A 210,733-nucleotide genomic window follows, 5' to 3' on the forward strand; every position below is an offset into this window, starting at 1 on the left:
CTGCCAGCACATTCTTGCTAGGTGAAGGTTTCTTATGGCATTAAATCTGTTACAGAGAGCAGTAAACTGAATGTAGACATTTTATCGCTGAACGTAGGTTTGAGTTATACCACATGAAGAAGGTGAAATTGGCTTTATATACACACAGTCATTTTCTTGATCAGTATTATTTATATTTCTCATTAGCCAATGCAGTATTCATTTATTTAAAGTTTCCTGGCACAGTCAACACTTACTTAACCCCTTTTCTGTTTTTTGTCAAGAGATTCATTTTTGTGCATGTTTTTAAACCAGGTTTAAGGGGTTAATGCAGGCACCTATGTCCAATCGTGTCTTTGTGGATCCATCTTGAGTTAATTGGATACATTGCAGTATCAAATTTTTAATGCAATTCACTGCTATCATAGCCTGCTGCCAAGTGGATGTGCACTAAAATGCTGTTTTGCTGTTACATTTCAAAAGTCATTTTTTGCTTATGCTTTAAACCAGCTTTTTTTTAAAAAAAGTATTGATCATCACTGTTGATACAAATAGTGACACAGACATTTCCCGACAGTGCTGCTATCATTATCATTAGTTATAGGCCACTTCCTGGTAGCTTCCTGATTACAGATTGAGGCTTGACTGTCACTGATGAATCATCACTGGTCAAACTGCTGAAAACTGGCTACAACCTACAGCCATTAAAATGGACTCTTCCCCAGTACTGGCCAAGTAACTTGTAATTAAAAGAAAGAGGTTTTATAAAAATAAATATTTTTCTTTGAGCCCTGAAGGCTGTCTGCATTAGACTATTATACATACAGTACCTGTCACAGTCATGATAACAAAATAAGAAAAAATGCTTTGTTCATGTCAGTATGAAAATAAAAGAAATCTTTTTCACTAAAGCATTAGGGTGTTTTAATTGCTCTGGATCTCCACCAAATGATCACTTTCAATATTGTGATTTGCTGTGTCCCTCCTCCTCTGCTCACATACTGTACAGTATCTCCTCAGGAAAGGCAATCTCTAGCCAGTCATTTCTCAGTCTCAGGCCTACAGGGTGGAGTGGGACATTGATGGAGAAATTAAGTAATTGATCCCAGCTTTGATATTGCACTCAGCCTTTTAAATACCGGTGAGCAGCACCACAATGTGAACGACAAAGAGTTGGCACACACCACTGCACACAAGCACATAATGTCCCTTTATAATTTTTATTTTTTTCATTTAGCATTGTCTACATACTTGTACCATACATACGTCATTTGTAATATCAGGGGTTAGACTTTTCACAATTTCAAAACTAAAAAATAATCCTCCATATAGGACCAAAGACATGCCACTGTGAGTTTAGCTAACACATAAAACATGGCGAATTTTCAATATATCCTATGTCATATAATACGCTTAAAATGAACTCAATATTTTGTAGAAAATAGACTATAGACTGAATTACCGCCCTCACTGCCAAACGTTTATCTCTATGTTTCAGAGATCTATATATTTTATTGCTCACTGACAATGATGGTGAGTGAAAGGAATGCTGTTGAAAGAGATAATGCATAGAATCATATCTTTATTACAAGGGACAGTACAGCACACGTGAATTTTAACAACATGCAAAGTGGTGAATATAAAACAAGGATGCAACAAAGCAAAATCTCTCTATGAAAGTCCATAAAACAATTACAAATCAAGAAATAAAACTGCCATTGATGTCCCGGGTCATCAACAGGTTTTTCTCATGCTTAAAAATTTCTTACAGATAGACCCCAATCAGCTCCACTACTGAATGTGCTCACTGAGGGCCCGTGGAGCACCTGCAGTGCTGTAAAATCTTCAGTATGAAGGCCTGCTCCTGTGAGCTGTAATCTCTGGACATGCTCAGATGAATACGGGCTAACATAAATTAGCCCTGTCTGGCACACATCAGGCTGTGCATGAATTTACAGTCTACAGTCTGTATTAGAACGGACGCTGTATTCTAATGAGAGGACTGATGAAGGTTAGCCCTTTCTCTTGTGGTTAGGTTGCAAAAAGCTCACATATGCATCTCACACCAGGTGCAATTTTATTCAAATTAATCAGAGGAGGGAGTATACAAAGAGGAAATTAACACATTAACATATCAAATTGTATGCCTTGTTCTGCAGTTTCTCCAGAAGCAACAGGTGGCCATCTTGGCTCAAGGCCACAACACAGGGCCTGAGATCTGAGCCAAGATGGTGGCTTTCTCACAAGGCCACCTCTCTCTGCATCTCATTCTAATGATAAAAAAAACATCAAAATACACACAAATATGAAATTATATATATTCTTAGAATGTATTTTGATTATGTTGTTGGTTGACTTTCTTTTTATGACATGCTCTTTGTTGGTCTTTTGGGTCAGTCAGGATATTATCTATAACTTTCATTTTCAAAGTAAACAGCATGTGTTATCTATCTATATATATGCCAAATGCACACTAAGGTACTGTTTATATACTGTACAGAGATTATAACTAATCTGGTAAATCATCATATTCGCATAAAGTGTGTACGAAAAAATATATATTACCCTATAACCATGTGCAGAAGATTTCTTAAAAATATGAGCCCATATGGCAGTGCCACTTTCTGCTCAGCTGGGGAAAGTTTCAGGCAATTAACCTTCTACACTGTAGAATCATGAGCCATGACTGGTTCTTCCCATGTTGGCCAGATACACAGATCTCTGGTTGTTTTTGCATTATTCCTCCTATTAGTTTCTCATTTCTCACATGCAGGGATGAAAGGGGACCAGATGTGAAAAACAATTTTGTATATAATGTAATTGGAAAAAAAAACTATATCAAAAAGGTAAATGTAAACACGTCTATAGAAATAATTCCATTGGTCACATTCAACCAGTCAGATTGTACTGTATACTGTGGTATACCGTGGTAAAACCAGACTAAAGTGTGTTAAAACCGCAGTAAAACCATGGTGAAACACAGAGGTAAACCATGGAAAACTACGACCAAACAAAGAAAATGAATGATCAAAGCATGACAAACAGCTTGTAGAGTTAATAATTCTTAATTATGAAATTTCTCTATTGGAAAAGAAGAAAATTACATATTACAACTTTAGGAAAAAAAGTACTTACTCTTGCTGTTGGTTTACAAAGATGAATTGCATAACTGGCTATAAATCTCCGTTAAAACAGTACCTCTTATGATCTGCATTCAATCTACCTGCTTACATTTTCTTATGTTTATAAATATGTCAGATTTCTCCAGGCTGATTGAGAGGAATTGTGCTTTGTTAGTGTTTTACATTCCAGCAGGTAATTGTTTTTTTTTTGTTGTTGTTATCACATAGTTGCAACACTATTTCTGTACACATCCTAAGTGTTGGGTCTTGAGCACCTGTTAACGTGAGAAATAAATGCAATGAATTGCAGGTATGTGTATGAAGTAGCTGTTTGTCCAATAACAACACTGCAGCAGAATTGGAATTGTTCAATGACTTCTAATTCTTTTTCCTGTACATAAAGCCAACTGCTCTTGACTCCTAGAAAGGTGTTCATTCTAGTAAATAGATGGATGGATTTATTAAAGACTGAATTTCCGGTACTTTCCTACACCTACTTTAGAATGCAAAATGGCCTCCTAAGCCCTAAAATATCCCCTTATTTATTTATTTTTCTGAGGGAACCCTATTTTATGACCAAACATGAGCTTAATAGTAGGCACTAGTATTTGGCTCATACAATATATGCTGGTAGAGTTTACTGTCTGTCTATTCATCTTTGTCAGCTAGAACACCAGGACTCAAACAACCCTAAAGCTATGAAGAAAAATCCATTTGGTTCACCACAGGGGAATGATTCTCTCTCAACATGGATTTCACTTTTCTCTGCTAATCATACTCCTGGTGGGACTGTCCAAAAACTGTTCTGTGCAGTCGCATCATTTCCAATTCACACGTTTGCTGCTTGGCAAATTCATTTCTTTCCTTTTTGTTCCATGGAACCATGTTACCATGGAACTCGACCGCAGACGACGAATCCATGAGGTCAGCCCCGAATGGAAGTCTTGAAGAGTTTCCAGAGTATTTTGAAGATTCCCATTTGTTGGCCTTTGGAGGGAGTTATATTTCCAAATACCATCTCTGAAGGTACTGTACATTTGGGCAGCACTTTCTCATGTCCTGTTCCTGGTGAGGAAGCTGCCATTAGGCTTGAACATCTTGATGATAGACACCACAGCTGAAACTGAGATGTCTTCCGGATGTTTTTTATAACTCTCATTGAAGCCTCCTTTAATAAGCAGAGGCAATCAAGAAGTCTTCCAGGAACTTCGGTAAACTTTGCAAGGCTTCGTGAACCTGACAGAAGACTACAATAACAGAGGACTGCGTTTACAGCTGTTCAACATATTTCCTGGCTATGATATGAATAGATTTGAACATTGTATATGTAGAAATATATTATTTTTACAGTTATGCTACTGATATGCAGTATTCAGTAGGTTTTCATACATTTTAGTACATTTTGATTATTTAGTCGTTTACACCTGGACTTTGTTAAATCTGCTGCTTGTTCTAGCTGTTACTGTACATAACAGACGTATATTTCAGTAAATTTGGGTGCAACTGTGGCAAACACATAAACTGTGCCGTTTCTTTTTTATTATTTATGTATGAGTGGCTTATTTCAGGTGCAACCGTTTAAAGTAAGGTTTTAAAACCGCCTTAGACGAAAGGGCTTCTCTAGAGTCAAATGCAAAGTATATGTATATGTGTGTGAAATAACTTTGGAGGAAATATTTGGTGTAATGGGGCAAATTATTGCAATCAAAAACAGCATGTTTTTTCATGCAATTCGATGTAGTAGAATAGAACAAAACAGTTTTATGATTTCTAAAACACCTTCCTTAGCTTTTCAACAAATGGACGATACAAGGGATAAATATCACGTGGATCCCCCTACCCCTGGAAGTGTGGGAGCGAGCGGCTCATAAATTACGTCAACGCAAGGAGTCCGGGATGGTGTTGCAATACCTGACTGAAAAAAAAGAGTACACATTTAAAGAGCTCCTGCCTTTCACGATCCTTTCCCATGTTGCTGTATGGATTCGTCAGGAGCCGGGAGGGTACCTAGGCAGTTAAAAGCACGGGTGTGTACCCCTTTAGTAGGCGGGGTATAGATTTAGCTTGTCTGCGCAAAGATGCCGGGGCAGAAGTATTTTTTTTTCTAAAAAAGTGTAGGTCTTCTACAGAATAGAAAACACAACAGACGCACTTTATTTTCCACACTCTGGGGAGGAGAAAGATTTCGTGCGTGCTCTGTATCCCCGAGTCATCGCAGTGAAGGGCCGGGGAGACCAACAGGAAGGCGAGAAGCAGCGGGGGAGGGTGGGGGTACACGGTTTTGGGCGCCCGGTGCGCAGATCGGTTGCGCACGGTTAACGGGTTAAGAAGCCCGAGTCCCCCCCGAAGGTGGTGCCTGCGCTTAGCCGGCGGCTGTGCGTGGAGGAGGGGGAGGTGTCTGCGGGGCAGGTGGGTGGGGTTTTCTCGCCTGTGCTGGGGGAGTCAGCTGAGCCTGCAGCCCGTGAAAAACTGCCCGTTTTGGACGGGGGATGTTGTGCGCTGGGGAGACCGAGAGAGGAGAGCTCCGCTGAGCAGCGACTGCGCGTTGGTGAGCTCTGCGGCTGAAGTTGCGTCGCGGCGTTAAAAGTCGACCCTTCCCTGGCTCGCAGTCGTTATTTTCTTTGGGAGGGCTCTGGCTTGAAGGTAGGTCTCCTAAGATTAAGCGGCTTGTGGTATTTTTGTTGCTCGGGTGCGCTGCAGCGACTCCCCCGCTGTGTAGCGAACAAAGTTTGTGAAGAGCTGAGTGCCCGGAGATGCGAGGCTGGGTGGGTGGGTGGGTGCGCTGGGGTGCGAGCTGCTCCGGTAGCTACTCGGTAAAGGGAGAAGTCAGCTGTTCCACCCCAACACTGTATTAATGTCAGTCGCGACAGTTTCCAGCTAAGTTTAAATCAGGAGTGTCCTCGCTTTTGTGGTGTGGCACAGAAAATCAGGATTCGCACCAAGTGGTCTGAGTTGTTAAATCGAGCTTCTGGATGAGTTGGGTTGCAAATGGTAACGTCGAATTGAGAAAGCTAAAGAATCCAAGATTTCAAACCCGTCAAGCGGGTTTATATACACATTTCAAATCCCTTTGCGGAAAAAAAAATCGGCGTGTGACAATATATAGCACGTATTAAGTGTGGCGTTTAATCGAATCCCCAGTCGAGTTTAATACCAAGTTTGGTTCAAGACTTTAAATACACTATTTTTGCAGTGGTTCGGTAACTTTTAAGCAGATCTTCGTTTAGCGTTGAGTTTGGGGGTGGGGTAAGACGCTTTTCAGAGCTTTGCATTATTGAAACGGGCAAGCCAAAGTCTTTTAACACATGGATTGCGTTTTGTTACTGCGCTGCGTTCTGTAGCTTTGCGCATTCAAAGGCGTATTTGAAACATTAACAAAATAAACTTAATTTGTATCGTCGAAGGAGTAAATAATTCCGCTTTTACATTTCCTATAAGGCACTTGTATTATTTAGCGAAAAGTGATGTTTACTTTGGCGTTGCTGAATCAGCAGAATTCTACGTGCACTCTGCAGTAGTACAGCGGTAATCACGACTGTAGTTGCAACATCGACCTCATCCCCACCGAGGGCATTATGTTGATGTAGTGAAAAACATCCACCGTTAAGATTTTTTAAAGCAAAGCGTGTTCTGACACATCTCACAGCTGGCACTGCAGAAGTGGACAAAGGCATAGAGACTGTCGGTTTCAGTTTACACAAGACTGTATTACACTCCTGTGTAAATACCAACGAGGTCTTGGATAATAACTGGATTCTGAAGTTAAAGCGTGCATAATGCAGGCTACACAGACTGCATTCACTTTAATGCTGCCATTTTGTTCCTTTTAGACTTTATAATTATATTGATTTCCGTATTTAGTAAAATATCGGTTTTACTAAATGCTCAATTGGTAAAGGTTCACACGATTTCAATTTAACTATGCGTTATATGCCAGGACTTTTTAAGGTGCAATCGATTTTATTTTGGGCAGATTTAAACATTGAAATATTAGCGATTGTGTTTTTGGCTTGGGAATGGCCCTAATTGTTTATCTAGTGGTGTTTGTTTGAAAGAAGTTGCAGTTAGAACCACAAATGTGAAACTGCTGTACAGTGTATGAGGTAACTTGGGGCTAATACCTAAACCCTTCAGACACAGTCCTGAAAGATACAGGGGTTTGCTAAGGGTGCTATACTTCAAATGTCATAATTACACACTGTAGCAGCTGATAATAAGGCTTTAAATGTGTGTTTCCCATGAAGAGGATATTTTGTGCTATATAGGCTTTGTGAAGTGGTGATCTACTGTAGCTCATTTTTGTTTCCTGATCCTCTGGATCGCCCTTCTGTTTTGCATTGGTCCTTTTTAGGAATTGCGTTATGGCACCTGTATCGAAAGAGTCAGTATAGGGGGACGTGTGGACAAAGATGGACAAATGGGTTCTGTTTGTTACAAGAGTTCCCTTTACATACTAGGTCGGTCACTCCAGGCACGAAGCCTTACCTACGTCTCGGGAATCTGCACAGAAGCCTATTGGTAGAATCTGAATGTTCTTTCCTTTTAGTAGATTCAAGAAAAAAACTGCACAATATGGTTTTGTTTTTAGTGCCTTCTGTAGACGGTGGGTTGATGTACTGTAGGGTCCCTCCAACAGGGATCTGGAGAACCCCATTCCAGTCTCTCCTGTAGGTCACCTTGCGTCTCCCCATTCCAAGGATTGGCAGCACCTACGAGCAATTAGAGCACTAAGGCTGGGGGAGGCTGTTTGTTCCACTGTGCTCGTTGGGTAGTTCTAGTTGCTAAGTGAAAAGAAAATTTCCTCCAGCTGTTTTTATTAAGAGTGCCCAGAGTTTGGCCTTCAACCACCTGGCTGGGAAGCCTGTTCCAAAGACTCGCAAAGTAAAGAAACATTTCCTCTCCTTCATCCAGAATGAAATGCCTTTTAGTTTTGTTTTCCCCTGTTTGACCCCATGTCCTCTTTCTCTACTGGTGTGAATCCTAGGTGTAACTCCTGGCATCTTATGTACTTGAGTACAATCTGAGGACAGTCTTTTTTGTCCTAGACCAGGGATCCTGGAGACCCCAAACGAGCAGGTTTTATGGGTCGCTGTTAAATCACCAGTTGCTGAAGAAACTGAACAGTTCCATTGTAATAAATTAAACATGATTTAAGTACAAAGCATTTACTTCTGAAATCTTAAGTATTCTTTAGCACTTAAGGGACAGAGGTCTCTTCTTTTGAAATATTACATGCTTTATTAATCTGTTTTACAGGCGTCGCCAATCTTTAAAAACAAGTGACACAAGACTAACACCATTAGGGTTCTCAAAGAGTAGGGATGGAAACATCCGTTCTAGACTGAAGAGATTTACTTTCCTCAACCTGTCTAGACGCGACAGTCTCCTGAGACCAGGACTCATTCTTCTTGTTCTTCTTCGAGCTCCTTCTAAGGTTATTTTTCTTTGTGGTATGGTTACCAAATTGAACACGGTTTTCTAAGTTAGGTGTTGGTAATGCTTAAGTGTAACTTGCCTGGGTTTTAACTTTTTGCTGTCTACTATATATAGTATATTCAGTTCTGTTGGACTGCTTTTGATGTGTTTCTCCACATTGTTGATCATGGCATAGAAGAATCTACGTAAATGCCCAGATCCCTTTTGTGTGTAGCTTTCAGCAGTTCTGAATCAGACATGAGACATGTATAGTGTACAGTATGTTCACTTTGTGTGGGTCACTTTGCACTTACTGATATTAAATTTGATTGTCATGTGTCTTCCCAAAACAATTATCTCTCTGCAATTACCTTCACCCACTTTGTTTGCCACTTATGCTCTCTTAAAATTGAAGAATTAAAAAGTAACCACCACATAAGCCCTATATGAAGAGTGCCCCTGCATCCGAAGGAATACCATTTATCTAAGAGCCTGGTTGAGGACGCAGACAAAGCTTCTGCATCAGAATATCCCATAAACGTTTCACTTGGGTCAGTTGTGCTGACTGGAAAGGCCATGATGTATGGATAACAGTAGTGCCATGTTCGTCAAACTGTTGGCTAATTGCTAAGCCTCAGTGCCATTCAATTGCTATTAGGATTAACCTTGTCTTCAAAGGGAATGAGTGAACATGCACTCCACAACATGATGGAACCACCAAAACTCTTCACTGTTGGAACCAAGTGCTCGGATCTGTGAAGTTCTTTAGGCACCATGTGCACACATTTATTAGTTAAGAACCTAGTGAAGGATGATTTGCCTGACCATATTGCACCTTTACACTGCTCAGTAGATCTTTGCTCCAGTGGACTTGCAGTCCTGCGTTGCATGATTATCGCAGTCATGGTGTATATGCTTCTATTCGCTGTTGTCCTTTGATGAGGTCTTTCCTTTGGATACTGTTGCTCATGAAACCTCAGCAAGCCAAGCTGCATTTGTGAGAGAAGCTTCAGCCCCCTGCATCCTGACAGTAACTTTGTTTTGTATTTGCTGGGGACTCCTCGTGCAGTCATACAAGCCATAATTATAGGCACCCCTGACCTGTCCAGCATTTTTGTGAGACCCTAAAGATGCTGAGATGTTATTAATGCCTGAGCCACACTTGGCAGATGATCTTCCTTCCAATCTACTCAATGTCCATCATTTACCCAGATGTTTCTATTTCTCTGTCCAACAAATTGCGAAGAGCACTGGGCTGATGCAGGGTCTCTGCTGCTTATCCCTGCTTAAGGTCTGCCTGGTTAGAACTTGTGCCCCTTAAGATGATGCTCAGTTTCCTGTTAGTTAACCAGCTCTAGATCAGTGTGCATTACTTTACATTCCTTTTGAGTATGCATGAACGTATGTAAAATTCAATAATATGCCGAATATGGGAAGTGTGTCCCTTGCAGCTTGTTTCAAGAATTCTTGCAGGTTTGATAGGATGCTCCCTTTCTAAATCTGTTGACTGTTAAACTGCACTTTTTCTCCCCGAGTATTCATCCTATTTAATACAGTCATTACGCATCACAGAAGTGAGAGTAAGTGGTAATTTTTTTTTTCCTGGCTTAATTCTCCCTTTATATAAATTTTCATTATATCTTTATTTTTCCAAACAGTAGTTACTGCTCCAGTTTTATAGTGAGAGATAGCTAGGAGTCTATGAATAACATCCCTCACTCCCTTCAGAATGATTGGGGAAAATTTGACTGGCTACTAATTTTTTGGCAGCTTAGCTTCAGTAGAACCTCAGAGTTTGTTGTTAAAATATCCAGTACTGATGAAACCTGTTGTATAACGTGGCATTATTGTCTTGTCTTGGAAAAACCTATGATGTATCTGTTTATCTTCTTTACTCTGTCCTTGGTAATTCCTTCTTTTCTCCAACTTTTTGCTCACTCTTATACTGTTGTAAAGTGAAAAATAATTTCACTTTACATTTCAAAATCAAAATGCAGTTTTCTTTACATTCATAATAGTTCACTTATAATGTTTGTCTATTGCACCAGAAGCTGTAGTCTGAATCTTGAACCTCCTTGCTCATTTGGAGATCTTATTGCCATTGTATTTTCATTCAAACATTTAAACCGCGTTTTGCTGGACTTGGTAGACATTGGATTGTTTTGATGCTGTCCATCTGTTCCCAGTTAACCACTTGTAAGCTCTGCCTCATTCCTTCAGCCTGCTTTTCTGTATTAGCAGAATATTCTTCCTGTTTTAGAGATTGAACGTATACATTAACAGATAGCACATTGTTTGAAGTTCCCTGGCGGTTCTGTCGTGACTATTCTCTAAAATTATTTTCTGGTTGTCTAAAAAGATTTGGTCAATAAGACTTTCATAGCTGGTGCTTTTACAGACTGCATTAAGAACAAATCATTAACTATTTCAGCCATATCATTGTAAGCTTTTATATTCCACACAATTTGTGGTGAAAGTAAAATCCCCAGCAGTATAGCATTAGCTCTGCTACTTTTCTGATCTCAACATACAGTAAGCTACTTGTGCCAATGCCTGCATTAGGTGGTGTATAATATGTACCTGCTATGACTTGAGAGTTTTTGTACTGATCAGTTAAGAGACCTCTGGTGCTTAAGCACTGAAGATCTGTTGATTCTGGTCCCAAATTATTGAATTTACCGAATCACACATTTAATTGGTGACAATTAGGTTTTTCCAGATTCTTTCCATTTTTTTTCTGTCAGCCTGTTCATAGCTGAGTTTGAATCCTTTCTTACCTTTTTATTTAACCTCTGAGAAGCAGATGAGCCATCTTCAGTGGAGTCCTAGTGATTTAATGTTTAAAAATACTTAATGTCAGTGTGTTAGGATATTTATTTTTCTTCTGCAGTTCATTAGCAGATGTAAGCTACAGTATTTTCAGAAATCTTTGCTTTAAGACAACTGATTTGTAACACTGTGATGCAGTATTGTTAAATCTCTTTTTGGGGGGGGGGGGGGGAGAGTCATTGAAAGTTCAGTTTGGCAAATGCATAGCTCTACAATTGGTATTTCTTGGAAAGCACCACTTGAAACAGTCATGTTATCATGAATACAAATATGTTAGAATAAAACAAAGATGAAGCAATATGTTCCTGGTAGTGGAGTATAGGAGCTAGGTTTTTACTGTGAGCTTGGTAGCTGTAGAGCGATGTGTGTAAGTTTGCACATGGTCTGTGTATTCAGTTCAGTTGGGCTCTGTTGTTCCGCTGCTTCAGATGCCAGTGGTGAGCTAAATTATTAAATTACCCTCTTGTGGGTAATTTTAGAAGATTATGTTAATTTTTATATTACTGTGTCTATAATAGTGTGTGGTTCAAGTTAAATGGGTCACTTACACTTTCAAAGGCATTTGTGTACTCAAATTGAGTACACACTTCAATGCGAAGCATTCATTTATTCCTATTTATACAATCTTAATCCATTAGGGATAGCCAGTTCACAACTTCTAAGGGAATGAGTGCACCCAGACCATGCCATGAGAAATCAAAACCTCATAATGTGCGATTTCCAATAGCAAACTGACCACTTCTTTCTGCCACATGCACCTGAAGTACAAATGGGAGAGTTGTCATGGATCGGAATGCTGAGATCTCATTGACAAGACACTCGCCTGTGGTTCCTATGCATCTTTCACCTGCTAAGTGTATGCTGCCAACTTGGGCCAACTGGAGTCCAGCTCCCCTTCAGCTAACGGTACCGCCCACATTTCAGTCCGCAGTCTCAGTGGAGATTCTTCACTCTTGACGAAAGGCTTTTCCTGGTTGGTTGTAATGAACTAACATTGTCCACCATCACACTGTGTGTACGTTAGCTGTTAAAACAGAATTTGTAGAAAATTCAAACGACAAGGAATCCTGTGTGTCTGTAGCTGGATGCTCTTAAAGGGAATTTCTAATATCCTTAAAAAGCTTCAGTGAAAAAAGATCTAATTTCTAGGATACTCCTGATATTTCAATGAGGAAGCAGTATATGTATAAACCCACTGTCAGTTTCTGTTAACAGCCTTCGCAGGAGGTGGCGTTTTGTAGCCTTCACTAATGTTGATGGGCATAGCTTGATGGCAGTGCGTGAACGATTTAACAATTTCAATCTGGGGGGGGAATCTAACATTCCACAGTGTAGTTTTAATTTGGCAGTTTACTGTGGCCAGTGTGGAATTTTCATTTCTCTATATATTTGCCCAAATTTGTAAATTTAGTTTTTTAAATGTGCTTTTCAAGTTTGGTGTATCTGTGAGAATCCATGAGTTATTGTCCTTTTGACAGATCTAAAGACTGATTTGAAAAATGACATTGGTATTTTTTGTGCACACAGCATTAGAGATCAATGATCGGTAGTTTGATTCATCTAATAGAGTGCCTTCTGGGTGAATTTGGTCTCTTCTGTGCATGTTCTGTGGATTACAAGAACAGGTATACGTGTTCTAGGCAGTAAACCTACAAACTTGGGTAGCTTTTTCAATGATAATATGCAGCGCATCTAAATTTTATATGCATTTTGGGGGTTTTCAATACTGTATTTAGGTCCTGTTTTTCTTATTTGGTTTATTAAACCATTTGGGCAGCTAGTTTCTTAACTTACTGTAGGTTTACTTGATGGTAGAATCTGTTCTGTTTCAGGCAGAATATCTTTAAACTGTTTACCATCCATTTTCTACTGATCCCATATCTTAACCTGTTCTGCTTCTTGTAATCTCTGTATTTCACATTCAAATTCTGCTTTCCTGAAAATATAGACCTTTATTTTGGAGGGTTTAATGTAATCGGTGCTTTGGACAAGATTTCCATGGATTGTTTTGTACAAATACTGTGCAAGTTCTGAAGAATAGGCCCAGGATAGTGAAACAGACAAGAAGTAATATAATGACTTGATTTTCCCAAAGCCTCTGGTGGAGTTACTCCTTTAGAAGTTGGTCATTGAACTTCATTTAATAGTACAGTATTAAATTGCAAGTTTTGAGCTAAATTATTTTTAGGATATATAAGACTGTTGAAAGTATCACTGTCATGTAATTGATTATGCTCCAACTAATTCAGGTCTTAGTTGCAAACAGGAAATAAACTAGAAATGAAAGGCTTCAAGGTAGAAATTGAAATTGGGAAGCTGGTAGTGTAGCACTGCTGATATGAGCATGTTGTCCATTTTGGTCACTACTTTATGGAAAATCGTAGGTGGCATTTTAATTAAATTCAAAAATAGACAAATTAGTGGTCGTAGCATTTTAATAGAACCAGTTAAGTAACAAATGCATTTACACTTATTTAGTTGTATTAAATCAAATACAGTATGCAGTTCCATATATAAAAATGTATTGGTATATATTGGGCATTAGTACTATATAGTTTATTTTGTCAGCAGATTACAATGAAGCTCTAGAGTATGTTTAAGTGATTAGGGTGTTTCTCTGAGTTGTGCCATTTTAGAAATCTAACATTGTTACTTTGTTTTATCTGTTCAGTGTACAGTGATATTTAAGGCCTTTCAGTTTTGAAGAGGTAGGGGCCTCTTAGAATATTAGCTATGGTCTGCAGGTGAAAACCAAATAACATAATTACATAATTAAAACCAAGAAACTCTTAAATAAACACATTTTGTGGTTTTAGTTGACTAGAAAGCATATTTTTGGAAGCGTTTTCTGGAAAGGTCATTGAAAGTTCTATGCTGCTGTAACTTTCACAGTGCAAGACTGAATCAGAAGGTTTTTAACCCATCAATCAGGCATATGAGCCACTTGGACAGTGAAGCTTTAATTTCTAGGCATGGGGGTGGGGCCTGCAATTTGAAAAGCTAGATCTTCTGAAAAAGTTTTGTTTTCCTTCCACACAGGATTAACCCTTGCCCAGTAAAAAAAAACCTGGGAAAAACGGAGCAGCAGGAAGCTGCAGTATAGTACTGTGAGTCTGTAAGGGTCTTCTGCGCTTGACAATGCCACAATAAAACTAACTTTCCAGTGAATGTGGTCACTGTCAGCAGAGCTCTCCTCTTTAGTTTGGGAAAATAAAAGTTTTCTGTGTTTTGTCTTATCCATTTCACACTATTCTTTATATTTGTGTGTTGGCAGTGTTTTACATGGCTAAGAATCAGTTATGTTTCTTAAGGGATTTTTGAGAAAGCATTATTTTATGAAGATGGTTTTCTTAATCCTTTTCCTTAAAGAAGACAGCAGTGATTTATCCTGAGAATGACATCAACTATGAAAAGTGTCATCAAAGGTACTATATTTTGTAGCCTAAAGTGCTCTCAAGCATAAATTGTAATGCAACCTGGGTGTTTCAGAACACTTTTGAATTGTCTGGTGAGATCTTCAGTATTTGAATTTGCAAGAAAATGCTCTGCCATCTTCAACTTTAGCCTCCAGGAGAAATGCTGTAATTAGCTTATTTCTTTAATGTATTTGTTTTAATAAATGAGACATTCTCATGTGCTTATTTGGTCTCATTTAGTCCCATCTCTTTCTTTTTGGGGTCCTTTTAAGTATGATTCACATGATTAGCCTCCCTGCAGAGAATCTGCCAGTGTCTTGTCACTTTGTCCAGGGAGACGATCGATTTCCTAAAATAACCTGTTAACCCTTCGGTCACACCACGCGGAACTCCAGGTTGAAGTGGATGAGAGCACAGGTCAAGTGTCTTGTTAAGATATGCTCCTTGAAGACAAATATTACTGTGAATCCTGGAGGCATCATACAGACTAGGTAACTCTTCATTTGCTGGGAAACTGATCTTTACTGGTGCTCTTTAAATTATTTTATAAACCTTTTTTTAAGTGTACCTTAAAAAACCCCTACAGGTACCTCAGGTTTTAATAAGTACTGAGCCTTCAGCAAGGAGATTAAGTAGTCACTAAAACCTATTGTAGAGGGTTTTTTCTGTTACACTGAAGGAGAATGGGCACCATAAGTATTAAACTTGGGTTGTTTTGTTATATAAAAATAATATTAAGGACCACGGTGTTTTGAGAATTCCAGCTTTCCTCATACTGTATTAGAGATTCCTTATCGCATCATCTCTGTCGAAGCTATAGCACAATTGCAGCACATCAGTGAATTTATTTTAACATGTCCAATTTATTCCTTATTGGCAACTTGCCTATTGCTGGTGAAAGCTGTAGCTACCTAGAACCAAACCGTAAGACATAAGGCATGAGGCAAAACTGCGTGTAGATGTGCACGTGACACGGACCCGGAATGGAAGCAGTTTTAGGTGAGAGGAAAGCAGCGCTTCTTGAGAGAACCCACAGGGGGAACACGTAATGTCCCGTAAGTTGGGACCCAGAGCAGTGAAGCAGCAAAACAGCGCATGTCGGCATCAGCCAGGTGTCCATTAATTGAGTTTTTCTGAATTCTATGCAACAGATACTAGGGCAATTTAAATATTGGGTTATACTTTTTTTAAGCTTATTGATCCACAGGTCTCCTCCAGGTGTTTTTTTTAAGGTAACTCAGGTGTCTGCTTCACCCACATGGCTGGGGTGCTTATTCCTAGAGCCTCTTGGATAAAGAAGTGCCTGTGGTTCTCGGTTTCTGCACTAAGATCTCGCTTGTTTACACCTTCTTTTGAAATTCCCTGTTTTTTGATCCATACATTCATACGTGCTTCGCTGTTTCAGAGCCGGTGTGCTGTTATCTACAGCAATGAAGTCCGATGGTCCTTTGAGTCTTTTCAGATTTGATTTGAAGGTAGTTCAGGGACGCTTTCCCCCAGCAGTGGTGGTGGTCTCCGTGTTGAATGGCCTTATTGAGCCTTTGTCCATAGTAGAGTATTCAAACTGAAATTGCAATTAACCAATGTAGAAAAACCCATGAGCTACAGGCTATCCTGGTCTGTTGCACTGCTTTTTCTTCAGCAAGGCTGACAAGGTGACTGCACGTTTTCTTACTTGGAAAGTCTGAGTCATTGAAGCTTTTCATCATTGCCGATCCGCAGATGCTGTCCCAGTTAACCCTCCTTTGTTGGAGATCCAAGTCCAGGCAAAAGGACCATATGTTTCCTATGCTAAGGAAAGGTTTTTTTCACAACCAGGCTGTTGAAGTGACTTAATGGTGTTCTCAAGTAGCATGCATGAAACACATTAAGAGTCAGGAATACACAATACGTTTTGGCTGTATCTGTTAATGTGCCAATGCCTTCAATGAAAAGTATAATCACTTTTTTTCAAACCTTTTTAGGGCATTTTAGACAACATTCCTATTTAGGGCAATGTGGTGTATAGAGCCATAATTGTGAACATGAAATTTAGGTAAAGTGATATTTCTGTCCTGAAACGCAGCCATGCCATCATTCTCTGTTTTTTTATGAATCCTAAACCTAGCTAAAGGTTTTGGGTAGGTTAGGGTTCAGACTTTCTTCAAATAATTAATTGCAGCCTTCCATTTGTGGAGTGGAAAATATACTTCACTGAATCAAAATAGTAGTCTGAAATGACTAAGCAACCTTGCCAAATCAAAGACAATGCATCAGCAATGGTCAAATTCTGTTTTTTGGCAAGTATTCTGTTATTGGAAAAATGTTGAATGGGGTTCTCAATGAGCATGGTTTCAGGGCTTAATAGGTTAAAGAATCCATCTGATGAGCCCCTGCTACCTTTAAGACAGGTGTCGTGAACAACACCTAGTGTGTACTTACCTTGGAGGTCATCTTTTATGGTGGTTTGGTCCTGTACCAGTACTTATAGGCATGAAATGATAGTGTATTACCAGTATGGGCTGTTTGCTTTCAACACACTGAAGTTGTGTGCAAGCCTTTGGTGCACCTTAATTCTCTCTAGCTCCTGTTAAGGGGCTAGAGCATGTTGATAGATTTTAAATTCCTTTGGTGTAATAAGGACCTTTGACCACACCTGTTTCATGAGACAGTTCTGCTCTAGTGTGGGCAGTTTTCTGTTCAGAATATTCCATCTACTGACCACATCCTCTTTTCATATTCTTTCAGGTGATTACTGAAGTGTTTCTCGATGCTTTGATTACATGAAGAAGCTGCATGTGTCCACTTTGTTTGTCCATTACACTAAATAAGCTTTAAGAGCTCACTCAGCTTTGGCAGATTAACCTTAGAACTGTCTGGGCCCGTAAGGAGTGATGTTTAGGCTTGAAGTTTCCCTTACTTTTGCCTTTGTGCAGCAGATGTGCACTCAAAAAATATTCCAGTGAGACAGTGCAGTGAGGAAGTGTATATGTTCTGTGTAGGTCAAAGAAGTCCCTCCACTTAAAATTCTATACATTACAGTGTGTCTCAGCTTTTGTATTTTTGGAAGCTTGTGCGGATTTTCTGATATACGCTTTTATTTATAAATCTGTGTTGCTTTCTAGTGCACCTTGTGATCCCACCATTTACATTCCTTTCTGCTCTTGGACTAGAATGAAGATCTTAAAATGTGATGGCTTGTTTTCATGTCCCCCATGATTCATTCAGTCTGCATAATGCACTAATGGAGTTGAAGTGTTCTAGCTGGTCAATGAAAGGACTGAGTTCTCAGCAGAGCTCATGTGGCAACACTTCTACTTTGTTGTTTTGCATTGTGAATACTTAGAAAAGGCGAGTTGGGGGGGGGGGGGGAGGGAGGGTTTGTGTTAGTTTTGTGCTCAAGTCAGACTCCGCAAAAATTTCAGGAGCCGTAAAATACTCTTGGTGATTGAAAAGTTATGCTTTGCTTGCTTTTGAGTGGTGCAGAGCCTCTGAGGAGTGAAGGAGTGGCGGGTTTGTGTTTTTAAATGAAAGGGAAAATGAGAGGCTTTTCATTGCAAATGGTCTCTGACTGTTTAATCTGTTTTACAATCTTTTTTGGGGTAATCTTGTATTACTGCAGCATGCCTTCTTTCAGGAATGGTACCAGTGCCATTTCTTATGAAAAATTAAGTGTGATATCCAAGAAGTTACTCTTCATATAGGCAACTACTAGCCTCAGGAAAAGATTTTGGCAGGGACCATAACATTATATATTGAGGCAACTCTTTCAAAATACATGTAAATTGAGCTTTTAATCACTATAATTATATTAAGCAATAGTGCTTAAATTAAAATCCTGGATGGAGATCTGCTGACTTTATTATGTTTGCAATTTCATATCCTGTCAGCATTCTGTTACAAATATAAATTAACTTCTAAAAACTCAAAGTAAATATACAGGGGAAGTGGATTATCATTCCTATATGCTTAACCTACAGGTATAGTGTGCTAAGTTTTTAATGATGTGCAGCTGGTATGTTTCCCACTGTCCTTGTCCACTCAAGTATGGGTCTCGGGGAAGCAATGGGTGGCACAGTTTACATGTCACATAAGTGAAAACACCTGGAATTAATCCATAAAATAATGAACAGTGGTCACCTCTTAACTCATTGCTGTTGGGATGAAGATGAAAACCCCTTTTTGGAATATCAGTTACGTTTTTGCACCCTTACTTGCAGCTTTGTGCTGTGTACCTTTTCCATAAATTTCTTCAGAGTCTTTTTTTTTAGCATAACCTGATGCACTTTCAGCAGAGCAACATTGCCTCTTGCTGCACAGACATCTGTAAGCTCTCAAGTGTTGTTTTATCATGGGCTGTATAGTTGTCTGACCTCTGCTTAGTGGAGCATCAGTGAGGGCACTTGAAGCACATTCACATCATGTCTCGAAGTGGAGCACGTCGATAGATAGCGGTGTCATAGGTGGAATGAGGAAAAATCACCCCCAGACACTTTACACAAGACCACTAAGGTATGACTCGCAATGTTAATGTTGTATGATAGTGCGTTAGCTTCTCGTGATGTGACTTAAATGGATGTTATTTAGACATTTAGGTACCAAACAGTGTAGATTACATTATCTCTTTAAAGCACCCGAAAGAACTTGGCAAAGCACCGTATAATCTGAAGTATCACAAAGTAAAGGCTTTGAAAAAGATGTACACAAACATTTCTCATGTATTTTCTTCTCTGTGCTCCAAACTAGCTCTTTGGCAGTCCTTTTAGTGCTCCACAGCTGGAGAGATCACACATTCCAGTACCGGCAGTTCCTGCCAAAAAGCCTTTTCTGATCAGCACTTCTGCTGCAAGTAAATGAGCTGCATTCATTTTTCAGTTGGTGCCCCATGTGGAAAGTATTCACTGACAGCATTCCTGAAGAAACTGTTGCATTTTGCCCATAATCCACTGATGAATTAAACAGCACTTGAGTGTTTTGACTGCCTGGCTGTTATTAGGATAAAAACAGAACAATGCTCAGTTACAAAATGTTGAAAGCCTTGAAAATTGTTACCTGGGTAACATGGTTGAAACATTTTGAAATGAATTCTTATGGATTTATTTTTTATTCTCAGGTGTGGATATAAGAGCCTTCGAGCTGGTGTAGGTGTCGGTGCTCGCAAACTGTTCCTGAGGACAAAGCAAGTTAAACCCTGACCAGACAAAGTTTTACTAATGCTGCTGCAAGTTTACTGTTGTAATCAATCGTTCATTGGCAATCAAAATAATGGAAAATTGGATGGTAGAGGACAAAGGGGTGGTGTGGGGGGGAAAAAAGGAGACATAGGGGTGTGGGGGGACTTTCCTTGAACAACCCGTTTCCTGTTCCCATGGCAGAGAAGTGCCTTGAATAATTGTCCTTATGGGGGAAATGTTTATTTCTGTTAAGCGAGGATACTGACTTCTTGGTACTTCCTTAACCACCATCAGTCCCCCTGTGTCCAAACTGTGCTTTCAGCACGACATCTTGAATTCAGCTCAATAGTGTTTTCTTTACCAAACGTGTGGTTAATTTATGCGAGTAGGATAGTGGCCTTGTTCTGTACAGGTTGCCAATATCCATCACTGTTATTTTTAGCCAGCTGTTTCTTCTTGTTTTCCCTCTTTTCCATAAATCTCCTGTTACGTTCCCTTGATTCCTTTCTTTATGTTTACAACTTGGAGTGGCTCCAGTGTCGAGTGTTTCTCTACCAATATATTAGAGGTTGAAAACTAGAAGGGGTGTCTAGTTTGCTTGACTGCCAGCAGCTCAGTGAAGTCTCTTCCAGCCCTTATTTTAAATTAAGCCTTGGTATCGGCTTCAACAACCCTTTTTTTTAGTTGCCCCCGTTCTCTGTTTTTAAACATTTTAAAAACTCATGTTTTACCCATGTGTCTGTCCTCTAGTTTGTCTCATTGTTGATTTCTGAAGAAGGCTGTTGGCTTTGTCAGAGTACCAGTGGATTACTTGAATATGGGCCCCTAGTAGCCTTTTCTGTTGACGACTTAAAAGATCTGTTCTTTTAGCCTACCAGATTAGGACATTCCTTAAATCTGTGAGCGTATAGGGTTGCTCTTCCCTGGACCAGTTTCAAAGCTGCAGTGTTTTTGTATCAGAATGATTAAGTTTACATAATTCTCTAGATGAGGTCTTAGTTAATGCATTGTATAATTGTAGCCTAATCCTTTACTTCACTTTAAACTGTATCATAGCATTTTGTTTATTGCATTTCCACATTGTCTGGAAGAAAATAGCGTCAACTGTTACCTGACTTTTTATAGCTTCATGCAGTTTCGCAGTTTTGGTGTCTGTAGTTCATGAAGTGTGTGATACTTCTGCATGCATGCATGGCTGACTAACGTTGCAATCTGACAGGTGTCTGCCCATCTTGATATTTAAGTCTTTTGGGTGTCTTTTACAGGCTTCTAGAGTGTTTGCTAATTCTCTCATTTGGTATTAACTGTACAAATGATTAGTTGTGGTTTTAGTGTAGTTAATATTCTAGATGACTGATAGAATTGTGAAGACCAGTGGTCCCCATATAGGTTTCTGTTGTACTTTACTGCTGACCTCTCACATTTTGAGTCTTTACTTCTTTGTGCTTCCTCTTCTCTTCATGAAACGGTTCTCAGCCCAACGACTTTCCATACCTTGAATACCAGCCACTTACAATGGTCAAAGAATTAATCCTTGATCAACTTCATCAAAAGCATTTTGAAAATCTATATACTGTACGCTGTATAATGTGCTCTGTATTCATTGCTGCTGTTTGTCTTTCAAAGATTTCTTATGTTAGACAAGATCCACCATTTTGAATACCATGTTGTCAAAAATAGAAACCTATTAATGTACAGATAATCCTTCAGTTTAGACCTAATCTTCTCTGTAATTGTACAAGAAGTAAGACTTGTCTATAATATGATTTTCTTACCCTTTTATGGTTGGGAGCTAAATTAGCAATTTTATGCTCAAGGAGTATCAACCCCATCTTGAGTGACTGACACTGGTATGTGACAAGTAGCCAAAATTAAGAGCCACAAGTCAAAATACTGATAGTAAAGAAACCATGACATTAGTACAAAAGGTCTTCGTACTTGAATATAGTAGTCTGCTGTGCCACCTAGATTCTGCTCTAGAATAGAAAACTGATTTCCTCTTTATAAGCTTGTGCTCTTTTCTAACAGATTAAGGGTCTTGGGTTTTTGGGATTTGCCACTCTCTTACAGTTGACGAAACAATGCAAACAAACTTTCTGCAGTTTAATGACATTGAGGTCAGTTGCATGGGGATGCTTGTTAATATGTTGTGTTTGGTTTGCATTCATTACGGTTGTAAACATATTGACCCTTGGCCTTCTTCTGACTTGGATGAGGTACATGGCTGTTTTTCACTGATGCAGTTGTTACTGACTATATGAAAGTGTTTTATTGTTGCCGAGCTTTTACGTAACCAAGATGCTCCATATTCAATTTCCTTGTGTTTTACAAGAGTTACAGGTGAGGTATAGCATTTGAGTATTTAGTGCTCCCTAAATATATCTAGAGCAAGTATTAAAAGAAAGATCCCCTGAGAAGTTGCCTTGGAAACTGAGTGGTGTTATTGCAGCTTTATGCAACTGGGCACTGGCAGTGCTGTCAGTGTTAAATGTGGTGATGAAGACGGAGCCCCGGCTGTGTTTATGAAGATGTCAGGTGCCAGGTTTAAAGGAAGATGCTAACTAGATAAGCTGTCAGAACTGTGTAGAAATATTTGATGTCTTGCTAGTCTAAAGAATGGAAGTTCAGCTGGAGAAGGTGCCACTGGCAGTTGGTCAATGTTCAGATCATAGAATTGCAAACCAATACAATGATTTTCTTAATGGAAGTGAAGAAAGAAATGTATTTTGGAGACCCTTTGATACTTCGGTTTTGCACCTTTACAGCTGCAAAGAGTCCACTCAGCCAGCCTCCACCAGTCAAACCTGTAAATGCATACAGTGTTGTTCTGTTACTTTGTGCCGTTCTGTGTTTGCAAGGGATCCCTCACTGATGGGGAGATGTGTGTGAAGTCAGTTTCTGGTTAACCTCGACTTAGTTGCCCTTGTGCATTTGACATAATGCTTTGAAGCCTTGCGTAAAATGAACTTTCAGTGTCGTGACTTGTGCTGGCTTTCTCTGTACAGGTTGCTGTTTTGATACTTGATGTTCAAAGCTATAAATAACTGTGCTATTTCAGAGAACGGTCCAATTAGGAAGAGAAGAAAATTTATAGCCCTCTGGAGGCTGCACTGCAATCTGGTATCATGCACAAGAATCTACGGGGGAACAAGGGATAGCTCAGCTGTTGAATGCTTTTTGTAATTATCATCTGGGTTACACTAAGATGCTCCAAGTAGTCCTCTTTTTCCAAGACTTATTAAATAGGCTGATTAAAAAAGGTGTAACAACAGTCCATTTAAGATTAATGAATACGAGCAATACTAGTTGATGATGAATTAATTGCTCCACCTCAAATGTCTTTTAATGAAAAACAGTATTGTAAAACTGTGGAGCTTGGATGTTGTTGCAGTCCTGCTGCGTCTTGGGACTGGTCTAGCTGCTCACTTGATGTGTTTGCATGTGTGCATTCACTGTAGTGCTGAAGATGGAGAAGCCATACATTTTAGCAATTAACACACTACACACGTGGTACTAACATAAGTGAAAGTTTGCCATCTGTCGGTGGAATTCTATCAAAAGAGTATTTCATGGACACAATCTATCACTGATCTAAAAAACAGGTCAGTAACCTCTAAATGTCAAGATGAGGTGCTTAATGGTCAGCGTTTGTGATGTCCAAGTTCAGCAGGTATTGCAAATATCTTATGGTCTGTGCTGTCAAACATACTTTGCTGATACTTTCTGAAGGGCATTTGCAAATAAATGCTGTTTTCCATTCAACAGGTAGAGTGAATCGGTTTGATGTCCCTTAAAGGAGATACAAGGACAATTGTGGCCTGAAATAAGACTTGGAAAACCCCTTAGGACCTGTGTTGGGGTGGAGGGGGTTTCAGTAAGTGAGAATTTTATCTAGAAATCCTTTGGCGATTGTGTTCTTAGTCAGTAAATGTTATTTACTGACATTGGTCAATTGAGATGCTTAAATTGATTTCTCTAGTAAGTTGCGCCAGGTGCATGTTTAGAATGCAAATGAAAATGTCAAACAAATGAAGTTTGTTTTCATCCCCTCATCCCTCCCATGTAATAACTTGAGCATCAATAACTTTTTGGAGGTGACCGTGTGACAAATCCTATAAATTGCACTGTGAAAAGGTCTTGGTGGGTAATCTTTACTGTGCTTGGAACTGTTTTTTAATTCATATTGCACCCCGTAACCATAAAAGATGACAACTGTACTACTGGTTTTCTCTTTTATTGTGCTTAATTTAAACTAGGATTTGAGTCTATTTCATATCTGGTCAAAATAGGGTGCTTGATGGAAGAATACTAAAATTATAACGATGAAGCTTTATGAAAACAGACAAATGATAAATCTGTCTGGTCGTCATCCCCTTGTTTTTTCTAGGTGGCCCAATCTCAGAATTCACACACTTGATGTCACTGAGGAGAACTATCTATAGTATGATGTGGCCTTTTGAACACCAGAGCACCAGTTGGTGTTGACTTCTTAGACCTTTTGTGATGCCTGTCGCTGGCACCCGGGAGTGGGCACCTTTTCAGAGAGCACTCAGTAAAAGCTGAAAAAGACGCCTCCCCTTTATGTTAAATTTCAAGCTACTGTCGTCTTGGGACCTGCTGTACCAGTGGGAATTGAAACCCTGGTGGGCTGTATCCACCCCAGGCCTGCTTCATCACTGCACCTTGCGGGTTGTATAGCTGCAGTTTCAGCGCCCACGCTGTGAAATCGTGAAATGTGCGCGGTAACGCCTTGGTCTGAACTTCATTGTTGTGAGTGGAGTTTTAATTCATTGGAAAGAAATGAGTATCATTTCAATGTTACCTTGAGACCATCCTCAAGTGAGCAATGTTCAGTGGATTGTACACCTTAGTGTTAGAGAAGAAGCCCTTTGGGTGCATCATGGACACTGCTGCAGGTAAATGACTATCATGAAGGATATTTGCAATTATTTTCTGCTTTGGGATTGTACTGGCAGTGTGAAGGTGCTAAGCAGTAAAAGTTACTGTGGATAAAATGTCACAGATTTTGCCGTCATTAAAGGCCAGAAGAAAAGTGTGTTTGGTAGAAAAGCTTTTGACGTTTCACTGTTGTCCAGGAAGACTAAAAAAGTCTTGCGAATAAAATGGGCAACAGAATACTGACGAAGAATTCTGGTTTGTCATATCTGAAGTCATCCAGTGTGCACCATTTTTCTTCCTAACCTGACTTTTTTTTTTCCCCCAGACGTCTGGGATTCCTCCTTGTCTTTAACTGTTAAACGGACTCCGGGCTTCATTAGAAAGCAGTTGAATAAGCATTGAGTCATCTTAAGCTCTTTAAAATCAAGCTGATGTTTAGTGTTCTTCACCACTTCAATTTCAGCACGTTTAATTTTTGACCTGGAACATAAAATACTCGGAACGGTTTCTATAGACAGCTGTAGCCAGACTAGTTATGTGCAGTATTTCATGAGCTGAAACAGAAGAGCCTAGTTTCCCTTGTCGCTCGATCATATTTCTCACAACACTTAAATTATGATATTAACTTCAGCTCTTTACTGACACAAACTCCTCCACTGGAGCCAGGCTATTATATAGTCACCATTTTTACAGCTGTCAATATTCAGCCATCCTTGCAGTGTTAACAGCCAAATTACTGTTTCTTATTTTAGGGAACCAGAAAAAAAAACCCTCAACAAACTTGATCTCAGCAGTTGCTTTTTATAGCCTTCTCCTCTTTTAGAAGTTTTGAGTTTTGCTTTTGAGTTTTTTTTCTAAGTGTGTAAGGCTGACTCTGTAGGAGATGCAGTTGTATTTAAATGTGAACTATGAATGTCTGCGTTTTGTATTTAATTTTGTGCCAAATCCATATTTATCAAGATGAGACTCCTTTGTCAGTAGACATTTTTTCACCTGTTACTGCGTGTCCCTAGACAGTAGAGCAGTTGAGTAAGCTTTGAGTGTTCTTAAGTTCTGTAAACCCCAAAAATTGAAATTTAAACAGAGTTCTCCACCACTTTCAGCAGATTCAATTTATGGACAGTGAGGCGCATTGACCTAGAACATATTATTCTCTAATGGTTTCAATACAATGATGAAGCCAGGCTAGCGGTGTGAAACTGAAGGGCCTAGTTAGCCTTGTTGATTGATCAGATTGTAGGATTTCCACCACCTCTGATGGTGACCTCTTTGAAGTATAAAGGAGTGACAGTTCAGCAATCCAAGGGTAGTCATTTCACTTGTACTCTTGACATTTATCAGATGCTTAGTGCTTAATCGTAAGAAAAAGTAGATCGTAAACTATTGATGAATGCTTCAGAAGTTAGAAATATGTTCCATGAACAGCAAAAGTGATGAGAAGGCTGCAGCATGTGGGCAGAGGTCATTGGTTGATCATATACTGATATGAATAGTGATTCTGATTCATAGTTGAACTTCTACCGCTGCACCATCGAGAGCATCCTCACCAACGGGATATCCATGTGGTTATGGCAACACCTCTTCTCGAGAAAGAAAGGCACTGCAGAGAATGGTCAATATGGCCCAGAAGATCATCAGCTGTGGTCTCGCCGAGATTAAACAGCTCTATGAGGACCGCTGCCGTGGTAGAGTTCTGGCCATCACAGAGGACAGTCACCACCCCGGGCATGAGCTCTTCACCTCACTGCCCTCAGGCAAGAGATATAAGAGCATACGGACACTTACCACTAGATTCTTCAATAGCTTCTATCCACAAGCAGCGCGATTGGCGAACACATTTAGCCATGCCCCACGGACCACACCTACACCCTCTACCTCATTATGATTTCTTATTTATTGTACATCTCCAGTCATTGTTTACACGTCTGTAGTGTTTACATTCAAACTGTTTACATGTACATTGTCTACTGTTTGTTTGTATATTGTCTTGATGCACTGTCTGCACTTTGTGTTTTTACACTTGTTTTAAAATTCGAGAGACTTTCTGTAAGTAAGAATTCCATTGTACTAGTACATGTACTGGTGACATATGGCAATAAAGTTCAAGTAGATGGGGTTGGTGTTGGGGGGGGGGGTAGTGAGGCCTAAACACAAGTGGATCTCTGATTTTGAATTTGATGCAGGAATTGAGTTCGACCAGTCTGGGCAAGTCAACTTTATGATTGTCTAGTAAAAGATGGAAAAACCTCGAGAACAGCTGACCGAGTTGAGAGAAACTTTCTCATGAAGAGGACTGCATGCATTTATAGAGAAAAGTTAGCATGTTAGGATATTTTAAATAAAGCATAGCATTTGTCTGAAATTACTGTATGAAAAGTCTTTTGAAATGTATTGGGAATGTTCATCTAAGTATTTGCATGTTTTGGGTTGGTTGTGGGGATATTTGCATTTTATTTGAAAACATTTGGATATGACACTGCGTGAACTGTTGTGATCCGTTTAAGGTTCCTTAATTCCATAATCGAAGGAGCCTCCATGACCTTTGTGTGCGCTTTGTGTGGAGTTTTCAGGTTCTGCCTGCAGTATGTCTACGCGGGTTTTCTTGGATGGCTGCTTCCTTACACAGTCCAGGGACGTGCCAACTGAATTAGTCTGGTAGCACCATATGCACTTGTGCTTTCTGATGCACTTTTGTTTGGTCTAGAGTGTTATGTCCCAGTGTGGTCCATGTGTGTTTGTTTTGGTGTTACACACTTCCTGACTTTGGTTCATTAATTCATCCATCTTTGCCGTTGTGACATCATCTTCAATCAACTCTCGACCAATCAGAACTCAGCTTATTCAGTATTTAACTTGGAGGTTTTCAGAATGAAGGGGTCTTTCGCTTGACTTTGCTTCTGCTTGGCTTATAGTTTTGCTTTCGTTTTGCTACGGCTTCGTTTCTCTTTGTTTTCGTTCGGATTCACTTCGTTTCTGTATAGCTTCGGCTTTGTTGGTTTACATTAGTCTCCTTGTACTTCCGTTTGTTTGTATTATCCTGTGTTTTTGCCACTACCTTGCCCAAATGCGTCATATCAACCTCTGTACTCTTTTGTACCCTATTCCTTGTGTCTACTCTCGTCTTCCCTTATTTGTATTCGTAGTTCACTTGTGTATTTTTGTGAACTTTTGTTTATAGGGTTATTTTAGGTTGTCGGGTACATTCTGCACACGTAGTTCATCTTTGTATTAGTAACACTAGTTTAGGACGGGTGAGTGCCTTTTGTCTTGTATGGTTTTGGGTAGTTAGTGAAGGTAAGCTAGGGCATTAGAAGACGCCGAAGACCCGAGTGTTTCGGGTTTTGTTTCGGTAGTTAGGTCAGCTTTTCCCTCACTTTATTAGCCAGCTCCATTTTGTTTGTTTTTTTTCTTTTCTTTGGCGCCGCTCTAGTTCCCTTTCCCTGTGTGTTATTGTGTCATATTACGTACCAGTCACTTATTCACTTTAAAATCACTTTTGCACCAAAACTTGTCACGCTTCCCAAGTCACTCACCAAAAATCCACCTGCATCCAAAGCCATCCTAAATGTTACACCCCTTTACCCCTAGACAATTAGGATCGTAACATAGGGTATAGTCCTGCCAGGTTAGGCACTTGCTCACCATGAACTTTGGGGATGAAACTTTTGAAAATCCAAATGAAATCAATCAATTTAAAATTGATGGATGTGTTTAAGGAGGTTACTCTAGAATACCTGTCACCAGTAGGTCCAGTTGTCTTATCAGGATTCTCTTTAGCAAGACCTTTTCACTTATTTAATGATCTTGATGGAACATTTGGTTGGTTCCTAAGATTCAGATTTTCATTTCATATGCATCTGTGTGTCTGATACATGCATCCAGAACTTTAAAAGACCAGTCCCATAGCACAGGGAGTTCAGCATGTTGGAGAAATCAAAGACCTGTTAGATCTCTCTCAAATTAACTGAATAATCAGGCATTTTTGGAAAAAAAGGAAAAGGCTGGGTTAGTAGCTACATTCACTGGCAGAAATGGTAAAATAATTCCTTTCATTTGTCCTGTGGCTTTTTTTTATAAATGATGCATAGCCTCTTATTTGGAAAGAACCTCTTTGTCATTTTTGAATGAAGCCTCGAGACTTTTTTTTGTAGAAGTGAATGAAAACATGTATAGAAAAGTTATAAGCTGAAGATAACTGCATCGTGGTATTTGTTAAGATCTGGAATGAATAAAAGATGGTTATTACCACTTCCTGTAAGGCAGCTGAGTAACTGATGTAGGAACATCTATTGTGCACCTTTCTTGAATAAATTCTTTATACAGTGGGGCCACAATAGGACCGTTATCCATTGGATACGCCACTTGATATTACTGCTGATACTTGAGAAACAATCTTGGAAGTACTTTGTGCATGTGGGTTTCCTGCATAAATGTGTAGGAGAACCTTCTATTGAATTGGAATTAGTCATACCACTCCCTATGGCTGAAATGAAATGTCATTGATCCTTTGGCTGAGTTTCCAATGGAACCTTTTAATTTAAGCCATAAACCAGGCTTCGACTGTATAAACTTCCAGAGATATTCCAAAAGGATGAGGGGACATCATTCCAGGCGGAAATTGACTGAGGTCTCATTGGGTTAATGTTTGTGCTCTGGGAGGACATACCTGTAAGAGAGAAGGAAGCATGCAGGGTGTTCATTGCATTTGGCCAGTGAAGAGGAGCATGAAGGAGAAATGCATTAGCTGGCCAGTCAGGAGTATGTTGTGTAAAGTAGCCAGTGCTGACTGTCAAAGGTAAAGCTATCCTTTGCAAACATCTTGCGGTGATTGACGGGCTGTGAGGGCCAGCGAGTCACATGCTGTCAGTGATACGCCGAACTATGTGTGGAGCATATTGTTTACATTGCTGCACTGTACATGTGGCACTAACGGCTCGCCACCTGATACGTCAGGAAATGTCATGACATGCCAATCACTTCCCTCCAGAGGCACTGGAATGCTGAGCAGAAATTCCACACAGCAGAATGAAGCAACGGATAGATGGTCTTGTTTCAGGCTCAGCAGAGCTTTCCACAGTCTGTCATAGCTTTATATCGGTTGTGGTGCAGGGAAAAACCGGTTATCCAGGTCATTTTGGATGAAGATACCACTGTAAGAGTTTGCTTGTGGCAGAAAGGCTTGCAGCTGTGTGGAGTTGTGGCTAGGGCTGTGGACCCTCGAGCTGTAGGTTCAGATCCAGGTGGCACTCAGCAGTTGTGAACTTGTACCAGGTACTTTGCTCAGATGGCTGTAGGATTTGCCCCGCTGTATAAATGGGTGGCCTTGCAGGTCATCGTTGTATGTGTTCTTAATTGGTTTATCTGGTTAAATGACTTACTGTACATACTGCTCTCCTGCAACAAGCCACCTGACATTATGCATACAGTATGACATGTTAGACATTCCTTGGCCTGTTGAGCAGAGCATGTTGTTAGCTTAAATTTTTCATAAGTCTTTATTTACTGATTTCAATTAATTATCATTCCTTTACAAACCATAGCCTACTCCTTTGCAAACGTAACCTTGTATCACATTTAAAAATGTCACATGTCTGTATGTAGCACTTTGCATGCAAATTTAGGGAGACAAAGTTGAGGCATTAGTTCTAGTTGACTTTGTACTTTGAATGTGCATGGGTCTGCTCACAGTCCGACCCTCCGCAAGCTGAACCCCCAACCATATGAAATCATTTAATCTTTTACAAGCATTTGGGGGGAAAAAAATCAGTCTGGAAGTGTCCAGTTTTAATATGGATGGACTCTGCTCAAGAACAGATTTCAAGGGAAAATCAGAATAAAAAGTAGCCTGCTTGAAACTACTTGTGCTTACTTCCATCCTGATTCATTCCTTTAACTCTTGTTTCTAATCATGAAGAGATGAAAAAGAAACCTCAGAAGACCTCAAGGAATGCAAAGACAGAATTGGTCATATCAGTCTGAAGAAATGTAGGTTTCTGAGGTATTTGATGGATTTGTAAAACTTCAGCTGAACAGTCTGTGGCTACGTTTGGTGTTGTATCCACCACACAGTTGTCTTTTGAAAGGGACTCTGTTGGTAAACTGGTATTTTACATATCGTAAAATCACCTTTATGTTGCTTTTACTTGGGAGTTATTTTAAAAATAATTCTGCTGTTAACTTTTTCCTATCTCTTGATGAAATTCCATTGCCATACATCTGCTGCTGTAGTTTGGGACTTTGACAAGTCTTTAACATTGTTCTCTTTTCATACTAGACAGAACTTTCATATATACTAGAATTTTATAATGCAAGCTTTTAATCGTTTTAAATTTCCTTAAAATTACACCCCCTTTATGCCCACAGCTATGCAAATGGTACTGAGCAAAATAAAGACTTATAAAAATAAAATGCCCGTGTAATTCTGATCTGTAGTGTTGGTACAGTAGTTACGGTTCTGTTTTATGTTAACTTTTCATTTATCCAATCATGACAAGCATTTAAAACTCTATGTACGATGTTAGGAAAATGAATTGTTTCATGCAGATGAAATAGAAATCTTCCAAAACTGGCATTTGAAAACCTAATGTACTTAGGATTAAACTGTACATTGTGAATACAGTGTTTTGGGGGGGGAAATATTTGAGCTGTGGGTTCTGTCATGAATCTGTGAAGAAACCTTCACAGAAAGCCTGAAGTTAGTGATGGATTAACAACTTGCTGCGCAAAATGTTTCACAAGGTATTTGAAACACTTTCTTGATGCAGTACGTTTCATTCAGAGGACTGTTTTGACTCCACATTTCCTGAGCTGAAAATGTTTTTTTGACCTGTAGGAAATATTTAAAGGCAGTGATTGATAAACTGATTTGTTCAGTTTTATCTGACATTTTGTGTTTGAGATTTTTAGTCATTCAGAGTTGGATAAAGCATAGAGGAGGACTACTTCATCTATTTGCAATGCCATATAAATCCACTATTTAAGGGTAATTTACATAAAATAACTGTATTAGGCTTAGTCAAAATCATCCGCTACATTGCAGGCTGGTACTTGCCAGACAAAGGCACCACAGTTGAAAGTTTTTTTTCTTTCTCTTCTTCAGTGTGGTGTTAAACTCTACTTATTCCAATATGTGTTCCATCATAGTTCAGACAATGGAAACAGGACAGTGGAATTGCCAATATATATTTTTTTAGTTGTATCATTATGCTTTTGTGGGTCTCTGAACCTTGTTTTTACAGCTATCCCATGTGGGGGAAGATCTCCTTTAGATCTGAAAATGTACCATAAGCGTCGAGTAAGTTTAACTGAGGCTGTGATTAAGTGTTTAGAAATGCTTCATTGTTCAGAATCTTCAGTTACAAACGTGTTGGCGCAAGCTTTAGCCAAAACTTTCTCGGTAATTAGTTCAGCAGCATCAAATCAAGTTCTTCAGTTCCCTTTCTAGATGTACCTGCTGGCAGGGCTAATTGCTAGGCTAAGGTCAGAGGCTGAACAGGGATGTCAGATTAAAACATTACTGGGGATCAAATTGGATGATGAATCTTTTTTGTGTTGGTCATTTGTGGTGGGGAAACTCTCTTCAGCTAGAATTATTGTACTTTGGAAACTGTTTTTGCTCAGTGCTGTAACTTCTTGTTTTTTTTTGTTAAACTTGTGTAATGACAAATAACAGGGTGACTTATTATCGGATCTCATCATAATGCGTAGTAAGGTAGGGACTTGCACGCCAGGAAGAGAACCTGATCTAGTACACGAAGAGCTTTTAGAGAATCCTGCAAATGTTGACACTTAAGTCTTTATAATAGGCAGCCTGCCACGATTCCTGCCTGTGCACTGCTCCAAATGCCTGAATACCTCTAGATAAAAGGACATTTATGCCAAAAAGAATGCATTTGTTTGTATTTTTTTCATTTGTATTAAAGATCCTTATCTCAGGGAATAAATAAAAACATTTAAGCTCAGTTTGTACTCTACCTTTTGTACACAACAGGTTCTCTTGTGGGAATGTGTACTTTTTTCAATCAAGTACTTGTTACTTTGCAAAACAAAGCCATGATTGTTGACAGGGACTACAGCCACTGTCTGCTTGTATTGATGTAATCTTTTGCTGCATTACCAGGGATTCCTTTTGAGTTTTAGTACAGGATAGAGTTGAGATACGAGTTAAATGTTTGCTTTGGTAAATTTCAGCTTCTAATTTGAATGTTTTGAAATGCTTATGGAATAAGTTGCTGAAATGTTTTGGTTTAAAGCAGGCATAGTGCTGCTCACCTTTTTTTTGTATTTAAACGAAAATTAGCATTTTATGTGACAAGCAGCTTTCTCCCCAAGATAAATGACTACTTCTTAGCATTGACTGATCTGCAACCTTTCACAAGACTAACCACATAACCAAAAGACTGCTCACAATGCTTACTTTTGATTGTCATGTATAGAAGTAATTACCTAGTATCTTAAATAATTAGAGGATTATTGGCTTTTGTCACAAGTGAGAGGTCAGTGTCCCCTTTCAGTATTTGTAGATTTAACAATCAGCACAGCAGACTGGACTGTTTTGGAATTCATTAAAAATGTACTTAATATTTCCTAGAAACAAATTAGGTGCTCACTGGGATATGATCAATAAGTAGTTTTAAAGTGTATATTCATTTTGCATATGTACTGTGGTGTAATTAATTATCAAGAAATGCTGTTTGCACTGGTACTGTTTCATTTATCCTCTTACTTCTGGTTCATTTTGTTTAAGTTTTTTCAGATTTGAGGTAAGAAGCTGAATATTCAGACTTCATGAACATTAAGTTAATGCTTCCTTTCTTTCCTCCTAAAACCTCCAAAGAATATAAGTCAGGTAGATGAATAAAAACCAAACCCCACTTTTTTTACATTCCCAATAATCCGTATTGTTTCCTGCCATACCTCACCAAATCTACATTGCTTATTGTTTGACTTTCATGCCCTATTTTACAGGGAACTCAGTTCTTGTGTGAACTTGTTTGACTTTCATTTGAATCAAGCACCTACAGAACAGTGGAGAAGTGCTTCAGCTGGTACTGTTTTAGAATTTTTCTTTTTGCAGTGTATTTTAGTTTGCAGTGGTTAAAAGCCATTCTTTGCTGCTGATCAGTTCAAAATGAATGTGTTTCTAAGATTAGGCAATTCCTTGATGGCATGTTTCTCTTTTTTTTTTTCATGTTTGGCCGCTGTGGTTTTATAGGTTTGCAAACGTGCCAAATGTTATATTTATCAGGTGCTTGCAGACTTTGTATAAGGAGTGTTCCAAGAAAACAATTCACAGGGTGGTGCTATATAAAGTGATGCCAGTCAGCATATGATGATATGTTGTGTGTGTTTTGCCAACATCACTGGGGTCTTGGACAGCCTGTACTGCAGAGGACATTGATGTATATTAATAATAACTATCTTTACACTTGTATAGCGCTCTCTGGGCACTCCACTCAACGTGCTTTACAGGGGACTGACTCGTCTGCAGCACCGCCTGTGTGTAGCCCCATCTGGATGATGATGATGATATTGTTGAGGGATACCCCCTGTTTTAATTCACTGGGGAGGATGCAGGAGCCTCACTTGGCAGTTTAAGTTGATATTGCTTGGAGGAAAAAAGCGCATGGTGATGTGCTGTGGTATCAGTATGTGTGCGTCTTATTTAAATAAAAATATTGATAATTTCAAGACTTTGTGCCCTTGACAGAATGATTTCTTTCTCACACTTGCCCTTTGCTTTTACAGTCTTTTTCTGGATCCTTGGAAAGCTTCATCTTTCACAGGTTGTTTTTTTTTAAATGAGCGATCAACCCCGCAGAAGTAGACCTTTTTGCTGTAGTGCTCTATGTGCTTTTAAATCCTGGAACGTTGGTGACACTTTAGGTGCTAATGTCTGGTTTCTTGGTAAGGATGTGATGGTAATACTTGATGGCCAACATAACGTTATGGACTCAGTTTCAACACGGTTGGGGCCGCTGACTACATATAATCTCCATCCCTTTGTGAGGAAAAACTGACACCTGTTCTCATTCCTGAGCTACACTGTACCACCTCTCATTAGGGTTTCCCATCTGTGTCCTTGGGCCCTGGTCATCGTCGATTCACGAGTATTCATTTTGGGATTTTGCATGTTTGTCACATGTGCGTGTGTAATCTCTTTGGTGTGAGAGTGCAGGGGTTTAAATTCTGTTAGCCTGACTGGCTATCCCATGCCTTTCAGACTACGAATTAATCTAGTTACTCTTCTTTGAAGTCCTGTCTAGGGCAACTGTAACTCTTTTTTTTTTAAACATGGTGACCAATAATGTAAAAATGATCTGACAGATGCTTGGTGTAATTGTATCATACTCTCTTATGACTTTAACTCTTTTCGCTTCGTTGTGTCCGAGTTTGTGTTGGCCATATTGAGTAGAGGACATCTGAGTCGGCGCTATTACCTGAATTCTTTTGACAGGGTTGTAAATTTAATCTTTTTTAAAACTATGAATCCTTTTTATTACCAGCAGGCCTCTTGCGAAGGCAAATTATCCGTTTCCTTTGTTAACATTGTTTTGATTGATTTTTTTTTTTATTTAAATGTTCTGGTCAAGTGCTGTTGTGTTTTTGGAATACAGTTTCTTGAACAAGATTTGAACAATTTCCACTTATAGTCTTAACGTTTGAAACAACTAAACCAAGAATTAGAAAAGGGATACTGAAAGGCATTATGGAAGTTTATTTGCAAGTGAGGTATTTTAACTTGATTTCTAAGAAGAAAGTTCTCTACGATTGTGCAAGAATATGCAGCACTGTTAAGATCACACTGTATTTAGTACAGTATTATGGCATAAAATGCAACAGGGCTCTATGTAAACAAAGGATTATTTATAGGACTCCAGATCACCCACTTTGAAAGCACTGGTCTGTATCTCATGCAGAGCTTGTTACCAGCAAACCTTTTCAGTCTGTTAATCACTGAGAGAGGCTTCTTGTTTTGGCTACAATCTTGATGTTACCATTATTTTCCAGCCTAGATAGATACTTTATTGATCCCGTGAGGGAAATCACAGAGTTGAACAGACACACTCTGTGCAGCATTTGAATGACTAAATCTCAAAGTTTTAAAATTAGTAAAGGCAGGTCCCAGAATGAGACTGTTAAAACTTCATTGGTGGCTTTGTTGCCAGTTTTCCTTCAGTTTATTTTGATAAAGAAACATTTTGTTTTTAATCGCAGCTAGGAATTTGGTAGAGGGGGTTAATTGTAACGTGTTATACCACTTTTTTGAAAACCGCTTATGTTTGGTAGTTTTTTCCTGTTTTTATCTACTTTTATGTAAATAGTATCTTTTTAGGTGTGGTGCCTTTGCGTGGTTTGGAAAGAAGACAAGAGTCAGAATGCCCCTACATTATCATTTGACATGCCAGATTAAGGCACTAACATAATTTTAAAAACCCTTCTCTTTTAGCCTCAAAATATTATAGGATAAGAATGTTTAAAACGGCGTGAGCAAGAAACTTTGCATAAGTATTTTTCAGGTTTTATTTTAGACAATTCATAATATTTTTTCTTCAGTATTAGCACTGTTACTGCTTGATGTGTAGTGTTTTTTTATATTCTGTTTAGCATGTGCAGAAGCATGCGAGTTTGATGCTGGATTTCTTTATTGGTTACCCCTCTGTTACTTTGGTGTGAAAGTAAGACCAACCTAGCAGTGTCACCTTTGAGGTAATAAGTCACCCCATGACTGACTGTTCTTAACTTTATTGTAAGAAAACCCATTTGGGTTCATTCAATAAAGCAGGCTTGGCTTGCTCAGGGGGAAATGTGTGGGCTGAATGAAAATGAAGCACTACTGTATTTTTTGATAAATTAACAGGCAATACCTGCTAACAAAAGGAGTGCTGTCTCCAGTGTGTCACTGAAGATGGTCACATAATTGATGGCAGTGACATCATCTCCACGGCTGCCCTCTCTTTTGTTGCTGCAGCGTCGGGGAGTGAATAGTAAAGATTGTTGCCGTGAAACTTGTAGATCTTTCTTAGTTATGTAATCTTGACTAGAATAAGAATCTATAAAAACGACAGAGCTCGGAAAAGCCTGAGAGGTTTTGCAAATGGCCCAGATAAGTATAAAGAGGCCTCTAGCTTTCAAAAGGAAACTACTGTGCATGTTTGCATTTATTTGAGGGGAAGAGTGAGATTGCTTTAATGATTTTGTAGCATTGCTTCACACCCTAAAGGGAAAATTGTACATTATATCAAAGTTATTGTGATCTCGAGTTTAACACTTGTGTATCTTTAATGTAAATAAAAATGAATTTTTAAGGGAGATGTGCAGCAGTGCTTCTTATCAATGGAAATGTGCAAGTTCTGTTTGTGATGTGCATGGTTAATTGGGTTTGGTTTTTTATTTAATCCCAACCGCAGATCGTTCAGAGCTGCCAGTTGCCTGGGTAACTGTTACGCCACCGTTAAGTCAGATCTGCTCTAGTGAGAAGCAGGGGGTTGCCCTGCTGTTATGGGAGATCTGTGGTTCCTGCAGGTGGTGGTCCCACTGCTGCCAGTCCATGTACCAGGGAAAGACAGTGCAGGATTGCAGGAAAGGACACTGCTAAAGGAAGCGTCTTTAAAGGGACTAACTATTTGGAAAGGAAAGAGGTGAACCTTGGGAGCCCGAGTTCTGTCATAATGAGTTTTTCTGTAGTCACAGTAAATGTCCTCGCTTTTCTCCCTTATCTTCTGTTTAGTGAGTTACTGCAGCACGGGACTGCCATAAGTAGACACAATGGAGATGCGTGTGCTGGGTGGGGAGGCCAGGACTTGTAGTGTAGAAGATATGAAGAGCAGAAGTAAATAGAGTAGTACAGTAATTCAAAGGCATGCAATGCGGAGTATTCTCATGTTTGTTACAATTTGTGTTCAAAAGGTGTAGATTGAACTCAAGGCAGGGGAACCCCTGGAAGTGTAATGCGGAATGTTAAGGGTGACGCGACAGATGCAGAAATGCATATGAGATGGGGATATACTGAGCCTGGAGCAGTTTACGCAAGTTCTGTGTGTCTTAGGATGTGGGGAGGCAATAAAATCACACAACGCAGAGTTTAAATCTGGGAATGCTGTGTCGAAACTGTAGAGCGCACTAATATGATCTCATTCATTGTTTACGGTTCTGGTTATCATGCCACAAGGTGTTGCCTTGAAATCAGTCCAGAGTTCAGCTGAGCTTAAAGGGATTTCCTACATTGACAAGGCTAAGAGAACCAAACCTTCTTAGTATTGGACAGAGAGTACCTAATTCAAGTATTCAGGATCTTAAAGTCCTTGCTACAGGGAAGTGCATTTAAAACTTGGAGGCACTTTTTACAAAGCAGAATTGGCAGCAGTGGGATATTGTTGTGCTTATTCTAATAGGTGCTGGAAGACTGGGTTATTAGGTACTTTCATTTCAGAATTATTCCTGAAATATTTAATGCAAAACGAAATCCAAATTTTTTTATCCAGCCATATAATATACATTTTGTGTTGTATTGAAGTACTTAGTATGATGTGATGAGTGTTCACTACCACTCACACAGATATTAAGATAAATTGTCTAGTTAAAAATGCGCTTTACACTAATTCTTCAGATGAAAAGAATATTTCATAATTAGACTTGATTAACTGGCCGGTATGCATCATTGTTTTAGAATATTCAGTAACATTTTATTCCAGCTTTACAGCTAAGCTTTTTTTACAGCTAAGGAGTTCACATCGATATAAAACTGCTTGCAGAATGGTGGTCTTATTTTGATTTCTGACTTGCTCGTGAAACAGCTGTGGTACTGAAACGTGGCCGTTACACAAGGAATCGCAGTGCTTATTAAATGAATGTTCTTTCCTTTGCAGCTTCTTGTTACCGCTCTCAGAAGTGGATGTGATAACCAGACAACAGGATCAACAGGAAGATAACATGGCTTTAGCTGGCTGCCCGGACTATTTCCTGCACCATCCAAATTATCAGGTAATTCTCACCTCTTCGTCAGTAGTTTGGCTGATTTTTAAAATGTGTAAAAATCTTTTTTGCAGCGATTTTCTTAAAGGAACTCTTTTGCGACTATTCTTACTAAATCTTCCAGCATGTGTTTTAAAAAGCTTTTGTCCTTAATGTGTAGACTTTTAGTATTTTAACGCATTGGACAATTACACTGACGAGTAACTATTGTTAATCACATGGTCAGCAATCTGAATTTTAGATCAACAGTGGATCACCTGCTATGCTCTTTAGAGATTAATAGGTAACAAAAATGCTGGTGTTAGAAATGCTTCTCTATTAAAGTTTAACGTTCCCCTAGCTTTGCTAGAGATAGTTGCTGATCGGTGCACCTCTCTGCTGTGGGCTCTCTGGTTTTCTGCAGAGAGCCTCTGTCTCTCACGCTGGGAGCCCGGCAGCACAGTCCAGGTCCAGCCTCTGTCCTCCAGTAAACTGGGGTTTGGTGCTGTGTGGGAAGTCAAAGGTCCCCTGACTAACCAGGGGCCACCCAGCCCTGGCAGCACCCCACTATTTGTGCACCTCTGCTTGGGGAGCACCGAACACCTTTGGCCAAAGAAATGGCTGTAAATCAGGCTTGTGATGAACGGGCTTTGCAGGGGTCAGCCTGAGGTCTTAAACAATGCCTTTACTCGCTGAACCACTTGGGAGCTTTAGAACGACTCCTCTGTTGATCATCCCAAACGGTTTGGGATACATCGTTCTGGCCTTTTACTATATATACAGGAATGTTGAATATTCTTCTGCTTTACAGGGGGTAGGTTTGACTTGCTCAGCCCATGGGAAAGATATTGAATGGAGTTGGGAAAGCGTAATTGACTGTTTGGAATCTGTGCTCATGGTTGACATCGGTAAAAAAACCAACAGAATCAGATGCCTTGTTTAAATGCTGAAGACTGACAGGATCTTGCTCATTACCATTTTTCCCCGGCTCAAATGATTGCAAATCTGGGTTAAATGAGAACATTGGTGTGATTTCAGGTCCAGTCTGCTTTTGCATATTGGCATATAGTAGATGGTAGTCCTATATAATGTTTATTTATAGTACCTTTCAGTGATGAAATGGAATGAAACAGTTTTTTCATCTTTTTATAGCAGTTTTTCCTATCTTACTTATCAGATGCTTCTGTGTCAGAGCCTGGAATGCAGCTGGAAAATTGGCTATTGCTCATTTGAGTGTGTGCCATGTGAGTTTATAAAGCTTCGGAGTTGTTCTTTCTTCTCATAATTAAGGCAGCATGGCACAAACTACCTCACCTTCTACATTTTACACTTCTATTTTGTGGAATATAGTCTGAGAGCTTTGATATTGGTCATCCTGGTTAAGAGTTTTAGCTTTTGTAAACTGTGCACATTTAATTGTAACTTAGATGGAAATTGAATGATGCCTTGTTAAAGTGTAACTTTTATTTCTGTATGCTCAATTTTTTTGCAAAATTGGGTTGTAATTGTAAGTCTGCAGAGACATGGTTTGAAAAGCTCTATGAAAACATTTCAGTTTAGAGTTCAAAATGTCATATGACTGTAAATTCAGCATACTTGGTTATAGTTTACGAACAAGAAATCTGATTTCTGTGGAATTTACATATAAGAGTTGTTCACGGTTTTTGAAATTACATCTTGTGCAGTCTAAACATTTCACTAATAGTCTTTTTGTTATGAATGTGCCAGCTGAGGCAGAGCACTGCCAGTAAGGGCACTGAGGTTTATGTCTGTGTGCACGGACTCTTGCAAGGCTTTTAATTGGGCTTTTCTGTTTTGTTTCTGACACTTTAGTCAACTTTTGCACTTTATACTCATAAGTCTTGGTGCACCGAAAACATGCCTGAAAGATTATAGATAAGGCAGTGCAGATTTGATGGAATTGTTTCCTTCATGTCTATAATGTCTATTAACTTATGGGTAAGACTGCTTCTGATTTGACATGGTATTCAAGATTTGTGACTCTGAATGTGTGTAAATTTATAGATTGTTACCGTTTTATATCATGAAGAACGATCTTAAAGATTTGCAGTACTTTTTAAAAGGCTGAAGTTTTGGATAAGTGGAGAACTATGGAGAAGTGGAGAACTATATGAGAATTTAACTTACTTTTGTGTATTTATGTTGTAAAATTACCTTCTTCAGGTTGTGGGTGGAGCGGTGGCTCTGTGGCTAAGGATCTGCGCCTGTGACTGGAAGGTTGACAGTTCAAATCCCGCGGCCGGCAGAGGAATCCTACTCTGTTGGGCCCCTGAGCAAGGCCCTTAACCCTAACTGCTCCAGGGGCACCGTACAATGGCTGACCCCATGTGCTCTGACCCCAAGCTTTTCTCCCTGTCTGTATGTCTGTGTCTCATGGAGAAAAGCTGGGGTATGCGAAAAGACGAATTCCTAATGCAAGAAATTGTATAGGGCTAATAAAGAAACATTAACATTAACACAATGCCACAAAACTGGTTATAAAGACATTTACAGTCAAAATGTGTCTATGGAAAATTTAATCAGACAATACACAATTCATAGAAGGTTTAGAAAGGATGCACACCCAGTTCTTGTATTTCCTTCTTGGGCTGTAGATTGGTGATCAAAACATTTTAAAATTCAGCATCAATGGAACTGTAAGTGACATGAATTTTAATTTTTTTATTTTATTTGAATGTCAAATGAGTTGTCTACCTCATGAGTGTAGGTTGTCGCCTGACCTATAAGCTCTTAAACCATAGCCTACACCAATAGTATACGTTGTATTCCTGGTTCTGCAGTCTCCCAATCTCAAGCCTGTCTACGTGGTGCTCTTGTCTTAATTTAACTTGGTAAACTCTACCACTGTTGCTTGTGGTAGATCAAGGTGCCAGATGCTGGGGTTCAGACTTCCCATGGCTTGGTTTAATTCAACCAATGAGTGCATTCAGCACCAGAATCCTTATGAGTGCATGTGAGCATGCCATTCCTATCTGTATATGCACATTAACTGGTAAACTGAGAGTTGCTGCGAAAGCTATCGGACAGCAAAACTTTTAAAACGGGTTGAAACTTCGTGCAGAAAATGCTTTAAAATCAGTCAGTTGGTTCAGGCTCAATACATTTATTTTGAGAGCTGTAGTTGAAATGTAGAAATGAAAACCAGAAGAGTGGTGCTGCAGGACTAGGATTGGGCGAACGCTGGACTAAACTAAAGGATTCATCTTTTTTTCCCAAGTTTGTTTCCACATGTAATCGTGCATAACGTTCAGGCAAAAAGAGAAATATCAATCACTCCTGTCATGCTGCAGACCTCAGTGTCTCGCTGTGCCGAGGAATGCCCTGTGGGTTAGGACTGGTCGTCCTGCCTGTCCCGGGGAGCAGTGCGGTCGATTTGGCGAGAGGTCTTGCTTCCATTTCCTGCAGTAGAAACCCACCAAGTTCTTGTGAATCCTAAACCAGGAATTAAAGATTCCGAAGTTTTTCTTTTTTGGAATTTCAATAAAAACCACCCCCTTTGTTGAGTTATATAACTTTAGCAAATGTTATGGGGACTCTGGGCCTGTGTCCAGAGTAGCCTTGGCGTGTGTACCATGGACCGTTGCCATGGCACACCAAGGGAAGCTCACCAGCTCCTGACCGTCTTCACTGGGCTGCTGGACGTGCTGCCTTTTATAAAAACTTGAGTTCCCTAGATTTATGGACTTTTGAGAAATTTATATTGCAGTATGTTAATGAATTACACTGCAGTAAAACTGAAACCTTAACGGCGTTGACCAAGCGAGTGATTTATGCCTGAATTACTCATTTATGTTCCATCTTTCTAGTTGTAGCTTGTTCTCAAGTATGTGATGAGATGAGAGAGAGAGATCTAAGAATAAAGATGCTTTGTTTTAAAGTCCACAGCCCCGGGCTTTCATGCAAGTGCATGAATAAACGGTCATGGAATAGCGAAACACTCAGTCAATTCTTCTAGTGTCCCAGTCGGTGCGCCTGTGCTGCCTCAGACTGGCAACCCCTGTGGATCATCTTCCCAAGACTATTCATTCGCAACATACAGACTGGTTGTGTGGCATTACCATTCTCCACTGTATTTTATTGCATGTAGTAGCAACTGGAAAGAAATCTCCATGTTTGGTAGGGAAATCTTGCAAGTCAAAACGAGGAACCATTGCAAATTGGCAGAACAAGTGACCCCCATGTTAATGACATATCTAATAGGTTGTGAATCAGGTTGTCATTGCAACATTGGAAAAGATAAAAGCAAGCTGCCTGTAAGATGTTTGTGGTTATGGAAATTAGGAAGGTCTTCTAATTTTAGTTTTGAGCTCTCTTCTGGCTCAATTACTTTGTGCCTAAAGTTGTCGAGGTTTGTGCAACAATACAGATCTTTGTGTCCATTTTCTCACCTTGAAAAAGTACGGTTTAGAAGCTATTTGCTCAATTTTTAGCATCTAAACATTTAAGATATTGGTCATTGCTGCAAGTTGAAAGGTCAGCATTTTTTTTTTTTTACATGCTGGATTTGCTCTCGCAGATCAGTCTCCGTACCCTGTTCAGGAGAATCGGATTGTTTGGTGCTTCTTAGATGAGCAACAGTGTGATCTGCTTCTTCCAGCTTTTCTTAAGTCCAGCCACAGACTGAGTAAGCCTTATTAGATTATCAAAACATAATCGATGCTGAGCAATAATAATTTTAAAATATTTTAATGAAAATATAACAGGCATTTTAATCATGGACCACTATGTTGGTCACATGACCTCCAGCTAAGGAACGAAGTCTCTTTAATACGAGTGCGTTACTGTATGGCCCTATTTCAGTTTCCTGTGTTTCTCAGTTTGAGCCTGTGTTGTTCATACTTATTGATCCTTCAATAAGTGGCTAGCTGTAATCCCTATATCAGTGAGCTGTTGTCAAGCGAATAAGCATGATGGTCTTGTCATGCCCCCCCTTCCTGTGTTCATGTGGGTTTTCTCTGGGTGCTCCAGCTTCCTCCCAGGTTGCGCCGACATGAAGGGTGGGATCAATGGGATACTCTGTCGTGTTCCCCCTGGGTTTCTTTCCTGGTTCCGGTTCTGCTCACTCAGCCAAACACAAGAACTGGGAATTCAGGGGGGTGATTAACAGAATTCTTGCTAATTTTCTTCACATTCTATTGTATTTTTAGTCTAGATTGCCGTAGTTTTATACATAGAAAATACAGCATTTCACTATTTAATAGAGCTAAAGTGCTTATTACATTTCCTGTTTGTTGTATTTTGGACTACTAATATACTGTTCATTAATGCAACACTTGTAGAAATGTGGGTTTATCATTAGAAACATTTGTGTTGATTCTGCGCTGTGATAACCATTACTTCATGTGCTATGAAACAGATCAGTATTCCCAAGGTTGTAAATTTTAGTGTTCGGTTTTATAGATGTTTTCAGAGTGAATCAAGTGGCGAGTTCTGGCAGCATGTGGTTCCTGTTCCTGGAAGTTCAGGTCTGTGTTCTAGGATTTCTGAGAAATGAGAAATTGAAAATGTGGTTTGATTCTTTTGCAGCCGTGTGACAAGTTTGGAATAAGTGCTTTAAATTAGAAGCATTTCGAGTCCTGAGTCAAATGTGTTGTGTATGAAAGGACAGTGCCTGTCTGATTTTAAATGTACAACAGCAGGGAAGAAATTTGGGGTATAAGTGTTGCCAATTTCTTTCTTATTGTGTATTGTGTTCTTCCTTTCAGCCTTTTAAACCTTAAAACAGGTAAGTACAGCCCTTATAGTGTTCATCCCATATTTTTAGTAATGAAGTGAGTGTAGGAGACAAAATCGGAACAATGTGTGCGGATTTCTTTGAGGCATTCATTTTTGATGAATGCACAGCATATTTCTCCACAAAGCCGTTGATTCAAATAGTCTGTCAACTGAAAAAAAGGGCAAAATTGAAATAAGTGATTAAGTGGGGGAATCTGATACTTCATAGTGCATATTTGCTCTTTAATCAGTTTTAGATTTTTTATTAATTTTCTATAGGGGCAGTATAATGTTATGTAAAACTATGCACTGTGTATTGGAAAGCTGTGCACTGTTTGACTTTTAGATAATTCATTGCATTAGCTGTGAGATTGTTTTGGTCAAGGTAGATGCATTTAATTTTCTTAAATACTGTAGCAATGTTTTGCTTTTTGTTTTGTGGATTTTTAAAATATGATGAGCATAAGCTTAGTATAATTAAGGAGTCCTCTTGAAAAACTGTTCCTTACATTTGCTGTTTGCACAAGAAGTAATCGTCTTGTGACTTTGGTTTGGATTAAATTACAGTTGTAGTTGGAGCCAGAGATGGTCAGGTTAATAAATATACAACAGAGCTTTCTTTTTCATTATTGGGAAAGTCATCCTGATTTATGCAATTAAGTTATTTTCCTCAGGGAGTAGTAACTGAATGACAGCTTTGTGGCATTAGTGGAAATCGGTCCCAGAGTTTCACTTACGTTTGGAACAGAAGAAATTGTGGAAATGTTTGTGATGATTAAAATAACATTTGTTTTTCTCTGCAATATACACTCTGTGTCAGAAGCAGTATGTATTGACTTTAATTGTGATGATTCTTTTCGTGGGTGTGTGTAAGCGAGATTTCCCAAATGGCCTGATCTTGTTTAACTCTTGTGCTGCGCCATTGTTTCTACAGCCAGTAACATTTTGACACCTGTGTCCAGTTCTGGTCTCGAAGGTCTGGTGTCTGCACATTCCCATTCCAAGAACGAGCTGAATCAGCTGGTTACTGACTTAACTGAACCCATTTAACAGATTCTATCACCTCTATAACTGCAGTTGCTTTAACAATACCTAGGAAGCTTTTAGACACTCCAGCTCCCCAGGGTAGAGATTGGATACTCATGTTCTAAATTCAAAGATGAATGGCGTCGGGATAAGAAAATTCTGATTGAAGCCCACATGTAAGTAGATCAGTAGACAGTGACTTAAATGATTCAATAAATTAAGAATATAAGGAGAAAAGAAGCACTATATTAAGTGTTAAAAAAGAATAGGGTTCAGCATAATTAACTAGTAGCATGGAGTAGAAGTGCTTAAGAAAGAGAGATGGAAAGGAAGATTGCAGAAAAACAGAAAAACAGGAATTTCATGAGCAATACACTTGAGCTCTGCTGGATTGGATTGTGTTGGTTCCTTTTCTGGTGGACTGGGATTCTCCAGCATGTGCTGGTGGCACCAAAGCCATCCATAAGAAAAATACATTTTATTTGCTAATTTTTTACATATTAAGATGGATACCTAAATTAATCTATATTTGTAGATTATTGCTATAAAGTGCTTCAATTCAAGTTGATAGTATACCTTTTATCTGTCAAGGTTATAACTACAATATGAACCATCACTTTGATGGGCATTTTTCCTAGACAAAGTGCTATGTAATTCTTTTCCGTTAATGTGAATCATTTCTATTTTTGTCTGCTATACATTGTATTTGACAAAGTAATAGAAAGAGATGAGCAGATGGTATTCCTGGAACTTCTCATTCCCACCAGTCTAATTTGTCTGTAAATGCGCTCTGTGGGTTAGTTTATATGAGAATGTAAATCACAAATATGCATATAGATGCACATTATGGTGCGTCATGACTTTGAAGATGACACATCTACAAATGATCTGAAACAACATTACAAAGATGCAATGCTTGGCGTGGGCCTTTTCATTCCTATTTTTCGTGCTTTGTGGACGAGAACATCACGACTCTCAAACCACTGTATTAGCTCAAACACACGTATTGGTTATAAGGCAGAACTGCCATTTCAAAAATGGCAGAAAAATTGTTTAATTTTTGCATTAAAATATTTCACCACCTTTCATGGGTTTTTAAAACATACTTCATTGTACTGTGATGTTGAATTCCCATTGGATGGATATGCACAGTACACGCATGCTCTAGTCCTTGGGTTCCAGTGCCGGGTCACGCAGAACCCTGCTGACAAACGGAACGTGGAGGAAGGAATAAGGATGCCTTCAGCACATATTCCGTAAACACGCATGCAGACATGCAACGTCTGTAAATAGTGCAATAACCGTGTGCGAAAGATTGTCTGTGCTTAATGGCAGGTGCAATGGGTTGTATTGTCTTGTGTTTCCATATTGTGTTTATGTTCACCTCTGCATTAATGCTACAGATCTGCTATTTAGTGTCTATGCCTTCTCTGGTGGTGGTCATCTTTGAATCATTGCGATTCTAGGTTGAGGAGTGCGATTGCTGGTCGGGGGGTTGGAATCTAAAGAATATGAGAGCAATGTTGGGGTACAGGGCCGGCAGCAGATTTAACTTCACCTCCCCGAAACCTAAAGGGGCAAACGACTGGCGCGGGGGAGATGGCTGAAGCTGGGAAGTGGTGCAGTTTGTGGTGAAGATCTCTGCTGGGATTCTGTCAGTCTTTCACTGGCTCAGGATGAAGTACAGTGCAAGGGTTTTTTTTTTAGATCACCTGATTTGTCTTCAGGTTGGCGGAAGGTGTAGATTTGCCTATACTTGTTTTTGTTTACCCTTCTCCAGAGCGCATCTCCCTTTACTTCACTGCCGTCTCCTTGTTTTTACGTACTGATGCTAGCAGTCATCATACAAAGAAAAATCAAAAACGAATTCATGATGCTGTATTTTCCTAAATCGCATTTTGCTTTCTAGAAATGGGAGAACCCTAATCCTATACTTTGGAATAAATATTTTAAATAACATGCAGAACTGCATGAAAAATGTAGTGCTTTAGATTTCCCCTCTCCCTTTTGTCCATTCAGTCTTTAAAATCAATTCTTTAAAACTGAGGTGCACTTTTTTTGGCTTAGGCTTGATGGTGCTCATTTGTTTTGGGTGAACCGTTTGTAAAGGGCCTTCGAATACAAAAATAGCAGCGACATGGAAAAGCTTTCGAGGAATGCTGCTGAAAATTCCTTCAAACATTCATTTGTAGTTGTTCAATTAAGCTCTCCTCAATCATGTCTGGAGAGTGCGTGCATCACAGTGTGACACAATTATGTTGATTTTTTTTGTACTTTGTCCCCAAACAAAGATGAGCATTTCAGATATGATTTAATTTGTCTGCGCTTTTATGAGCAGCTTCACGTTTGTCTGAAAAACACTTGACCCCCCCCTCCCTCCCTCACCATAACCAGAGGGGCAAATGAGGACGAGAGAACTATTTAATGATGCGCTCATGGATTTACATGTGTGAGGCTCCATTTCGTCTGAAAGCGAGTCAGCTGATCAAGCACTATGAATCTGTAGGAAAGCCGCCTGCCAGTCCTTATTTCTTCACTGCATGATCCCCTCCCAACACTCTGGATGTCCGATCCTGTTTTCAGATTTTATCTCCTTTCATCGAAAGCATCTGAGAGAGGTTTGATCCTGGACTGTTGCTAGAGCTCTTCATTGTCATTTCTTAATTGAAATGACATGGTTTAATTATGGTATTAAAACTTTATAGATTTTGGAAACACTACATCAGAACCTGAAACAGTATCCTTTTTTTTAGAAAAGTGATTTAGAGAAGTTGTAATTTTACCCTCATTGATCGTTTTACATGCATAAATGATTGGATAAGTATATCGCAAAAACCTTTTTCTGCTGGAAATCTAGTAATACCTCTGCTCAGGTGAGCAGAGTTTAGTTATGGCAGGTTAACTGTAATGCTCTTAAATATGTACACTTTCAGCGAATAAAGTCCTTGATATACATTTCAGACTTTTAATATTTTTGAATTCTTAATTTTATACAATTCAAATTAAAATACGTATGACAAAGGAAAAGTAAAAAAAAACACTTATGGAAAGACAAATTTAGTGCTATAAGCACCTGTAAAGAACAAAAAAGATTACGCTATTGTCCTTATACCAGATATTGAGGACAACATTTTAAACTGAAGTTCAACAAAAAAATTTAATACTGATAGGTGTTATTCAAATACTACTATCATTTCTTAGGATGCCTTTAAAAACTGCATTTGTCACTTTAAGTCTATACTTAATGCACTCTTTACATTTTTTTTCCATTAAAACTGCTTTCAACTTTGGAATGAACATATTTCTTTTTACCCAGACAGTGATTTGAAAGAGCCAGTTGTACCACCAGAGTGAAGCTACAAAGCAATATCTACCCTCAAAGATCTGCATCTTTGGGTCATCTCATTTTGGCTGTTACAAAGGACATAACTGCCTTCTTGTCAGGCAGAGGATATTGACAATCCTGATTCAAAAGGTACTTGCATGTACTTGACAAGTGGCAGACGTTTAAGCAGGGAGGAGGGAACTGCTTACCTAACCGTACATAACTCGCTTCCAGTTTGTTCTTGCTCTTAGGAACTCGTGATCCATTAAAACTTTATAAAATACCTGACGGCTACTTAACAGATCTTTGGGTTTTTGTGATTGTTTATGTTCTTGTTCTGTTGTCTTTTGTTCTTGTAGGATAATGTAGATCGGGCTGCTACTCACAGGCCAGCAGAACTGATTGGACCAAGTTTCCAGCAATCGCCCAATCGAAACTCTCCTAACAATCAAGGTGAGAATCTAGAACACCGCACTCTAGGTTTTGTTACCTTAATTTTGTTTAGTGTTTTAAATAGATTCAACTTGTTGTTTACTATAACAATGTATTTTTTCTCTTAAAGGTCTAACTCTTTTAGTGTGAAATCTATTCTCATACTACAAGAATACACATTTTTTTCCGTTTTCAGGGTGTGGGGAGATATCTTCGGTACAGAATAGAGGGAATGAAAGTTTTTTTTTACAGCTTTTACTATAGCCACAACGGAGAAAAAGAGGCTTATAATTGCCAGCCAAATTCTGTAACATCACATGATGTAATTTAGTGAGGAACATGACTTCTGCAGTTTCTCCAAAAAATAACTCCCAAAATTTCTTTATAATGCATTTTGTAGTTGTCAGCATCTTAAGCAGAATTGATCTCAGTTATATTGGTTCAATTTTCATCTTACAGTGGTGTTCAGAAGCAGTACTGAACTGTATAAATTGTCGCCTGTGTCGTAACTATGGTAACATTTTTTTTATGAATTAAGTTCTGGATTACCTTCCTGCTGTGCGAAATGTGCAGTGTGTATGCAAGTCCAAGATAACTAATTTGTTTGTTCTGTGCTGATCAAGAAGGGTAGAGGAAATGAATGGGTATGGGGAGGGTTTTAAGGCAGTAGACTTGCTCATTAAGTGCCAACTGGAATATACAGTGCTCTTCCACAGTAAACATTTCTGCAGTTCAAAGGATTGATTTTGTAAAGACACAGGGTGCCATTATAATTAAGCTTTCAATCTAATTGTACCATAAAACATCCATCCATAATAATCGGAGCATGAGATTTTAATACAATATTGCCCCAGCATGGGAGGTAAGGCTTAAAGTTTTCTGAAATGTATGAGAAAGCTTGGGGCTGTCATGGAAATTAATGGAGCAGAAATTACGTTTTAATTTTTCAATTTTTTGAAGGAGCAATATGAAACGCTTCACGGCGGTGCCTACTATTTAAATTGCGGGAGCAGGGAAAGTCCTAGTTATCAGATATTGGCTAGAAGTTCCACAGAGAGTTAGTCATTGTTGGGTGCATTGTGATAAATGGTATAGTTAAAATGCCACACTCCGCAGAATGAATTCCATTCATATGTATTAATAAATATTCTGTACTTGTCTCTTTATGTGATCCTTAATGTAAATTAAAATTTGTCCTCCTGTTGTAGAAGATGAAATGTGCCCACTGTCTTGAGGGCTTGCAGGTGTGCTGCGGTTAGTGATGTACAACATGTGTTTATGGAGCTGCCAACACAGTTTTTCTATTTTTTCTGAGCTGTAAATCTGGGTGCCATATTGCCGTCGTGTGCCTTTCTGGTTACCAGATGGGAAACCAAGTGGTTTGAGATACTAGCTTTGTACTATTACTATAATTCTGTTAGAGACCTTTTAAGGATACTTTGCCAAATAAACAATCTATCTAAAAATCATTTCTCATTTGATTTCCCTTTTAACACAATCCCATCCACTTGTTGAATACTGTGATTAAACCTTTTTCACTTTCAATTTCATAAACTGAATCGTAATATAGAGTTTTTAAAAGCAATCATCTCAGTGCTTTCAGAATAATTCCCAGTGCATTCATGGACATTTGTTACTTAGTTTTTATCTTATGTCCATAATTTGAATTATAGGTTGACTGCTTTAAGTGAAAACAATTGTAACACTTGTGTAATTATATCCAATAGTTCTAGTAGTGATAGTGAATATTCTTTGTGGGAAACTAGAGTGTTGTTACATCTTCACATTAAGAATAATGGAGATTGGTAGCCATGCCTTGCACTAAACTCAAAGTAACAGCAAAGACATCAATTCCAGGAATTGTTGTTCCATTCATTTTCTAACCGTTTTATCCAGTGCAGGGTTGTGGGGCTGTTAATTCCATGTTGAATATTAAAAATGCAACACCTGAAGGTTTCACAATCAAAATATTATTAATCTCTTTTCTTTATACAGTGTTTTCAGCACAGAATTATTTTTGTTAATCAAATTCAAGTTTTCAAATTCGTATGACATACATTTTAGAGTATTGCAGCTTCAACTGTTGTTTTTCTGGGAAGCACGTGTAAATACCAGATTTTTATATCTCCAAGCCAACTGAGTGTGCAATACTAAAGTTGTCACAAGGGAGTTTGTGATTTGGAATTCATACTACATTCCATTGTTTAAAAAAAAAATGTTTTTGTATATGTGATACCCATTTCAAAACAAGGAATCTTTATGTATTGTACAATCATGGCAAAGATGATCACACCTGGCCACTTTTACAGGTCTTTGAAAAATGATTTAAATGCATTAATGTAAATTGACACATTTAAAGGACTCTGTCGAAATACTTTTCATAATCTCGTAGTTATGCAGCTACAATAAATCTCAGTTAGCATGTATTCTCCTCTTCTTCTGGGTCTCCACATAGTTCCTCAATAAACCAATCTCTCTGGCAAGGTATTATGTAACGGTAATAGTATAAGTGTATACAGAATGTCTGTGACGCAGTCTTTGTTATAATAAATACTTTGCATTGTATACAGTGACTTGTGAAAGTCTTCAGACCCTTCCTATGGACTCTTGTTTTAAAATTACAGAATGATGCATGCAGCACTTTTTAAGCTTAATATTTCATACAAAACTTGAATGCTTCAACTGAAATCTTCTGAGGGTAAAATGTAATGTCAGTAAATGTGGGCAAAAATTTCTGCTAAAATGCTGATTGCCTACGTATTCAGACCTGTGAAATCCAATATTGAATTTATTTGGTGGAAGCACCTTTGGCAGAAATTGGCTCCTCAGATCTTCTTGGGTAAGTCTCTGTGGATTGTGCTCATCGGCTGTGTTCAGTTGTTGCCTGTTTTTCTTGGCAGATTTGCTCTGGCTCTCTGGCTGCTTTGGTTGTTCATGACCAGCTGTTTTCAAGGCTTGAGTGATGCACTGTCTTGGGTTTGCATCGGATTTTTGTTTTATATATAGACCAAAGAGTTCAAATTCTTCTCTGACAGCCTACTGTGTATGTTTACCTATAGTTTTTTTTGTGGTATCTGTAGTCCTCACATTGGAACACACTGCATGACCTTCTATGCTTCCAGTCATTTAATATATCTTGGTTTAAATCAGAACTTTCCATATGAAGTGCTCTAGTGCTCTTTTCTTTTGTTATTATGCATTTGATGTGCTCCATTGAGTAAGTGGAAAGTTTTATTGTGTTCCGGAGTCAGACTTTAGACAATAGAAAGTGTTTCTAATCAAATAAAATAAAGCAGAAACTATTTTTTCCCTCTGAAGTCTTTGCCGCTAGAATAACAGTGCGCATATTGAACACAAATTCACAGCCCAGTGAATCACTTCCTGAGTATGAGTGACCCTGCTCCGTGTTCTAGTCAGTAGGTGTGTTCACTTTGAAGGCCAGCGTTCATTGCAGTCTAGGATGTTTAATGTGAGTGTTTCAGTATCGATTTTTAATTAATTCTTGATCCCCTTTTGTTTCCTGAAGCAAGCCACGCAGAACCCTTTCAATTCAGTGTATTGAACTGCTGCAGAATATGTATGGTATAAGTTGTGCTGTGTTTAGTAGAAATTCCAGTATTATCTCTTGTCTTGTAGCAAACAATCTGAATACTGCTTGAAACTTTTAGCAAAGTTCCCAAGCAGCTTCGTTACTGATGATTTAAACTTTCTTTGGCAAATCACTCTGGGCTGTGAGTGTGTATGGGGAAGGACAACTTTATAGGCCCTTTACATCAACAAGGAGTACAGGAAGGAATGGGATCATTGAAAGTGCAGAGTGCTTTGTTTTGATTGTGGCTGACCTCACTTTTCCAACTCCACTGTTGGAAATGTATTACTTAGCAACTCATGTGTTCAAGAGAAATAAATCAAGGAAAAATAGCATATAGTTAGTTTTTTTTGCTTTGTCTCTGATATTTTTAACTCTGCTACATTCATTTCTTTTGTTAAAATTTCCATGACTATGAAATGACTGTCATAATGTGAAGACTGGAAGAGAGGCTTCATAGTGTCTCTGAAAGTTAATGTGGAATGCACTTAATTGCTTAAAGTGTTGACGTTTTGTGGTTTGTAGCAGTACAGACAATTCTCAATTTACGGGTGTTCCTGAATAATGCCCCACAAATAAAAAATTTGAAGAATTTAGTTCTTAGTTCATAAATAACATTTGAACCAAGTCATTTTGAATCTAAATGTTTGAATTTCATGTAAAATATGAAGGGAAGACTGTTAGAAGTGGGAAGTGAGCAGTGTGGAAAATGCATGTGTAATGTACCCATAGCTACACGCGGTCTTGTACTCTGAGCCTTTTAAATGCCATTTTAAAAACTTAAAAGTAAAATTACAAATCATGTTTCCTTATTTAGATTTGGAGCTGATTCCTAGTCAACAATTTTCAATAGTTTTTTTTAAGAATAAGATGAACAGTAATTGCTTACACTTATATAGCGCTTTTCTGGACACTTCACTCAAAATGTTTACAGGTCATGGGGACTCTCCTCCACCACCACCAGTGTGCAGCCCCACCTGGATGATGCGACAGCAGCCATAGTGCGCCAGAACGCTCACCACACACCAGCTCTCAGTGGGGAGGCGAGCAGAGTAATGAAGAGGGTTCAGAGATGGGGATTTTTAGGAGGCCATGCTTGGTAAAGGCTAATGGGAAATTTGGCCAGGATGCGGGGGTAACACCTCTACTCTATTTGAGAAACGTCCTGGGATTTTTAATGACCACAGAGAGTCAGGGCCTCGGTTTTACGTCTCATCCAAAGGACGGTGCCTTTTTACAGTATAGTGTCCACGTCACTATACTGGGGCATTAGGACCCACACGGACCACAGGGTGAGCGCCTCCTGCTGGCCCCACTAACACCTCTTCCAGCAGCAACCTTAGTTTTTCCCCAGGAGGTCTCCCATCAGGTACTGACCAGGCTCATGCCTGCTGAGGTCCAGTGGGTTGCCAGATGTGTGTTGCAGGGTGACATAGCTCCTGGGAAAGTAGCTCGAAGAAAACAGAGACCACGATTTCCCCACTACCTTGTCTCCTGCCTAAGCAACAAGGTAGGCACACTCCACCAAGATGCTTGTTGCTTGCTGTGCCCCAGAGTGTTGAACTAAACACGAGTAGGGGCAGCGCTACTTTTGTTAAAAAGCAAGATTAAGAACTTCCTTTGTCACTCTGTCTTTCCTTTCGTCATCTGCTACATTATTTTCAATTGAAGATTTAGTTCTTCCACAACATTGATGGACTAGGTTCTGATGTGCTGATGTGCATGGTTAATGTTCCTGCTTTGTCCTGTGCTGTAAGTGGGATAGGCTCTCCCACTGCGCAACCTAGCAGGTGAGATCAGTGGTTTCCAGACATTTTTCTGGAAGAAGACTGCTGTTTTCATTGCAACTGAGCTCTAAATATTCAGTGCTGATTGATGACTGACTTGATCTGCTTACTGGTTGAGACTTTTTTTTATTTGTGTAGTTCTGTGCGTCAGAAACAACCTGTTATAAAAGTACTATTGGAATAATTAAGGTATATAAGGCACTATTTTAATCAGCACTGTTGGAATATTTAAGGTATACAAGATGTATATTTGTGACCCTCTTTTTGGTCCCTGATACTAGAACTCTTATCAAGAGCAGCTAAAGTGTGGCTTTTATTGTGAAGAAAGGCTTTGATCCTGTGCATATCCTCCATGCTGGCTCTGATAAACCCCTGCGATCAACTGATGGGAAAATTACATGATATCCAAGGAGGGCAGACAGTGTTAAAGTATTGTGCTCTGCAGCCTTGAAGTCAATTACTGTAAACATATGGAACATGTCTTGCTTTAGGTACTAACAAGATGTAATGATTGAAAGGCAGATAGTGGTCTATAGCAGCACACAAGGATGATCTAATTCTTTTTGGCTTGTAAAACCAGATACACACGTCTGTGAACCCTTTGAGAGGTACAGAGGTTTTAAATCTGCCTCTTCATTCACTTACTACAGAGAATTTAATTATTTAAGCACACGGAATAAGTCTTAAAGATCGGAAGGTAGAAATTAAAACTGATAGGCATAGCTAGAATTTAGCTTCTCAACTGCTCTGCATGGTAAGCGATGTACCAGAAGATTTGTAGGCTTTAAGTGTCTAAGGCACTAAATGGAAATCTTCATTTACATCATAAACATTTTTCTTTTGTGGTTTAATTATACAGCAAAGCTTTTAAAGTCTTCTAGTGATCAGTATGAATATGGTTGTGCGATAAATTTAACCTATTGCACTATTGCTCACACTTTATTTCAACATGATGATGAGATGTTTTAATGTAACAACTGAAATTCATGAGTAGATCTGATCATTCATCCAACCTGGTTTTCTGTCCAGTACATCAAGATGGAAATCGTCTCATTTCAGTGAAGCCGATTTGAAGGTTTAAACTGCTGGAAAGCTAAAAACCCCACTTATTTGACTGTTAGATTTAACTAAATGAAGCAAGTAGGTGTCTCAAACAAGTCAGCGTGAAACAGGTTTATTTGAAATACACAATTTAAAATACCCTGTTAGAACTGCTGCAGTGTTCACCTTCATTCTCGGTAGAGTTGAAGGATAAAATTATGAAGATTAAGGACTCAAGATGTCTACAGAATTGTGGTCATCATTCCTGGTGTTGCCCAAACCACAGAATTTTGCTTGGCGGGCTGGAGGGCATCTCTCCGAGAGGGGATCAGATATTCGGGAATGTTTACAGATGGCGTTTAGACACTTCAACAGAAACCCAACATTTCTTAAGAACTGAGACCTTGCAGTGCTTTTGTTGCCTCTAAGCTACTTAATGTCTGCTTTTGGGTAGGCTCTCTGACGTTTTTCTGCTACATGTGCCACTTTTAACAAAAATATGCCAATTAGCATGGAACATTTCACTTTCAGAAAGCAAGCAGTCTCCAAGTTTTTTGTAGCTTTTCTGCCTTTCTGCATGTCTATTTTTTTTAGTTTTCATTGCATTAGGAGCAGAACAGCACTTGATACAAATGTCACACAAAGAGCAGTTTGTGTGGAGGAGATTTAAGTGCACTGCCTCGTTAGGCAACGTTCCAACATTTTCACAGAATATAATTTGAAAACCCAAGTCATACTATCTTTTCTAAAGCCTGAGGTTAAGATTGTGAGGCTAAACAGTAGTGGTTGAATGTCTAACTTTCTTTGAGCAAAATGTTGTATTTTGATTATACAAATGTTCAGTGAACTGTAACCTTTGATATTCATCTCCTACTTTTCCCTTTATACATTTTATAAAAGATTCTTTAAACCTGAATGGACCATTTCCAGCCTGAGATTTCTAAATCCAGATTAAAGTACAAGTGTGCATAAGCAGCAAGAAAACAGAAAAGCCAACTCGCCTAACTGTCTAAAGAGGCCTTTGCTGAGTTGCCTTCCTCCTGTTTTTGCATCAGAGAATCCATGGTCTCCTGTTGCAAAACCAACTGTTTAGTGAACTGAGCAACTTGTGTGAGGAAGAGATCTACCTAAGGCAAAAATCGGTAGACATCCCTTTAGTGAAGGACTCTATTCCCATGCCTTTAAGACAATTACCATTTAAACTTTGCAGTTAAGATGGAAAGCTTCACTCCTAAAAGTTTTTTTCATTTTTGCACTTTTAGTTTTACTGTATATTAAAACAGGCTTTGCAACATTCTTTATTTGTACTTTTCCTGCAAGGTGTACAGTATGTGCTCCTGTCTCCACTGCACCTGGACTGCCACTGTCTGGTCAAAGTGAAATCCATTCTGCAGGGCAGACAATCCACCATGGCATCAACATGGGTCCTCAGCTTGTTTTGACCTACATTTATTCATGTAAGAATCCCCTCCCCGGTACTTTTTAGAATAAAGTCAGTTTGTGCTTTCAAAATGTGCTGAATTTTTCAGAAAGAACGTAGGGGGGCAAATCTTTTAGCCACGTTGATGTTTTGATGCCACCGTGTCTTTATTAACTGCTATAGATTTTTACAACTCTGTTTTTGAAGAAGGCCAATTGTGCTTTGTATTGTTTAACTTTAGATGTGTCTTAATACTGCAGCGTGTCGCTGTTTTTTGTGGAAACTGATATAAAAAATCCACTGTGAATAACAGACTAGCATTGTCTTAAGTTTAGCGAGTCGGCCAGGAACTCTGAAAATGTTTTCATGGTTAATTAGACTATTTAAAAAAGCTTTTTTGTTCAATAGGATTTTTGAAAACATTACTTTCTCTTAAAGGTAAAATGACTGTCAGTACTTCGCCTCACATGTTCTGATTTGTTTTCTACTGAATTGGACATGAGACCATTACTGTTGGAGGCAGTATTATTTCATGGGGACGTTTGTTAGTAGTGCTTATCTGCTACAGTTCAGCCGTACTGAAACATTGATGTACTGATAAAATAAATCCAAGGAAACAGGATCTCTGTTTTTGTTGTTGGTTTTAGGTAAACACTTCAGAAAAGGTTTAGATGCAACATTTTAACCAATATAAATGCTCAATAATACTGAAGTTTTGGGGGAAATGGATAAATAGGTGAAAACTATTTTTTATTGTAAAACTTTTTTATAGGCCATATCAACATTCTGCTTTATTGTACAGAATGCACAACCCTGCTAATGTTTTTCTGTTGTGGATTTTGATTTTTTTTTTTATTGCTGATGAGTACATATAACTTTTAAATAAATTTTCAGCCTTTGGGGAATCAGCCACTTTTTTAAAAAGTTCATATTTTGTTCCTGGCACAGACATTTCACCTCTCAAGCTTGTCTTTCAAGTTAAGCCATTTACCTTTTCCTTGTAAGCAAAGGCCTGCTAAATCAGTCAGCTCACATTTGAACTCTTTTTCTTCCCTGTTGTGCAAATACAAGCCACAGAAAACTGTACTAAGACTTTTCTGCTGGAATGGTCTTTTAAGGTACACCTTCTCTAGTCAGTGGAGAAGAGCTTCTGCAGTTCAGACTACTACGGTACATTGTCAATGATGCCAATCCATACAACAGTGTACAAGAGAGATTATCAAGGGTTACAGTGAAGAAGCTGGACATTTGATACAGTAAGAATCACACAGGCGGGGGGGGTATGCATATTCCAAACATGCCTGGCTTAAAACCAGATATTCTTTGCTAGATGGTTACACCCGTCTGTTGGTAACCTCCTTAAGATTTAATGGAGGTTAAATCTTGCCTGTCTTCTCTAGTTGTATTTGACAGGCTAAAGAAGGATTAGCTCACAGTCGTCAGTGTGTGATCATACAACACTTATCTGTGAATGATATAAGATCCCGGCTTTGTAATTGTCCGAATTTGCTTAGGGTTGTGGATACGTATGGGATGTGTATTGATACAACCTTCAAATTAGAATAACATTTCCAGCATTCAGAGTTTTCTCTGCTTCTGTATATTGTCAGATCCTTATTCCTGATAAAGATCATGGCATCCCAGAGCCTTTCCCAGAAGTATAGGGTGCAACTTGTCACCCTAGATGGGTGACCAGCCCCTCATAGGGTGCACACAGGAACAGTTTAGCGAAGCCAGATAACACAGCGGGCTTGTGACTGGAATGTACAGAAGTAATCCCAGGCAAGCAGAGAGGACATCAGGACTCCACACAGAATGTGTCCTCATCCAGAATCAAATCCTGAAGCCAGTGAGCTGCAAGACAGCAGTGCTGATCGTGCCACACTGCCCTTTCCTTATTTTTCTTTCAGCTTCTTGACATTTTTGCAGTTGTCAGGCTCCAGTTGTAAGTGCACATTACCCAGACTGTACGCTCTGAATGTCAAGAGGAACATGAATGCTTTTGAGTGGCCCAGTCAAATTCCCGACCTGAAGAACGAATTTGTGTGTAACATCGAAAAATACTGTCGGTGATCCTGAAGCAGCTTGATAGAGGTTGAGCAGGTGTGTCACAAAGAATAGAAAATTGCACCGTCCAAGTGTTCAAAGATAAAGACTTATCCAGATTGATTTGCAGCTATAATTGCTGCCAAGTGTGCTTTCAAGCAAGTACCGTGGGGGCAAAAACTTAAGCAATCTAAGTTTTGATTTTTATTTGCGGTTTTTGCTGACATTTAACTTGTGTATGCATCCCATTTGTGAACAAAACGAAACTACACTGGAAGGAGGTGAGTAGATCTGCAAGGCACTGGACGTGGCAATACTCTTGTTTTAACCTTGTGACATGCTGTAGGTCAGACCTATTGGTCTACTATAGTGACTTGGGTCAGTTGTGTCGCTCTTGATTGATGAACGTTACATTTGCAGTTCTCCAGTCTGCAGTTACTACCCCTCTATTGAACGACTGTGGGAGGAGTTGCAGCAGTGACTTGCGAATAACATTGTTTCCTTAACGACGCTTGGTAAGGTCCAGTCAGGCCCTGGGCAGTTATTGAACCCGAGGGCTTCTGGTACTCAAGTCCGTCCTGCCTCTTCTGTGTTCATGCAGAATTATTCTTCCGTAGTGAACACCTGAGTGACATACCACTTCTTCGAGACATTTCGTCTAGACATTTTCCGTTTTTTTTAGACTTTTGCTTCATCCTTTACATTGTTTGCTGTTGTAAAACTAAAAAAATATTCTGCATCCCAACATTTCAGTCTCCTGGGCTTTCTAATATCCTTATTATTTACTGTTTTTCAGTTCATTCTCCTTTTAACTACTACCTGTTTAATCATTTTATGAAGTGCTTTCTTTTCCCTCATCTTATTCCTGATATTTTAGAAAGCCATTTGGGATATTGATTTTTAGTTTTTCTTTACTCCCTTTTTGGGGGCAAGTTTTATTGATCAGACTGCTAAGCTCTCTCAAGCGTGTGGGTTACATGTTATTTAACAGGCCTGTTTACACGATAATTTTAACTATGACTGAGTATTGGAACCTGGCATTTGAGTCTGGGTAAAATTGGACGCGTTTGTCAAGAAATCATCAATTCCAGATATGAGCTGCGATGTAAGTCAAGGAGATATAACTGCAAAGCAGCAGAGGGTCAGGTTTCTTAATAGGGGTTCAGTCAGACAAAAACGTGACAAAAAAGCTGTTTTTGTATTGTTGCTTATGCTGTGTATTAGTTGGCAAGTCTTGTATGTTGTCCAGCAGATGGGATGGGTAGACTCACTTGGAATCGGTGCTGCTGTGTTTTCTTGCTTCCAGGGGCTTAAATGTAGTTTTTTACATTCAAAACTTTTCTTGCTGGTGATGTGCATTTTCACCCTTTCAAAACAATGTGCAATGCATCCAGGAATCCATTGTGAGTCTACAGTTGCTTTAGACTGCAGAAAATCTTGGAATTAGATTAGGTAGATGAATTTACGGAAGATGTGGTGAAGACCGGTATTAGGCATGTGTTTTAAGAGCTAAAGAATAAAGATTCCATCAGTTTTCATCATATCTGAAGGCTGACCGTTCATGAATTTTATTATAATGAGCAGTTAAATTAAATTTTGGCATAGGTCTGTATCAAAGTTTACACTAATGGTAGGAGGGCGGCTTACAGAAAAAGGTTTCTGGTAGCATCTTGTGGCGTAATAGGTTATTGCACTGTCAATTTTTCTTCCATGAAGATTTGTCTTGGAAATGAAATAAAAGGGGGGGCATAAACCTTTAATAAATGACATACATACTAGATGCATTCTAAAAATGATATTCTTATATACACGCATATTCTTATATACAATTATATACATTATTGGCTGTAGTAATTTTTTGGCATCCAAAGTTCTAACTGCCAAAAAGTTTGCTTTATGAGCTGAGTAATCAGACATGTCTTATTGGAGATGCTGCTTATACTTGAATTCCTTGATTGATAATCTGATGATCAATAGTCTCTTGGGACTATCACCATCTTCGCAGTCTTTCACAAAATCTGTGAATGTATCTGTTAATATTCATTTCTTTGTTTTTAATTCCTTTAACACAGTCAAATGTGTAAAAGCCTGTTTCACTCTGAATTTTCCTTTCCTAAAAAAGTTTGTTTTAAAAGTGCCAACAAATTTATCCCACTTGCAATTTCTATTGTGTTTGAATATCTTAGGAAATGTGTTGTCTTATCTGAAGTTCAAAGACTAGGGATAACAAACTGCATTTTTAATGAAGTCCAGAAACACACTATGGTGAAAATCATGTCCATATTTAAATCATAAGGGTTTGTAGTTTATTTAAGGACTTTGACACTCTAGAACACATTGCTGTTGTATGTAGTTTTCATTTTACAGCACTGTAATCATGTTATTAAATACTCCAGTCTGATCTGAAATAATTTCATTGTATGATGAAATGGCGAAGATGAAAAGGATGAGTGAGTTGATCACTGTTAGTATAAATCTACTTAAAACCTTCAGTTTGATATAAAAACCTTGGACAACATCCTAGTGAAAACCATGGTTACACTTGATTCAGGTTTGATTGCAGCATACAATTTATTGATGACATGGGACCTGAAATTTCCATGGTGACTGCTCACTTGTTACAGTTAATATTAGATTTTCTTGCACTCGCTAGAGGGAGCTGTTTGTCACTTTTTGTTGTGTGCATTACTCTGCTTTTATTAAACAAGATGAACTTGCTGAACCTTGAATATTGCGGAATAAACTGTAAACAGGATTAAAGATACTGTATCTTTGCTTTTCTCACGAACAAGGAGCCCACGCAGTTTAGACTGCAGATGTTTCAGTGAGATAACAGCACCACTCTTAAAGGATGGGTTTCGGAGTGTTTTTCTTCAGTGCAGAAGTTGCTCTGCCTTTTCTTGTCATCCAAATTCCTAAAACTGTATAAGTGGCCTAAACAGTATTGCTTCTTTCTAAATGTGATCTTTGAACATTTATAGTAATTTTTAGAAAGATACGAATAGATTAGTTGCTGCCGATTCCTTTGGTCATCATGGTACCATTAGCTGATACAAAATTTAGCTTGTTAAAATGTCTTTTCAGGAGAGCTGAGTAGGCACTGTCAAGGATAATTGAATCAATCCAAATAAACAGCTTTTTTCCTCTTCTAACCTGAAGACTATTGCATTTATCCTCTTCACTTGTAATTAGGGAAGCGTACTTGCTATGCACATGCACCTTCTGAGTTAAAGGCAAAACATTTATTCAACAAAAACGTCTGAGAGTCTGTAGCTTACATAAGGAGTCTAGCATCTGAAGATGAAAAGGTATGAGATTAGAAACCAGCCAGACTTTCACCGTGGAGGTGTCCAGAGTTTCATATCAAGCATATTTGTTACTTAGTAGTTAGCAATACATTAAATTAAGAAGTTTATTCTTGGTTGAGACATAAGGTTTCTTCTTTTTTCTGCGTTTCAAGCATGGAGCCTTCTTTGGGTTACATTCAGAGTTCTCGTGAACCAACCCTAACACTTTGCCAGGTGCCGAAACTTTGTACAGACTTCCACAGTACATTCAAATTCCTGCTCTGTGATTTTTGTTTTATCTTAATCAGTGATTAGACTCTAAAACTGATGATCCAGGAAATCGGTCAGGATGCTGCGGCCAAATGGTGATTAATGCTTTAGCTAAACAGATTCAGAAGATATTAGTTTACAATAGACATTGTGTATCTTGGCACCATTTCCAATGTAGGGTTCTGAGAAACGTTTAATCGTTACATTGTTAATCGGAACACGTTAATCTCGGATTTGAAACTTGTGTCTTGGTTGATGGCTCTTTGATTCCAAGAGGCCTCTTGTGTCTTCAGAGTGGAAATTTACCATCAAGAACAAATTATAATTTGCGAGTGCCAAGTGGATCCGTTTTGATATAATCTGGGCCCTTCTATGGCTCTAGTTAAGGTTTTTTCCCACTTCCCAATTTATTTTACGGTATTCATGTAAGGTTCATAAGTTTGTGGTGCTTTCCCTATAAACTCGCAAATGCAAGTTTTGTACAAAGTCTTAAGCTCATCCATGATTCATAGATGGCAATTTGTGTTACTTATTTTCTAGAAGGGAGTTAACTTATTATAGCTTTGCTTATGTTAATTATAGATATTCTGCCTCAAGTGCTGTGATTGCAAAAGTTTGTCTAAGGCAAATTGTTTACAGCTGCTTTCATTTGTTTCACACCGAAGAATCTCTTTGAACTTTGCCTTGAATCTGGCAGTGACAGAGTATAGAGAAGAAATGCTTGGCGTCTCGTCTTCTTTTCTAATAAATCCAAATCATTAAGGGGGTGAAACAGGCCGGAGACAAAAAGGGTGGACAATGATGGCAAGTGTAGTTGTTGGCTTCTGAACTCTCTTAAAACACTAAAGAATGCCAACGAGTACCTCATCAAAACATTAGAAGAGCATAGAAAATATCAATTGTTGACTGTGAGCACCACAAAGTACACTGTATGAATTATTGGTCACTTCAGATAGAGCTTACAAATTCACTTTATTTATGAGTTATAGAAAACAGCAGTAAGAAGGTTATTAAATATATTGCCTGAAAATAATCAATCCAAGCATCTAATCTGACGCTGTGCCATTCCTCCTAAGTTGCGATTGCAATAAACTTCTCTTGATTAGATATGATATTAATTTTATTTCTGAAAACAGTATACGTAGTGGTGCTGGTAATCAGTAAAACTAAACAAATCTACATCTATTTGATACCAAGTCTTTCATATAGACAATTTTTCAGTTTACAAATCTTTTCTTAGAGTTAGTCATTAAAATTGAGACTTGTCTAAGCCTCTCACACACTTTTGAAAACTCTTGCAGTGAAGTATATTTCGTAGGTCCACGTGTGATAAGAAGGGACATCCCTAACTAGTCTGACTAGTAAGGCTAACGGTGACTTTGGAAAAGCTCCAGGGTTCAATGACAGAACTGGTCTGTATGGCAGATTGGCAGAACAGAGTCATGACTGAAAAACCATCCACGTCTTGGAGCTGGACTTGCAACAAAGCATATAAGTAATACTGCAAATAAGACAAAGTTTTTGTGCTCAGATGAGACATAATTTGAGTATTATCATCTAAATGCATCATGCTGTAGTGCAGAACAGTGGATCACCCAGTCAACTCCATCTCTATTGGCTGCAATTGATGCCAGAGGTGCTTCCACCAAACACCTGAAGAAGGCTTCACAGCTGAAGAGTTGTCTTTTCTCTTTTCTCTTTTCAGCATGGAATAACCCTATTATTTGTTCCTATAATGTATAGTTATTTCTTTGCTTTTAAACGTGATTTTGTTTTCTGCAGATGATGACGTCGACCTGGAAGCTTTGGTAAATGATATGAACTCTTCTTTTGAGAGCCTCTATTCTACGTGCAGTGTGCAGTCCGAGTCAGCCCCTCTGCTTCAGAATGGCCAGTTCCACCGTGCACCCCTCCAGACCTCAGGAATAAATCCCCCTGCACAGCCCACATCCCCCCGGCAGAAAGTGAGGAGGTCTCAGCCAATGCATATTCATGCTGTAAGGTATAATACAAATTTTCCATTCCTCAGCCCTTCTTTGCAGACTTTTAACCTGTTGAGAGCTACTAACGAAATGTCAAAATTAAAATCTTTCTCCCTCCATGGAACATTGTGAAGTTGGCCTACATTTGTTCCTAATTGCATTTTCAAAGGTCAGAATTATTCCCTTATGTCATGGACAGGTCTGGTGTTGCTCACACAGAGCAGTCATGGGCTGATGCCAAGTTCCCAGTGACCACCAGCCAGCTACGAGCTCATGGTCACAGTTTGTGGTATAACCTGAATGTGGACAAGTAGCCTTAGTTCTTTAGGGTTTACCTTTCACATACAATGAACCACCTGGAAATACTTGTTTTTAGCGGTTAAGTATTACGTAAGCCTGAGTGGTCTGTTGAATTTCAGTCAGTTATCTATGAAGAGGTTGAGGAAAGCATTTTTGTCCTGTTAGGTGATCCACCCACATGCAACACTTCAGTTCTGCAAACACTTTCAACTTCAAATGTGTTAGAAATTGAAATAACATGTCAGTTTGAAAGAGCTGCTGCTGTGCATGTGAGAATAAGTAAATTAGTAGATTAGTAGTAGGCTATATCAGCTGCTGGGACATTAGGCACTTGAGGTATTTTGGGACTTTTCTGCTTTTTTTTAATTATTGCCTGTGAACCTGTGTTCAGATCCAGGTGCTTTTAACATTTTAGTAATGTCAGAATTCTTCTCTGTAACTGTCGTTTTTGTACCTTCTTTAGAAGTTCAAGATTTTGAATGCCACAGTCCTGCCGAGTAAGTTTTTATCCGAGTTTGAACATGGGGAAAAAAGCTTCTGGAATTCTGGACATGACTTCTCTTCCCATTTGCACAGGAGACTTCAAGAAGAGGAGCAGCAGCTTCGGACATCATCTCTGCCAGCCATCCCAAATCCCTTTCCTGAACTGTGCAGCCCAGCCAGCTCTCCTGTCCTCAGTCCTGGTTCCTTACCTCAGTGTCAACCTTCTGGCCAATATGTAAGTCCTGTCCTTCTCTATGTTTAGGTAGTGGGTAGGAAGGCAGAGAGCAATCAGTCACTCACTTGGGTATATAGTTCCTTTAGTTATTAACATATAGTTATTGCTAGATAAAGAGATTACATTTGCTTACTTACAGTAATATTTTTAGGACGTTTAGCATTCAGTTAGATGTTAAGACTCGCAGGCAGTAGGAACAGGAAGGGCACTAGAGCACAGAATACTAGTAGGGGCTTTTGGGTCCCACTTTTACAACAGTGAGCAGGTAATTTCCCATAGCTGCAGTTTGTCTTGAAATGCACAGAAAATCGGTACAATACCATGGACTGTATTGAGGTGACTTACTCTGCATTTCAGTGCATTGTCATGATGTTCTGTCCTGGGACGCATCAGAAACATCGTTTGGGGTTATTCTTCTCATTCACTGGATGGTGCGAAAGACTAGAACAGTTAGTTAGGATAGCTGTCCATTCATTGCAGGGCTGACTGTTTTTTCACTAGTAAACACTGTCAGACTAGCGATATACTGATGCATAACAACAGCTGTAAATAACGTACTTGCTTACTTGCACAGTACCATCCTATCAGTATTGCTGGTGGTGATATTCAGAATTTATACTAGTTCCTTTCAGTAACTCAAGGATGACAATTGGCAGCAGTCAAGGGGATCAAAACTGGCTTAAGATTGTAAAATTGAAGTAGTCACTTTGACAGAGCTGGCATTTCCTTTTCCTTTTGGTCCAAGTGAGACCTAAAGTGACTTATTAACTGAGTTGAGCTGTCTGCAGCTTTATTAAATGGTTCATGGTAATCATGTCATCTAGAATAATAAATCAGCAATATCCTCAACTGTTCTGCTTTCTGTTTGAGGCACCGTTTTTTCACATGAGTCACTTTTTGGCAGTTCTGTCTTGTTTTCCTTGTAGATACGTGGAATGAATATCTAGTTCCTGTTATGTACCAGATATATTTTCGCTGCATGTCTGTAAGATTTGGCTCACTTGGTTTCCTCAGTTGATTTAAGCATTCAAAAATGTGAATGATATTGGTATTTTGAATTTCAGCAATACCTCACACTCTAAAACCAGGTATGTGTCCTTTTCTAAAGGGTTTTTAGGTTAAATATAGTAATTACTTATGCCATAAATCTCTTAAAATCTAATGATCAACAGCAGTACTTTACCCTCATTCAAATTTCAGGTTTTTGGTCTTATTCTTCAGTCATACTAATGATCATATGATAATGAACAATTTCAAAATCAGTTTTGTTTGGATAAAACCTTGGGTTGAATTTCTTAAGCTGATATCTTGTCTGAAATGCAATTGCTCCCTTAATTTCCCACGTGCTGTGCAATGTGACAGACAGCATGTCTCAAAATCAAGCCACTGTTGCGGTGCCTGGTACTGGTACTGCAACATTCTAGACAAGGGAATACAGAATGTAACCACGGTTAAGATCCATCTCCTTTCACACAGTTAATTCTTTGGAAAGAGTCATTTCTCAAAATGTTTCCTCTTCAGGAAACTTGGTTTCCCCACCCTTTTCTCCCTGTTTGTACCGAAACCCTTCACCACTCTTTGCTTGCCTGGAACCTCATTAACCTTCTGCATCCTGCTAAACTCGAGTCATCACACTGGACACAGCTTTCCCACAAACACCCAAAGAAGACAACTGCTTCCCTTTCGCAAGATTTCTGCAAGAACAAAACATACAAAACCAAGCCCTTCCTTCCTGCACCTGATCTTATCTTGTGTTTTTTTTCCACCCCAGGAAAATCATATTAACCTCACTGTATTTTCACACAATAGGCACAAAAATGAATTCATGCCTGTAACTGACAAATGTGAATCTGCATCATCAGTGTACCTATATCATGTCTGTTCAATCTCAATGCAGCTGCTGCAGTAAACCTTCATTTTTCCTGATAACTGTTTTAGTTGCAGCTGTAAGTGACTGACTGTTTTATTCACTTAGCTGTTCAGATAACTTGGCTACAATATGTAACAAATGGCTTTGTGTAGTGAACAGATGCTTCTTCAGTAGAACATAGTCTGTATACAGATCTTTAACCTGTTTACACTGATTTTTTTTCCATATTGTGCTATGATAAATCATTAAATTCACTGTAATGTGCCAAATACATGATAGAGGACAGTCACTTTCCTATAACTCTGCCTTCTGTGAGAAATCCTGCTCTTTTTAGCACACGTAACAAAAACTTAGCAGCTGTTATGGGATGATTTTCTTTTTTCCCTGTTGTATGGACAGAAATATCTAAAAAGTGATCAGAAGCAAATATAATTTGATGAACAAAATACAGAATGCTGGATGAAGCCAAGAAGAATGATTATGCACAGTTGTCACTTAATTGCTGTACCAAGATTTGCTGTGTCTCCTTACATTGTTTTGCAGTGCTTCTTCCCCCATCCTGGGAGTCAATATAAACACTTATGCAAAACAGATGCGGCATGACCTTTGTCTGTGCCTGACTGCTTTTGGGTTTCTGTCATGGAACCCACAGCATTGCAGGGACACGGTCATGTTCTTCAAAACTCTGGTTTTGACAGATTTTTAGCGCCTTACAACATTCAGACTGTGGTTGCGTGTCTGTTCTTAATCAGTGTGATCCTGTCTTTGATCTTTTACTTTAAATATTAGGTACTAGTACAGAAGAGTAAAAAAAGGAAACTATAGGGAATCTTGCACAGTGTTTGGAAATGTAAGTCACAGGCCATGCGTGCATTACATCAAGGACAAGGTTACAATTTATTAAACAGAATAAGTTACAATGTTTTTTTTTATTTCAGATATTTTTATTAAAAACAGTTACCGGTGAAAGAGCAATTACCTAATGTTATCAAATCACAAAGTAACAAAAAATTAGCTTTTCCGAATCTGTGTCATCTTTGGGTTTTTTTACTCCGAAACAGCAGTTACCTTGATGGTGGTTTCTTTCTGAAAAGACTTTTGTTTTTGACTTTTTTAAGGATCTATTAAGTTTTCAGATTTCAAATACATGAAGTATTTTCATTTTACCTTTGTACAGGTTGTTCCATCTGTTATTTTGCACTTGCAGTACGTCGATGATAAATTGAGGAACTAAACTTTAAACATTTTGCAAGGTTTTTTTATGCACCAAACTCCAGAAGCATAGGTTGTTGGTTGATTTGTGTTCCAGACATGGGGGGGGAAAACTTGTGCAGAGAAAAAGAACATTAAAAATGATTTTTCTTGTAGAGTGCAGTGCAGTTTGACTTACATTATGAAAGTACCAAATTAAGCAGTGTTGGCAAGTGCCCAGCGATGGTTTCCTAATCAAACAGATTTTTTGGCATGATTTCCATTTCAGTCTTCAAGGGTTTTTAAGCAAGTAAAGATGTGTTAAACACCCCACGAACATGTTAACTGCAGAATGGCAGTTTCTGTGGCTGACTGCCCTGCTGTGTGGTGCTGCTGTTGCTGAAAAGGGTGGATTTGTCATTTCACACTTGATTCTATCATGAGAGGAATCTAGTTTAAACTGGTACCTTTTTGTCTTCATATTTACAGTAGATCAGTAATAGGAGTCATACTGAAGTTAAGTATCAATTTAATGCCGGATCTTAAGGGATGTGAATAGCTAGTTACTTCAGAGCTCCCCTATCTGTGCATCATTACCACCACAAGCTATTAAGAAGTGGTTTTAATTGTTCAAAACATAAACAATAATGAGAAAGTCAGAGGGTGCGTTTTATTATCTAATCTGCTCAGACTTATTTTGCTACAATCATTTTCCCAATTTCTTACCATTCCTTACTAAAACAGATTTCTGGTCTGTAGTGTATCAACCTAGGACTGGCATTCTACTTAAAAGATAATATATGCAAATAGCAAAAATTCAATAAGTTCCGTCATTTTAAACTCTAAATCTGTTTGGGTCCAGTGGCCTCTTGTTTGTAACTTACTGCAGTATTTGCGTGTTAACCAGCAAATGTATCGAGGGCTTTGTAAATGCCTTTGAATTTAAGGTATTGTTCAGTTGTTGATAAATCCACAATTCAGCTTAAAACAAATTACAACTGAAGAAAAGTCTAGTCGTCTAATTACTAGATCTTTCCACACGTACAACTGAACTAATATCATATCATATAAAACTACTATGCCGGATCTTTAACAGAAGCTTGCTGGTTAATTTAAAAGGAAATTTAATTCCCCTATTAAGTTTCTAAAGAAATGCTGTCTTCAGGAAATACCCAGCTTCTTTTTATTGCTGCCTAAAGACGAGATTTGAGAGAAGCCTCTTGTCCCGCTCACACCCGTAAAGCCAGCTTTCCAGTGAGGAAGAAAGACTCTCTGGTGAGGCTTAGGAGCCCATAAGCTCTGCTTCTCCTGGTTCTTTGTTTAATAATGAATCTTTCTAATGGGTGAGAAATGAATGTTATGAAAGCAGCGTGTCCTCCTCTTTGACTTAGGCAGTATCCCTTCTGTGCTGAAAGATAAAATTCCTCTCTACAGCGGCTACAGCACACAGTGTTTTTCCTCATCGCCCACAAACCCGATAGCATCAGTTCCAGTCCGCTGGCCTGCCCTTCCACCCGCGCCAGCTCGCTCTCCGTCCACTGCGCCTCCAAACACCCAGCCTGGAAAGGGACATAAACTGCGAGGTTGTGATAACATTTTATTGCTCAAGTGCTCCATCTTTTCCATGCGTGTTATTCTTGGCTTTGTGCAATAACTGAACTGCATTTTCAGTTATTACTCTGTTCCATAAGAGATTGCGCTTAAAGGTTTTATGGTCAGCACCATTAAATGTTGTCCTTCAAATTCAAATTTGTCTGTCATCGGTCCACCCGGTTTATTAACCGCGTTACCAGTCGAGATTAATGTGTTATTTTAGAAAAACGTATAAACATGAAACACTTTTGTTTTTCTAAAACTGTGACTTATTCTGTACAGCAAGGAAACTATTTTTTACTGAAATGCACAGACGCTGTATGCTCATCTCTGGGCTACGGTTACCATTCTCTTTATTTCAGCTGAGTGACTAAACATTAGTGAACATTACTGTCATCTTTGTAGGTTTGGACCTGCTGTGGGAGTGTTTATTTTGTGACAACCCGTATCATAGCAGCTGCTGTTGTTTGTAAATAGAATGACAAGTTTTCCCAGTGTATTAAAAAATCTAGATTCTACTGAAAGTGATGAACTGTCATGCAGCCAGTCAGTCTAACCCCTGTCTTTGGTGAGATGGGCGACAGAAGAAAACCACAGCACCTGCCCATGACTCACAGTGACACAGGGCGATAGTCAACTCTGCAGTTAAACCCCACACCCTGAGCTTTTGGGGCATCAATGGTAACAGCCATGTTACCCATTAGCAATGCACCAGCATCCCCATGTATTGAAATCACAATTACACTGTACTGAAAAGAATGCGTTCATAACCTTTTGTTAATTTATATAAAGTAGTATTTCACATATTAGCCATGTTTTTTGTTAATGCATTAGAGGTTAGATTTCTTTCAGTGTTAAATATACCAATTCAGCTGTATCAAAGCAACTGCATTCAGATTCTTATCAATTGGTCTCTTAATGCAATTGATGCATTAGTATTAAACTAAATGTTTTTCTCTAGCAGAAGAATATTCCAATGCAGTTAAAGCTGTTCTTAATCCTGTAGGTTTTGCTCCAGTTCTGTAAACTCTGACAGGAAACTCTTTACCCAAAGGGTTTTGGAGGATGGAACAAGCTCCCCAGATTGGTTTACAGAACGGGCACCTTGACTCTTTTTTAAAGGAATAGCTACTGTAGTTGAGATACCTGGACCAATTAGCTGCTATCAGCTGGGCTAGATGGGGCAAATTGTCCCCTTTTTATTTTACTGTTCCTATTTAACTAGAAATATAAGAAGTGGCTTAACTACTATAATGTGAAATAAGTTAAACAACAGCACAGCGTGGAATGCATTCGGATAAAACAGTGGACTCATCACTGGAAGAGGTGGCTTTATATCCCGAAAGTCACAGCTGTTGTGCACTCAAGCCAGGTGCTTGACGCGGCTTGCTTCGGGAATGTCCAGCTGTACAAGTGGGTACACAAGTCTCTTTGGATAAAAGCATTAGCCAGTCAAAAGTCATAGGGTGAGGAGGTGCAAGAACTTGGCCAACAATGCTCCTGTCCAGCCCTGGTGTGGGGCGCCAGCTTGTTCCACCACAGGGAAAAATGGTAGGTTTTCCTGATCATTGTTCTACATTAATGTTTTGCAGAAAACGCAAGTTTCACACGTGAGAAAAGGCTGTTTGGTAGTTAGTAACTGATAATTGTTAAACATTCCTGGTTAGCTTTCTCCGCACTCCACAAACATTTGTGTAAAGAACTTGGCTTCTGTTCCTCAGTTTTAAATGCACTTCCTTGTTACAGAGCCCTACTGCAGGTTGCAAATACCTTAATTTTCTTGCTTGCAAGTTTTTCCACTATGTTTTCTTCTTGAATTTGCTTTAGTCAGGAAGAACTCACTGGCATTCTGGAAATCCTTAAATCTTTTTGCTTTTCAAAGGACTATTAATAGCTGCAGAGCTTGTAGCAATAAGATCTACAGCTGATCAGGTAATTTTAGTACAGAAGCGGGCTGCATGTTGGTCATCGAGACGACACAAGACATTTCAATCCAAAGCTTTCTGGAGGAAGAAAACGGATCGTTTCATCTGTGACAGTAGGGCCACCGCTGGTTTTCTCATATCGGACTGCCTGGAGATCGGGCCGTCTTCCAGACGGAAAACTTAGTTGGTTTTTAGTTCTCCACTTAAAGTAGTAGAACCTGTGAAACAAGGAAAATTAAGAAAGGCAGCTGACCTAATTTGTCTGAAGATAATTAAAGAGTAGAATCAGAAGAGAAAAATGAGGCATGAAAAGATTTCCTGGCTGCTCCCCAACAGAACCTCATTATTGAAGCACAAAGCACAATGTAAAACCTTACTGTACCTCCTGATGTGCAATGAAGCTGCTTAGTATCTAACTTTAGAAACAGTCGGCATATTGGGACGTCTGCTTTTTATTCTTTTTAACTCCTTAACTTTTACAGCTTTCTTCAGTTCTTCAGCCTGTTTGTCACTGTGCTAGGCAGTGGTCGAAGGACAACATTTATAAAAATGCTTCTCTGTCAGACATTCAATTTCTTAGCATTCAGCATGTCTGGGTGAAGTAACATTTCTAAAACAGCTGGAGGGTTTCTTTGAGGAATAACCGTAATGCATGTGTAGTCTCCATGTGCTCATTACAGCACCTGCTAGCCAAATTGAGCCCCAAAAGAAATGGGAGGCTAGTCATTTGAGTACAGTTCGAGTACAGTAAAGCTTGTGCTCTGTTAATTGTCTAGTCACAACATGATGATGTAATTCTTTGTTACGGTCCACTTGCCTTCTCAAAATAGACGATTATCTGCACTTTTTTCAGTGGGTTCTGTGAAGCTCCTACAGAACTGTCAGATGTATAGTGTAGCTTTTAGCTCTTCGTGGGATCATGTGGTAGAAAACAGATATTTGGTGTAGAAGTACATAATGTGTGGTACAGGGAGAATTCTTATTTGTCTATCTATAAATAGTTTTTCTGAGAACTCATTCACATCTGTATTTAGTTGGCTCTTCCAATCTATGTTGGAATTAAACTTTGTACTTTAAAGGGGTTGCAATTTCTAGATTGGGGTTGTGATCTACCTCAAACTAGTACAGACACAGGTATATTTGAAAATAACATTTTGGATAGAAAAAAGGTTTTCGTTTCAGTGTATGCCAGTATAAGTCTTTTAGCCAAATGGATTTCCAGGAGCAGATGAACATGGTCATCTTAAGCAGGTCAGAGATTGTGCTGTGCTGACAGTCAGTAGGTTTTTTGCCACATATCTTTAATTGTCCAACTTAATTTAGGAGATCCCTTGCAAAAAAGGTTGCACCTTCGTTTTTATTTTTCTGGAAAATGGAAGTAAAGATTTCTCAAATTTAAGGTATTATTAATAGAATTACCAATTGACAGCGCCTAGGAATCGCATTTAAAATGGGCTTTTGTTAAATTTGAGTGTTCCAGAAGTTCCTATTTTCACAATGTTTTTCCTGTTAACATGCCTAATTCAGTATTATGTCTTTATCTGGCAGAAATGTTAAATGTTCAGAGATTAAAAAATGGAAAAATAAAATCAGAACACTTAGTTTGATAGGTACTTCAGAAACATCCAAAGACATGGTACAAAAAATTCATACACAGTTGTTTAATCAGGATTTTTGGTCTGGCTGAACAAAAAATGGTTACATTGAGGAATACGTCCTTTTAGTCTACTAGTGTCTTATTTCACATTAGTAAGGCATGGGTCACTTTTTAGCTACCGTAGAGAGTAAAAGCTCGTTGTTGTTTTTTGGCACATTTGCTCAGATGAGCCATGTACAAAAATTTGCAAAGCAAATTTCATTTTCCATAAAATGTACAAATGCAGACAATATCAGCATTCATTTTTCAAATGCATACTTGGCAGAAGGCACCTTTACTGTATCTTGACTCAACAGCTGCACTAAATCATTGGTTTTCTTTCGATTGCAGTCATTCAAGGTTCTTTTTTGCATACGCTTGTGAAGTAGTCAGTCCGTTTATGGATAGGCAAACTTGAAACAAAGACTAGTCGAATGGTTGTGCCACCTTCAGGTGTGAAGCCTTGAAGGGTTTTTAGGTCAGAAATGAGGTTATCCTGTCTTTACAAATTTCTTAGCTATAATCCAAATAATAAAGACAACTTGAACTGTGAAACAGTTTATTGGAAATTTTGTGGCGAGAAACCTAGAAAGGCAATATGACCACATTTTACGTGCTTGTATGTTATATAAGTTAAGAAATGATTAAAAGCAGATTTTTGTACAGATGTAGAAATCAGTATTCATCTTTCATAAGTGACTAGCAAGAGGAAGTTAAAGATCTGCAAACGATAATTCCATGTTTGAAGTAGGTTTGTGGGGTTTGTTTGTGTATTCCGGTGTCCTGTAATGCGGACATTTAAGTAAAGAAGCAGAGACTGCCAACGAGTTAAACCAAGTTTTCTGCACAGTAAAGCCTCACAGAGCTCCTATAATGATATTGTAATTCTGATCCTCTTGGATGAAAATTCCCAGGAATCAATGCCAAGTCAAGTCATGAAAATTTGAAGGAACTGCTTTGTAGTGTGTGGGAGTTTACTCCTGATGAGTCAGGGTTGTGGTTTGTAGAGTCTTAATGTCTTTTAGAGTCTCTCTGCAATGGCTCTGGCTCCAAACACCTGGAGACCTCTGAAGATGGGTCAGATTGATCTGCATATAGACAGCTGTTTGTTTGTTCTTATTGAAGTATTTGCAAGGAATTCAATGCGTCATCTGTCTGAATTTTTAATATCTTTTTGTAAATCGTATTCTTACCATCAGATATATATATAGATTATAAAATACTTAAGATTTTCCCAGAACAGTTTCATTGGCAGAGCATACAATTTTAAGGTTAGTATTTTTTTGTGTGTGCCACCTTTTTATTTTTCATTCAGTCAAAAGACATTTTTTTAACCAAACTGACTGTGCTTGAAAAGCAGGTTTAGGACTGTGAAAATGGTAATTATCCATGTGAGAGCACAGAAGGCCTGGAACATTATAATTGTATTATTCCATACACAGAAGGGCAGAAGTCATGACGTGAAATGAAACTTGTAAAAACTACAGTGAGATGTATTGGCAAGGACATGCTTAGATTTAAATGGCTGCCTTAAAATTGCAGTAATTGACTTTTTTGGCATCAAAAATAAGTTTGAAGATGCAGTGTTAGCGTTGATAAATTGCAGCTTTAGTTGCACTTTGATAGTGACTTGATCCGTGATGTTGCACTTCTTCCTAAGGGCTTTTCTTAAGGTTTAATTTTACTACAGTACATTTGTTTCATATTAAGTAAAACAAAGATTTATCTGTTCTTTGACTTAGCTTGGAATTAAGAAATACATAATGCTGTCAACATTTCACATTTACTCCCAGCCAAGCATGTAGATCATTTTCATATTAATTCAGTAGCTCTGAATTACTCTTTCCTAATCCTAAACGGATTATCAGGAACATCCTTTTGTAGCAACTGCACTGACATTTTGTTGAGCAGATCTGACATTTTAACTTTGATTTTCAGAATGCTTTAAGAGTAGCTGATGATTTTACAATGAATATGTTGCATCCTCATTATCTTTCTTGTTGCCTAATGTCTCTTAAGCAATGAGCTTTTGTGGCATCCTCTGCTCTCACTTGTCAGAAACCCCTGGGTTCAGTTGGCAGAGCAGTAGTGGCTCAAGGACCAATCAACATAATTTTCTTACGATTTTATGGATCGCCTTGCGAGAGGTATCAGGCAAATGCTCAAGGAGGCTGTGTTGAAAAAGGATCGACTCTTTCCCAAATGTGAAGCGTACTGTATTTCATGGAAGACAAATGAGCTTTATTTATTGATGGACCATCTGCTCATGAAAAGATATCTGTCATGTAGTTGCAGGCTTAAAAATGGCGTGTATAAAGAGTTGCAGTTTCATCCTAGTGTGTGCTTTACATAACCTATTTAAAACATTTTCCTGCCTAAACCTAGCCATCTTCAGTGTAGTGTTTTTGTTTTCAAATTTGTGTTTATGAATGTGCTTCATAAAAGAAGTTCTTTATATTTAACTTATCACTTTTAACAAGCAGTACTGAAGACAAATTGCTGAAAAACTAGTATTTTCCTTGTAACCTCTTTTCAAGTGCTCAGCCAATGTTCCTTTGTTACAGTACCAAGGTTTTTCAGTGCAGCCTTATGTATGGTCATGCTGGTAGTATATCGTATGGTTACTGCTTGTGCCTCTTCTGGATATGGGATGACTAAGTGATTTAGACAATGGATTGGGAATGATCTTGAAGTGCAGGAGGTGAATGTTTTGGTAAGTTTCCTTATCCTTATTAAGGATAACCAGGAATGTAAGCCTCTACTTTGAATTTTAGGTGGCTGTATCTCCAGAGGTATCAGTCAACTATCCTCTTTGGTGACTGAATGAAAGTTTTTGAGAAAAAGACAAGTTTTTTTTTTCTTTCCTAGTCTCAAGGTGTAATTAATATGACTAAATTGTGCCTCCAGAAGTCATTTCCTCTTTTCAAATTCTTCTCCTAGTTTTTCACTTGTGATTGTGTTACGTGCTGTTACAATGGGCTCATAATGAGGGGGATTTTGCTTTTGTTGCCAAATTCCTGATATCGGTGAAAGTTGTTTGGGAATAAAGGATCTTGGCATGGTTATATAAAAAATGTTGGTAGTTTGTCATGCCTAAAGGGTGTATTGAAAATCTAGAGATGGAACGTTCCTGGCAAGTAGAAACTGGATTATGTGATGAACCAAAGCAACACTGTTTCACTGGAATAAAATATTCACTTACGACTGAAAATGGAAGAAAATGCCTTCTCCCAAAACTGGAATTGTATTTTTCCCCAAACTGTAGAAACTGTCATGTGAGAATAGTAAACAAACTGATCCATAACTTGCTATGATGAAATGGAAGGATTTAAGGAATTAAGTTCAAACTTCTGAAATTTAAACAAATTTCTTTCTCTAAACCTGCCATGGGAATGTTAAGATTCAGGAGAATCTTGGATTAACATCTCATCCAAAAGCCTTTAACACCATGTTCTGTTCTCACCATCAGGCACATCTCTGTGATTTCTCCTCTAGGGGGCTCTCTGCCCTCTGCATGTCCACAAGCACCATTTCATTTGCTCATATGTCCCATCCAGATGTGTACAGGTCTCATGTAGCATTTGGTGTCTCTTGGCATTTAGCTTTGCCTAACTGCTGGATACTTCCTGCTGTGCGATATAAGGTTAAGTTCCTGAAAGCAGATAAAATTACTCTAATGTTATGAATTCCTTGTGCATCCCCCTTTTAACTGAAATAAATAGGAGGGTCGTTTTACTAGAGATGATTTATATTTTGGCCTATACGTAACGATAAAAATATCTTGATTAATAGAGCATGAAGCATTTACAAAAGCACTAGGAAGTCTTAAACTTGCAGAATGTTTTAAAAATGCAGTCATTGATTGGGCTTGACCTTTGGTGACCTTTGAGTTACGAATCTGTTCCGGGTTCTCCTAATTATTCATTTTTCAATTGTCACTCTGTAAGCTTACTGGAAAACTTAATTTGACGAGACAGTTGGACAACATGGAACGGTTAGGATTTGCAATTAATGAGTCAGCAAAGATCCTACAATGCTGTCTTTAAAACAATTAAAATTTGAATAGAAGTGTCTGCATTCAGTGGAACTTTGAATGTCGTTTTGAAACTCATTTGTCCACATTGGGGTTTTGGTTCACAATCTCATTAGTCAATGTGAAAGCTTAACAGATTGAAAGCAGTACAAGGGGTTAGTTAAATTAATTAAAGAAGTACTTCTAAGTGGTAGGGAGAAATGCATTCCTGTTAATCAATGGCTTTTTATTCAGGAAATGACATTTGTTTAATTTGCAAGGAACACATCCATGAGGTAATTCTGTGGTCTGGGAACTTGATGTGTTCAGCCAGTGATGTCTAACCTTTTCGTGTGAGAATGATGTGCCCTGTTTTCTTCAAGTGCATTATCTGTAATAACTGGTATTGCATTACTAATTCAAACTAGCTCTTCTAACGGAAATGACAAGGTTGACTTAAAAACGTCCTCTTGGGTGTGGAAGATGTTGACAAAACAATTTCATGAAAAGAAGGGAGTTTTTTCCCAAAGTTTCATTCCTTCTCCTGCAACTTTTATACCAGGGAAACTGGTAAGCAAAAAAAGTAAGAAAGCATTTAAAAAATCCACTAGTGTCTGAAGAGGGTTATGTCACATGCAGTTTAAGCCACTGGTTCTGCAGCTTCTACATAGCTGTGGATAAAGCTGAGAATATTAGCTGTCAAAGGATCACATGTAAGCAGTGTCCATCTGCTTTAAGCTTAAACCACATTTCTTATGCTTAGAAGTTCACAACATATTAATTTGGATATTTTTTGTGAAAAGGTTTTGCTTGGCTATTTAGATGATTCAGACTAAACAGCATTTCACATGACCCCTGTGGACCAGGTGAACATAAGCCAATAAAATTTTGTAACTTTTTTTTTTGTTTTCAAAATCCTTGAGAAGAAAAACAAAAGCACATGACATGTATGCGATTTTTAATAACTGCTCTTCTTTTTACTGTTTTATTTCAAAATAAATCTCTTGGGTGGGGGGGGTGTATTAGAATTGTAAAAAGCAAATATATTAGAATTGCTTAGCAACAGGGTTTATCAGTAGATAATTTAATTTTCTCAGAATGTGGTTCCAGTTCTAAAAGATTTGTTTCTGTGGGATAAGTGTCTCGAGTTTGTATGTATTGAAATATTTTAACGTAAGGCTGCCGTGAGAAAAAACAACTCGGAGCCTAAAAGCAGGTCCTAGCAAAAGCAAAATAGGTGTATATGAAGCTTCGGACTGACGGAGGTTCAGGCAGTTGGTATCTGTGCGTGGCTGAGGAGTCAGGCATGTGGAGATTGACTCCCCCACCGGGTATTACACCTCCAGGCATGTCTGCGTCTTGCGCCTCTAGCATGAGTATTGTCAGCAGACTAAACAGCAAATATTTTGTTACTCTTTTTAATAAGTTTCCTGAAACCAAAGTGAAGAGAGTTTACCCAACAGAACAGGATTTCTTACAATGTTTGATCTGACTCAGTTTTGGAATACAATTACTGAACAGTGCAAAATGCAATATAAACAGCCAAAAGTCTCCTAAATTTACTTGGGCCTCGAAATACAGCACTGAGTGTAAAAAAAAAAAGTCTTAAGTTGTGTGGGAATGCTAACCCTAACCCTAGCTGGGGTTTCAAATGAGCAGCTCTGCAATCTGTCTGAAGCCCTCCAGTCATCAGAATTGAAATCTTCCTCAAACCGTAAAATGAGTCTAAAGCAATCAAAACCATTGGTAAAAGCTCTTGGAAATGTATGGTCTTCAATCAGCTGAAAACTGCTGTTAAAATGGTATTTAAATGAGCATTCATTTTAGGGCAGGATATGGTTAGGGTTACAAGAATGATTAAATGTTGACTCCAGTTATACTTCTAGTTGCACTTAAAAAATTAAACAAAATTAAGAGTTAACCCAACAGAACAGGTTTTCTTAAACTTTTAATCCGCGTTGGTTGTTGAATACAATTACTTAAATTATGAAATATACAATATAAGTTGCCAAAACTAGCCAAAAACTGATCACAAGATAGGAGGAAATTATCACTCGGCCTAAAAGTGATCATTGATATGGAGCAGTGTATTTTGTGTTAGTAGTTTAAAATGCATTGATCATTGTAATTTCATTTCTAATTTTGTTTCTTTATTCTGTGGCAGGGTAGCCTAGTGTTAGATAGCTAAAGATGACCATAGTAATCTTAATGTATAAAACACAACCTTCTGTTGTCAAACCTCATGTGAGGTTATGTTGGGGTTCAAGATCTTTTTGAACTCACACAATGCCTTGTGTGGTTATATATAGATAAGTTTACCATATTAAAAATATTATCTTCAAAACCGCTACCTGTCAGTGACACAACTTGTTTCCCTCCTTTTAATTACAGGGATTGTTTAAAAATAACATCAGGCCTATTGATTTAAACTCTGCTCGTGATTAGCACTTCACACGTGTGTTTGCAGTTATTAATCTTTAAAGAGGCTTTTCTTTGAATAAGAGAGGAGTGTTTGCCTACGGGAAGCAGATGCCCAGGAAAGAAAGGTCCAGACCTCAGCAGCAGGTTTCTACACTGCTGCTGTAGTGTGATTTTTAATGCATTGATTTTTTTCCTCTTTTTTTGTGAATTGTAACATTGAAAGCAATTCTGTTCTGTTGAGCCTGTTTGGAAAACTTCTAAAATACATTTTTGGGGTTTTCTAATTCTAGATATTCCTGCCAGAAATGTGAAAGATTTTCATGATTTATTGTGTTCAATAAACTGAAAGCATACCTGTGTATTTACTCAACTTGCACCATTATGTTAAAAGCCAGTAGGTCTATAAACAATTGAGATATTAGCATGTATTGGGCTTAATGGAATCTTTGCCATGGCATAACAAAAGTCTGTCTTATGCAAATGTCTGCAAAGTTGTTCATTATATAGTATTTTTTTTTTAGAGTATTCACAGTAGCGGATGAACTCCTGTAGCACCTTCTCTGGATTGCATCGTAAAACGGAGCATTTGCATAAATCTCCTGAGTCACTGGTGTGGGACTTGTGCTAGAATGTGGAGCGGGGAGTGGGGGAGAGGCTAGCGTTCACTGTGATAAAACAGGCCAGCCTTCTGTGAGCCTTCCTTCCCATTTCAGTCTGACAAGGCCCGGGGTCAAGTGGAATCGCTTTGTTTTGGCATTTCCCTTTGTGAACTGTCCATTTTTCTAATCAGTTGTTACAGTTAAGGTACTAATTAAGATTTGCCACTCTGGTGGTCCTTTTAAGATGGTTCAGAAGAAAATCAGTGGCAGGAAGCTGACAGCAGTACAGTGAGGGGGCAAGTTTAATCCGCTCATGCCTCTGTCAGTTCCAGAAACACAGCCAATTGAGTAAGAGCCGTACCTCATAATAAAATAAACCTGTGGAAAAGTACTACCTAAACCCCTCTTTCTGAAAGAATGAAGTATCATAGTGATACTTCCCACCCAGACTTTATTTTTATGCAAAAGAATTGAGTCTTTGAAATGTACATTTTACTTTAAACTTTACATATGTTCACTTATAGCTAATTTTATTCTTGGTCACTGTGGCATTGTGCGGTTTGCAGTTCTTGAAAGATATGTTTTATATACAATTCACAAATGTTTACCAATTTTTTTTTCCATTGAGAATTTTGTTTACACAACAGCTGAAATGATTCATATTGGATTGTGGCAGATTATTTTCTTGAATTAAAACCCGTGAAAAAATGAGTTGATTTTTATGAATGTTTATTATAAATTACTACAAGAACAATGAGTTTGTAAGACTTATAAACAAATATCTGAAACACATGTACATTAACAGGTCTTACTAACCATTTTAAATGCAGTTCATTATGAATGAGCTTAATGTTGAGGTTAAATGGTCAAACCTTCTCTCATGTAATCCTTTATTCAGAGAAATTAATGTTTTAGACTGGAATTAAATAGCATTAATACAGTATTGATACAGTAAAACCATTTGTTACGTTCTGAGTTCAGTGATACAAACTGAACAGCTCTTTAATCTTATGAACCTGTAAATGGCCACTCTTATATAGGAATGAGGTGAGGACACAGCTCTTCCTCTGTAGAGGAAAGGGCTTGAGGGACAATGTCTTGTGTTTTTGTTTTGGACTTTGTGTGATGTGCATCATATGGATGGTTAATATTTCATTTAAAGGTGCTGAAAGTGTGTGTCATATTTACAAGGAGACCCTGCTGTACACATGAAATGTTAATTTATATGTATGGAATTGGTAGCGGAGTATATTTTTGAGAAATGAGATTTTTTTTAGAAAGATCAGAAGCTGAAAAATGCTCAGAGGCATCTCCAAAGTATTCTTGAAATGTGTGTTTGCGGTCATTTAATAACAATCTCGTTCGAATCAGATTACTTTTCTGAAGTTTTTAACAGCATTTAGGAATGCAGAGCTGTGCTCTTTGCCAAGTTTTTTTTTGTTCATCTCTTTCTAGACCCCGTCCACACACGCACACACACACACACACACGTGTGTGCACTCACACAGCATGCTCTGCCTGACACACACTATTGATTTGTCAAACTGTGCCCAGTCAGGCAGTGAATCTGTTTTGTGTGGCTGTACAGTGCCCATAGTTCCTCTTGCTGGGCTTTCCCTGGCTCAGAGAGCCGCTGCGTCACAGCTGTAACATTATATTGAATGCATACCTCTTACTCATCTATAGTAACAGGGCTTCCTTTCTCTCAGAAGAGCTGAAAGACTCCAGCCATCCCCTGTGCTGAATAAAGCTGTTTACGATCTGCACGCAGTCCTGTGTTTGTTAGGCTAAGCTTGAACTGTTCTCTGCTAAGGCAGAAACGTGTATCTTTGTATATTATTTTTTGAGTTGTTAAATGAAGGAAAAGGAGGAGTGCCTTTTGAAGGCACTTTCATGGAACTACCTGAAGGCAGGTGAGACCACATTTGGTCAGTTTTTGTATACTAGAAGTGTACTGTTTTAAAAGGCTGTCATTAAAACCCTAGTGAATCCAGGAGTACATTCTTGATAGACAAAATAAAAGAATGAACTAACATACTTGGTCAACAAGCTGTTTTCTCAGGAACACAAGTTACTTTAAAATAGGGCTCACAAGGAGGCAAATCAAAAGTTCGAGTGCTGTTTCTTGTCCATTTTGTTTCAGCTGCAATGAGACTGTTGAGCCCTGTTGAGACATTTTTGGCATAGAGTCAAAGCTGATTCTTCTCCCTCCCCACCAAAGAGCTCTGATTCACAACTGGATTCAGACATCAGGAAAGTTGAGAGCACAGAGAGTTATAAAACTTTTTTTTGTAATATACGAAAAGGCTTGGTTTGGACTTGATCGTGACATTCAACTGCAGCTCTGTTGTAGCCAGGAGAAGTTGGAAACGTGTGCGTATGACTGCGTGTCGGTGTGTGTGTGTCTGTGTGGGAAATGATTACATCAGCTTGAGCAAGGCCTGTGATTGGTTAGGGGAGTGTGGTTTGATTCACTACCTAAAAGCCTGTGCTTGTAACCCTTTGTGAGTAGATCAGTGGAAGTTGTCTGCCTTGATAGAAACAGTGCCATCTGCTTGCTCTGTTCCGCAGCTATGCTAGGCAGGGTATAGACTACGTGACAGGTAGAGTATAGTAATCCATTGATACTGTACGGTTGTGCAGCGTCTTTGCTAGCAAGAGTTTGAAGGCAGCAGAGAAACAGCTCTCTGTAGAGAAAAGATTAATTTTAAAATGCCTTCGTGTTCCCCTGACTGCTGCCTATTACGGGCTACAGAGGTAAGGTTTTCCTCATTTTAATTCGTCGTCTCTCTGATCTTTAAAAGAAATGTTGTATCCAGTACGAAAAGGAATGAGGTAGAGGAAGATGGCTTTGGAAATGTTTAGTGTCTTTTGGGGAATTTATGTGGAAACTGGGCACATGAGTGAGTCATCTTAGAAATGATTTTTGGGGGATTCTAAAGGAAGTGGAAGTCTCTGCCAAGAGGACTTCGAGGTGGAAGAGATTTTTAAAAAATATTTTTAAAACATTAGCTTCGGTTTCTATGGACTGGGTTTCGATGTGGGGGAGGGGAACAGGTGGTCTTAAGAGGACTTTGGAATCTGACCTGTACTGTTTGAACTTGAAACGCGACTGAGAGCTCTATACTTAAAACCAGGATTTTATTTGGCAAATCAGAGGAAGTTTTAAAAGCCACATTGAGTCCCTTTGCATATGTTAAGTCTTCCTGCAGCTAAAGTAAGAGCAGCAATAATCCATCACTTTTAGTGAATTTATTTTGTCTTGGATGTCCACATTTTTATGTGTAGCTTTTTTCTGATTTTTTTCTGTCTTTCAACTGTTGCTTATGTTATGTCAGCAAATGGCTTTGTCTGTTACAGATCGTTAAAATTTTTAGTGAGGATGGCACAGGCAAAGTAGTGGAGATACCAGCGGACATGACGGCTAGAGACCTCTGCCAGCTGTTGGTGTACAAGAGCCATTGTTTGGATGACAACAGTTGGTCCCTTGTCGAGCACCACCCTCATCTCGGACTAGGTAAGTGGCAGCAGGATACAGCGACCGTTTTTTCAAGAAGAATATAGAAGCTGGGAATTTCTGTTCCTGTGGGAATGTGAAAATGTTCTGGGGGAAAAAATGAGTTGATGCATACTTTGATTCCTCTGAACTTGAGTGAATTTTTTTTTTACAAATCATGCAGTGCTGAGAGACTTTTATGAGGAAAGTAAAAACTGCTCTGCACTGGCTCTCTCCACAAGAGAAAGGATGCTGAGCCTTGTGGGTGACTTGTTTTCGTGGTGTTACCTGTGGTTCTTGAGAGTTGCAAGAGCACTAGGTATCAAGCCAAGTGATGGTGTGGAATTCCTGCGTCTGGCAAAAAAGCTTATGGATGATTGAAAGTGAATGTTATACCTTTTAAGATCCTTGCAAGCATGGACAGAAGTCTAAGCCAACGAACTGAACAGGGTGGGAGCTGGCAACACTGTCTTGGAGCTGTGAGGTCTGCCTGGTGGTTTCAGTAAAATGGGAGATGGCTCATTTCATCCTACAGTGTACAGGGCAGTGTAGTTTTGCATTTTATTATTAATCTGCTGGTTGAGTATTAATGCTGGAGATTTACTTGGATGCACTACAGTCCTGTACATTCCAGGAACTCTACTTGTTGGCGGCGCTTTATCTCTGGAATTAACAGTTAATCCCCCCCAGCAATCAATTAAGACACGTGGATCTCCTAGTTTCATTCGGCTTATGGCAAGCATCAGCATGTCACACACACTGCTCCGTGATGAACTGAGTGAGAAGTTGCGCTGGGGAGCGTATGGGCTTCCCGGCACCAGCAGGAATCCGCTTGTGTCGCCACTGGTTCAGTTTGGCAAAGGACCTCATTTTAGTGTTGCAGCTCGTGAGACAGAAAACAAACAAGGCAGTAAAAGTGTTGTAGATTCTGGCCTTGTAGAAATGAACCGCTGGTCACGCAGGAGTTGACCTGCGAGGTGCAGAGCAGGGTGGTGTAAACGTGCCTGGAGCACAGTGTCCAGCCTGCTTCACACTCATGCAGCCAGAAAACCTGTAAGTTCTGCCTCCCCTGTAGCACTCAGATATTATTTTTGCGGCCCCCTGCACAGTATACATTTTAATAAGACCCAAACAACAGCGAAAAGGTGTGTTGATTTTGACTGTATTTCAATATGTCATCCAGCAGTACAAAATGGAGCTCTGGATTTTTCATGCTAGTATCGGAGAACACTAGTATGATCGCCGTTTGTCACCGGTGCCTTTTTGATGGCAAAATAAAATTTTGTAATGGAGGAGGAATACAACACTGCAGATGAGCTTATTGGAAAGCTGGTAGAGTAAGGCCTGTATTTTCTTGTGGGGGAGGGTGAGTGATCGCTTCGGTTCACTCAGCTGTTTCAAGGCATGCATTTTCATGCTCATAAAGAAATGAACTAAGTGACTCAACTAGTTAAGGCTAAGTCTGTGTAAGCTTTCTGTAATTGTCTGGGATCCTTTATGAATGCTTTTCAGCAGGAGCTAGGCACTGTCACAGAAATGAAATACACAAGAGTGCAGATCTAGGGCTCGTGTTGCATAGCAAATAATATAGACCTTGTGGATTTTTTTTTTGAAGATTCCATGCTGTAACTATAGTAACAGCTTCACTTTCTGTAGGTTGAATATTTCTTTAGCCGCTGGCATTTCCAGGAAAATGTCAGCACAAAAAAAAAGTTAATGAGCACAAAAAGGTAAAAGATACACCATGTAAAATCATACAAATTAAATAAAGACAATTAAAGGCGCAACCACCTTAAAGCAAAGGTGTGTTTTATGGTGTTAGCTACCTGATATGCGAGCTGCCTGACCTGCCATTTTACAAGCTCTTCGCAAGCCTGAAGTTAAAATAAGTATTTCAGTTCTGAGGTAAGGTAGATAAAAATAATTAATCTGATGTAATATTTTCTCTTTTTGTTAAACATAGTATACATTAAAGATTTGGTTGCTTAGTCTAATTGTTAAATGGTTGCCCTAAAGTGACCTTATTTTTATTAAATCAGCCTGTTGCAGACTCTTGCATAATGCAGTCAAGCTAAGAAATGACATCATCTTTAAAAAATTTCTAGTTCCTATTTTTGTCCCTCCGGTAGTTTTCTTAATTCTGTTCACACAAAGTACCTATGTGCTAGAACAAGACATGACACTCTTTTCCATTAGGATAATTAAACCTTCTTGAAGACTACAGTTGTATTAGAAATTGTTGAAGTAATTGGAAAATGTTATCATGACACCTTTTATAGAATAATTGCAATTCCATGTTTTGTTGGTTTGTGGCCAAAATAATTTGAATGGATTGCCACAGTGCAGTCTTGGAAAAATGTCAGAAGCCTAGGAATTGTGCATGTGGTAACCAGTGACATTTTCAGACCAGTCTCTCTCAGACACAGAGAGGAATTTTTAAAATGCAGTTAATGACAAGCTCTTATGATGCTCTTATCTTCTGAGGTAGCCTTGACCAAACGTTTTGCAATGCCCTTGTTTAAAGATGAGAAAACCTAACTGGGCACAGTCGTGCATACATAACTTTTGTTCCTTGTGCAAATAAATAATGTAATTTTCAAAGCATTTTGTTCATGAATAAGGTATGATCTTGTTGTTTTTTTTTAATTAATCATAAAAGAATAAACATAAAACTCCATAAGAAGTCAACCTATGGAAAAGTGTTTTGAAGATTTTATAAAAAGTATTGCAGTTAAACATTTTTGAAGAACTTGAAACATTAAGAATGTTTGAAACAGTTTCTCCTCTCTTTGCTTTTAAATATAAAGGTTGGGTACCGTGTTACTATGTAAATATTGTAATATTCCAAATTGGGTCTAAATTGGCATAATTAAAATGGCATTGAAGGTATAAATCTATTACACAACCAATCTTCAGGACATTTAGTCTTGCAACATTTATTTTTGTCGGATAAACCAGTGTGTGGGTTGCCTGCATTTGTGTCAGCCCCCTGAAGAGTTTTGAGACTTTAAGGTTCTACAGGGTAGGCTAAAGCTATTAGTTTGAGAAATGTTGATTAGATCTTCAAAAAGCACTCTCTCATCCCACAGGGCTAAGGTGGAGTCCCATTTCAGCATTGTTTAGAAGATTACAGTGTGTGTTATCTCAATTTTTATTGGTATTGATTAGATCTTCAACTGTTGCTGTTTTCTCGGAGGCAGTGTCATCACAGAGGCTTGTGAAATATGAGCAGTCAAATCTCAGGACAGTCGGCTCTTGTCCTCTCCTTAGGATATGGATCCTACCCTTCCATTTTGCAAAGTACAGACCAAGTACCTTTATGTGGTTATCATATTGTAATAACTTAGTTGATGTCAAAACATCAGAAGGGTTAAAAACTCTCAAACAGAACTGACTTGTCAATTGCAAACATTTTACTTGCAACAGTAGAGGCAGTCTAGTTGGGACAAGATGCATATGGACTTAATGGGAGAATATGTATATGTAAGGGAGTGAGTAATTGCTCAGTGAATGACAGGACTTGAGAGTCTTGTGCAGCCATAGGGTTATAATTCTTGAAAGATTAACCTCTTGAATTAGTATACCATTATGGGTGTTATACTGCAGGCGTATACAATGCCTTGCATTCAGCAGTCACTCCGCAATGAGCAGATTGTCAAATTCACAACTACAGCAGAGTGTCTTAAGAATATAAAAGTGGAAGTCCTGACTTGCATCCTATTGTGAGTCTATGGACTGTCTTGAAAACTGCTGTCCATAAGTGATCTCCAAGCAACTTGATAGAACTTGTGTATATCGGGCAGAAGAATGAGCAAAAATTGAACCCAGTCAGTGTGCAAAGTTGATACTCAAAAAGTAATGCAACTGTAATTGCTACCAAAGGTGTTTCTCCAAATATTGAAATCACAGAGCTGCTGGAATACTTATGTAATCAGTTTTTTTTTCTTTTTTCATTACTTTTTGCTAAAATAGGACTGCATGTGGAAGTACCAAAGATTGTAGGAAGAGTCTGAGTACTTTTACAAGGCACTGTATATGTGTGGGTTCTCTTTGCAGTTACTCTGTGTGAATCCTTTTTTACACAGCAAAGGTTTTCTGTCCCACAGGCCAGTCTTTCGCTTGCTTCCCTCTTTCCAACATTTATTTACAAGTTAAACTTCGTGGTGGGAGGTCAAACATGTTGCTGTAGTACAGGGTCACATAACTGAGGCATTTGGTTTCTGTGTTTAGAAGAAGGGAAATGTAGAGAAAATGTATATATTTGAGCAATTAGCAGTGGAAATGTGGAGTAGTACTTTAGATTGTTTGCATGTTACTGATTTCTACTTGTATGAGTCTAGTAATTTTCTTGAGCTTATAATTGCACTTTATTTTTTCTTCAATTCCTGTTTAAGTTCAGTGTTCATTATTGAGTGATTAAGAACACTTCCTAGTCCCTTGTAATACTGATCGTTCTTTGCTATTTTGTTCACTATGATGCAATGAATGGAATTGGAAGAAAATTGAAATTTTCTGTATTCAATTGATTTATATCTGCAATATTAACTTTTATTTTGATTTCCTTCATTCAAAAAAGACATGATTTGACTTTCTTAACCTTCTGATCATATATTTAAATTGTTTTGAAATATAATTTCATTAATAAAATAGTAGCATTTATTGTTTGAGTGGTATTCTGTTAGTTCTAACAGTGCGTTTCCCTTCCAATAGAGAGGTGCTTGGAGGACCATGAACTTGTGGCTCAAGTTCAAACATCAATGACAAGTGAGAGTAAATTTCTCTTCAGGAAGAACTATGCCAAATATGAATTTTTTAAAAATCCTCTGGTGAGTTTCTACATTTTATTTCCTACATATTGAAGAAATTTATATTGAGTTTTTATGCAGCCTTTGTTACAGCTCACCTACATTGTGCGAGACGGGTGCTATTGTTTGGGTGAGGTGAACTTCCTGAGCAGCGTGAGGAATGCTTTCCTTCTTGTTGAGTCCTCATTACTCCACTGGAACAGACCTCATCTCAGGTTGACTTACTTCTGCATCAGACAGTGAGGATACTGCATTATGCTCGCTGTTAGAACAGCTGGATCAAAAGGCCCTAAAGAAGGACAGGAATATTTTAAATTCAGCGTTGACTTGAGAAGATTTCAGTAGTAACAAATCTTTTTAAATGGCAGTGTTACGTATAGAATATACAACGCTGAAAGCCTTCTAAAGGCTCATTTGTGTTCCTTCTTTGAATAAAGGTCATGTAAGATCTGTTTATAAAGTATTATAAAATTTTCTTGATAAATGCTTAATCAGAGTTTGCGATGTGAATGTCTTAAATTGATGAATGAAACTGCCCAGTCATTTCACTGAAGCCGACATGCTGACTTATTTCAGCAAACTGCTGGAAGAGTTAACCGAGATGCTGCGAACTGCCAGACTAGCTAAATGGGTCCAATGGCAGCCTCTTATTCTTAATCCTTTTTTGTGTCTTTTCTGCAACAGAATTTCTTCCCGGAGCAGATGGTCGCGTGGTGCCAGGAAACCAATGGTACCATTCCTCAGTCACAGCTCTTGCAGGTAAGATCCGCGAGCACTGTGACTGGCTGTTTGGACAGCTTCCTGTTGTGTTTGTCTTGTTTAGGAACAGGAAATGTACAAACCAAAAATATCCTGGTAAAAAAAACATTCTCGCACTGTAATGACAGATGCATGTGCGACGAAAGTACTCAATTTCACAAGCTTCATTGAACACGGCACTGTGCAGGATCCGCAGAGATGCCAGATTCAGAAAGTCTTTTACAATGTATTTTATACAGGGGCTTTATTACTCTGAGGTTTTGGTTGGTCCAACTCAAAATTTGAACGCCTGTTGTGACAGAACTTGCATTTACTGTATGTAGCAGGAAGGGTGTCTTTATCTCATAACGCATTAGTCTGATTTATCCGACTGCCTCAGTGTTTCCAGTAAACAGCAGACTGTGAAATTCTTCAGCAGACCTGAAGTTTTAAATATTCAGCAAACAGTGCATCCGTAATTTCTGTGATGGCCTTTATAAAATAATGCCTGCAGCTTGTGGGTTAGTTTGCCAGAGCCTTCACATGTAACTGGAACTTAGAATTAAAGTGAGACACCACAAACATTTTAATTCACAAGTAGTGTCCTTTTTTCTCTCTTCAGAACTTTTTAAGTCCCAGCAGCTGTCCCGAGATTCAGGGGTTTTTGTATGTGAAGGAGATGGGAAGGAAGTCTTGGAAGAAGCTGTATGTGTTTTTGAGACGATCAGGCCTTTATTGCTCAACAAAAGGAACATCCAAGGTAAGAAATTAAAAAAGGCATCTTTTGGTGTGTCATTTTTTTGTTCTGTGGCAATTCAATTTAAAATGTTATTTAAATATTAGGTTTTCAATGTGTAATATTGAGTATTACTTGAACAGAGTTTCACAGGGCCCTTCGGGTGTTGCCAGTAAAATCAAAAGCAAAACAGAGATCCTTTCTGTTTAAAATTGTTACTGAGCAAAGTATTTTTGATCATTCTATTGCATTTTTTATTTTCCAAAATCTCCCACAAAATGCCCACAAAGTACAAGAGCTTGACTTTACTTAGAGAAGTACAGTAATATGAAATTTGTGTGGATCAGTCCCGTGCTGGGGTGGTGTGATTTGATTTGCAATCAAAATAACCTAATTCTGTTCCTGAAATTGTTACAGTGGCATTCTTGCCAGCATTCACTTACACTATACATCAGCAAATTGCTTATTCTGTGAAGTCTGCTTAATCTGTCACTGATGGATTGTCATTGTTCATGGTATTGTGGCCCATCACTCAGGGTTATCTTTTTTGTTCTTGCAATAAAATTACATGAACTATTGATTTCTTGTAGGAGCCAAGGCATTTACAGTTCCTAGCAGACCTTGAGGACAGCAATATATTTTCAGTTATAGCAGGCAAGAAGCTGTATAATGCACCAACAGACTATGAATTCTGTATAAAGGTATGGTCATGTTTTGCTACTAGAGTTAAACGAATGTGTCTGGCATTTTCTTCAATTATATTAGATGATTCCATTACTTCAGCCTTTTTGTGTGGTCTATGTGACATGTTAAAGAAAATACTCCACTTTTTTATCTTATGTTTCAGTAGCTTGTCGTTATTTTCTGGGTCTTTTAGGTAGAAGGAAGTCAATGTCCTTTCATATCAGGAGATTTGAATTAGAGATGCAAGTGTTAATATGTATTCTCCTCTAGATGGTCTTTGGCTAATGGCAGTAATTGGATTAGTAACATTGTACTTGGGATGTCTGATGGATTACATGTGTTTTAGTAGCTGCTCTGTTCTGGAAATGTGGAAGTCAAAATGAATGGAATTGAAATTGATTTTCCCTTCTTGCCAAAGTCATCATCCCAAATGAGTTGAAAGGTTTTGGCTGCTGTACTTCAGAAGACCTGCACTCTTGGTGCTCATTGTAAACCAGACTCATCATCAGACTCCTCAGTGAAGAACATATCACAGCCACTGTAGCTCCCATGAGCACCTTCATATACAATATTAAAGTTTTGAGCATCTAATGCAACCATTTAGTGATGTTTGGAATAATTTCCTGTTCTATGAATTTAATGATGTAATGTGTTGTCTGGTCAGCCCAATAAGGTGAGAAATGAATCGAAGGAGCTAAGAATGTTGTGTGCTGAAGATGAGCACAGCAGGACCTGCTGGCTGACTGCCTTCCGACTCTTTAAGGTACAGCACTAACGGCATCTTCGACAAAATGAGCTACTCACGGTTCTGCAGTTGTAGGGATTTAGTTCTGAAGTATCGAGAAAAGATACTTCAGTATAGAAGGGTACTGCCATTTTCCTAATGATGAAGCTGAGCATTCACAACGAAAGGCTTTAATAAAGTTAATGATTACTAAGGCGTTCTGCTGTCATTATGCGAAAAGCTGCTCTGAGTTTCTGTAATATCAGTGATCATATTATACTCCGTTTTGCTGGCTACCCTCCTGTAAACTTCATTGGTATGTTGAATCGTTACCTTTGTACACAGGGTTAACTTGCATACTGTGTCCCGAGTATATGGTGATGAAGTTTATTTTTGTAACTACTAAAATATGAATGTGAGACAAGAAGCTCTTTGCCCTTGATAAATAGATTTCTTGGATACTGGTAAATACATTTTAATAGGTCACAGAAAATCCCTCTTCAGTGAAAACATTTGTCTGATGTAAATTAAGAATTTCTGGAATTCGTTTCGAATTTGAGTTTTTTGAGATGTTGCTTTTGATTTCCTTACAGTATGGAATTTTGCTTTATCAGAACTATAAGATACCCCAACAGAGGAAAACTTTACTTTCACACTTTTCAACACCAGTGGTAAGTTTTATACTTCAGTCCTATGTTTGTGAACATATGCATTATGAAGCAAAGTTTTGGTAACTGTTTACTTACATAAGCATAGCCCAGCCATTGTTGTTAAAGGCAGCAGAAATGGTTTCGCTTTATATGACTCTCAGCAAGAATTGGTAGCTGTTAAAGTATAGTGTATTCAGTGCATTAAATGACCACACTTGAAGAAGGCCAAAATGTTGTGTTTTCTTTCTTCTTTTTTAGCATGGAATAAACCTATTACTTGTTCCTTATTAAATGACTATACATTGTTCAATGGATATATTATATATTCTATATACAGTGCTTCAAAACCATGTTACTTAAAATGCATTGTGTTTGTGACATTGCATAGTAAACATGCATTTAAATAGTGCATACATTAACTGTACGGAAGGTTTCATTGAAAACAAAACTTTGGTTTCTGGTTTTTCTAGTACGCATTCCTTGTATCGCTGTACTGCCGAGTTACAATAAGTCACGTCTGTAGTGCTGGTACAGAGCTGCTGAATGAATGGCTCTTCTTTTTTTTACCTTCAGTACTGTGTGGTGGGAGCAGCTGAGTAAATAGAGTGGTTCTACCTGATGACAGAGCACCTTTCTGTACTGGTTGTGCAAAATGCCTGTCACTAGTCAAGAATGAAAACAGATTTGTGAAATGCTAGTTGTGTATTTAAAACGGGATTCTTTTCAATACTGTGCCATTATTCACTGTGAAACCTGACAGAGGAAAGTTTAAAACTGTACCTCTTTAAAGCTGAACATCTTTGAAATGGTGCAAGCGAACCCGAACAATGTTCCATGTCACATGCAATACATGGTTAGGTATAAGAATCATGTTTAAGCTTTGTTTGAAAACCCAAGCCTGTATATGCGCGTTCGCTCTTTTCTTTTGTAGAGGAGCGTCTCGGAAAACTCTCTGGTAGCCATGGATTTCTCAGGAAGAATAGGAAGGGTGATAGACAACCCCGTTGAAGCCCAGAGTGCGGCTATGGAGGAGGGCCACGCCTGGAGGGTAAGAGCTGCCAACCGGGCTGGATCTCTGCTTTGTGCACCCGGGTCTGCGTTTGATCGCTCGGGCAGAAAAGGTGCACGCGTCTGAGTCCTGTGCCCGTTACAGGTCAGGAGGTGCTTATGCCACCCATCCATCTTCATCTTTTAGTGCCAAGATGCCTAGTAATGTGTGACAAGAGCATTGCCTCAAGATTACAGTGGTGATGAGTTCTGTTGAGCCTATTATTTGCTTTGGATTTCTTTGTACATTGTAGGAAGGTGCTGTAGAACACCGGTGTTTCTCAGTCTATGTGGCGAAGCTTACTTTTTAATCAGTCGATACATACTTGGTTTCACATTTTTAAAATTTTATTTTTAATGCTGTGTATGAAGTTGTCTGAAAGCCTGTTCACTGTTAATGTATAATTGTCAATCTCATCTTAGTTGGATTAGTGGATTTCACTGTTGATATTACTGTACCAATATCCAAAAGAGAAAAGCAATTCCCAGCACGCTATCTCTGCAAAAACAACTTTCGGCAAGAAGGACTAAAGTTGTTTTTTTTTCTCTAACTAAAGTATGTTTTGTAGGCAAGACACTCACAAGGTTCATTAAACTATGACAAAACTGCTGATGACATGTTGTGCACAAACCCGACAAGTTTCGTTTGCTTTTGCAGAAACGAAGCCAGCGAATGAACATCCTGGGGAGTCCTAGTCCTCTCCATTCTTCTTCCCTCAGCACAGGTGATTCTAACCAGGACGTTTCAATGGTTTGCTTGTGCTGTGCTTTCACAAACGTGATTCACTTGTAAACAATGTGCAAAGTTTTTACTTTGTATATAAATGGGAAGTAATCACTGAATCCTCCCTGTGTAAGGAGGATAGCTATTGTGAGTATGGCTTGCAGAACACATGCCTGTGAACATGTAGATTCAGACATTGTAATGGATCTCAGCTCTGTTTTATCAAAGTACACACTTGTCATTTAAAGGACACTGAGACACTGTAGCTGCAGAGAAAAAATATCAGAACAGGTAAACGCAAATCAACGAACCTTTAAATAGCAGGATTTGTTTTAATGATATGTTTTTGCTTCCTTTCAGTCATTCACAAAACACAGCTGTGGTTTCATGGGCGAATCACCCGGGAAGAGTCCCATAAAATGATCATTCAACAAGGGCAAGTTGATGGGTAAGACTTCACGAACAGCAAACCACCCAGCCTAAAGAAGAAAGGACTTTAGGTGATCCAACGTGTCACTTTTAAAGTTTACTCATTACTTTGTATCTCTGTTCCAGGTTATTCCTTCTGAGAGATAGTCAGAGCAATCCAAAGGCATTTGTTCTCACATTGTGCCATCATCAGAAAATAAAGCATTTCCAGATCTTGCCTGTGAGTATTGCTTCATCATCTCTTCATCTGTGATGTCAAAGACCTCTGTACCCTCTGTCAAGAGGAGCTTAACCGATTTAATAAATATTTGTCCAACAACATTTTAGGTCACAATGAAAACAATTTTCCCCTTTTTTGCAATTTCTGTTAAGCACATAAGTAAATGTACTATATGCAGTATTAGTCTCTCTAAATGTGAAGATGGAGAAAAAAGACAATTTAAGACAATGTACTTTTTATCCTTTTCATTAATTTCCTGAATCTGATATTCAAGAGATGTCATGAAGTGTTCTGCTCAGAGCTGCATTATGTAAACTATTACACAGTCCCATTTTAGAGCAGCTAGAAGAAATCTGTAGTCCTAAAATCATTAAATCAATTGTATCGGAACAATTTGGTTTAACGTTTGCTGTTAGTCTTTGTGCACTGTTAACAAGAGGAAAGATTTGTATATACAGTGCAGTCTTGTTGTCTGACCTTCATATTTTAATGTAAACTTTATTTTCTCTTATAACCCATCTGTCTCCAGTGTGAAGAAGATGGACAGACGTTCTTTACCCTTGATGACGGAAATACCAAATTCACTGACTTAATCCAGCTTGTAGAGTTTTACCAGCTGAACAGAGGAGTCCTGCCCTGCAAGCTGAAGCACCCCTGCACAATAGTGGCCTTATGACCTTGAACTCGATTTTGCCTAAAAACTGGATTTTTTGTGTAATATGTCGCTGATGGCTTTGGCTCAGCAGCTGATCTGAGCTCTTCGGCGTTCTGTGATTGAAAAGCCGAGACGGATGTGATTAAGAAAAAGACGGTTTTAAGAACAATTCTTCATTATTTGCCAACAATCCCTGATTTACTGGCAAACAGCACAGTTGAATGATCGCAATTTGAAAGTATATCTAAAGACACGAGAGCCTGAGTGTCTTTCACATGCTTTTTTTAAAGCTACATTTTTGTGTACAATCAACTGGAAACGATTATCAGGCTCGGCCACTTTAAAAAAAAAATGAAGGTAATTGGTTTGGAGAGAACTCTTTTCCCTGGAATATTCTTGACAACCTAGATAAAGCTGATTGTTTACTAAGTGACTTTTTTTAGTATTTTATTTTATTTTTGCACTCCTGAACTGAAAACAACCTTTACCATGAACTGACATGGCATTGCAAATGCAACATTATTATTTTCTCTAAACCTAAATCTTCCATGAGAAATCCTTCTGAGATAATTGGATTATAAAAGAGCTGACCATGGAAAAAGTCACAGCTGAGACTAATCTCTGGGACATTTTTTTCCAAACACCTATTACCATGTAGCCATCTTAAGAATAGTTCCCTAAAGCAACTGGAGTCACAAGACGGAGCTCGAGAAAAACAAGGAATCTATAAATGCCATATAAAACAGTTTGCAGGATTTTCTTTTCTCATGCAACTCAAGGAGTACAACATTTATGCATTTGGGAGGATTGCTTGGCATCAGTTTGTAGGCTGTTTTGCAGGTCATTTCATAACCTTTTGTGTTTTTCGTATGGAATATTTATCACCGCAGTTTGCTTGACATTTTTATATCCTATATGCTGTTTCCTTTGAGCAAAGTAAGGATCATCGATCAATTTCAGCATCATTCCTTGATTTTCCCAAAGCAAATGCAGGACAGTGGTCAGCACGTTCTAAAACCTGCTGACACTGCAGTACAAGACAGGATATTTTGTAGTTGTTTTCACGTGACATAGAAAATATATTCTGTATTTTAGGATGGAGAAGTTTTCAATAGATATGCATTTTGACTTATCTGTTTTGCAGCTTAATTTTATAACCACTGATTAATGGCAGCTTCTTTAAAAAAGCTGCATTAATTGGATTTGCAAACTGTCATTGTATTGCAGTCATCTGCCTGTCAGTTTGGTGTAACTGGAAATCTTAGTCTTTCTGCTGCAAAATTCAGTCTTGACTTGATTGAATTGTGAGTGTATTATTCCCTTACTATATTTTGAATTAAGAGTGCACTGTGAAGCCCCAATTTGTTTTTTCAACCTTACCTATTGAATGAGTAGGAATCTTCAAAGCTTTATATTATCCTTTTTACATAAAGGAAAACATTTAGACTTTTTATAGGTCTAAGCGTGATATACAGTAGAAGACTTTGGGAAATAGCCACACAAAACAACTCCAAATATTTCATTTAAGCTCAATACACATTATATTTATTTTTTAAGAATTAAAAAGACTTGAATTCGCTCTTTCAGTATCAGGGCTGTCGATACCACCATAGCATCACTGGTTTTCCAAAAATGTGTTGAAGCTTGTGTTTAAAGTTGACTTGAATGTTTGGAAATTAGGAAGCATTTTTCTGTTTGAAATGACATGCTGATTAATTTTGTAGTTAAGTAACAGTTATGCAGGTTTAAGTATTTTCTGTGTATAAGGAAACCATGGAAATTGTCCATTTTTGTTATCCACATCCCTTAAACAGCTATTATATATTCTACAGGTCTTAAACACTTTCAAAAGGTTACAATACAGGTTTTTCAAAAGTTATTTTCTTCTCTTCGTCAATCTCATTTAGTAAACATCCCGTATAGAAAATAGTATAACCATTTTTTCTTGTGTTATCCTGCTGTTTTTCGGTTTTCCAGAAGTAGGAAATAAATTCCTTCCAGAATACTCGCTTGAACAGCGTGGTGCCACTCTGCCGTTTCTTCAACTTATTTTTCATCTGCCTGAATTAGTTGCAGCAAGACTTTCGAAAGGTGGCTTCTATTGGACTGCTCACAGTCAGGTGTAGCGTAGGACTTATTTATAGATCTTCCTGAAGATGCAAAATTGATTAGACTGTTACGCAACACTAAGAACAATAACCTTTCACATTTGGGGTATTCATGTTCTAAGTGGGGAAAAAAACCCAAGCGCATAACTTTGATTTGATTTAGAGAGTGCAGATGTGAGAGCAAGCGTTTGAAAGCTGCGTTTTAAGCAAATCTCTGCAAAACACCGTCAAGTGTCGTCAGCATGAAACAGGTGTTACATCTTGAGCATGTTTTGTTGTTTTTCATTCTAGTTGTTAGTCTTCCCGCTGTTTGCTGTTAGAGCGCACGATTCCCTCCTCACCCCAGCGATCTGACATCCTTCAAGGAGAAGCAGTGATGTTTTTCTGCTTGGGTTGCTTCCATGGCTTAATTATATTTGAGGAAAAATTCATTAGAATCATGTACTATATATATGTATCTTATAAGTATATGGAACTACAGAACACATGTAGATGCAACACTGTATTTTAGGTTACAGATCACTATTTACTGCATTTGTTTTTTTATCATAACTGCATATAAAATGAAGAAACTTGATTTTAGTGCGTTTTTTATTTGACAAGTGTATATATTGTTTATCATATTTGTTTTTCATTGTTGTCACATAAAATGACCCTTTAAGATTATCTGTTTTTTGTTTAAATTAAGCTAATTTTAAGATCTTAAACTTGACTCTTGGCATGCATCTTTACAAGTTAAGAACATTTTAAGCTAAGGAAAATGCAATTCGTAAACTCACTGGTTAAATGTTTTTTGTTTGGCTTAACTATAGTGAAATACTAACTATTTTCTGTCTAACATAATAGTAGGGAATGTTTTTTAAAGACATGTTCTCACTTAATGTTGTCTTTCTATAGTTAACAGTGCATCATCACCTAATTCTGAGCTGATAACACATTGAAAAATAAGTGACTGAAGGAAATGTACTTTTTCTATTTAAGTGACATGAATGTATCTGGGTTGCTCAGGGTTGAATTGGAGCCTGTTGATAACTGGTCTTTCAGACCAGTGAGATTTTATTTTTTACCAATTATTAATGTAGTAATGTTGAATGAGTTAAGGAGGAGACACCAAACAGTTTTTGGTTAATAGTTTGCTTTAAGGTTGTATTATATTAGTTGTCAAATACGACAGTACTTTTTTCATTTTCTTTTTAAATAAGCAGCAGGTGCCTCAGTTTAGAAATCCTTTCTCTCTGCACTAACACATACCTGAGCAATTGACCAATCATTGAGCCTTTTTCAGTGATGACTCTTGTGCTTTGCATATATTGTCACAATGCAAGATTTAGTAACTGTAAAAAGGAGTAAAGTAAAATATTTCAGGGAATGCAAAAAAGATTTAAGTTTTTATCTTTTTTTAAGAGAAAATCCTGTATTCATAATGTGCTTTGCTTCATTCTGTAAATAGTTGAATGGCTTATGAATCTTAATTGTAACCTTTTCAGGTATTTTTGTACAAATAAGGGACTGATATATTCTGTTTATTGTAAGTAGAATAAAACATTAATACATTGATATACATTTAAATCTGTTCTGGTATGACTTTTTCACTTACTTCAGAGTGACCATGTATTTCTTGAAGGGTACCAGTACTCTAAATTGCTTTCTCCTATAATTTGCCACTTTAGATTAATATTAGAATCTTTTTTTATTGTATCATTTAAATCTGTCTTTCGATTTTCTAACCACTTTATCCAGTGCAGGGTCACAAGGAACCAGAGCCTAACCCAGCCTGCAATGGGCACAAAGCAGGGTATGTCCTGGAGGGGACGCCAGTCCACCACAGGGAGACAGACACACAAACCTACCAGTATGTCTTTGAGCTGTGGGTGAACATGCAGGCCCCATGCTGATTTCAACACACACCCCTGGACCTGAACCAGGGCCCCAGCTTACTTTATATTGCGCATCAGAATTAAGCAATAGAATGTAATTGGATGGGTAGAGTCAGTGCAGTTTATTTCATTTTGATATTGGACCGTGTTTGGCAGGCATGTTTGTGTTCTAGATTCCATAACGTCCCAAAGAAGTTCAGTTTTAAATCTTTGTTTGATCTGGCATGTAACAGTCATGGAAGTCTGTTCTATAATCCTGCTTAATATGGTTCTGACTTTACTGAGCTCCATGTTTCATTTTCTGAGCTTGGTAAGCACCTGAGTGAAATATTCAGATCTTAGCCATTTCCCATCTAAAGGCTTCCCATTATCATCACAGGAACATCTTGTCATCTTTTGCTGTTGTGATGCTAAGAAAATGTTTCACTTTTGCCTCCTTTGCAATATGCTTGTCTATCTCTTTTTGGTTTGTCCGATATCCTTGGGTTTGTTTGTTTTTTTACTTACGCTTGCAATATATTGTACTCTGTTTCCAGTGCTTCCTTTCTGATGTATTAAACCACTGGGCCACTGCTTTGTAGCCTCTGATTTGCTCCCTTCAGCTGTGCACCTCCTGCCTTCCATTGCGTTCTTCATTGATCTCCGTGTTGAACTCGAACTTTATCTCCCTCAGCACCCATTGCATAACAAACTGTCATATTGCACAAATAGTAGTTTTGAACATTGGTTCTAAAGAGCGAGGCATCTACAGTATCAAACTACAGGCTGTCTTAAAAACAGGTCATGGAGGAGAGTTTGTCTGTGATGGTAAAGCCACTGGCGGTAGTTTACGTTTTTATGGTAATGCAGTATCGTTTGTGGTCTGAAACCGCACTTTGGGCACCTAAACATTCTCCAAAAGAACACTGAGGCCGTCCGCCTTCTAACTAAAAGGAGGAAGAGGAATTTATCACCTCACATAACCATTAGATAGTGTAACTGGTAAGTTGTAATGATCCCAATCTCGTGCTTTTCCTTTAAAATGTTCTGTTTTAGCATTTTCATATCTCTGCAAGAGGAACACTGGTACTGTTGCCACTATCTTAAGAGATTTGATAAATGACTCTGTTTGACATTTTGTTTTGAAGCTGGAGCAAATACTTATAGACATACTGTATTAGCAGGAAAAAACCTTCTAATGTTATTTTTTGACAAGATGTCTCACAGTTATATCAACAGCCAAGGATTTCATACTGGTGTGTACGAAAGCTGAGGAAACATAAGACAGAACACCAGCAGGGGTGACAGCACTGCAGTCAGAATTGCCTCATTCCACCATTATCGTAATCGTTCAAGATGACGGAGCATAAAAAAAACAAATGGAAAAATGTCAGCCTGGTACCACTCCATAGTATATCTAGAGCCTTGACTCATGAAGCCTATATACTGTAGATCCCTTGTGTGCAACTCACTCATGTGACCTGAATAGTTTTTACTCAGAATTTCACCTGACAAGTCACTGACAATCTGTAGTCCTTGAACTAATAACAGCTATTGACGGGAAGCAGCAGCTCTGTGGAAGTGAGGTAGCACTCGTGATACTGCTGTGTATCCAAGCATGATAAATGAGACGGAGGTCACTGCTGCTTCTCCTTGAAGCTGTCTCGGTTTCACAAGAAGGTTTCAGATGTGAAGAAGTAAACTTGTGCACCCCTAACCGAGGGGTCCGCTACTCTGCCATTGTTGGTCATGAATTTAGGAACCCATGTTCCCAGAAGATAGAATGGTATTCTGATTTTTTTTTTTCCCAGATCTGTTGCATCACTGAAAAAACCGCCTGTTTTACCAGTTAAGTTGTTACAAGTCTTGAGACACAGATGTTTAGTTCCTTCAAACCGTGCTGGAATGGGCTTTCAGGGCAGCACCACGGATGGGGACCCCTGACCTTAGCCAAACAACACCTTTCGGCACACACCGCAAGCGGTTAATACTCACTCTAGGGCACGTCTTCCACTTCGGTGACTTTCAATTCACATATTTTCATGTACTCTTGGGTTGATTTAAGACTTTAAATGAACTGATGTCTTACAGCGAAGCATTTATTTTGGACCAGCACCTCAATTAGAAAATATTAAATCTAAATGTTTTGATTTTAAAATAGTCGTGACATATTTGCGAAGTACCAAAGTAAATGCTATATTTAGCAAAATCAAAGAAATCCTCCTCAATGCCTTGGAAAGATCATCTCTAGGCAAAGAAGGCGTTTTTGTGCTCGGCGTACCAGGATTTAGAATCTGCCTAACATTTATACCGCATGCTCTACCTGCTTATTACTACAAGTGAAGACTCATGAAGACAAATTGACATTAGTACATTGTTAAATATCAATACATGACGGCTCTTTTCTAAAACACTGAGAACCAGGCTCACTCTTGGTCACTAGAGGGCACTGTGAAACCAGAAAAGAGGTCGACGGATTTCTGGTTCAGTCTGTTGTTCAATTTAACTTATTCAGCCCGCCTCTGTTTATATATAGCATCAACTGTATTTTTATGCTCCGAATAAAGCAATAAAGCATCTTATGGTAGATGTACAATATAGTACCATTATTTAACTTGTTTTTGTTGAAGTTCATGCCTTGGTTTTAAGTTGACTTCATTTAAATACCAGGTTTCAAGATCCGAGCTCTTAGTTGCATATATATTATGCGCTTGTTCGCATACCAATCCTATTCTTTACAATGCTTAGAATTTGTAGGACATTTCTTTTTAAACTTAAAGAACTGCAAAACGGGGATGGTTGATGTGAATGAGAAATTGCAGTGTCCGTAACCTAAGAACTTTATAGTACAGATAAGATAGATACTTTTTTTAGAGTGACACTATTTTATGTGCTTGAGTCTGACTAGAAAGCAGAAAGCAAGGAAGGTAGTAAATGCTGCAATATTACAATCTTCCAGAGGGCAGATCTGTTCCACTTTAAAGCAGGGATCTTGAAGAATTGTCGCTAGTCTGTATGATAGTATGAGGAAGTACGGGGGTTGTTCAACCTGTTTTTGATTCATCACTAGGGGGGAACAAATCTAACGATATGAAGCTGTAAAGTGGAACAGATCTGCCCTCTGGAAGATTGTAATATTGCAGCATTTACTGCCTTCCTTGCTTTCTGCTTTCTAGTCAGACTCAAGCACATAAAATAGTGTCACTCTAAAAACCATCTGTTTACTTTTTGTCTAGTCTGAAACTGTGCCTAATATGAAGTGTTTTTTTGCACATATATACTGCATGTTAGAAGTAGAAAGCCGTACAGATAAACGAGATAATTACATATATTACTGGTTTCCTGTATATGAAAATGGTGTGGTAAATTTGTGTTTTAGACTTGGCCCGATGACTTCTAAGTGAGATCAGAAAGCCTACCAGTCAATGTGTTCACTGCCGATTGGAATACAAACGTGCAATTGACAGGACACGAAATGATCAGAAACGAGATATACTGTATGCACCGCAGACACCTGGTTCAGTTTACCGTGAAGTGATTTATTTGGCAGTGGCCGACACAAGTATCTACCCAGTTTGTGCTGCAGGTATCCATTTGACACAGAAAGCGACAACATGAGGTATATCCCAGTCATTCAAAAGCAGGAGAACTACATTCAAGGAGGAGCTTCAGTCACATGTCATTGATATCTACCACTGCATAACCATCCCAGACAGGGAAGAATCTTTATTCCAGTAGTTTTCAAATGTGCCATTTTTTTAGCATTGATGTCTGAAGAACAAGAAACTTGGCACATTCTAGCATATCACCCAGAAGAAAGCTTTCTTGAGATGGTGCAAGTGGCTTTAAACTTGAGATCTGATATCCTTGCTCATCCAGTCTGTAGATGATTTGTCAGCAAAGATAAAATGATTTCTGTCCCTGCTGCATTCGGGTGCATTGACATCATCTTTGACAGATATTATGACCAGTTGACTTGGAACAGGAAGAAGGGGAGGGTGCAGTCCCTGTAAGAAGGGAGATAGAGGGCAGAGATAACCACGCTGTGTTCCGAGGAACTGGGGTATCATTGTATCAGGAGCCTTCAGCAATGCCTGCCTGCCTGCCTTTCACGTTCTGACGGGGTCAGACACGACCTCATGTTTGGCTGGTCACACCAAGAGGTCCTGCTTCAGAGGCAATCGCAAGCTCCTGGTAAATCTGGACGCAGGAGCATTTAACTGCAAAGTGCACAATGTGCGGCTGACTCATCTTTGGACAAGGCTCGATCAGTTCTGTTTGGTCAGGCTTGCACTCCAGAATCCCTCTCTCCAACAGGCCGCGCCCGGTCGCTTCACGTCGGGCGTGCAAACTACCAGGCAGCAGTGTGGTGACAGGTTGAGGTGCAATATCCTTTGTTGCCATTTCCTGAGGCACTGGGATGGAGAAAAGAGGATGATGTGCTTGTTCCTGTGTTGATGTTACTGCCATCAGTACCTGACACCTGTCTGGAGATAATTAGCTACACCTGCAAGAAGCAGTGCACAAGTGCTCACTGTAAATACAGGAAGTCAAAGAGGCCTTGCACATCTGCTTGCAAATGCAACACAGATGATGAAACTTGCAGAAACATTTAAAACGTAAGACTGCTGTATCATACTGTATTGCTACTTCAGTAAAACACACACACCCATTGCACAATGTGCATCTTTTTACTCAGTTTGCATAATTTACCTCGTTTTTATTTTGCATGTCCATTTACTTGTGCGGGTGTACTTTTTAAAAAAAATAAATGTACAAGTTTTTTAAAGAGACCCTAACTGTACAGTTAATTCAAAGAACAATTTTCAGTATGGAACATGAGAATATGACTGGTTCTTGCGTTAAGAAAAGGTTCTCTTTCAGTATAATCTGCGTTTGTATTTCAGTGTGCAGGCATTTTGAATATTTAATCAGAACTCAAAAACAACAAAGAATTTCACGCGTCACGCTCAAAAAGGATACTACATGACCAAATCCTTTAGAAACACCGTTCTGATCATTGCTAACATTATTAGTTGACCACTTCTAAACTAGGCTTAAGTCTCAGAAATAGCACTAGTCTTGTATCAGGCTGAAAGTTCAAGAAATTATTCTAGCACTGGTCTGTCTGTAACAATGGTTTGATCACTAGTCTAAAAGTGTCCACCGTGTGTACACAATGAGCGGACAACTGACTCCTAAAGCTGAAATCGGTCACTCCACACCGTGTTCCTGCTGATATTGAAGAGCTGTTGCTCTCTTACCCAAACCTCAAGGACTTCTTTATGGGTTGATCCAGTATATGCATGTTCTGCCATTGCCAGATGAGATACTGAAATAGAACAGGTAACTCGATGACATTACCATTCTGCTTGAAAATGTATATATTTTAAAGGGAAATCAGATAAGTTGTCTTATTTTTCATCATTTTGTACCCAGGAGGCAATAAGGTTGAGTTTTATTTTTTACAGACACAGCTCACATTCTCATAACATCAGCCCCAACAGGCTAAGTGGTTAACGTCATAAAATTACCTTTTCATACTGAAATGATTATTTTTAGATGGAATGTACTATATACATGTAAAGACACTTACTGTTTACTGGGGGGAACGACATGTCTGTTACACATCCCCCCATGTGCTGCTTCTGTTTAAGATCCCAATACAAATAAGAGCCTAAGAGAAAGGAAGCACTTACCCTTGTTGTCATGGAAAACTGAGGCTCCTCGAGTCTTGATTTCACATATTAAATGATAGGGGGCCTTTCAGCACAGCTAGTGCCTTTGGCTGTTAGCAGCTCGAAGAGCAGAGGATCTCCTCCAGCTGCTTCTTGAAGGAAGCCAGGGTGTCCACTTTGACAACATAGATTAATATAGATTAATACCAACAAGTCTCCAGGACCTGATCGTATTCAACAACTGCACTTAAGAAAAATAAGAGGGCATTTATATAAGGCTGTTGACAAAACTCTTTCAAAAGTCACTAAAGACATAGCTGTTCCTATGATCTGGGGAGCATGTTTCATGTACATTTGTCATGATAGTGAATGCTGCATGTTCAATTGTTCAATATACTTTGTCTTATACAGTATGTCCGGACCTGTGTCTTACCTCTTGAAAAATTGTGAACAATATTTAAAGTAAAAGAATGATTAAAGGCCAGAATTCATTCATAGGTTATTATGGTCTTTCAGTAATATGAGACGAAAAGATGGATTTTATATTTATTTCCTTTTTGTGTTTATTCCTTTCCTTTACATTGTGTTTATTCGCTACAGAGGTTCCTTCTGACAGTCATTCTGGTGTTTATGTGCAGCAATATTGTGTGATTTGCATGGATCTGCCTTTATTGCTTAGGTTTCCTAGGATACCAAACAATATCAGCTGTGGAAAAAAAACCTTTTGTTCACCACAAAGCCCTCCTCCCAGGCCTGCTTGTAAGATTCATCCTTTCTATGTTCTGTACAAGACCAGGCTCTCTGGAAAGGCAACATGTCCATTACAAAAACCAGACAGAAGGTTTTAACCTGCCACTGGAAAATTAAGATGCGAGTCAAAGGCAAGTCACCAATGCAGGCGTATCTTTGGTATAATGCATCCTGAAACACTGCGGCCCCTGTTCTGCAGCTGCAAAAATGTTTTATTTTGAAGTTTTCCTCCCAAACCACTAGAGGGCATGAAGCGTGCCACTGAACAGGCTGCCAGGGAAGGTTGATTGTATAACCTACAAAAATCTGAATTTCAATCAATATCTTTTTTACATGCCACCCAGGGATAAAAAATGTGTTACCAAAGGTCATCGTTTAATTGGCTGTCCTGTGCAGTCGAGGAGGTTTGTCTTTGATGAGATCAATATGGAGTTCACACAGTTTTAGGAATGTCAAGAGCTGACTTTTTCACAAAGATTTCCGGTCGTGTCTAATATCGTCATGAGCTGCTTATGTTCTCTTCTGGTGAGAGTGCTTTGGCAAAGCTGGAAGAAAAGGATCTTCCGAGGCGTTTTCTGTGTAATTTACTGTGTAATGTTCATCATTGCTCTCTGAGTGAAGTATTTCTGACGAGGAGAAGCAAGAATGCAGTGCATTTACTAGTGAAAAAAACCTGAAAATAGTACAAATTGGCAAGACAGAATGTAGTTATGTGTGTGAGTGGTTTAAAGATTTGCTGTCGCTTGACAGTTTAGTATGTAAATAAGTAAGACCATGTACAAATAGATTGTAACAATAAGTCGACTTCAGTTTGGCTATTAATAAAATGTTTTCCATCATCATGTGAAGTGAGGACTGAGATCAGTTTTGCTTGAGTCACTTGTTACATTTCGTGACACAGTATTTACTGGTCTTGGCCTTACTGCTGGCAGATATATCGGGTCAAGGCTTTGTAATGCAAAGACACTGAAGTGAAACCACAAGTAACTCTATTTGGCTCTGTCATCCAGATATTACACTGTTAGCCAGACATAGTGGTGTAGTTACAACTTCTGAATTCAGATTCCGTTGTATTCTGATACAGTGTGTGCACAGTACAAGGTATAATAATTAGTATACTGTTTACCTGAGTTTTTATTTCCCCAAATAATTTTTATAGAAGATATAAACATCCCCTGTATTACCTGATCTTAATGATATGCAGTATTGGAAACAGGAAAAGACTTTTTGATTTTCATACATCCGTTATCAGAAAGCTTCATCTTTTTGAGACCCAGGAAATAAGTTTAGTGGTTAGTGTCTCATCTGTCAGTTTCACAAAACTCCTACCCTTCTGCTCGCTAATATCCCAGGATTTCCAGTGGCATCAGATTATTGCAGTTTGGAAGCTTCCTCGTCCTGTGTACAGCATGACATTACTGTCAACAAGCATATCTGAAGGAAGGGGAAAAGATTTCTGATTAGGTTATGCTTTACATTACTTCTATTCTCTATTAAAAATGCACATATCAGGAAGCATTTGCTCAGTGTTTAGAGCAATTTACATTAATTTCACGTCATTCGTTTTCTAAATGTCTTCTGCAGTGGACACAAAGACGCAAAGAGTTCTTACAGTATATTTAAATCAAAGTGTTTGAGGCTATTTTGCAGGAGGCAGAGGAGGGCTGGAGCAGGTTAGATGTCAGTTCAGATGCGGTGGTAGGGAGTGAGGCAGAAGAGGAGGCAGAGAGTCGGAGTGCAGATGCAGGCGAGTCGGAGGGCGAGATGGCAGACAGAATTAAAGATGGTGGCGGGGGGGGGGACTTGTGAGCGAAGTGACACGAGTGTTTTAGTTTTATTGTGTTTTGACATTTGTTCTGAGGTCTTCAGGTCACAATAAATTCAAATGTTCAAACTGAATTAAAAATCATCCCCTATTAAAGCAGGTCTGAAGCCTCAAAGGCAAGAGGACACAGATTTAGTCTGAAATACATTTTAATTCGATTTGAAATAACTTTAATAGATTCATAAAATTATTTAATTTTTATTTGCTATTTTGTTTCCGATTTTCCGGTAGATTTAAGCTTGCCGTACCCACCTGATTTCTATGACATCTCCAGGTCAAGAAGTGACTGCAGTTCAGTTCAGGCTTTCAGACGGCACACGACAGCAAAGCATATGAGGACATTGCAAGTAACTCCAACCTACATGAAATTCAAATTTCAGGAGCTCTGAATGCATCACAAGAAGAAATAAAGACCTGTGTTACCAATGACCTTTAAGTGCCAGAGAAAACAAAAAGTCAGAACTCTTAAGGAAAATTAGGCCATTTATAGACCGAGTGTAGCAAGGCTGCAACAGATAAAGAAGATAGAAAAATGTCCATTGATGAACCAGTCTTTCCATTTACAGGTCACTGTACCTCCAGCAGTCTGTGCCAAACAGGCTAAACCTAATGGGATTAAAGATGCAGCATTTGTCAATGTCTCATCAGTTGGTCTTGTGGTACACCAGTGAAAGAATAGCTTCAACGGTGCTGGATGATCCGCGAGTGAATGCGGTATTATTTCTTTCCTCATTGCCTGTCACTCAAGCTGAATAAAATAAAGAAGTCTGTTGATATACGGTATGAATTTTGTTAATTAGTTCAGCATTTAAAAACAGTTTCAAAAAACTGTTTCAGAAACATCTTAATAACTCAGCTGTCATAAATATACTAGTTTAGTATTATATGAGTTCCTATTGATGGAATCGTTCTCGGTTCTTTTGAAATCTTAATTTTTCTTTAATTCGGTGAAGACACATCAAATCTTTTCACAATGATGCCTACCATCAAGCTTTTCCTAAAAACAGCACCAAAGCTGTTATGAATGAATAAATGGTGCTGTTAATAATTAGCCGTTTTTTTAGTCCCTTGTGTATTTAACCTGTGTGATTCAGAGGATCGTTCTTGTGATAAGCTGAAGAAAGTGCTCATTGGCTGTCTGAAGGGGGCACTCAGCATATAAGCACAGTCTGTTTTGTGTCGTTTCCACTGCTGCAAGTAGAGACTGACAGGGACGACTGTGTCTTCACCACAATGTAAGTATTGTTTCCACATTATATGTCTTCAGATTAATGAAGTTGGTGAAAGAGAGCAAATGATATTCCGGAGAGTCTGATTTTGAATGTGCAAAGTACAGAATATTGTGTAATAGTGTGGATACAGAGTGACAGAAAAGAAATCTTGGTCTCTGTTTGTTCTTTTTTCTTTGCTCAGTTTGCTAACTAACATTAATCCCCATTGATTGTTCTTTTTTATTGTGCAAGTTTCATATCACATTTTGAAAGGTTAGATCTCTTTGTAGAAAAATCACATTAAATATTAACTTACAACTATTCTTATGGCATACTAAATGAATTTCATTATCTTAATTGAAAAAGGTTTAGGTTTGAATAATATGAATAAATCAACATATGGAAAATATTTAAAAATAGGAGATGGCTAGGAGGTTACATTTTGTTTTGTTACATTTTTTGTGATTCAAAAATTAAAATATTTATAAGGAAGAATGTTTTTTTACCTTGATTTGTATCTAGTTTAAATAGAATGCTTTTCAAAGGCGGTAATATAAAAGGTAAACAAACTACATTGTTGTACTCATAAAACAGCAAGGCTACAGAACATACATACTGTAAGTTAATAGTAGGTGAGGTCTCCTCTATACAAGACTTAAATTGTATTTGCTTAAAAGTAATCAATCTAAGCGTCTGTAGAGTATCTCGATCATTTACATCTGGATTACAAAGTATTAAAATGGATTAAGGAAAGCAACAGTTCGCTGTGTTTAATCAAGCACAGAAGGCAATATTAGACGACATTGTAACAAGATTTCAAAAGTAAAAATGTAAACAGTGTAATGTGTTATTTTGCTTATTCAATGAATTGCAATAGCCACGATAGACTAGCGATTCCTGTTAAATCCTCTCTGCATCATACTGAAGTCCCTCTGGCTATATTTCAAACATGGTCTTTTAAGTACTTTAGGCATTATACTTTTTCAGTTGTCTTCAGATTCTTTTGTGAAAATTGATCATTTATTGAAATATTTTGTTCAAAATAAGACACTGTACATGTCTGACGTGTTTCAGGTGTTTGGTATTTACATACTGCCTACTGTTCATTGCAGCCTGCTTTCTACAGCAAACTGTTCCATTTCTAGAAGTGTCTGCCGTATTCCTCTAACAAGAATAATTTTTTTTTAATTACGTTTAAATTCGTTTAAAAGAACATTTGGAGTGGTTTTTATTCAGTTGATAGCTGCAACAACAATCTCAAGGTTTTTAGAACTCAGAATGTCCCTATACCAATCTTCTCTTTCAATTTAGGTTAGAAATTCAATTTTAAAAATATTACTCTCTACAATGTCTGTGTAAGACTTAACTGATTTGTTTGTCTACCAAAGAAGGTGGTAATTAGTGTCAGTGGTCTTTCACTATGAAATTGTTGAATAATGAAATGAAGCACAGGCAAACCTTCTGAGTGTCTGTGTAGCTTGGACAAGCCAGCTATCTTGAACCACTGTACCACAGCAGTCCCTGTGTCATCTCAAATCACTAGGGAAGCACCATCAAACAAAAGCAAAACAAGTATTCACGCCAAGTAAAGATCTTTTTATTCTCCGGAATTCCTCATTTTAAATTAATAATCAAGAGATTATTATTATTATTGTAACGCTTACAGCCGACAGGCACTGTGTAAGAGCCGGCGTACCAGAGCAGGTGACGTCACCGCCCTTCCCTGTGATAGCAGGACTACAGCTACTGGGCTGTGGAGAGATCTCTCTTTAGCTCACGGGGCTAGGTCGCTGCAGAGAGACGCGGAAGTCCCGGGTTCGAGCCCCGGACAGTGTGGGGCCGACCTGATGCGGCAAGGGCGCCCGCCTGAGCCCCCGTTGCGTTACATTATTTTGTTATCATTATAGCCTTAATAGTACAGTGTTCAGCTTTCCGCAGTTTCTTCAACACCTTCCGACTACATTTCCAATTACATCAGAACATAAGAAACATAGAAACAGGTGACCTTTTGGTGCATCTTGTTCCATTGCTATTTAAGCAGATAAGTAAATCTAACATTTAATCCAGCTATTTCTTAGAAGAGCCCAGAGTTTGCTGCTCTTGCACATTATTTGCAGTTCTTTGTGGAGAGAAATTCTGAGGGCTTTGATTTCGCAGTGAGAAGATGGACCCAGCAGAGTTCCGAAGACGAGGCAAGGAGATGGTTGACATCATTAGCGACTATCTAGAGAACATCGAACAGAGGCCGGTGTTTCCCGACGTCGAGCCAGGCTACCTGAGAGCGCTGGTTCCCCAAGAGGCCCCGGAAGAGCCGGAGTCCTTCGACGAGATCGTCAGGGACATCGAGAGGGTCATCATGCCAGGGGTGAGAGCAAAATAAAAAAGCAGACGGAATAATGTACCATGATGGAAACAAACTTGATAGGACATGTTCCATGTATTTTAATTCAAGCTGAAAGAGGTCACAATACTTATTTTTTGTTTTCTTGAAGTGAAAGGCACTAACTCTAGTTTTTTCTCAGAAATTGCATTGTCATTGGTCTTCTGTTGAATGTAGACACTTATCACCTATTATTGCCTTATCTGTGATGTGCTAAAAGGTTCTGAAATTTATCAAACATATTTAAAATAAAGTTGAATTCATTGTCAATTTGTAATTATATACAGCCAGACTCTCACGGATGAAAGGGTATGTTACCCATTTCTCTCTTTTTGCCTTGTGCTTATCTCTTGGCTTTGTCTGACGATCCAGGGGTATAAGAACCCATTTTCTATGGAAGGCCATATATATCATTAATTATCGATATTCAAAATTACATGATGCTGGAGAAGCATGTGTGCAAGTTTTGTCACATGAATAATGTAAAATCTTTATCTTTAGTCAAAGTAAAGAAAATATTCACCATTACTGTTATTTGACTGGATGTCTGCAAACTGCATCATCTGATGTAAAATACGCAAAGAAGAACTTTCGTCTCCTTCTCAGCTGTCTCTGCAGTGTGTCACAAAGTGTACTTTGTCATAGGTTTGGGTTTTATCGTTGTCTATGTATTGATGTTAAATCACATCGCAGTTGGCTAAACAGTATCTTTTGTAACAAACTAGGGCAATTTGTAACCAAATTCAGTATTCTAATTGAATATCTAATATTCTAGAATCATGATATTCTTATTTGCAATGGGAAGGAGATGAATAAGAAACCATAAACCTTACACTTATTACCTGTATAGGAAGCTAAAAAATTGCTTTTATTTATAAGGTGGTGTTAAATAACTTCTTTTAAAAATACGTTTTTTTAATTTTTTTAGAATTATATAAAGTAATAACATTTTTTTGTCAGTAATAAAATATTTGTAAATGTTCACGTCATTGACTAGTACAGTATATTTTGTTCAAAGTCTAGGACTTTTCTTGTTACTGTCGCAGTTCTGAATATAAAGAATTACCACAGGCCTGGTAATGATTAAACTCCAACTGCAAACCACCAAGATTAGTGCTTTAACTTTGATCTTATACTAACTCAACACAGAACATCAGCATCAAGTTGTTTACAAGTGTTCATACATCATGTAAATTAAATAAGGGCTGAAAAATGGTTATGAGTTGAGCGATAACTATAAAGTTTTCTCCCTCTAATAATGAAAAAAAGTCAAACATTTTTTAACCTAACTAAGGCCTTAACAGCCCAAGAGAGATAAGACCAACTCATGAGTCCACTGAGTTGTATATTTTATCACTATATTTTATATTTTTAGAGAAAGCCCAGGCACACCTACACTTGAAGGTGTGTTTCCAGGGACAAGGGTTGCTGATGAGCTAACCAGTAATCAAAAGGATAAATGGCTAATAGAGTTCAAAAGCGTTTCTTCATTACATGAAACAAAAAACATTCCACATAAGAGCTGGACACTAAATTAACCTGAAGTAATATCTTCAGACTGCTGTCCTCCCAATTTTATCCCAAACACCTTTGCACAATTTTCTCATTTCTGCTTTGTAATAGTAGTGTAACAATTAACAACACTCTAAGTTTATGTTTATGTGGTGTTTATTTGATCCAATTTTAAACACATCTACAGCCTAATCGACAATGCTAGTATTTATACAGCACTGATAACAGTTTAAGCCCTTTAAATATTGTCACTATTAGACTTATTACATACAGTTTCACTATTGTATATGTTCTTGTCTGCTTTTTTTTTTCATTTCCAGAATTACTTATAAGTTACCTGTGGAGTACAAGTATGAAAAGACACTTCAACCTCCTGCAAACTACTGAGGTCACGGAATAATTCCAGTTTTATAATAGAAAATATATTTTAAATTCTAAAGATGTACTTGATTTGAAAAGAAAAAAAATACTGAATTATTTACATCCCCCAAAAAAACAACATATTCTCATTGAAACATTGGCCTGCGCAGTTTGCAAGTGTGGAGAGGGAGCTGGAGGTAGACCACACTAAGCACAGGGGCTCGATCAGGTGCAGTTGATCAGAAGAGGGTTAGAAGGGTTAGACAAGTCAGGAAAGAAGTGGAATGCCTGTAGCCTGTGTGTGTATATAAATATTCAATCTCACACAGGTCGCTTGGATGCACTGCGACGTCTTCATCGTAACGGTCTTTGTTTCATTTCCCTCCTGAAGGTCACCCACTGGCACAGCCCTTATTTCTTTGCCTATTTTCCTACTGCCAGTTCGTTTCCTGCAATGCTTGCTGACATGCTGTCCGGAGCTATCGGATGCATTGGATTTTCCTGGGTGTGTAACAGTTAATCTCCTCCTCCTTTATTTTCCAGACCTTTTTGTGTTAAATGTTTTAATGATGTGAGTCTGAATTAGCTGAAGTGATAAGTCTGGTAACACTGAAGGATTTTATTTATTTTGATTTACAAAGAAATGGTCAATCTTTCACATTTTCCAATGTTCAATTTTTAATGAAATGTATGCTTTTTTTTCTCCGAGGGACCCTTCATCAGCATTATTCATTGTTTATTATTAATAAAAAATTCAAAAATGTGACTACAGTTTATTTGTATGGAGCAGTAGTTTATGGTTTTCAATGGACAAGTAAAATTCTCGTATTGAGTAAAGGTTCTAATGGTAATCTAATGGTTCTAATGGTAATGGTAAGAAGTGAAAAGCAAGAGAAGTAAGCAGATTAACCCCCTTCAGGCTGCAAGTCCTGCCTGCACAGAGCTGGAAACGGTCATGCTGGACTGGCTGGGGAAGATGCTGAAGTTACCAGAGGAATTCCTGGCTGGGACAGCCGGTCAAGGTGGGGGTGTGATACAGGTAAGGCATTACGTTTGCATACTAGTTAACTGGATTAGACTGGTTTACATGACCTAATGCTGAGGCTGAGATCTTCACTTAAATGTTTTTATCTGGGCATTCTTTGTTGGTCTGAATCAATTCAAATGTGCAGTAACTCCCTTAACATGAGCCTAAACTCCTTAATTGTGTAATATATTGTAGTAACCGAACTATGTCCAGAATCCAGCGCACACAGAATGAATACATACTAACAAGATTTTCTCCTGGATTATATTTTTATTAGTTTAAAATGTTAAGACTTTTTCAAATGTAGAAATACAGGAGAGCAGAGCCAAGAACTGGGACAGATCCCATTTATTTTTTAATGTATTCAGCAAAAATGTACAGTAGGCAGAGCTATTGGCAATTTATTGACACAAAACAGTAGAATCCCAAGATCTGAAAGAAGGGTCAGTGTCTTCTCTAGGACAAATATTTCAGTCAGTTAGTATGTATTTTAAAGGAAAGGAAGGTAACGTGGATTCTGCAACTAGTTAAGGCTCATGTTATCTCTGTCACAGCTTTCAAGTGTCTGTGAGTTCAAATTAATTCCTCAACTTTTCTTCGTTACAAAGTGCAATTAGACATTCAAGGTTTTCTCTCCCTTGTGTACTGATTCTTCTTTGAGCCCACAGCACTAGGCTGAGCGTTTGTAAATGTTTTTATCCTGGGTCTTTACCACGATAAGATTTGTTTAAACTGAATTTGGAGTGCCAAAATGAAGAAAATGATTCCTTTTCGTAATTTATTTCTAACATTAAAGTATGTTATTAAGTTACATAATGGGTTATTTAAATTGTTTTCATAAGATTGTGATGCATTTGGGGTCTTTTGTTAATTTAATTTCTTTGAAAGTGCTTCACTGCAGACATAAACTAGAATTTGATAACATTTGCCAAAAGCAGGCAAATCTATAATAAGCACTTGTATGAAAGGTTTCAAAGGCATCATTCTGAATCTCAGAAAAAGACTTAAGTTACTAGAAATATTCAGATAATATTTTATCAAGGAAACTTGACCTGCAAGGTGTGGAATTCATGATAAAGAACCAGCTTCTGGATTTGTTACTGAAGAACATCTCGATCATTTTTTGTAAATGTCAGCTATGCTTGACAGACATAATAATTGACTATTTTTTTTTGGGGTTCTGGATTTTTTCTGAAAAACAATCATGTTGTGTTTTATTCTCATATTGACTGCAATCTGTGTGACATTGATTTTTTTCCCTTTTCCTCTTAACACTTGAATACTCCAGGAAATAGCCATTTAGTGTAGCTTTGGAAACAGCTAAGGGAATACGTGTCCATGCAAGTTGGTCATTAATTCTGTTTGTGGATAGAACATCTCAACAGAAGAAGCTCTTAATGTATCAGATGTGACATGAAAAAGCCAGCAGATAATTTCAGGCCTGTCTTTATAAACCATAAACTTTTTTGTGCCTTTTTTCTGCATTACTGATTTACTCCGATTGAAAATGACTCACTATGGCAACACATAACACCTAACATTTTGACAGTTTGCAGACAGCTCTCTTGCAGTCTGTGGTTGAAGGTTATTAAAGCACACGGTGAAAATGGAAATAGCCTGCCCTACAGTGGACATTGAAATTGTAATCTTTGAGCAGCGCTGCTTATGTCAGTGTACAGGTGATAGAGTACAAGAATCACGAACACCTCTTGAGTTATCTAAATTTAGCCTTAGATAAAACTTGGAAGACAAAGATTTTCAGTATTTTAATATCAAAAAATCATTCTGAGACAGGGTAGTTTTCATTGTCTTAAATTTATCAAATATAAATAAAAGTAATAAGGTTAAATTTAATTAAATACAGTAAATAACTTCAGAAGATCTGAGAAGGGTATCTATTGAGCAGCCAGAATATTTGCTTGCTATACTTGCTATACTAATCTTAAAATGTAAATCTAGATGTAATCTAGACTTTGCCATTTTAGTGCTGACCACTTACAGATCACAGAAAGCAGGATTTAGAAAGCTGACTGTCTAGGAAGATCAGAAGTATGTTTATTAAAAATGACATTTGATATTTCCAAATTGGGTGGGAACATCGTTGTTCAAAAATAATAGGAGGTGTTCAATTAATGCTGAAGGAGTTGCCTAAAAATATAAATGAATAATTACTGATAGATTTATAAATATAAATAATTATTACATTTAGGAACTACTGGTTGTAAAAGGTCCATCTGATATGTAGTATATTGATTGTGTTTATTTCATCTCGGTAATTTGTTTTATTTCCATGAGGATACAGTACATACACTGAGATAAAAGCATCTCATGTATAAACAATGTCCTTGTTAACAACATAGAGTGCCTCTGCTGAAAAACAAATCTATTTGAATAGCACACAGAAACACGCATATCTGAACTGCTGCGTAAAGGATGTGAGTGAAAAGAAGACAACAGTAAAATCCAAAACAGTTATTAACTGTCCATTCAAATGTTTATGCTGATATGCGGCTGTAGTCGGTAGAACCCACGAAAATAGGCGTGTTGGGCATTATTAGACAGTATATTATGCAGTTCAGGTGGGGAGCTGCGTCAGCATGCGTAGGCTGCAAAGGAACAAGTAATAGGTTTATTCCATGCTGAAAAAAAGAAGAAAGAAAACACCTTTTCACCTGAAGAAGGCTCCACGGCCAAAACGTTGTGTTTTCTTTCTTCTTTTTTAATTAAGAGAGTTAACCTTAATTAAGAGAATGTTTCCCCCTAGGGTACTGCTAGCGAAGCTACTTTGGTTGCCCTGTTAGCTGCACGAACCAGAACAGTCAAAAATATCCAAGCGGAGAACCCAGGGACAGCCGAAGAGGACATTATACCCAAACTGGTGGCCTACGCCTCTGACCAGGTGAGCACGTGAAACGGCACGAATGGGCTTAACTGCACCCATATTCACATATTCGCATATTCACATATTCGCACCCATATTCACACAGTGACTCGGTGTCACGGTGACTCTGCAGTGTATGAACTCACACCGTACACACAGCAACCCCCTGCAGCCTAAAAAACTCCATTTGACACACGACATCTGATACTCTCTTCTTCCTGGAGAGCCGTTTACTGGAGATTTTTAAGAACGTAAACAATAAAATGTTTTCAGAATAACAAGGATATTAAGAAATGTCAAAGAGTATAAATATAAAGAAATACAAATAAATACAAATGCAAATTCAAGCTTTATATTTTTATTTTATTCAGTTTTCATATTCTCCTACCATTTTCTTTATCTAAGCATGTAGGATAGTGTTGTGGCAGGACTGATTTCATACAAAAATGATGACGTGCAAAAAAACGTATGTTATACCTAAATTTCAGGTTATAAAGCTTTTCCTTTCAGGAATCATACCACATTATTTCATTTCAATAATATGTTTAATCTTAATCTTAGTTAAAATATTTCTTAATGGATGATGGCAAACAAAGGACTTATTTAGCCTGATCCAGATGAAGATTGCACAAATGTCAGTGTCCGCAGTGACACAGAAATCTGTTTAACTGAGGAAGTGTGCGCCTGGTCTGCAAGGCTGTTAGGTGTCTGTATGTAAGTAGGCAGCCCTCCCCTGAAGTGTTAAGTTCCCTTGAGCCGCTCAAGCCCTGGCCTCTAATTCAGCCTCGAGGATCTGTGACGTGCTCAGCGTGGATGCTGAAGGGCTGATAAGAAATGGAAAGTGACAGCGCTCCACAAGTGGTTTCACACAGGCTGGATCTGCTGTCGGGGGGAGGAATCGCCTGGAGATACTGCTGACCTTTCTGAACACAGCCAGCGAATAAACCTTTCCCTTGAACGTGAACCATGAACTGCTGTCTGTGTAGTTTACTTAGTACAGAGTAGAAGTTTTCTTCTTTGAATCTATTAATGATAAAAGTTAATTTACAGCGCCCTCAGGCTCTTTATTCTTAGTTCATTTTCAGTTGAAGATTTCTGATGGGCGCTCTGTTTACAGTAGTAGAACCTTGTTTCCGACCATTATAAAAGTTTAACAGTAAACGAACTATATTTTTAAAACATTTCTAGCGTGGTGGAATATTTCTGCATTTATTTTGCTGTACTGCATTTTGCATGATTCACGTGCTTTACCCCACACTGCTGTACTTTGATTTACCACGGTAATTTCTGGTATAATGTATGAACTGAGGGAAGGGTCCTGAAATGGCTCTTCTGTTTTGCTACAGGCACACTCCTCAGTGGAAAGGGCGGGGCTGATAGGTGGAGTGAAAATGAAGATGATCCCTTCTGATGACAAGTTTGCTGCTCGAGGAGAAGCTCTCAGACAGACCATTGAAGCGGACAAGGCAGCTGGTCTCATCCCCTTCTATGTGAGCAATTCCGTACTTCGGCACAATATTGAGCACCAAACCTATAGCTGGCGGAGTGAGTCTGCTGTACCAACTGCCCCTCACACCCCTGGGGTACTTCTGGAGAAGAAAAAATCTCAAAGTTTCCACTAAACAGAAAACAGGTTTACAAATGGAGACAACAGAGAAAGTTATTGATAGACCTTCTGGTTTTCTTTGATTTTCACCAAGTTTCTGATTTTCAGTAATTTACTTTTATATCTGTATGATCTTACCATGTTTTGATTACAATCAAGCAACGGGCTTATAGTGAAATAGAGAAAGCAGCATTGATTATTTTTTTCAAACCAAGTCGAGCTTAGTAACCGCATTATTTTATTAGGAGATGCTGTTATCCAAAGCATTTCATGTGTTACTTTACCTTTTTACACGGTTGGACATACTGCTGGAGAAATCAGGGTGGAGTATTCCAGAGTACAACAGCAGTTCTCTACCTGCAGTTTGAACCCATAGCCTTCCAGTAACAGGTCTAGATCCTTACCTGCTTCTCCACACTGCTGTGTGCATACACGCCAGCAGGGTGAATAACGACAATAAGCATTTACAAAAACTGGAGTGCTGTTAACACTGGATTAGTTACTGTTTATTTCTAATGTAATGGATTGGGGTTCTCGGGCTTGTGCCCTCGCCACTCCCAGCCCAGTTCGTCGCTCCACAGCATGGGCTCGAACCCGGGTCTTGCCGGCTGAGCTAAAGAAGACCTTCCTAAGCCCGGGCGTCCAAGATCCCTGTTATGCACATGGACATATTCGTTACAATAATAATTAGTATTATTATATCATTCACATGTTACAACTTCCCCTTGAACGCAGTGCAGAACCCATCGCTCATGCCATTGTCATCCCTGGAGCCCGTTTGGGCAGGTAGAGGGGGGTGGCAGCAGAGAGGCCTGGAGTTTTCCTATTAGCATTGTCAAATTATTTCAACTATTATCTTATTGCGTGGTCCTTCTATCACAGCTGTCTGATCATACAGGCAGTTCACGGAAGCTTTGGCAGAAACATAGAGGCGGGTGAAATAGACGAGGGGCAGGAGGATGGGAAGAAATGCTACAGTATATTATTTCATTCTGGGGTTTTTGTGTTGAAAATTCCATATCAATAAACAATTGATTCACTTTACTGATTGGTAGAAACTAAAAAGTGGGTAAATGCACTGGATATTTAAAATGGCGACACCACAGCTTGATGGCAAGGCTCATCCACATCTAGATGTGGCTTATGAAAATCAGATGTAATTAAGCAGTCCCCGTGTTATGGTCCAGGCCCCATCTGTAAAACACGACGCAGCCCGGATAATTGTAGTCCGACATCCACATGAATATTCTCCTTAGTGCTAACTACGCAGAAGGCTTTCATCAGTTGCACATCTGAATTGCATTATCTCCATCTCTTTTGGCTCTCCCTGAGGTTTTTGTGGCTGTTAATTGTGTTTGTCAAGGCTGTGCTTGCCATCCTAAATTAATGTGAATCTCATTATTCTATCGCCTCGCCGTGTGGAGAGTAAAATAAATTTCAGTAAACGTCTAAGAAGACATGTCTCAAGCAACACGGGCGATAACGTATTTACCTGAAAACATGGCACTTTGCATTATAGATAAAAAAAGATCGCCTAACTTCCTTCATAGTAAAGACGTCATATTTATTGCTGATGTTGCAGCTGATGATGAGCTGTCACCAGGTCGTTGTCTTTTCATCACACCAGCCTGCTTTATTTTTGTGTTTGTGTACAAACCTGAGGCCACAGGAAAATCAATAATCACTTTTATTCCTTGTTTCCAAAAGCCCAACATGACTTGCGTAAAGCACACTTAAGCTCAGTTTAAGCTTAAGCTGAATTTTCCATGTACCACTCTTTTCCTATTACACTTGACATGCTACTGTAGATCGATGAGCACAAGGTTAAGTGCAAAGAAATAACATAAGTTCTCATATTGTCTTGTAGTTTCATGGCAAGATATGAACAATGAAACTGGATGTCAATACTTGTTTCAACTACCGCACAACAATTCCTCCTACAGATAATTTTAAATTCCAACAGTCTTTTATTTTCCTACTTTTTTTACTATATGTCTTTGGTATTTTGTTTTTGAAGCAGCTACACTACATTTTATTAACTGTGGCGTTAACTGTTTTATGGCAGCATTTCTGTAAAGGAATATATATCCTTTTGTTTTGAAACTTTCCACCACCATCGAACATACACTCTCTCTGTTGAGAACTCACGGTTTTATTACATGTGCAAGACAGCTGACATCTGAGTCACAAGCACACCAACAATAACCCTATTGTCGAGCAACACAAAGCTATCACGAAAGTGAATGATATAGTGATATAGATATACAGTAGTAAGTTACGTAAATAAACATGGTATATCATCATAATTGCATATACATTGTATAGCATATCATTCTAATGAAATAAATATCAACTAAACATACTGTATCTGATCACAAGCACTGTATTTATATAAAGGACCTTGACAAAAAAGAATGGGTTTTGTTTTGATTATGTTGAGTTGGCACAGGAGAAATAAGAAAGGTGCAAGCATTTCAAGTGGTTTCATTTAAGGTAATGAAATGAGGATATCCCTGGCAATTCTAGTATTAACATGGGCAACATTTCAATGTAATAGCAAAATCCGAATGCTTTGTAACTTTAAGCAACAAGGTGTATGATTGTGCTTAGAATCAAGTGTTAATAATAATCTATCTGTTGCCCTGACAAAGCAGCTTGGGCATCAGTGTAAAAGCAGAGGACAGCAGTAGACAGGAAACACCTTCTGTGTCTCGAACCCAGACCAGGACAACGTAAAGCTGTCTCTATTCTGAAACTCCCCAGTGGTACACTGTGCTGTGCAGCCAGGATCTCCACAGTCTGCTGTTCCAGTTTCCACTTGTTACAGTAAATTAACTTTCCTCACTAATACTTCATAAAATGTTAAATTTGAACACAATTGGTTTCTTAGTTTTGTAGCACGTGTTCCCACATAACACAGTGTAGAATTCCAGACTGTAGGAACAAGTAAGGAACAGTAGATCATGGCATCGGCCTCTTGTCAGCAAAGGCCTCAGTTTTTTCCCAGTTCCTAAGATGCTGGACATCCCCCAAACCCGTGTTGGCTTCAACCACTTTTACCACAGGATTCGGCTCAGAGCACATTTTGCTGATGACTCCTCCTCACCAGCAGCTGACAACAACCCGATTATTGATGCCATTAACAATATCAATCCTAAACAGAGCTGTTGGACACCCCCACCCCCCCACCATTTTCCATCAGTTGATAACAATCAAGCTCCCAGGACCCTTTCCACACCCAGGAAACACAGGTCTAACCTCACCCAAGGAGAAACTCAGGCGCTCCATTCTCTCTGCAATAGAGACGATATTGTTCTGCACCTGAAGAAGGCTCCACAGCCAAAATGATGTGCTTTTTTCTTATCTCTTTAGCATAGAATAAACCTTTACTTGTTCTTTTGCCGACACTGGTCCTTACATAGAATTGCATAGTAGCCCTTGTGTCCAGTTTTCTTCCATTCCAGTTCTAACCAGCTCTGTACTGTATGTCCATCTTATAAAATACTGCAGCTTCAGCAGAAAACAAAACTATGGACAAAGTTCACAGTGACCCTCTCAAAAAACGTTTTGAACAAACTGGTGATTAGGCTATCAGCTTAAAATAATTTCTTGAAAATATATATCACCATCTCGTGCTATACATTCTTTAAGCGTTACATCTAAGTTCAATGTGCTTTTTAACTTTGTGGTTTACAGTTCTGTGCAACTCTTGGAACAACACCATCGTGTGCATTTGATCGCATCAGCGAACTTGGCCCGATATGTGAGTATTTCTGCTTTAATTACATTTTATGTGCTGGTCTCAAGCAGGGAGTTCTGTTTTTATCATGCTACTACAATTTTCTGCTTGGGTGCCTTTTGTCGCTTGCAAAGGGCTGTCAGAAAATAGTACATATTTTTGACTGGGAGTGCAGTGAATTTGATAGAACAAAATAACAAAACTCTATGACCACAACATTATTGAATTAACTGTTATAAGCTCACGTCTAATATGCTTGCTCTCTTAGGTCCCCTCTTGTTTACCTGCATAATATTATGCAATTAAGAAAGATTATAAAACAAAATATTTTTATGTCTAACATCTGAATCTTGTTTTAGGTAATTCGGAGAACATCTGGATGCATATTGATGCTGCTTATGCAGGCAGTGCTTTCATTTGCCCAGAATTCAGGCATCTCCTCAATGGAGTGGAGGTGAGAATCCAGACAGTCCTGCCCAGAAATCGGCACCGAGCAGCTCAGTGATTCAGACTTCCAGGACCGATACAGGTCAATACCAACCATCACATAAAAGATGAAGAGTTGCAATAGGACTGTTCACTAGTTTAAAACTAGTTTTAAAAAAATCTGTCGGTAGCAAACCAGTACTGTCAGTGTTGTATTTATAATGCCACAAGAGAAAGATCATCCCTTCTTCAGCTCTCATTGGGTTCTCTGCTAGCCTCTTCTACAGCTCAGCAGGCCACTGGAACACATCTGAGACCAGTGTGCTGTGTATTTGTACTGTACTAGTGCAACAGTTAGCAGTCCATAATTGCCCATGTACAGTATGAGACAATGCAAAACTGTTGGGGATTTTTTCTGTTGGTGTGTGTTTCTGTGGGGACTGTGCTGACACTAGTGTCATAGTATGGAGATGTCACTGGAAACGATGCCTGTGTTTTTTAAACAGACCCCAGAGGTGTACTTTTTATTATATTGTGTGGTGTCATGTCTCAAGGGCAGAAACCAATGTACTAGGATGTACTACTTCAGCCAATGGTTATGCTGATATTTACTGTGTTTTCCAGCATCACAATATCAAAGCACAACCCTGCTAATTAAACACAACTATCACTGACACAGAAGAACATTCAAGACAGTGGGCAGCGCACAAATGTGTTCAATTTGTGTAAATAATTGCCGTTGTCTAACACAGTCAATACCTAGATACTAGTTATATTAAACAGAGGTATACAGTCTCAACAATATGAAAAGTTTCAGGAATATTTTATCTCCTCATGGATAAGTTACTCGTGCATAGTTTAAATTAAACTAAAATTTGTCTGGCCATGGTTTCATATTAAAGTATCTGAACAACTGTCACTACTTATTCCCATTTTGTATATATGTTACCAGAATATAGTTTCTAATTTTTTATTTTATACTGCAATATTAATACCTCTGTATTAGTATTGTGGGTATTGTTATATTAGTATGTTGTGTGCACCATCCCAAAAACAACAATAAAAACAGAAGCCTTTAAAATTGTATATTAAAAACCATATTTTCTTACAAAATTGTTTTCCCCAGACAGCGTACTGTTTTGTAAAGTACCTCATATAAAACGAAAAACTAATATTTCCCAGACGTCGTAATATACAAAGCAATCAGTGTGGAATTAAAAAGTATTAAACTTCCTTTGAATTGCAGTAGCTGTTCAGTAGTGCCTGGTCACAAGCAAAGATAAGGGTAAAGTAATTTCCTGAGGCATCAGTAGACCTTTAGATAAGTCCTGATCTCAGTGTCAAAGAAATATCACTGTTTATTAATGGCAGAAGTTCAAACAATAGTGAGATAGTTAGGAAACCATAAAAGATTTGGCTTTTATCAGCAGGTAAATGACAGTGGTTTGGAGTTTCCTGAAAATGTATTGGTTGCTAGGAAATGAATCACTACCAGGACCCTGCATCTGTCAGCATAGCAACTATTCAACAGCCCTCGATTCCTTTCAGACCTCAAACATTTTAGTATCCTTTCACGGGTGTTTATTATATTACAAAAGGCATTCAGGGCGGATATTAGAAATGCAAGCAAAGGTAAATAGTTTAAGGTCTAAGAACTGTTTTTGTTGTTTAAAATCAGAAACAAGTATTTAAAAGCTTGATGTCTCAAGGATTTTTCTATTATTTGGAATTTCATGAATTGAGCAAAAAACTGTCTCGTTTATAAAAAAAGTAACTTAGGAAATTTCAGCATTTTGAGCATACACAGCATTTAAAACCCTTAAACAGTATCAGAGTCTGAGGTAAAATCTAGCATTTGAAACACAGAACCCTATGGGCAAAATTAGTTTACTGAGAGTACAATTTAGAATATCAAAAACCACGTATAATGTCTGTAGCGTGCAAATTACTCCTTTGTGTGTGATTATTTCTTGACTGAAGCAAGGAGAGACATTTCTGTGAAATTCTTATTTTTAATAATTCTTATCTCTGAGAAAGGCTTAACTTACCCCACCTTCATAACATCTCAATTAAACTGTTTTGAAATCAAACTTTGACAGACTGTTGCTGGCATTTAAATAGAAAGATTATATCATTATAATTCTAACTTTAAATGAATGATGATGATTAAATAATTCATTAAATAAATAATTAAACATTTCAGAGTTTTGCTAGAAAAGTAATTGATTATTTTCAAATATTAAATTAATTTTCAACAAATATATGCCAATATATTTCATATAAGGACCTTTGCCATAAATATACTGTATATTAAATATATGTATATTCATTTTTTTCTGTTTCATTTTATTTACATTGTGTGCTGTATCTATTCTAGTTTGCAGATTCCTTCAACTTTAACCCTCACAAGTGGCTTTTGGTGAACTTTGACTGCTCTGCTATGTGGTAAGCATCACAAGTGTTCAACCAGTGCTTTAAAAATAATAAAGGCAATGAAATACAGAATGGCCATGGTAGAGAAGTTTTAACTGAATACTAAAGCAAAAAACTCAATTAAGTAAATAATCAAGCTACTGTTTTTTTCTGTACAGTATCTCTTTGCAATTTCCCATTCTTAATCTCATAGTATCACCCCTGTTTCCAGCTTGTTATCCACCTTGTTCTGGGGAGAGGTGCTCTTGGTACTTCTGTCTCCAGATCTCCATTGCAGACAGTATGGGACTCATTAATTAAGTATGCTACAGGTCAAAGTAAAATTTATTCTTAAGCATAATCTTACATTTGCTTGATAGAGTGGTTTCTGAAATCTGATGGGTGGATGGAGCACAAATGCTCTTGAGTATCTGTCCGTTGACATAACTACAAAAATTCAAGCTGCATCCATGGAAAATGATGACTCAAGCCAATTCTTTTTCAACCACAGCTGTCTAACTTGCTAGTCTACTCATGTCATATGAAGATTATTAGCCTTGACCTTGAAAGACCAATATTCACAATTAAGTCATCCACTGCATGCTTCAGTTTACTTTATTATGTAAGGAATCCGATAGATTTTCCAAAATAAGTGAAAACAATGAGGTATTAATAAAGTGTTTAACAAATTTATATGTTCTACAATAGAGTAATGACACTACTATTTACATAAAAAAGTGTACAAATGCAATTTTAGGTGTGTTTTTGTATTTAAAACTCAAAAGCGATGTGGCGGACTGACTTTATTAAGTAATGGGAAAGATCAAATTCATATTTCTCCAGCTCAAGCAACTACAGTACGTCAATGTACAGGGAAGCACTCCTCCAGGTAGCAAGTTTCCCCGTTATGTTGCAGGGATACCGAGGAGACTCCACAGGAGTCCGAGCTCACAGCTCCACACAGTCACAGCCATTCCCCACATGGTCTGCCGTTACTGTGCAGTACTGTCAGCTGCTGTATGATTCTGTCAAGCAAAGATTGTTTGATTCATGGACTATGCCAAACTGGCCTTTTGGATTGTGTAGTATATTATACATATTTTATAAGCAACAGTAAGAATTACAATTTGGCATCATGTGGTCCTGTGTCAGCTGTCAAACTCAGATGTCAGTGTGCACCACCACCTCTTGTTGTAGTTCGGAGTTATAGAGTCGCGCTGCGGTCCTTGCAGAAAGGGATGCTGCTGTTTCTCGGTAGTGTGCCTGGAATTCAGCAGCACAAAGTCACCTGCCTCATCTGGCTTTTTAAAAAAGGAAAAGGCCTCCCCATCTGCCATTTGTTTCAACACCTCTGAAAGGCCCTGTCTTGTTTCCATTGCACAGGCCAATCTCTGTAAATACAGTAATATACCAGTATATCAGCAGGGCCTTGAAACGCAACAGCCTGCAGGTCATTTCTATCTCTGTGAATATTAGGGTGGTGAGTGGAGGTGCTATTAATACTTAATGGAAGAACAGTTTGGAAATTTTACATTTTGGATTCCATATTTAATAGGATCATTTTAGGAAGGTGGTAATTTGTTAGTTGTCATCTGTATTTTAATACTTTACGAAAATACCCTTTTCCCTAAAAAGCAAGTGACTTTCTATTTCTTTCGCCTTTCTTTTCCTCTTAAAAATGTAAAGGTGAACGAAGTCCAAATAATTTTCCTTTTATGATGTAGGTTTAGAAATGAACAGTGTATCAGTTGAAGGAATCGATGTCTTGCCTGTTTCTTAATGAGCTACTTTTCCTGGTTTCATGTTCAGTGATTCTGCCAGCAGTTACCCACATGCTGTCAAGCTGGCACATGAAGAAATACTACAGCTGTAACAACACGATGTTATAAATCGTACTGTATGCAATACAAGTAGAAATGTTGAAACTAGTGATAAAAATGATACAGCTTTGTGGATGTCGAATGAAATAATAGCCAACACAAGTTCTACAGTTCTACTTCTCTACTCTAAGTCTAGAAACAATATGAAATGTTTGCATTCAAAATATTGCAATGAAATCCACTGACCACAAAAAAAGAAATAATGCTAACTGGCCTTTCACAGACACAAATGAATGGTCATGATTTTGTAACACCCTTATAGTTATAAGTCCTTAAAATATTGAGAAAATTCACTGAGTTTCTCTCCCCTCTTTCTTCATGTAGGGTGAAGAAACGAGCTGATATCGTTGGAGCTTTCAAAATGGATCCACTATATCTGAAACATGATCACCAAGAATCAGGTTGTAATCTTCATTCATAGGATGTTGTATTTGATTTTTAACTGCTGACTTTTTTATAGCCTGAAGTCAGTTTGCTCCTTGCTAGTGACTACTGGTAGGAACATGACCAAATTGTCTGAATGAATACTGTACTCTGAAGGCAGTTGTGCTGAAGTTAAAATCTCTTCGGTACCCCTGCTTTACAGAACCAGTTTTGTGAGGTAATAGTCAATCACTTGTTGAATTATATGTTCAGTCTGGGAATAAAAGATATTTAATTTCAAAATAATCTAACAACCAAAAAGGCAAAGCTTGACTAAACGACGCAGAGGATCTAGATAAATTAAGGGTGATCATAGTAAGTTTTTATTAGCTTTCTTTGTGGGCTAAACTGTGGGTTTGCAGAGATAGTATGAGTGTGCATGTTGATCTTTCTGAGGATAGTGTCTTTAACCCTTTGGAGGCTGGACTGCAGCTAGTGTTTATCAACCGTTTTAGAAGCAGGTCACACAATTGCTACCCTTCAATACTCTGCTCACAGCTGTGCCTGAAGCAGGGGCATAATTGCAGTGACAGGAAAACAAAAGACTGTTTCATTATCTTTTGCTATGTGACAGGCATCTGCCTTCGCCTGGGTTGGCTGCTGTAGATGTTAAAAGATTGCATGTCACCTACTACATCATCTCCTGAATCCAGAGTGCCAATATGAAATAAAAGTGAAATCAAATTATAGCTTATTGCAAGTGAAAAACACCTTTATTCATTTTCTCTTGTATTGAAGCAAAGGCAGTGTGGTCTGCAATTTATCTGTGTTTTTGAATGAAAACATTGACATTTTTCTCTCGCACGACAGGGATATCTGCATACATTACAAGGGTTTCTTTGAAATGTGCATTACTTTTTAGATTTGAGAAACTATGTAAGGAGCATGCATCTAATCTGCTTACTCACCATGTATACCAATATTTCTCTTGGAGAGAGAATGCAAAGACCTTGTAGATGTTTGATTTATGTACTGTAATTAAAGAGTGATTAATGGTTGCAGTTTTTGTTTCAACTAATTTCTATCCTGTTCTCTTCCTGTTTCCAGGACTTGTCACAGATTACAGAGTAAGTACTGTACAAGACTATTGGAATCAATTTGCCTCATAATAACCCTTAATCACAAACTTTCTGAGGTTTTTAGACTAGTCGAGCATTTTCTTGAGAATTTAATTGAATTTATAATACCAAACCTATCATTATTATCAAAAGCATCAAAATTCTGTTCTTTTAACTGTTTCTATTTTTGAAATATCTTAATAAAAAAAAACTTTAGTTCACTGTTGTGGTGTCCAATACATCACCAATCTTGTAGAATTCTCATACTGTCTTGAGTACATGAGAGGAAGAGTTTACTGTATGGCTCATCACCGTGTCACCTCAGCTATGTTTATTCTACCTGCTATTTAATCTTTATTAAATACTTTTTTAAAATATTTTTTTACTGCAAAGCAGTTCCTGAAGGTGCTTGTTTCGTGCATAGATACCTTTTGCTTTTCATTTGATTGTTACAGTCGCATGATTTACACCACTCAGCAGTTCTTCCTTTTCTGAATTTTTACTTTTAATGCATTTTCAGTGTCATTGACAACTACGTGACACCTCAGGCCTGGTTAATCAGTCCAGAGCTTGTCCTGGTGTCTAGGCCCTCTGGGTTGGGCACCAGGCCACTACAAGGCCTCATGCCAGCAGTGCTGGTCCCCACTTACACAGCTGGGCGGACTGGTGCAGCTGGAGTACTGCACCTCACTCAGGGGTACAGCAGCACTGTCTGCAGCAGGGACTTGATCCCAAGACAAATCCGAAGATTTAAGTATGACATTATGCTGCCCCCGATAAATACTAGATTTGTCTAATAAAGATTTAAATTTTTTTAATTTTGTGCAGTGATGCTTTAAAAAAAAAAACAAGTGAAACAATGTTAATATCCTTGTATCCAATGTAGCACTGGCAGATACCACTGGGCCGAAGATTTCGGTCTCTGAAAATGTGGTTTGTGTTCCGTATGTATGGGCTCAAAGGACTGCAGCAGTACATTCGGAAGGTGAGTCATTCTGGACTTTTCTGCTGAGTTCTCTTTTACTTGGTATCTGTTATCACATGGGAATATACGGTACCATATACACCAACTCTCTGACCTCACTTAACTGTTTTCTGATCTATTACAAATACATTTTAATGAGTCAGTTCAGGCACATTTAATTTGATCTCGGCTAGTAATTGAGCCTTATAAAGATATAACATTTATTTTGTCAATGTAGTTAAATATGTATTTATTGAGCAAGGAATTCAAAGAGTTATTATTTAGCATACCATTAAATGGTGTAATAGAAATGTATTTTAATTAGATATACATGACCTGCCTGCCCCTTTATGGAGTACAGTACTATTTAGCTATTCTTGTTAATCATAGATATGTTTTTCTGGTCGTAGTTTGTTCATTTCTTTTATATCCCACAGATGTATTTTCACCACAATGTGAAAATGGGAGTCTCACTGACTTACCTATGTGATTTATACATGTTATTTTATGTCACACCCTTTAAAAAGCAGAGGACAATGTTCAATATTTTGCCTACCAAGGGCCGATGTAGTTAACATAAGGCTGCCATCTGGTGGCCGGTTAAGTCACATACCAGGGAGAGACCGCTCACATTAGGAGCGTCATTTGGTCTTCTGGTCCTTATTCCACTTGTGAACTTAATTAGTTAATTAAGGTGCCAATAGAACAGCACCTGCACAGCATGGACGCCAGACCCTTTTGTACACTTCACCACAAACCATGTTCTGTAACATTGCAGCATGTGAGCCTGGCCAAGGAGTTTGAGAGTTTGGTGCGCAGCGACCAGCGATTCGAGATCAGCGCGGAGGTCGTCCTGGGACTTGTATGCTTTCGACTGAAGGTAACCCTCTCCCAGTTTTCGTCAATGATGAAAAGGAAGAGGCAAATTAATCGTTCTGACTGTGGTTCGTTTTTTTTATGATTTAAAACAGGGATCTAATGCTTTGAATGAAAAACTCCTTAAAAGAATAAATGATGCCAGGAAGATCCACCTTGTCCCCTGCCACCTGTCGGGCAGTTTTGTGCTGCGCTTCGCTGTATGTGCGCGGACCACAGAGTCAAAACACATCCAGTTCGCCTGGAAGCACATCGCGGAAATTGCCTCCCAGGTTCTGCAGGAGCCGCGGCAGTAGGGGCGGAGGCAGATAGCTGCACACCTCGACGACTCTTGCTTTCATCAAATCAAGGCGGGCACCGACGCACAGCCGAGGCCTGCTTCATTTCGAAACCCCCTGTCTAAAACACAAGCTCAGGCACTTCAACATCCATCTCTTTCACGCGGAGCCGCAGAAGGACGCTGAAAGTCGTGTTTTGCTTTTTGCGGAAGGTAAAATAAAGACTGAATTTGCACCGTTGATGTTCTGAAACAAGTTTGCGACTGTGTGCCATATGATTGATCTAATTCCCTAATATTAGCCCTACGGCGAATGAAATGGCTTTGATGTTTTTAACTTAATCCCTGGTTAGACTCACACTTAAAAAAATGTTTTTTTTAGCCCACTCTAATCATCTTTCTTAGACGAGACGTTAAAAACTTGAGAGTTTTAAGATTAAGATGAGCTCTGAATAATAATTCTCATTCACAGTCCATACGTGGAAATGCGTGTGTGTGGTTAACAGCCCTGTCTCCTGTGTTGTGCTCGATATCAGACCAAGCCTGCTCTTCTCCTGCATACTGTAGTCCCGTCTGCACTACCTCCATGCTCACCCTGTACTAATGACTACTGACAGTGCAGAAACACCCCAAAGCCTTAAGGCAGGTTGTACGTTGTGTGTTTCTCTGTGTGCTTAGCCTTAATACTGCTGTTTATCCAGGCTGCTTCAAATCCTTTCCAAAGAGTGGTCAGGGAGCTAAAAATATAGCAAGAGATTTTGTGTGAGGGCAACTGGAAAAGGTTTGTCCATAGGTTTTGGATGAGTACACTTTATGTTCTGTATAGTGTAATAAGGGATCTGCATCCTGATGCTTGAACTTAAATCCGAAATGTGAAACAAGAAATAAAGATGATTGTCTGCATTTCCTTTCATGGCTCAGAAACTTTCTGAGTGACTGGTTTTGAATCAAGACTTAAGGAAGACATTGCACTAAATATTAGTTGGTCAACAGCTGTGTCATCACCCTGCAGTCTGAACTCCGATTTAAGAGGCTAGACAGGGCTGGAGAGGAGACCTGAGCACAGCTCTGTTATGGGGATCAGTCTTGGCCAGTCTTGCCTCTGCACCTCATGTCCCGACCTGCTGGTCTGCTTGTGCAGCATCGTGGTGAGTGCTGTATTTCACTGAAGGACAACGCGAGTTCCCCCATGATGCGACAGGTGCTACGTCAGGCACGTAATACAGGTAAAGGATTTTAAAACGCAGGGCCTGTTGTCCTGTGCATTTTGTTCTCAACAGCTCACATTATTTCTTACAATCTCCTCCGTAGGATCATATTACACAAAAAAAAACTATCAGGTTTTGTAGCAAATAGTGATAATTTAATGTGTCAGCACCACATAGTAGGTTAGTATTGTAGTGCCCTCACATTAGTCTTTTCTCTCTCAGAAACCTTGAAATGTACAAGGATAAAGCCGACTGTATTTGCGACACTTGACTGCATTAGAATGTAAAGCTTTTTTAGAAACATTATTCTTCCCCCCATCTACAGTAGTAGGATTCCACGTAAGAAAAGTTACAAATGACAGAAGTACATTCCAAGCTCTTTCCTTACATTGTTCCATACAACTGTTTTGAAGGCACATCTACTGTATGTCGTTTCTACTTCTTTGTTATGTTACGTTTCAGAGCTGATTCTGAAGAAGTCCAAGGATTTTGACACCTGGGATCAGGTCTCGTGCTTCTCTTCTCTGTTCAGGACTAAAAACTTTCAGTTATTTTAGCATTTCAGTGTAGGGCATTCCTCTAAGCATTGTAATGTATCTAGTTGCTCTCTTTAGCTATGTTTTCCTAATTATATATTTCTTCCAGTACTTGCAGGAAAAATGTTCAGCTAGCCTTTTAAAAGTTCTGTTCTTTCCTGTGTATTTCCTTTCCAATTGTCATTGTGCCTTTGTCTCTTTAATTAGATATGCATTACTGTTGTATGCTGATTAACGTATGAAGCAATTTCTTTAAACATTTGCTGTTTTTGATACGAAACCGTTGTTAGTGCTGTGCCTCTGTTTTGCATTGAGCCCAGAAGTTTCAAATAAAAGCCACCAGATGTCGCTATAATCAAATCAAAAGGAAACGATCTGAAAACGTACCCACGCATACTACACCTAGGGGTCCGATTGTTAAAACCAACGTAGTAGGGAGATATGTCAGTGGCTGTTGGCTGCTAAGGAACCAGTAAAGGTTAATTACACCCTGAAAAGTAATAAGATGAAACAATGTTTTGGCTGTTGAGCCTTGCTTGACACCTAAAGAAGGCTCAGCAGCCACACACATCTGGTACTGTATTGTGTAAGGGTAAATAATCCAGTGGATGCTGCACTTCCCCACAGGAAATTTCAAGGAATACTAATTATTATAATAAGAACAAAATCCAAGAGGCACAGCCTTAGGAATGTGGGATTACTACAATATCCTTACCATTAAATAATTATTTGATGTCTGTGCTTATAATCCATTCTTCTGTCTGCGGTGACAAAGGGCCGCAAACGTCCCTCCACTGAGCTGAGGATGGATTTAATAAATCACTAAAGAGGCCATGATGATTTTTGAAGTGTTTTTGAAAGATTTCAATTATTTAAAATATTTACACCTCTTGAAATATTTTGAAGTGTTCTTAAAATGTTTACCTGACAGTGGTGATTTCATTTAAAACATTAACCTTAGTTACTATACAGATTTCCGATACGCAATTCATGTTAAAAAGCTAATGTTGTCTAGGGCTATGTAAAACACACTGCTGTCCGGTTTGATACTTTATACTCCTTAATAGTCTGGTGGGACATGTGTTCTTGGAGGTGCGATAGATATTTAAAAGATGTTAATCACATTTTTCAAAGGTTCTAGTTATTAATGTTAACCATAATATTCTGTATTTTTAAAACATAAAGGATGCCCTTTGCTTATAGATTTAGCAAATTTAATGTTTACAGAGAGATTAAATAATATTTGTTAAAACGTCTAAATGAGAAAGCTCTCCCTATCATCTGTTTTTTTTTATTATTTTCACCAGAATCCAATATAAATCCAATATAGATTAGGCATTTTTAGTTTAAGTGTTGTGTCAAGAAAGCATACATAAACTTCGATGGCCTGTGCTCCATTAATGAAGACCATGCTTTTCAGTTTGACTTAGACTGTAATCCTTTAGCAGTGACCTTTATTAACACTGGACATAAATACATCTGCAGTAAATTAACACCACATAGACATTACTTGTCTACGCTGTTTATATACGTAAAATCATAAATTAAGATTACCAAATTTAACTAATTAACTTTTTGATGAAATACATCAGACATACATTAAAAGAATATCATTCATATCTTTTATATCATGCTTTTTTCTGTGAAAGCCATTATTCTGGTTTACAGCATGCAAGAATACATCCATCAGATGACCGGGCACTTCCTGTGTTTTCTCACGGAGAGTTCAGCCTTCATGTGTGGTAAAATCAACAGTCGTATGACTGTTTTGATCTTTATGAGAAGGCTTTATTGTATGTATGTGCCTTGTGTGCTAAAGGGAATGCAGAAAAATTGAATGAAAAAACTAAACACAACTAAAAATCTTCTGTGCTTGAATTTTCCACTCTTTAAAAACTAGCGTGAATTTACAAAGCAACAGACATCACCGATATTGTAAATTTTAAATTCAGATGAATTCTGTAATGATATTGTAGAAGCGAAAAAAAAGATTTCAGGAAATGAGGGAGAAATGAATAATTCAGACAAATTTGGTAGTTTTGAAATATTGTTTTCTTCTTTGAGTTTGCTGAGCTTTGGAAGGCTTTGGTACCTTGAAGTTACCCTCCATTGCTCCTGTGCCATTCTGCTTCTGGACAGTTTGTCGGCGATGTCATGTCACTGTATTGCACGGTTTCTTCATCGCCAGCCTGCTCCGGGCGCCTCCTGCCGCGCAGGCCGTGTACGAATGGAGCTGCGCCCAACCTTCCTGGATTAACACGACCGCACAACAGAGATGATCAGGAACATGAGGCTGAGGATGGCCAGAGCTGAGAACATGAAGAGAAGCCCAGCAAAGACAGAATTGCTCAAGGGCAGGACGACTAGCCGGGCTTCAGCAGGGACCATGTTTGAGAGAATCAGCATGTAGCCCATAGACCAGGCTATATTGCTATTGTTTACCTGCGAGGAAAGAAAGAACACAAATTCAGGGTAATGGTACGATCGAGCAAAACAAAAGACATTTCTCAAAAAACAAATCCGTTGGAAGTATTTCAATAGTCCAATGCTGGAGAATGCGACTGTTTCTGGACAGACAGTGGACATATACCTGTGTGCTATGAATAAAGTTAACAGTTACAGCTCAGAATGTTGTGCTCTCTAAAAACATGTGATGTCTTGTAAGCACATGCAGAATCTGAGCATTTTGAATAAAAGGCAGGTCCAGTCCTTGTCCAACATCCTAGGAACGGGAACAGCACAGAAACAGACCAATGAAAGCGATGTTAGTCAGCAGTTCCTAACCTGTGGTCTGTGAGGCAGCTACAGCAGGTCCATGGAAAGGATGTCTGTGACATGGAATGAAATTTAAGACCTACAATAAAGATTCCAGTCTTGCGTATTGGCATTTTATCATCATCTAATTAAGTCACTTTCTGTGGTTGTTAAACCATAGGCAGGGTCCACATAAAACACACCTAGGACACATGTCATTCTGTTACTCTAAAAGATAATAGTTATAAAGAAAAGGACAACAGTGTGTTCAATGTACTGTATGCCTCCATGTGCTGCCATGATGAGAGAAGTGCCTGAGTAATGCAGTTAGTCTAATATGCTTGCAGCGACACAGCAATATATTAGTTTAGTAAATTGTTGATTGTTGAAAGAATGGGTCTTGGCAATGTCACTCAAAGGTGTGGGAGGAGTCTGGCCACATGTTCTCTCTCCCGTGTGCAGTAACTAGGTTAGTAGCTGCAAGATTAGGCATGGAAAACACACCACTGGCCATTTCAAATCAGGTGAGGATAAAAAATAATTCTAAAAATTAAATATATAAATTCTGAATTAAAAAACAAAATGTCCAAATGTCAGTGTTCTCCACTATTGTCATTTCTGTTTCAAGAGTAGAGATGTAAATGGTAAAAATTGTGTAAATGACTAGAACAATGTATATCCAAATGCAACCTTTTTCAGCAGAGTGTAAAATACTTTGTAAAATATTTTAAACTACAGATTTTTCCTTACTCCTCTTACCTCTTTTTGAAATCTGATCTGCTCCCAGGTCTGTGAATTAAATTTATATCCATACACCAGCAGATTGTAGATGTAGTTTGCAGAGAAACAGTAAGACCGTAGGTATGACTCCTTCACACTTGAGTAATTTGATTGGAGCTGCAAACAGATATGAAAATAAATGTTCACTGTTTTACACCAGTACTTTGTGTGGAAGATGCTTGCTTGGGTAGTGCAGATGAAGAACTCCTACACATAAAACACTCATGACAAACAAGATGGCGCCGACAGGGAAGGCTGCCGTCCTGCGAGCTCCCATTCGTCCTTGTCTATTTCTTTATTTTTTGTTGTTCTTCATACTGCTAACTGCACATACTGCTTGCTCGGTGATTAGTTATGACCAACAAACACTTATAAACATAAGATCGAATATTGGCACAGTTAAATCTACACCAATAATTACTGCCGACTATATGGATTGTGGTGTCTCACCTGTACCTGTACAGTCCATTTGCAAATCTTTCAGCTGTACAAAGAGAAAAGTATGGAAGTCCGTCTCCGCCAGGGAGTAAAAAAAAAACCACCTCCGTTTCCGCCAGGGAATTAAAAAAAACCCTCTATGGTATCTCGCAATTGTGACTTTATATCTCAGAATTGCGACCTGATATCTCGCAATTGCGACTTTTTATCTCACATTTCATTGCCTGTCCTTTCATTGTAACGGATTCGGGTTCTAGGGCTTGTGCCCTCGCCGCTCCCAACCTAGTTCGTCCCTCACTGCATGGGCTCGAACCCAGGTCTTGCCACCAAGCAACTACAACGGCAACACATTTTAATTAATGTGCTTAGTGAAACCAGGCATTGACTAGAATACCTCTTTAATGTAGTCTAGGAAATCAGTGATTCAAAATTCTCAGACAATTGCTCTTATACAATTAGGGTGTGAGCTGATGACTGAAAAAAGGACTCACGTCTTTCCACTTCCTCGAACAGAAGGACCATGTGGTTGAATTGAAGTCTTCAAGAGAAAAAGAACCTTTTAGTTTTAAAGCTCCAGTTGTGTAATAGAACCCAGCATATGCCTGAAACAACACCCAGAATTGCTTGGTCACAATAATCTTCATATACAATTTGTATCCAGATGTATCGTTAAGCCTAACACATTTAAAATATAACGTATACATTATTTGTGCTGTATTACTGCATTATCTTTGCTAGCTAACCTAAATTCTTTGTTAAATATGATGAACCAAAAGGTATTTTTAACAGAACAGAAATTTAAATATATATTTTTACATTGCTGTTGAGTGTTTGAAAACCTACCACAAACATTCCAGTAAGAGCCGGCTGGTAGACCCCATTGAAAGAGCAATGCTCCTCCCCCTCGCAAGAGGAGAGATTGAATATGGAGAGCACTGTTTCTCTACACAGAGCTGGGTCTCCTGTTCCAACGAAGGTGACATGTTTCTTGGGATTGTAATTGACTGGCTTCTTTGCTGCTGTACACTGACTTCCAAAGATATATTCTTCAGGGATTACAGCGCTGTAGTCTTGAGGGTAACATGGGTTTTCTGAGGTGCCAGAAGACTTCTGGGGAAGAGAACACAGACATCCTTGCAACAACGATCGTTTGCATGTCTGACAAGATGATGGCAATCATCCCCATTCCAGATCTTTTTACATTGTGGTTTAAAAGACCCTCATGTATCATCTACTGTGCATTTGAAAAGTATTCAGACCCTTACAGGCTTCTCTCGTGTCGAAAAGTTCATGTGGGGATCTGTGTCAGCATACTGTACTATACGAAGTCAATTTCGGGTGATCTTCTCTATTCGCATGCAGGTTTCGACTGAGTGGCCTCTCTGCCTCTCCCCTCTCCCAGCTCTTGTTCTCCTGTGCTATTTAATCTTTGCTGTCTGCCCTGTCTTTCTCACACCCGAAGAAGGCTCCATAGCCGAAACGTTGTGTTTTCGCTCTTCTCTTTTCAGCAGGGAATAAACCTATTGTTCCTTACTGTACTGTGCGTTGACTGCAAAGGAGCAAGTCAGGTCTAATTGCTTACTGAAACATAGAAACGCAACATTTAAGCTATTGAGCGTTTCTTTAGGTTTTAGAATTAACCTTCTGTTACAGCCATGAGTTTAGAATACTCTTTTGAAAGCTCTATGATAAACAGATAAATGCAATAATTTAGTCTAAGATTTCCTGATTTCAGATTGCCCACTTCTGCCAAGAAAGTCCTAGTAAATTCATGGCATAAATGACGAATTTCCACAAACTGGCTAGATGTTACCAAATGGGTAGGATGGGTCGTAAAGCCCATCTTACTGTACGTTCTTAAAAAGGACATTTATGTGAATATTTCTAGAACACTTTTTTGGGGGTGTACTACCTCTTAAACTACTGAAATACAAAACTATTTCTGGGCGGATTCCATTCATGCATTATTTTTCAAATTACAGAGAGAATATGGACATTATGTAGACAGACATAACACATTTCTTATTGCAATACATCTTGCTCATAATGACTGTGCCTGAGGTTGTATGTCATATAATTTTGTAGCTCCAACCCTCCAAACCTCATACAATAATTAAAAAATATTTTCTCACACCACTTTATCAAATTCACCATCACTTTGCATTATTTACAGTTTACGCTTCCTTCCACATTTAGAGAATAATAATTCCTTTCAGTTCAGTTCAGTAAAAAACAACCCTGAAGCTTAGAAAATAGATGGATGGTTGGGTGGAATAAACATATTCCACTGATAAACGCTGTTTCAAGTGTATTTTGCTGAGTGATATTTCCAGGTAAAATAATGTGCCTTTATTAGACAAAAACAGGATGAGACGGCCAAATACTGTACATCAATTCATAGCAATTGTGACGGTCAATAATTTAATCCCTTAATGTATTTTCGGTCTTATTTTGTGAAGCCAGTGTTTTGTTAATGCACAAAGCGGCGACTTCATGATAGATCATAGATCAAATAGAATCACAATTCCCATCCATTAGGTATTAGAAGCCTTCCAGGGAAGTAAACACTGACAGTTGGTAATTAGATATTCCTGGGATGAATATGGAGCTCTTAAAAAAGCTTCACTATCCACATGACACATACTGTATGGAAAACATAGAAGTGTGGATTCATAACAATATATCATCTCCTGTGTCACAGCCAATATATTGTAATGATGGGTGTGCAATTGGGAACATTTGTATTTTTTATCTGTGCTATAAATTCACAAAGCTTTAATATGACCATACTGTATATGCAGTGAAAATAATCCAGCCTAACATTCAAAAGGCTTTAGAATATACAGGATGGGCATCATCATCATGAGCAGAATGAAGTCTTACAAACGAAGAGGCTCTGCAATGGATTGGTAATTGTACCACATTAGGCAGCCAACAGCAGCAGAGAATCATTCAGGCAAATAAAAAAGAGAATTCAGAGCTGAGGATGGCAGACAAGAGGGTTAAAAATCTGCTTGAATGTTAGCAGACAGAAACAGGTAATGGTGGCGTGAAGAATTACAGGTAAAAAAGAATACTAGCTATAGTCTGCTGTGTGCATTAAATTGTACACTCTCAGATAAGAAAATTATCATCCAGATATCTTTTAAAAGAATATACCTGCACCAGAGCTGCTAGGACTTGCCTCTCTGCTTCATTCCTTCCGTAGCACGTGTAACTGTGAGTGTACACACTATACTCGTAGCCGTAGAGTGTGACTCTCCCGGATCTGTCACTGCTGTCAGGGTCTTCTGGGCTGAAAGCTATCTGGGTAGAAGCCCCACCTAAGTCCAGAGACCCAACGGTCTTCGCTCCGTGAGGGTGCACCCAGGCATTCCAGATGTTTTTCTGCAAGATAAGGAGAGGTGAAGCCTGTGAACAGAGGTACCAATTTACACAGAGCTTGTGATGAACAGCGAACAAACACTGACGCAATGAAAAGCAAGCCACAGGTGCAGCTCCTTGCCCAGGTGTCATTCTGAGCTTCCTTTGACTGTTGACTGTTGTTGGGAAAAGGAGGATGAACTCATGATCTCACTTTGCTCCAAGTAAAGCACCACAGGTGTCCATACATCTCCCAGACACTTACTAATATGAGTCTATAAATACAAGGGCTGTGTAAGGCTGTAGTCTGACAGATCAGCATTTTTTACTGAGACACTTTACTGTAGTGATTCTGTTCAATGTGCGATACATAAGACTACATTATTTTATAATTGCATGGTAAATGATTATTTCGTTCTCAGCAACATAATAAAGAAAATAGAGAAACGATGCATTTGTTGACTTTGCCTGTGCTATTCTAGAATAAATTAAAAAGGCTTTACTGGAGACAGCAGTATTACTACAATTGCTTCTTTCTATCTTTGCCATTAATCCCAGAGATTGTTTTTGTACATCTAGTCCCTTTTATTTTCTAAATATGATATTTACAAAATTGTATCAGATGTTTTGGATGGCAACTAAGACATTTCCACAGGAAAAATTAATTATAGTAACTTGCATTTATTCATCCACTTTCAGTGATTGTTTAGTCCAATACAGGTTCATCGTGGTGAGTTCTTAACCTGGTGGACAATAGGCGTCCAGGACAGAACATCAGCTTAGTGTCAGGCACGAACACAGATGTGCCAGTTGAGGGACAGTTGAGATACTCCATGTAACACAGAAAGCATGTGTTTGGGCTCTGGCACCAGCACACATACAGTATGCACAGGAGGAACTCCACTCAAGTTTACAAACATGCAACTAAGAGGGTGTCAGGCTGGGACTTCAGGACAATGAAGCAGTAATGTCCAACATGTATATCGCTAATTGTGTATGTAAAGTAAAATTAAATGATAGCACGTGTCTTTTCATTGTTGACAAAGCAAACTATTTTAGTATTTGGGCAGTTGTTTAAGGAAAACGTTTTGCGTGTGGCACCGTTCACCTGATAACATTGACATTCTTACCTAAATACAGCCAAGTTTCAACGCACCTCCAGGAAATTATCCATTAGATAGTTGGCAGTAATCCATCCGTAGAGTCCCTCCTCTTCCCCAGAGATGATAGAAGCATTCTGGAAGTGGAATGGGAGCCTCTGGAGGTACCTTTCCATTTCGGACATGATTGCGTAGGCAGCAGTTGCATTCTTCGACCTAGTTATTTCAATCAGGAACATTTTGGTAAATTGCAGTTGGTTTAATATCTTCTTAGCTGAGAATCAGCAAGACATACAGTACAGTACAGACTTCTGAAACAAATGCAACCACTACAGTCCCCGTCTTGTGCAGTGTTGCTGGTAACTCGATTCATTAACCCTGCCAAACTCAGATGTGAAAACTGCAGGTTGTGGACCTACGAAACACTTACATAGAAGAAGCCATCTTGATGTCCCATAGTGACACATACTGTACCTTTAAAACCTCAGTGATCTTAGCAATGGAACCAGCCTTTCGAAGTTCTTCAGCTAATAACACTTGACATGATGAAGCTCAGTCTTCAAATAATCCGTATTCAAATCATACTGTATATGGCAGCTGGATCTTGTACAAGGTAGACTAAGCACTTGATGAATATGATATATGACTCTGGAACCACATTACTTATTTTGCATAGAATAAAAAAGTTTAAGAAAGGGATAGAACACATATGAATGTTTCAAGGTTTGATTCTAGGTTGCAAGTATGTAAATGGGTGAAGTTTTGCAAGGCTGTTTTTTCATTTGTCTGATCTGTATAAACCTTCTTAAAGGCTCACAAACAAGGCGTTATGTATAGTAATCATGTACAAATTATACGATGCTTACTGTAGGTTACCTTAGTAATCTCATCCCAGCGGTTGCTCCCAGAAAGATGGGTGTGGTGTTATGCTGGGAAGGTGGTATTTTTTGCTGCGTTTTGTTCATGCAGTCTTCCATTGAACTCCAAGACCTGTGGTCCTGTTCTGCATTAAGACCCAAACTCGATATCCCGGGACCTGAGAAGCATGAGTGTCATCTTCAGCAGTGAAGGCGGAATGCATCTCCAGTAATGCGATCTGGAGTGCATTTTCAGCAAATACTAAACCTTGAAGCATCATCCAGGTTTATATCTATTATTGTTGACATGTTCCTTAAGTATAGCAAATGATTAGGTTTGGAAAATTACACTCCAAGCACATGATAGTTTGGGAAGGAACAAAGATGGCTGTCTGTCTTCTTAAAACCTTTTTCTAACCACTGGATTATTGTGTTTTCATCACAGAGCTACAGCAGAGTTTGGAGAAATTCTCCGCATTGCTCACTGCTGTCACGTCCCTCAGACGCTATACTGCATTTCTCCTGGGAACACCGAAGTGTTTTGAAATGACAGGCCATGACTTCTCAACCATTGCTAAAATTAAGGAATCATTCATTGCAGATTTCGAACACTACTCAGAATACCTACATGTAAACATAGTAGAACATTACAGCATATTTCTGCAAACTGAAATATTTTTCTCAATGGATTCCATTCTGTAATACTGAGACAGAAGCCAGCAAATACAGAATATATTGCAGAAGCACATTAACTGTATCTGCACTGCAGTTATAGGGATCTACAGGGACTAGTGGTTTTTAGTATTGATCTTTCTTATTGTCTTCCATCGAATATGGATTTGTTAAACATTTCTTGCAGAAATCAGTTTAATTATTAATGTAAACCCTGCTTTATACCAATAGAATACATGTGTTGAACATTGTTCCTTAAATGTTTAATTTGACTTCTTGAAATGTTTTGCATCAGTCTAAAAGTTTGAAAATGGTATTTATTGTTGACTAATCTTGTACAGGCATAGATGTCACATTAGGTTACACATGGTACAATATACTGTATATACACATGGTCTATATATATATACTGTATATTGGTCTGTCACAATCAACCGTTCCCTCTGTCTAGGAGTTTATACAATATCTTTTATCAAAGTTTTTTCTTGTTCACAATTCTTCACGTACTGTATAAACAGTAAACTCTTACCGTCGATATTGCAAATCATAATCTGTTTGACAACTCCAGTATTGTTCTCCTTTTCAGCAGGCCACTTATAAACATACACTGTTGTCCGTGAGGATCCAGCATCAAGGACAATTCCATACTGTAAGGACAGAAGGAAAACAATCATTTATTGAACTTTATGTGCTTCTCCCCTTACAAAGAGGAAACATGCTCACTTGACTTATGGGTGTGCATGTTACAATAGTCATTTTAGAGCTGCTTTGGGTTTTTAAGCTCATTTGTAATCTGTTTGTCACAGTGCTGCACATCAGCTATCGTATGCTCTTCATTTCCATTGCTTATTTGTTTTAATGGTTTTGAGGGATTTTGGAAATGGAAGGGAAGTCATTTTCTTCATTTTTAAAGACCACTACATGAGTTATAATTAGTCTCCAAGGCCCTCACATTTAGAGTAAATGTTCTAGGCCAGTCAGTCTCCTTAATGGCTTTTGTGTTAAGTCCTTGTAAAAAACTCAGTGTAAAGAGGGCTCTCCTACTCTTAGAGTGAAGGCTGTAGCCCGAAGTGGAAGAAGGCTGTGTAATAGATTCCAGAGACGTCAGCAGGCGGAAAGAAAGAAGAAGAGATAGTAAATCAGATTAAAGAAAGGCTGCGGTTTCGGTGCTGTGAGTGAGCTTGAAAAGTGATGGCAGAGGGATGGCTGAGTGGAGGGGAGACAGGTCAGGCTGAGGATCCACGAGGGGAAACGAGAACAGGTGAAAACGGAGAAAGGAGCTGCTTCAGAGCTGTGTGTTGAGGAGAAGCTGTGGCGTGAAGCAAAAGACAGAGAGAAAAGTGTGACGTGAAACAGGGAACTGAAAGAGAACCAAGCAAGAGCAGGGTCAGAAATTCACAGGTCAGGGCCAGAGGAGAGAAGCAATGAGGTGGGAAATTGTGTGAAAAGCATCTGAATGTTTAAGGATGAGGACATAGTGGATTGAAGCAGTGAAAGTATGTATACTCTACACATGTGTGTGTTTTTGTTCAGTGTATAATCACACCTGTGCCTTTTCTAAAACTCTTTTCCTTGTAACTGCATTTGCACTACCCCTATTTCAAAATTGACCAAATTTAAAATATTCTGCATTTGAAGTGGGCATCCTGAAAACAAGCATTTGTTCTTTATACAGAATCTATTGGAATGACAATCACTAATCCTGTGCTTCATGTTACAACCTTGCCCCCCATAAAATCATATTTTTTACATAAAAATTCATAAAATGCCACTCTTTTGTCATCTCACTGATCACTATCCAAGTCCAGGTGTTTTTATGGCTTCAGTGTGCAAAGCAATGCACAGCACAGCCCTATACAGCCAAATTGTTACTGAACTACCATGTTGGAATTGCTTTATTTTCCAGTTGGTTGCATCATACTTAATTTAACTCGAATACTGAAATTGAACAATTTACTATGAGACCATGCTATTAGTACCTTAGTGTCTTACCTTATCTCCTGGTGACAAGTAGCGCGTTTTATGAATCTGGATAATGGCCACTGTGACGATGACGGTCAGGCTTGTCAGAAGAAAAAGAAGAGCAAGAGCAGCAGCCAGCTTGGAAGCCATTTCCTGTGTCAGAAATGACCAGGAGCACTGAAAGCACAAGAAGTGCAAAAGCTTTTCACTGCTGCTCTCTGAAGGGCGACCAAAACAAAAATACCCATTCTCGTGATACAAGTTTAAAGGAAGATGGATTTCACAGTCATGCGCTGGAATTTGTACTACGTTCTTTATATTAAACCCATTTGCGGGTTTTTCTAACACATTCTAAGATGGGTTAGAAACACATTTCTAACCCATCTTTTTTCTAACACAGTGATAACTAACACATATCGTAAAAAAAAATCTCTAGCTGGGTTTTAACCTCCTATATATTTTTTTTAAATGATAAAGAGCTGTTTCCGTTCAGTTTTTATCTTGTATCCACTGTTCTGCCACAGGTCACATTAAAGCTCACACTTCTGATGTTCTGGACTATGTCTGTGTCTATGCGTGTTGGGGCCAGGGAGTTGTGTCTTGTACTTCTGTTTAGGGTTTGAATACTTCTGGAATAAGAAGCTCATGTACTGAGCATTTACGTGACTGTGTCACCATGCTCACACGAATGAGAGAAGTCATGTATCCCCAGAGCAAAATGGTTTGGCCTAGGGTCCGGTTTTCCACTAGGAGAAGGTACAAAAGCGACAATTTCGCTAAGAATATCCCATAACCGCCGTGTTTCCTTCACACACCTTAGCTAACTAATTTGAATACATGGTGAAAATAACATGAGCGAACACTTGTGTTTGAACTCCAGGGAGGATCTTGTTTGCAGTAAAAATAGAATACAATGTGTCAGCAATAAAGTATACCTCTGCTTACCTCAGCAAATACAATAATTACAGATATCGTTCTCTCAGATTCACTTCTTCTCCAAAAACGGCAAAAGTTTACCACAGTCAGATGAGACGAGGTACATTTTGCTGAATGCTATCATTTTGGGAGGGGGTTACAGTTCACAAACAACGGAATTGTAAATATGCATCTTTATTTAGAAAAAGGACTTTCTAAATGCTGTTTATGAAGTTCATTTTGCCACTCTGTAGCTTATGTTTTGACTTCAGATATTTTTAAAGTGCAATTCTGATTGTAAACCAGTGAGTGTATGCATATACAGTAAATATAAATGCATATGTAAAAAGGTATCTACATTTTTACTTCCAATAATGTCTTAAAATATCTTTATAGCTTCACAAAAACATGTGAAGAACTCACTACTGTTCTCACTATTGTGTAGTTTCTTAATATATGTTTAAAAGTTTGTCTCCCCTTACAGCGCCATGTAAATTGCTATTTTCTTACAGCTAAGATTGATATTTTTATATGCTTCACTTAAAATTGACAGATATCAGATCAAACAAGATTAAAGAAAATTCCTGGTACCTATCATCTACTGTGCTGTCATAGCAGATGAGACTCAACGGGAGAGACCTAGACACATATTTACAATGAGGTGGAACAGCCAGGATATCTGAAAAACCTCACAGATCAGATTTATAATCAGCTCCTGCATGTCTGCACAGACAGTACAAGCCTCCTCATAATTGTCTACTCTCTTTTTCACATTTTAACGCACTTGGAATTTTACATAAACAGTTTAACTCATTTTACCATTTTTGTTGCTAAATGAAACCTCTTTCTTAAAATCAACATGAATTTATTTCTCAGTTGTTTAATTCTAATCAGACTTCTTCAATTCAAGAGACTTCCTTTCTGTCGGTCAGCAATGTGTTATTTAATAAATACATTTTAGTGAGATCACTACTTCCTAAGTACTTTAGAATGTGTCAACATTTAGCTGCTATTAGGCCTTAATAGGCTCAATGCCTTACTCAAATGCATCATTTACTCTAAAATGTGTCCTTTTAACTCATTTAAAATGCAAATGAACAATTGACAGAATATTTTAGATTAAGTTAGCATATTCAAACTGTAAGTATGTCAGTTTTTATAGATTTTATTTTGATGGATTTGTTCCATAATTTTTCCCCCTAATAAGCAAGAACCACTGATTACTTACGCTGGTATGACAGACATATCTAAAGATTTTTCAAATATTATCTGTTTTTAGAAACCGCCTTTCTTTCAGGTAGAAAATGGATGTAAAATGGCAGGCAGCATTGTTTGCACTACGTTTTATTTCTCGATTGTTTCATAGTCATTTTAGCTTTTCATTACAGCTTCTTAAAAAGTGAATAGCAATACAAGGCAGTGTGAAACTTTTTTTGCAAGAACACTACTGCGAACTTTCAGAAAAGAGAAAAATTACTACTCCTCTTCCCCAGAGGGTTATGGCAGAGATGTATTTGTGTAGAGTGCCACAGATTGGCATACGTATCTGCCTGTATGCATTGCTTTTGTGCATCTCTCTTGGTGTTCTAAACATTCAAACAATTAGCTGCAAAAAAACAGTGATGGAGCCTGATCATACAATGTAGAGTATAACATAAAATAAACCAACATCCCTCCGGGTTCCAGTCGGCATTCTGGTAAGGCACAGGGAATTGTAATCATTTAGAAATGCTTGCAAGAGTCTGCCACTGGACAAGGCTGTGATGGAAGGCGTTGGGGACCCTCTACAACCAGCACAGTTGTGTTTGTATCTCCGCCAGAAGTAGACAAAGATAGTTTGCCTCCATCACATTACTCTGCATCACCAGCAGTGAGGATTTAATGCAGATAAAACATTTATTTAATTTTGGAACTAGGGTCTCTGTTCATACTGAAAATATAAAATACAATCTTTAATAAGACATTCAATTAACAATTGATATGATAATATAATAAAATAATAACACTATTTTGACCCATATATTGATATGACTTTTTATGCCAAAGTAAAAAAAATCTATTCCAGAAGTCTCCAGCAGATTATATTGTTTAAAATGCAAAATACTAAAATGGAAATTACATTAAAACATTTCAAATTATTTTTTTTTCAGTTATTGAACCAATTACCTTCAGGTTTTAAAAGGGTTCATGCAACTTGTGCTTTTCAGCTGCTTAAATAAAAAGTTTATACGTGCAGAGAATATGAACACATTTTAATTATTGTCCTTTTTCTTATATTGTTAGTAATCACACAGCATTTTGGATAAAAAATAAAATTATTTTGTTTTCTTTAAATTGTGTTATTTCCATTAACCCCACTGAAGTAATTTAGGTGAAGATATGCCTAATGACAAAGTAAGAATTACTGTATAGATAGTTGCTAATACAATGCCCTAAATGTAACATAATTATTCAGTTACTTCACAGAGAAATTAGGATTAGCAAATCATATCTACAAGAAAGGAACCTTAAGCACCATATAGTTTAAAACACACATTATGCATAATGCTCCAGAAATAAAATGTCTTATATCCCGAAATGTAGTTGTATACAATACATTCCTAATGGTCCACTTACCTTTCTGTAAGGTCCTTCTTAAAATCCTTCTTAAAATGACATTACTTTCCTTTGCTAAATATAGGTTCTCAGTGATTTACATGGGCTGGCTGCCTCTGCTCAGCAGATCGTGGTTTACAAGGATGATTCTGTGCTTTAGATCAGTGCTCTATATGCATTTGGGCCACTCCCAGATTCTCAGTGCTACCTTAAGAACATGCACAAGTTTTATGATTGGTGAAGAACCATGACTGCAGCTTTGTCTACAAGTCATCACTCATCACACATAAGTCCCTTTTAATTCCACAAACTGACCTTCCTACAACACAGAACCTTAATATAGCAAGGCATGATCTGTCTTTATCTTTAAATGGGATTCACTCGTTCTGCAAAATGGACCGCATGGAAAGTGTATATTAAAAATTCACACGATCTCTCAAAACTCCTCAGGAACAGGATAGGACTGTTAAAATGTTCAGATTTACAAAAGAAGAAATTGTGTTCTACGACAGCTTTTTTAAATAATGAGGAAATCTAGACTTTTTACATCTTGAAATTTTTAAATGGTGTAACCATCTGATTCATACATTATACATAAAAGTATTGATTATATATTTTATAGAGGGCAGTACACAGTGGTCAGCATTGCTGTCTCATGGTGCTGGGGCACTGGGTTCAATTCTGGACTTGGAGCGCTGTCTGTGTGAAGTTTGTATGTTCTCCCATGTTCATCTGAGTTTTCTTTGGCTGCTCCAGTTTCCTCCCACAACACAAAGACATGCTCGTGGGTTAAGTGGCTTCTGGGAAAACTGACCCTGAAGTAAGTGCATGTGTGTTTGTGTCTGTGTCTGTGTGTGCCAGGGGATGAACTGGCGTCTCGTCCAGGGTGTATCCTGTCTGGAATAGGCTCTGGCACTGCCTCAGCTTGTGTGATGTAACAGAAACCTTAGGATGCAGCCTCTTGTCTGGGAGGAACTAAAGGGGTTGAGTCACCAATGTGTATCAACCTGTAAAATATAAGTGACACAAAAAAGAATACAACTAAAATTCAACTTAACTAATAATTCATTCGATGGAGCATATAAAAAAGAAAATTTTACTGAACTGAAAAAGACTAAAGGTATCCTTTAATCAACTTTAATGGTAGCTTCATTACTGGAACGTGAAGCTGAAAAAAATGGATGTGCCAGATGCATTCAGATAGAAAGGAAATTGTGAGAAATAAACTGACTTACTCTCCTAATTCATCAAACACTAAAGTGTAACTTATTTTTAGCAACTGGTTATATGATTTGATATCCATTTGTCTGAAAGAGCCCGAAAGAGAGCTCTTCTTAATTAGATTTGAAAACTGAGACGTAAAGGCTATCCAAGCCTTTAGAAACTCCCGTTCGAATTTTCTCACTAAAAATTAATGTGATTTACCACTTGTTTTATTCCAATACAAGCATCACACTTTTGTATTTGAGCAACATTTTCTCTTTTTTTGATCACAAATTATAAACATTCATATGCAAGTCAAAAGCTATAAGCCTGAATTTTAACCCATACTGTACTTGTTTAAACCCCCCGGCTGCTGTGTGTTCAACTGAAAATCATAACTTGAGTGAGAAGAGTCCTCTTATACAGTAAATGCAAATTGAAAGGGAGCATAACATTAATGTGACATAAATATAGTATGTGGAAAATAAAATATTTATTTTTATTTATTTATTTTTTAAATAAAGCTGACAGTTGTACAAAAACACCTATTTATTTCAAGCCTTTAACTGATAATTCTGGTGGTGCAGTCAAGGAATATAATTGTTTCCTCCGTTCTGAAGGCTCCACGGCCGAAATGTTGTGTTTTTTTCTGCTCTTTTCAGCATGGAATACACCTATTACTTGTTCCTTTGCAACATTTTGAGGATGTTATTACGCAGATGTGATAAGTCAAGCCGGCTGCATGGAAAGAACTAGCGGACAGCGACGTCTAGAGCTCAGTTTGGTATCCTAGACCAGGACAAACACGAGTCAAGCCGCTGGTTTGTTGTACAGGTTCCTGAACTGTACGGTGTGGTGCATGTGTACATGTGTACAGGACCGAGCATTTAAGAAAAAACCTTTTTAATCTAGCATCAAATAACACAAAGGAGAAAATGTATCCCCAACAAAAGGATAAAGGAGAAAAAACAAAAAAAGCACAGAACAGTACGCTACCAGAGGTAATTAAATCAGAATCCAAGTCAAAATTTGACATATATCAATTGTGTTTTTTGCCTTGTTATTTTTCGAGGTTTTAATGGAGTTCAAGTCATATTACTTTTCCCTTTAGCAGGCGTTACAGAAGGGAGTAGCACTAAACCCTTTTGTTCTGTGGATGTAATAATCTATACATAACAGCGCTAACAGATTAAATTCTAGATTAATGCACAGAGCGGGACAGAGCAGCCGCTCCGGAGAAGCCCCTCGCTGACGTCAGTGCGCAGCGGCGTCACGCACGGCGCGCCTGCGCAGACGGCAGCGGCTGTGCGGGCGGAAGGCCGTATCTGAGCGGAGCGGAAGTGCGGTGGTCCTTTCTGTCTGGGCTGCCGACATGGTGAGTGCATGCGGCGACTCGCTGGGTAGAAAACCTAGAATATTCGCCGGGATGTTTCTCGCATGTGAAGGTGTAAAAGCCTAGGATCGTTTTCTGAAGGCGCCGTAAGGGAAATACAATGGAAAGACGATGATATTGTGGATCGTTGCGCTGAAATGTGTGGAAGAATCTTCTGGGGGTTGTTAGCGTGGTGAGACCAGCCATTAGATTGAGGCCTGCAGTGAGCTCTGCCCGGCCTTTTCGGAGGAAAAGCCGCTCAATTGTGTGTTTAATTACGTGTACAGTTGACTTTTTGCACCAGTGTAGTTTTTTTTTTGTCTTTTGTTTCTGTTGAAACTGCTGTGTGGACGCTGTTGGAGAATTAGTTTTGTGCATTCTAAGAGCCGCTTAAATATATATTATCTAGTAAGGTCTGTGTATTTATAAGACATTTTACGGCATTCGGAAGTACTTTGTTGAAATAATTCGGTTTATTCTGGTTTTCATCCGTTACGATTACCCAGTCTCATTTTTTTAGCTTTAAGTAGCGTGTGGTAATATTTTGAATAGCATCCTAAATGCTGTCTATATGTTGTGCCAACATAAATCGTGTAAACGTCTAAATTGTAGTTATTTGTGCAATATTCTTTCAAGGAAAACTTGGATCAAATCTTGAGAGAGTAATCTCTTAAATTGTAGTGATATTTTCGCCTCGCACGACAAACCACATGACTTAACTGCTTGATCCCGAAGCGCTTTGAAGCCTCATCTCATTGCTGCAACCTGAGCACCGTATGTCTCTGGGGCGCCCTTGAATCCGGGGTCTGCGGGGTTCACAAAGCTTCTCTTATGTTCCAGTAAAACCCTTGTAAATCCTGAACACAAATCGATTATACCTCCTGCCTCACTGCTCAATTTACGAAGTTTAGATCTCCTTCTTACTGCTTTTCAATGGTGACACGGGCCTTCTGTCCGGGAGAGCTGCTGCTTCAAATCCGTCTGGATTTTCCCTCTTCTGCCAGAGCATAGTTCACTTTTGTAGCCTTTTCCATTCTTGTCTGTGCCCCCACACACGCCGGACAAGTCATTTTGGTGTATTGGCATGTAGGCTCCTCCTTCTTAGACAGTCTATAATGTGTAAAATCAGTTTTTTAAAGAACTGTACAGTTATAGAAGTGGCAGGCATTCCGGTTGTGGTTCTTTGCAATTTTCACAGCTAGAACATTTTTACCTTCTGGTTCTGCTGTGGTTTTTGTGTCAGTTAAGCAGGTTGTTTTGGGGGCGAGTTGAGGTCCGCTGGCCGTGTGTGTTCCGTGCTTACCTGTGTGTTTCCCAGGTGTGCCCGGGGCTGTGCTGCTGGAGGCCTGACAGTACGTGCGCTGTGTTCTGTTGCAGGTGTTCAAGCGCTTTGTTGAGATTGGCAGGGTGGCCTATGTGTCCTTTGGCCCCCATGCAGGCAAACTGGTGGCCATCATTGACGTCATTGACCAGAACAGGGTAAGAGATCAGCTTTACCCCTCGGAAGTTCTTAATCTCCTCGTTCATGACAGTGTTGTTTGGTGTCCCTCTTCCATACTTGATTATAAGAAAGTTTAACATATTTGAATGGTTCAATGACCTGTGACTGGAGTTCCATTTTGTTATTGTTTACTGCTGCTAATCAAGTCCAGGTTGTGGTTTAGTTTGTATTGGGTCAGGATGCATGTGCCCCAGAACCCTTTTTTGAAATGATTGACAGACTGTAAATGCTTTACCTGCAGCCATTCGCTGTTCACCCCCATTTCTGTGTGTCTTGTAGGCGCTGGTGGATGGGCCGTGCACCGGTGTGAAAAGACAGGCTATGCCCTTCAAGTGCATGCAGCTCACCGATTTTGTCATCAAAGTCCCACACAGGTACGTTTTTGAGAAAAGCCTCTCGTTTGTTTTTGGGTATTTAGACGCTGGTACAAGAGCCTGTCAAACCTTGGGGTCAAAAGACCTTTCTGATGAAAAGGCCGGCAATTTGAAGCAACAGGAAAGAATCAGAAACGTAACAGAGTAATTGAGAATATCAATATCCACGGTTCGTAATCTATTGAAGAAACGGTAATACAGAACCATTGATGATTTTCGCATAAAGATGTTTTAGCTGTCCCAACCTTCTTGTAATATTGTAACTTCGTTAATGAACATGCAGATAATTACCATACAGGAGGTATTTAATACTGCTGGTTAACTCTGTGGACCTGTATACTGAAGAGTGTATTAGTATGGGTTTAGTAATTAAACTTTTTCCTTTTCACAGTGCTCGTCAGAAGTTTGTGAGACGTGCCTGGGAGAAGGCTCAGGTTAACGAGAAGTGGGTCGAGACCAGCTGGGCAAAGAAAATCGAAGCCAGGCAAAAGGTGTGGATCTTTGTCATTCGTGCCTTGACGTACAATTATAGCTTACAGGTTAAGTTTAAAGTTTTGGGAGAGAGAGGCCGTATTCAGGAAGGGAGTATGGTCTACCAGCACTTCTCTGTGCTGTTTGAATGACATGAGCAAACTGTTTGGTTGGTTGAAGTGCTTGGTGTAGTTCTTTAACAGCTTGCATCCTGTGCCACAGAGCCGTGCCATTGCAAAATAAATATTATGGCCCGGAGAATTATACAGCTGAAATGCAGTGAAATGTTAGAAATCAATGAGTTAGATAGCTTCTCCGTGTGCAGTGGGTATAGCTGAATGTGTAGTGTGAAGCAGAAGGCTGTCTGTTCTTGTCAGTGGGTTTGTTTTATGGTTGCTGCTCTGCTTTATTTACAGAGGGCCAAAATGTCCGACTTTGACCGCTACAAGGTGATGAAGGCCAAGAGAATGGTATGTTGGTTTTGAAAAAATTTAAAGGCGTTTCTCTCATAGGCTCAGGTGACAGGTGTGCCTTTTTTCTTTGCCCTCAATGTCACTTTAGTAACATTCCTGTTCATGTTTAGTGAAGGCAAGTTTTTTTTCTTAAAGATTTTTGTGGTACGCAAGCTTTGATTTTTTTTTTAATCGAATCAAAACAGAATATTTCAGACAAAACTTAGTCAGCTTTTTAGGAATACATTACCTTTTTCTAAACAACTGAATGAGGACTTTTAAGCTGAAATGTCCCCAAAAAAACTTGTGTAAAGCCAAAAGGCTTTTCAGTCATTTCTATCTTGCAATTCAAAATTGCTCTAAAAACATTTAAAACAAATGCTACTAAAAACAACGAATAACATCACTTTTTTAGGTCCTTGAAATGACCCTTGTCTAATTTATATCCTTGCCTAAGAAATTCCTGGCATCCATTTCATAACGTGATCAGATCAGATAGTGGGAATGTTTCTGTGCTTTTTGGAAAGGCTGCTTTATTTCATAAACTGCTTTAAAAGTACCAGTAAGTTGCATGCAGTATGTTTTCCAAGATTTAGTGAACAAAGTTTAATAAAATGCCTCTTATAAATTGAGTACAATTCAAAGGTGAATTGTTATTAAGGCATTGGGTTTCATTAAGACAGTGGGCATGGTTTAACTGCAGATTTAACAAAGAATTGAGATTTTAACCATATCAAAATAAACATTTGAAAATATTTTATGTTGTAATGGTTTGTAAACGGAACGCGAATCTTGTATTAGTAAAACGTCTGCTGATTTGCTCAAGTTCTAAACGTTTGGTCTTGTGTTTTTACAGAGGAACAAAATCATCAAGCACGAGGTGAAGAAGCTCCAAAAAGCAGCACAGAAAAAAGCATAATTTTTTAAGATATAAAATAAAATTGCTGTCTTAAACTGAAGAGTGGTTTGCTTTTGTTTTCTAGATATTTTGTTCATTTTAAACTTTACATAAGTTATACGGTTGAGGTAAGGGGGTGTTCTTTTCCAAGTTGGTTTAAAAGTCTGATTTTAACCTCAAAGTTGTCCGTAGGCTGACAGTTTTCATTACACCTTTAATGTGGGGTTCTATATATTGATGGAACATGGGCTTGTTGATAACACTCCCTTTCTCTGACCGTGGATAATTTTTTAAATATCTAATTCTTGGGACAACAGGCTATACAGCTCAAGTCAGTTTATCATGCCCTGAGTTTGAATAATATAGTAGTAATGTATATAAGAAGACATTTCTGTAAGAAGCCGAGTTAGACCTCTGTAGGTATTCTTTAAAAAATTCTGTAATTCTCCCAAAGCATCATTTTTATATTAGTTACAGGCAATTGTATACAAATGCTGTACGTTTTGCTGTGAAACATAAAAGACTGTAGAAGGTCTTTCGTAAAACCCCTGGTCAATTTTACATAATTGATTAATTCATAGTTAAACATCTTCCACTGGCTAAACAACTTTTTAACTTGACAAGTATGATGTATTAATTGGCTGTTAATAGTAGCACATCCTTCATTTTACATAAACTAGAACTTGCAAGCAGTGGAACTATGCAGACTATGCAGATGTGCTCTCTTACCCTGTAAATTTAAGTGACATTTTAGATAACTACATCATAATCTTGAAGTCCAGGAACTGTAATGTAGTTATTTGTGATATTTCTGCAGAGCATAATCAAGGTTTTAGGTTTTGTCAAAATGACAATGGGTTAGGAGGCTACTAAGTATCCAATCAATAACTTTAGCCTCACTGACTTAAACGTCATCATGGTTTGTGGTTTACTACCCGTTTTGTTCTTCTATAGTATCTTTATATGATATCTTCTGACAATTCTGAAAAATTGCTGTTATTTGTGATCATGTCTAAAGAATTGTATTGTTGTGGTTTACATCTATTCTAATGTTGGCTGAAAACGTTTAACACATGTCCTTGGGAATTTTTTTCATCTTTAAATCAAGGAAGAATGCAGTTCAAGAGTGTTGATTATATGCTGTACATGTGGTATAAAAACATAAATGGAAATGGTGCACTTGCAGCCTCCTCCATCTTGTGCCTTGTGCCATGTGTCAATGGATGAGCTAGAAGGACAAAGTACGAGGCACAATTTCAAACAGAATTCTTAAAGCCTCCACATCCCAGCTCGCAAAGTAGATATGAAGGGTTACAAATGTATTGCATTTGTGGTGTTTTGGCCATTAAATACTTTATGAAGGTATTTCACAGTGTTCGGTTCACTTACGTGCTGTCCTGCTTTAACAGCCAGAAGCAAATGCATTTCCAGTGACTTGTCGGAAACGAGGACTTGTTTTTTCTGACGAATTGTGTGAGAGACTCCCAGCCTTAATGTCCTGTTTCCATTGCATAATGGCACAAGCATCAGCCTTGAACAACCATTATTTTAATCTGCCTCCCTCGTAAATCAAGGTGACACCAGGGACAAATTTAACTTATGAAACTCGTTTTGGTTTTGTGAAGATTTTGTCACTGCTTTGCAGTGTACTGTATATGGAAAAAATTAAATGTTTAGTTAGGTCCTCTGTGCTGTTCATCTGGCCCTTCAGTGTATTTGCACAGTTGAAACTGAAGGCTTGTATATAAAAGGCTCTTTTTGCCAGAGAGATGATGCTGTACCTGCTGTTCTCAGCCTGCAGAAGGATAAATCAAATGCAGATGCCCATGGTTAATATTTCCAAAACACATGGGCCTTTCTACTTGATTTTCTACGCTATTTGGCAGCATGTTTCCAGTATGTGTTTCAGGAAATCTGAATCAGAGACCGAATGTTCTTTTTCTGTGTGCATTTTGCTGTTTTTTCCTGACATCGCATACTCCCACAGTCGGAGATCTTCTCTTTGTATTGCTGTTTTCACATGCTAGGAAGAGCTAAGGTTTGGTGGAAATCCCTCTTGACCTATTGGGTACTTAAATTCATTTTCTCTCCTTACCAGCATTGCCCCGAATACATTTCTCATAAAGCCAATTTTTCATGAAACTGTAAGAGAGCTTGTTCATAAACCCTTACTGCCTCTAGGGGGCACTGGTGTTTACAACATACTGCATTTCCTGCATGTTTTTACTGTAGTCTGCAAAATGATTTCTCGTGATCTGGCTGTAGTAGCTTTTTGACACGAAATATTTTTGTACGGTCACAACAAAACCTGTCATGTGCAAGGTTTTATTAAGCACATGCACACGTTCACTCCTGGAGATGATAACTAATCTAGCCAACGTGTCTTTGAAGGTTAGAGGTAACTGGACCACAAACCCTCGGAAAACGTGGAGAGAACATGCAAGCTCCACGCCTGGCTGGAACCGGACCCAGCAGCTGTGGGGTAGAAATAGATCTGGATGGGGGCGCAGATGTACACAGCAGGAGCAAAGTTATGTCTGGGGAAGCAGAACATGTCGTCTCGGCTTCTTTATCAGAAGCTCTGGGCCAGTGGTTGAAGGGGAATGGAGAGCTCTGCTGGAATGATGAGGACAGGTTCTGAGCTCTCCCCTGACCACAGAGCAATGTGTCTGCATTCCACCTAGCAAGGGGCACACACTGTAAATGATTACAGCAACACTGGCTTGCCGCCACGCCAGATGTGCCTTTAGATGTGGATGCGTTTTTTTTAACCTTGAGAAATAATACACCTTATGGATTAGTCATCATTTAGTTATAACGCGAGTTGTTTTCTTGCTAATGGCATTTATTATGTGAATTTTATCAGTCCGACTCACACGTCACCACTTAATGGTTAAGTGGAGAGAGTTTTAAGTAAGACATATGCGCAGCGTGCTGAACAGTCTGGAATGGGCTGCACCTCTCTATTGGCGTGACTAACGTTCCTGTATTTCAGTAGCGCTTTTCCTTGACACAAAACCCAGGGCTTTTATTGTGAAGGAACCCTTTTCAAGTGAACGGCCTCTCCAGGGAAGGAGGGCTGGTTTTGATTGACTGTGATTGCAGAAGTAAGAGTATAAAGTTTTGACTGCGCAGATGATGCTAGCGGTGCAGGGTGTTATTTTAGCTGCTCGGTTTAAGTAACTTGTATAAGCATGTATTCTTTAACTTTTCCTTATTCCAGGACGTTTTGAAAGGAAACACAAGTGCACTTGAAGTTGTTACACTCGGTAGGTTAAGAAAGGTGGTTCGTAATGAGTAAATAATACTACAAGGGAGACGTAAAATTCTATAAGCATGAGAAAAACAAGATGAACTGTTTTAAAGGATGCAGAGGTCGCACTGGTGAATTTGTAAAGTGAACAGCATTTGCTGGAGTGCAAGATCACAAATGTTTGTGTGGTGAAGTGTGCGCCGCTTGCAGGCTTTGTTGCCTGCAATAAGAAGAGAGCTCGAGCTGCCACTGAAGTCAAGAAAAATGGTAGGTTTTGCTTTTTAACATTTTTAAAAAATTTTACTAACTGTTTGGAAACTAGTTAATTTTTAAAAAAGCTAATTTTTAAGTGCAAAGCGGTATCAGTTATTTTATGCAAGCATGGTGTGTGACTTTATGCCTTAAGCTTTTCAACACTGAAAAAGACACGTGTTTGAAGATTTAAAGCATTTTGTACGTAAAAACGTTAGCAAAATATTGTTCAACGAGCATAAAAACTTGATCTGTTTTGCTAGAGGAAGATTTATCACTTTTATTATCAAGGAAACGCGCTTGCAGATTGCAGTTGTCCGGAATATTAGAATGCAGAATGCAACTGTTGTAGCGACATCAAAATAAACTACCTGGCTATTGTAGTTACAGTACGTACGTGGCAAGGAGAATGTATAATTGGTAGTATTCACTGTACTTCGGTTCATACCCGCACTTGTGTACTAGGGTGTTTTTGCATTTAGTTAAAAATGTCGTACTGTCGCGTTATTTTTGTTGAATACACTGCTCTGCAGAAAGTAATTTGCAGTGAGTTACTACTACTAAATAATAACCGACATTGAACTAGACGTTTTTGTGGTTTTGCTTCGTTTTGCTCTTAACCCCTTTTACTGTGTCCCGAGTTTCGTCCTGAAGATTTCTACTGCTGCTGCAGTAAAGGTAGAGTCTCCAAGGACTAGTATAGTGCACAAACCCGGCCATACAGCCGGGAGGATGGGGCTCGGTATGATTGCAGACGGAATATGGGGGTTTGGATTGGGTTTGTGCCCGAGGAGATCACGTACTGTGGTTCTCGCTGAATGTTTAAGTTTGACCGAAACCTTCTTGCAGGAACACCATTATGTGGGTCGATCTCTATTAATTCATTTCCTAACCGCTTCATCCAAGACAGGTTTGCCGGGGAGTTGGAGACTATCATGGCAAGCACTGGGTGCAAGGCATTGTACACCCTGGACATGATGCCAGTCCATTGCAAGACACACACAGACACACACACACCCCAGGGTCAGTTTTCCCAGAAGCCTGTCAACCTACTAGTACTGTATGTCTTTGGATTGTGGGTGGAAACCTTATGTGGGTGAAACGGATCTAATATCAGTAGTAGAATAACACGGAGATCCATACATGTTGCATATTTTGAACTGCATCTTGTATATCACTCAACAGACATCTTGCAACACTGAAACAGTAAAAAACGATGTAGATTTTACAGTACTTATTGCATCTCTAGGTGTTTTTTTCTGGGTTACAGCTGGTCATACTTAAAAACAGATGCAAGCTCTGTCCAAAACAAGCAGGCTTTACAACTGTAATTTGTTTGGATTGCAGCCTAGCTTTGCCAGCACAGCAGAGTTGTGGATGCAGTACAAAGTAGCAAAGAAAAAATAAAATATATAAGCCTGTGGTGTACAGAGTCCTTATCAAGTACACAGAGCTAGGAGTGGTGTCAAAACATTTAAACTCTTAGTTTATTATTTTACTGTCAGAACTTCTATAATTTTATACTGAGCAGGGGCATCTTACCACAATGACAAAAATTCACTTTCAGATAAAAACTCATCCACAGTATGAGAACAAAAGCAAAATGCAAACAGCCCCTAAGAATTTTGAGGAAAAACACTGCTTATCTACCCTTATATTATCCCTTGTTTGTTGTGTAAAAAAACATCTGTAGATCTTTTTGCAGGGAGCTTTTGCCAACTTTATTCAAAGTTATACATGTTGTACGTTTATTTATGGCTCGGCTGCTTCATGTTTTGTTGAAGGATAGACGCATTCATACAAGTGCTTATCACAATGCCAGGACGCACCTGTCAGTTGGTCTTGGATGACATTGCCTTCAGTCAGTGGTAATAGGCAGTAGTCTGTCAGAAGGGTTTGGAGATGTCAAGGTAGGGTGTCTTCAGATGGACTAACTGTGTCTGGTGGGAGAAGCCAATGAAAGCCATTCTGTTTGGTAGCTGAAAAATAGTAAAGAAGAGATCTCCTTTCTGAATAGCAAAAATATTAATTCCTAATGCATTCCTGGAAAAATTCTAAGCAAACGTTCAGGAGTCTGTTGAGTAAAGGAAGTATCTTTACTTATAGGTTTAAAATATACCTTGACAGGCTCTAATATAAAGGCTTTGCGGCTCAGAGCAAGAGTTATTTAACTTTATCACATTTACTGTATATATATATATGCAAAAGCTTTTTTTCAGAATGTATGAAAATTTAGTTTAGCAGGTATACGTATAGTTGTGCTGCAGATATGCCTTCATCACAGATGTTTATTTTTGCATTTCTTCAGTGTGGCTACTCCATAGGAGACCTGTTTTCAAAAACTGGGATGTAGTTCCTTTAGGTTTCTTGAGTACTCAGGAAAAGATGATCTTGAAAAATGATACCTTGTTCAAATACATTACTGTCTCAGCATAATTAGCAAGGGTTTGCTTTTGTCTTTTCCCATTCTGTTAATCATGTAAATCGTGTCTTTACTGTTCATGCTGTTTGTAACCAAATTGTCCTCTTGAAGAGTACTGTTGAGTAAATAGTTAATGAAAATGAAATTTAAACGCTGAATTTTTTATTACCCTTGGGTATGACAGATATTCAGACAAAAGCGTCTATAATGAATATGTATATTTTTCTCTTATCTTGACTGCACTCATTCTTTGAAGTATTTTCAAACGCATAAGGAAAGTTGAAAGAGTTTTTCTCCTTCTCCTTTGTGATAAGCCTAGATAATCCTCCTTGCCCGTGCACTGAAGTCTCTTTGAGAAGGCATAGATCTGAGGCACTTGGCCCTGGGTTCGATCTGGACTGGAGGGCCAGATCCTGTGTGGAGTTAGCTCCTGGATCTCAGCTGGGTGCTCCTGTTTCCCCCTGTCTTCAGAAGACATGCTGGGGTGGCTAGCTGGTGTTTCAAGTGCCCCTGTGTCTGTGCCCTGTAAGGGACTGGGGTGCCTGTCTGGATACAGTCCCGCTGTGTGCTCTGCCTCCAGGATAGACTGCAGGTTGCTGTGACCCTCACTGGGCACAGTTTCTGATAATGGATGGAGGGGTAGTTTCTCCTTGGAAGAAAAATGAAACCGTTTCTCAGAGAGATTACTCAAAGTGCGGAAGAATGGGGTATTTTCAGATGATTATTTATATTTAAAAAGCATAATGTTTTATATGAAAAGTGCTTGCTGATTATATAAGATCAGTGGATTTACTTAATTAAAAGACCCTTTGACCTTCAGGTTTCTTTATGACTTGAAGATCATGACATTGAAGTTCGTTTAAGATTATGAACAGAGATTTAGTTAAAAGCTGATCATTACACTACTGTTATTAGGGTACTTTGAGGGAAAAATGTATTTAAATTTAATTTCACTGTTAAATAAGGAATGAAAATATAACTAAATTACTTGAAAAATATTGAGCATCAAACCAAACTCATCACAAAGGCAGTATAATAGAAATACGGAGTTCAGGGGTTGACCTCCCCTCCTGAACTTTCCCTTCCATCTCACTCTTCCCTACAGTACGTTCATTCAGAAATCACCCTTCGGCCTCATGGACGTGTAGAGAGGAGCACATTCGCATGTGAGCTGGAACACCTGGCAGGAAGCCAATTGCAGCTGGTCAGTGAATGTGATGGTTAACTGCTGCAGGGCTTCCTCTCGGCTGGCGGTTTACCTGCTCACAGGCTAATCGTGTATGATCTGACCACACCAACACTGTATTCCTCTCCATTTCTAATTAGATTATCACGCAGCTGAAGAAAACTTCTTTACATCCCCCTTGGCTTTTTATCCATTGGAGGTAAAATGTGGGACAGTCCAGTAAGAAGATGGTCAGACGGTCCAGATGCCCGTGACCAGTGATGATGGTGCTGTTTCCATTTGTGTGTGCATGAACGTAAATCAAATCTTACTTTTCAGTATATAGTTAAAAAGCAATGTTTTTTTTTCAGAATATCATGGGCTGTCTTTTGATTCCAGTCTTTTTCTTCCGTATGTTCTCGTGCTCTGAGTGATCTGTTGCTTCTGGAACAGATATTAAAATAGTATTAAAGCAATTAGCATATTATCAATACTATAAAGCTTGAAGAGACGGTGATTTCAAGAAGGTTTCAGGTAGGCTTAGGTGGAAAACAAAGTGTGTCCTGAAGGGTACATTCAAATGGAAAAAAAAGCCTTAAAGTTGCAATGTAAAAATTCACTTAAATTTCTCAGTAAAATGAGCGCTTGTTCTCGGCTATCTTGTCAAGTTAAAGAATTAAATAAAAAGGTTTTTGTATTTCCTGGTTACTTTTCCTAGTTTTAATGTACTGAAGTGCTGAAAACATACATGTTGTGTTATTTTGACATCAGTTCTTTACTGTTGTTTATAGTGAAAGTGAAAACAAGATAATAGTAAGGGGCTTTATTTTTAAAATGGTACATCACCTTTGCCTATGAAGATTGTGATAAAACTGCAAGCAGGTAAATTTTTAGATCTGATAGCTTCGCTCGATGCAGATCGTTGCACCTTGAGACTTCAAGTGAATCAAGGTGGAAAAATAAATTGTATTATTTTTAAGTCTGCTCATGTAATATGTAGCATTCTGCATGCACATGTGTGTGTAAAATCCAAGCTGTGAGTTTTCTTGTTTATAACTTTTACTTTCATGACGAACTCTGTTATAAACCTTCTAGCATTGTTTGTTTGGCTGTTGTGAGCCTGGCCCTTGATTTCCTTCTTGGTGGTTTAGTTCTGGCCAGGGATTTCTGCTGATGAGTAAGAGACCGGGAAGGTTGTTTTGAGGAAATGCTCAGAGCACCCATGACACTGACTGGAGACATTTTTTCCATTTCAGCATTGGCTCCTTCAAGAAACAAATCAAGAAAAAAATATTCAAATGTCAACTGCTCGGAACCTTGGAACTTATTAAAAACTTCTTCTCTTTGGTTTCTTCCTGATAGATGCACAATCAAAGAGCAGCTCTGATTTTATTTAGTCATCTGAGAGTTGCCTCAGAAGTATCCCTTCCCTCTTTGTTGGGTCATAATTTCTCTGAAACCACATTCACACTCACAGTTCGGTGTATTCATATATGAGCTGCAAAACACCAGACAAACATGAAGAACATTATTATATAACAGTGAGGGACATTGTCATAAGGGCTGTTTTTCCATATATAGTAGCATATTTGTAATTACTTTTCAGAATTTTTGAGCATTTGTTTTTCACTTGGTGGTTGTTTATAAATAAAGGTAAAATAAAGTCTGGATTTCAGACTGTTGGGCCACAAAATGTTACTTTGGAAAGGGTGTATAGAATTTTTATAGGCATTGTATATAATGATATCTAGAGTGTTTTGCAAAGTATTCATATCCTACCTGTAATATTGCATTTCACTGAATTACAAATTGTGTGTATTATACTTTTCTCGTTTTCGTGGGTTTCCTCTGGGGGCACCGGTTTTCTCCCACAGTTCAAAGATATGCTAGCAGGTGAATTGGCTTCTTTGGAAACTCCCCCTGCTGTGAGTGTTTATGTACAGTATCTGCCCTGCGATGGGCTGGTGACCCTGTCTTGCTCCTGTTGCTTGCTGGGATAGGCCCCCGCTGCTCCATGACCCTGTACTGGACAAAGCGGCCAGAAAATGGGTGGATGGGTGTTTAATTTCAAAGAATTCAAATATACATTTAGAATTTAAGTTGATGACCGTGAAAATGTTGGAGCTCGGGGAAACGTTTTTGAGGTGCAGTTGAGAACCCAAAAAATAAACACAGGTTTTGATTTATGAAGAAATGAAGAGTTCTGGGATACGTTATGTGCAGAAAAATCTAAAGTTTTGCAAAGCGGATTATATAAACTGGTATACATAAGCCATTCCTCAACACATCCGCACAGCTGAAATACATCACCATGAACTATAATTTATTTTTACTTTTGGAAGTTAGTTTTATTTAAAAAACATTTTTTTAAATAGAAAAGTGATGCTGATGAGAGTCAGCTGAATTTGTGACTGAATCCTAGACCTTGATTAAACAGCAGGACTACTACTGTGTGATGATATCACTCCAGTGCTACAAGATTAATATAAACATTTGTGTATCATTTAAAAAATAATGTTTATGTATAAACCTAGCAAACGGCAGTTTTGAAGTGTTTTTCATGTTTTCTCTAAACAAAAGGTGGTTTCAGAATTGCTGAACCTACCATAAAGACCATGTCTTGAGCTGCAACTGCTGATTATAGTGTGTGTTAATTATACACAGATGGTCCCAGCAATCTCTAGTGCATGTTGTCCTTCCAAAAAGGAAAAAACTGTTCAAAAGAACTGTGGCCCCTCCACTCTGCTCTTACTTCTGAATTTTGCTACAACTAGCTCCTTAATTATGTAACGGACATCAGGATCAATATAGCTATTAAAGTGCTGGTTGCTGTGAGGCATTGCAGTTGGATATACTGTATAGGAGGAGCTACAGGTTGACCATCTTCTAAATTATTAACAAAGGTATCTGAAAGTGTCCTCTAATTTGAAGAAATACAACAGTGACAAGACGATCAGTAGTGTTCATGAATAGTGATTTAGTAACTTTGGTACTTTAAGCAATGAAATGTTTAATCATGGAAAATATACAAATTTCTAGGTAAAACACGAAGTAGCTGTGGCTATGTGAAAATAACTTCATTTTGTGCTTTCACTCGGTGAAAAAGAAGCTAAGAAATGGGAGTTAAAGTTAAATATGTTTAAAAAAAACCTTCTGTCAGTAAGCATCCAGCTGACAGAGCTTTGCCCTTCTTGTGTTGCTGCGTGGAATGTAATTGTTTTCTCTCCTTTTTTGATTCAAAGGCCCAAAGATTTTGGTTGAAAATCTGCTGCCGGAGGAGGTCTGTGGTTGCCTTCGTCTTTCTTTTCACCTTATCTGTGGTGATGATAAATAACTTTCCATCTTTCCCTGCCGAGAGCTACAGCCTGTCACAACGAGAGCGGCGTGCAGGCGCCGCTGGGCGGAAAGGAAACTTGAGGAAACGAGCTTCACTGCCCTTCCATGTTCTACCTCTGAATCATAACCATGGAGACTGGGAATCTGGCAAGAGAAAAGAGCCAGTCGAGCACTTAGCAGATGAGACGCATGAACACCAGCCAAGTAATAATAAGGAAGGCTTACAAAAGAAGGATAAAATGCAAATTTCTGATAGAGCCTCTCTAGAAATTCCCAGGAGAGTTGCAGCTGCAGAAATGACGAAGGTGAAAGTAAAGGTAAGCACCTTGGACTCTAAAGGAAAACAGCAAACTCCACAATCCCCATTTTATGCAAGGGGCAAGCAGGGAAATAAACACCTTCAGGAAGACAGAAAATACCAGAACCCCCATGTTCCAGTGCGTGTTTCTCGTCCGAGTCGAGTCTTGCCAGGTACAGCTCAATCTGCTTTGCAAAACCTCTCGGAGAGCCTGGGGTTGTTAAAAGACAAATGCATACCAGATGCACATGGTAATGCTGGCAAGCTAGGGAAGTTTCTTATCCCTCGATTGGCTAATGGAAATCTGGCTTCCCGAAATATTAGGAAACACAAAACAGAGTCCGAGCCACGGCAGGCGAAGGGGCCATTCTTGTTAGGTCAGAGGCGGGACGCATCTAGAGTAACAGCTGACGCCAGCAGCCAGGCGCTGGGCCCTTGGTGTGAGCAGGTGGAAGAAGACGCTTTCCCAGATGACGTTAAGGACACCGTCAGAACTGCAGATCGCCCCCCACCTTGGCTCAGCCAGGATGACCTCAGGAAGATGGAGCTGCTTGCCGATGGCGCGGTGGTCAGCAAAGCTCGGGTCCCTGCCCACGGACAAGTGCTGAAGATTGGGCTCCAGCAGAATGCTTCTCAAGCGCCTGGGGGACATGACCGACTGTGCCAGGACGGCCTTTGTGCCCTGATTAAGCGTCCAGAGGACTGGTTTGAAATCTTTGCCTTCCATCTGGACAGGGTTCTGGGGCTAAACAGGAGCCTACCCGCTGTCACCAGGAACTTCCACAGTGCGCTTCTTCCGTACAGGTTTACAAGTGGGGTTGCCAGGCCTGTAATCTGGTGGGACCCTGACATCCAGCACCTGGCTGATGACGACAATGACCAGAACTCCTTCCCCCTCACGTGGCTGCAGTACCAAGCTCTGTTAAAGAAGAAGTGTGGGAATAAAAACCCAACAAGTTTCACACCCTGCGTTGGGGTCCGGGACTCGGAGTGGGGCAAGCTTGCCATCTTTGATTTTCTGTTACAGGTAAGAACATTTGCCACATCCCCGTTTTTGCCATTGTTGTCAAATTTAGTTACCTGATAGTAGTGTAACAGCCGCTGTAAAAAAATAAATAAAAAAGGTCTAAAATAAAAAGGTAGGTTTTTAAACCTGAGAAGAGTCGTGTGACATAAAAAGAAAAGTGGACAAAACGCCAGAAACTGTTATCAACAAGCTCCTGCCTCAAGATCTGCTTTTGTGAGGAGCAGAAATTCTACTACAGTATGATTAGCACTGCTAGGTTTTGAAAGGCTGTCAACATTTTGATTAAAAATAACCCAGGGAGATCATACTGACGACAAAACGGAAAGGAGCTGAAGTTCACAAAGTTCAAGGGGTACTGTGATGCATCACAGTTAGCTTTCATGTAGTGCACCGAGCATTAAAACAAACTAAACTTCAAAACGCAACAAGTTCTGAAGAAATGCCAGAAAAATGAAATAAATTTTGGAGAACATATGCTGACATTTAACAAAAACATGAATGACGTAGGTAGATTCAGTAGGCTGATTAGGGCCTGTTATCGACACAATGGAGTAACAATGTGCGCTTGTTGATCTACCGTGAAAGTTCATGTGTAATAACGTGGCCAGCACTGGAAGCAATGCAAGCTGTACATCTGTGGCGCCTGCTTTGCACCATATTACAGATTTCGTGTAGTGGGGTGTTATCCTATCCCTATTATAGATCTCGGACAAGCATGTGCCTGTTCACTGGTCTCTGAGCCCTAGATGTCACACATCGCCTTAGCTCGTCCCAAAACTGTTCAGTGGAGCCAAGGTCTGGCAAGTCAGGCAACTACTGTTGCTACTCAGGCTGTGCGTAAACGTGTTGTTCTGCTGGGGTACCAGCCCACCGGAATAGCAGAAGCTGTGTTCCCGGGACTTGATTAATGTAGCACAGTGAGGTCGGGATGCCGTCAACCCTACCCTCCCCATTACACTTGGACCTCTGTCGATGTTGGTGAGGTGCCATGACTTGTGGTCATTGATGGGTTGGGTTTGGATATAACATCTTCCCAGGTTAGAAACTGCTGTCGGTTCACACCCTGGACAGCGTGTCTGATGGCGTGGAGGTCTTGCTCTCTTAATAAGTGGAGCACAGCCGATCCTTTCTGTTTGTCGTTTTGTCAGTCTTGCCATTCAACAGGGTAAATTACGTCATCACTTTGATCTATTCAACTCTCTCACTAAGGAGGTGATCTAGTGCTTCTGCGACAGTCACAGTCCTTCAGGTGTATCACAGTCGTAAGTGATTATTTTATCAGTGTTCAAAAATCTATGTACGTGTCTTGTTTGCTTTCTGGTTTCTGCTGTCCTCTTTGTCCTTGGTCAAGATTTATCTGCATATTTTAATGCTTTAAAGCCATAAGAAGTCCTTAAGCTTTTTTTGTTTGTTTTTCAGAGAGAGTCTCTGGTTTCTGAATTTATGTGAAAAACAGCTAATGCTTGCCAGAAAAAAAACAGAAAAAAATATTTTGTATTCTGTGTTAACATCATAAACAGACCATAACATTAAAGCACTTACATTAAACCCAGAAGTGTTTTGAATCTTTCATTAGCAGTAGGAGGTTGTTTCCACTGAGAATGATTTTCTCCTTGCAAGAAAGGTTCAGACACTAAATTAACAGTAATAGATATTACAGTCATTTGAGCCTGAGTTGGAATGTCTGGTGGAATGCATAGGGTTTGAATTAAACATATACACTCATTTCCACAAGTCAATACTTGTAAAAGTGCCGACAGCTAATAACGATTGATACACTGATACTACTGAGAGAGAATTTTGAACACCCGTTCTAGCCTATTTATTTAACACCTCCTATAATTTGAATTGCTTTTAATTAAATCTAAGAAAGTAATACTGAAAGTACAAAGGATTGTTAGCTTTTTTCTAATGCTGCATCTGAAAACTAATTGGCACTTTTAAGGCAAGGTACATATTTTATTTTCATTTACATTTAGATGGGATATTTTACTGGAATTGAAACACCACTGGTGCATTCTGGACAGATTAGTAGAATTTCCTCTGGGGGTGTGATAATTTCTGGAGATGCTAGAGATGTGAAACCACATTTCACCTCTGTCCTACACCTAGAGCAGTTCATACTTCATATCGAATGTTTTTTGTTTGGCTCTGAAAGCATTTAGAGAGATTTATTCCTTGTAGCCTGCATTACATTTGCCACGTGATGGGAAAAGAATTTGCTATTTTTTAACATGGATGCGTAATCTGCTTTTAATAACTTCAAAACTCAATGAAAGATTTTACATTACTGTATGTAACGTTTTAATTGCTGGTGCTGCATATAAAACAAATCCATTAATCATCTGTATGTTCAGAAGGGCTTTAAATTTAATTCAGGCTTGTGACTTAATATTTTCTTGACTTTTTTTTCCTTTGTCTTAGGAAAAATTACAGCACAGAACTCGTCAAAGACTGCGTATTTGTGTATATATATATTTCCTGATGCACAATAGAAAGGCAGATCTAATGTTTAAATACATTTATATCAAAATTACAGAGAATGTAAAAAAAGTCTAATATATATATTTATATTATAATTCTTATAATATAAAAAATTATATATTATATAATCAAAGGATAAAGATGAGGTTTTTTTTTCTAATGAAATGTGACATATTGTTTAAATTAATAGTTACAAGGTCAGCACTGGGTGCACTGCAGTTGTTTCCTGTTTATGACATTAGTGATTGGTCCTGTAGAAGCTCTATTAGACTTGAGTAAGGAGAAAGGGGAAAGCATCATACTTTCTTCTGAAATTTGTGCTACAGTATTGTGTGAGGTAAATGGACACTTTCTGATTGTCTCGCAGAAACTGAAAAACCGCTGACTCAAAAACTCCTTTGGTTTTTTAAGTGCAGTTTCTCTGTGTCCATAGTATTAAAGGAGACTTCTCCCCACCTCATCGCACTTCCTCTGGCTGACTTGCACAGTGCAACATGCTCACCATGAAAATGGTGTATCCATAAAATTTCCACACACCGTCTGTCAGATCTGTCGGAAGTAAATCGGCATTCATCTGTGAAATTTAAAACACTTCCTGGTGTTCTCTTTCGTACAAAGATATTCACTGGTATATAGAAGACAGCAATTCGATCTCTCAGCTGTCAGTGTTGAGTCTGAACTGCTCCCCAGCATGCAATTCATTTTCATGCAAACAGTAATTCTGCAGACGTTCAGCTTGTTTCTTCCTGGACTGTTCTGGCCCATGTGTCTTCAGTCGGCAGTATGAAGATGGTTATGCAGACGAATCAGACAGAGGTGACAGTACTGGGATTCTGGGAACCCAGACAGCCTGGGCCTGGTTCCTCTGGAGGAGAACATCTCCTTTTCTGGTTGGCCAAGGGAAGTGCCTAAAAACGGTGGATTAGAAAAAATTGGGATTGGCACCGTTGTGCTGTTTGCTCACGAAGTTTGTACAGGTTTAGAATTTCAGATCGTATGTGGATGATGTTGTCCATGCATTGTTTTAAAACTAGTGTTATTAATGAGTATATACAACACATTAAATAATATTATTTACATAATGAAAATCATATGAATATGCTATTATTAATACACAGTATAATATATACTTTTTTAAAGTGGGTGTATCGCAGGCCTAAACATTACCTTTATGTGGCAGATTATGACACTGCTGCATTTTTGAGACAGAACATCAAGTGTTTGTTTCACTTCAGCTGCTTACAGGAGAGGCTGTTTTGGAAAAGAAATATGGTAAAATGCCTGCCACACATTTCCTTTGTCAATTATATTTTAAGAATGTAAATGAATGAATTTGTCTGAATCTGAGGTTGACCTTTTGTTTTTCCAATTTAATAAAGATCTTCCTGGTGGCCCCATGCTGCTGACCAACATTGTCTCAAATATTGCAGATATATTTGAGCAAACGGCAAACTTTCTGAAAATTTGAATGGATTCAATTACAAAAACGTATGTTTCTTCATTTTGAGGTACGCCAGAAATGTTTCCCACTGTTCACTGTTTTATAGATGTTATCAGCCTGAGTGATTGGAGGTTTAAAGTGCTGTCCGTCTCAATTACACTCCAGATGTGCTGAGACACTAACAAGCTGCTTAGTGCCAGAAATTGTGTTCTTGTGTTCAGAACTTGGGGTATTTGTGTGTGTTTTTTAATTGAACACAGAGAAAGGTCTTTAACCTTTCATCTTAAAACAGTATATATCATACATGATGTCATTTTATAAGCCAAGTCTTCATTCCATTCTAAAATCATTTTTACTAATCTGATGTGTGTGTGGGAAGGTGACCTGCTGTATTTTAAATGGGCTAGCGTTGCATTGATAAGATTTTTAAATAATGCTAAAAAAAAAGACAGACTACTGGCAAATCAATGAATGAATGAAGAAAAAACACAGAAAACCTCCATCATGAGAGCTTTGCTGTTTTTTTAATAACACTAAGGTATTTGTACGATGTCTCTTACATTGAGAACATCTAAAAGAAATTCAGCTGGGTTTCTCCAGTCTGCTTCAGCCTTCTCTCTCTGTATGATGTGCTGCTGTGCTTGTTGGCTCAGGAGGAGGCTGCTGCTCACCGCTGTGTTGTATAGCTTGTGTATCCCCACAGAGTGGCTCAGGAGTCCTTGTCTTTTTGCTTTGTCCATTTAATGCAGCTTTTTTCACTGACATTCAAGGAGCCTCCACTAGATATCCAAGTTTACAAGTATTAGACAACAACACCTTCCAGTACAACAGGTGAGCTGCCAAAAGTGTTGGTTATTAATTGTGAGAACCTTGAAATTCTCAATTGAAAATAAATAGGATGTCATTTTTCATTAATTTTACATGAGTAGAGCACACACCTATGTGAGCATCAGACTTTCGATATTGTGAGCACTGTTTATGAAACACAGGGGATTGCAATAAATGCTTCTTCTGCCAAGTTTTTCTAATAAAATGTACAGTATTTTTTCATAAGCATGAGGAAATTAAGTGAAAATAATACTCACCTTGTGTTTGTAGGTGAATGACCGGCTGGACCGCTACTGCTGTGGATTTAAACCAGATCCTTCAGAACCCTGTGTGGAAGAACTGCTTCACGTGAAGTGCAGAAACCCCAAAGAACTTGCACTGGTGCACATCTTGGTATGTTTAGTGAATGGTGGAGTCCACATACTAACATTCTTTCACCTTTCTGAGGTTTTCTAAACTGAGTTAGGGCTAAAAAAGAAAACTGCATCCATATTTAGATATTAATTTCTAAGAATTACCCAGATAAAATTTTAACTTTGCACTGGACTTAAAGGAACCTAGTAAATCTGATCGGTGAGTGACAGTTATTCAGAGAGCAGGTGACTTGCGCCTCTTCGAAGCTGTGATAAAAGGTTTCAGGACCTTTGTGTGCCATCTGTAGCTGAGAAAATATATTTTGTAATATAACCTAAAACCACCAACCAACATTATTCTGTATATGCCTATGGAAATGACTCCGTTGATTTTTCTTTATGCAACATAATCATTCTGCTCTGATGTGCTAGAAGAGAGGTGGTGTATAGGTCTCTCTGAAGGTCTTTTGGTGCTAAAAAGCCTTGTACTGTATGCGAATGCGTCACAATGTTTCCAGAACTATGAGTGTGCAGGACGCGCACTGTTAACACTTCTACCCCTGGTGCATGATATCCACGCACTGAAAAGACAGTGGCTCTCAAGAGATGAGAGCGGCATAACCTCGTCCAGCACATTGTCTCAGGTGATGCGGGAGCTTAAAGGAATTAGATTAGAAAAGTCTGCGTCTACTCTCAGTTGGTTTTTAGTTTGTGAGGAGAAAGCAGCTTGTGAAATTCACACGTTGTCACATTTACTCTGGTGTTTTGCAATGAAGCAAAGAAAAAAGCATATTGGATATAATTTGCACTGCCCCTCTGTGCCCTTCATGATTTGTGCTTTAAAAGCTGCATTTATTTATTCTATGCAGGTGAGAAAGGCCGACCCTTCGCGTTTGGTCTTCATTGACAATGCCGGTAGACCTTACCACCCCCAGGGCAACCTCAACTTCCGACTTCTAGAAGGCATTGAGGAGTAAGTATTGGGACTGCATGACTTGTGTGAAAAACTCACCTTTTTATAAAGTGAAGCAAAACTCAGTTCAGCGGTCTAAAACTACAGGCTGCTCTGGACTCAACCTCGGGTCTGTCCAGCATCCAACCTTAGGCTCAGTCAGCTGGTCTCCTACACCATTTACAAGTCTGCCTTTCCTCCTGCCTCTGTCCCCAGTATCCAGCATGAGCCAGCATCCTTGCTGTCTTTGGCCCCCGTTTCTTCTCTCTCAAGCCCCTGCTGCTCTTAATGCCCCCTGCATCTGCCAGGTGTCCTACCCCCAGCTCAGTCGGCAGGCGTCCTACAACATTTTAGTGTCTGCCCTGGCGTCCAGCGCAGCCCAACTGTGGTGCCTTCAGCCCCGGTTTCCTCTCCTGCTGCTCCTGATTCCACCTCTTTGGCCCCAGGTTTGTCCAGCATCCTACCTCTAACTTGGCAGACGTTCTACAGCCTTCTCTGTAATGTAACGTCTGCCTTTCCACCCCCTGTCCAACATGGCCTGACATTCCTCCTTCTCGAGGTGCTGCTGCTCCTGATACTGTCTCCTTGGCCTCACAAAACCCAGCACAATCATTTTCAACCAGCCTGTTTGTTGGCTATGAAAGTTGTTGCATTCAGACTGGCTGGCTTTCTGCATTTTCTTCCATATCGCCTTCTGAAAAGTTTTCTGCCTCTTTAAATTATACCCGATCATCAACGCTGCCTTTCTTTGGAAACATAAGTCTGGTCTAAAATGTTTTTTCTATTACTAATCAATACTTTATCATCATAGCTAACATCCCTGCCAGAACCATTCTACTTAACATACTCAATAAGCATTCACAAAGCATCTGATTCTTTGATGTTGACATCATTACTTTAAATGGCTGGCTAGATGTACTGTACATTTAAATCAAATCTGGTCTGCCATAGAAAATTATTTTGACTCCCCTGATTGAGACCATCCAAAAGGAGACATTGTATGACTCATTCCTGAGATCTAGAAAATCACCCAGGGTTACTCAGTTACCTATTGAATGTAATGAATTGTCAAAATAAGAACTCCACCGCATGTTCATAATAATTAGCCTATTTGACTCAATACTGTAGTTAACACAAAATGTGTAAAAGTTATAAACTACTAAAAATAAACAAACATGTTCAATTCAATGTCAGTGTCTTCTGATTGCTCATTGTTTTCAGTCCCTTCTGTCACTTCAAGTTTCATTACCAAGGGGAATTCTGTTTCTTCTTTGCTTCTTCTTTTAACACCTGAAAGACGTGTTTTGCAAACATGGTGATAAAAAGGAAGGTGTCCAATGATAACAAAACACCGAAGGAGCAAGGTCACAAGGGGAGCACCTTTGTTGTAGCAAAAATGGTTTTTACAGTGAAACACGTGTATTAAAAGACAGGTTTAGCTATAACAAAATGTAATAAATCTAGCATTCGTATACTGAGCAGTGGGTTTATATTGTTGAACTTTTGTTGTGATTTACACATTGTGGTAAAGAATAATCAGATCTATGACATTTTAAATAATTATGGTTAATAACACTATCCATACCCAAAAGGTAGTCATTACGTTTTGCAAATTCTACTTTTAAAGAGAGATATTTACTTGTAAAATACATACTAAAACACTGCATAACACTACAAAAAATAGTATGTAATGGTTGTCCCTTGTATCTGGATAATTGATCTTGGCCATCTGAAAGAAGACAAAGAACTTTTGTTCACGAAATATATTACTGAAGAACCCATATGGTGTGCTGCATGTTGCCGTTACAAATGTGATTAAGGCTGATGGAATTATTGAAATGATAAATATTGATGTAACTTTTTTTTTTTTATTTGTCCTCCGCTTTCTTAGGGTTCCTGAAGGCGCAGTGTCTGTCCTGAGGTCTGGGTGCTTACGGAGCATGCTCCTGCGCTCACTGTACACGGACAAGGAATTCTGGGAGAGCCAGGGAAGACTCGAGGGACTAAAGCAACTCATCCACACTGTGGAGAAGCGAGGAAAGATACTGCTTCAGTACATTCAGGACAAGAACCTGAAACTCAGGAAAGAGTTTTAAAAACAGGATTAATAAAATCACCTGAAACATACGGACATTTATTGCTTACGTGGACTGTATCTGCAGACATCCATTCTCCAATCACGTTGTGATCGTCTCTCCGTGAGACGCTCTCTTATCACTTTTGCAGGCATTCAATAAGGGGGAACCGAGTAAGAGAGCCCTATCGTGCAAGAGACAACATAACTATTCTTTCTGTTGAAACAAGCTATAAAGTTGTGTGCGGTCTATAAGACAAGATCAAGAAGCATTCCTGGCATGTAAGTACAATATATAATTCAGAGGTAGTCAGACTTGGTGCTTTAGTTCCATCCCACTACAGGACATCAAGCCTTCTAATAAATTAGTAACTGGCTTGAGGTTATTATTAAAGCTTGAGATTTGACTTTAATAATTAAGGGTTGGTGGGAGGAAAGACATTCAGTGGAAGGGCATCAAAGGGCCAAGGTTGGCTACCTGAATACCTGCCTGTGAACTCGCACACCTGCGGTTGTGCTTTTTCACACAGAAATTCCTGAAAACTTGCTTTTTTCTGAGAAACTCTGTGCACATAATAATTGTCCCCATGCATTTAATATGATGACATGTATTTTAGGAATATATGATTATCATTTATAATATGCTTCTGAAGTTTACTGACCATTTGTACATTTCCACAGTTGTACAGTTATGGGGATTCTTCAGAGTTGTACTGTATTTGAATTCTTTAAGGGGGAACTGCAACGCTATTTTCATGTTTTGGCGTTAGAAAGAATCCACATTGATGAGTATATTTCAAACCACAATGAAAGTAAAATGTACACTGTAACGTGTAAGACCTTAAAATACATGACATTTCCAGGTATCCGTAGTGCCATATTCCCGTCGTCTGCGGTTCAGAAAGAGGCAACAAAACTTCGGTGACACGAAACGGCCCTATTACACTGTTAACAAGCAGGCTTGTGAAAACATCTCTTGGTGTCCCCGAGATTTAATAACGGGTTTGAGGAATTGGGACTACAGTTCTCCTTTAATTTTAATTTGTATTTGATGTATCATTTTCACTGCAGTTTACACAATTGTTTAATAGAAGGTAAATGATTTTAATTTTTTTTTCCAAAGGGCTGTGTAACGGAAGCATCAGTCCGTGGAGTGAATGCTGGCTGATCTTATGGGTGGCTGTGGGGAACTAAGGTGCACCAGGAATGAACAACCCCCTGGTTATTTACTCCAGGCCTCTTCTGAAACATTTACTTGAAATAAAACTTAAATCTGTGTCCTTCCAGATGTTAAACTAAGCACACTTTAATTAACCTTGAACACGTTTAGTGTTCTGTAATGGCATACTGAATTTCTTTACTTATTTCTGGTCTAAAAGATCATGATCAAAGTTCAAGTAAATGTTTGTGTCTGTTCAGTGAGCTTTAACGTTTGTAGTATAACTACAAAATGTGGTTAAAAAAATCAGATTTTAATAGGTTATGTCTTATCTCCTATCAAATGTCAAATGTAGAATAGAATATGAAATTCCACCAAGTACTTCTTTATGTTACGAAGATGAAACAGACCGTAGTATTGCCTGTATTGAGAATTAAAAATGTTCTGAACAGGATTTCAATATTACAGTTGAGCTAACTATTTCTTCTTATCGCGATTCATTGTGTTGAAGGAAAATACAGGCTGATTTTCTAATTTTCTGTTAAGCTGTCTCTGTGCATTGAAAGGAACAAAAATACCTCTAAATAATGAAATCTTGAAAAAGATATCCCTGTAGTCAACATATGTGTATACTGTATATGTATATTTATGTCTCCTAGCTTTTATAAGCATTCTAAGAGATATCAATAATGCATTGCAGCTTCTGGCATGAGGCGCTTATGGATTCTGACACCACAGCAAGGAACTCTCCTAGTCTTTACACCAGACCCTCTTGCAATACACATAAAGTAGAGCAGTTTTAATATAAAAAGAACTACAGGCTGGCTTATGCTGTTAATACACAATTTATGAATGACTATTTTATGTTTCTTTTGATGTTTTTCAGCATGTGTAGAAAGTAATTTTGAAAAAAGTAGGTTAACAGACCCCTCACAGCAGTTATCTTTAAGATCATAGATTCATTTTTATATTTGTTATTTTAGCCTTTACCAAAACTGATTTTTTTAAAAATATGGCTACTTATATGATAGGTACATAGAGAATACCAAGGTTTCTCCAAAGACTTGCAAATTGTCTTGATTACTTTGTTTTTATTTGTTGCTCTGCTTTATTTTGTTTTTTTAGTATTTTACCAAGTGCAAAATAAATTTTGGGGGGTGGAGTTTATATTTTTATAAAATAAGAGATACTTATAAATGTCTTTTTCCTAAATGATATTGCAGCTGGAAATGATGATGAACAAAGATTAATGAAACAGTTTTAGTTCCTCTTCTCATGAAAATGTAAAGACAAAAGTTGTAGGCATCAGGCAAGGAACTATTCTCATGGTTTAGAAAAGAGCCAAGAAACTGACTATGAGTAATAATTGCATATCTTCGTACTAATGCATCTGAAGACATCAAAGCACATATTTCCATCTGGCCTATTTTGTTACAGGAAATATTTTCAGTGAACTGGTTACAACTGAGCCTTGAAAATGTATGAAGAGTTGTAGTACAAAATTGAACTTTGTTGCTTGTTGTATTTTTAGGTAAGGGCCCATAAACACTGCAGGGACTGGCAGTGAACTGCAAATGAGAAACAGATGGTGTTCCTGTGGTTAGGGAAGAATCAGGATGGCACCACTGTATGTAAGCTGCATGTGAGCGTGGTAGATGTTCCAAAATTCATCATTCACAAACTACAGATTGCTCTGAAGTTTGCATTCCAAAGGCCTCTTGGATGAAGGTTTGTTTAGCTGGAAACTAAGAGGAGTGTTTTAGCTTTTCTGGCATAAAGCACAGCTTTGCTTTGGGCAGATGCAAGTTAGCAATGGCAAAGAAGGAGTTTTAGACAAAAAATCAATAACTCAATGTAAAATTCTTACAGAATTGTTACTTGAATTATGAAATGGAAAGGACAATTTCTGACTGCTTTTAATTCTCTTAAAAGTGGGGAAAAAAAGTTGTTTTCTTCTTTGTGTTCCATATGGTGTCTGGAACACACATTCTATTCTGTGGTCTCTGGAAAGTTTTCATGGTTCACAGCCAAATAGACAGCAGCTTTTGCCACTTGCATTTGTCATTTCAGACTATTCTTTCCGGTAAAGAATGTTCCTGAGGTGTTTTAGCTGTGCACAAGACTGCAGCAAGAGCAGATAACCTCACTGGTATAGATTTGAAACCAAGTTATTACAAAAACGGGTATATAACTGGCCTTTAAAGAAAAGGAGCAGCACTATTATCAAAGCCCTCTCTTTCCAAAAGCGCTCATTTCTCTCTGTCAATCCCACCTTTTCTCGTGTCCCTTCCTGGGGAATGAGCAAGAGGCCGTCAGGACACTAACCCATCAGACACCTGCAGCAGTAGAAAGCCTCACACCCCTGAGAGGTAATGCATTTATGTACCTTTTCACAGTTTATAGAAGCGTAATTCTACTGTTAAATTGACAGAAGTGTCATACTAAAGATAATTCAACTACTTTTTGGTCAAGACCCATCACAGGATAACAGTTACATTTGTATTATCTAACCTCTAACCCCTTGTTTACATTTGTGCATCTTTTAATTTGGAACATTTTTCATTTTTCAGAACATGAACAATAAATTCATTTTAAAATGTCGGTTTGTATGTTATCGGTTTTAAAGGACTCATTCTGTGGCACCTGTTCACGAGAAAACATTCTTTAAAGCAGACAATTACAGTATCTCGGCTGGCTTTTTTGGCAGAAGTGTCCATCAGCCAGTCCTGTTCCTGGCGTGACTTGAAAGCAGCTGATGAGTAAACACCATCATACTCTGCCTGCCTGGAACAGACGAGCCCCACAATTAATTGGTGTTAAAATGTCTGTCAAAAATAGAATGTTCTCCGATTCTGTTCACTTGTCCACTAACCTCTACACATCTCTTTGCCACAGTTCTGCCTTCTGCTTATATAGTCTGAACAGAAGCAGCCTGTCCTGCTTATGGTCCCCTGCAGCAATTTTCAGCCTTCATCCTCCTTGGGACTCGGCTGTCAAGGAGTTGTGGCACAAGCCTGCCGGATGTTCTTGGACTCCTGCTGATGAGAATCCAAAGACAACAGGGTGCTGCCTGTTCCATGCCTCATTTTGTGTTTTTAGGTATCTAAAGATGTCTCCTCTTTCATTAGAGCAAGGAATGATTCTCAATATTTCACAAAAGTGGCTTTAAATAAAGCACATTCTTTTGTAACCAAATATATTTTCATATATATTTAAAAAGTTCACAATTTTGTCAAGATCACTTTCAGGGCAACATTTATGCCTGTTGCACAAATGAAATGTTTGACTGGTCTCTAATAACAGCTACACATTACATTCTTGCAGTTACTCTCCACTGACTATTAAATTAAAGCTGCTGACATTTCTTCAATACAGTGCTCATGCGTGTTGCCAGACTCATAACATTTTCTTTAATATTTTAACACTGTTGGCTGAAGGCCCAAAAAACTGGTTATTTTTGACAGGCTGTTGATAAGATGTGTAAATATGATCAAATAGGTGCTTCAGAACTTTTTCTGTCCCAGATGAAAAATTCCCTTTCTAGCCAGGTAAAAGAAATAACAATACACAATACATTCAACACAACACAAGCCCATTAACAAATAGATACACATGTATGACAAGAAACAAACAAAGCAAAATATGCAATCAATTAAAATATACAATATGCTTCATATGGCACTGTATAACAACTTCATGCTGTATTATATTAACTGAATTCAGTATTAACACTATTTTTGGAGCAATCATAACACATTTAACTTTGAAGGCTTTGCATTCCCATTTAAAACAGCGGGTGTTATTATTTTTATTTGAAAGTCACAATTCTTATGCCAAAACAGGAATTATATTTTAATCGTACAATTCGTATTGTAATTCCATATTAAGAAGTGTTCTAATCTCACCTATGCTCTGTATTTGATACCACATTGCTCAGGGAAAATAAATATTGCAATCTCAATATTTAAAACAGAGATAAACTGAACAATATACAAAAATGTAACACTAAGACATGAGATGCTTTTCTAATGAAATCTTATTGCATTTTCCAGTTTTAATTGTGGATTTATTTTCCTTAAAATTAGTTTGTATATTATTATCTTCAGGTTCATGTGTCATAGCTGAAGTCACAAGGCGGGCTCTGACACTTACAGTAGGTGTTGAGATAACAAGCTGGGAATGTGCAGTACTGCAACAACTAAATTCACAGCACTATCCCAGCTCAACAAGACTCCCTGTTCATAAACTCCCAGTGCAGAGAAGACATTTTGAGGTACACTCTCCTCACATACTCTCATCTCCACCAGTGGGAATTCCTCCCATTCTCAAATATGTAGTAATATTGTACACTCATGTCTTTTCTGGTATTACTCAATACAAAACAAATGAACAAGTAATAGGTTTATTCCATGCTGAAAAAAAGAAGAAGGGGAACACAACGTTTCGGCCGTGGAGCCTTCTTCAGGTGTGAGCTCACGTTGTGTTCTCTTTCTTCTCTTTTCAGCATGGAATAAATCTATTACTTGTTCCTTTGCAGCCTACGCATGCTGACGCAGCTCCCCACCTGAACTACTACAAAACAAATGTTCTGTTACAGTTCAATAATTTACACAGCTAGCAGAACAGTACAAAATAGACTGATTTTATATTCTATACTGTACAACTAAGGGACTTTATGTTGCCTGTGTGTATGCTTGTATTTATATGAGCATGTCTCTTCATGAATGGGCAGATAGAATTCCTGTTTTGGAAACCTCCGGGTGATCACAGATCTCTTACAGACTACATTTACTGAATTCAAAAACTCCAATGATTGTGTGTAGGTTCTTTAATAGTCAGTAGACTTTAGATATTTTAATTTATTTTCAAATAAAGGATAATTTTTCCTAGAAACTGTTGTAAAATAAATTATACTCAGCTGATGGAAACATGCAAATGTTGCTTGCTGTTTCATGTTGTCCCACTTAAGCTAAGGATTACCTCAATTACTGCAGGTCAGTAAGAGCAGTGCTGAAAACTCACTCTGTACTTCTGATCTAAGATTTTTATTTCCACACATACTAAAATCTGTTCCCTGGAAATACATTCAGTGTTCTGAAAATCTAAATAATGCTTTTCCAAATATAATCCATTCTCAGAAAGATTCTTATTCTTTGTAAAGTTCACAACAACCCAGAGCCTATCCTAGAAGCAAGGCAGAACTCCTTGTTAGTTTTATTCTGCTCCACTGTATTTCTAACCACAAATGAGCTCATGTTTTATGACTGCAATGAAGTGTAGAGGGCCAAGTAGTTTTTTTTCCCCCGATTTCAAATCAACGGAGCAGTGTGATCCTGTGGTCCCAGCTCTCTGGAAAACTGGACCTGCTTTTAGATTTGCAGCACTCCACAGAAAAGTGGACGAACACTGTCAGTGTAATATTGCTTCACGTGGGGTTGTGTGACTGTTCTGTATCCATGCTGACTATATACCATTTTATTTTTACATTATTGTACTGCACACCCTTTCTTGGACTTGCAATTAAAGTAATTTCTCTGCTAGATCACATCTTATGTAGTCTTGAACCACCCGAGGCGGGCAAAGAGGACAATAGCCTCCAGGTGGTACAAGGCTCCTGTGGATTTAAATACCATGGTAACCAGTAGCTACTGTGTAAATACGAGCTCACCCCACCGCTCATCCGCAGGACAGGATGCATCTTTGGGAATATGTTAAAAACTATCCACTCATAGTCTTACTAAATTCTTTTTAAAATGCTGAGAAAAAACACAATAATACCCTTCGTTCTGCAGTCTGTCATGCAGGACCCCAGATCCAGACAGGATGAAGAAACAAAAGAAAACTACTCCTCTATAGTCTGAACATAAGTTAAAGACCAGAGGAGGCCAATCTGCCCAGTAAGCAGTTTTGGACCATCTTCCAACATACTGTCTTTACATCTGCAATGGAAATGCTAATTTATTTTGTGACAAATAATGATTAATTAATCACATTAGCATTATAATAGAAAATAAGCTGTTTAAAATTACATATAGTAAAATGTCATCTGTCATTTCAGTAGTGCCTTGGGGTGTGTGATAATGAAAAAAACTGCACAGATATGCAAAGGTATGTAAGCTCTGCTTAAAAAATAAAAACACTCCGCTTAAACCACAAACTATTTTATGTCTCTGAATTGTATGCCTTCTGTTTTGCTTGGCAGAATAGTGTCGCCCTGTGCTTTTCAGTTGTCCAGCTGTTAAAATATCATGTAGCACCAGAACTAACTCACAATAATGAACTCTGCAAGGGTGTGTACAAAGGATTTGCTGTATCCTTTAAGGGCTACTCAGAAATATATTACAAATTAACAGCTGCCAAATTAACTTTAATCAAGATGGAGACTACTGATGTATTTCACGAGAAAAAAATTGTTTAAAGATCTGCTTGGATTTGAAGTGTTGTACTGCTTAGCACACATGTCCAACACAGTGGGACTCCCGGGCTGTGGGAGAGGACAACTGATGTACTGTGTATGAAAGAAAATACTGGCCTTTAAATATAGGATGTGGCCTTTTCATCATTTTTCCAATGTTAGGTCTGTTACCAATGAACAATTTAATGTTAACAATGAATGTCCATAAATCCCAAATATTTAATGAATACTGTATTTCTCCACTTTCTAATTTAAAAAAAATGCAAAAAGATAAAGCTTCGAACGCATTTTAAAAAGCAGAATCTCTTTTTTTCTATGTTCCCAGTAAGCTCACATTAACCTCAAGGGTTATGTATTTAATTAAGCAAGAAAGAATCAGCCCACCCTTCGTTGTTCTCATTATTTCCAAGAAAAAAAAGCATCTGAAGGCTACAGCATTTCAGGAACTAATAATGTAGTTTTTCCCCCCAGCTAAAATTAAGATTTCATGGACTATGCTGCACTATGCTGCACACATAAGCATGAAAACACATGAATCCTTATAGCCCATTTTAAAATCCCAGTATTTATCTTTCTCATCTACCCTCAAAACCCACATGCACCGCCGACCAAATAAAAGAATCTGCTGACAGGGAAGGTTTGTCGGTCCGAGAGATTTATATGTGGTAAAAACTGTTCTGAGACCTGGCAGATAACTCTGAATATGGGAAGAGTGTGTGCACATTAATTTTTTCTGTCCATTTTGCTTCTGTTTGATAAAAAGGGCCATTTACATAAAGGCTCCTGTATTATTATACAACATGACATTATATATACACACCACAATATGATGAAATTAAGAGCAGAAAGGTAGTGCTGGGAATTGCTAACTGGGTGACGATGGACACTGACAGAACCGTATCCTAGCTGCAGGCTAGACAACTCTGTGAACATTTGTTTCTCTGCTTCACAATCCACACATTCATAACCTCTGGTCAGAAAACCCAGGGGAAAATATAAGCCTTTCTGGCTTCCTGAAAAGGAAAATGGTAATGGTACACCACATATTTTATTAATGAAGACATCTTTGGCCCTTGTTTCCAAAGATCACCTGTGAAGGATTGTTGTGAAAATTTCATTTCCTATCACTGATCGAAATGGGAATCTGTTGCTGCCACTCCCCTAGCAAGCACAGCCTGCAGTAATGACATCTTTTACAAAACGGACCCGAAATGAGCACGTGCTATGGCCCCCAAATGCAAATTTAATTCTTTAATTTCTTCTTTAATAGTCCAATAGAAGAAACTGTCATTATTTGATCAGGTTTGTGTAAACAATAGTCCCACTCTCGTTTTTCAGTAGTTCGGTTGGAGATGGAGAAGAGGTGCGATGGAAACGGAGAGCTTCACTGGGGTAACTCACCTGGCGGAGGAGAACGGTGACCTGTCCTGCCTTTCATCATGAGCCAGGGACAGCCAGGAGCTGAGGGAGTGAAAATGAAAAGTGCAAGTGAGCAAGCAGGAAGCGAGACATTTCTACATACAGCAGGCAGGAGAAAGTGAGCTTTTATTCAGTCAAACCCAGACAAAGATGGAGATGAAGCACCACTCCTTGGAACTCCCCAAACGATGATGTGCGTAGCATAGCGTTAATGAAAGAAGAGGTTGAAGGACTCGTGTTGAATACGAGTGGAAAGAGGTTGTGAGGATTGTCTTAAAGCAGCCAAGCTTGCCTGAAGGCTCCAAAGCGGTTAGAACTGAGGATCATTCCTTGAGACCCAAACCAGGAAAGCTGTTTTCTCTGCGCCGAAGGACACTCACACATCCGAGAAAACCCAGTTAAGGCCGAAAGAGCTCTAGCTGGGGGAGGGAGGGGGGTGGCATCGGTGAGGAAAGTCAGCCAAGAAAGGACGCATGAAGGAGAGATAAACGAAGATCCAGCTGAGTTCCTCTACAAGAGCTGAAAAGCTTGGGGCTGGTGCAGCAGTCAGAAGCACGACGGACTGCACTGAAACAGCACTGACATTGGCACTGCACGCTATGAGGTGCCTGAGGTGTAGGGATAATGGGCAGAAATTTGCTGACATTCGCAAAGATTGCCACAACCCGAGTGTTTCACCCTACTTCTTTGAACAGGCCCAGCACGACTGGAGTGACTGTGCAGGACAGAGGAAAGGTGGAAGCAAGGCGTCGGCTTGTTAACGGAGCCAGGGAGCTGTGAAGCAGGCAGATCGATGACAAGGCGTTTAACCAGAACACGCGAGAGTGGCTATAATTAGATCAAGGAAAGGGGGGGCAGGGATGATCAGATTCGGCCGACATTCGGACTCCTGCAGAGCAGGGTTAGAGGGGGGGAGATGATTCCATTGATGCAGACGGAGAACTACTGGAGCTAAAAGTAGGAGGTGCAGAACTGGCCCAAAATGAACAACCAGCTTGCCTCAGAAAACACACACAACTTGCTAGCCCTGGTAAGAGTGTGAGTGTGTTTGCCCTGTGACGGACGCTGGCCCGTCCCGGGCAGAAGGCAGGACACACACAGTGCTTGCTGGGACAGGCTCTGGCTCCCCATGCCACCCTGAAGTGGAAGAAGTGGTTAGAAAATAGATGGATGTTTTATCACAAAAATTGAACTTCCAGCAAATTCAAATTAAAAACGCGGTTCCCTCATTACACTGAAGATTTTTAGTTCCTGAATCAAACGTTCTTTGAATCAACTGCTCTGCTCACAAAATGTGCTTTCAAAACATAGAACCCAGATATAACTGAAATAGAAAAAGAAAATTGTTACTTAAAATGAAAACTTCCTTGATGCTGTATTACCTGAAATAGTCTAAAAAACATACTTGTATAAGGCAATAAATCCAACAATAGATTTCTAGATTCATTTTTTAATTGTAGTTAAAGGCATCACTTTTTATGGCACATGTAAAGGATTGCCTAGTGAACAAAATCTCAGGCAGCGGCTAAAAAAATACGACTGAAATGTAATACAGACAAGTACACCATGAAGACAGAGCAAGTGTCTGTGTCAGCAATTCAAGGGGTTTCAGGAGCCCTCATGTGCCAGTTAAAGCACAAATAATTCAGCTAAACTAGTTCCATGATTTAAATCGTATTGACAGAAAATAAATTCTCTCATGTAGTTGAAAGGATTTGCTTGTTACTGGGATTTCATAAAGATAAGTTTTCATATTCCCGCTATAGAGTTTGTCAGATGAAATACTCATACCCTGGGTTGTCTAGTGGTGTGTTTAAATCAATGAATGCTGAGTGGAGGAATTGCCTTAGAGGACACGAATGCTGTCTCTTGACAAAGTCTGACTTTATGAATTTGTTTGGCAATTTACTGACACTAATTTCCCAGGACATTTTTAAGTGGTGTTATGTGTCGTTTTTTGACATTACAGGAAATCCAAACCCCTGTAATTTTGCCAAATTACTTTAACCTGTTTTGATTGTTGTTAGTTCTGTGTCTCACGGTTTTCTGTTTTCTGTTTTTTTACTTACATAGAAATTGTACCACTGCATATGTGCAAACCAGATCTTCATTTTAGTGATGTCTCCAGTCCTGTTTCAGTAAATCCTGAAATTCACTTCAGGTCAATACTGTATGTATATCACGTGTGGGGAAAAACATTTAGGGGCACTTTTGGAACCGAAGGCTTGTGTTCCCAGCATGTGCTGAAGGGAAAAGGGTCTCCTGTGGTAAGCGGGGGTGCGCGGCCGGTGTGTTGAGGCTGCAAGAGGACGGGGAACACGGGCACTCACCGTCGTCACGTGTGTCGCAGGCCCGACAGCTCCAGGGAAAAGAGGCTGACATAGCTCCGGCACCATTTCCGCATGGGAAGAGACATCCCATTAATTACTGTGGTTCAAGCCCAGCTGGGGCTGTCAGCCAGGATCCCATCTTCAGAGCTAACCTTGCAGAAAACAGCCCTCTGAGCAAGGATTGACGAACCTGTGGGGATTGAGGGACGCCGGGGCAAGAAGTCTGAAACTGAGAATTCTTTACAACCTTTTTATTCTTCAGGGCTGCATGTTCCTCCATCTATACCTGAGCATTTGGTGATCCTCACAAATAACACTATTTCTCTTTAAAATCACATACAAAATGCACAATATTTACTAGGGAACAATAGGTTTAATTGTGTTACTAATAAATTGTTGTTGTATGCATAATATAGTGAACATTTAGTATTTGTCGTTTGCTTTTTTTACCTTTACCATTTATAGAACAGTCATCAAAATACATATTACATTACTCATGGAGGTGTGTAAGTAATGTATAAGAACTTTTATACATCACTAATGTAAGTACTTTAATAAGTTTAAATAATAATAATAATAGGTTTGATACCTAATGGACATAACAGAGCAGTTACCTCGTAGGTAAGATATTCTGATTGAATGGAAAGGAAATTTGTAAAGAACATATCAACCCAAATCTAAAACTTAATTCCTGATTCAATTATGAATTCACATGAGGACTGAGAAATTCAGCATTAAATTGCCTAGAAACAATAAATTAAGACTGGAAGAAGGACACCCAAAATTGTGTTTCCGATATTGTGAATGTGGGTTTACCTTTTTTTTTTTAAATCAAGGCAAGGTTTAATTAAGAGATCTACAGATTTGTAAAACTGTATCGCTTTAACCTAAAACTAATCTATATCAGACATTTTCCCTGAAGAAGAAATGCACTGAAGTAGAAAGATACAGAATTCTCCATCACTGTGAGCATAAGAATACCATTAACTTAACTGTGCAGCTTTACCAAGAAAGAGTATCATGTTTAATTGAAGAGCTAAAACTTTCAAAAAGCCCCCAGAATTCCAGATAAATAGTAAGTTTTTAAAAAATGTTACGCTCCATGCATGTATAATTCATGACAACATGCTTGTATTGTATGTACACTTCTATTTACGGTTTGTTTTTTCCAAGCTCAAAAGAGAAACCAGCAATGTCTTATGTGTGAAAACTTTCCTGCCCCGTGTCTTAGGTGTTTGCAGCACAGCAGCGTTACACTGTATTGTACAAGAAATAACTATGAAAATCATACCTGAAGTGAAAACAAAAAAAATTAAATCCAATTAAAAAAAGTTTGTGTAATGTCAGTTATGTAGCGACCTTTCCAAGAAAATGAATAATAAAAAACACAACCTCAATCTCTTATGCTGACCATATAATCAAGATATATAAAAAACTAACGCGTGTATATTATCTTTAATGTAATAACCTTTTTCCAATATTTGCTATTTGTAGGCTTTCCAGTGACATTTTGCTATAAAGCTGTTTTATTTAAAAAGCCAAAATTTTTCACATGATTAAACTTGCATGTACATCAGTACCTTCAACCTTTTGATTTTCAGTGCTTGGGCCAGTTTGCTCATTCTCCCGGTGTCCAGTTTCCTCTAAGGCTCCACATTCAGTCCACAACCCAAAGACGTGCTGGTTGACTGGGGTCTGTAATTTGCCCCCTCTGTGCTTGTGTATATGTGCGCCCAGGGACGGATTGGCTAAGATCACTCCTCTTTTATCTCCCTTCAGTAAAACCCCCATCAAGCTTATCTTCGCCCAAATGTATTTTTCATATTGGTGCCTTCCATAATGCACAGAATCCTTATCTTCAGAATCGCCAATTATTTCTCAATTATACACCCACCCAGTTTAGAACCACTAATTGTCTCTTTACCTTTTGGCTGACAGTGATCACATCTGTGCCCAGACAGGGGAATACAGCCCAGTAACGCTCCTCCAACCTGCCAGCTCATTGAGCCACATCCTCTCACACACCCAGACGTGTACAGGAGCTTCTGAGCCTCTCGGATGTCATCCTGAAGCCTGAGCGCGCTGGGGGACATTGCAATGATTTCTGGACACAGCCCAGCTCTAACTGACTGATCCCAGCCTGACAGCAGTTGTCTGCTGCCATCTGGGGAACCGAGCCAAGCGCGAACTCGCCAGCCTGCTCGGAGAGACCTGGAACACGCCTCTGGTTGAGCCTCTTGGAAGTACAGCCATTTCTGCTTTAACGCAATAGCTGTGTTTCTGAAAAAACAACATTATAGAAAATTGTTGTACTGTAGAAACCAGCAGTTAAACGGGAATTAAGGGCTAGGAGGTATATAGTTTGGATTCACACTAAAGTATTTTTCTATAGTAATTAGTCATATGATTAGTTTGAATATATTACTTCTGTGTGTGGTGTTTTGGCAATAATGATTAACAGAAAACAGCGATATAACAGATAAAACAGGACATCATATGCATCTTCACCAAGCAATGAGAAATTCTGCTGCCAAGCCGGGTGACTCGAATGACAGGACTCATTCTTTCACGTCTCTCGTATCGCTCCATCACATCAGGCTTCTGCTCCCAAGTAACTCAGCTGAAGTCCAATACAAGTTCTTCACAGTCCAGGGAATCAAAGCAATCTAGCACGCTTTGAAATGAATGCCAGCACAGCGTTATTACTCCATGTATGGAGAATTTTAGGCATCTTCTTGTACTTATTAACCAAGAATAACCCACATTAATATCTACTGCTAAACTGCATATCATCTAGGAAGGCATTTAATGCACTGAAAATGAAGCAAGGCACATGAAAACAAGACTTGAGAAAACCCTCAGAATTAGGTCATCCTGCAGTAAATGTAAACTACATAAAGCTTCAAGAATTTCATCATCTGCACTGTAATGCAGGGCATATTAAATCTTTGCAATTTTCCAAATTAGAAATGCACGCATTATGATAGCACTCCTCTGAGCTTGGTTTGGGAAATTACAAATGAATATAATTTTAAGTAGCTGTAATGATTGTATCACAAAAACCTAATGTGTGCATGGAGATTCCAATGAATAACTCAATTCAAAAATAATAAAAAAAGATAAAATCTCTCTTGTAAGGATGCGAACTATGGGAATTAAATATTCTGTGATTCTGATATCAAAATAAGGCTGCGCTTATATGCACACCTGAAGAAGGCTCCACGGCCAAAACGTTCTGTTTTCTCTCTTCTTTTTTTCAGCATGGAATAAACCTATTACTTGTTATATGCAGAACGATACTTTAGCGAGTATCTGATGTTTATTCAGCCTCCTTCTCCTTTCAAACACTTTCACACGTTCACACTGGTACTGAAGAAAATAAATTTGCAACTCTTTGCATAAGGTCCCCTTGCAGATCATATTACTTAACCTGTAATTAAGGGCAAATGTCTTTTGTGCCCTGTTCTTCCAGACTAAAACTGTTTCCAATCCGTTTGATTAATGAAGAAAAAACACCATGCACAGGAGAACCTCCAGCGGCCTTCAATTCATAGGTAAACATTAAAATTCAACATTACTCAGACTGAAGACAATCTTACAGGACGTACAGAAATGACTCGATACACCTCTTGGAGCATGCCAGTACACGTCTACACTTACAATGAACAGGTGCAGAATCCACCAATCTTTCAACTGACAAAAATACCAGTACTACCTGCCACAGACGTTTTAAAACATAAAAAATCCTGTACGTCATGGATGTTGTGAGGATTACAGCCCCTGTAACAGCAATGCGATGGTTCGTTTCCATATTGAGCTCCCTCCATCGTCCACATGCTCCCTCTGGACACACCTCCTGTAACTGTGACATATCAGAGCTCAGTAAAACTGTGGTGGGGGTTCATGCAATTGCTGGTTGGTTTCAGCCAACATTAACTGGTGAAAAAAAGATTCTAACAAGTCCTAAAAACATACATTCTTGTTGTTTACTAGCACTTAAATCCTGGTTCCCTCACTTCCACGTGTGACATCTTACTGTACATTAGGAAGTGCGACAGGAGTTCCTGCTCTAGTGAAGTGTCAGCAGCTTCCTTTACTGGTCAGCTTTACTGGTCTGCTGTATGTATTTGAGAGGCAAAACAAACATTCAGTTTCCTTGAGCACGCAGAACAGTGATGTAAATGAAAAAGTATCAGTCACAATTAAGCATTTTTCAGATTACTTTTCTTTTTCTTACTCCATGGAGACAAATGTGAGTTAAGAAACTCTCACTGACCTTTCTGTTCCATTCCTGCCTCTTCTTCTCTTTTCAGGAAACGCTACTCTGACGACACTTTGACAGAAAGGGATCTTCAGTGACTCGTGTCCATCTTCAAGCACTAACGAGATTTAACTGTTCCAAATCTTTAAGCATAACCTTTTAAGAACAAGACAAACTTTCTTTAGATCTATTTTCTTAATACAACCTTTAATTACAAAAAAAATCACATTTCCTTAGAACACCACAATCAAGAACCTAGTGCAAATAAGATTAAACAATGACAACGGCTTAGAGAGGGTAAAGACACAAAGAGCAATTTGAGTTAAAAACACAGAGGTGATGTTTGAACAGTATAATCAACAGTAGTTTTAATACACACTTTGGTTTTCCATCATGGTTTTGGCTATGTCTTTTAAAGTACTATAAAATGTTACATATGTACCTGTCTGAAGGAATGAAGGCAATATGATTAACAAAACTATGATACAGCAGTTTCTAAAAATTACTGGTTTCAAAGCTTAGTGTACACTTGCACGGTGATCATTAATGGAAATTTGATATTATAATACAGATATAATAAATCACACAACACAGAAAATATAATGTTGTACTTTGACAACATTTAAACTGATTTACAGGAAAATGCATTACATTGACACAATGCACCTTTAAAAAATAACTTATTTAGTACCTAGAACAGTTAGTAATTAAACTAAACATAATGTAGTCATATACACATACATTTTTAATAAATTAATTCCTTGTAAAATATTTAATATTAATTAAGGAAAACCTTAGATTTGTTAGCACTTTTCAAAGAGTCTACTGCAATGAACGGTGTCTTCAAGTGTAGCATCTACTATATATTCTGCATGAACTCAACTATATATTTTTCTCTTCCCTTTAAATTGTTCCTCTTCATTTTGGTTTCATTCCACTGAACCAAGCCCTAGAAAATAGAACTGAATTACACAGCATTATGGGCATCAAAAATGTCACTATCACAACAACAAGAAATTATTTCTTGGGAACGAGGAAACATGTTTTGAGCCAGCTAAATCAGGACAACAAAATCAGATGGCAGCATCTCCAGCGTCATACTGGGCCGTCTTCTGTCGGCATCGCTGATTGTCGGGAAGAAGCGGGCGCTTTCTTCTTGTCGACCTCTGTAAACTCACATCAGGTTCTACATGCCAAGACGTCTGCAAACGGGCCTAAAAGAGTTTTGTTGAAAATACAGCGTATCCACACTAAATATGTGGTAAAAGGCTTTATGTTCTCGGAAAAGGTGTAATTCTGGTGTGGAAGAATGTAAGGCATATACGTGTTTTCCCCTTGCTCCTGTATCCACACTTCGTATTGGACCTCCCTGACTTTCAGGTATTTGAGATTCCAGGGTATCTGCCAGGACACCGTCAGCTTGGCCTCGTTGGATCCTTGAACAGATGCCTGACACCGGGGTTCCCTCACTCTACCAGGATGAACAGTGCTGGCTGGCTTCGCTTTCTTCAGAGCAGGTTTAGACTTGACGGTCTGCCTTAGGACTTCCAGGAGCGAAGGGATGTCCACCTTCGTGTCCTGGTATATTCGGAAAAGCCACTCCGGGTTGCGGCAGCACAGGTGGCGAGGCACTTCCTTGCTTTTCAGGATGCGCTCCTGCTCTTCTTGTTCCAGGTGAGCTATGCCACCTTGGTCCCAGGGCCTGTCTGGAAAAGCAACTGAATTCTCTTCTTTGGTGTTCTGCCAGGCCACATACTGAAGATCCATGCCTGGCAAGGATGCTAGAGTTTTATAGGGCGTGTAGTGCTCTGGGTTCACAGCGTAAGGGAAGAGCTCAACCACTACAGCGCCGCGGGGCAGAAAGAGCGAGGTCACTAGTTGGGCACCATGAATACTGACAAGCATGGATGCTCGACTAATTATCTGCACTATATCTGCAAAGGAGTGCTCATCTAAAGACACTACGATCGTCTTCATCTGAAACTCCTGGGCAAAAGTTAAAATGAGTTCTGCCTCATTAATGATAAGTCTATTGATGGTACGGCTAAACACCACAATGTACTCCTCATTTTCAGAGACTTCTTCCCTAGTTATGTTGAGTTTATCCATAAAAAACCTGGTGAACTGTCGGATTTCTGTTCCCGACACCAATATGTTTGCTTTGGGGCCCTGAGGTTGAACAAAGCCATACTGGTACCAGGTGGTTATTTTTGACAACCCTACATATGACTTAGTGAAGCACAGAAGTTTGCCGAAGTTCTTCAGTTGCTCCTTCAGAAGAGGCTGCTTATTGCTCAGCAGCCGGTACAGGTCAAAATGCGTTCCTTCGTTCCAGCCCTCCATGAAAACTAAACGGGCTTCATCGTCCAGATCGGAGTACTGACTCATGGTGTAGAAGATGGGAAGCAGGTCGTCATGGAAGATGTGCATCAAATTGTCCGGGTTGAAGCGGTTCAGGATTAGCGCCACGTCAGGAACAAACACCGGTTTAGGCATGAACTTGAGGGCAGCTGCTGGCAGCTCAAGGAAGTTAAAATACTGGGTGTTGTGATCTTCCACAGAAGAGAGGTCCAGGAGGGCAGGCTGGAACCTCCTTGAGCCCAGGTTAGGAAGCATAACGGAGGCGTTACTGTGGAAGAAGACGAACTCCTCCGCCTCCGTGGAGTAGCAGAGGTAGTCGAAGCGGCACAGGCGGTCGGTGTGCATCTTGCCCGAGCACACCATGCGGGTGCCGTCCTCCTGCAGGGCCCGCAGCGCCGCGTGGTAGTCGATCCGGGCCTGGGAGAGCTCCTGGGACTGGCGGCTCAGCTGCAGCTCCTCCTCCACCACAGCCGCGTGCTCTCGCAGCCTGGCATACTTCCACAGCACCGCCGCCAGAACCGACACCAGCAGCCCGTTCAGCACTGCCGCCACGTTCATCCTGCAGCCCGACCCGCGCATCACAGCCGGCTGGCGGACAGCTCCAGGGGCGGCACGCTCATCCTTTCAGCCGATCGCCAGGCCTGTCGCACAGAACGGAGAACAGATTAAGAAAGAAACACCCTGAGCGGCTGAAACTTTATTTTAGAGACCGATTCAGCAGGCATTTCCTTGAGAAGAACAATTTACCAAAAAAACAGAACACGATTGTTGAACGTAAGATAAATAAAAGGGTTACTAGAGTTTTCCCTGCTTCACACGACTGTCCATTAATTTTTTTCCCCACTTAATCTTCAACCTGGTGCAAAGTATGAACTGCAGATGTACAGCTGGGATCGCGTCCAATGGCAGCCACAGACCGCACTAGCCCGTGACTACAGGGGCTCTGTTCATCAACCCCAGCCGAGCTGAAAACGAACATTTCTGAGCTTCATGTATTCATCTACCTTATGTCTGTGCAACAGAATGTTTCTAGAAAAAAAAAGATTCTCATTTTTCGGACAACCTTGTGAATTTATTAGTGATGTTTCTTTTGGTGCTCTATACTGTATGTGAAGGACGCAACACTGCAAATAACTATAACAACAATCACAAAAAAAGAAAAGGAAAAGGTGAGAAATTATCTGTTGAAATACATTATCAACAAAGGGTGTAAAGGTGTTAGATCTTTGGTAATGAAAAGGTGGCAGAATGGCCTGAGTCTTGGCCACATCTTCTAGGTTAAAAGGCATCTACACTCCACACAAAATCTACACTCTGAGCAGCCTCTCATTTTAGAAATGACTTAATTAATCATCTTAGTTTCCTGAACAAGCAAAGGGGTTTCCAAGAGTAACAGAATCAGCATGCCCATCTATGTTGTTGCAAATGCCTTTCTAAGATGTTACGGATAATTAACGCACAAATGAATGCTGAAACTGTTTGGAGATAGCAGATAAATTGAATCTACAGAACACAACGCATGGAAGACAATATTATTTATCAAAGGCAAGAACAAACCCAGCTTGTTATTCAGCACGATCTGACTCACATTAATCAGAATCTTTAAAAATGCAATCGCCATTCAGCCAACACGTAGCAGCCAATCTGATGTGTTGGAGCCACAGCCAGGGCCAGCCTGGTAAAAGCCTGGGAATCCCCAAGCTGAGACAGAATACAAATTCAAATCCAATGAGCTTGAGGTGGAATGAAATGCACTGCGTAGGAAAGTGTTGTGTGGTCCGCCCTGCTCTGCAGGAATCCTAATGTTACCGAGTACAAACCTCACTGTGGAAATGCAGACTTTCTATATGGTCAGAGTACATAAGAGAGTGCTTTCTTTGAAAAATAAAAAAATATTAACAGGTTATCTATCAACTAAAAAACAACAACTTTTTTTGTTCTTTAAATTGATCATATGGGTGTGAAAAACAAGCATAATGGTTTGCGTCTGTGCACCCCAGCACATAGTGTAGTCGTGGGGAAACGAGATATGCTGGAAAAAAATATTTTTTGTTTTAGTACAGTATATTGTACTAACTGTTTGCATGCTTTCTTTGGAAGTGCATCTCTCTAAAACCAATCTGAGAGATTAATTTCAGTTGTAAGACTGATGCAACTCTTTCAGATACAAAGGTTTGAGACATCTCCTCTATGACACTGGGAATATTTTCGACATTCATATTCTACTCAGGGAAAAAAAGAACTGATTTGTGAGAAAGGGGTATTGCTTATATTTCAATATATTGTATAAAAGCACACCTCCTCTGAATTATGTTATTTAGCAAACCTTACTGATGCAAATATATCATTACTATTTACAGGACTATTTAGGACCCATACTGAGTCTTATTTAAATCTTGAAATCTTCATTTCTCTGCCAATCAGCATGCTGAGTTTTGTCGGGAGAAAAACACACAATATCACAACCACAATGACACCAAACTTTCCCAGACTAACAAAGCATAAACAAATTTAAGTGCCAAAACTGCAAAAGCATTAAAATGACGAAAACGGTCTTCAGACTTTAACATGGCAAGCAAGAGGTGCCGTCAGTTTACAGAGGGAACACTGCAAAATTAAGTCTACTTCTGGAAACACATTTTTTTAAAAAGCAATTTTAAGGTGAAAAATGCACACACCAAAAGCCACACGTGCGATGAACTACAAATAAAAATACTCACCAGAGCAGCATGTTAATCAAGAGCATCTGCCCATGTGTGTGCAGCCTGCAAGCTCCCGGAGCCTGTTCACACACAGCGCATCTACTGCAGGCTGTGCTCCACAGCTCCGAGCGGCTGGGCTCCAGTCCAGCCCTCTGCACAGCTGGACCAGACGGATTCGGTTCCGCTAAATCCAAGGTGAGTGAAGGAGAGTGCTCAGGCGTAGCCTGCACTGCCAGATCCTTCTCCAAGCCTCTCTTGCTCTGCCTGTTGTTACCAATCTGCCTCCCCCTCCCTCCCCCTGCTTCGCGCCCTGCAGCGCTCAGAGCATGCTCGGTGGCCACGGCAGTCCTGGCGCCCCTGCTGCCTCGCCTCAGTCCGTCAGCTTGCTTGCGGGGTGACGGGCCACAGTGCCCTCTCGCTGCAGCCGCCACCCCAACGGGAGCTGGCAGGTTCAAACCCACACGATGGCGCCCGTCTCTGCGAGGTCCACCCGAGCCCCTGTGACTTGGCAACATACGTTCAGAACAGGGCCTTTGAACGGCAAAAAGCAGCCTCTTTGGCAATTAAATTTTATGTGAAAATTTAAAATATTCAAAGCCCAATTCCTTTTTCACGTGGAGAGGCATGGAAATCTGTTACAGTAAACAAGGATAAGCTGTGTCACAATAAACAAAGAACATTAGCTAGTGATTAAATATCGCATCAGAACAGCTCAGTTTTTAAGTACCTATAATTAATCACTCTGACTGACAGCACACGTGGCACAATCACAGTATATTTTATATTTAAGTTCACTGTTTGAATGCTTTAGAAGCGAGCTCATTAGCATTTAGATTAACACCTTTATCACATGTGAACAGATGTAGGGCGCAAAAAAACAAAACAATAGCTTTTTGGTTGATAAATACATGAAGGTAAGCTTAAATTGTTAGAGTTTATATAATTTTTTAAAAAGCACTTCATTTGGAAAACTGATTTAATGAAACATTAAGACTGATAAATCTGCACACAGGAAAGTGAAACAATTCTTTCCTTCCAGAATGAACTATAAAGCTCTCGCTGCTGCAACTCTCTGTTAATTCTCTGCGCTCCAGTGACCCAAACTACAACCCTGGCAGGGGTCTAAGAATCCATCACAGATCCAGATATCTTGAGAGTAATTTTACCCCTCAGAAGCCTCTTTAAGAAGGAAGGCAGCTACAGTGCAGATTTTCATTACAGAACACAACTGGTATTATTTTATCATTTTGTTTGTCAATTAAAGTTTTTTCTCTATATTTCACCTAGTTGACATCTCAGCTCCTTTCAACAACATATTCCCTTTTTTTAAAACAGATTCAGGTAAAGTGGTTAGAAAATGCAGAGTAAACTCTGATGTACCGAGATTATAGCAGATTATGATCTAAAGCCTCTGTTTCATGATCGTCTTCATGACCTTCTGAACAGCATTCAATATTCTAGAAGAGTCACAACAGCAATGATATGAAAACGTCGTTTGAAGTTTTAAACTCAGTATTGCCTGACCTTCTTTTCTACCATGCAATAATTAACTGGAATACAATCGTATGTTCTTGAATAAATCAACACATCACTACACAAATGTACAAAAATATTGACTCAAGGACAATATATGGCAACTTTCAGTCTCTTCCTAAAGATGTGCAAAAATATGTTACAAGTGAACCCAGTCCACAAAAAAATATGTCCGTCAAGCCATGCAATATATTCGGCACCACTGGAATTAGCTGTGGTTAAATTTATACTTTAGAAAGAGTGAATTCAGTCTGAGTGGGTCATTCCTGGGCCACTGACAGATCTCTTATACCCCCCATGCCTTGAATGGCAGCACTGATTGCTTCACAGATGACAAATCATTAAAAAATGAAGGGAGATGTGTTGATTCCTTTGCTAAATCGAATGTCTTGTGATAAGCAACTGCTTTTGGGGCAGGTATTGCTAACCAAGTCATCACAAACTTGCTAACAAAAGTGAAGAACAGCCCATATCCTGTGATGAGATCTGCTACAGCCTGAGGGGATTGGAGACATCAGTTCCTTGATGTTTCCTGAGGCAAAGTCCTAGCTTATGGAAGAGAGCTGCTGTAGCATCATTAAAGACATGGTTGAGGAGGTACTTGAACAACGCTAGTCAGTAGAAGGTGTGCCTGTACTTAAGATCCATGTAGAACATTCATCACTGCATTAAACAAGACAAACACGCTTTTCCAAACCAGATGTATCCTAGAGTGAAAAATGTTTTATCTCGTAAATAGTATATCACTGTAAGAATTCTGTGATGAACAAAGAAGATATTATAAGTGTCACACCCAGGCTGGGAGTGGCTCACTGACTGCAGTACGGATGTACACAAACGTAACAGGAAAGGTCACTACCATAACTGTACATCACATTGAGACGCAGGGTTACAGAATTTGCGGGATCTACCTAAAAAAGTATAATACTCCTTTAAGAATCGACTACAAATGTACAGTATGTTGAGGTTTTACTAATGTCTTTTGTCGTTTAAGAATTGCCCAACAGTGTAGAAACTGGATGAACAGTAGCTTCTGTGCATGTTAAGCAATTTGATAATCCTCCTTTAAACAGACAACCCAACTAAATAATAAACTTCAATTGCAATTTGGACTCTTCTGGTGAGACTGACCTACTAAAAGAAGACAAGCCCCACTGGGCCATAAAACTCCTTCTGTCTTTAAATCCTACCTTGTGTTTCTCCAAAATAAAATGCAGCTCCCCCCCCCCAAGAGAAACGGAAAACAACGTAAATGTTCCATTTTTAAAGTATTGTAATTGAAAAGGCTGATTTTGAACTCTATTACCTAATAGAGGAATTATTTACACACTGAAGGAACAAATAAAGGTTAATCTCTCTGTGAAACGCAGAAAGAAACTGTTGAGCCTTTTTCAGGTGTCTTTTCAGGTGATTTTCTTTTCTAACTTTTACTGTGGAATTAACCTACAATCCTCTTCTGCAGGTAGTGTACACTGATGCAACCCCCCAGACGCAGTCAGGCGCACACACACACATTTACACAAGTATCACAAGTAATAAGAAGCTCTTCTCCAACTCTTCCAAATTTTTAAGTGGAGGTACACAGCCCTCAAAAAATGATGGGACCGCAGATTCAAAACTTTTTCTTTACAGCCAAGCAATTTGTTTTGGTGTTCATGAGCTTAATACGATAAGCATAACATACATCTTTTTATTTTTGCATGAAACAAAACATAACTAAAACTAAAATAATTTAAGTAAATAAACTGTAAAGTAAAAATATCACTTTTGACTTTGCTGTCCCACTACTGTTGGATATGAAAATATTTAGTGATGTTTTTCTTACTTCCAATTCTTAACACACAAAAATCAATGACAAAAGATGCTCGCTAAAATTAGCAAAGGACTGAAATGTTTAGATAATTTGAAAGTTGCAGTATGTAAATTTAAGTGAGCTGCAATTAACAATCCACCAGTATTCATTTTTCCTCCCTTGAGTTCCACCCGCCAGTCTAAAGTCAGGTCTCCTGCTCTATACCATTCTCACAATTTTTTCTGCAGTCTGCTACATTGACTATAAATAATGAAAAAGAGCGCTGACTAAAGTAAATGCCTTTAGAGAACACAAAAACAAATTCTGCAGCAAAAAGAAACCTCACAGCCACATATTGGTTCAGAGTACCACACCTGAGAGCTGTATCTCAGGAAATGCTCAGCCTTCATGCTGCAGTTATTTTACTCTTTGTTTAATTGTGTTCATGCTTCAACAGACACTGAAGAGACGAAAGGTCAGGCAACAAAGCCGACTTCATCGAAAAGGAACATGATATTCCAAAACAAAGACACCTGTGCTTTTTAATTTTTCATACACCTAGTACTCATCACCTACTGCTTTCTTCCACAGTAAAAAGGATTTCATTTCAGCCCAGAAAAAGGTGTGTATGCACGATTGTACTACATCTCAAAATGTGAGAACTTTAAAGTGATCAAAAAAGGAAAATAAAAGTCAAATAAAAAAATAAAAAAATCCAGGTGTCTTCAGATTTCTAAGGCACTTTGATGGGCTGAGATCGATAGACTTTACTTGAGTTGCTAATGCAGCAGTAAGATAAGCTTACAAACTGTGGCACTATCATAGCGCCATGTTATTGAATAAAAAGGTTCGTCAATAATTTATTACACACTGTAAAGCAATCAGACACTGAAGATCATACATCAGTTACAAAGCTGAAAAAATGACATTACTTAATAAGTTCAAAGGCTACACTGTTAAACCCAACAGCCCAGTGTAAAAATATCTTGATTTCACAAAGCACTGCCACCATATGATAGTGTCCCTGAAATTCTGAAAACTGTACATCTAAACATCTACACAGACACATTAGCATTCAAAATTACTTGGACTCCTGTGAATATCTGTGAAATCTTAGAAAGAAAAAAAATGTAAAAAAATATTTTTGCAAAACATGGCTGCCAGTTTTCTACCAGTATTTTACTCTTCCTCCTCCCTGTACAATAACACAGTGGACTGTACATTCCCCCTGCAGGCAACATGAAAAAGACCCAGGACAGGAGAACCAAGTGAGGTAACTGGCTTCCCAACCAGATTCTGTTTCTTTAAGGGAGTAAAATGCCCTGACTGGGTACTAAAGCAAAACAGTTGACCAAAAAGCGCACCTGAGAAGAATGTTAAATAAAATCTGAATTATCATCTAGGAGAGAGAAACAGTACAAATTGGAGCATGCCTACAGTACACCTAAATATGTGAATGTTTGGAATCATCTCGCTGGGGAGAACACAAAATACACAGAGTACATTCAAAGTACATTTCCCAAAAGAATACGATCTCTTCTGGGCTGTTTCCAATTTCTGTTCCTAACCTTCTGTAACGCTCTCAAAAAGAAAAATTGTGGTTGATGAGATACGTTTTCAACAGAATAATGTCCCTACACAAAGGGAAAATAGTGAAAATTAAGATTTCTTCACAAGTGCCCATTTTGAATGAGTTATGCATTATCATAGGATGCATCCTGTCATATGACAATAAATGACATTGCATTTGGGGAAATGAATGTATTTTACTACTCCTCATGGGAAGAAGAGCCACTTATTTTAAATGAACACAGCTTTGAAATTTTTCACTGGCCTTCAGTCCACATCACATGAAAGGAGCTGCACAGAAGAGAAAGGGTGACTGCAATCACACGGAGACGAGTGTGTATGCTAGCAAATACGTACGACAACAAGTGACTGAAGATAAGCGGCAGATTCCCAAGGCATGTACAGCATTAACTGCAAACACAGAACCGTCTGTAAGCAGAGGTTTCCATTAAATACTACTGCTTATCTCAGTACTTACTGTAGGACTTCTATTTTTGCAAGATGTCTAATTGTTCCAAATTCCAAATTGTGTATCACTACATAAATACATATAGGCAGTCAAAATTAAATAACATTAAGGTGTAAAATGTTAAGAACGACTGCTTTCAAGATAACATCTAATTATTACTGTTTTATTTCTAACTACCCTTCTGTATAACCTTAGATGTACTGTAGCTGTTCAGAGAAAAACCAGAATGTGCTAAATAATATATTGCCACCTAGTGGCTATTAAATAAATTAACATAGTGCTCAACAGCCTAAAAATGTTTTGCAGCCTTAATGCCAAGATTTTAACGATTTGAGCTAACCAAGCCATATGAATACAAATAAACATACATCAAAAAGAAACAGTGGAAAATGTTTGTTTTTAAAGTTACGTAAATGAAATGGGCCTATGTGTGCATACATCAGCTGTTTCACCTCTTTAGGGACTTGAGAAAGCATCAGCAGTACACAAGATATCATTAGGGTTTAAACATCAGACTGTATCTTCAGTCAGGCAGTCAGTCAGAACGCAGGTTTTCCTCCGGGTGTGACGCCCTCTGGTGACGGAGTGACACGCTGCAGCCACCCTCCCTGCACTCAAGTACGGAGCTCAGGGCTCCAGCTAGGAGACGGTGCACTTTGGGAATCCTCCGCAGATGATTAGCACTCCATAAATGTGCAACACATTAGAGAGCTTGAAATTTTAATGCATATTAATCAAGCTGAAAATCTGGCTGCACGCTATTCCGCTCACATCCCAGCTAGTCCGGTCTCTGCCACGGTGCGCTGAGCCTCATCGAATCATTTTTCAGCAAGAAAGTCATTCGTTATGACGAGGTACTTTATATGCTGTCCAATTCAACGCATTTTATTGCCAAGCTCATCACTTTCTCATTAAGTGTCCCCTATAGTGTTATTTTAATCTCTGCCGCAATTGTTTCTTGTCAAGTTCGATCAGAGATCCCCGCGCGTCCCCTCGGAGCTGAGCAACGCAGGCTGGTTCTAGTACTGAAGCTCATGTCCCTCTCCCAGGCAGTCATCTGGCTCTCTTACCCATTGCAAACAGAGACTCTCTGGTCAGAAATCAATCAGCTATTGATACAAGAAGGAAGGCGCTAAATCCAAGGTTTATATTACCATTAAATCATCAATTTCTAACACTTGGGACAATTTCGTTTTGACCACACAAGAGGTGATTTGCTTCATTAAGAAACCATTTGACATTAAATTATCAACCCCCTGTGACCACACCTCTCTACTGCTGACTAAACTGAACCAATTGATCACCTGGGACAAACCAATCAATATGATTAGTTTTCACACACTGATGATCGGAAGGGTAAACTATAAGGCCTGCTGGACTGTGGTTCTCCAAAACCAGCAAAGGGAGTTCATGGGCTAAGTATTTTTTTTTACTTCTTTAGTGTTGAATTTGCACATTGGCTAAGCTTTAGATCGTGGGGTTTGGAATATTTCTAGTGCTCCTCTCGGAGTTTTTGCATAGGGAAATAATTACACTGGGTCCTCCGAGATTGAAGCAGAGCTGGAAGCCAGCAGCTCTTTCCCTGCCCACCAGCCCAAACGGTGCTGTTCATCAAGCTGTCTTCACGGGCACAAGAGCGATGGTGTGGTGGAGCGCATCTGTCTTCTGTCAGAACAGCGCGTTCCCTGCCACCAGTAAGGGAGCTGAAGGATCGCCATGTGATGGGGTCGTTGTTCTGGAAAACAGCAGCAAAGCACAGTTCTCAGGTGACCAGAGGGTCCCCATGGTGTCCAGAATGAGCTCGTAACTCATCTGGGAGTTGTGGGAGTTCACCTAATATTCCTCACTATTACCTTAAGTGTACCAAAATGTATTAAGAACACAACTGCATGTCTATGACAGTTAATTACTCCATTTAACTAAAAGTACTGTGCAGAATACTTTGGCAGAATTCCTCCCGGACGATGTTATGTTGCTAAAGGGGGCTACACGTTATGAATCATGGGCCGCACTTACTTTTTCCTGTAACGCTACTGAATATTGGCTGATTTCTTTGTTCAATAAATAATGACAAAGTAAAATCTGTGCGCGTTATCTGTCACATGAGGTTAGATTTATCTGCTGTGAGGACTTGGTGAAGGTCAGATAGTGAATGTCTTAAAAATATAAAACCACAGAATCTTAAGAGGATGTAATTTCTCTTTTACATCACTGTACATATAAACAATACTGACAAACGTTAGACAGCTAATCCAGTTTCAGAATTCTGTGGGCAGATCTTTAAAGCCTTGATTCACTTCAAGGCCAATGCAGCAGGATTATCTAAAAAATAAGCAATTAAAAGAAACAGAAATGCTGCTAACAAAACAGCAATATTTTTAGATGCACGTTGCTGCTCATTTTAAAGAACAACCACAGACAGAAGATGTTCTTCCGTTTTACATATACTGGTTACCTCTGACTTAGAGGCATTTGGCCATAATGCCACAGATGGCAACTTCAGAGCACAGGCACCTCAGCCAAGCTCAGACACCGTAAAAGTACACCCAATTTAAAGTGACCATACTGGAAAAGGCTGTAGGTGGCTGTTGAAAACAAAAAGAGCAAGGGAGGATCCTAGATCAGTTGAACACACTGCGATATAAGAGGACTCACAAGGGCTGACAAAGATGGCTTTAACCCACCCTGGACTTCCCCCCACCACCTGAGCTAGAACCCATCACGGAGATCTTAAAAACACATTAAAAACACATGATGTAGACGAGTTATATGTGTAGGAGGCTTTATTGCAGAGGTCTTGTTAGTTTTATAACCAAAGCACTCCTCAGCAACCTCCCCAGACTGCTATCCACCTCCCGACCACCGACTGTGTGGAAGCCCCAAATATTACTAATTACACCCCGTGTGAGAATGTGGACTTCACCACCACCAATAATCCTATTAACTAATCACCACCCGTGGTGTCGAGTTATGAATAGACGCCTTAACAGCCTCCAGTGGCCGTTGCTTCTAATGTAGAACCTAAAACGGATAATCTGCAAACATCATCTATTAAGCTTTTTGCGATTTGATCTGAATAGATTGCTTTTCTCCCTATCGGTTTTTTCGACAGTTCTCTTGTGATTTGTTTTAGCAAAACAGTCAATATCTTAATGAAATATTTATAAGTTTTGCAGACATTTTTCTCCTTCCCTGGAAACAGTAATGAATTCTTGTCACTGATTTTAAATACCTGGACAGCATCAGACTGTGTACTGATTCGCTTTTTGATTTTCTCCTTTCACCCAGCCTGAAACCAGACCTGATCTGCTGAGAAGATCTTCTCACTTGCAAGAGGAAGCAACTTCAGTTCCAAATACAGCTGATCACACAATGTATATAAGAACACAAAGCTTGCAAATGAGAAGAGGTCAACTTACATTTCATGTCCAAAGTTGGTAATAAAATGTCACATTCATTCTTACACATACAACAAGTGAACTAGCCAAATGCCTTTTCTTCCAGAAAGTATATAAACCTAAATCACCACCAGAGTCTTATTAGATTTAAACCCAAATGAAGCCATTTTCAAGATGGCTCTATACATCCTTATACTTGCAAGCAATGGTATACAAACCTTATACCAAGTTTTTACAAATGTTAGACAATTAGTTTACATACATATATCATATACATTTTATTATTTTTGGCAAAAACGCCATCCTCATGCACTAGTGAAAAAATTTCCAACTAGCAATTTAGAAGATGCATACTAGGCAAAATATAAACTTACCAACAAAGCTAAATATTGTTTTATTTTATTTATTATTCGATATAGTACTCCACAGTTCAAAGATCTTTATTGTAGTACTGGCAGAAAAATGGCTGAGCAGGTATTTCTGAAAGGACAGCATTGATTTCAGCCCTTGGACTAAGCACTGTGCGGATGTTTGAACTGACAGATTGTTTCATTTGGTAAGCAAGATTGATGATAGTGGATCCAATTTAGATAATCAAGGGGGGAAATGATTATCCTAATCTCCACCCACAAAATAAGGAAATACGTCCTCCTCTGTATTGCTTAGTAAGACAGAGAAACAGGTGGTGGGCAACTGTCCCAATAACTGCCAAACAGATTAAGCTCCAACCTCTACATAGTTGGTCAAAATACTCCACTACATAACAGAAATTCACTCCTGCTCTCCTCCTGTAGACGTTAAATTAACCATGCTTATCATTTCTGCTTTAAAGTGCTCTACCAATGCAGATCAATAAAAGAAAAAAAGAAAAAAAATCACTCTACAGTTGTATGTGAATTTCATGTTTCCTTTCTGGACAGTGTGGGGCTTTCGCACCATTTTAAAACCCTTAAACTGAGCTGAATACACAAACATAGAATGTTTGATAGAATTAGGTTTCTACAATGTTATGGCAATAATGTTAATTATTACACCGCCTCTCTCTGGCTACACTGTCAGAGCGGCGAGGATGAACCGTCTGCCATCCTGACACACTGAACGTCAGAATGCTTACAAACGAGATGTGATGAAACGGGCCTGATGGAGCAGAGTGCCTCTGCTCAGTTGAACTGCCAGGATCAGATCCAGACTGCAGGGCAGATTATGCCCCCAGCCAGCTGGGCCCAGGAGACCCCACGAACGTGAACGCGCAGAACGGAACGGCTCAGCCAGGAAACAGGCTGGAAACACGTGCTCTTCTATAAAACAATCTTTCTGTTCCACCTGGAAAAAGAAAACTGAGTTATATGCCAACAAGGTAGGAAGAAGGAAAAAAATGTTTAAAACTAAACACACCAGAGACAACACATGGAGTTGTAAAGGCGTATATACATCAGCATACCAGCAAACCCCAGCAGTTAAAATTAGATGAAAATGAGCACAAAAACAGAGACCTGTTATGTTCACGTACATTTTCTTACAGCCTTCTATTAGAAGTTCTAATGGTACCTTCACACACGAGGATCTGGACAAATAAGGATGGGCTAGTGTCTGCTATACTTTGAGCTTCACATTTTGTTACTGTAGTATCATTTAAAATATCTGTTGATATGATTCAAACAAAACTCTTTGCTAATCTGGAACTGGATTAAAACAAGAACCTGTATTCCAGTACAGAGCATTCTGCCTCCTCTCAGAGTCTCAGTTACAGCTGATGAAAACACAGAATTACATGCAAGGGAACCTCAATATTTCTATGCAATTTCACTTGGAGGATTAAGTCTCTAAAATATTTCACTGATTTAACCTTACGCGGATCAAATTAATTTATTTAGAATGGGGAAACTATGAATTTCCTAAAAAAGAGGAGGGAACACAAGAGCCAAAGTAATCACCTACCTGTCTTTTTACAGAATGACGTTTATAAAATGTTCTTTGACATACAGTATAGGGAACTATCTGCTCCATCCATGTCAAGACATACACTGGCTATCCAAGATCAAAAGTCTCTCCAACTAGAAACCTCTTCAGAAGAGGGGAATTTTACAAAGAATACCCCCTTCAGGATTATTTTAAAACTTTTTTTTGCCCGTTTCCAAGATTTGTTATATTACTTTTCCTGTAAAGGCCAACCGCAACTACCATTGTCTGAACACGAACAGTAAAAAAAGTTGAACGATTTGATTGAAGGACTATCATTTCAAACCCATTCATTAATAAACTGTAATGTGCCAGAATATAGTACTTCACTGCTTCACAGATCACAGAAAACTTCATTCTGTGGGAGTCATATTTAATAATCGTCTAGAAACGGGAGATTAATTACGGTAGCTCAGATTTCATAAATAAATCCCATGTATCTTTAAGCAAATCCATCAGATGTAAACCAATCACAAAACAACAGCAGTTTATAAACTATAGGCGCATGACCCGTAATCTCGTACCCCAAAAGAATGGTCCTGCCCTTTTCATGACAGATAAAATGAACAGGTACTATAGAGATAAAATGCAATCTTCAGCAGGCTGTATAAGCCTTACCGACATCACTCCGCAGTATTAATTTACGCCTACTTCATCAGAAATCAAAAAACGACCAAACAGCAACAAGTCAGTGACACAACGTATCATTGACACCTGGGTTCAATGCTCTGCAACTAAAAACTACACCAAACAAACATCCAAATTAAACATAACTCTCGTCAGCATGAATGAAACGACCCGTTTCAAGCAATGAGGAGGTAAATGTATATTTGCATTTAAAGCACCGGTAAGTGACGATGCCAGCTGGCTGTGCAATGTGGCAGCACCGTGCCTCACACAGCTCTTGCAAACGCTGTTTTCAGCACGATGGACACACAGTTCCTAAACTGCAGATATGAACAACTGCAGGGACGCAAGTTTGAAAATATATAAACCACACCGCAAACCAAAAAAAAGAGTTAAACAAAAAATACATATCAAACGTCAAGCCAACTTTACCTCACCAACGATACGTCGTCACAACTACTTAACACGTTGTTCCTGCGCATGAATTAACGTTAACCTTCGGTTATTATTTCTCTAAATACTGTTTAAAACCTGCTAAAAAAAGCGTGCGAAAACTTACCGACATAGCAAAACAGTGCAAGACAGAGCACGTTTGTATGTAGGCAAAGCGCAGATAAGCTGTTCTTAGTATTTCACTATTGCAGGATCTCCCCCTTATCACACCGCAGCTGAATTGTTACAGCATTTTCTTCAAGCAGGCGATAATTGCAGCAATACAAAACGTTACTTTTCCCAGCGTTTCAACAACCCGCATCTAACGACCACTCTTGCAGGGTACAGCGCAGTAGTGCGTGTGAACAAAATAAAAAAAAAATAGCATTCATGCATCAGGTATTTACCAGTATCGGCGTTTTTTTTGTCTTTCGTACGTGCTTATTGCTCCGATATAACCGCTTTCATCTCGTCTGTTGTGCGAAATTCAGGCAAGCTTGCTTCACTGTCCCCACCCACCCGGGCTCCAAACTACGCGAGAGCTCTGGGCCTGGTCTCTGGGCTGCATGGTCGCAGTTAATCAGGTTTCTGTGTGATCCTTACCTGTTCCTGTGAAAACGCATTTCATGTCCGTTGCCCCTTTCACGTGTTTTGTGTAGTTTGTTTCTGAAACGTCTGATGTTGACTACAAAATGTTCTGTTGTATTGGTTTTGTCAAAAACCCATGTTTTCTCTAACAATTCCTGAAATGCCGGGGTTTTTTTTTTTGACAATCCAAATATTTAGCAATTCGGGGATGAGTGTGGAGGGAAATGTTGGATACAATTCCCACCTCTAATACTTCTGTACATCTGTTTTTGACCCATTTTTATTTCTAGGAGGTTGTGTGACTATGCAGATATCATCAAGCCTTTCACTCCAGAACTTACCTGGCTTCAGGTTAAAGGGACGATGAAAAAACGTGCAACAGTACCCCCGTGAGTTTAAATAAGGAAGTGTTTTGTTGCAGATCAACTGCAATGAAACGTTTTGCTTTGAACAATCATTTTATTCATTTACATATGCACTGAGGAAAAGAGAAAGATTCACAAAGAGCGTGTGCTTCAAATGAACGTTTGTCACATTTTTTTCTAAATCACAAAAACAGATCGCTTACACATTTTTTAGTTCTGTGCTCGTAGGATAAGAATTAAATGTCTAAATAATAGCTCACACTGTATTAGCTCACACCCACAGCAGAGTGGCCAGATACTGTACATCCTTGGGCTTAAAGTAATGTCGTGCTGAAGGACAGAAATGAAACCAGGAGTCTGACTAAGTGGAGACCTGTATTCAGAACAAAGGGAAATTTCAGGGCCGAATATGTATTTCTGACATACTGCACTTTCTCCATATATTATCTGCATGGTTTACTCTTATATTTAGCTCCTTTATTCAATGCATTTATTTTAAATGGTATGCACATGAAAAAGGCTGATGAAAGCCTTTTAACAAAATGATACAGTATATATGCAATTTTATTTGCTCACATTAAAATCCAGTCAAATGGCACTAAAGCTCACATATTTGGGAAATTATTCTTGTTGGCAGGACCCATTGGTGAAGTTGTTTGGAGGTACTAAATGATAGTACATTATACATACAGTGCTGTGCAGGAGTATTCAGACCCACATTTTGGTGCTTTAAACCTTACAGTCATAGCACTTTGAAGTAGCAATTAATATTAGTACAACCTACTCCACACATTCAAAGCAAAATACAGAAAGAAATAAGTAAATAGATTATTAACATGAGAGGAAATGGATTCTTCATGATTGCATAAATATTCAAACCCTTTACTGTGTCAAATCTAAATTAATTAAGATGCACAAAATAATCTTAATGAGCCATGCAATTCATTGAGTGGCCTCTGTCTGTGTGTAATAACAGTAGTTCTCATAATTCCTGAATAAAAATACCATTCTCTGTGGGGTTGTTTTGTCAGGTAGTGAATTTTAAGCAAAGAGGCAACAACAAGACCGAAGACCGAAGTCCAAAGACTGAAGAGCTTTCAAAGTAAGTCTGGGTTAAAGTAATTGAACAACACAGAATAGGACAAAAGGGAAAAAAAATCATGCTTCGGTGATGCTTCTCCACAGCGACCTCTCCTTAAGCTTGGTAGGGCTGAAGGAAAAATGGACGTATGCAGTAGTAGCAAAGTGCAGGCAAATAGGAGATGAAAAACTGTTTCAGTCTGCTAAAGACTTGAAACCAGTGCAATAGTTCAGCACAAGGCCAGAGCAAATGACCTTGAGTGGCCCAGTCAAAGTCCTGACTTGAATCCTGTTGAGTGTCTGTGGAAAGAATTGAAAATTGCTGCCCCTAAATGACCCCCAAGCCACTCAAGAGAACATGGACAAACATGCCAAGAAGAATGGGCGAAATCTGAAACAGGCCTGTGTGCAATGCTGGTAGACACTTATCCGAGAAGCCTTGCTGTTGTAATTGCTTCCAAAGCTTTTTCCACTGAAATATTGAGATCACAGGGCTGGAATACAAATGCAATCCAATGCATTCTTTTTTTTCTTTTTTGTTTTTTTTTGCTGACATTTACTGTAACTAATCTTATCCTTAGAAGCCTTCAGTCTGAGCATTACAGTTTTGAAAAAAACATTTTTTTCTTTTAATTTAAAAATGTGTATGCAGCAGTTTGTAATTTCACAAAATGGAAAACCGTAGTAAGAAACACGTTGAAACAGAACACCATTTCCACGTTGGGTCTGTAAACAACTTGGCAAAATATTTAGAAAATTTCCATTATAAGAATAATAAATCCATGAAGAATTTATTTTGTTTTTTTGCGTGGGCATTTTCTTTCATTTGATTTCAGTGAGATTATACACAGTACATACAGCATATTACAGCAGATACCGCATACAATATATAGAAAATCAGAAAGTTGATGCATGACCTAATTTTGTGACAAAATCCTATTTTGGTCTACTTTTGTGTCAATGACTGAGCTTGGTTAAGTACTTTAATTTTGTTGCATATTATTAAACTCTGCATTTTGCCTTCATATTATACCGAAGCAGTCTCCACTGAGACCAGGCAGCTCTAAATTGGCTTGAAAATAAGGAATTACAGCTTGGCAAGTACACTGTGTGTGACTTGACACAGTTCGATGTGCTAATAAGATGACTGAAGACAAATTGGATGGACGCCATTTTCGTCCTCATCTAAAACAGAACAGTAACTACACGCCGTGCTTCCACGGCCTGCCACTAGAGGGCCTCATTTAACGAAGGATGCTCTCCTGTCCGTGAAAACACAGAAACTCGTGCACACAAACAGGGCCAGGAATGTCCAGATTTTACTTCCAACCCGCACTTTCTGATTCTCTTTGTCGGTGACTATGGCCAAACCATAAAAATACAAATGTAAAAAGACCCTTAAAAAGAAATAAAGAAAGTAATTCCTCATAGGGCAGGGCGGATTTTGAGAATTTATTGAAATAGTTTCATTGTTTACCTGAAAATACAAGCTGAAATTGAAAACCACTCTGTTTCATCGCCGATGCTATGCTCTGTTACCTTAAGGTTTTCTTCTGTGCTTTTTCAAACCTATATATTATTCTGAAGTGGCATGAGTGTTTGTAATCCTACTACATGCCTTGCTGTTCAAAGAAGGCTTTCTCAAATACAGGGTTGTACCATTTGGTTAAATAGCGGATTTACACAAATACGCGATCATTTTTCAATACGCATCCACAGCAACATAAAATATAGCAGGTTTCAATCCAGTGTTTCAACTGTGCCTGTAAGGGGATTATACTCATAAACATTTCTGAAAGTATGCTAATG

At 38.8% G+C, this 210,733-nt stretch overlaps 6 protein-coding genes across 7 annotated transcripts; 4 read left to right on the plus strand and 2 right to left on the minus strand.

Moving 5' to 3' along the window:
• Window positions 1-5,531: 5,531 nt before the first annotated feature.
• Window positions 5,532-99,557, plus strand: grb10b (growth factor receptor-bound protein 10b). Its single transcript, XM_088928574.1, has 17 exons — window positions 5,532-5,744; window positions 38,682-38,796; window positions 49,213-49,306; window positions 64,508-64,727; window positions 65,584-65,725; window positions 84,333-84,489; window positions 89,179-89,294; window positions 89,958-90,032; window positions 90,634-90,771; window positions 91,338-91,448; window positions 92,096-92,194; window positions 92,749-92,826; window positions 93,737-93,853; window positions 94,511-94,577; window positions 94,937-95,024; window positions 95,132-95,225; window positions 95,755-99,557. Exons 2-17 carry the CDS (start codon window positions 38,746-38,748, stop codon window positions 95,899-95,901), a joined length of 1,794 nt encoding a protein of 597 aa, XP_088784700.1. The 5' UTR covers window positions 5,532-5,744; window positions 38,682-38,745; the 3' UTR covers window positions 95,902-99,557.
• A 9,731-nt stretch (window positions 99,558-109,288) lies between these two features.
• On the plus strand, window positions 109,289-132,036 carry ddc (dopa decarboxylase). Of its 2 annotated transcripts, none has more exons than XM_088928575.1 (14): window positions 109,289-109,332; window positions 111,466-111,673; window positions 113,952-114,065; window positions 114,480-114,599; window positions 117,352-117,486; window positions 118,815-118,958; window positions 122,771-122,837; window positions 123,173-123,267; window positions 125,617-125,684; window positions 127,856-127,932; window positions 129,002-129,021; window positions 129,899-129,997; window positions 130,755-130,856; window positions 130,948-132,036. In XM_088928575.1, exons 2-14 carry the CDS (start codon window positions 111,473-111,475, stop codon window positions 131,146-131,148), a joined length of 1,443 nt encoding a protein of 480 aa, XP_088784701.1. In that variant the 5' UTR covers window positions 109,289-109,332; window positions 111,466-111,472; the 3' UTR covers window positions 131,149-132,036. The 2 variants fall into 2 exon arrangements, with proteins under 2 accessions (XP_088784701.1, XP_088784702.1); XM_088928576.1 differs by lacking the exon at window positions 109,289-109,332 and adding an exon at window positions 111,269-111,308.
• A 3,090-nt stretch (window positions 132,037-135,126) lies between these two features.
• On the minus strand, window positions 135,127-152,254 carry entpd3 (ectonucleoside triphosphate diphosphohydrolase 3). The gene is made up of 10 exons (XM_088928577.1): window positions 151,809-152,254; window positions 144,830-144,976; window positions 143,367-143,484; window positions 142,185-142,344; window positions 141,365-141,524; window positions 140,005-140,232; window positions 137,689-137,955; window positions 137,337-137,447; window positions 136,387-136,524; window positions 135,127-135,315 (listed from the first exon to the last, which is right to left on the minus strand). The coding sequence occupies exons 2-10, from the start codon at window positions 144,947-144,949 to the stop codon at window positions 135,127-135,129; spliced, it is 1,491 nt and encodes a 496-aa protein (XP_088784703.1). The 5' UTR covers window positions 144,950-144,976; window positions 151,809-152,254.
• Window positions 148,094-154,636, plus strand: rpl14 (ribosomal protein L14). Its single transcript, XM_088929479.1, has 7 exons — window positions 148,094-148,108; window positions 150,771-150,887; window positions 152,262-152,363; window positions 152,665-152,759; window positions 153,151-153,250; window positions 153,647-153,700; window positions 154,539-154,636. The coding sequence occupies exons 1-7, from the start codon at window positions 148,094-148,096 to the stop codon at window positions 154,599-154,601; spliced, it is 546 nt and encodes a 181-aa protein (XP_088785605.1). The 3' UTR covers window positions 154,602-154,636.
• A 2,381-nt stretch (window positions 154,637-157,017) lies between these two features.
• Window positions 157,018-178,221, plus strand: gask1a (golgi associated kinase 1A). Its single transcript, XM_088929480.1, has 5 exons — window positions 157,018-157,092; window positions 164,915-166,333; window positions 171,357-171,479; window positions 172,309-172,412; window positions 174,283-178,221. Exons 1-5 carry the CDS (start codon window positions 157,018-157,020, stop codon window positions 174,485-174,487), a joined length of 1,926 nt encoding a protein of 641 aa, XP_088785606.1. The 3' UTR covers window positions 174,488-178,221.
• A 12,018-nt stretch (window positions 178,222-190,239) lies between these two features.
• Window positions 190,240-207,373, minus strand: pomgnt2 (protein O-linked mannose N-acetylglucosaminyltransferase 2 (beta 1,4-)). Its single transcript, XM_088928578.1, has 2 exons — window positions 207,299-207,373; window positions 190,240-193,051 (listed from the first exon to the last, which is right to left on the minus strand). The coding sequence occupies exon 2, from the start codon at window positions 192,987-192,989 to the stop codon at window positions 191,229-191,231; it is 1,761 nt and encodes a 586-aa protein (XP_088784704.1). The 5' UTR covers window positions 192,990-193,051; window positions 207,299-207,373; the 3' UTR covers window positions 190,240-191,228.
• Between the last annotated feature and the right edge of the window lie 3,360 nt (window positions 207,374-210,733).

This window comes from Atractosteus spatula, chromosome 12 (genome assembly GCF_055471065.1).
Source record: "Atractosteus spatula isolate fAtrSpa1 chromosome 12, fAtrSpa1.hap1, whole genome shotgun sequence".
Classification (NCBI taxonomy): Eukaryota; Metazoa; Chordata; class Actinopteri; order Semionotiformes; family Lepisosteidae; genus Atractosteus; species Atractosteus spatula.

Bases quoted from the DNA above. Each gene is read 5' to 3' on its own strand.
- grb10b (XM_088928574.1), top strand. From the start codon at position 38,746: ATGGCTTTAGCTGGCTGCCCGGACTATTTCCTGCACCATCCAAATTAT. The intron at 64,728-65,583 runs GTATAATACAAA...CCATTTGCACAG, and splicing joins ATGCATATTCATGCTGTAAG to GAGACTTCAAGAAGAGGAGC. The intron at 91,449-92,095 runs GTATGGTCATGT...TTGTCTGGTCAG, and splicing joins ACTATGAATTCTGTATAAAG to CCCAATAAGGTGAGAAATGA.
- ddc (XM_088928575.1), top strand. From the start codon at position 111,473: ATGGACCCAGCAGAGTTCCGAAGACGAGGCAAGGAGATGGTTGACATC. The intron at 111,674-113,951 runs GTGAGAGCAAAA...TCCCTCCTGAAG, and splicing joins AGAGGGTCATCATGCCAGGG to GTCACCCACTGGCACAGCCC. The intron at 117,487-118,814 runs GTGAGCACGTGA...GTTTTGCTACAG, and splicing joins TGGCCTACGCCTCTGACCAG to GCACACTCCTCAGTGGAAAG.
- entpd3 (XM_088928577.1), bottom strand. From the start codon at position 144,949: ATGGCTTCCAAGCTGGCTGCTGCTCTTGCTCTTCTTTTTCTTCTGACA. The intron at 141,525-142,184 runs GTAACCTACAGT...TGAAATAACTAG, and splicing joins GCTGGGATGAGATTACTAAG to GTCGAAGAATGCAACTGCTG. The intron at 137,956-140,004 runs GTATATTCTTTT...TCTCTTCCCCAG, and splicing joins TCCTAGCAGCTCTGGTGCAG to AAGTCTTCTGGCACCTCAGA.
- rpl14 (XM_088929479.1), top strand. The intron at 152,760-153,150 runs GTACGTTTTTGA...TCCTTTTCACAG, and splicing joins GTCATCAAAGTCCCACACAG to TGCTCGTCAGAAGTTTGTGA. The intron at 153,251-153,646 runs GTGTGGATCTTT...CTTTATTTACAG, and splicing joins AAATCGAAGCCAGGCAAAAG to AGGGCCAAAATGTCCGACTT.
- gask1a (XM_088929480.1), top strand. From the start codon at position 157,018: ATGCAAGCTCCACGCCTGGCTGGAACCGGACCCAGCAGCTGTGGGGTA. The intron at 157,093-164,914 runs GTACACAGCAGG...TTTGATTCAAAG, and splicing joins ATCTGGATGGGGGCGCAGAT to GCCCAAAGATTTTGGTTGAA. The intron at 166,334-171,356 runs GTAAGAACATTT...TTGTGTTTGTAG, and splicing joins TCTTTGATTTTCTGTTACAG to GTGAATGACCGGCTGGACCG.
- pomgnt2 (XM_088928578.1), bottom strand. From the start codon at position 192,989: ATGCGCGGGTCGGGCTGCAGGATGAACGTGGCGGCAGTGCTGAACGGG.